Raw genomic sequence first — 279,740 nt, 5'->3', positions numbered from 1 at the left:
GATTTTGGTGGGCATCCCTGTCTGCCAAGATCAGGAAAGGACTCCTGCAGCCCAGGAAAGCCAAAACTGAGTGAAGAGCAGTAAGAAGAGAAGGAAGATGGAGCTGGAGGCAAGCCTGACCATGCTAAAGCTCAGGATCTAAGGTAAGAACCAGATGGAAGAGAGGTTTTTATGTCCAAATTTGCAACACAGTTCTCCTCTGGTAACTGAATGAGCTCTTTCTTAGCCTGGGATATGCCCAAATTCTTTATGTTTTGTTTGTTTGTTAGTTTGTTTTGTTTCCCTGAAGCTTTTGGACAGCCACTCCTGCAGTTATTCCAGCAATGTCCCACACTGAAGAACCTGAGCCTGCCCAGGACCAGGAGACACAGATGGGACTGTATGTGACCTGCACCATCAGAGCACTCCTTCATGTCAGCCAGCTCAGGCTTTCCACAGAGCAAACTATGTGCAGACTAGGTCAGGCTTTGCTCAGAATAACATGGTCCTTCCCTTGTTTGCTGGTTAGCCTAACAGTTAGAGCTCTCATCCAGGAACTGGGAAATTCCGTGGTCTGAAGGAGTTCAAGTCCTTACAGTGGCCTTCCAAAACCCAAAGGGAGCCTACAGAAAAGCTGGGAAGGGACTCTTTGTCAGGGAGTGTAGTGATAGGACAAGAAGGGATGGTAGAGGGTAGGTTTAAGTTAGATATAAGGAGGAAATTCTTTACTATAAGGGTGGTGAGGCACTTGAACGGGTTGCCCAGAGAAGATGTGGATACCCCATCCCTGGAAGTGTTCAAGGCCAGGGTGGATGGGGCTCTGAGCAACCTGGTCTAGTGGGACGTGTCCCTGCCCATGGCAGGGGGGTTGGAATTAGATGGTCTTTAAGGTCCATTCCAACCTAAACCATTCTATAATTCTATGATTTTATGAAACCTTTATCTCTTTACTTTTGTCAGTGTATAGACATTATAGACACTGACAGTACAACTACATAAGTACATTTGACAGTTCTAGGACACCAAGTCTCATTTCTCTGTATTGTTAAATTGTTATCACAGCATTAGGTTGGGCTACCTAGTAGTTCCAAGACTGGTTCAGGAGATACTATGGGCCAGAGTCTATTTCCTGGTGGTGGTTTGTGTACAGCTTCTCAGTTTTTGACAGTAAAGAACTTTAATGATATGGGCGCCAACCATCCTGTGCTGGTCAGCGCCACGGCCTAGGAGTGGTTGTGTGCACCTTTGATTTCCTAGCAGAGATGTAGTCCAAAACGTTGCAGTATGTGTCTTTGGGAGATTAAGTATTTTTTGGATTTATCCATACCCATATTTTACCTGCTCATAAAAAAAGGCAGAAAGAATTGTCCCAGTGATGTGCCTGTTGTGTAGGTGAAGTTTGTTCTTTAGTTGGATTCCAGTAAGGGTGAAGTGCATGTAGTGGTGGTTGTAGTTGAAGAGAATGACAGAATAGATTTGTGGCAGTGTGAGACAGTAAAGAAGACATCAGGGCAGGTTAGTTGCAGTTGAATGAGTATAGAGGTGGTCAGTCCATGGAGAAAAGTACAGCTTAACTCAAAAGCCTGCAATTAATTATTTTAAAATCTAACATGGCAATGACTAGCGCTGAGATTTGGTTGGCAGACCATCACTCCAGGCTGTAAGTTCATATTGTTGCAATACATCCTCCAGGCATCCTGGCTACAAACCAACTTCCTTTTTCATTGGCCACAAGAACAATTGCTTCCTAGCCTCCCAGCCCACTTACATCATGTTTTTATGCAAAATTCTACATGTAAGGAAAATAATTTAAACATCATTTGATTAAATGCAGTGGTGTACTAAAAGGAATTCTATATGCCTTGCAAGGTGCAAAGCTATTACGGGCTAAGATTTAATAATGACCTTGTCATGTGGTTATGGCAAATAACAACAAAGGACATGTAATATTTCTTGTATTTTTAACAAGCTCAAGTCTTCAAACATTTTCAAACAAACATATGAATTATTGCTTACTTTACCAGTTTAGTTTAAGTCCTCTCTGTAAATCAGGTAAGACATTCAAGCAATTTTCTTTCTACCTGGAGTATGCTATATTTCTCTTTTAACTCAGAACTATTAATAAGCCTAGATTTCACTAAAATAAGGTGTGTCTGAGTGAGGTATACACCATTAAACCATATAAGTATGCACAGCTGCTTTTCAAAAAAAAAAAAAAGGTTTTCTCTTCTTTGGTGTTAATGTCAATATTAATATCTTTATGTTAATATACGTGAGTGAATGAGTCCCTGAATATTTTCCACTCTATTTCCAAGTGTGCTTTCATTCCTACCAGAGCACACCTGGAGACCCACCTCTTCACAGTGACACTGTTTGCTTGTCTCTATAAGAGGCTACCCCCCCATATGCCTCTCTGGGTAGATAGGTACTGGAAATCTTGATTTCATTGCTTCATTTCACCCCTATCTAAAAAGAAAAGTTTTCTCACCTATGTCATCCTGAAGATGATTATTGTCCCTTCAGTAATTGCAGGGATTGCAGGCAAGCAATTATTCTAAACAGAATGCTTTAAGGTGATTGCTTTTAAGAGAGGCTTGCCTCATAAGTGTGCTTTCAAGAACAGGTATGCAATTAGGAGAATAATTATTTTGATAAATTCTGAACCACTAACAATTATGGTGGCTTGAGAAAAGCAGCCCTAAAATAGTTGAGACCTAATTCTGCAGATGCTCAGTGCTGGCAACTGAGCTTTCCCATTCCTAAACATAGTCACTGCTGTTTGAATGTGAGGGCACTCTGATGAAAAAGACACATAATATGAAAGGAGAAATCTTTTTTCTTCACTGAACTATTATCACTGACAACCATAAAACCACATCTGGGACCAATACACAAACATTAATAATGAGACATCAGTGTAGTTTCACCAATTAGTGTTAATTACATTTTATTAGAAAAGAAATGGTATCATAGGAAGGGTTGAATATGCACTACATTTTTGTTTCCCACTGGCCTACATAACTAATGAAAATTTCCAACCTAAAGATCACTGTGATGACAACCATGATTTAATTAACATAAAATTATACTTATATTTATTGCCATCAAAGTGGTTTAGAAGAGATTACAGAAAAAAATGATACCTGGCTAACCAGAGAACTGAATTGAACAGCACATACTATGGGGTCTGTTCTTCAGATGAGCACACAAAGACTTTTGTACTTTTCTGCCTATAGCCAAATTATACTTGCCACTACTCCTGTGAGTATATTTGGCCCTTGTTTTTATTAGAGAGTAATTTCCAGCAAAAGAATAAGTGAAACAATTCCAGGACCTGAAACAATCTAAATCGGTTATGAGTACTTTTCATCCCACTGGACAAGAATCAGTTAGCAAATACAAAATGCAGTATTTGATTTGCAACACCGTTCTAAAAATGAACAGTATTAATCACCATTAAGTATAAAATCATGATTCATTTTTCTAGGCTCACAGCATGCTTAAAATAGTTAATTTTCTTTGTATTATGATACCTGAAGTTCTGAATATGAGGACCCAGTGTCTTTCACCTCTAGCTCACAAATTCATTACTCACAGAAGGTTGGTCTGTGTAAATTAAATTGCCTGTCCCTATCTCTTTTCCCACTGCAAAAGTTCTCAAATCCCAGCTCCCAACCTTTTCCACCAGTTCAGCAGAGGCAGCCAACAGCAGAATAGGGAGGCACATTTGACTTTCACTGGACCTTTAGTGTGGGCAGCACAGCCCATTAAATAGGGACCCACACAGGGACAGATACAAATTAATTCCTATCACTGGCTGGTCTTACACTACAACCAAGTCCCCAGCGGGCACTTAAATTCAAAACTGTACTCTTCAGATCCCTGCTCCACCACTGTTTAACATGTAGGTACTTCACTATCTAGCTGCAAAGTTTCCCGGGTGTCTGGGGCTGTTTTTCTGGGTGCACACTCAGCCTTAGCAGCAGGGACCTAATGCTTGTCTAGGACTTGGTGTATCTCCACATGATTGATTGGCAGGAGCATGTAAACTAGTGATGGTCCAGAGAGATGTTTATGATAAGGTTTTATATCTGAAATCAGATGGGAAGTGCATTGCCTTGTCCAAACTGAGCAGCTGAGCTTTCCACCCAGGTGCAGAAGAAATGGGCTGCATGGCCTGATGGGTGGGGTTCGAGTTTGTGCATCTTGTGTCACTGCAGGGCTTGTGTGCCCACACTGCATTTGCCTTAAAGTATTTAATTAACCACTTAGAAAGTAAGAAATTGTGCGGTACCTTTTCCCTTCCATAAAGAGCAGCTTAATATTCCTTCAGGACACAAGAAAAGAGGAAGGAGGAATTGGAGAGGAGTCCCTGTGAGAGGACAGAAGGAAAGAGACAAAGCAGGTGTTTTCACACCTATTCTTTGTAAGGCTCTGGAAAGAATAGAGCTGCTGTTTAAGAGTCCTTCCAGTGCAAATATCTTTATCTTCACTATCCTGGAAGTAGAATAAGAAAAATGTAAAATGACAAAATTTCCTACCACCATATAATGGTTTTCTAAGTTATTGAGATTTTTTATATTGGATCCTAATCAAATACCAAGCACAACCCTAACTACGCAACGCTTGGTACATGGTCAAATATGGCTCTGGTAAGAACTATTTTATTTGCATTTTATACATTGCATATTTATGCAATTCTGTGTTTTTTTGATAGAGATATAGGGTTTTGTATTAACTTCATCTCACGACAAAACCACAGAAGAGCTATAAAAAAGGATAACTGAGTCATTGTTACACAGAATGATGTTAACTGTCTTCCGCATCTGTTCTGATGAATATAATAAAAAACACAGTAAAAGTATAAAACATTTGAAAAAAATCCACAATACAAAGTAACAGCCATACAGTGTGTTTTAGTGCAGCCAGGAGAAAGAAAACAGAAAGAAAAATGTACTAGACAGTTCTTGACATTAAGAGCCTTTGAAGAAACAGGAATTTGGTTATTGGCTGTTCTCATTTCCTTGTTTATTTTCTGCTTTCTTATGTAGCCATAGAAATAGCTTAATTCAGCTACAGCAATGTTACCACTGAGCTCTGCCAACTCGGAGAACTGTTCATTTGGCTTCCAGTATATAGGCAACACTTCAGGTTTGTTCAGGTTTTTCCCTGCATGTGATCCATTCTCCTTTTTGGTGCTGCATTTTTGTAATTCAGTATCTGTCAGCTATTATCAGTTGAGATAATAACAAGTCTAAAGCTATCTAGAAGAACCATGATCACCACTCCTGCATGTTATTGCCACCCTGACATTCATAGCAACAGCACGACTATCTTGAATTGAAGAGAAGAATAAACTAGATTAGGTTGGATTTCCTATTCTCCAGTAGCAAGAAAAAAATCAAAACAAAACAAAACAAAACACCACACACAAACAACAACAAACCAAGCCAACAAAGTCAAAACAGAAGCAGTTTCAATTTCTGTGAAGGTGGGTGCAAGAAGTTCAGGATAAGTTCACAGCAGCTCGGCTGGTATAGAATCATAGAATCATTAAGGTTGGAAAAGACCTCCAAGATCATCTGGTCCAACCATCCCCCTACCACCAATGTCACCCACTAAACCATGTCCCTAAGCACCACGTCCAACCTCTCCTTAAACACCCCCAGGGATGGTGACTCCACCACCTCCCTGGGCAACCCGTCCCAATGCCTGACTGCTCTTTCTGAGAAGAAATGTCTCCTCACTTCCAACCTGAACCTCCCCTGGTGCAACTTGAGGCCGTTCCCTCTAGTCCTGTCACGAGTTACCTGTGAGAAGAGGCCGACCCCCAGCTCCCCACAGCTTCCTCTCAGGTAGTTGCAGAGTCACCTTTTCAAAGTGATTACTCCGTGCTGAGTGATGGCAGCCACCAACCCCAATGTTGTCTTTGTAGGGAGCTACCACTGTCCTGCACATATTTTGCTCCTAATAAAAGCTGCCTTGTGCCTAGCCATCAAAGAATTCATTGTTGTGTGTTTTCATCCACTCTCCATTTTCCACACTTCACAAATTATTTTATGTAATTGATTGTTACGTTTCCCATTTAATTGATCACTTATCAAGTCTTATTCCTAATTGCTGCTTTCATCATTTCAGATTCTGAAAGGTCTTTCAGCCAACTGTGTCATCTTTCTCGGCATTGGAATCACAGCTTTTAGGCTATTTATTGAGCTCTTCTTGAAAAAGCTCCCAGTTTTCAATCATGTTTGCTCTTTATGACATTTTTTCTATCAGTCTCATTGTTTTTTCTTCATCTTTAGGAAACCTGCTCTTCTGAATTTCTAAAGAGGTATAAAAGCCTGTTCTATTTTTGCCTATTTTGAATATTAGCAAGCAGTGAATACCATTCCCTAGCTGACCACTACCCTCTAGTCCAATTAACTTTATTTGTCACAGCCGGGTCCAGGATAGACTTAGTGTGGGATGGATGTTCTAAGTTAGGAAGTTACCATTATAACTTTTAGAAAAAGTGCCTTTGAAGTAGGAGCCTCAGAGCACAATGGAATTCTTTCTGTATACAAAGCTTGTGCAGCAAGGAGGAACTGCACATGTGAAATTTTGTTGCAACTGACTAGAATAGAGGAGTTCTTGTTTGGTCTGTACTAGTCAAGTCAGAAATAATTTTACTAATATTTGTGACAATTTGGGTAGCGGGATGGATTTCAGCTGATTCATTTATTGATGAATCTGAGGAAAAAGTTTATTTATGGTTGCGAATGTGGGATAAATAGAACAATTTCATCTATACCCGAAACTGAAACAAAAACATTGAGCCAATATTATATTTACAAACTTCTTTCCCAATATATTATTTAGGAAACATAACATTATCTCATTACATGTGGTCTTTGCCCCAAAGAGCTAGCAATCTCATTCAGGCAACAAAGATTTTTTAGCAAAGGAAAGCATAATGAAATAATTAGTTTTGAAATAAACAGACATTGGTTCAGATTAGAGAAGATACACTAAGGAATCATCCAGAAACCTTCACCTGCAAGGGTCGTATTCTGCGTAAGGAAATGTAAAACATGGTATGTTAAGGACTTCACTGGAATCACAAACTATTCCTCTTAGATTATGACAGTGAAATAACATTATTTATGCCTAGGTCATAGGTCCGTCAAAAAAAAAAAAAGCCATACATTACATTTAATTGTCCTTGCAATACTCCGAATATACTTTCTTGAGGTTCGATTTTGCTCAGGACTGATGCCATTAATGTGCACACTCCTTGGTCAGAGTTACATTGCTGAGAGCTCTTTTACCACAGTTCAGTGCAATTTACCACGTCTCATAATGCCTGAATACAGGGAGCCCATGAATGCAAATGGGAAGAATAATTTTATTAAATTATTTTTGTAACTGCATAATTTTAGTAATTAAAACCTTTACTTATACCAATTCAGGAGTGAGCATAATATTATACTAATGCACTTGCACTTATTAAATTTGTAATGTTGACTAGTAAATTCGTGGGCGATGCAAGCCATAGTTAAAAACCTTTGAGGAGAACAATAATTGAGCAGCATTTTGATTAGTACAAATATATTTATTTGAATTACCTCCACAAATTTAGTTCAGTGGCAACAGATGGGCTTTTTATTTTTTCGCATACCTGATTCTGTGGCTATTTTGCTGTACTTCACATCTCTGAGACACAGGTGTTTCTAGGCAACACTTAATGAATTCCCTGAGGAAAACTATCAGCATAGGAAAAGCAGAACTAAGAGCTGCCTCATCCAAGAGGAGCAGAGCTGTGATGAGTTAAGCCAACTGACTAGTCCTTCAGTTATTCAAAGCCCAAGAAATATTCTTTTGATCTGCAAAACCAGTGAGAAACTCAAACTGAGCCCAAGAAATGTGGCAGAGAACTGAAAATAAGGTGCTCAGCAAATACTGATCATAGTCATCTACATAAACATGTCCAGAACATGGAAAACAAAATAAAGCATATACATCACATGAAAATCCTGATTATATATATTTTATCTTACCATAAAATGCACTGTATAACCAACAAAAGTACATGTAAGGGAGCAGGACTCTGTACAGATTTAATCAGAGTGTCAGGGCCTAGGTTAGCTTAAAGGAAGAAATAATATCACCTTTCATAATTCATTAGAAATGCAAGTTAGACAGTAGAGTAGGTTCAGAGAAGTACATGACATTTTTGTCTTTGCCTTTTCTCTGTTTCTCTGCCAGAAAGCTGTTATATCTCAGGTGCTTACAAGATTGTTAAATTAGTAGTCAGAAGAACAAACCTTTCAAAAGATTTGGAAGTTTTACCTTCTGGATTATATACAATAGTGATTTAATGCTAACGTGCTGCCATGCTGACTTTAGTCGTAACTATTCATGGGCTTCTCAGAATGCCCCGAAGGATGATTGTAATTAATTGACAAGTTGTTCTGCAAGCAGGGAGACTTATGTTATGTCCATGTCCCTTAAGCCCCCTGCCATACCAGGCACCTCCTTTGGCAGTTCTAGCTGTGTTAGTGCAGGGCTGTAAACATCCCAGCCATTGCCACCTGTGCCACATAAAACCTGGAATGATTAATTCTGCTTGCCTGCTGCTAAATGGGAGCATTGATTCAGGGCCTTTCCTCCTTTTTCAGCCTCAGATTGCCATGTGAATCACAGAATCTTCCTTATCTTTGGCAACTCCAATTCTTTTTCACTTTTTGTTTTAAATTGACCAGTATTTTCAAAAGTTACTAGGGAGGTAGAACGGAAGTGGAAAACCATGTTGTAGCTGTTCTAAGTGCAAAAACAGTATGCACAGAAGAAGATACAATGGGTTCATTGTCCTGCTACAGAGATGGTTTTCTGTCCAGACACCTTCAGAAGTTTGCTTATTCTGGAGTACTGTGTCCAGCTCTTGGGTCCCCAGCACAAGGAGGACATGGACCTGTTAGAGTGGATCCAGAGTAAGGCCATGAAGTTTATCAGATGAATATGAAGACAGGCTGAGAAAGGTGGTGTTGTTTAACCTAGGGAAGAGAAGGCTTCTGAGAGACCTTATGGCGGCCTTCCAGTACCAACAGGAAAGGTGGGGAGGGACTATTCATCACAGAGTGTAGTGATAGGACAAGGGGGGGATGGCTTTAAACTGAAAGAGAGTAGATTTAGAGTAGATTTGGGGAACAAATTCTTTACTGTGAGGGTGGTGAGGCACTGGAACAGGTTGCCCAGAGAAGCTGTGGATGCCCCATCCCTGGAAGCGTTCAAGGCCAGGTTGGATGGGGTTTTGAGCATCCTGGGCTAGTGGAAGGTGTCCCTGCCCATGGCAGGGAAATTAGAACTGGATGGTCTTTAAGGCCCCTTCCAACCCAAACCATTCTATGGTTCCATGATTCTATGATTCTCCCTGGGATGTAATTAAGGGCAGGTTTTCCATGACAACTTTACTTACCTGCTGGAGACCTACATCACAGGTCCTTTGAAATTCATGGGGATTTGCCTTTCACTAAAAGGATAGTTACACAAATCTTTAGGATCTCCTGTTCATACTCATACAAGTCATGTTGATGATTATGCCTCTTACGCTTGATCGCAGATAAGTATACATACCAGCATTTCAAGCAGCAACTTTATGACTGTACAATTTACAGTTTCACCTTATCTGTGTTTTGCTGTGACTACCCAGTAACGTATTGTTAAAAAAAATTCTTTAAAAAGAAGACAACAAAAATGGGAGTACAGTGAGTCTCAGGTCTGTTTTCTCATGTTGGAATCACTCTCTGGAGTTACACACCTGAAATAAGTGGATTTACACTCAAATGGATTAGAGACGATGTAGTTCTTTGACTGTCACCCATATCTACCACTTATCTCATCATTTTCATGGTTGTGCTATACTGTTTAAAATTGTTGAGTAATGTAATATCTAAAAACTCTGGGAAAGCTGATCTGTGAGACAATGGAAGTCAATTTTGCCTCGTGGAATCCTCATTTATTTTAAATTATGCTCAAATACTTGATTTGAAGAGCCTAAAAATGACGTTGTTAATATTAGAGAAAACTCTTGCAGTGAAGGAAAATAATTATAAGGATCAGTGATGGTTTAGTGCTAATTTTCCATTGGAGTAACTCTAATCTCTGACAGAGTGATTCTTGATTTTCTCTCCAGTATGAAGATCAGAAGCAAGCTACTTTGTATCGCTCCATCTTTAAAGCCATTCAAGACATTGCTTAATCAGAATTGAAGTGAAACTAGTGCTATTGTGACAGCACTATGAATGCTGCTCCTTTGTACAGAGCATAGTTCTAGGCATGTGGAAGACAGTATCATACATCTCTTGATCTAAACGTCTTTCTTCCCAGCCTTTCAATGTCTGTATTACCTCTGGCTGTTTCATTACATTTCCACATATGACAATCATTCAGGAGTCATCATAATTTCTTATCTTTTTGGTTTTCACGTGTCTTTTTTTTTTTTTGTCAATAGTTCTAAAACAAAATTTCTGCATTCTGAGAAGCTGAACTGGTTAATGCCTTGAGACTCTCTCTCTCTTTCTGTCTGAATCCTCTTGGCATTTAGACTAGCCCTACTCTCCACTGGAAAGTTTGCTGCTAGCTTTGTGTACCAAAAACTGCAGTAATTAATTTATATTATGTTTCTGTAAGGATGTATTAACCTATTTAAGGATTTGAGGGAATACTCCAGCTGTGAAGAGAAAAGCAAGAAGACTGTGGCACATTGCCACTGAGGGTACTGAGGAAGTCTGAGAGCCTGCTGACTCCTCAGAGGATCTATGAGTAAGCATTTCCATGTACAACGCATCTAAAAAAAGGCTTCATGCCACAAATGATTTGCTAGATTTATGAATAGGAAAGTTAATGACTGTGCATAGCCACTATTAAAATAGAAGTTTCTGTGCATGATGGAAGAACTACTTGACCACTGTACAGTATTTGTGGGAGAAATAGCCTGCAATCCTATTCATACTGAAGGAGGAGGAAATCCATTAAAACCAAACCCCATTGCAGTGTTTATATTTATGTCTTGCAAAAATGTCTTGCTCTTTTGAAAGTTTGGCTCTGATGAGAAAGAAAGCTATGGAAGGAACAGTTATGTGCTTCTCATAGAGATGATGAAATGGTTTCTGATGAAAACAGCACAGAATAATGCTTTAAAGATACCAGGTCTGACATCAGCTCACTATGCTCATCTTCTCTACAAACACAGAATCTTGAGATAAAGTGTTGAAAGTACTTTAGTGTCATAGGAAAATGAACAAACTTAACTGTGGAATGGTAAGTTTGATACTGAAAACAAAGTATGGGACTGTATTGTTGTGCAGCAATATTTGGGTTTATGTCTTGTTTCAGGTATAGTTACTGGTGAATCCAATCTGTCTCAACAAAATGGGTATGTCATCATCTACCAAGTAGTATGGCATGCATTGATTGTGAGACAGTAGCTAGCAAGCTGTCTACACTGTCTTACATAAATAATAGCAAAATGAAAACAAAACAAAAGGAAAAAAAATAGGAAGAGAATAAGATATTTTCTAGGTGTCTCAGTTAAAATAACCAAAATTTAAAGACATACAAGATCACTAGAAATTTTGGAAAATTTTAACTTTATCCCCTCTTCATATTTAATATTTTTTCTACAGTAAATAATGAAGATTGTATTTTCCCTTGTGATGAGATCTCCATTTTCTCCTTGTTAATGCCCTGCAACTTTGCTAGACTAGGAGGTAAGTCTCCAGTTTCGTGTGGTGTGTATCACAGTTCCCACAGTTACAAGGATACTCACTGTGTATATGAATGTTTTTCTATGTTACAGCAGGTAATTTGATTAGCTCAGTACTCAGACCATTTATTTCCTTTCAAAATCTTTATGACTGAATTTTGTCGCACAGAACAAGACTTTTATATTTAAATAGAACAAATAGGCAATTCCAAACTGGTACAGTTAAATGAATTTGTTTTTTATAACAGGAAAGTTGTTTGTTGCAACCATTTAAATACAAAGACAACTGGATGAGCTAACAAATTATTAATTCCTTTTCATTGTGGAAAAGGCTGGTGTATCAATTGATAATGTATTTTACTTTGCATTTATATAATGAGTTTTCTTTAGTCGAATCCCTGAACAGCAGGGGAACTCAGTTCAGCTGAATTGGCCATGCTGAGTCATAACAATCCAGAAGTTGCAAAGGCAAAAAATCTAATTATCCTCTGGCCCTCACCATAGATCATGTCTCTCTGGGCAAAGGTTGGTGGGTGGTACTAAATGACTGTGGTAATCTTCTCCATTCAGATCCTTCTAGCTAGTTACTGTTCTGGGGTTGTTCTATAATGGTCTCTAATGCCACATTTGATTCTGCCTCCAGCAATTTCAAAGGAACTAGATGTAACTGGAGCAGGTGGCCGTTTCATGTCATGACATGGTGCAGATTATATCTTTATCACCTTTATCTGGGAAATATGCATCCATGATGAAACATGTACTTCATGTTATCAAATTAGCAGGGCTGCATTCTTCAAGGGTTGTGTAGTTAATGTGCAGGGTAAATTACATCAGTGGAACAGTTCACTGTGAAGCAAATACTTCAAAGAGCTCATTGCCTCCTTGTGGGTGTTCAACAAGTGGGATTGGGCTCAATTGCAGAAATTCTCACTCCTCTCTGACATTGATAACTAGACCTGGCATGCAACCCAGAACTTACAGACAGACTTATGTACTCCCCACAGCTTCCTTGTGGTTTGGATGCTTCTATAAGCAAAACCCTAAGAAAAAGAGTCACTCACCTTGGGAAACTTGTAGTTGATGTGTCTGGAAGATGTGGAGTAAGAGGCATCTTTGGATAGGCTCAGAGAACAGAGTGAAGTAAAGCAACCTCTGAACAATTTATTATGTTGGCCTGCTCGAGAGGATGTGGCTGTTCCTAAAGGTGGGAGTCAGGCCACACCACTCCACCAGATAGCCTGGCTGCTGCTTCTATCACAAAAGAGAACAGAGTAGAGCATCAGCAATTATGGAGAATACCACCGTGAACCGGGACAGTACGTGTGTGGTACATGTGTGGTCCTCAGTTAAGCAGAAACGAACCTGCTCTAGCCATGCTCCAAGCTGATCAGGAAGTGTAGAGCCATAGTGTTATCTCTGAGCAGAAATTAATAATCCAGGCCTGTTTCATTAACCCAGGCTTTCAGACAACTCTGAACACTGGACAAGTTACCTCATGTTCACCCCCACCAGAATATATAATAGTTGTACTTGATGGTCTTAGAGGTCTTTTCCAAACTAAATGATTCTATAATTCTATGTGGACATACCCTGGCCATATCAAACATGAGGAAAATGCTTATTCACTCTGAACAAGAAACCTGACACAACCCTTTTATTTGTCATAGAAACTACCAGTAGTGTCCTGGGTGTCTGAGGTTTCACTGGGAGTCTGACTCAAAAAGTAGCCAAGAACAATTCTTCATTTGAACATCTAGGAAACTTGTAATGACAAGAGAAAGTGACAACATAATATAAACATCTTCATGTCATAGCCAAGATACACAGACATGGAAACAGCAGAGTATTTGCAAGTTCATAATTAAAACCTAATTGGCTTCATGAAGCTCCATGCAGAAGAATAATTTTCATGACTGAAAATTTAGATTACATAAAATGGAAGGATGTAAGCAAGAAAATATAAATATAAGATTAAAAGCTTATTTCCATTTAACTGTCAACTCACATTCCTTAATTAGTTTCACCTAAATCAGTTGATTAACTTCCTATGCATGTCCTTGGACAAGTAAGTCTGGAAGACAGATTTGGAGACTGATCAATCTATACTGGGAAACCATCTAAGCATCTTGAAGTGCCCTGCAAGAAGGTGCAGGAATACTTGAGTGAAAAGCAGATAAACAGCATTTCAAATCCAAAGTAGATAGATGAAATCTAATTAGAAAAATGTCCACCTCTCAAAAAAAAAAAAAAAAAAAAAAAAGTGTTTTCAAACACTCCAGCTAGTGCCTGCAGTTTCTTAAGGTATTTGTGATGTCTGGCACAGTAAATAGATTGCTACACCTAGCTCCTAAAGGTTGGTGTCCATTAATTAAAATCTCACTGTACCTTTTGAAGCATGTCTCCTCAGCTTGCCATCTGGAAAGTTAATACTGGACAGTTTTGCAGGCCATGCTGCAATACTCAGATCCAGAGACAAATTTCAAACACTTCTGATTGCAGCAGCCCATTCAGATCTTAGTTTTGGGATGGTTTGGAGAGGAAGGGCCTTTTCTGAAAGTTTGTATTCAGTGTCAGGAATTTAACAGAAACTGATTCCAGTGCTGGAGACTCTAATGTTGAAGATTTTAATGCTGGGCAAAGGTAACCAAAGGTAACATGAAAAGATAACAAGGGATTCTCACAGCCAGCTGGGTGGAGAGAGAAACTGAGTCTCCTGAATGGACATCATTTGAGTACCCTTTCACAAGGAAACAACTTCAGACAGTATTTCCTTGCTTCTTCACTTACCTGACACTGAGCCTCCGGCTTAGAACTGAGGTACAAGTAACAACACAGGCACGTTACAGTTTCTGTTTTAGGATCAGAGAGAGCAAGACTAGCAAAAACTTCCTGGACAAAGAACTTCTTCAGCTTCTCTGTAACTCTTGAATATTTTGGGGAACTGATGGTGACCCATTCACAACTGACACTGGAGATACATAACCCCTGGGGTGGTGTTCATAAGCATGCTCACCCAAACTCATTGAATGGCTTTGGGTCTCTCTTTTCCAAAGAACACTGCACTTCATTATATCTTTTAGTATAAAATAACTGGTGTTTGCTTGCCTGCCATTGTTGAAGAGGTACAGAGGATCACAATAATATTTAACCCAGGGATGCTGTTCATGCTTTGAAAATGATGTTGCATTCTGCACCCTATGTAGTGTTGTAGCCTTCTACCACACACTGATCATCAGCCACTGAAGGCCAAAGACACTTGATCAAGCTGAGCTGTCCCATGTGCATAGAGTCTTGTTTCCTGGTAACATGTTGCAGCCTCTATAATAGAAAAAGAGCATCCAGAATTGTAAACTGTTTCCCTTGGAGAGCAAAAAATTGCAGCTACAGAAAAAGCTGTTATTTGGTGCAATATTTTGGCACCATACAGTGCTTTGATCCAGTTCTGTTTTGGAAGACATCTTGTGATGGACAACGTCCCACCTTATCAGCAATGGACAGCAGCTGCTGCACAGAGACCGGAGATCTTTAGGTGATCAGCTGCACTGGGAATAGTTTGAAGAGATGAGAGTTAATTAGCTCAGGGTAAACCAAGAAGGGAACTGATTAGCCAGAGTACTAAGAGCCAATTACTTCCAGAACACAGCTAAGTGGCTTTACAAAGCTAAGAAAAGACAGCATCTGTTAGCATTTCCAACACATGAGCTCTGAGCACCAAAACAATGACCTCTTCTTGTGATCCCCCAGAAAACATTGTTCTGGTTGTAGGTGGATTTTGGAGGGCTTTTGTATTTTTTCAGGAAATAATTTCTGCAAGAGCTTATAAATCACCCAGCTACTCATTTAATGTGGAGTAAAACTCATTACCAGGAAGCAGGATTTTTTGGAGAATCACAACATAATTAGAAGCAAACTGCAAATTCAAGTTGTCCCTTCTTCAAGCACAGTTTGTTCTCAGGCAGTCCAGCCACTCTGGAAACAGCATCAGTTCAGCCTCCCACCAGCTGGCCCCCTGTTCCCTAACAAGAATAAAATGTCCTGTATATAACTAAGAATCTGATGCTTTTCCTTCCCGTGGGTCACAGATTAAAATATATCTAAGAACTTTGCTTGTGGTCTTAGCCCACATCTGAAACATTAAGAACTGTATTTCTGGACATGAAAATACATTTAATAATTTACATAAGATTTATGCGAAAACAGAAGGACACTCTAGGCAGGCATAGCCAAGAATGTGAGCAAGAAATGGACCATCTGTGGGCTGGTGTGGGGCTGCCTCTGTAGCTGCTAACACTCAATTCCAGCTGGAGCTGTCTGCTACTTTCTTGTAAGTATGATGTCAATGCAAATTGACAGGAATCCTCGAGATTCAAGCCTCAGAATGTATTCCCTTATTCAATGCTAATTGAACACAACAGGACAGATATCGCAGGAGAGGATGTTTGACTAATTGTGTATCAAATTACACCCAAGCCAAAAAACAGTGACAGAAGAGGCAGTATGTAATTCCAGGTGGAGTGAAAGGGGATCATGTGAACACATCAACTCAGCCACTTAGTTTCTACTTAAATTCTCACTGTAAATATTCAGTAAAATTTGCAAGGCCAGAAGCCAGTGCTCTGCATGAATGTGAATTGTATCCAAAGCATGTATGGAATTGTGTTTTGTATAATTCATGAGGATAGCCACACAGGGTCATACCAAAGGTTCATTTAGCTCAGCATCCTGTCTCTGAGTCTGAGCAGTAAAAGATGTGCAGGAAAAGAGCATAAAGAACAGGATAAGCACAGCATGCTCCTTCCCCTACTCTATCCTCTCTCAACCGACAGTCACTAGTTTAGGGATTTCTGGATGCTTTTCCTGCTTCCCAGAGCTTAATGGCTCATGAGAGACCTTTCTTCCCTGACTATGTATAATTGCTTCTTCAGCCCATTTTTCCTTGTGATATCCAAAACATCCTGTGGAAAGGAGGTGCAAAATTTAATTATGTATTGTGTGCAGATGTTCTTCTTTCAATTATTTTGATTAATAATTTAATGTCTCACCCTAATTTCTGTGTTATAAGAAAGAGTGAATAATCCTTCTTTACCCACCTTTGAAATTTTCACTTCCTCTTGTAGATTGCTCTTTATAATTTGGAGAATATTAAACCTTGAATTGACTCATGTCACATATTAAAGTGATAAGAGATCACATATTTTTGTTAACTTTCAGCTGCATATTTATAGTGGGCCTGTTCTGAATTCCAGGTGCAAGAAACAATCTCTGTATAATATTCAGACTTTGAATACAAATTACTGCATGAAAACACCCCCACCATTATTACCCATTGGGCTACTGGGATTTGGAAATTCTTTGTATCTTGTCTGGTTGCCACGGCCATTCTCAAAATCTGTTTTTCCTATGCTTTTTACCAGATCAGTAAATATAAGGCTATGCTTTGGTTTTCCTTCAAAAGTATACGGCATTTCAATGAAAACCTCTTCATGTTCAGACACAGAGGTTTCAGCAGATCCCCTGATGTGAAGACAAAACCAAACCAAAACAAAACCTTAGATCTAACAGAAAGAGAAACACAACCCTCTCTCCCTTTTCTCCTTGTCTGCACACACATTTTGCAAAATGCTGCTGTGAAGGTTTTTTCCCGCTGCAACTGTTCTAACCATCACTGGTTACTCCATCTTATTCAATCAAATTCTCACATACCTCTCATTTAATTTCATGCAGCCATCTCCTATTGATCTACCAGATAAATCCTTCTGATTGCTTGCCATAGGCAAAAGTAATTTCTTCTTTCTCAAGGGAAAGCCTTATTCATACATCAGTTCCTCACCTTCATGCTAGAAAATCTCTTGCTTCCTGTTTTCAAAGTCTATCTTTGCACTGGTGGTCTCTGTTAGGGCATAGTTCTCCACTGCTGTGGACACTCATTTCATTCATACAAAGCGCATAATGGGTAAAAAATAACAGAAAATCAGAATACATGTTTTTTGTATTCATCCAGTACTAGCCTGAGGACTGTGCAAAAGCACAAGCTTGGAGATTTGAGGTTCCCAGCTCTCATCATCATCATAGCTCTACTCCTGTTAAGTGCTTTTTTTCCCCTTGCCGTGTCTAGATTTGACTGTATGTTCCCAGAGGCAAGAAAGCAGTGATATTTACAGGGTGTTTTCTCTTATTGCTGGTGCCTGGGACAAGGAACAATTAAGTGCATCCTGGTAGTGGTTCACTTTGAGTCTGGAGCATTACCTTCCCATCAACGGGAAAGAACATAATGCAGCTCCCAAGAAATATATGTATATATTTAAGATCCCACTTAAAATAGCATTTCTGTAAACAACAAAGTATTTAGTTTAGTCATTCTGTGCAAACTGAATGAAATCTTCCTATTGCAGCTCTCTGTGTAATCAATAGGGACTTCATCATTTGAGGAAAGAGGAAGGTGACCTTTTTCCTGCCAGGTGGTAGTATTTAGCACTTCTGTGAATGTAGGCTTCCATTTTCTTATCAAATATAGTAATAAATTCAGGGTACCTGTCACATCTAAAACTGTTATGGAAATGCTTGTGTGCTTGGCTCTAATTTGGGGAGCTCTTTGTCAAGCTTTTCCAAGAAAGTGACTATGAACACTACAACAAACATTTAACAAGATATGAGGACTCTGTCCTCATTAGTCTAAACAATAGAGGAAAAGCACCAGATGCATGCAGAGCAGGCTTTTCTGAACAACATGAACTTAATTTGAGCTTGGATGAAGGGAGTCTTTGACCAGCAGCCAGACCTACATACTAAAGGGCACTGATGTGAACCAGTATGTGTGAGCCCTCAAACACATTGCATTGCATATTCCTGCAGTGTCTTTCATTGGAATCTGATTTTGAAATACCCCAAAAAGCCAGAAGCAATTGGACCAGGAATTTTAGATCAACCTATTTTTGTAGCCATTTTAAACCTGAATTCACCAGAGAAGATATTTATATAAGATATATTCACAGTTCTCACTATCATAATGTTCTCCAATGCATTTTTTCCTTGCAGACTTATTGCTATTGCCTACATTTTACAGAAAGGGGACAGAGATGCAGGGGGAGATTTGCTCAAGGTCCCAATAGGCTTGTGTTGTGGAAATGGCAAAAGGACAGAAACAATGAGGTAGAAGTGGATCTGATCTAAACAGGAGGTACTCAAATGACAGTGATATTACAAGCATTTATACCAAGACTGAAATGAAAATAGACTGTCAAGACTATTTGCATTATCTCTTCATTTTATTCTTAATACTGACAATGATGTGGCCTGAAAACAGAATTACTCTGACCGTAAACATTGTGCTATACTTCACATACACTATAGTTTATATTTTCCTTAGGGATTTTCACCTTCCAATTATTATTCCTTACACTTGTTTTTCTCATTTTTCTTCTTCTCAATTTAACTGTCATTTATTTGTGACACTAACCACTTCTGAGCAGCCAGGATGTATCCTCTGAACAATACTCCCAAAGTAAATTCCACTGAGCTTTAGGAGAACAAGTCTTCCTTCATCTAGCCTCAGCTCCCTCTCTTTACTGCAATAAGATCCAAATACAGTCCTAGTTTTAAGACAAGCTCATGAAACCTGAGAGGTTGTATGCAGCATTTTGTACAGTGCCTTTAAAATAGGCACCCTCTTCCACCCATGTGTTGTTTTGCCTAGGGGTAGGCTGTTAAGACAGTCCAAGACACAAGCCTCTGAGACCTCCCACAATTCTCTCCAGTACAACAGGACTTCCCAAGGAGCGCCCAGAGCTAGTGAGAGCTGTTGCACTGATAGTTTGGTATATGGTGGAGAAAGAAGTCTTGTTTTGCTGTTAAGAAACAAAGATACATTAATGAATGGGCGGTGTTTGGAGTCCCCCTGAGAGGCATTACGTCTGTCTCAGCAAAGGCTGATATAGCAAAAATCCTATTTGGAAAAAGTAAATAAACAAATAAATAAATAAAATAATGAAACCTATACAGTCTAGAGTGAAGAACAATAAGATAGTGCCTCTGTAATGCTACAGCCAAAGCTACTCTCCCTCTGTGGAAAAAACATACATTTTAAATTAGTTCCTTGACAAATGCATTGTCTTCGTTCACCCCTCTGACAGGACACAAAGCATCAGCTTCGATCATGTAGTACCTCAATGTACTCTGAAAAAGAGACGTTTGGGGACTGTCCCAAACATTTGTTAGCAACTAGAGAGTAGAAATGAGAGTTGAGGGTTACAGTAACTCTCTTTCATCTCTTTTCCTGACACAGGAAGCTGCGGGATTATGTGAGCTAGAACACAAGTTAGACCAGCTCCTAGTACTGTTGCAGTTTCTGCTTTGGACAGCCCAGGCCTCCCATGTACTCAAAATCAAGGTGATATAAGAGTTGAGAACTTCTTGGTTTACTAACAGCATTGTGTAACTTCAGGGGCTTTGATAAAAGCATATTATCTTGATAATGTTTCCCCAACCTCAATGTAAAAGTAGTCTTTACTTACAAGTAGTCTGGGCTTAGTCAACCATTCAATACCTCTGTGGACGTGCCTCTTAACTAACACAATACACAGAGATGGAATGAGTAAAGTGTGCAGTAACGTTGCCTGGAGAAAGTCAGTCTTATTAAAAAGAAACCCAAAAACAAACACTTCCTTTTGCCAGCATTTCCTTGCTGTAGGCCATGTATCTCTCTATTATGTCTGCGTAACACAGGGATTTTTCATACTTGGTCTAGGCAATAAAGATAGCAATTTAATTCTGATGGCAAATAACCATTTTCCCTCCTGTAAGCCATCGTTGTTCTTTGTCAGCTGTTATACATCCATGACCACATTAATCATAACCAAATTCCTTCAGGGGAGACACTGAAACATATTCCCGTCAACTAGAGACTCAATTCTATACTTCAGTCTTGCTACTATCAACCTGGAATTCAGATCAAACTTTTTGAGAACATCTAATGGCAGGTGCCAATTAAATCATTAGGCTCAGTTATCTTAAGCAGATGCAAATTTTACTGGAAGGAACTATAAAGTAAACAGCTGTTGAGAGGGGAGATCTCTCATACTACAAGCGATAAAATAGTGCTAATCAGATGTTTCATTTTCCTAAAGTGAAAATGTAACTGTTGCGAAGAAACACATCCCGAGGAATTTGGTGATTCCTGCAACTCCTTCAGAGTGACTGTGTGTTCTGAGCTCTGCTTATCCCTTTTCTTCTTCAAAGAAAAGTATCTGCAAGAAGGGATATTAGTTACCCTTGTGTTTCCCTCGGAGCCCCTCATTGAATGCAGCTAATGATCTGAAGAGAGAAAGTCTTTCTTAGCATGGATCCAAAGAATGACCAAAAGGATTGTTGTAATGCAATGTTTCACAAGTAGTCTGTGATGGCATCTACTTGCCTCCGTTGGTACCACTAGTTTCAACACTAGTTTACAACTGGTCATATTTATTTCATAATAACATAGTTCAGCACCTTGCAGAGCACTTAGAAATTGTCTTTGCTCCTTAACTGAATGCAGGACACAGTATCTTAGAGAACACTGTATATTTGGTGAGAAAATCCTGTATATTGTATCTGTTGGTGAGTGACGTTCTATAAATACTTCAGAGAAGGCAAATGCTCCTCTACCTCAGGAGGCTTAGCCTTGTCATCCTGGCTAGACCACTGCTGGGAGTAGGAAGTGCTGGTACACACATTCCTCAGCTCCCACCAAACAACTGAATTCTCAGCTTAGCTCTTTTTTTTTTCTTTTTTTTTTTTCTTTTTTTTTTTTGGTGCATGGGATTCCTTGGCTTGTCTTTTCCTTCGTCATGGAAAAGTGCTTCTAACTCATTTAGAATCATAGAATCATTTAGGTTGGAAAGACCTCTGAGATCATCAAGTCTAACTGTTAACGTAGCACTGCCAAGTCTAACGCTAAAGCCAAGCAGCACATCTACATATCTTTTAAATATCTCCAGGGATGGTGACTCAACCACTTCCCTGGGCAGCCAGTTCCAACGCTTCACAACCCATTCAGTGAAGAAATTTTTCCTAATATCCAACCTAAACCTCTCCAGGCACAACTTGAGGACATTTCTTCTTGTCCTATTGCTTGTTGCTTGGAAGAAGAGACTGAATTCCACCTTGCTGCAACCTACTTTGAGGTAGTTGTAACAGTGCTAAGGTCTCCCTTGAGCCTCCTTTTATCCAGGCTAAACAACCCCAGTTCCCTCAGCCACTCCTCATAAGACTTGTTCTCTAGACCCGTCACCAGCTTTGTTGTCTTTCTCTGGACATGCTTCAGCACCTTAATGTCCTTCTTGTAATAAAGGTCCCAAAACTGAACACAGTATTTGAGATGAGGCCTCACCAGAGCTGAGTACAGGGGGACAATCACTTCCTTAGTCCTGCTGGCCACACTATTCCTGATACAAGCCAGGATGCTGTTGGCCTTCTTGGCCACCTGAGCACACTGCTGGCTCATATTCAGCTGCCTATTGACCAGAACCCCCAGGTCCCTTTCCACTGGGCAGCTTTCCAGCTACTCTTCCCCCAGCCTGTAGCATTGCATGGGGTTGTCATGCCGCATGTGCAGGACCCAGCACTTGGCCTTGTTGAACTTCATACAGTTGGCTCGGTCCATCAGTCCAGCCTATCCTGATCCCTCTGTAGTGCCCTCCTGCCCTTAAGCAGATCAACACTCCCACACAACTTGGTGTTGTCTGCAAACTTACTGAGGGTGTACTTGATCCCTTCGTCAACATCATTGATAAAGATATTAAAGAGAACTGGCCCCAGTACTGAGCCACAAGAAACAGCACTTTTGTCTGGCCTCCAACTGGATTTAACTCCATTCACCATAACTCTTTGGGCCTGGCCACCCAAACATTTTTTAACCCAGCAAAGCATATGCCCATCCAAGCCATGAGCAGCCTGTCTTTTGTCTTCCCAAGAAGAGATAGACTAAAAATATAGAGAAATATTTGCAGCACATGTAGCAATCCCAGATTCCATTTCTAAGTAACACTCTACCCAAGTCTTATCAAAACTCAAAAGTTTAACAACTACTCCTTCACAAGTGTTGTAATGATCTGCCATATATGTCCCTGAGCGCATTTAATTATAAGTGGACCAGGAGGATCTCCAGAGTGAATATTCAACTAGACATTTCCAAAACCAGATTTGTGGCCCATTTGTAGCATGCCAAGGCCAAAGACTTTTTTGCTGCCCCAAGAGAATTACCATCACTTTGAATATCCCCACTTCTCCATTATTCTAAACCAAGTTTAAAAAGCCAAAATCATGAGGTTTTTTTTATTATTATTATTATTTTTTATTGCTTGAAAATAAGTTTCCAATTCCATGTTTGGATTTCAAACATTTTTTTCTCATAAACTCAGTCTCTGAGGAAAAAAATTTGAATGAAACCATTGAAATTCCCATCCTGCTTCATCTCTACTCTGACACTGAATATCATAGAATCATAGAATCATACAACAACTTAGGTTGGAAGGCACCTTAAAGATCACTTTGTTTCAACTCCCCTGCCACAGGCAGGGATGCCACCCACTAGATCAGGTTGCCCAGGGCTTTGTCCAGCCTGATTTTGAACACCACCAGGGATGGGCATCCACAACCTCTCTGGGCAACCTGTGCCAGTGCCTCACCACCCTCTGAGTAAAGAATTTCCTTCTAACCTCTAAAATAAATCTCCCCTGTTTTAGTTTAAAACCATTCCCCCTTGTCCTATCATTATCTGCCCGAGCAAAAAGTTGTTCTCCATCTTTTTTGTAAGCTCCTTTTAAGTATTAAAAAGCTGTGATTAGGTCTTCCTGGAATCTCCTCTTCTCCAGACTGAACAGCCCTAGCTCTCTCAGCCTTTCTTCATAGAAGAGGTGCTCCAGCCCTCTGATCATCTTCGTGGCCCTCCCCGGGACCTGATCTAACAGCTCCACATCCTTCTTGTGCTGGGGACCCCAGACTTGGATGCAGTACTCCAGTGGGGCCTCACAAGGGCAGAGCAAAGGTGGACAATCACCTCCCTCAACCTGCTGGCCACTCCTCTTTTAAAGTAGTGGAATGGATTTACAGATCCGTTTCAACACAGAGGCACTGTTGGCCAAAGGAAAAAAAAAATAATTTTGAGGAAATGTTTCTCAAGTAGCTGTTACGGAGGTAGGCTAAGAGCCTTTTACTCCAACCCTCCTCTCTGGAACTTGTCAGTGCCATTTATATCCCTGGAAAAACAAAATAAAGGGACTGCTTTGTCAACCAGCAGACTCTGGGCTTACTGAAATAGTCAAGGGAACTGCTTTGGAGCATAACTACATAGAGATGACATGGACTGTGTCACAATATAAACACAGTCACAGGCACTCTTCTTTTTCTGCCCTAGAAAGACACTCAGCATCAGCTGTTGTACAAGCACACCCAGCTTTCTCTGTAAAATAAATCTATTCAATCCTGACAAAATAATTCAAGAGAAATGAGGAGTCAACCAGAGCTGGTCTTATGAGGATGCAATATAATTAATTTAAAATTACTTATTTAGTGAAACTGTAATAATCTGTGTTACGTTATCTCTCCAGATGACAAGGTTATTAGCTTCAGGATGCCTGAGGGTATGGAATAGGAAAGAACTGTGGTTAAATAGTGGGCATGTACACTCCACATGTAACACATTAATACCCTCTCCCTCTTTCCTTCCCATCACACCCCTTGGCCATACCTCCTTGGTCTTTTACTTGTTTGACTCACGGTATGTATTGAAAAACTACCAACAATCAAATTCAGTACAATCACTTATTACCGGCTGTGAACAATATTAATCAGAACTTAATTTCAGCTGCCACAACACAGTGTAAAATACAAGTACTGTCTTCAAATACTTCCTGATTTTGTCTTCCAGCCTCCCAGAGTTCATTAAAATTACCCAACTGAACTGCATCTTGTGTTGCTTAGGTCAGATACACTTGATGTTTATCAAATAAGCAAAATAAATAAATAAATAAAAACAGACCAAGAAATGAATATGCTAATGATATGAAATGTTGGCCTTGGGGCACAGCAAAAGCATAGGATTCAAAACAGCAATAAAAAAAGATTCTGTTTATCCTTCAAAATGTAAACATTTTTCATTGTGACATTTAACTGCTTATAAAACACAACACTATAATCCTTAGACAGTCTAATAACACTCCTCAGTACCTTGCACCTGAATTTCTAGCAGCTCATCTGCCTTCACATCCCAAGCTGTCTGCCCATAGGACCACAGGTCCTTCTGGGAAGGAGCCTGGACGACATCTTTCCAGCTCAGGCTCCTTGCCATGGGGTGCAGAACTGGAGGACTTGGCTAGGGATGCCTATATCACCTTGTCCTTGCCTGAGGTCAGTATTATGCTGACAGCTCCATACTGCACTGAAGAGCCTCTGTAAAAAAAGCTCCAGCAAGCAGGCATGGGTAGAAGTCACTGGCAGCATGGCTGTACTGAATCCAAAGTCAGGAGCACTCTTAGCCATGGGCAATACTTTATTCTAAATATCTTTTTTGGCATCTTTAATCCCCCTATCATTTTCATGCCTTTTTTTTTTTCCGGAAGAGAAAAATAGATGTTTACCTACTATACTCAAATTCAGTTATCATAAGCTTTATGTTATTATCTGAAAAGGTACCTATAATTTCAGTAAGTTTCAAATTCTATTTTAAAACAAATTCACAGATATATTTACAAGTGGCTAAGAAGTTAGCTCTAATTTATAGTTCAACATCAACAAAATCAGTACCTTGTACCTTTTGCAATCTGTCCATGTCAGTTTAGAGAGAGAAAGTACTGCATTCAGAACAGAAATAGACATCATGTATTACACATGTATGAAAGAAATAGAGATAATTAGAATTTGAACAACCCAAACAAGAACATTTCAGTCAGGATAGATCAGACTGAATCACTCAGAAGTCTCTCTGGGATAAGAAATACTTATAATACCCCTCAGTCATTCATATGTCTTTGGCTCTTTCTGGCCACATTCCTCATATCTCAGCACAGTAACTTTAAACATAGGGTGGACATTCCTGTAAAGGTCTTTCAGATCAATTCTCCTCTGGTACTCACACCTAGCTTGTTCTGAACTCTGAGGCAGCCCATCTCTCTCCAGTGCCACCATGCAGCTGGGTCCTCGTGCAGGCTCCCAGACAGCAGGAAGCACTCAGCAGCACGTTACAGCAGAGTCCCGGGGAGCTGGAGCTTTCCTCTGTTTGGGAGCAACCCAGCAGGAAAGAAAACTTCCAGAAAAAAAACTCTACTGAGATATGTCCAGGCCCTGCCAAAAGGAGCTGGCACATTACCATTTTAATACTCCTGCCATGCACGAGTACTCACTGGATCTCTGCAATTAAACACTTCTAGCCTTGAAATTGCTTTTGAAACAAGTCATACTCCTTCATCTGGGTATGAACTGGTGATATCCCCTCGACTCTATCCCATGCAGTGAGTCGTGGTCCTTGTAGTTCAACTCATGTCCAAAGCTGAAATGAATCATTCTTATTGTTTCTAGAGATAACCATGGGCACTGGCACATGTGAGTAAATTCAGCAAGGATGCTTTTAGGATTAAAGCATCCTCCTAATCAGAACTGGAAAGAATGAACTGTTTTATCAGCTGATCTGGCTTTTAGAGTCAAACTTATGACTTCAGTGATAACTCACATTTTATTGCCTTTTATTCCTCTCACTCCTATAAACCCAGAAAAGTATGGTCCAGATTTTATTGCCCTTCTATAACACCAGGGGAGTCATTTACTGAGTTTCCAAACATTTATACTTTGCAAAGTCACTTAAAGCAAAGATGCCACTCATGGTCTAGGCTGAAAAGTAAAACCAGTACCAGTACCTATTTTGTTTGGTGGAAGCCCAATTCATCATGGTGTCCTGGGACACCTGACCAGTTTGATGGGTGTCACTGAGAAAATTAACAACTCTTTTGCTTGGAAAATGAGCATATAACTTCATATGGGTATTAAGGGCAACAGAAAACACGGGGACCTACCAGTCTGCATGCAGAGGAACTTTTCATTTTTAAGAGGGCTTGCAGGGTTGGCATCGTGTTGCATTTCCAGTATGGCAGCCTCTGTTACATCAGCATGACAGTTGAATCTAGTGTAGTAATGCAGACTGAGCAGAAGTTTAGGCCTAGATCAAGTAGAAGGGAGTGCCAAGATGTAGAAGAAAGGACAGCAAATATGGGAAATGGGGACTCCAGAAGAGATTAAATGACTTTTTCTCAAAATCATGCAAGTCATTTGCATTAGAACAGAGAGATGAGCCCAAGTCTCCCAAGTCCTAATCTAACAGCAACCATCCTTTTCTTTTGCAGCCTGCCTTCCTCCATTTACACTCTCAGAAAGTACAATGGTGGGAAGGCCACTGGCAATGTGATCTGAAGTGCACTGCAGAGAGCAAGACTGATCCTCGGGCTTGGGCAGACCTTGCTGCTGTTTTATACTAGTGCTAATCAGGCAATGCTGAAAGGCAATTTTTGGATTTCATTGTTTGTGCAGTGTTCATGGATGCAGCACCTGGTACATGTCATATGCAATTTGAAAGCAGATCCGTCACGCAGATCTTGGTTGCTGGAATGGACGACAGAAAAAACTGAGGCTGAAGCTATGTGCTAATGTGATTGTGTTAAAAAGGTTAGATGAAAAGGAAGCATTACAGCTCTTATTTTCATCATCACTAAGAAACATGCTTACAGACAGAAATATTTGTCCCTTTGGGCACCCAGATGCTTCCCTTTTGGGACTGATCTCTATCAGGACACCTGTTTCAAATTCTACAGGAAGGTTATTCCATCCCACAAGTAATTTTCTAGAGCTTCTGGAAAAGAGGGCTTATAAAGGGATTTTTTTTTTAAGGTAATCTGGGAACTACAGTCACTATTATCATCACTGTAATCAGATCCGGAAATTAGAGCTGTGGCTTGTCCAAGTGCTGCACTTTGTGAGGGAGGTCTTGGGACAGAGCCTGAGACCCAGAGAGGTTTTTCACAATTGACAGAGATTGAGGCTATACAAAATATTTTTAATACATATTTTAGTGCCTTCAAGCCCGTACATTGTAAGTGATTTTAATTTTATAGAAAAGGACAATTACTCTTTTATAGGTTGTCCTCTGCTTTAGAATAGTTATTACTGTTCATGTGTATTTTATCAAATTCAACAACTGGCCAGAACAGGGCTTTGAGAGTACAATTCACGGTCTCTGTTGCCTTATAAGCCTGTTCATAAAGAATAAACATATTATTTACTACTCAGCTGCTTTTGTTTAGGATGCAGTAAAAGCAGAAAACAAAGGTGGAGGAAAAGTGAAATCTTTCTGAGAGGGTGCAAGTTCTTCCTGTTCTATGACATGTCAACTCCTCTCTGCTCAACAAAGCAGCAACTTACATTGCTAATGCATTGCTCTTAGCAATGGCAAGTGGAGAACAGCAAAGCACCAGTGGTAAGCACACAGCAGGTGAGTATGAGTCCAGCTGATATGTGAAGGAGACACCAGTCTCCTGGAATTGACCTGTGGTCCATCCAATGGACTGTCTCGGAGTATCCAAGACCAAGTGTTTCAGAGTAAGCACACTGATAGAGGGATATTTTAAACTTCACAGTAGGTCTGCTCTCTATCTCTAATATTAGAAGTCAGCTCAAAGCCTGAAATCATGAGGTTTCATAATTTTCCAAAAGCTGTTTTAGCAATAATTATTAAAACACTGAATATCCTTTTTTAACCATACATCCATACGTATATATGAGCTCTTTTCATGTCTTGCCCGATACTGTAGACCAACAAGATCCAGTGACAATAAGCTCCACTGTTTAGTTAACATTCTGTAAAATAGATTTCCTTTGATTAGGTTTAAATTTATTACTTCAATATTATATCGAACATCTGCTTCTCCTTGTGTGAAGCAGATGTTTTTAGGAGAGCTCCTAATAAAGCCATTGGCTAAGAAGTCATGTCTTACAAAACTTGAAAATAAAGGAGGAAAAGAGTTACAAAACTTACCAAACATTATTATGAAATTTTTAGAAGTTTTCAATAAAATTTGAGGACAGGGCAAAAAGGATACAGACTTCAGCTACTTTCCAGTAGTGGTGGAAACCCAGAGGCACCAAGGCTGTTTTAAACCACGTAGGTTCCATTAAAAAACAAGGAATTCGTTGTAGGCGTTTAACCTCAGTCTTATGCATAGCCAGGCAAAACAAAGCACACTACTGCCCAGCCAATTTATTTGGCACTGCTGGGACATATGTTCCTTCAAAAAACAAAAGCAGACTCTTCACTCTGGGATTTTGGATTGCCTGTCTTGTTACTGCTTGATTGTAATTACCTTTGCATATTTGTCTATACTGTTGTGTATGTCTGTCACAATAGCTGGATAGTTGTGGAGGTGTCTGGGGACATGGGGCTGCTAGTTTCTGTCAGCATCACATGGAAATGCTTAATTTTGGTACTGATTGTGCTCAGTGTTTCAGGAGCATGCCATCTGTTGATAAGGACTTAGTTACTCCCCAAATTAGACGGCACTCAAGAAGCCACAGTCTAGCTCCTGGGTATTGTAGGACCAATAAAACTGTGCTTGTGCACTGTGAATGAACAGCCTCCTCTGGCTGTTCTTTGTATGAGCTCTTCACAAAGCCCTTACATTGTGCAGTAAGTGTTTCCGCAGTAGTCTCACTGATTTCAATGGCACTTACTCAAGTAGTAACACAGTGTGAATAAGGGCATCCATCTGGTCCTTGGAGATGTAGCTGCATCAGCTGAAGGATCTGTCAAGCATTCCCCAAGCAGTTTGCTCGTAGACATAAAGGCTAGCACAAAATTAGGCCAGGGAGTATGCCGATAAAGCAACAGACAGAACAATCTGAGTAATAGATAAAGACCCTGTTACAATCCAAGAGTGGTTCCCCAGTGTAATTAGGAAGTGCACTGTTACTCAATTAAGAAAATTAATTAGAAGTAAATGTTTAGGGAGTGCAGATTTAAGACGTTGCAGCACAGTCTTGTCTATCTTTGTAGTATTCTTAAGATCTTCTGGCGGTGTAATTGGTTTTACAGTGTCTTTGAATGGACTGTATTCCCAGACTTCTGTATTGACCACTCCAGTGGCAGGTAGCATGATTTACTGCACATACCAGAACACTCCAACTTACCAAAACCAATACTGAAACATGCAGCTCTCTTTTTGCTCAGTGCAGTAAACCCTTCTGGTCTGACAAGGTTCTGACTAGTTCAAGCTGGACACCCTCAACAAGGTCTCTATTCTAATTTAATTGCCTCCATCCATCAATGATTTTGAGTTTAGGGCTGGGAATATTTCATCTTCAAGCATCCTCAAGCCAATTATCATTATGTTATCATATACTTTTAAATGAAATAGAGATGTCTGGGCAACAATATTCTATGTAATTCCACCACCCCCCCCCCAAAGGAATCCCAAAACTGAAGTGTTCATTCAGAGTAAAATAAAATTGCAACAGAAGAATAATACTCCTGTCATTTGTGAAAATTTCATTTGTTCTGTGTATATGAATTCAGAGAAACAATGTCCCAGTTTGACAACCATCTGATTTTTCAAGATATGTTCTTGTGTATTCTGTTTACAAAATGCACCTTGTCTTCAAATATGTACATCCCATTTGACAATAGGACATCACAATTATGTAGCACCTTTACATCACAGAATGGTGATAGGACATCAGGTAGTGATGAGAGCAAGAGCCTTAAAACTTGAATAATATTGGCAGTCCTATGGACAAAGCTGGCTAAAGGCTTATTGTGAGGATGAGCAAAATATATTATATCAGTGACAGTGTTGCTGGCACCCCCCGGGTTGCAAGAGTCACAGACCTTTGCCAGTGAGTCTTTTGTGTTGAGCTCCTGCCCTTGGTCAGCCCTTCTTTTGGGGTCAAACCTCAGGCTACACTGCTGAGCCCCGCAGTGGGGCTCCTTCTCACTCTGGTTTTCTGTTTTTGTGGTATGTGAATATTTGCATTTGCTTAGTGCAGTGGCATAGCTTCCAGGGAAGGAATGGAGAAGAGCCTCTCCTGCAATATCACTGATGGGCTACATGGTAGACCCCAGCCTGAGGATTGGAGATGCTGACTTGAATCATCTGCAGAGAGAAGGGCTTGAACCAAAGTTTCTCACATCCATCTTAGTCAAATGCTTAAACCACTATACCACCACGTATGGGAAGAGAGTGAAAGTGGCAGGGAAACATCTTCTCCATAGGCAGATTTCTGATGAAAGCAGTGCTGTCACTGTATTTCAATAGGAACTGGATTCTCCTGATGTACTTCAGGCATACTCTGATATGTCTCTGGGACTGGGTCTCTCAGGGGACGTCTTTCTAGAAAAACACCTCATACTTGGAACCTGGTTGGCCTTGAGTCTGAGCTAGATGCCAGAAACTAAAAACTGTCAAAACTGATAAATTTCTGCACATGTAGAAAAACACAGCCTTCAGGGACGTCAGCAGCTCCAGCACAAAATCTGCAGCACGTTCAAGCTGAGACATCTCCATGGGCAGGTGACAGCTGAGCACAGGCAAGTCTGAGCACTGCACCTGTGGAGATAAGGTCTAAATTCAGGTGGTGGGAAATTTAAGTGAGTGCAGCAAAGATACGCTGGAAGCCACTAGCGAAAAGGAGAACAGGACCTCAAACTCCTAATTCAGAAGGCTACACTTGAACTTTCTGCTCACTTGGCAGAACACAAGGAAATCCCTCGTGTGACCCAAACCATTTCTGAAGTCCTGATTTTTTCTCATTACTGGTATCACCATATGAAGCTTCTTTATTGCTTGTGCACTTGTCAGCTCGGAAACTAAAATTTGGTTAGATAATTCCTCTTTCATGTTCTCATGCACCAGACCAGCTTGTCTGAAATTCAAACGTTATCAGTCTGTGTAAAAACACACAAAAAAAATTCCAACCCCGAACCAAGATGAGTTCAAATTAAATTAACTTGTAGAAGGCTGGCACTCTCTTTTGAAATCAACTGCACATTCATTATTGCCAAGCTCACAACTGCTGCTTCCTATAGCTTGTTCTCTCAGGACTTTCACTAAAGGTGTTCTACAAATTAGAGGCCAGATTGGTACTTTGTCATTTCCTCATTTTCCTTTAACCTCCTTCCTGCTGTTTTGTTAATTCCTTCCTGATTCATTCTGAAACTGGTCATATTTTCCTCTTCTCCTGTATTGACAGTTCCCATTTCCCAGACAAGGATTCCCCAGCAGAAGAGGCCACACAACACGGTATCCTTCAGAGTCTTTGTGTGACAGGATCTGCCCACCAGAAGACCAGAGGAGGAGAAGTGGCCATCACAGCCACAGACGTTGTTGCTCCCTTGCATGGAGCTGCCTGGAGGTGCTGCAGTGGCTCACATAGCCTGGCTCCACCACAAAATGAGAACAATGCTTTGTTGTATGAACACTGTTTTTCTTCATCTCTAACTCACCAAAAATTAATGGACAAACATGATGAGCTTTTAAAACACAATTTACCTTAAACTGTGTTGATCATAGAGCCCCTTAAACTCCCAAGAGATCCTACCTGCTTTGGCATGTGTGCTGTGTAAATTTACACAGCAGTATAAGAGTATGATTACAGCTTGTGAAAACATGCACAGCTTTACAAATACATGCAGTTTTAAGCTAGCTAGCTTAGTGAGTGTGCCAGGTATCTTGCTGATATTGATGATCAAATAAAAGGTTTTCTTTCTTGGTCAAGCCTCCATGGATGGCATTAAAGATGGATGATGTTAAAACCCAGGTGTCCAGGGAGCTGTGCCCACGAGCTGGCCAAGGAGTGCAGGCTTAATTAGGCAGTTATGTTGTACAGAGCCAATAAGACACAGAAGTGAAAAATCTCAGGAAATCCCAAATCCTGTGCTATCCGTAGCTAGTAGTTTTTTCACATTTAGAGGAGGGTGAAAAGATGAAAACAGTAACATTTGCAGAGTTTTCCAAATAAAAGAAGAGCATTTGCTTTTCTGAGTCAGACCTCTGTATGATGAAGACAGTGCATGTGCCTTCTTCCCTGAAAGAAGCAAGAGTCAAAGAACAGTTTTCTCCAGTTTCTGCCATCGTTCTGCTCCTGCACTGCTGAAAACCTGATTCATTCAGCTTCTTGGCTGTCCTCCCAGCATTTGCTCAGGTGCTTCTTTCTTCCATCTCCCAGAACCGTTCCTACGGATTATTTTTTCTGCCACACACTTTTGCTGGCACACCCATCCCTCCCTGGGAACCATACCAGCAAGCCCTTCTGTTCACAACAGCAGGTGATTTTGTGATTTTGGGGGGGACTGTGTTTCAGGTGAGACATACAAAAAAATTTTTCAAAGACAGAGGAAGGAGTTAATGAGCAGCCACCAGTAACAACTGGAGTAATTTGCTCTATTAATGAATGAGAGGATTTTTATGCTGTATGTGCCAGTTACACAGAGAGATACAGACACCATGGCAACAAGCTTGTCAAGCAGCAGCAGGGCACTACTTTAAGATTAACTATCACTAGGGACATCATTAGTGGTGGAGAAACTTCAAAAGCTTTGGAATTTTGGTTCCTTTTGCAACCACAATCTCACTTGCTTTTATGAACTTCATTTGAATTTCCAGTCTGTAAACTTAAGCTGGGATAACAATATCAGCAGACTGGGATTTTGGATGCATCCTCAGTAAGATGGAAAAGAAAATCATGCTCATAATATCTCAGCACTTCCAAGCCTGCCCAGTTGTTTGAACCATATGGAAAAGAAGAACCAAAACATACAGTTGAGTCAGATTCAGCAGGATTGTCTGAAGTAAAGGAATGAAAAGGAGCTTGAAGAGGACTGTACCTTCTGTGCGTATTCATTAGCCATGAATCTGACCATTAGCCTGTAGTGATGTGAAAGGAGAGATCCCTCTGCAGATCTCCCATTCTGGGAGTATGAGCAGGTAACAAACAGCTGCCTATACAAGGTGGATTCCTTTTATACTTCTAGCTCACGGGCAGAATCCCAAATCCCAGTGACTGTCTTGCACCTCGTACAAATATTTACACTGGTGCAAAGCTGGTGTCAGTTGCTGATGTGGTAAGAGTTACACCAATGGAAAGTTCTTCTGTAAGGAACCACAAGATGATTAATATCAGTCTAATATAAATTATGTTTTACAGGAGTGATGTAGAGACTTCACGTTTTTAGTTTAGTAGGTTGCAGTGCATGTGAAAACATTTCTACAGGGAAGTGGAGAGTGAAAGAAAAGCTTTGAAAAACCATCACAGAGTTTCTGTGGGGGTCTCTTTTCACCCCCCCTCATTTATAAGGTGTTGATCATGCCATTTAGCAAGGTTTTCATTGTGACAGAGAATGTATCTGTAATAGGTGAGCCTTTGTGACTTACCTGCATTATAATTCCCCACAACCGAGCTACTCAAATCTAACAGGAGCAACCAGTGCTTCTCAGCTCTGATAACGAAATATGGCCAAGCACCAAGGTACAAGAGTGCAGGGAGTCCAGACACCCACACCCTGGCTCAGCCCACCAAACCCCACTGCTTCCACAGAAGCTGCTAGAGGCACTTCAGTCAACAGGCATTACAGCCCCATCAGGACTAACTGGGAGATTTAATGAGCACAGACTTTTGTTCATCTTGCTGCACAAGCAAGGAAAATAGGGGACTTTAATCATCTTTTTGCAGATGCATCAAGTGAAAAAGAGAAGTGCATTCTATCCCTTGAAAAGGCTTATTTTTGAGCAGTTGTTGTCTGAAACCTGATACTCAAATGCTATCCTCAAAGAATAAATGAAAGAGGAGGTGGCTCCTCTGGAGCTGCCTGCTTCCCGAAGATAAAGGAAGATGGAGTGCAGCACTCTGCCCATGCTGTACAGGAGGGTGAGAGTCATTGAGATAACTGTGAGAATTACTGTGGTGGGGGCATCTTGTTTGATGTAAGGGGAGAACTGGGAACAGCAGTGGGTTTCTGTGTATATGAGAGTTTTCCCAGTTCTGTTTAGAGAGGCTTCTCTGTGATCATAATTGGAATGAACTCATGAATAGTGCATGTGAGCAGAAAGCAAATCCGAAGCTGCAAGCTGTTAGCTCACCCTGCTGCATGGTAAGTAAGGAGACGTGTTGCATACTCAAGATATAGGGCAGGGAAGGACAAGTTCATCTTACCAAACAGGCAGAGCACTCACTAGAAAATTCTCAAGGTTTTTGAGACCTCAGCTTGCCCCAGGTAGTTCTGTTTTCCAGGCAGGTGGAGGTATGTAGGTGTCTATTGTTGGTCAGGAGGCAAATATCTACCCCAAGAAACTGGTGGCAACCCAAGACAGCTGTGTGCATGTCATGACTGGTGAAAAATGGACAGCAACAGCAGGGTAAAACCTACAGTTCCCCACTGGCTGATTTTATCCCGCATCCTGAACTAAAAGATATTTATTTCTCTTTTACTGAGAGAGGGATTCCAAATGACAGAAGTGAATACCGTCTATCAGGAAGGTAGAGGGACCCACTGCTACAGGCCATACTCCCCTTTTAGTCAGACGGCTGTAGCCAGTACTAACAAGAAATGCTCAGAGATGTCAAACTGAGGCTTGAGGGCTGTCACAAGGCATTTCTTCGAGCTTGAAGAAAGAGCTCAGGAACAAGTGGGTGTGGAGAAAGGCATCTCTCAAGCACACTCTTGGAGGAGAGGTAGACAGAACCTCGGCCCCACGTCTGCCCTGGGAACACAACCCTTTGCCTGCACTCTTGCAGCTCCCAGGGAGAAGTGTCAAAGAGATGTCATCTTGTCAGATCATTACTTGAAGTTAAAGAAATACTTTTCTGATTGCTAAAAAGACTCCTAGATTATCTTGATTGCATTGCTGTGCTATTATCTGCTCTTTATAATACCATGAAATTAAACACAGAGAGTTTTATATTTTTAAAGGTTTTACAAGATTTCAGGGAAGCATAGCAATGTTAGCCAGTGACTATTAGCTTCTTCTTTGAATCATGACCCACATCAGTACATCCTTCATACACTCAAGCTCGACAGCTCTCTACATGCGCCTGTTAGATTCCTCCCCCTATGCTTGCCTTTATGAGCTTCTGGGCTCCCATCACTATTCTCCTAAAACTCCAGACCCCACCTCTGGGCACCAAAATACACCTATGGGTAAGAATTCAAAGGAGGAAATGTCAGTTGAAGTAACTGTGGTAACTTGTGGAGGAATTGCAATATGTTTACCTAATTCCCTGCTCAGGCTTCGGGCTGTGTCCATGCCCAATTTCCCTGGGCTCTCAGCAGCTCATCTGCTGCTGAGCTCTTAACCCCCAGCTTCTGCGGGCACTTGGCATAGCCAAAGTGGACAATTGGCTAGTAAGGGAGATAGTCAGAGCAGCAACACAAATTTTGGCCACACTCTGAGTGTGGGCTTCTCTCTGTGAAGCACATGCTGGATATTGCTGTCAGCAAAGATCCCTTCCTGGATTTTGAACTCTGCTGAATTTCAATGCACAGTTCGAAGTAAAATCAAAGCTGTCTGGGCCAATTTGTGGTAAGTCAGAATTTGTGACAGTTCAGCATGAAAAAAAAAAAGTAAAGGAGGTTAGGATTAGGTTGGTTTTATTTATTGGTTTGGGTTTTTGTTCAAGAGTGTATTTACTTTCTAACTGACAGGAGATCACTTCATTTTTAGTGGGCTTAAAAATAACTTGCCAGTAATAAAAACAAGTTTCTGTCTCTGCTTTCCATAACAAGGAGAAGTCAAAGTAGTGATTCTGCATTCAGAGGTCTCTGCTGAATTCATTGATTGTAGTTCAAACCAAGGTGCAGCACAGCCACTGCGGGAGAAGCAGAACAAGAAGTCAGACCATCTGGAATGTCCATAGGGTGCCACCAGGGCACTCCACAATGGCTCTGGGAGAACAACTTGGAAAGACTGTCACCGTATTGTAATCTGCTTTATGTTAAGGGTCCATCTGCTCTCAAACTTCATGGAAATTCTTTGCCAGGATTGGCTTCAGACAATGCAAGTGGGGCCTCTTTCAAGGCAGGACCTGTTCTGCAGGGCAAGCTGCATGGTCTTTGAAAAATTCTAGATTATGCAATGTACACTTTCAGCTAGATTTAACTAACTGTGACTCTTGACCTCTTGGGGTCTCTTCCAGCTGTTTCCTGAGATATATTTGTATTCTGCAAAGGGAAGACTCAAGCTGGTTGTTTTTATAAAAGCTTCAACAGGAGAAATTTGCATGAAAAATAAGAGGGAAAAAAGAGACCTGGCATCTTAAAAGGTCTCTTCTAGTTCTGGCAGGCTGTTCAGTTCATTCTCTGCCAGACAAGAATATTTTCTTGCTGTGTGTTTTCTGATGAGTTGACCACTGCCCTCCAAAGCAGACAGTAAAACACACTGTGTAAGCACCTTCTCAAGAAACCTTAGGTATTTTGAATATATAAGGTAAATGTTCATTCTACTAATTCAAACAGGTCTTCTTAGCTGAAGAGCCTTGCTACATAAGAGATGTTTCCCTTTGAATCATTGTCATGTTTACTACTTGATTTTAAAGAAATATTCTACTCCAGTCCACTACTGTAGCTTAAAAAACATGGTATTTTAATCTGACCAACCTCACCTCTGCTAAAGAGAGCTGGACAACTCCACTCTTTTCTTTATCTAGGAGATGGAACACTTCTGAAAAGGAGAAGAGAGTAAAAAAAAATTAGATGTAAACCACAGAGTTTGGCATGTCTGACAAAATGTAGAGGACTGGCCTTTTGCCACAATCTAGACTGGTTCTGTGAGAGAATACTACAGCTGTTCTTTCTCCTTACAAGCAATTTGTATACCACTTCATGGGGTAGAACAATTAGATTTACAGCAGCAAACTGAGAGTTTGGCAGCAGGACAAGGACAACATCCGACGCAGTAGCATCTGATATGATACAGTAACAAACCTGTAAATCAGGTCTGAGTAAGGACTATAAATGATAAATGGTACCATTTGTAGGAGATGGCACAACTTGGTGGCCAGAGCACTGAACATAAAGTGGAGATGACTGTAAAGCAGAAGATCGTGGTAGGTTATGAAAACATGTAGCCTCACACTCCATGATCATTCAGTCAGTAAAGCTTTTGCTATTTCTCTTCTGATTTCTCAGACAGATGCATTTTTTCTGGCACTCTCCCATTTCCATGCAATCTGTTACATTCACAGCTAAAAAATATCAAAAACTTAATGAAAACCCAAAATTGTCAGGAATCCCCCTTGACTGACAAACAGAGGCACTTACTGAACAGGGTCTCCAAGCGGATCATACAGGCCACAAACCCATCAAAGTCAATGGTCAGCTTGCTGCAGGCATAGCGGATGACAATGCTGTGCTGCACCTGACTGTTAAGCGTGAAACCTGAAGACATGAGAAGAAAAAAAAATCACTGACACAGTAAATTAATATGCTGTCTTTGATGTGACTTATCCATGAACTACTGCAGCTGTGGGCAGAGCTGGATTGAGGACTGTTCCTCCCAGAAGATCTGCTGGACTCCATCACTCACCTCTGCTGTGGGTCCTTTCCAAAGCCCATTGTGCTGGGTGAAGAGAGGCATGAATTTCTTCCACAGCATTTTGTCAGACTGCATATTTCACATTGTTTCAGCATAAGCAGTCCTACGTTCCCCAGATAAACCCCTAATTAGTCAGTCTTGGTGCAGCATCTGAACAGCAGTGATTGCAGTAGAGCCAATTGCTCACATGGCACATCGGGTTGTACTCAGGCCCATAGTAGTGATATTTCTGTCACTGGATCTTTCATATAGACTCCACTGAGCATGAAAGATCAAAAAATAGTGGTTCTGTAGATACCCCTGAGCTGGCAAGCACTGCTCCAAAAAAGAGGATCTGGCTGTGTCATGACTTGATCACTCTTGCACCTTCTCTATGTAGAGAAGGATGGTGGGAGGAAATGAAGGAAAAGGAAGGCTTGGGCATAGTTCTGAAAAGGAACAACTATGTTAGGAAATAATGAGGCCAAAAATAGAACAAGCCATAATCAGATGCATAAGCAATGATCACAGCATGGACAAAAATATCAATGGTTCCAAATGCAGAACAGAGGATGGGTTTTGATGTCTATAACAGCAAAAGGACATGGCAGCGTGTGACTGTCGGGACAAGAGAATGGCAGTTGCAGTGCTGTGATCTAGGAGATGGGAGAGAAGCAAAGCCATGAAGAGTCTCTACTGTTCTGCTGGTGCTTGTTTTTAGTGGGGGACTGCATCAATCTGACGGTGTCCCTAAGCAGTGCACTCACCTGCCTCACTGAGGGCATTTTGCATCTCATGGGCGTCGATGGTACCAGAGTAGTCACTGTCCACCTTCTTATAGATTGCCTGCAGCAGAGGAATGAGGGAATTTGGATATAGCTCTTCAATTACTTTCAGATACAACCTCAGGTTCCTGATGTCTGGGGCCAGGGGCTGCCCCTACCAGTCAAAGCTCTTTGAAATGTTAATGAGCAAAGGAAACGTTTCAAGTAGCCACTGGCAAGTAAGGCAGACTGGGAAACACATTCCCATGGGCTGGCAGTCTGCCTGCCTCCATGTTACATGGTGGCAGGCCATTGAGGAAAATATCCTATCATTTGGCAAACACTGCAACAGACAAAGTCCATTTTGCTTAATATTTCAGACAAGATGACAGATGCTTCACACTGCCAGCAGGTTTATTATCCAGAATTAGAAACCACCCAGACCTACAGCTCAGATTGGAATTGGCTCTCAAGGTTCACTCTGCAAACACCAGCCCCAGGACAAAGGAGGGATGAATGTCTCTTTGTGAGCCTCCAGGACAGATGCTCTGTGCTGACCAGCATCAAACATGATAGCAGCAGACTTGTCTGAAAAGGATATTATTAAACAAAGCGGGTCCAAATTTGATGTTCCTTTAGACTGCTTGATTCTGGGTGAACTTCTTGGGATATTATATCTTTTGTCAGAAAAAAATAATTCTGCATTTGTGCAAGGTTTTAAAAATACAAAGACAGGTTTTTGATAGGTCCTAAAAATATGTTTCTTGTGCATGCAAGGGCTCAGCTGGCAATGTAACATACCTCAGCAGCAGAGACATGCTCGTATGAGCTTTAATACAGCAGGCAGCAGAGAGAGCTGTCTTTGCCAACAACAAAAGAGCATTAATCTGGTTTTCCAGAAGGTACTGTGGATTATGGAGAACCGTGAGGCGAAAGTGAAAGAAGATCTGCTGGTGCACTCTTAAATCAGAGATGTTTCTGAGCCCTGGAACAAACTTCAGCTATGAGAAGGAAAACTTCCATATATATATCTTAACCCTTCTCATAGTTCTGCATCTGCACTTCAGAGTTTCAAGAGAAGAGGAAACAGAAATATTATGTTACCAAATACTTTTGAATCTTCATCCAAAGAGTCTTGAATTCTATAAGTCCCAGGGAGCCAGTCCCATTAGTCTGGGTACGTTAAGGAACGGTTCAAAAGTCAGGATTTGTCTATCCTTAGCAAAACAGGAGAGCAACCGGTTTCGATAAAAGTAGATCACCCATGCCCACAGCTTTATATTTGCTTAGCTACAGGTATGCCAAGAATTTCCAGGCTATCTGCAGTCTCAAGGAATGATATATGGATTGTTAAATATACAAGCACAATTTTGTATAGTTAACGGTAAGTTTAAGTCCTCTGGAAAACAAAGAACTTTGGAAAAAAAAAAAAAAAAAAGGATTAGCTTAGTAGTGGACAAGTGTTAGAAACCAGAGCAAGGAACTGCAGAGAGAGTCAACAGTAGGCTACACAGTGCTTCCCCATGTCTTTGAACTTCCCTTCCTATGGGAAACTATGCAGAAACAGGGAGTTAGCCCCCATGATGCCGTAATTTTTGAGCTGCTCTTTTGGTTTTGGGAGGCTGTGGAGTGTAGGGCAGAGGCATCAGTTCTCCTAATAGCCAGTGCTCCACAGCTGATCCCTTCTGATCTTTGCACGAACACATCACAAGAACACTAGATCAATCCTGGTGGCACGGCTCTTGACTCTCCTAGTGCACTACCTGCCTTCCCCATGCATCAAAGTCGCACTGCTCAGACAGGCTGACCTCCCCTTTCCCTCTGGCTACTCACAGCTCATTAGCTCCCATGTGTCCCACAAACTTTACAGAAGGGGGAGAGCTCTCCAGCCTGTCTCTGCTGCTTTGAGCTCTGTGGTCTGTAAGCAGTAGCTGATTTAGAGATGGAAGCTGAGGGTATGCTTAAAACCTGTCTCCAGCCAAGCATGCTGTGCACATATCTAAAGCTGTACCAGTGGTGCATCCAGGCAAAAGGTTCCTGCTTCTCTTCCTCTATTTTTGGGGAAAAGTTTAAGCAATGAGAGACACAGAGCAGGTGAGAGAAACAGCTGATGATGAAATGGTTCAGGTTTCTGACACCCTGAGCAGACAGAGCTGCTTGGCTCAATTTTATGTTCCCAGACAATAGAAGTATAAACTTAGCCTTATCTTGTTAAGAAGTTTTGCTAAGGAATTCCAGAAACTTTAAAGAAAATGAAATGACGTTCAAAGGATACATCTAAAAGGCTGATCATCTCCCTGCAAGTATTAATGTTGAATCCATCACTTTTAATATCCTTTCCTGTACAAAACAGAAGTCAAAGTCAGAAATACTTTTAGACAAATACTTTTCTGCAGGCCATCCAGGTGCCAGCTGCCTTAAAATTTTGCTAGTAAAGCAAGTGCTCCGACATTTCTTCCACTATTTCCTTCCAACTGATTTACATGGATTTTTAAACAAAGAAGCAGATGCTCTTGGTTTTGGAGGTGGTAAGAGTCTATCACCCATATTAGAAGTTCAACAAGCCGGGAGAAGCCCAGCTGGAATGAAAACCTCATTTTTTTCATTGTCCTCAGCTGACAGAGCTGGGTTTTGTAAGCATAGATCCCATTTGTGTGCTGAGATACTGACATGAAGATGTTCACTCTGGACCAAAGAACAAATTTATGTCTCATCACTTCAGCCCCTGCCTCTGAGCTTCATTCAATGCAAAGCACATAATGATACTCACTCTTCGCCAAAACCCTATTTAGAATAGTTTGAAGTTCAATTGCAGTCACTTCGCAGTCCTGGACAGAAAATATGTTTTAGGTGTTAACATGAAAAGCATCTGAAGCAAACTAAATTCATTCACTGTCAGACATCTGGGCATTATTTTACTTCCATCCCTACCCGAGGGCAAAACCTTCATTTTTTTTTTAACACCACCATTACCAGCTGACATCACGTGGATGTTCCACAGAAGCCAGGAATATTTCCTGCCCTTTCAAATGGGAAATACAAGGTTTTTCAAGTGCCACAGGGACATGACCGAATAAATGTTAACTTTTTAGCAGGTTTGACTGAGTTGAGGATTTTTTTTCAGCTATAAAAGTTCAGAAGAGCATTTGAGATTTTCCAGGCTTATGGAAACTACAATCAAAAAATAAAATTCCCCTCTAAAAACTCACAAAAGCCTTTCTAACTAACAAGCTGTTTTCCCTCTTCATTGCCACTGGCCACTTTTTCATTAAGAGCAAATCTGAAGTGGCAGCCACAGGCTAGCACAGCAGCCTGTGGATACTGAGGTTTATCAAATACAGTGAGAGCGAACGTTCAGCCAACAGCTTTCTGATTCCTGGATTTCTAAACCAAAAGGAAGAAATTGGCCAAATAGCCAATTGCCAGAATTATATGCTAGCTCCAAGGGCAATTTATTTCACTACGCAATAATATTTTCACAGTCCTCACTCCCATCACCCATATTTTCAGTCATTCCATGCCAGAATTACTATGGGAACAAATCACATTTTGCACAAATAAGAGGGAAAATGTAGTAGAGCTATTCTATTGTAAAATAAATTGAACTGAAGCTGTGGGTTAATAAAAGGGGAGAACTGCCTGGTTTTTGAAGACCAGACAGTAGGAGGAATTGGCAGGCCAAATATTTGCATAATCATAACAGTGAGAGGTCCCATTTTTTTAATTCCATTTTAATCCACTTACCTCTCCAGAGAGCTTTTGAAACAGAGTCTTGAACTCATCATCTACATCTTTGTTATCGACATGAGGCTACAGGAAGAAGATGACCAAGAGTGTAATTTACAACATGGTTCTAGAAAGCAAGACGGGCATATGGTAAAGCACCTTTACTGGGAACAATCTACGGCAAGGGAAAATGAGCACTTGCTTTGTAGAAATGGCAAGACAGAAGCAAAATCAAGAACAGTCAGGGACTGGCTTTGTTTGGGAGTAAATACTTTCTAAGGCTGATGAAAAATTTTTCTTCTGTTACCAAGATAGTCTTATAAAATAGCTGCAGATAAAATGTTCCTGCACATGTCCATGACAATAATGTGACTGTCTTAATTCAGTACTTTCTTGGAAGTCTGCTTTTGCAGTTTCTGTCAAGCTTTGGGAATACTACTTGTTTCTATGAAAAGGATCATTCAATGCCCTCCTCACCTTCTTCTACCTGTATGGGATGAAAGGACAATTTAATGTATTTCAACCAAGTCTACAAGGGTGCAGTTTCTGTGCCATGTGATCCTAGGTACATGAAAATACATGTGAAATTAAGCCATAGAGATAAGTAAAGAATCTCTGGAACCAAAATATATTTTTCCTGAGCATAAACACCTACTGTGATCTCAGCTCAGAAGAGAAATAAAAATCCTGCATTCATTTTCCCCACACTATCTGAAAGAAAAGTCCATCACAAAAAAACAGTCTGCCTAGTTAAGGTATTTACCTCATACGGTTTTGCAGCCACCATATCACCAATCATCCTAAGAAAAAAGAAATAAAACAACCAGAAATGATGACTGTACCTTTTGCGCTTAAAATCATCATTAAAACAAGCTGTTTTAATAAAAGGTGTTACCAAACACACAGAACAAGCCTCTAGGTTCCCTGTTTCCTGCATTCACCATCCTTCCTCTGTCTCCAACTTTTTTGCCAATATTTTCCTTGGCAAATCCAGTCTTGTTGTTCTTATCTTGGATCCCGGCTCCTGCTTTTTTCACTCAGCAGCTGCTGTTGAAACAACCCTTCTTAAAACCATTATTCTACTCCCAAATCTTTCCTCTGCACTCTTTAATTGTGGGAACTTCTATTATACAGACCTGAGGTATCTAGTTACCACATCAGTATATGCTGTAGGCCACTTGAAGGGCCATGACTTTGTAACATGGATGTGTGTGTCACATATGGTAGGCCACAGAAGAAAACAGGTCCTACAAATGGGCCTATTTTGCTGCTTATTTGCTGGTAGATAGAGCACAGGATGTGGGTCTCTCACACAGAGTGCAACATCTGACCTTTCCATTCATGTGTCTCACCAGCAGAAGAGAAGGCTTTACAAAGAAAATACTCACTGAGTTTTAGCCTGTTTCTCAGAAAAAACTCGAAGGCAGAACTCTCCATTTTTGTAAGGTTCAAATGTGGATGGCACAATGAGGTACTCTCCCTTGGGCAATTTAATACGGCTGGAGACTTCACGCAGGTTGACATAAGTCCCAGACTGGGCTATTGGTTGGTTCCTTGTGAAGAAAGCACGGTTCAGATGAATATCTGTGCTATTTTCCAGCTGTGGGAAATGCGTTTATGTTAGAAACCATTTGACAATTCACTTGCAAGCCAGACACCCTATTTAAATTTCAATGCTTAAAAGCTATCTCAAGTTTTTCTTAACATAAAATAATAAACCCTCAAGTGATGGCGTAAAAGATATCCACCAGGGTTCTGTCATGGGAAACAGGCAGATAATTAGAAGAGATACGTATTTTTCTCTATAAAGATTATCTTTTCATGTGTCTTTATAATGTGTGATATAGAATAAATAAAAAAATCATAATGTGCACTCAAATCTGGTCAAACCAATACCTACTCTTACTTAAGTTGTTCATCTATTGAGCATTTTTTGCTTCCAAAGGCTTCATGTAAAAAAGTTTAAATTGCTGAATGCCTTTAAACCATTTATGGTAAGGGATAGACGTTCTAATTGCATAGGAGTTGTAGTCTCTAATTTCTTTAAACAGACAGAAAAGAACAGAAAACAGGACAAAGCAGTAATCATAAGCGTGAGACTGTTGGAGCTAAATTAGAAGATATACCCTACTTCTGTTAGCAATACTAAAGTTATTGCTTTGGATTATGTGGAAAATAGTACTTAACTTCTTGATATCAATATATTATTAAATGTGAAACACTGAATAGCTCACAAAACAAAAAACTGATATAGCAAGAAACAGTAGTGTATGAATAACATCTTTGCTTTAAATCTCCTATTCATTACTTTAGCTCCACGGGGATGTCTTTCAAAAAGTGTGATTCAGTGATCCACAATAACTGCTACATTGTTGACACACAGCATAAAACATTACATACAGATAAGATTTCTGGCTGTGTAAGATCAGAGCATAGAAAGATGTTATCAAACATTTTAAAATAATTCAGTATTTCTGTTGTAAACTGTCGAATAATATGCCCTTTTCCCCTCTTTTGTTCCATAGATAAGATTGGATTTGGTATTTACTCAACTTCCCACTCTACCTTAAGCTAAGTGGGGACTGCAAAGATTAAGAAGTCAGATCCCATATCTTTTTCAACATATAAAGCTCATTTTCTCTTTGCATCTGCAAGGCTGTTAAAAGAACACACTTAATTGCTACAAAACCACACATTCATTAACTGAGAGGGAAGAATAGGGTTGAAAAGCCTAGGAGAAATTGGCAGTACAGAGTGCTGGACCTCAGAAATGAGTACAGACTATTCCTACTGCCAGACATCCCCGGGGTCTCTTTCTTCAGGAATGAAAAGTCTCTTTAACTTGGTATTGACATTTGGGAGGATTAGGGAAGGTTGAGCTGGTTTGGTTTTTGTTTTTTCATTACTAGGAGCCCCAACTCAGAACTATAAAAGGAATGGATCCACAGAGTCTGGCATTTCTTCTAAACATCAGCTACATTTTCTCAATTTTAGAGTGCAGAGACCCTGCCTTCACCTCTCCTAAACAGGCAAATTATGACCTCTGTTGTACACAATTAGTGGAAGCCAAATTTCAACAAGTATAAATGAGATCAGGATTAGGACTTGGATGCGTGTAATAAAGCCTCATGCCCCACAGTCCCTTGGAAATGGTTATTCAGAACATGAAATAGTTATCCTGTGATAAAAGAACAAAGCTCTCCAGAAGAACTGTCATTAGTAAGGAAGAAATCCTCCTGGTAGCTAAATAGACACAGGAGGTGCTCATCCGTAGGCTAGAAGTCTTCCACAGCGATTACATACCTCCTGAGGAATCTGAAAGAAAGAGAATGAGCTGATGTTAAAGGGTTGGTACACAGGCACTTCTATCATTAGAAGGAAAATATCAGACAAAGTCTCCTTCAGACACTTATTTTTCATTTCCACTTAAAAACATGTTGTATAGTATCAGTTATATGTGAAGTTCTGGCTTGCACTAACTAGAGCTGTTCCAAAAGAAAAATGTGATTTTCATCCAGAGGATTCTACACAATTGCGTTTCTCCAGATACAGTATTGTGAATGATACTGGCAGTTGGATATATTTCGGTAAGCCTTGAAATGTTCAGTCAGGAGAGTCAACAGGTTAGCCCCACTTTGCTAAATGAAAACAAACAGAATTTATTACAGCAGACTCTGCTAGCCTGCTGTTACTGGAATGCTGATGAAAATACAAGGCTACTGTCACCAGCAGTTAGCCTGAGGATGACTAGATTGTTATAAGGCAAATAAAACAAGTAACAAATTTCAAGATTTGGCCCTTCCTATATTAACTAAATATGTACAAATTTGTACCTTTGAATATGTTAGCTTTTTCAAAATCAATTAGTGGTCTTGGAAGCAGAGATTCCAGTGAAAGCCAAAGAGAGCGTGCTCCTAAACCCCAGAAGAACTTTTGGAAATATCACTCACACAATGCTTCTGAACTGCCTGAGATGGCCCCTGGGGACCATAGGTCTTGTTCCTTTTATCCAACATACTAGAAGGCCAGAAGCTCACTGATGGGAACACCTAAAGTAATTGTTACTATGTAGTTTGAGCTACATAACTTACAAAATCTTTGCATGGCAGGTAGGATTAAGCACATGCATTTTCACCTTCTCTTATACAGAGATCTGCTTTAGATCACCATCCAAGTTGTTCTAATTGGACCTTCTCAGACACAGCATCAACTGCAATGATATAAATCTGCAGCAGCGCATGGCCTGAGGAACTTGGATGATAGCTGTGTGTCTACATGAGATGATTTAGCAGCTATTTCTTTCAAAAGAAATGCTTCATCTTGTTAAGAGTCACTTAAGTCCATCCTACTATGGAAAAGGTCCCAGAGGAGGCAGATGGGATGAAATAGATGTAAAGCAGAAATGCTCTGCTATCTTCTCCAGGGTTGTACTCAGTGGTATGAGCAGGCAAACATCCTTAATGTGCAAATTCTAGGATGCCAATAGGCTGGGGTGCTTGACGTCATGCAGATAGCAACTCAGAAATGTACACAGTGAGAACCATTTCCTTCAGAAACTAGGAAAAACCCTTCCTAGTTTAGAACCATCTTTCACAAGATTTATTAATAAAAGTCAGCCATTCCCATCTGCGCCCACCTATGATGTTTAATAATCTTTATCCAGAGGAATCTATACAACATTTAATTGCTTTTCTCCAGATATGATATTGGGAATGATAATACTGTTTGGAAATTCTTACATTTATTTCTCTGCCCTCACATCACAGAAGTTAGAGGTGGCACTGCAGATTTTTTCCCTACATTATATTTATGGAGACAGAAGCAACACTGTGAAAATCAAAATAGGAAAAAAAAAAAAAAGAAAGAAAGAAAGAAAACCAAAAACCTACTGAAACAGAACAATAGCATCATAGACAATGAATCAAAACAATTTTCAAATAAAAGGGGAAAGAAATAAAGAAAGCGACTACTGAGCACTAATGATAAGCTGTAATCAGAACCACTTATCTGGAATTGCCAGGCACCCTGAGCCTGTCCCCATTCAGATGCTGAAAAGAAAAGTCTCTCAATGAGACTGTTGCTAAATTAATTGCCTCCAGTTTTACACCTCTCTCCTGTTAAAATGGGACAAAAATTGAACCAATTTTTTTCTGAATCTTCCCATATTACGTGGGTCAGGAAGAAATGAGAGGTTTTCAACCATCTTGTAAAACCCAGTTCTTATTGCAGTGTAGTGCTGAATTTCAAGATGTAGCACATGGCTAATTTTTTCCAGGGTAACAGAACAGAAAATAAAACCTTAAATGAGAAAAAAAACCAAAACACTATACCTGATAGAGCGAATAACCAATACTAAGTAGACCTTCTCCCATTTTCTTCTGTCTCCTGCGGTTCTTCTGCATCAAGCCCACCAGTATAGTACAGCATGGCTCATTCAAACTCCCGTCATGGTCATCATCTGGTTCATCCAGACGGATTTTAAACTGGGGATTGATCCAGTATGTTGCTAAAAATCCCCAAGACAAGACAAAAAGGGTAAGATTTTGTTATTGTAGCCAAAGTGGTTGTCACTAGAATTACAGATACTGTTTGGAAAGACTTTTGCCTGGATTATATCCAAACCTTTACAGTACATATGTAACATATGGTTTTATGTTTTTATAGCTATGCTGAATATCAATTGGAGCCATGGCAAATCAAAGCACCGAGGTATTTCCTGGGGTGTAATGACAAAGAGGGAGGAACTGATACCATTAATTCCAGCCAGCCATTTATCTACAGGAAATATCCTTGGCTAAGGCTGATATTGTTGCAAGAGAACCAAATGCCAGGCAGCATCTCTAGAGGTCTAACCCAAAAATGAATGTGAAACAACACTGCCACAAATCTGTGCCACTTTCCTGGCCTTCCTTTCTCTTTGGAGGATTGCTCCAGTCAGTAGCAAAAGCTATGTAAGCAAAGAAAGCAAACAGAGAAAAAAAAAAAAAGAATTATGTCATGAACTAAATGCTCAGTGAGCTGACAATCCCTGATGAGGAAATAAGTGTGAATTAGATCTTGGTTTCAATTGCCAAACTTCTCCTTGCTATCTAAACCCCACAGAAAGCACTGAACCTCCAAACCTTTCCCACCTATGGCAACCCCCTGGTTCACAAGCAGTAATTTTCATGGGTTTGTTGGTTGTTCCACCAAACTACTACTTAGCTGGGTCTCCACCTGGGTAGTTCTGGCAACCCCCAGCAGTTGAACCCCGTCTCCACTGTCCATTGAACATGGTCAGGTCCCATTTGTTGACTTGGTTGCCTGTCAGTGTGTCGGGAGTCAAATTACAGATCTCCAGTCGCGTGAACTGCCTTTGAAAATCAGAAAACGCCATCCTGGTGCACGGAAAGATCAGGGTTAGCTCATCAGCCTGTTACAGTCAAAGCAACTGCAGGTGGATGTCTCTCCCAGTGGGACAGCAAACATTGGCACTACAGAGCTGCCCAAATCCCCATTTAACTGAACTGGTAAACTTATGATAGGCTTTTGGGAAGTGAAATTTCCCACTCCCTGAATGAGCTGTATCTTGTGAAGACAACCGTTCTCAACAGCTATTACACATTATGGGCTCAGTTGTACCATTTCCTGTCATCCCTGGTCATGGGCAATCCCTCGTGGATTTGTAAGTAAACTTAAACTCACTAAAACTGGTAGACCAAAACATGCAGTAAGATGCTACTTAGTGTGAGCAAGATTTGGTCCTTAAGAGTCACTCTGCAAAAAAATCAGCTCAGTTTGGTATTTTGTTTTAATTCACTTGTTGATGTTTGTTTTTACCATTCCTAGTAGGTCTGCATGAGTGGTAGACATTGATCACCCCATGCTGCAAGGAGAGGTCTGTTCTCCGTTTTCACTGCCTTATGTCTCACACTGCTGATTGCACTGAAAGATGATGAGCAATTATCTTTCTGGTCTAGGACAGAGTGACATGGGCTCAGTACTGACCCACAATAATCATCTAGCTGGGATGGGCTTTCCATTAGGTCTGGGTAAACAGACTCTTCCCCTGCTGACAATCTAAACTTTTTCATTAGTGTGTAGCATTTAGGAAAAAAAAAAAAAAAGCCTCAAAATATAGAGCATCTGAGGTTCATTCTTGCCACATCATTAATTTTATTACCATCTGGTCTCTATATTTTGGGTAAGCACTGAGTTATGCAAGCTCTAATAAAAGGTAATGTTTGAATGGGAAGGGAGATAAACAAGATGCTAACAAACAACTCAAGCATGACACTATTAACTCTTTTGGTGCTGGCAGTTTCCCTCTATACAACTGAAAGGACTGCTTAAAAACCATACAAGCACATAAAATGTCCAAAAGAATAAGCTAACTAAATGATTCTCACCAAAACTCTCCATCATCTATTTGCTTATCCAGAGCCTGCTTTTGTTTGGGATCAATATAGTTCCATTCGGGAGCGCTGCAGACAAAAGACAAAAGCAGTATTGCTCAGCTGTATTTCGTTTTGCAACAAGATCAGACAGTTTCTGCTTTCAGTCACAGCTGACAAAGGACTATGTATTTCTGCAACAACTAGACCTTCTGCCCCTTCCAGGGGAGGCACACGCTGCAACATACCAAACAGGGCTGGAATCAGACTGCAACCATATTTTCAACAAATAAGCCTTGAACTGAATCATCACTGTCAGGTGCCAAAATGTACGTATCACAGACTGTCTGGATTAAGTAACATGCAGCCTGAAAGTTGGGTAGAGCTTCTCAATTGTAAGAGCTATTGGGTTGCCTGATATTCTCCCTAGGGAAATGATAAAAATCTCCACTGCTGAGATCACCAATGAACAAGAAAGCAAAAAAATGGAATTTGAAAATATGATGAAAAAAAAACAGTATTGTCTCTTTCCCACTCCAATGTTACTGTGCAACAAGCCAGATTCTGATTCGATCTGCTCCCACGTGGCTGTGCAGTTTAGTGTCTGTCTCAGCAGGGTTGTCCCATGGTTAAACAGGTGCAGCAAAATCAGGGTATGGCACGTGTGTACTGGAGGCACATTATCTTGGAATCATGGAATGGTTCGGGTTGGAAGTGACCTTAAAGATCTTCTAATTCCAACCCCTCCTTGCCATGGGCAGGGGCTGAGCAAAGCAGCTCTGATAAAGACATAAATAATTCTGATGTTTATCTGTATTTCCTACATCAGCACCTGCACTGTGGTCAGGACAGGAATATGAGATCTCAAAATAAGTGCTTGCAAAAAATACATCTTGGCCCAAATGATAGTAAAATCCATGCCATTCTAAAAATAAAAATAAATGAGGTGGTGTCACTGCCACTCCCATGAGATTCCAAGCCCTGACAGCTTTTGATAGCTATTCAAACTTCTGGTCCTTAGCTGAGTCAACATCCCCATTTCTTTCATGATTCTCGAGTAGAAATCAAACATTTGGCAGATTTAGAGCCTAGCAAACTCAGAGCTGAAGCAGAGGCACAACGTTGTAGCCCTGTTGTATTTTTCAGCAATGGAATTAATTTGCCTGTCCTGTTAAGGTCTTGGCAGTATCAATAGGATCAGTCTGAGAAAAATCATCTTGCAAAATGGCATGGGTATGGCTTGCATTAGACTGCTTGCAGTTAAAACTTGGACTGTTCTCTCTTATTAGAAAGTTCTGCCTGAGGCAGAACGGATCAATACCTAACTTTCCTAACAAATTAATAGTGTTTTATTCCAACTGATTTACTATCTTTCCTAAACATGCTTTGTGATTTGATTAAACTGCATACTCCTAATTTAATTTTTAAAAGATACCAAAATATACTGAAGAGGGAGAGGCAAGAGCATATAAACACCTACTTATCACTCCAGGCTCCAGTCCATTCCACTTCACCCCAGGGATTTCTAAGCCTCACAAGTTTCTCTGGCCGTCCTCGGTAATGTACCTAAAAGATCCACAACAAACAGAATCTGAGCACTCCCATTATTCCAATCATCATGGAGCAATTGCTTTTCAGAAAGGATAAAACATGATTTGTCCTTGAGTGATACAGTCCATTACGGTTTGCAATAGTTAAAAGACACCTAGAAGTCTTCCACCCTAATTTTTACATTATCCTGTGCCACCAAGTGAGCCATTAGCTGCAGCACTCACCATTTCATATAATGACAGCAACCTGCAAGGAAAAATATCAGCTACAAAACAGTAGAATATCTACATCCTTAAAAGATACTGTACAACACAGCAAGGTTGGAAAGAGAGTACTTGGCACGGACATCTCTGTAATGACTCCAGTTTCAGAGAAATATGAATATCTGTGGCAGGCTGGGCAGGTGAGACTGCTGAGGTTGTTCACTAGAGGCTTTGACTCCTTTCCCATTAGAGTTGATTGGCAAACTACACGCTCCCACCTTATGCAGCATGAATACGTGAAGCATTTTTATTTGGTCAGCCACAGAAAGACATCACAAAGTTGAAGGTACTGCAGTGTTGCAAGCTGTTTTGTATAATGGCAGGTACAAACACTTCAGCCAGTCTGGATGAGCTGCAGAAAAGCTGGCTTACCTCTTCTGCTCCAGTGACAGAATAAGCATGTCCCTTTACCAGCTTCAGACTTGTGATTGCTTCTGTTTCAGATGCACGAGTTACCTTGGGCATTAAAAATATTCACACTTAGGGCCATATATTGTGTACTAACACAGCTTTCATGAGCAGATTAATATGGGGGAAGATATACAAAGTGGTATGCACAACAAGTATCAATATTCCTGATGTAATGTATATTAAATAGAAGTGAGATTCACAGCAAGAGTTCACCTCCGGAGTTTCATGCCCTCAAATATGCAGTCAGAGAGTCTGCACAGCAGAGACTTAATGAAATTTAAATCTAGAACCAATTCCCTTCTTAGGTAACAGATCCAGTCACCTGCAGAGACATGTACGTGTAAACTCGGCTCAAACCCACCTTGGTTAGGATCCAGCATATCAAAATCAGAGCTCTGGTAATCCTACATGCTATAAACCAGGATTCAAAACAAGATTATGAAACAGCATATGAAAGGTGTGGATTTTCCAAAACACATACATGCATCATCTGTAACTTGAGAGAGTTTGTAGATATAAATTATTTTTTTGATTGAAAAACAAAGCCAGAATCAGAGTACAAGCTACAGCAAAGTACCCGAGTCAGGTACAAATCAAAGAGTGTCTGGAGCTGACATTACACATAATTTGCATGAGAAAAGATACTCAGAGAATGAGAACAGAGTTCAGGGAGACCAGTCCCCAGCTCATTATTCTAAGCATTATAACAGGCTGTCTTGTAAAAAGGGAGGCATGATGGGAGCTCTTTTTTAGAACCTTGTCCAAAGTCTTTATAACTGAAATCAATTAAGTCTCCCACTGATTTCTGTTTGCATTTAATTCAGACCTTCCTACTTATGCCTAACATTGGTTCAAGCCTTCATTACGATATGTACCTGAGTGAAGAGCAGAGCAGAAGAGCAGAGCAGAGCAGAGCAGAGAGCAATGGCAGTCTCTTACATCAATGGAACAGCCAAGCAGTGACCCAGCTCTCAGAGCCTTCTGGATGATTTGGTACAAGTTTGAAGGAGCCCTCCGCAGATTATAGGACTCAGAGATGCCTCCAGTAAAATCCTCAAACCCTTCTATAGTGGACCCTCCAGTGAGAGCTTCGTAAGAGCCATTTAGCCTGTGGGGGAAATGACAGAGCCATGTAAGGGGCCATCTCCACTTGTAAGCATGTGCACTGCAGAAGGAAATAATTATTTGTAGGTCTGTCTGATCATCAGTGTGATCAGTCAACTTCTGAACACCCAGGAGTGCTTCCTCCCAGCCAGCCACCATACTTGGCATAGGCCTTCTCCAGCAGTGCACTCCAGAACTCGTTGCCTTCCTCCGAGTGCACGAAGAGCAGTTTCCCGTTCTTGGTGGGCAGCCGGTCATCCACCACGACATCCACCCACTCCCCGTACTGCCAGAACTAACAAAAAGAAGAGAGGAAGAGATGATTAGGGCTGGTGTATAAATAATGGCTCTGCAGTACCACCTTCCTCTTCCTTGTAATTGAGGCAAATCCCTGTGAAATGCTGAGCAGGCTCCTTAAACACTATTAAAGTGTTGCTGATAGGTACCATTAACAGCAACTTCTTCCACATAACATCTGGAATAGCCCATTCTCCATGCACAGATTACATAGTGAAGGGTCCAGAAAGCTAGTGAGTTGACAGGAGTCTCAAAAGTCCTATTTTCTTGTCTACTCTTTTAAGGCCCAATCCACGGGGAAAAATTAAAAAAAAAATCATGCCTCTAAAAATGCTGCAAGGAGATGTCACCCAAAAGGGGATGCACTCAATATTGCCAGTGCCTTCTGAAAATATTGGGAAATGTGTGAAACATTACTGAAACTAATTTTTTGCATGAGCACTTGAACCATTCAGTTCATTTACAGAATCTGATACAGTCCTGGAGGGAAAGGAAAGAGGATAATAAACGCAATAACCCCTCTGTTGAGATGAGCAGGAGGAAGGTATAGGTATGTGCTCTATAACATCTGCCCTCACACAAACACCTCCTTTAGTTTTGTAGGGTGAATCCACACTGCTCACACTTGAGCCTAACTTCTATGGTCTGCAGGCAAGGAAATCCAAACAAAGCAGTGGAGAGGGAAGGGAAGGAGAAGTAACCTCATAAGCCTAGATTCCCTCTCAATGGTCAGCAGATACAGAGGTTGGCATGGCTCTCATGGTATGATAGTTTGGCTCAGTTTACAAAAAATGTGTAACTTGCTAGAGCCCTATCAGCTGTAAGACAGCAGAGCCTAGCCAGTGAGTAAATGTCAATTAACATTATTTAGCATTTAACTCTGTTCTTTTCTTCACCCCATCAATTTCACTTACACACTGTAATTCTTGAATATTCAGCCTGTGTCAATGATTAAAAGACCTGCTTTCAGCTAAATACTATGGTTTTCCTCTTTTATTCTCAATACCCCAATGAGAGAGTTACCTGGAAATGAAAGATGCCAGCATAGTCCTCCTGGAAACTTTGAGCTTTGGGAACAACACGGTACAGAATATCTGGATTCAAAGTCAGAGATGCAATGGCAGCCAGGAGCCAGCAATCACCTAAAAACATACACAATCCAAGGTGGAAAAGTTCATTAAAAAATAACATTTCGCTGAGCTGGTCCTTTCACCAATATATCACACTCCTACATAGACTAAAATGCCAGCATTATGTGTTTTGCAAAATCCTATCAGATTCTATATTGGTTCAGCAAATAATTCTTGTTTTGTTGTGTATTGTAGGGTCTCTGAGGGTGAACACGGTGGTAATTTTAATGGTCTAGTTCAGGCTTTTGCTATTTTGATTTTTTGATGAAGCTGTGAAAGTAGGCAGTTTTAGTTAAGCTTTCTAATACCTTCAGGAAACAAAGAGCATAGCCAGAGAGAGCAAGCATTTGGGTTTGTGGGTTGCAAAGCCCAGCTGGGTGGTGCAGAGATGACCTGTGCTACCTTAACTAGTCCCAAACCAATGCAGCTGGGAGAGGCAGGGGCTTAGAAGGTGAGCAGAGGGTAAAAGCTCAGTGTTGGTTAAAGGAGGGTTCTGGGTTCTTCTTTTTTTTTTTTTTTGGGGGAAGATTTAATTGATAGGGTGAACTTTTACCTAGCTATTTCATTTCAGTCCTTTCTTTGAAGGTCTGACTTGAACTAGCACCAAGGACTATAACAGTTCTGCTTGTGAGTCTGATGGAAACTGAAATCTAGTGGGAACTCTGAAAATAGGCGAGTCCTTTCTCTGGCTCACTGGCTGTCCTGAGAAGGGTAGGCATGCCTAGCCTGTGCTGGAGGCTAGGTGTCTTACAGCTTGAGCTGTTTGCTGGATTGCTAGCTTGTTGTGGATCAGAGGTTGGGTAGGTGGAAGCCTTTGCTTGTTATTGGGAAACTCAGAGACTCATGGATTTCTCAGTGTATTTGCATATTGCAAAGAGTAGGAAGCACTTTTGTGGCTCTGTGTTACTTTCTGAGGTGTGCACAAAGTCTAGGAAAACAAAATTGCTCTGAAGGTGCTAAAATTACCCTGGTTCCCTGTGGATTATTTGTGTCAAGACATAGTTTCTTTGTGTAGGTGCATATACTGCAGAATGAAGTGGCACAACTCTTGCTTTATTGGAAATTAGCTAATGGAGAAACCAAGGACAGAGTTTAATACGTAGCATGATTTAATATCTTAGAGCAGTAGATAACAATTTATATTGACTTGGGCTTTATGTTTCAGTACCATGATTACTATGACTGTAAAGATAAGATACTGGGACTTGCATAGTGCTGTGTGCTTTCTGTTGCCTGTACCTCCTGGGAGGTAGCTGGATGCCTCCTATGAGCTGACCCAGAAACAGCTGATCCCAGCCAGGCATGCAAAAACTTGAGAAACACCCGGAAAAAGTGCCCCTGGTGTGATGGCCTGTAACCACCTGAGCTGGCTGATCTGATAGAGGTACAAAAATGTGACCCACCCAATGTGCATAGCATAGCTGTTTCCAATGGGGAGGGAAAATGTATCATCAGCAGGTGAGGTGTTCCTAAGCCTTCCCTAGCACTGCTCCGTGCCATCCTGGCTGCCACATTCAGGGAACAGCATTCAAGCTGGAAGGGCATAGAAGATGTCTGGATCACCTGCTTATCTGGGTTACCTGCTTATCTCCATCTATCTGCATTTCCTATTTAAAAAGTCAAAAAAAAAAAAAGTGTCTTGCTCCTCCTATACAAATTTAAAGAGGAAGTGTGAGACAGGACCTTGCAAAAAAGCTGTTTGAGCCAAGAGCTCTTACTTGAAAGGTAAGGTTCCCCTTGTAAAAAAAAAAAAAAAAAAAAAAAAAAAAAAAGAAAAGAGGGATAAATCACAATAAAAGTGTCATGAGATGTTTAAACTAGAAATAGGAAAAAGTTGTTGCTGCACATATAGAATAGAGAATCAAAAAGCTTCAGCCTCTAGAGCAGCTATGACCAAAAACCTTCTCAAGCTCACCTTCAACCCAATTATTTTTTAAATTACTATGCATTCAGCGGGACAGGACCTAATTCACTGGCTTGGAAGATTCCTCTTAGCCCTAGACATCCATGTGTGAAGTAAGTAAAACTGGAGAACTCAAGGTGGTGTGAAAAAAAAAAAATAATAACCTTCTCTCCCAAGAAAACATAGATGCAGGGGAAAAAATGAGACTGAGAATGCTCAGACTTGTTTTGTAACTATTTCTTTGAGGCTTTTCTTGGTACAGGTGTATGCCTTATGCTGTTATAATTTCTGCTTTTTCCTTGTAGATGTAGAACTAAATGGTGGTAAGCCTGGGAAGTGGCCCTTCAGAGGAGGAAGAAGGAAAGTTTTATAGGGTTAGACCAGAAGACCTAATATTTCCAGCTTCTCCAGACATTCTTGTTGTTCCTGGGTTGCTGTGAAGCACAGAAGGCTGTTTCTAGGGACATGGCAGAGCGGGACTCCTGGTGTCCCTGCCGTATCCTCCAGCCCGTGGTGAAACCAGGGAAGGTCTGTAGCAGTGAGGAGTTGGTGCTTTCCCAACAGGCAACATCTGTAAGGGGTTCCTCTTTCCTGGTTCAGGCCCGGTTTTTACAACTGGTGAAAGGCAAATTGCTCTGGGCTTTGTTGAGGATGGTGCATGTTTGATGCACAATTAGGCAGAAGAGTCAGTGAAATGAGAGGGGTATACTTAGATGTGCTATTTACTTCTCTGACTCAGGACTAAGCAATTTCAGAATTTCATCCTTGCAAGATGCCAAATGCAGCGTGAAATCCTTTACAGCTCTCTTATGGTATGAATTAATGTCTTAGCATCTGGGAGTGTGAATGACATTGGCAAACTCACCGTGCAATCCAACTTCCTGCGGAAGCACTAGGGGTGAATCTGTTTAACGTGTGCTTGGGACGAATTGTATTGGAAGAGTTGCAGCGGTGAACTTGTCCTTAAAAATACCTTTGCCTGCCTCGAGCAATGCAGAGCACCATCTCTAAACCTTACTTGGGGGCATAATATCTTTGGCTAAGCTTGTGGCTGAGCAACTATTAACCTTCCCTCTGACAGGAATCAGCTGGGAATTGGCTGCTCTGCAGTAGCTTGGTAAAATAGGTTCACATGGGGTGCCTAGATGCAAATGGATTGAGGCCAGCTTTATATACAAGTAATGCATTATGTTCAGGTTCCTGTGATGCCAGCATTAACACAAATCAAAGAAGATACAGTAAGCTGTCCATATCAAGGAGCTCCCAGAGCAGAGCCTGAATTGTGCAGGTTGCCTCTTCTCATAAATCACAATGGGATCCTGGCTTATTAATAAGGCTTCTCAGCCCTTGATAATGATAAATCCTTATGGTTTTTTGGTTCCGTGTTTTTTTTTGTTTGTTTTTTGTGTGTGTTTGTTGTTTTTTTTTTTAAGGCATATCTACTGACATTGTGTAGGGTTTATTTTATTTTGTTTTGTTTTCTGAAAGTTCACCATTGCTTTGCTGGCAGCAGCTATTACTGTTTTGTTTAGCACTAATAGTGCTGTGCCTGGAGTACAGTGTGGTAACATAAGCTTTCTGGAAAGGCAGCTGATGTAGGACCCCTAAAACTTGTCGCAGTACAGCTAAAGGTTATAAGTCACTTTCCAAATTCTGAGGAAACGATTTGATTTCCTTCCTAAATGAGTGAATTTTGGAGGGAGAGGAAATGAGGCCAATTGGCCAATGAATTATGTATATAATTAGACTATATTTCCCATACAATTATAGTCAGAAAAAATGACAAATTTCTGCTCACAACATACATTTGAAGTTGTACCCTTTTAGCTTTTAGAAATGGAAAAAAAAGTCTTCTCGGCATTAGACCTGTGAGGCTAAATCACCTACAGGCACATATGCTGCTTCCTGCTCAGTCTCATATTTCACAAACAAAAGTATTAGACAAGTGCCAATTACAGTGTTTACTGCTGTTACTGCTGAATGTGCTAAAAAGAAACCAGACCGATTCCTGGATCCAAAGTCATTTGTAATGTTGGTGATGCTTTTTATTATTACTTTTTTTTTTTTTTTTAATTTGAAATGGACAGTTATGACCTTGAGTTTGTGCTAGGGAAGGTAAATGTGAAACCTAGCTGCGCATATACATAGATACACATACTATTTTGAAGCACTGCTTTGACTGCTAGCCTGCTTGAAATACTCTCTCTGCCTGCACACAGATGCACTGAAATGACCTTCGTTCTCAGTGCTATGTAGGTGCTTCCTGGTTTAGAGACAATCAAGTTCCTGCAATGGATATAGAGTCTTTGGTGACATGGGAGCTGTGTGGCTCGTCTATGTCAATGATGTTTACCCAAGTGCACTGCTTGCACAGGAGCTATATATTTAATGAGAAATTTGATTAGTTTCAGTTGCTATAAAGCAGCACTTGGTTTCTGTTTAGCTGCTATCAAAGTGTCTACACTCAGAGCACCTGCACTTTTCAATGACATAGTAACGGAGGAGTTTAAACCAAATATCCAAGTGTTGGGTTCCACAATCTAAACAGACAGCATAAGAACACTTCTGTACTGCATCCTAGCTTGTTGCTGTTACACCAATGCTAGGTGTTTGGAAGGGATCAAAGTACAATACTATTGCTCTTGCTTCCCGCTTTGTCAAGCAGATTTAACTCTTGACTTTACTCTCTGCTGGAAGGGCTTGTTGAGAGCCCCTAGTACCTGGAGCATGCTACCAGACACCAAAGCACTGACCCACCATCTTTGTAATTTCTGGCAGTGGAGGCTATACCTGATTTGAGGTTTCAAAGAAAGGCTTCCTGTAGTGTTTTATGGAAATTAAGATCTGCAGCTGTGTACTGAACGGTAAGGGAGCACCCAGCAAAGGAACATGTTTTATTCTCTTTGGGACCTGTAGTTAGCTGTGAATGTATTCTGGAGATCCAGGCGATCAACCCAGTAGAACAAGGATATAAAATACCCCTGGACTCATGGAGCTGAACTTCAGGAGGTACATATGCAAATGTTTATAGCAAAATTAGTGAACAAATCCAGTACTATAAAACGCTTTGCTGCCTACAGGAGCTCCAAAGGCTCCATTAACAAGTATCAGATCTATCATAGAGCTGCTAAGCTTTGGATTGGTCTCCAGTCTACCTGTAATCTCCTCAAATCTGCTTTTGAGATAAAAGTAAGACAAAGCACATGGGTTGGGGTCCTCAGCTCAGGTGCACTGGCTGCAGCTGCATTGGCTTCATGGTACTTGTGGTGGCAGCCTAGGTCAAGGAAGCTGCTTCTTGCGCCGTCAAAACAAAGGTGCTCCGTGAATATAACCGGTGTGGATCTGCAAAGCTATATTAATCTGAGAGGCTTTTGCATGTATTTTATATTCTTTAAATTAAATTTATGCCACTTCCTTCTTGAGACCCTCTGCAAACAATTCTGTAGTTAACTTATTCAGCTAGCTGCAAGGAAACTTTCTAAGTCACCTTTAATAATGAAGACTGTTACTGCATTTCAAGTTGTTACTAGGCTATCAAAAAGATATGGTTCAAAGCACTTTTAAAATATTTCAAGTCTTTCAAGTTCCCATGAAACTTCCCAAGCTGATACTCATCTAGCTTATACTGTTGTCAAAGAAATAAGTTTAATGGAGTGAGACTGACTACGGGTTTTCTTGTTCCTTTTGTTCATATAAACCCTGACCTGCAGTGTTATTTTTAAAAGAAATGAGACATGTCACAGAAAATTATTAAAAATAGGCTCTATTTCCCTAAAGGACTTGTTAACAGGTCACATACATGGCTTATGTACATACGTAATCAAGGTCTGTTTCAACAGAAGTGTTTTACGTGACAGCTTTAATAACAAGTCCTTTGATATTTGAGGTATTGGACCAAATAACAAAAAAGCATAGGATACGCCTCTGAGATGTAAAGCAAACACCTAAACAATAAAAGGTAAGTCCCATGCCTCTATTCTGAAGTTTATTTTGTAAAGGATCAGTTTGTGTAAAAGCAATTGTAAACTGCCTTTCAGAAACAAAAGTAGATTATATTTGTCCCCTCTTTTTTGGTCTTTCTTCCTTTGTGAGAATATATATAATATTCTTTTTTCCACTTTTAGTGACAAAGGGAACCTTGTAATAAAAGCAGAAGTAGATTATTGGACTTTTCCTCCAGGCCTGGGGGTATTTTTCAGGACCAGCATTTGGGCTTCAGCCCACCAAAGGCTGGTTGGAGAAATCCCAGGAACAGGCACCCTCCCCAGCTGCACAGCAGCCATTTGGGCCCAGATCTGTTGCCACCACTATTTGGTGCCTTTGGGCACTGCCCTGTGAAATGAAAGCCTGTTTAGCACAAAGGCCTGGGACTCCAAAGAGATGTTCAGGAAGTGACAGAATTGAAAAGGGGCTGAGGGTATTTGCATTTGGCTTCTAGGCTTAACACAAATAGTGCGTTAACCTCTTCTAGTTGGAGAGCAGGTAGCGTTCTTCAGTCCTTTAACCTGTAAGCTGTCAAGGAAAATGAGGTTTCGCTTCAGGTGTATGGTTTTTTTTATTACTGTTACAGAAAATTTATGAATTGGAGATGACGAGAAATGTTGCTTTTATTACTTATCTGAACAATTCTCCTAGAATACAGTAAGTGATTCCCTGTATTCTGCTCCAGCATCCACCGAATAAATATCCTGGAGCTAGCAGATCGGGCGTCTTATTTTTAGCAGCTAGAATACAGGCCCACACACCAGGGAATTTTTTGGTGATTGCTTTAATGGTGCTGTGTTTACAGGAACAGCACTGGTATTATTTATCGTCAATAATTTGCTGAAATTGTTTGAATCTCATTTGCACAACAGATGGGATGGAGGAGCAGTAAGGTCAGGAGTACTGTAGTAAGCAACGAAAAAGGGAGAAAGGCTGATTTCTCTGTTTCTCATCTATTGATTTCTCACTACAAGAGTTTCAGCCTTTTTGGCTCTGTATGCAGTCAGGAGAGGGTGCTGCTGCTGTCTCCTGCAGCTGGATCTTATCAACGAGGCAGGCAGGAAAGAGGCCAATGCATCAGCTCTTGGGAGGCAGTGGGAGGAGGTGGATAAAAACTGTTTGCATAGGAGCTTTGTTTAGACGATGGCAAGAACTGGAGAAAAATGGGTAAGAAAGATGGTTTTGCTGTGGTGGGTCCAGGAGAGGGTGACGGCTCTCTGAGAGACATCTTGTCAGCATCAGGCTCCAATTCATAGAGCTGGGCAGCATTGCCTTTTTTTTTTTTTGTAGTATTTTTGCCCAGTGTGCATGGTTGCTCCTTCCTCTGTTTGCTCACAGCTCTACACAAAACACTGTAGAAACAGTAGGAGCATTCAACATGAAGGGCTTAGAAAAAATTGCTTATTATGGATGACATTACAAAGCTGATGTGCTCCATTCATTTTTTATTTTTTTATGGTGTGGTCCATGTTCCTAACTCATGGGCCATCCTGCTTGGCTTGAAATGGCACATTACAGCTCCAGCCCCTGTACTAAACCAGTTCCTACTCTGTTTCTTGGTGATTGTGCATTTTCCTTGTGTGAAACTGTGGCTGGATCTTGTTCTGCCTCCCATAAAAAAAATCCTCAGCTGAAGGGTGAAATTTCCTCAGTGTCTCTTGAGTTTCTGGAGACTGTTTTCCTAGGACAGGCATGAAACCAAGTCTCTCGCTTCAGGGCAAGTGCTATAATTATAAGGTTAGTGTCCAGCTCTGTCTTAAGAGCTTAAAAAAGCAAGGAAGTCTTGCAGTCCACCAGGGATAATTAGCTTACTACCTGCAGGAGACAGTTTGGTGAGTGCCAGCTTTGACACAGCTCTTAAAAACCTATGTGTACCCTGTCCTAGGCAGCAGTGCTGGTTGTTAAGCCCTTTGCTGGGAAATGAGCACCCTCATTGGGTGTCTGCCTTTTTTCATACTACAGCCAGGGCGCCTGACTCGGGGCTGTGAACTAGGTGCTGGGACGCTCAGCCTTAACCTGTCTGTAAGTAGACAAGAAAATCATCTGTCTATGAGGAATTTTTAAGTTAAGCTTCATGTTTTGGAAGAAGAAGGGGAAAAAAAAAAGTGCTGTACGTACCCAGCTCTCCTTGGCAGACATCTGTTCGAGTAGCTCCTCCAACTATAAACTGAGGGTTGGCACATAACTCCTGAAAAGACACGTTTTCAAAGTATGCATTACCCCTTCTGGTCTGAAAAGTTCCTACTTCTTGTTCATTGTTTCCGTGTAAAGGTTCAATAAATATTAATCACTTTCATCATTCCTGAAAGTATTTATATAACTTTTGTCCTCAGGAAACAAAAGCCTCCCCTTCCTCCTAGGCATTCCCCATGAGTTTCTTTCTAGATGGCAGCAATGGTCAGTCCCCAGGAAGCTTAACTTGGTGTTTTATGTTGAGAGCAGCTCAGGCAGCCACCTAAACTCGCTGAAAGCAATAGTTGTCAGCTATGAGCACAGCACGCCTGTGTGTCTGGGTTGTGGAGGCAGCAACAACCCAGGGCTTCTTTTTGCATGTGCGTGAGGAGGAGTCAGATCGTGAAGTCTACAACGGTGGAGTGTCTGGCACTTGCTGTCTGCAAACTATCAGTCACAACCCACTGGGAGATGACCTTAGCAGTAGATGTTTATTTTGCAGGGGGCCATTCCTACAGCAGGTCTCCTCCAGAACCCCCACAACTGAACAGCGATCCCACCAGCCTGCAACCACACGCACTGTTTGCAGATGGAAAGCTGGGAGGACTGGGATTCATAACCCTGCTAGAGTTCAGCCCTCAGGCATTCCTAGCCATGCTACATTTGTAATGGCCTCCACCTGCAGCAGACACAACAATTTTCTTGCATGGGGAGCAAGATAGAATTTAGTAAGTTATCTGAGGTTTCCATTTGCCCAAGACAGGCAAAATCAAGGGGTACGTTCACAGTGCTTGTTGCTGAATCATCTGGTGACATGTTGAAGTGGGTTTGCAAGGGCGGAAACTTGGAGTTACTGAATCTGCAAATTTCTTTTTCTAACTTTTAGGTAGGGAAAAAAAATAGGCCGTGAACTTTTCCTGTATACTCCTACCTCCTATCCCCCATCAGAGGAAGGTAAGTTATTTTTGTTGTTATTTTTTCCTTCCTCCCTCTTTTCTTACTTTTTCTTGATGTTGCCAGGAGGGGAAAAATGATGGAGGAGGAGCAAAGTACGTACAGAAACAAATAACTGAAAAATGAAAGCGCGTAAAAATCTTTGAAGCCCAGATTTTGTGGCTTAAAAAAAAAAGTGTCTTAAAAATTCAGTGCATTTTTTTTCTGATGAAAATGACTATTTTAAATGAAAAGCCGTTTAGGGGATGTAAGTGTCTGGGCAATAAGTTTCAGTCAGCTGCTTTTCATCTGTTATAGGTAGCTTAAAGTGGGGCAGATGGCTTTATTGAAGTATTAGCTTAATTTCCTGGGGTGCCCAGCAGAAGGACCATGGTGTGGGTACTGTTACAACTGATGGTCAGTGGCTCCTGGGCTGCCCTGTGCTGCCTGGATATGCAGAGGGAGTTTGCGTCCCTGGATTGCACTCTGAATGTGTAGCTCTGAGGAGCCAGAATCAAAAGGGAGAAATCAGATTCCCAAGAGGCAGTTATAGGATTCCTTGCTTTACAAAAGGCTTAGAAAATGCTGGTTTTTGTGTTTTGTTTGCTTTCCCCCTTTTCAACCCTGCTTCCGTTTACAACCATGAAGATAAGGCAGGATAGAATAAAACAAAGAAACAAAACATAAAGGAAGAGCAGGCATTCAGCATCAGCTCTGTTCTAGCATGGATGCGTTCAGGTGAGTGTTGGTTAGACCTGACCCCAACCAAACATGCCATGATAAAACACTCTTACCGTGGGGCGCTTCCAGATTATCCCCTGGGTCTTGAAGGAGTAGGGTCCCAGGTCACAGTAGCCCAGCACAGACGGACAGGCTGGGAACTCCTCATCCTTGAAGAGAGCACCAGCCTGAAGGCACCGCTGCTTCAGGACTTCATAGTCCTGGTTCAAATACCTGACCGCCTTCCCATAGGAGCCCAGCCCCTCCAGGGCTGCTCTGTCTTGGCACAGCCTTGCTGCCAGCCTGGCCATGTCTGCCTGGCAGGGCTCCCTCCGTCCGTCTCTGCTGGGCAGGAAGAGGAGGATGGAAGCAGGTCTCAGGCTGGGGTGGAGCTGGGGCTGCCCCAAGGGAGGAGGTTTAAGAAGTGCAAATATGTACCTGAGGCAAGCAGGCAGCCAGCCTGTGCTGCTGGGGGAATGGGCACTGGTTTGTGTGACTGCTCAATGGTCTGCTTAAAAGCTTGTGAACTCCCGGCTCATTTCTAAAGCATGCTTTTAACAAGGAGCAAGGGAAAATGATGATGTTTTTGCAGGCATGCCTGTTTGCACATTGAAATAATTGTATGCTGAATGTCAAGCTCCAGGACCAGGTCTTTAAGTGCCCAGGCGAGGATGCTTCAGACCTCCTTTCCTTCCTTCCAGCATCTGTCCCTAGGCTGTTGGAGGACAGAACCTAGGGCTGGATGTCATCTGCATGGCTGTGGAGATGCCAGTGAGTTTTAAAAAACTGAGTAGCAGCAGCACTAGGAACTAGTTTCTGGCTTAGATGATCTTATTCTAAATAACAGTCTTTGGCGCTCTGAAAGTGAAGCATTGGTATGAATGAATTTATTGGCAACAAAAGGTACAGAAGGCTTTTTGGACCTTAAAGAGAAGTGGTTCCTGTTTGTGTCATTCATCTTCTACTGATACATGGGTGCACACCTCCCTGCTAAGGTGGCTTGAAACATATGTCGGCTAGAGAACTGAAGCAGGAGCAACTTTCTGCAGGGCAGAGCACAGCTGCACTCTGCTTTCCTATTCCATGGTCAGTTTTCCCTAGGAAAGCCCACTTCTTGTACAGCTGGGAGCTGGGTAAACTGTTGCTTTGTTTGCAGGAGGACATGGTTGATGACTACCCCTTGGTACATTTAAACAGAAGGTGTGGGGAAGGGAAGAGCAAATTTTTAAGTCAAGAAACTTGTTGAGATAAGAAGTCCAAACATGGGCTAGCCGAGTTACTTGTCTGCAAATATTTGAAGAGCATGAATGCAAGAGGGGAAGTGAAATGACCCGGTCAGTCCCAAGTGGGCACCGGTAGGAAAGACCGGGCTGGGGGAATTATGCTGGATATCAAAAAACTAAATGAGATGCTGTTGAAATTGAGTAAAGAAGAGTGGTCAGGATTTAATATCTGTTACATTTCAGTATTTCTATGTCCGTTTGTGCATTGAATCAGAATGAAAAGTCGAATAAGAAAGGGCTGAAAAGGGTGGATTTTTTTTTCCAGAATGGATTTTTTTCCTGAAAAATAGACTCATTTGGAGTTACCCACCCTTTCTCTGATCATGGGGCAGAATACTTGTCTCATTCCTTCCCTGCACCAAATTCTTACTCTGATATTTCCTCCGTTTCTGTGGCCCAGAGACAAGCTTCGATTTTGCTGTGATTGCTGCAAGCCTTGGCAATGTTGTACATGGAAAAGCAAGGTGCTCTGGTATTTTAAAATTGCCATTTTTGTCAAGAATTCCTTGTTTCCCTTGTATGGTTTTGGACATACAGAGCATGCAGCATAACAAATGTAACTCCAGTTGCCACTGGATGTGAGTGGGCACAGAAGGGGTGAAACCTAGAGCATCACTAGCACGCTGAAGTGTGATGTGATGCAAATATGATCAAATTTTAATCTTCAGAAATGGTAGTAAATATGCCATAGGATTTTTCCCGTTCTGTATCTCACATCTGGGAAGAGGTTGAGGACAATTATTTTCTCTGATGGAGGCTTGGAGCGGGTAGCCACCCAGTATGTCCACCACAAACCACTGTTTCCAGTAATCTGTAGGAGTGCATTTTAAATCAATTTCCAAGCTTGATTAGCAGCAGCATGACCTACATATGATACACAAGCACCATCTAGAGGATATAAAGAAGAAGAAAAGGTGATGATACAGTGCAGTTGGCTTCTCTTGGCAACTAACACTTGTGCTATAGCAGGGGAAAGGTTTTAGGTTTTCCATGATTCAAAATTGCTGCTAGAGTGGTATTAACCCCGAGGGGAAATAGGAACCAGAAAAAAAATATTAAAAAAAAATTTATTCTAATGTGTTACTTCTGAGACTTACATATTTTTGTCCCTCTCTTCATGCTTTTCTTCACCCTTCTCCCTTTTTTGATAATAGCAAGAGGGTGAAATAACTAGGGAAGAGCAGAATGAACCAGGAAAAGGCATCATCTTGGTTTCAAAGAAGAATCTGCAAATTACATTAAATCAAAACTGTTCCATATCTGTGGAAATCCTTAGAAGAAAATAACTGCCAATTCTCTAATGGTTCTAGACATTTTTACTGTAGTGCATTAGAGGGAAATATCATAACCCTCCTGCACTGCAGCACTCCGCTAAAGAGAATTAAAGCAGCTTAGCACTGTTGTAGACCTTACACTATGAAAAGGGATTAGCTTGACTTAAAGAGCTTGCATCCAGAACACAAGGATATATGGGCTCCTATGAATCATTTTACTCTGAAAATGGAGTGGCTATTAATAGGCAGAAACAACCCAAACATTTATCTATAAGGTTATTCTTTTAGAGTCGTTGCCCAAGATATAAAGTTCCACAACACAGAGGGACTGATCCAAGAGTAGAGTTACAGCCCTGTAGGGAGCTGGGAAGTGCATTTCACAAGATGACCCAGGCCTTGCCACCACCTCTCGCTCCCTTGGCTGGTGCTGCAGTCTTGCACTGATGAAGAAACCTCTAGCTCCAGAGGAGAAAGCAATTCTCTTGATTGTGAAACATCACCACTGCTGCAAGCCTCCTCCTTTGGGACACCACCCTCATCCTACTGTGCTCCTGGGGGAGGAGAGCAGAAGTCCAGCAGGTGCATAGCCCCGTTTTCCCCTTCCCTGGACCATTGGCTGTATTTTCTCCTCCATCCTCACAATACCTGTATACTGTATAGGGCAGAGAGAGGAACAGGAGGGCAGGTGAGAAGAGGGAGGGAGGGAGGCTGTGAGGTGGAGCAGCACTAAACTGCTTACAATTGATGAATGAGGATGAGGATGTAAGGAAGGAAGGGCATGTACATCCTGTCTGGGACTCCAGGCTGTGAGTGGTAGCTGGATGCCCCTTGTCAGCTTCTGCAGCAACAGCCAAAATCACTTCACTTGGGAAATGAGAGTCAGTTTTGTTTTGTTTTTTTTTTTTTCTTTTGAAGTGCTGCATGTGTGCTGAAATCTTGAGGAAAAAGTCAAATTTCTTTTTCCTTCTAAAGTTGCTAGATGCTAGTGGGTAACTTCTTAGAGCTGCTATCTTGCCTAGGACTATTACATTGGTCTAACATACAAGTGGAAATTACCCCTTTCTTTAAGGAAAATAGGTGTATTTTGGGGGTATATAGAACACGAAAGGACTGACTCAAGTAGTGCTCAAAAACACTTCCCTTTTCCTAACTGTAGACTCACATATCCACACCTGCTGCTAGGCTGGAAGCAGTTGACTTGTCAACATAGCTTGTTGCAGAGGACTTAGTGGGTAGGCTGTTCAGTTGGCTATTTAGACAGTCAACTTCCCATATAGTGAGTGAAATTCTGCAATACACCATGTCCTTGTCTGTCATCAAACCACCTGGGATAGTACAGTCCCTGAATGCTTGGGGCCACCCTAACAAGCCTTGGTGGCTAATGTCCTTCTTCTCTGTACTGTCTCAGGGACCTCTCCCACTGCCTCCTGGTTGAGTTCTTGCTGCCTCAGTTTCCTTCTGCCTTTGCTTCCTTCTGTTCTCCTCTCTTTGGTTCTGTCTTAGCCCCTGTCCCACTACAGAGATTCTAAGAAAACTCTGGTAACTGACTGCGCAGAGAGGGCATGTAAGCAAAGGCATTGGGCATGCTGTCAGCAGACCCTAGAGTGGTCTGTGAATGTCACCTATGGGGTGCAGAGTAGATGACTAAGAAAAAGAGCTATTATGTGACAAATCTTAACCTAACTGAGACTTCTGCATCTACTGGAAACTGGCCAGAGGAGTTCACAAACCAAAACTGGTTTTGTAGACCAGTGAAAACCACTGCTTTAAACTGACTCTAGTTTGCTTTTAATGTGGCTCTGGAAAAATCAGAGGTCTGATCTGTGGTAGCTGTACAGATTTGAGCCACTGTGTGGAGCCAAACAAATGCCTTTTGAGCAGCACTATGGGTACTGGAACCCTCACACTACGATGCAACTGGCTTGTTGGTTAAATTATAAGGTGGTGAGTTGCTATTGTCTCTTTTTTTTTCCTGATTAAGTAAGTGGCCTTCTTGCTTATGAAATCATTAGCAGTGCTTCAATCAAGTTACTGAAGTCCAAAGCCACCAAGCAAGTGGACAGAAAGTGGCCCTTGGTGCATCAAGGAAGCCTGTCTCATCAATGAAGAAAAACAACTTATTTGCAGTTTTCAAGGAACAACTCCCATCACATCTCAGCACGTGGCACAGCCAGGTATTTTATGATTCTTTACACATTTTTCAATCAATAGCATTAATTTTAGTCCACTAGAATGGCTCTGAACAGTTCTTTAGTGCATACAGGTCTCAGGACATGCTACACCACATGCCGTACCTGTCCTTCGGAGGCAGACAGCTGCCGAGTGCAGGTGGTGGGTGCAGCTACCAAGTGCTATTAGCCTCTCCACCACTGCCTGGGGAGTGCTCTCCGGCTCTTAAGATGTGAGTCAGACCTGAAATATGAAACAGTTTGAACTCTCCCTCGGAGGAATGCAGTGTTATGCTGGTGCCAGCAGCAGCAGCAGCATTTACAGGCAGCAGCGCACCCCTGAGCTGAAGCCACCCTCGCAGAGCCCCAGCTGCGCGTGGTTCAGGCTGCACAAAGGGCTGTGGACAGACGAGCACTGGCAGCGACAGGAAAACCTGCTGCGCTTACTGCCAGCGCGGCAGACTGTAACTGATTGATGCTGCGTGCGATGTTAGCGATTATCATTTATGTATCGCCAGAGTTTGGTTTGATATCCACCCCCCCCCCCCCCCGTGACGCGCGGTGACGGCCTGGGCCCGGCCCGGGGCGGGGCAGGCCGGGGCGATGGCGGGCATGGCGGAGGCGCTGGCGAAGGAGCGGGCGGCGGCGCTGGGCGCGGGGCGACACGGCCACGCCGTCCCTTACCTGGGCCAGCAATTCGGGGCGCTGCGGCAGGAGTGCCTGCAGGCGGGGCGCCTCTTCCACGACCCCTCCTTCCCCGCCGGCCCCGCCGCGCTCGGGTACAACGAGCTGGGGCCCGGCTCCTACAAGACGCGGGGCGTCGAGTGGCGCAGACCCACGGTAGGTGCCGGCCCCGGGTGGGTGCCTCCCGGTGGCCCCCCCGGTGCCGCGGGTGCAGTGATGCCGGGCTTGCTGTCGTCCCCAGGAGCTGTGTGCCAGCCCGCAGTTCATAGCCGGCGGAGCCACGCGTACGGACATCTGCCAAGGGGCCCTAGGTAAGGGGGGGGGGACGCAGAAATCCGAGTTTTCCGCCCAAGTGCTGCCTACATCTTCTTGCATCCTACCGGAGTTCTTCACGTCGGATTCGAGCAGGAGTGCTGCAGACTGGTTTTCCGGTGCTTCTCTGATTGCTGCCAGCTCTTGGCTGGTGCTCTGCAGCTCAGCATCTTGTTCTTGCTGTTGAAGCAGCATTTCTGCTGGCAGCGCTCTGCTGAGGAGAGCAGCTGTGCCTGTAGCATGGTGCTTCTTTCCCCAGCAAGAGAGCGTGCTGCGGGGCAGGCAGCAGCCCTGCAAACCTGGCAAGTCGCAGAATGCGGACAAGAAATTACAGGAAGGGATTGCCTGCTGCTTGACAGCTCTCAGCGACAACAAAACTGGGCTATTTGGGGAGAAACGGGCGTGCATGCCCAGCCCCACCTGCAAGCTCTCTGCTTTTGCCGTGCATGCTACTGAGTTTGTGTGGCAGCGTTTTATTTATATGAAAGCAGCATTTGCTACAGGGAGAGCTTTCAGGATTCTGGATTCGACTGATAGTGCAGTTGAGGAAAGCTCTTGGCCTCAGTGTGAGGAAACGTGAGTAATATGTTCCGTTCATTGTGCTTTCTCAGTGCGAGTGGCAAAAGAATGAAGTTGGCGGGTCTGTCTGTTTGCTTTTCATCAGCATAAAGTTAGGGATGTTGTGGCTAGTTAATTTCTTGTCCTAGTCCTTGCTGCAGCTATTTGTGTTTTATTGTACAAAACTAGGATAGGGAAGCTTATTTCTAACGTTTCATGTTCGTGTTTTCTTTCAGAAGTTATTCGGGTTGGTACTTTAACAGTAAGATCCAATTTGTATAAAAAGCACTGAGACTTAAAGAAACCCTTACGTTGTCAATTCAATTCTCCTCATACCCCAGTATCACCAGTTGCATGGATGAGGCTCCGTTGTGTGTCTCAGGTCCTTAGCGTGTCACTGGCATTCGATGTCAGAAGAGCAAGCTATGAGCTTTCCGTCAGCCTCCTTCATGTGTTCCTTTTCTGCTTGGTAACATGATGACTGCTTTGGCATAATACGTGTTTAGGTGCATAACACACATGCCAGATACCTGTCCTCTATTTTTGTTGTGAAACTTTACAGCTAAGTTACTGTTGAACTTGAAATTGTAGTCTATTGTCATTCCATTTCAACAGCTACCATTTTGAAGAGATGAGCATTTCCAAAGGCACTTAGTTGCTTTCTGCCTTCTGCAGGCTTCCAGCTTTTCTATTCCAATGCTGTCAAGCAGCAGTACTGCGGGGCGGGGAGCGGGGGAAGCAACTTAGTTTTCAATTTGTGGAGTTGCTGTTGCTAATGCTGAGCCTTGCTGTAAGTTGAAGAAAGCATTCATTGCCATAGTTTGTCAGTCAGATGTTTTCATGAGGTTGTATTGTACCACCGAAGAACATGAACTGAGTCACAGCTTGTATTCCTTTATCTCCTGAAATAATATTTGAACAGGAGGGTATTAGTGTTCGTGTGTGTTTTCCTGTTTTCAACGTGACTAACTATTGCTGTGACTCACCTCACTATCTTCATATGAATCTAGGCAGAGGTGTTGTCTTCTGTGTCAGCTGTTGATTAAAAATCAGATGCTATTGATCTTTCCTCTGCATAGCCATCGACTTACTAAGACCTTGTGTCGAATCTGTGCTTTTTCACGCAGTGAGACTAACAGCTGTCCCATGCAAATGCATTTTTTTTGCCACTGCTTCACTCGACAATCACATTTATACTGAGACATTTGCTAGAACTTCATGTGTTGACACTGATGTCCCATCGCATTTTGGGATATTCTGGAGGACATTGTACTGGAAGACTTCAGGTGCTCTTAGAAACCCATACTTGGTGTTATTATGCTGCTTTTTTCATAGAAAACTTTTGTAGTCTATTTATTACCTGGAAGGCTTGACCACAAAGCAACAGACCTGTGCTCACAGGGAGTTCTACAGCTGTTGCTAAGCCATTCGGAGCATCTGAGAGTATTGAAGGGTCAGATCAGGTGTCCAAAGCACATGTGCCCATCCCTGCTGTGACAGGCTTCTTGGCACAGGCCATGTAACCAAACAGTTTTATCAGTGAGCGGAGGTCATGAATTTTTTTTTACCCAAGAGCCTTTGGTCTATGGGCCAGATGCAGCCGACAGATTTGTTTCATTGGTTTTGATGGGTGCTGGATGATGCTCTGACTCAGAAAAGGCATCCTGGATTGCTAACGCAGAGCAATAAGCTCATTACTTTCACTAGACACCGAAGTTCTTCCCCTTCAGCTTTGGGTTATCCTTTATTCTGTTCTTGAATGTTGATTTTTATAAGAAGCTCTTCAAGACAGTTTTGGAATCAGTTTTGCAGTATCAGGTCTGAAGTCAATTATGGTTTTTGGCCAAGAACGGCTGCAGATGGGATTGGTGACTCATTACAGCAGAGGGAAGAAACCAAAGTCACTGCAGAGAGGAAGCTTATTCACCCTTAACCCTGTTCTTTGGAGGGGATGTCACCATGGTATCACAACACTGGGGCATACAGAGCACAGTATCTCTTAGTTGCTGTTAGACACAGATGTCTCCTCCTTCAATACAAACATGTGGAAAAGATAGTAAATTCAGTAGGATGAATTTAGAAAATTATATGCATGTTTTTCCAACACTGGGAACCACTGTACTGCTAGTGTGTTGCCACAACCTATTGTTTCTAACCAGACAACTTCCTGGAGTCCCAGGGCGTTAATATAAATACATTCAGCCATTGATGTAGTTGCTAAGCTATAGCTATGAGTGTTTTAAAATAAGTTGGTTTTTTTTGAGGTTGGGTGAATGTACACTTTTCCTTTGACTGCTTGCATGGAGTCCATGGCACCCCTTTGACTCTTGCATGGGCTGCCCTCCCATTGCTCCCTCCAGATGCTTCACTGGGAAGCTTTGCCTCTCTTAGCTCTCCAGAATCACCTGTTTCAAACCAAACACCTTGTGGCTATGTATGCTTGCTTTGCCATAGCATTTTTTTGGTAACATTGTTTGTAGTAGGAGATTAGGTAAATAAACAGATGAATGGATAGAAATAAGAAATAAAATATTGACAGCAGCACACGGGAAGCAAGCAAGAAAAAAAATCCTACTTCTCATTAATATAAATAAACTCACAACCTGGTAATATTCCCTTTTCGATAACTTTGTTCTGCCTATTTTACTGTGCATTTACACACATTCTCTGTGGTTAGCCTAGCCTGGCTGACAACCCTTTCGAGTACTCCATATGCAGGACCTGTCTGTTAGTTGCCTCTTGGACTTTACTTCTCTAAGGAAAGCCACTGTCAAGAGCCATACAGAAGTACCAGCTCTCATTACTGGGACTACTTGGTAAAGACCCTGTTCAGGCTTGTTTACTGCAGGCTAAAACTCTATGTACTCTCACAAAATCTGTCCTCGTTCAGGACTTGAATTATCAGGACTGCTTTTAGTGATGTCTGTTCAGAAAGGCAGAGCTTACGTCCTGACTGCTGAGCACTTTTACATGTGGAAACCTGGGGGTGGTGAGTCTTCTTATACATACTCTATCTGCCTTTTAACCTCAAGAAGCTATTTCCCAGAGTTGTCCAGGATAAGATCTATGGTTGTCTGACTCCAGATCCCTGTTACCAACCAGTATAAAGATCAACAGATAGGCTTTACAACAAAGTGCCGTTTTCTTCTCTTCTGTCTGTCTTGATGGGACAGCTACAAAGTAAAGAAAATTTTCCTAAATTGTGCTTAAGAGCTTAGAGGTCCTCCGTGATTTTTCTGAGGTTAGTAACACCAATGTCAGATGCTCTGGAAGCCTCTTGTAGTGGCCAGGTTTGCCTGGCTGAGCAAAGCTCTGCAGTATGTGAAACTCAGGTTTATGCTACAGGTTGAGCAATTGGGAGGAAAGACACCTCCAACAGGAGGAGCAGCAGCATCTTTGTTCTGCTGTGTAGGTATACTGTGGATGCTGCTTATAAAGTTTAGGACTGTCAGCTCAGATAAAGACATGTCTAGCTCCTATATACAGTCCTGCTGATAAACTTTAATCCAGGGACTTGTAACTCTGAGACTGGTAGGTTATTTGGCAGCAGGGCTGAGGTGAGACCAGTTAACCTATCAATTTGTGTTTTTAGTGGTTTTTTTTGATGTGTTTCACGAATGTTCCTAGTGTCCAGGGTGCTTTGAGATTGCCTATTTGTTAGAAATTAAATGTTGCACTGAGGCTTGCTAACTTTCCCCAGGTATGAATGTGTGTTCCTGCCTGAGGGGCAGTGGCACAAATGAGAGGATGAAGATCCCAGCTCTCTTTCTTCTTTTAGGATTATGTTAGTCTTAAAAACACCCTAATTTGTAGCTGTTCCTGCAGTGTTTTGCTGTGCTTAGGCTGCTGATCTGGTGTACATGTATATATGTACATCCAACCCCTTCTCCCACTGCCCACAGTGTCTCTGGTGTATAACATTTCTAAGTCCATAATAACGCGCTGTTCTCTTGTGGTAACCTCCTTTAACTCAGTAAGCCAACAGAAGGACTTTTTTGTCTGGGTTAATGAATTGACTTGTTGTGCAGTGAGTGCCAGTGGGAGGAAAAAAATGTTAAGGAGGAAGGGGAGGAGACAATAAGGTATTAATTCAGAGGTGGTAAGGTGTTCATTCAGAGGTAGTAAGGAATTAATTCAGTTCAGCCACACAAGAGCTCCACAGTGCCAGGGTTGTTCTCTGGCAGCAAGTTGTCTCTAGGACTTTGTTTCTGTACAAGCGCTGAAGTTCACAATCTGTTTCGGAGATTTAATAAAACAGGGATCCTTGGTACCGAACAGGTGTCTGGGCATCGTCTCCCAAGCGCTTACTGTGTTGCCAGGTTTGTTTGAAAACACCTTGGTCGAAACAAACAAACAAAACCCAGCAATCCTTCACTTTGTGTGGGCAGGCTGTGCATGGGAGAGCACGGGTCTGAGCTGCAGTTGAAGTCCCGTTCCCTTTTGATCCAAGAGTGTGCTTGCAGAGCCCTGTAATGTCCTCCTCTGTAAGGAGAACTGCTGTGAAGGGTCACTACTAAGGCCCTTGTGCAGCTGCGGGAAAGAGGGTCATGCCCATGGCTGAACTGAAAGGTAGCCACTTTGTTAAAATAACGTTTGTTTCTGAAAATAATTACAGAAAAACAGAGGTAATGTTTATACAGTTGCAGTCTCCTGCTCCGTAAGAGATGGTGTGGAAAAATACTGTCCAGGCAACCGGGACCCTGGGGTTCTGGCCTGTGGGCTTGGTGTATGTTGGCTCCATCCCAAGAAGGATGAAGAGGTATGTAAGACTGGCAAACAGTGCCTGCCTTCAGACCTCTCCTGATTCTCTGGTGGCCAGCGCCAGAGTTGGATGTTGGACTAGACAAAGAGGTCTCTAGCAAGAGCCTCCAGAGGTGTATAAAATCAAAGGAGCTCCTGTTTGGTAGGAGGCTGGCAAGGAGCTCATCCCTAGGGTAGACCTCTAGATGGCAAGTGAATAAGCATTTATGAAGCATGGAGGACGCAAAAGAAAGCAGCCTATGCTTGAGAAAACACTGGTCTTTTGAGGAAAAAACTGCACCTCAGGGTACCTGTGTGTGCCCACAGTCCCTGCTCTTTGCCTTTTCACCATGCTGCTTCCTAACCTGCAGGTACTCTATTGAATATTAAATCTTCTTTTGAGTAGTCCCAGCATGGGTGCTGATTGCCTTTTTGTTTGTTTGTTTTGGTCTTGATGAAATACCACATTTGCCTGGAAATGGCATGTATTTGTGTACATACTGTGTCAGAGGTAAACTGATAGAAGAGATCATCTCATCACAGCTGCAGCGATTCATCTTCTGAGTGGCGATCAATCGCCTCAGCAGTCATGGTGATCCTCATGCTAGTTAAAATGATCAATCCCTATGCAGTACGTAAGCTAGAGAATAATTTTGAATAATGAGTTGTCGATTCTGTTTTTTTCTTACAGGGGACTGCTGGCTCTTGGCAGCTATTGCCTCTCTCACCCTGAATGAAGAAATTCTGGCCCGTGTTGTTCCCAACGACCAAAGCTTCCAGGATGAATATGCAGGAATCTTCCACTTCCAGGTATGAAGAGAACGGGGTCTTGCCTTCCCCCAGGTGCTGTTGGCTAGGAACCTGTGTGGTTGGCCAGGTCTATGTGTGGGGCAGCTCTTGCAACATGTTAAGGAATGTTGAAAAGACAGGCTGAAAAACAGAGAAACCCTAGGAGAGCGACAATGATGGAAGGAAAAAGGCCACTGATCAAAGAGCCACGGGAGTAGAGTCTCTCTCTGGGGTCTGTCCTCTATTTGCAGATCCAGCTTTTGGGATATGTACAGCATTGGCGAAATTACTGCCAGGAGGCTTGCTTTTCCTCTAGGAAATTGGTGTTGGTGGACATGGGACAGTGACAAGGTGTTTGCGCTCTCTTCTAGTTCTGGCAGTACGGGGAGTGGGTGGATGTTGTGGTGGATGACCGGCTGCCCACCAAGAACGGGGAGCTGCTCTTTGTGCACTCAGTGGAGGGCAGTGAGTTCTGGAGCGCGCTGCTGGAGAAGGCCTATGCCAAGTGAGTAAGGGCCAGGGTGGACATCTTTGGGCAAGGGAGGCTGCTGTGCTGTGCTCGAGAACTCCTCATGCCTCTGTTTCATCATAGCATCTGCCACTGTGCAGATACTATGCATTTGTAGCTGCCACAGTGCTGCTGGAAGCAGAAATGCTGTGACAGTTGACACAACTGAATGCCTGTCTCCAAGAGAAAAGGAGAATAGAGAACCTGATGTGTGTGCACGTGTTTTCATGCAGGCTGAACGGATCGTATGAGGCTCTCTCTGGTGGCACCACCACTGAAGGCTTTGAGGACTTCACTGGTGGAATTGCAGAATGGTATGAGCTGCAGAAGGCACCACCCAACCTCTTCAAAATCATTCAGAAAGCACTGGAGAAAGGCTCTCTTCTGGGCTGCTCCATTGATGTGAGTTAGTGTGCTTACTGCTGGACGCTTGGCTGCTGTACGAGTGGTTGGCTGGAAGGTGGACCTGTGCTCCATCTCCAGGAGGTGCACAGAGGATGCTTTTCTCCTCTGCCTCTTGAAGGCCAGCTCTCTGCTCACCCTTATGCCTGGAGAATTTGACCCATTGTGCGTGACACAGGTCAAAGGTTGAACAGAGAATAGGTTGAATCATAGATTTCATTAGTTCATTTGTAAAAGCTCATTGCCTCACTTGTTGTTCTTCCTTGAGACCTAAAGTTTCTGCTGTTTCATAGGTTCATGGTGAAGAACCATATGGGTAACTCATTAGGGATCCTGATCTAAGTCTTTGTTCTCAAGAAAGACTGTTGGCAGCAGGTTATCACAGGCTAAGTGGCTTTGGACAGAAAGCTGCTGTTAATGGTTCCTCCAGTTGTGCTCAGATGTAGCAACCTCAGCTCACAGCCTGTTTGTTGCACGGATTGTACCAAAAGGTTCCAAAAAAACAACCTGGGGTATGTTCTTCAAGCAGGGAGGCTAGGTCTGTTGCCAGTCACTTAAAGGCTTGATCAGAAAACATGTTGCCAAAATCTGAATCTGCACTATAAAAGGAGCTTTGGCTGTGCCTACAACAATTGAACATCACTTTTAGCCTCAGTGAGATGAATTTGAGTATTGTTATGGTAACCAACATACTCAAAGGAGATTAGATCTTAGTTATGGCTAAAGGGAAGGTAAACTGTTGACAAGAACTCCATTCATAATGCAAACTCAAGTGTTTCTTCCTGGTCTTTATGTTAAATCCGAGTCATAAGAGAGGAAAACTTCACAGCAGGACAAGTACTTTGTTAATGTCAGCATGTGACTTTACAGGACTTTCCAGGCCTGTTTTACTAGTCTACATTTATACAAGAATCTGACATCTGGATTTTTGCCCCAGAATGATACAAATCTCTTGTAGGGGGTGGCGGGAAGTAAACATATTCCTTTGTGGGTGATTGCTGACACTTTACATATTGCAAACTGATTATTGGTGACTTTAGTCTTTGAAAAATCCTCTAAAATCTTTTCTTGTCTGTCAGAGAAACAGGTAAACACAAGTTAAGCTCCGTGGATCAATAATAGGGCAGGAATTGGCAGCAGGAATCCTGTCTGCTAGATCCCACCCTCTTTTTTATTTTTTTAAGCATCAAGCTTGTTTAAGCATTAAGCTATGCTTGTTTAAAGATCATACGCTTTCTGAAAAGGTAGAAGGAGAATTGCAAACATGTTTAATAGAGGTTGAAGTGGCTTTAGAGCAGGATATCAAGCAGTCACTTTCTAGCAAGAAGCGATTTTTTCTGCAGTGTTTATAGGCCAGACTGCACAATTATTGCAATAGTCACGAAAAGGAGAGACAGTGATGTGTCTTCAGGTGTGAGTGGCATTCAAAGTGCAGCCTTCTCCCTTGTCACTGTGTGTGGCAGGCCCTAGGATGCTGGGGAAGGGAAGGGGAGCCTCCCTCTCCACTGTGGAGCTGAAGGAGGTGTTTTGACCTAGAAGCAAAGCACTGGGGCTTACTGGATCTGGGTGTGATCCCTGATGACACCTTGGCAGCCTCAGACTGGTTATCCCCTGTGTTCCTGCTGGAACAACACTCTGGATTGCTCTCGTTGCTCCTGTGCAGCAGCCAAACCACCCCTGCCACATCCCAGTGAGATGAAAGCTCCTGTAGAGGCTGGAGTTTCACCTCATTGAGTCCTCCGGCACCAGGCATGCTGAGTTTCTTTGCTCTTCCAGATCACCAGTGCGGCCGAAACGGAGGCAGTCACATCCCAGAAGCTGGTGAAGGGACACGCATACTCTGTCACCGGGGCAGAAGAGGTAGGTGCTCTGCCCTGACAGGGTCAAACGCAGCAAGCCCTCAGCATAGTCCTCCCTGGGCTGTAGCAGCAACAGATTTGCCTTCAAAGACACAAATTCTTCAGTCTAATGCTTTTTGTACAACCAGGTTTTGGAGTCTCTTTCTGAAGAAATACGGAGTTAATCTGTGTGTTTTGGAAAAACACAAACTTGACTTCTTGGAGTCTTTGACCAAAAAAATAATATATGTGTATTATATAAAATAATATATACACGCTCACACACATATATATAATATAATATATATGTGTATATATTCCCTGCTGATTCCTAGTAAGCAGGGAGGTGGGAAGCTGTCTGCAGAGGGCACACTACCCTCTGGTGGCAATGTGGTCCTCAACGCGTCTTTGTAGTGGGCAGCCTTAAATATACAGCAAGGTGTGTGAGACAGGTGCCAAGCAAAAAAAAAAAATAAAAAAAAATTACTGTTGTCCCTTAAATAATAGCAAGCAGTGCCTTTCAGCAGAGCACAGTGTTTGAAAGGCAGGTACCTATCCAAGAGTAGGTGACTGGTGAAGTTAAGGTGAGCAAAACCAGAAGAAAGCAGACAGGTCGTGGCATCCTTAATATGTGTAAAGGACTTTTGGTCACCTCGGTCGTTATTTGCGAAGTTGCTGAAACAGTGTGAGATGCGGTTAGTCAGCAGCCACGATGCTGCGTGGGGGTGACCAGTGTTAGCAGGCAGGTTGGTGTGCTTGTACTTGGTCCTCCCCTCACAGCAGCAGCAGTGAAGAGGGAATTTGGCCTTAATTCACAAATGGACGTGACTTATGCAAGCTTTTCCTTTGGAGATATTTGCAGGCTTTGTAAGACGACTTCATCTTGGACACTGGAGCCCCATCCCTGGACTTCTGTGCTCTGCCTATTCTCTGCTGTTTGCTTTGCTTCAAGCTCTAACAGTGCCCCAGCTCCTGCCTCCATTTGGTGCTGTGTGTTCCCAAAAATAATGGCTGTTCCTATTGAAATTCATAAAGCTTTGTTTGGCCCGGGCTCTGTGTGCACAGCGATCAGCAGATAACATGCCAGGGCCTCTTCAAAGAGCAAGAAGGTACTGCTGCACTGCGGGTCGTGTGAGTGGTCACAGGGCTTGTGGCTGGTGGCACCAGGGCCACGCTGAGTACCCCATCCCTTGTAATTGATCAGTTCAGGTCGGGGGGGAACATTTCAACGTTAGCGGGCAGTTTATAGAAAGATGGTGATTATTGAGAAATATCCCCTTGCACGTGCTTTCTGCCAGTCTTGTAGTAGCTTTACATGACCTCTGCTTGAAATCCGCTAAGAGGTATTTCCTTAGCAGGACAAAATGGATATTTTGGTTGACTTGAGCTTTGATTTGTGCATGCTATAAACCTTCTCTGGACATGCTTGGGTGCTCATTCAAAATCAGTTTGACTCAGGACTTAGGTCTGTGGACTAGCTGAGTGTGTGCTTGTGTATATACGTTGTCATGTGTAGCACTGAAATATTTACTCTGCCATGTCCTTTAACTCATGTTAAAAAGATGGAGGGGAGCACAGTGCTGAGTCCCTGGGTAACTCTACATACATTTCTGATCCCCTCAGGTGAACTTCAGAGGAAGTGTCCAAAGGCTGATCAGAATCCGAAATCCCTGGGGGGAAGTGGAGTGGACCGGGAAATGGAATGACAAGTGAGTCAGAGGTTTGCGTGTTGCCTACCAGTGTTGGCTGCAGGGATGTGCATCTGTTTCTGCTGGTTGTGATGATCACTTTGAGCTATTTAAAAGAAGCATCCCACCACTGTATCTCCCACCAGTCCAGCACCCTCTATGCAAACGCCTGCTTTTGTGCTAGCTGCAGTGATTTGGTAGGTGATTCCTGCAAGCGTTTGTGTAGTTTCTGCTTCTTTAACAGCCCAGATTCAGTGGTGAACTTCTGAAAACCTGAGAATATGTAATTGTTGTGCCAGATCAGCTACGTTAGGGTTTATCCTTTACTAATCTATAGCTGATGTGGGTGTGTCTTTCAGCTGCCCAAACTGGAGTGGTGTTGACCCGGAGGTGCGGGAGCGTCTGACAAGGAGACACGAAGATGGGGAGTTTTGGTAAGTAAGCCTTTTTTCCACACACAGTACCTTTTCCCACCACACTCTCCAAAATGAGTGAGCAAATTCATCCAAAAATCTTAGTGCTAAATTGCAGCAGGAGAGGGGGAAGATGGACAAGGTGGCTAGCTGGAAAAACTGTCCATGCTAAGGAGATGCTCTCTTTGGCATTGCCTCCCACAGGATGGCGTTCAATGACTTCTTGAGGCATTACTCCCGCCTGGAGATCTGCAATTTGACTCCAGATACCCTGGCAAGTGACAGGTACAAGAAGTGGAGCCTGCTGAAGCTGGATGGGAACTGGAGGCGAGGAGCTACTGCAGGGGGCTGCAGGAATTACCCGAGTAAGAGTGTGGTGTCACTGCTCTCCTAGAGAAATGCTTGCTCACCTGCTTGTTCTTGCTCTGGGAGCTTCAGTCTCCGGGTGGTTGTTCTCCCAGTGGAAAGGGCTGGGTTAAAGCCATGGTCCTGGTGAAGCAGTGAGAGACCTTTCTGGATCTGACCTGGTGCTGGCTTTGTGGCATGGTCAGCCTTGCGTGCCTGACATATCCCTCCCGCCCTGTTGCTGCAAATTCCTGTCCTTCGTGTTCACTGGTTGGGTGTGTAGTGTGGATGTGGCTGTGAGGTAGTGGGGACTGATGTCCAAAAAGTGTAAGTTCTTGGAAGACATAGCTCCCTGATAAGCGTCTAGCTGTGGTTGCAAGGCTTGGGAGGAGAGTGTTTGTCAGAGCTTGATTTGGAAGCCAGAGCTACATCTGTCCTAGCTGACATCTTTGAAAGCAGCTGTGCTGATAAACAAGGCTCTGAGCAGTTTGCATAAATCCACTTCCCAGACACTTTCTGGACGAATCCACAGTATTTAATCAAGCTGGAGGAAGAAGATGAGGATCCTGATGATCCTGAGAGGGGCTGCACTTTCCTCATTGGCCTGATTCAGAAGCATCGGAGGAAGCAGAGGAAGATGGGAGAGGACATGCACACTATCGGCTTTGCAATTTATGAGGCAAGTAAGGTACACAGGGAGGAAAAGGGAAAAAAAACTGGGCTTTTGACCCAAACTCAGCAGGGCTGAGTCAGACACCAGCAGACCCAAGGAAAATTCCACTTAGATGTTTAGAAAATTAACCTCCACCAAAATACTGGTCAAGCACAGGGACAGGAACTCAGAGAGCGTGGAATTTGTGTTCTTGGAGATATTCATATCTAGCCTGGCCAAGGTCCAGCCCCATCTAGCGTCAATATTGGCCTTGATTTGAGTAGGGGTTTGAACCGGATGACGCAGAGACCCCTTCCCACCTATTATTTTGTGCTTCTACATGGAGGAGCAGAAAAATTATTTTAAAAATAAAATAAAAAAGAAACACCTGTAAAGTACAGAAATACAGTTTGAGCTTCGTTTGTCAGGCTGTGGTAAAGAGAGGCCGAAGAAGAGCAGTTGTAATAGGGATGTGACGCTAGCTGGGACACCTGCACAGCTTGGGAAGTGTGTACCCAACAGCAGAACCAGCCAAAACACCTGCAAAACTGTTTCTGCTGAATAAAGGTTCAGGGGTGTGTCTGTGGTAGCTCCTTAACCAGGACATTTTGTTCAGAAATACAAAGCAGTGCTTACCTGCCACTGGAAGTAGGAATAATGATCTTGCCTGGGGTTTGCTCTGTAGCTGTAGGTGATATATGTAATTGCTTGCTTTCTCAGTATCCCAGCTTAGGGAAAGGTTTGCCAAAGAATCTGGTACCCAGAGGCAAATAAGGTTTGATGCAGAAATAGGTTCCCTGATCCAGTAAGGAAGCAGAAAACTGCAAGGAAACACGGGCTCAGTACTCATCTTCACTCTCAAGCTCTTTTTTTTTTCTTGTTTGGATGTAGCTGGTAACCAGCAATGAAAAGCAGTAGCCCTGGAGCTGCTGTTCAATGCACAACTAACACCATTCCTTTCTCCTTGCAGGTGCCCCCAGAGGTACGTAGTGTGCATTGGCGTTCAAGGTGCAGAGTTGGGGCTGAATGACTTGTGGGAAGAAACAGTTAAGAGGATCCTCCTTCACTGAAGGACCATATTGGCTATGCAGAGCCTAAAGTTAGTGGCCTTTTATTCTGGTGGTGGGCTTGAGCCCGTGTTGCATTTTCAAAATGTTCTGGGTTGAGGTAAGAGCTCTCTGTGCAGCAGAAACTCACAAAAGCTGCTCTTTCATGGGTTTTCTCCCAACCCAGACCCACACTTGTTGCTGGTTTCAACAGAGTTCATGCCTGACACAAAATTAGTGTTCCACAGAGGTGTTTATTCTCATTTCCCTAAGCACTGTCTTTTTTCTTTTCTCTCAGGTTCTACCTTCAGGTGGTTAATAGCATGCCCCAGAGATCAGAGGCGGGTGGCATAGCTGTGCAATATGAGGCAGGGCTGTAGACACCTCTGAGTCATTGCTCCTCAAAAGGATGAATAGGTTGAGCAAAATGGCAGGGTGACCTCAGAACATGGCTTGCTGCACCTGCATGGGTGCACACAAATCCCTGTTGAGGCACAGGAACAGCATGTGGCATAAGTGGCTGCTATATAAAACATGGTTTCACCAGAAAGGAAATGCTGTGCTTTTGGAATGCTTTACCAGTATTCTGTCAGCCCCTCAACTCTTAACATAGTGGTTCAAAAACCCGATTTGCATTTAAAAAAAAATATACTTGAACTACACTACAGTCACTTAACTCTCCTCTCCCAACATCACCACAAACAGGTCTGAGGGGTTTTGCATTCTTAAAAATCTGGGCAGAGGGGAAGGGGAGGTTTCTGAGCAATGCACATTGCTAGTGTTTACTTCTAGATCTGAGACAGCCAGATATTAAAACCCTGCGTATTCTGCATGTCACACTCCAAATACACTTTTATAATATGCAACATTTATTTTATTCTCCGAGCCCTGCATAATTGGGCTCTCTGCCAGAAGGCAGCCTGACTTTGCAGGTGGAGCAGAGCTGCGGTACCCTGGTGGCACCAGCTCTGCGGCTCGCAGAGACATCAGCCATAAGACATCCATCCTTCAAGATGTGCTGTGGAAGAGTGTGCCAAATGTCTTCACAATCTGCAAAATAAAAGCATGGCCTGAATATCTTAGTGAGATGATCAGTGAGATAGTTTGCACCCACAGCTCAGGAGTGTTGTGGTGTGAGACACCTGTTCTCTTCCTCTTTTCTCTTTCATTTTGGAGGAATGGACATCTTTCTTTTCAGACCTAGCTGTCATCTCTATTTTATTTGTCATTTATAAATGCAAATACATGCAAACAGTGGGTTTTCTCTGTTTCTTTGCTTTTCGTAAGTTTTCTGGCCAGACAAATATTCATCTGAGCAAAAACTTTTTCCTGACAAACAAAGCAAGAGAAAAATCCAATACTTTTATCAACCTCCGAGAAGTGCTGAACCGGTTCAAGCTCCCTGCAGGAGAATATATTGTTGTGCCATCTACCTTCGAACCCAACAAAAATGGAGACTTCTGCCTCCGAGTCTTCTCTGAAAAAAATGCGAACTCAAAGTATGTAGCTTTTTACTTCAGATTATTTACTAGGAATGGGATGAATTGTTATTTTTTTTTATGGTAATTCTTGTCTGGGCAGATGCGTTTAGTCGTTGGACTGTAGCCAGCTGGGTCCCAGAGCACAGGTTACAAACAAAAAAGCCCCAGGGAGAGGGAGCAACACATGTGCTTTCTGTTGTTCGTGAGCATGCTGACCACAAGAAACAGCTCGCACCTTTGAAATCATGCTGGAAAAAAATTCAAATGAATTGCTCAGTCAGATGCTATCTTTGATAACGCTAAACTAGGTTTCAGTAGGGCTGGTTCAAAGCACACCATTAGCTGAAGATGTGTCTTATCCTATAGAGCATGTGGGCTGAGGCCCTGGGAAGGGGTATGGGGTCTTCCGTAGCAACTTCCCAGCAAGCACAAATCTTTCTACTGTTCTGTAATCTCTCCTTGGATATTTTCCATAGCAGTGAAAAAAATGGGATGCCAGCTGTGTGTCTGTGGTTCATCACTCCAGCTTTGAACATGCATTGTTATTACCATAATTAAAAGAGTTTAAATATTGAAGCAAAGGTATCAGAAAAGTGACTTTTTTGTTTTTAATATCAATTTCTTTATCTTTCTAGGGTTATAGATGATGAAATTGAGGCCAATTTTGAAGAGGTATATCTTTAAATATTTTAAATTGAGATATCTTTGCCATAAATAAATGGGTTTGGACTGTCTTGTTCCCTGCATGGCCCAGTCAGGTGACATTTTTTTGCAGGCATTTTCAAGAACTGTTATCCCACTTTGGAAACAAATCTTTGGACATGCATAGTTCAACGTCCAAAAAAGAGAGTCATAAGCAGTAATGGAAACAAATGATGTCCCTTTTCTGTGGTGGTGAACTTGGACCTTCCAGGTGCCCAGGATCAGGTGCTGTCTGCAAACGTAACTGAAGCCATGGGAAATTCCCTTTGCTCTCAGGAACCTGGAAGCACAGGCCTTTAGCCGTAGGTGTGCTTTTGTATGGGATTTTGTTTCCATGAATAAGAATTGGATCACAGTTTTTTCAGTCTCGCCAGGGCTGAGAATGTCTTGCCTAGTAATGTGTCTCTGTATGTCTATAGGATTTCTTTTTTTAATGACAGCTTAAATTTTGCAATCTTTTCTTAAAACGAGGATAGCTAGTCCAACAGTAGTAGCAGCAACAGTAAAGTTCTGTTGTTGGTTGTAATCTTTTTTTTTTTTTTAGTGAAAGCCACTGCAGAAGTTCTTAGTTCCTGCAGTGTTTGCAACACCAGCATTCTGAAGAACCCCTAAAAAAAAAAAATTAAAATCAAAGTAAATGCTCTCCAAACCTTCAACTTTGCCATTTAAATTGTGTTTTATTGGGGGCAAGGAAATGTGTCAAGTCCTTCTCAGGCAGAAAAGTTCCTCCTTTCCATATTCTGCGTTTGTCTCTCTCTTCTAGACTGAGATCAGTGAAGATGACATTGAACCTAGCTTCAAAAAGCTTTTTGGACAGCTAGCAGGAAGTGTGAGTATTATATATGTCTTAACTGGGGGCACAGCTGAGTGGGTAAGAGGAACAGCTCTCAGCCACTTCAGGACCAGTGGGGTCCAAACTGTCCAATGCATGTGGTGCAGGTGGGTTTCATGGGAGGTAAAGGTAGACCCACATTACTGACAGAAACTCCAAGAGATGCTAATCTCAACCAGCAAACCCAAAGATGCAGGATGCTTATGACATGGTGTCCACAGCTCCTAGTGACGGCTTCTTCTTTTCCACAGGATGCAGAGATCTCTGCCTTCGAGCTGCGCAGTATCTTGAATAAAATCATGGCTAAACGTAAGTACTTTGCTCCAACAGTGACTTCAGCTGGATACCAGTAGGTCCCTGCTGTGGCCATGAGAGCACCACATGAGCAGAGATTGTCTATATGGCCAAGGCCACACGTTCTGCTCCTTCAGGAGGTTGCAGAGAAATTTGGACTGTGCCTGAGCTGTTTCACAGGTTGTGCGCTTCAGTGAGGTGTGTTTGGATACCTGGCTCATATGGGTGCCTTTTATCCCAGTGCCTGCTACAGGGAATTGACTGCCAGCAAGAAGGACTGATTAAGTGATGGGACTTGGTAGGTCGAGCTGGATGGTTGGACTTGAGGATCTTGAAGGTCTTTTCCTACCTAGATGATTCTATGATTAGAGCTTGATAGTAACCAAGGGATGCTATTGCTGGTACTTGGTATTGAATCATGCAGGACTCAAATCAGACATGAAACACTGCATGGTAAGTTGGCACTCGGGCTACCGGACAAACCAGCTGGTGCCATCTCTACATCCTTGCAGAATCCTGCTGTGAGAGCGCTGTGGGGTGATGGCCACAAGGGCACCTCTTGCTGCTAGTGCCTCAGTGACTGTAGTTAGCATCCCAATTTGTGTAGTTGCAGAGTCCGTCCATGCCTCTGCATAAAGGGGGGAAAAAAAGAGAAGAAAGTAGAAACAATATTAAGAAACAATAATCCTGTCTCTTGCTCTTTCTTTACAGGCCAAGATATTAAATCTGATGGCTTTAGTATCGAGACATGCAAAATAATGGTTGACATGTTAGATGTATCCTTTAAGGCTGTTCCTAGATGCTATTTTTCTGCCTGAAGTAGGTGAGCTGCTGCCTTTGCAGCGGCAGGTCCATACTAATATATCGGTGCCTCCTGAGGCAGCAAAGCTATTTTTCCCCTGGTTCCCCTGAATAAAAATGGTAGCCCTTGTTTTAGCTGCTGACCATGGTAAGTGAATCCTTTCAGGTGGTGGGGAAAGTCCATTTCCAGACAGGGCCATCTGCTTTAAAGTCTTCCCAGCTGTTGCGTGTTATGGTTTATCTGGTGACAGAGTTTGTGCTGGGAAAAGGCACTGGCTTTCAGCGTGGTGCGAATAGCCTTGGGTGATAGAGTTTGAACATGCGCTTAACTGCTTTTTTATCTGGCTGGGGTTAGTAACGGCATTATAACATCAAAAGGACCTGGCAAATAGAAAATGAGGCAAACAAATACCAGGAGCCTGAGAGTATGCTGGCTCTTAGGAGCTTCTACATCTAAGAATAAGTGCAAAAGTGTAGGATGAAGGTCTCAAGCCTAAGAGTAGTTGTGTCTGGCTTCTCTGCACAGTGGGAGTTGAACTGTGTACTCGGGGGAAAAAAGGGAAAATTACCAAAACAGAATGATGCCCTGCTATAATTTGGTGTAAAATACAGCATTCAGTAGGGACTCTTCAGTGGTTTTAGGGAGAGAATCAATGAGTGCCCAAGTTCTTTTGTTAGCTGTTTGTGCAAGAAATCTCAAAATAGAAGACTTGATTGTGGCTTTTCCCGTTTATAACCCAGACTTACAAGTCATGCACCTACAACTGCAGATGTTGACCAACTATGCAGAGCAAATTGGCATCACCTCTGCTGCTTTATATGTGTATTGAAGAGACAGAAAATTGCCAGAGGAGCAGCAGGAAGGGCTTTTGAACTGATCATAGTTTAAACTAATCAGTCACCTTATTGGTTTAGAAAGACTAGAAGCCTTGGAGAACAGCTGTGTAGTTACAGGATGAGTTTGTTCAAACAAAGCATACAAACAAAAAATGTACACTTCAGAGAGGACTTGCATCCTTTTCTTAACTGCAGTTTTTTTTAAATTAAGTCATGTGTGTCCATGTAAATAAACCCAGCACAGAGAGGGAAAATCCTTCTCCTTCCTTCCAAAGAGATTACCTTGACTCAAACAAGAATGATGGGAGTGGAAAACTGGGACTGAAGGAGTTCCACACACTCTGGACAAAGATTCAGAAATATCAGGTAAGACAACTTTTTGGGGCGAACATACAATAAAATGTATAGGTGGTTGTAGATTGCTTTGTCTCGTACAATATATAGGTATTAGAGAGTTTAACTGTGAGTTTCTGTATGCTGCACCTTTGTGTAGGGTCACTGCAAACTGTGTTTTACTCAATCAAAGAGTCAGTAAATGTCTTTCAGTCTGAGAGAGATTAAGCCTCTCCCCAGCTAGTGATGTTAGTTTCAGAGGATCAGGGCAGAATGGAAAAGGAAACAAGAACAGCAGTTAAATGTATATAGTAAACCCAGAGTTATTTAACTCCCACATCGGTCCTACTAATTGACCAAGTTGATTACCTAGCAAAACCAAAAGTGCAACCAAAAACTGCCCCCAGAGTCCACCAGAACATAAGGCAGTAGGAAATAAAAATTAAGTTTTCTTGGGGTGTTTTGCTTGGCAGCCCGCTGTCTGCTTGAGGCCAGAAGTTGGGTGGCAGTCACAGCTCCCAGGGCAGGGACGCTGTTGGGCAGGTTCAGAACTCACCTCCCACCATACACCCACCATGCATTGTGTGTCCTCAGTCCCCAAGGTTTTAGCCCTCAGTGCCCATGGCTATGTCAGCTTTGCTTTCAGTCTTCTGACTAAAGCCAAAACACACTCTGAATTGTTGACAACATTTGACTTTGTATTTTGTGTCCTGCAGAAAATTTACAGGGACATTGATGTGGATAAATCTGGTACCATGAATTCGTATGAGATGAGGAGAGCGCTGGAAGCAGCAGGTATTTGTATTCGTAGAATCATAGAACGGACGGGTTGGAGGGGACCTTAAAGATCATGTTGCTATGATCCTTACAACCATATTGCTATGTCTCTTTTCAGGGTTTACATCAGTTTCAAGCTGAGTTGTTGACAGATGCTCACTGGTCTCATATCACTTGTGAGCTGAGAAATCTTGTGTTCTCAGATGTGAAAGGCCTCTGTTTAGTCTAGATGCTTAGCTAGGGATACTGTGACCTAGGGAGTGGAAGTGGCTAGTTCAAGGGGTGATGCTTACAGAGCTAGAAAAGTCAGTTTGCTACTGCAAATGGGGGAGCACACACCAGAGCGTACATGACACGATCACAGTTCATATTGCTCCAAGTGCAGAAGAGGTTGTTGGCAGAGTCTCCAAAATGGAGTAGATACTCTTCAGAATTTGAGAGTTTAACCCAGAGTAGCTCACTGAATTTCTGGCAGTGTATAAATGTTTGTTTGTTTGTTTGTTTTTCCCCTGGTTGTTTTCATTTGTTTGTTTTGTTTCAAATCCTTGTCATTGCATTTTAGGGTTCAAGTTGAACTGCCAGTTACATCAAATAATCGTGGCTCGTTTTGCTGACGAAGATCTCATCATTGACTTTGATAACTTTGTCCGGTGTTTGATTCGGCTGGAAACCTTGTTCAGTGCGTATAGGTTCAATAACTAAACAGACTTCTGTTGCTTTGCATTTTCAAGTCCAGGCTATTTTATGCAGAAAGCTTTGTACTGGAACCAAGGCAGCTTCAAAGCTGAGATACAAATCCTGCAGCCCATCCCACATGCTGCTTCTAGAACCAGGCATCAGTATTTTAAGCCAGGCTGCAGAATCAGGGCCAGTCTTCCATGCACACAACTAAATGCTGATTTAAAAATATAAATATGCTTCTTAACAGCTTTATGTTGACAAATAGTGTTAATATTACAGACTGTACCATGAAAAACATTCAGTCTCCTTTTCTGCCTGTTTGGCAGGTAGTTCACGTACACTGCCTTGCAGTTATAATACTTCTGTCTGAAGTGAGGTGACTTCATAGTGGCCCTTTCTGGCTTGGGTTGTAGACTGTTGCCACAAACTTGTAATCTGGGAAAAAATTCCTCACAGGGAAGAGAAAATCTTTCCAGTTATTGTTCCTGTATTCATTCTTGTCTGTCATCTCTTTCTGCTACTACAGAAATGTTTAGAAAATTGGATACTGAGAAAACTGGAACAATAGAATTGAACCTCGTGACTGTAAGTTCATTTAGCTCTAAAATGTTCTCTTATTTTTGGGGTGGGTGGTGGGGATTAACAGTAGAGACTGTTCTGCTCTATTCTGACTAGTTATGGTTGGTTATGCGTTCACATGTATGATGGATTTATATAGCTTGTGTATTTATGAGTAGCCTGAGGAAAGATTAGCCTTTTTTAAACCGTACCTACATCACATCGTATTCAGGATGGGTTATTTTAACCAGAAGTCACTCGTGATTTACTGGAAGTAATGTTGGCTGAAACTTATGCACGTCTCTTCTCTGCCTTTTCTGTCAGTAACACAGTAAAAATGTAGGCACAGTAGTGACTCATGGTATTGACCACATAAGCTTTCTTCACTGTGTGTGACCTGTAGAGGACTGTGCTAGGAGAAAACTACCCTCCTGCATGTGTTCGACTTGCTTATTACCTGAACCTAACTTATTTCTGGACCTAAATGAGGAATGTGCCCATCATTCAAAAATTCTTCTGCCTTAACTGAGATATATAATCAAATCATTCAGGCAATATCCTAAAATTACTCCTGTGATAATATTTATTATTTGGTCAGCTTGGCTGAACAGGGTTCTTCTAGTGCTTAGGCAGGAAAAAGAAGTGTGAGGACCCCTGGAACTGAGGTTGGGCGACATGGGAGGACTACAGAGATTCTGTTTGCCATTGCAGGGAGAAAATTTGTGTGGCCAAAGTTCAAATAGTTGAAGCTGGCCAGTACTATGGGGGTCAATAAAAAGGGTGGGTTTTAAATATGTTAACCGCAAAAGGAGGACCACAGATAACATTAGTTTGTTACTTGATGAGGATGGTCACCTCACAAATAGGACACAGACAAAGCAGAGAAGTTTAATGCCTTCTCTGCTTCTGTCGTCTTCAACACCGATGATAGATTGTGGGAACCCTGAGCAGAAGACTATGACTGTGGTAACAATAAAACTCCCAGCCAACCCCAAACTTGTGCAAGATTTTGCTGCTCCAGCTGGATGCATATGAGTTTGTGTCATTGGTCACAGCCAACATGGGTTCACTAGGGGAAACTCCTATTTAACGAACTTAATTTCCTTTTATGGCGAGGTCACCCATCTTGGTTGACCAAGAGAAGCCAGTTGTGATCTTTTTGGATTTCAGCAAAGCTTTTGATACCATTTCTCACAGTCTCCTTCTGGACAAAATGTTTAGCATACAGCTAGATAAACACATACCTAATTCAACAGGTGAACAAGTGGCTGATGTGATGGGTTGGGCTTAAAACATTATAGTAAATGTGGTTACACTGGGCTGGTAGCCCGTCACTAGTGGGGTTCTGTGGGACTAGAGAAGAGGAGACCTCATCATGGCTGACAGCTTCTTCAGGAGGGCGAGCAGAAGGGCAGGCACTCTTAATGATGACAGCATGAAGCTATGGCAGGGGAGGCTTAGGCTGGGTGTTATGAAAAGGTTCTTCACTGAAAGGGTGGTTGGGCACTGGACCAGGCTCCCCAGGGAGTCTGCTGGAGTTCAAGAAGCATTTGGACAATGCTTTCAAGCATATGGTTTGCTTTTTGGGTGGTCCTTTGTGGAGCCAGGAGTTGGACTTGATGAGCTCTGTGGGTCCCATCCAATTCAGGCTCTTCTATGATTCTCTGACTTAAGACTTTCCTCATTATTCTAAAGGTGGAAACATGCATACTTGCTACAGTTTTTTTTTTTTTTTAAACTCACCTTAACTTCATGTCATTTTCCTCTCTCATAGTGGCTGTGCTTCACTGTCATTTGAGCTACTTTCATCAGCCCAAGATGCTTCAAAAAGATCAGGTGGAGATAATCAAGCAACATACAACGCAAAAACAATAATATCCTAAAGTGAATGTGCCTTAACTTACAAATAGGAATTTTGCATATCATTAGAAAGAAGAAAGAGGGCTAGTGCAACAGCAGAAGAATCTGCAACCTCATTTTATAGGCGTAACAGTCTTTATTTGCTACTATATATCCTCTGTACAACTTTAATTCATTATAAATTCTCAGTGTACCTTTTGAAAATATTGCTTTGCTAATATCTTTATATTTAAAATGTTTTACATGAATTCTGGAAGAAAGCTCAGACTAATGGACTGCTTGAGTAAGTGCTTTTTGCATAGCAGCACCACAAGGTCCCACCTATCTGAAGTTAGAAAAGGGATGATGTTGCATTATCTCAGCACACACATGGTTGGACAAGGTCTAGGTCCCCTGTGTGTTTTCTGTTAAGCTCTAGCTTTATTTGGGTTAAATATTCTTTGAAGGATTTGACTAACAAGTACACACTTTAACAAACTGAAGACAAGTCTTTGCATCCTGACCCTTTATGTCCCTGTAGCAGGAGGCTGTTGGCAATCAGACTCTTGCAAGATAAAGCATGTGCTCTCAGGTTTTGAGTTCCTATATCTTATTTATCTTCCTCTGAAATACAAGAAAGTACTTAAATAAAAAGATAACAGTGGAAGTAAGGTTTGCAAGACTGTTATTCCTTCTGAAAAATAAGCGTTTTCCTTAGAGAGAGGCTTACAGAGCGTATGCAGAGCTTCAGTTGTCCAGGACAGTAAGTTTCCTTTTAAGAGGGAAAAACAACATTCCAGAGCTGATGAGGCACTAACAAAACACTGAATGTATATCAGTTAATGCAGTGTTAGCCTGACACATGATCAATACACAAAAGGTCAATGCTCAAAAAAATGTTTCTGGGAAAGATTATCACTAATATATACCCCATTCCTGACCTATTAAAATTATGAAGTTGTGAATATGAGCAGAGTTCTCACTACAGCTGATGTAATTTCATCCACTTAAGGAATTATATTTTCCTTCCTACGATTTCTTGTATTTAGGGGCACCCTTTCAGAAAGTAGTAAATACTTACCTATTAAGAAAACACGAGCCTGAAGGAAAATTCTCTACCTTTAAGGAAAGGTTTGATCTTCTGTATTAAATAATATTCATTACAAAATGGTTATTTCTGAATAGATAGCTATAAACAATGTTTTTTCTTTTGCATTTGGAAAATACTTGTACCATGTTTTTTTTGTTGTTTTTTTTTTTTCTTAAAATGTGTCCTTTAGAAGCTAAGGTTAACAACGGTTACATGCAAGTATCAGCTATGGCTTAATTTTAAATGCAGAAAGACCGTTTTAATGAATGGGAGAGGAGGGGTTCAATTTAATACAGAAAGTAGTCAGATGTTAGCATAATGTAGAACAGCAGTACGACATTGTTAACAGCTTCAGATGGTCTAATAAAAACTTAACAGGCAAACACAGAGTTAAAGTTTAAGAGGAGACAAAAGTTTAATGGTATCACAGTAAAATAAAAACAAGTTGTCAAGGACTACAGAAAATTTCTACATTTAGTTTTAAAAGTAAAAAAAGTAATAAATACATGAGTCTCTGTAAAAAGAGTAATCTAAAACTACATTGTTATAATATTTTGAATACATGGAATTACTAAGATACTACAGTATTTTAAAAGTTATTGCTTAATGGATAGGTCACGTCTTTCACTATTCAGATGCACTTCAATCTTAGCTTCTGTAGCAAATGTTCTGCTTCCAGCAATAAGCATTTGGGTGCTGTGCACGTACTTTCATTTCTCCCATCTGGAAAAAAGCCTCAGGATAGATTTGGACAAAGCTAGTTGTCTGTCTTATGACGATCCCTCCAACAGTAAACTGAAAGGATCCTTGTATTTAATGCAGAAAAATGTGAAATTCTTTTCTGCCATGTTTGAAGAAATCAGAGTGGGTACTTGAACATTAGGTTTGCTTAGGCCAAAGGCAGAAGAATTTCACTTGCTTGTAAGAGCGTTATTTCAGCTTGTAGAATGCCCTCATCCATTTGCTAATGTATCAATCCTTCATTTGTTTTCAAAGCACATTCTTCATAGCTTTCAAATTACATTGTCATTGAAATAAGTCTCATGATACTGGAGCCAACACAAAATGAATTTTTTCTTTGTAAGTCATCCATGATTAGTACTTCAAGAATCTGGCTTCTGTACTATTTCATGCCAAGCTTCTTTGTCTAGGCTTAATCCTCGGATACAGCTGAGGGTAAAACAGAAATGAGATAAAATTGTAGTGCTTAAAAAGGTTACTTTTTTTACACCTCTCTTTGGGGATACACTTCTATAATATAATCTCTGGTGGCAAAAGCATGCGTATAAAAAACACCCAGAACACTAACAAAAGTAAATTCAGCATTCGCGGGCAAGCAGAAAGAAATACTTACCTTGTCAGTACCAATGAAGGCACTGAAAAGTACATATACTTCAGAGCCTTCCTCTCTACGCAGATGGGTGGTCTAGGAAAAGCGTGTGGCTTTGTAAGTTAAGAGACTTTTGTGTTCAATCAACTATGGGATTTTATCCTGCTCTATAAATGGAAATAGAGAGGTATTAAAGTGTTTCGTTTTCTCTCTCTCAGTGCGTACCAGCTTTTATAGATCTGTAGCTTTGGGCAAGCTGGGCACAGCTGTCTGCATACAGACCCTGGAAATGTAGATGGCATGCTTTAGTGGGCAGCCAGTTGAATTCACTTCACTGCCTGGCTGTAAATCACTATCTGCCACTCTGTGGCCCTTGAGCTGTGTGCCATTTACGTGTTCTGGCTGCACACACAGAGGTATGGAGGCTGCCCCTGCTTCAGCTGCAGGATGATGATGGATGGAAGATGGCTTGACACAGCACACGGCAGTGTCAGGTGCTTGGGAAGCTCTTAGATCTCAGTTGCAAAGGGCTTTGGGAACACTTCCTGCTCTGTAAAGCATAGCTACTGCATATAAAAATAGAAGGATGAGCTTCATACAGTTAGGAAGGATGCATCCTCCATGCTCTAAGCTGTGATAAGTATCTACATTACATCTTGCTGTTTTTCAGGTAAAGTTCTCCTTAAAGATACCCTCTTCCCTATACAACCAGAATTTAGCTTTCTTCTTTCTCCTAGTCAGCTACTGATGATTAATAGAAGACCAACAACTTCACCCAGCAAAGACTTATCTCAGCCAGTTCAGAGACTGACTTCAGAGATGAAGTCAGTAAGTTACAGCAGCATAACACTTGACAGTTTTCAAAAGATTTCATTTAGTATTGAGAATTCAGTATTTTGACAGTATTTTCCTATTTGCATTTAGTTTTAGAGCTCTTGCACAGTTTAGGGAGCTAGTGAGTCACTAAGGGCAGAGAGAGCACAGAGGCAGATTAATTCATCCTTGTTTTTCTCCAGTGCACCTAACTGCAAAAGGATAAAAAAAGCTGTGATGAAAGTACAGCTTAATATAAGAATATAGTGAACTACCAAACGTTTTTCTCTGGGCTGAACAGCTTTTCCTAGATTTCAGGTGCAACATGAAGAGTCTAGTAGTGTTATATTTGAGACTAACCATCGAATACTTAGGTAGAACAACTGAACAGACACAGGAGCATAACAATTAACGCTGGGTTTGGGCAGTGCTCCCAAAGGTTCTGTTGGGATTGTGTTGTGCAAGGAAGGAGAAGTGATCCCCAGGCTGAGCTCTGCTGCTTTGTGCTTTTCATTACAGAAGTACAAGGGCTCCTCATGCACTCCATGCACACCTGCACTCAAGGCTGAGTGCATGAGTTCATGAAGAAGCTGCATGTGCACAATTTACCCTGGGACAGAAAAACAAAGGAAAAAGCTTGTGTTTCTGACCTTATTATGCAGGGCTGATGACTCTCTCAGTTTAAAAATGTTTACATTTACATGAAAAACTAAGCAGAAGTACTATGTTAGGGCAAATTTAAGAGTACACCGTGGGTAAGCGTGACCTGAAAGTGATACAGAAACGAAAACTGATTTTGCATTAGATAGAGTAGTCCTGCAAAATCTAACCAGCTTAGGAGTACAAATTATCTGCATGAGGAGAGAGGTTCAGCCTCCTTCAAGCATCATACATCAATCAGCTGAAATTCACGGTAGTTAATCCTTAGCATCAGCAGAACCTCTCATCTCCTGCAGCAGGGCTAGTGGATATGTCAAAAAAAAATCTTAATGGAATCATTTTATACATGTCCATCCGCTGCAGTTTTCTAGCACCACGAGGAGATACATGGGGAGATAACTGCAAATACCTATTATTATCTGTACGCTGTTATTTAAAAAAATGAAGAAAAAGAGCACAGAAAAGGGTGAGGACGGGAAAGGCCACTAACTCAAGGCTTTTGACATACAGTAAAAGTATTATTTAGGACAAAACCTAGACTATGATCTGTATTTGACAATCTGATTGCTTTTTCAATGCTAGAGAAAAGATAACCATAGAATTTTGCAGCGCATTTCTTTTAAATCTCTCTGTGAAACTATCTCACAGCACAAGATGCACCCTGAATACAGACAGGGATGGACTCAAGGCTCATTCTTAATACAAGTGGCAGTTCTGAAGGTCCTTTGTGCCCATGTATCACTTCTGAAAAGTGAGGAAACCTGTTTCAATGAAACCTTATGCGCACATCATGTTCAGCTAAAAGTTATTTTTTTCCTGAGATGGTGAGACAAGGTTAGTATTACAATCTGATATGGGTAACAGGGTGATGATACATGTCCTTTTATGCACCTCTTAATACAATCTGTTAGGTATCTAAACAAAGAGTGTTAATCTGCTCTCCCAAGGTATTCATCTCCTTCCACTGAATAAATGGAGAACTTCAGCTCCTGTCTTTGAACTTTAGAAACTGCACCTAACCTAGATGCATGAGAAGAATCCAGTGAATACTCCACATAGTGCTTTTTCTTTTTTGACTCCAGAAATGCCAAGCACTCACCCCAAGCAGGTTGCGGGGAACATAGCCTTCCTTGTCATTCAGCCGTGCCCACCACCACTCAATTTCATCTTCATCTTCCCGGCGCAGGATTGTCATGCAGTCTCCCTCTTTCATTGAGAGCTCATCATCATTCTGAGCCTCATAATCCCACAGTCCATAAATCACTCCTTTGTTCATTATTCCCATTTTCTCCTGGACTCCTGCAAAATGATAAAAACACAACAGCTCAATATAAAAACAAGACAGTTGGAAAGACTGCTGTACTCTTTCTTACTGGACAGCAGTCTATGAAAAAATACCTCAACACCTGTCACGCTTAGCTCCTTGTTGTCACCAGTCTACTGGAAGTCAGTCCTGGAACAGGGGGTATTGCAGTTAGCCACTGCACACAGCAGACATTCCTTCCTTACATCGTGTTCAGAGAACACAAGGTAAACAGGGAGGGAGCGTGAGAGGAGCACTGATTGGTAAAAGGTAAGATTTTCATGCCGGCGTTCAAATTTCCTGTATGTAAGTGATGAGCAAGAACCACTTGTCTGTACTCTTAGTTCATCAGTCATCTCTTTCTGTCAGAAAGAGCAATACCTGCATATGCTGACCACCCTTTTCATTTTGCTTCTTGGGTGTCATTTTCTGCCAGTGTCACTTTTATTTCTGAACTTTAAAACAAGTTGCATCTCAGAGCTATGCCTGAAAGATCTGCCTGCTTTTGGTTAAGTCAAACACTTAACTCACCAGTTCTTATTTTCTGCCACTATGTTAATGATTTTTTAAACACTGACATCAGAAACACAAGTCTGTTAAATTGCTGCTAGACCAAGGTATTTCAGAGTTACGTGCACAGATGTTTTTTAGAATTTTCTCATTTTCCAGCTGTAAGGTGAAAAATTATTCTCTGTACACACTCATCAGCTTATAAGCAGAAAATAGAAAAAGGTATTTTAATCAACTGTTACATAAAATCCTTTTAGCTAATTATTCCATTTTAAAGTAGTGAATCCTGTGGTTTTTTGTTTGTTTGGTATTGACAGGAGCAAAGTACATTGTACGTGGTATCACAAAACCTGTCATTTCCCTTTCTGTCATTTATTCAATACAACCTTTTTTTTTTTCTTACCAATGTCTGATAAAGAATGTATCTGTTCAATTGAAGTTCTTCATTTCTGCTAATACCAGCTAATTATGTAAAGTTAAATCACTCCCCACAAGATTTTGTGAGCTCTTAACCTGAACTTGAGAATTAGAAAAAAATCACAAAAGAAGAATCTCAAGGCCTACTGAACACAAAGATACTATCTCTTAACTCATGTCAGAGTTAAAACCAGTACGAAATATTGGATAACTGTTATGATTTTTAATTTAGTCCTATAACTTTCCTTGGGCATTTACTGTTGATGAGCACCCATTGGAATCTGGATACATAATTACTGTATTTTTGTTTAACACACAGATTTTGCTGCTAGTTAGATAAGCTTCCTCCTTTCATAGGGAAAACTGTATATTTGGCACCGAGCCCTGTGAGGACAGCTTGGGCTGTTTTGAAATACACTGTCTGAGCAGCTTACACAAACTCAGACTTCTCCTGTTACACAAAAACAAAAAGCTGGTATTTTCATTGCCATTACTCTAACCTCTTACCTACAGATGATGCTCTAGCTGGTGAGTGACAAGGTGGGGGGAGGACACAAGAACTACATACAAAACACACAGAAAAGTAATCTAAAACCTCACTGACTCATCATCATACTCATTCACTCTCTCCAATAAAAAGGAATCTTCCTGTACTCTTGAATAAAACCTAAATTTAATGTGGGATTATTTTTTTTAATGTAAAGAAAAGAAAAACAGCAGAAAGTCAAATTCAGTGCTTATTATCCTCAGTTTACGCAGAAATTTGGCAATACTTTTCCTGGTTCTAAAGTTCACTTTAGGAAATACTTCTCATTTAAAAGACACTAGGCAGCACATACGAACTGCCTACCAAGTGATTTATACCACCTTTTTTTTTTTGTATGTAAAAGTACTTATGTGCTGGAGTTCACCTAACCATCACCTCATGTTAATGTACTTGTCGATGCACATACTTAACCCATTTCAAGGTTGTATTAAAATAGGAGAATGTTGTTACTCAGATGTTCTTCACAGGCCCAGTGTTATGAAGCTTGTCTCAGTGGGCCTCATTCTGTCACAGTAAGATGGGCAAAACCTCTCTTTCCCAGAGGAATTTGAGGCATGGGCACACAACCTAAGTATATGCAACTTACCACTTCTCATCCAAAAACATACCAACAAGTGCCAAGTCCCTAACAAGCTCCAGTACTCAGCTATCATCAACATACCATATAAGAACTGGGAGCACTGCGTGTAGCCTTCCTCCATTTCCTCACACTTGTCTGCTGCTGTCTGCATGTCACTGTAGGTCATAGCAAATACAGCTGCACCCGATTCCACCAGGAATTTGCACACCTGCACGTTATTGCAAGATGCTGCACAGTGTAATGGGGTCCTGCAAGCCAAGAAGAAAAAGATGACACAATTACTTTTATTGCTCATAGAAGTGTTTACAGGCTCCCTTGGGCAAACCACCCTCATGTGTGACCTCCAGCAATTGGTACTCCTATCACTGAAAGCTTCCTACCCAAACTACTTAAACCAGGATTGTCCAGAGCAATTGCTTTTCACAGGTAACAGGGGTTACTAAGAGCTGCCTGAGCCTTAAAGCTGGCTTTCCAAATGGATCTCTAGTTATTCTATCCTTTCCTAATCCATCAACGTTTCAAGAATATTCACCGGGGCAAGAAAGGAGAAAAAAAAACTTCAAACAAAAACAAAAACAAAACCCCATGCTCAGAAATCCTCCTGAAATCAAGCCTATTACAATCTAGACAATGACTTCAAAACCTGACTTGGTGACAAGTACAGATAATTGGAGTAACTACTGAGGTTGAGGAACAACAAGCACCTGTATTCAGTTTTGGGCCTTAGATGCTTCTGTAACAGGTAAAAATAATAATAAATCACTGCCCTCCCATAGCCTTTTAATTGATAAGCTACCTAGTACCCTTTAGTACGTGTTTGTAACTCATTAGCAGTAACAGGCCTGGCTTGTAGTTTGTAGGCTTTCTGCTTTGTTTCATTTTTAAGTTGTCTGTGTGTTGGACAGAAAACTGAGGAAAGTTTGCAGGGCTGTACAATACTGCCCAGAGCCTGCAGCTTATATGGCTATCACACAGAAAGGACACTGGGAATTTCAGCAAATGGCTCATTATGCATAATTTGCCTTCAGTATTTAAAAGAAATTGTTATGTCTATTTCCTGAAAACTGGGCCTAAAACACATACTTTTTTCATATAAGGAGTGTCAGTATAATTTACCTATTTTCCTCTCTATGCATTTTCATATAATACACCACAGAAAATTGCTGTTGCTCTACTGTAGAAAGTTGTTCCCAGCTCTACAGGAGCAAACTGAAAACAAAAGCTCAATTTTCTTCCTCTAAATCCTCTTTTGATGTTGAGTCAAGTCCCTTTCCCCAGGAAAGAGGAAAATGTTGTCTTTTACAACAGGCAAAAAGCTAGCCAGACAATCCTCATCACCGCTACCTTCAGAGGGAGCTATGGTAGCCCCAAGCCGCAGCTCTGTTGCAGACAGGATTCATAAGGAAGCACTAAAAGCCTTACCATCCATCACTGTCTGCAGCATTCACATTCACACCAAATTGCACCAGGAACTTCACGATCTCTGTGTGCCCAGCACACACAGCGTTGTGCAGTGCAGTAATCCCTTCATCGTTGGGCATGCTAGGATCTTCAACCTATTCAGCCAGAGAAAGGAACCATTTGCATTCTGGTGAAATTATAATAAACTAATATCCTTGTACAAAAAATCAGTTGGCCTATTCTGAAATAGGATTTTGAACCGTAATTCTATTAAGTATTTGAGCAACAGGAAGAAAACTACAGCGTATAAGCTTGTAGGCTCCCTTAAATAGCAAGGAGCTGAAGTGGTTCAGAGAAATAGTATCCTGATAACTTAGCAAAAACTTTTATAACAAATTTCAGAAACTTGCCTATTTAAGCAAAATCCAAGTGAATTTTGTTTATCAAATGATTTGATAACATGCCAGATAGGGGGACAGAACACTACATAAGAAAATGAGAAGAAATTGTCCTGCAAATTTACTGTCCTGGTGCTAAATATCCAGTTTGGATTTAACACGTATAAAAAACAGCCTTCAAATGGCCATGTCGTGCTGGGTTTGCTTATCATTTCAAGGGCAGACCTCCATTGTGCATTATTATTTCAGGTTCTCAGCCCAGTCCAGAAAAGCTACGGCTTCCCAGTTTGAACTGGGATTGCTGTTCCTTCTCTTGTAAGACAGCATTTGTACCTCATAAATGATTCTCTGCACAAGATCAAACTCCCCCTCCAAAGATGAATCCAGAAGCAATGCAAGGGGGTTGAACTTCACTCTCATTCCATGTGCGATTCTCTCAGAGCCAGTTTTACGCAAGTTCGTCCTCTTCCCCTGTGAAAAGCGTAACAGAATTACAGGAAATTTTTTCCAGTTAGAACAAGAATACAAAATTGTGTATATGAGAATGACAGCAGAAACAACCAGTTAAGGCAGTGAAATTATGAAATTTAGACTATTTTTAACCACTTCCCCAATACATTACAAATATAGGAGGTTATGAACATTACAAAAGATCTCTGCCTTCATCTCCAGGCAAGGACTTTGAAGTCATCAAAATCATAAAATTCCCAAACACCTGATGGTCAGGAAAACAATGCATATTTTTTGTATTCAAATTATTTTAGCATTAACTCTCAGGTATGTTACACAAACCAAAAAACTTGAAAGGCTCTACACAAAGTACACTTTTTTCTTAAGCACGGATGCTTAGTTCCTAACCTTTTGCTAAGCTTAGCAGAGGTTAACAGGAACAAAAACAGGGAAAATGGTTTGGGAAAGAATGTAGAACCAAGTGTAGAACAGCTTTAGATGCTCCCAATGATACTGGAAAGAAATTATTTCTTCAGCTGAATTTGTCCTCTTTCCTATAGAGAATATGCATACATTAGATCAGCGCTCTCCGCAGCTGGCTGTGCAGCAGCAATAAACACTATTCATACGGCTATGCAAATTTCCAACAGATGTCCAAGCAAAGATGAATAGAAATGAGTCATGTTTTGCAAAAGCAAACGTGAAGATAAGTTTTATAAGAGATTCCTAGAAAATACTCTTTTGCCTGTTGATTTATACACATATCAAAAGTACAGGCTTTTTAAAGAACGACTCCGTCAGCACAACCCAAGTCTTTAAATACAAAATTAAGAAATTGGTCCACTTTCTTCTCATCATCACAGAATTATTACAAAACCAACCAGAACAGAGTTCTTACAATTTAAGAAATCCTACCACTCAAGTTTCCTTGTAAAAGGCAGCAAGGACGCAGTCCTGAAAGCATGTAAACTTGCAATGACTATTCCAAGGCTAAAAAAGCATGCTAAAGCTTTCAGCTCCTCTGCACTGAAATGATGGAGGAATAAACACTTTCATGTACCTGGTTATTAAAATTATACTCATGATAGTTTTTAAAGAAACTATGAGGAACCAAAAGCATTAAGCATTTCGGATGCACAGCTGTGAGATAACACCATACCACACACGTATATACAAACTTCCAAAACCAAACAAGACTGTAAGATGCCGCCTACCCTTTGCCCAAAGGGCTCCATTTTGATGCAACCTGAGAATTAATTGGTGTCAAATTCAAGTTCCAAACAAACAAAAATAATCAGAAAACATCTGAAAAGTTTGCACTTGAGAAAGCGTAAGCAGCTGATGTCTACAAAGACCTACTAGAGCAGAAACTAAATAAGGCAGTTTCCCCATCCTTTTCAAGGAAGGCACTTTCAAATAAACAAGTGCAATCCAGGATTAAGATAATTAGTTTCTATACCAGCACTAGACGGAAACACTCTGAAATCTGTATGGCTCAAAAAAAAAAAAGTTTTGATTTGGTATAATAGGCAAACTTCTATAAGGGATGCTTTTTACAGCACAGAAGTTTGCATACAAAATTTCATTTGAAACTTTCCACCACGTCATTCATTTTAGAGACAGAGCTTTTCATTACTGTCATTCATTTTGGAGATACAAGTATCACACAGCCAGAGCGGACACCCAAAGAGAGACTTCTAGCCTGTTTGTGCACCTGTTCTCCCACATACGCTTCATCTCTGCAATAGACACAGGATATATGGCAAAGCTTAAGCTGACTTACAGAGCACTGAAGTTGTAGGCTAGGTAATACTTACAGGAGGCAAGGAAAACTGTCCAGTAACTTCAGGAGGCCGCATATTGAATGAGTCCTCTCCCAAACTCTCTGGTTCCCCTGATGGATATGGGGGTGGTGGGTATGGAGGATACTCCTCTATGTATACCTCCAGTGGCAGTGAAGCCTCCAGGCTTGGTTCTTCCATTTTGGGCTGTGCGGGTTCGTCAACATCCGAAACTCCCTCAGGTACTGTCTCCAAAGCTGAGGAGGGAAGAACAACTTCGCTCTCGTCCACTGGTGTGTTCTCTGCTTCCTCAGCAATGGCTGGTTCTGGCATTGAAGAAACCGTTTCTTTCTCTGATTCTGCACTTGCATAGGGGTTTGGGATTTCCACGGGGCTTTCAGGACTGACAGCTGATGACATCTGTTTGGAGGGATGTGATGGAGCTGAGATAGTCTCCATTGCAGCCAGAGTTGTCCTCTGATACAACAGCTTCTGAATGTTTGGGCCATTAGGTCCTTCTGGCTCGGTAATGGAGCTACGTTTCTTCAGTGGTCTGGGTGCATTGGACAGCTTTTTCCGTAGTGCTTCCAAATCAGCATCACTCTGGTTGCGGTACGGATTGGACAGGAAAGGCAGCAGTTTGGTTGGGCTAAGGGGACGGGGTATTCGCTCGGTTTCATGATTCTCATGAGCAGACGTTGTTGTTTCCATCTCGGGCTCTGGACTGCCTGGCTTGCCTTGGAGGTTTGAGTAGACATTCTCCGACAGCGGCAGCTGATTCTGCACACCAGCTCCTGCCATGACAGGCTTTCCATACACTAGAGAGCAGTTCAGAGAGGGGTAGAGAAAAAAAAACAACAACTGTGAGTATCTGATCAACAAACATAACAAGAACATGCAACCTGATTCACCTACCTAAGGCAGAGAAGCACAACAGCAGAATCAACCAAACAGAACTAAACCATTAACAAGGCTTACTGTTAGTACTTAATCAACTTGCAAACACAATACAGATGCTCTGCGCTCCTTGTTAATGCTTACACACAACAGACAAGATCCACCCAAGATTCTTACAGCTGCACTAACCTGCTTAATTCCCCCAAAAACAGCTTTGTATCCACAGATCAGGTGGAAAGTATCTCTCTCTCAGGCTTAGGAAGACAGAAGAGAGGTAGAGAGCTACAGGCTTACCACTTGGGAAGTGTGGTCCTCTGGTCTGCGCTCTCGTCAAAGCACTTTGCACTGCCTGCTGGAAGTTCTTCCCTGGAGTCTGCTGTTGTGTGTACATGCTATAAATTGAACTTGCAGCCACAGTTTGAGGCTTTCGAAATGGTGGCAGTGAGGTCTCTTTGGATGGCTGAGGGGTGAAAGGTCTCACAGCTGCTGCTGGGGGACTTTCCTGTTTGGAGGAGGGAAGGATTTGTTCCTGGCTAGAAGAAGGACCTACAGGTGGTACAGAAATTCTTTGCTGTATCTGCTGGGAAGGATGAGAGGGCTGCTGTGCCACTGGTTTTTGTTTGTTCCCCATAGTTACAACAGCCAAAGGCAGCTTCTGCACGTTTCCATCCAGCTTAGTATCAGAAAGTTGCAGATGACTGGCTTGACCAAAATAAGGCAAGTTTATCTGTTTTGGTTTAGTGGGGACAGGTGGTGGTACCTTTGTTACATTTTTATTGGCTGTCTGAAAGAAGAAAAAAGTTAATTAAGATTAAACTGAAAAAAAAACCACACGTTTTAAGAGATCTGCCAGGAAGGATCAAAGATCCCCAAAAAATTACATGGTATCTAGCACTTACACTATTTCTGCAATACTGTTTACAACCTCCTGGGAATCAGAGGCTTCTCAAAACATTTTATCATAGTTATTTATACTTTGGAACCTGTTCTCCATAATTCCTCCTGTAGCAGTCATGCTTAAAACATCAAGCTGACTGGGCACAGTAACTTCTCTAAAAGCTGAGGTGGGCAAGAATCTGTAGGCAAGAAGCTTGCTCTCCAATGGAGCACCTGACATCCCCAGTTCTCCCATGTTACTTCACCCCTACGCAATCAAATCACACCCGTGTCAAGATTTAGGGGGGGAAATCTTGCTGCAATCAAACATCTGAAGGACACTGCTGAATTAAGCAGTACATAACTGATTAAGAAGGCCTCATGCAAATGCCTCTGTACATAAAATCTTTGGAAAAAATATTTGCACACACACTAGCACAAGTAGCACAGCTTTTTTTTTTTTTTTTTTTTATGTGATCAGTCAAATTGTAGATTTTCATCACAGTAATTGTAGGGAAAGACTGAGTTACTGGCTGACATTAAAAGCCTAAAATACATTGTTCCTTAGAAGGTCTTTTTTTAAAAGAAGACCTAGTTACTTTTCAAAGAGCTTCCTGATAGCAGTATTTGTAAAACTATGTAGTAATCTCTATCAGATGAAATGCAGAAACTCAGCAAAACTCAGAGCTGAGCAGTAGCTTGTGTTCCCTGCATACCTGTGCTTCTCGCAAGAGATCTTCGCTGCTCTGGTTCTTTCGCAGTGTGCCCAGCCCAGCAGACTGATCCACAGAATCAAACATTGAAAACGGCCGCACTTTCTTCTCTTTGTCTCGCAAGAAAGCTTCTCCTTCAGCTGTTAGAGAGGGAAGAAGATTTTTTTTAAATGACAACACAATTATAAGAATTAGAATCCTGTTCTGTGCAAAAATCAAGACTGTGTTTATAAGGGGTGCTTGTTGCCCTGTGCTAAGGACCCACGGGCATGACAAATGCTTTGTCTTGCAAATTTAACAGTAGCAGTTTTGAAGGCATTAGTATCCACTTCATCTGAAATAAGGTATTTAAAAAAATCCCTGCAACACCACACTACAGTTTGCATTGCAACATTATTTGACTTCTTTGTGCTCTCAAATTAATTTTACTTTTTACTGAGGCATTTAGGAAAAACAGATGTCATTAACTTGGTTGTTCATATTTTAAGATTAGCCAAGCACATAAGAGCATACCTTGACCTTCACCAGCCACAATTCCTTTTCCTGAAGTTAAGGCTGATCCTTGAGTAACATGATTGTCTGCATTTAAGCTATTCCAGTCTGAAGCAGACAGGGAAGGTTTTGAACTGGGGACCACAGAACCTAGGAGAGAACAAATGAAACAGGTTTGCTCAGTCGGATAATGACAGGACAAGGGGGAAGGGTTTTAAACTAAAAGAGGGAAGATTTAGATTAGAGGTTAGGAGGAAATTCTTCACTCAGAAGCCGGTGAGGCACTGGCACAGGATGCCCAGAGAAGCTGTGGATGCCCCATCCCTGGAGGTGTTCAAAGCAAGGTTGGATGGGGTTTTGGGCAACCTGATTTAGTGGCAGGTGTACTTGCCCATGGCAGGGGTGTTGGAACTAGGTGAGATCTTCAAGGTCTCATCCAACCCAAGCCATTCTATGATTCTATGAGGTTACATTAAAATACTGCTTTGTTGACTTATTAATTACAGGATTTTGTTTTGTTTGTTGTTTTTTTTTGGTAGTACTCAGGTCTAGACAGTATATAAGTATCATGCCCAGATTAACTGCTACAAAACCTATCACTTAAGGTTTTAGTTCATTTCAGAGAATCATAGAATCATTTAGGTTGGAAAAGACTCTTAAGACCACCAAGTCCAATCCACCTAACTTGCCAAATCCACCACTAAATCATATCCCTGAGCACCACAAACACACATCTCAAACACCTCCAGAGATGGTGACTTCACCACTTCCCTGGGCAGCCCATTCCAATGCCTAACCTCCCTTACCATGAAGAAATTCTTCCTGATATTCAATCTAAACCTACTCTGGCACAACTTGGTGCTGTTTCCTCACATCCTATCGCTTGTCACTTGAGAAGAGGCCAACACCCTCCTCACTGCAACCTCCTTTCAGGCACTTGTATAAAGAGCAATGAAGTCTCCCCTCAGGCACCTCTTCTACAGACTAAACAACCCCAATTCCTTCAACTGCCCCTCTTAAGTCTCATTTTCTAGTCCCTTCACCAGCTTCATTGCTCTTCTCTGCACTTGCTTGGGTAACTCAATGTCCTTCTTGCAGTGAGGAGCCCAAAACTGAACACAGCCCTCACGATGTGGTCTCACCAGTGCCAAGCGCAGAGGGACAGTTACTTTCCTAGTTCTGCTGGCCACGCTATTTCTGATGCAGGCCAGGATGCTCTCAGCTTTCTTGGCCTCCTGGGCACACTGCTGGCTCATATTCAGCTACTTGTTGACCCCCAGGTCCTTTTCTGGGGGGCAATTTTCCAGCCATTCCTCCCCAAGCCCATATAGGTGCATAGGGTTATTATGACCATGGGGTTATTAAAGTGTCCAGTATTTAGTTTTGTTGAATGTGATGTGATTAGACGTGGTCCATCAATCCAGCCTATCCAGATTTCCCTGCAAAGCCTTCCTACCCCTCAAGCAGATCAACACCCGAGACCAAGTTTGTTTGTTTGTTTTAAAAAGAGAATGCAAAGCCCAGCTCAAAAGCAGATACTAAATTAGCAGCAAAGCTATCTGTCCTAGTATGTGCCTGCACTTGCAAGCATTCATACCAGAAACCTCTATACTGCTTCTTTCCAGTTAGTAAGGAACTTTCCACGGATATTTACAGTACGGTAAAAGTGACAGGATAGTAAGAAGTGATAGGAAAGATCATGCTTCAAAGTAAAACACGATGCATTAAAGTAGAAACAAATCCTGCTAGTGATATCCATAACAGCAGAAAACCTGTATGTTCAGTGTGTAATGCTGCGGCACTGCATTAAAGTCAATCTTTACATTCACTGGAGTCAACATCCAGTCTGCTTCAAAATACTACGATGATGTCTGCAACTTGCAACCAAATACCTTCCTAAACACTAATCCTCTATTACAGTAAGTTGTATCCAGCTCCATACTAGTGATGAGGAGAAGGAGAGAAGTTTCAGTCTGATGAAGTACTGGACACTATTTCTCTAGGAAAGCAGTCGTTTTGCCCAAATGCTAGAAAAGTAAGGAGTGCTGGTTTAGTTTAACTAGCACACCACCATGTACTTCTGTAGCAAACATTTAAATTTTGTATGGACCAGAGCTAAAATCCATACCAGTAGTTTAGATTGTAAAACCTAGATAAAACGAAATTGTTCCCCATTCAGCAGCAGAGCAAAAGAAACCTGGTACTTCATAAACATTTGCTGACACTGGAGAGAGGGGAGGGAGATAAAGGAACAAAACTGCTCCACTAGCACAGCCTCCATTTTTCCTTTTGGGAAGATTTGAGCTTCTCCTATCTCCCCGTTGAAAAGCAAGTCTGAAAGATATCACAGAAGAGATATCTGCATCTCTCCAGTTTCTCCTGACTTTCACTGAGCTGAACTTTATCTCATAGGAGAAAGATAGAGAAGCCAGGCAAACCTCCATCAATGCTCAAAGCAACAGAGGCCAAGCCTCACGTCAGTTGTTGGATTTATGTCTCTCTGTACTCCTGTGTCACCAACATGTCAGCAAGCTTATTGCTATTTCTATGCTACAATCAACTACAAGAAATGTTATAAAGAAGGCAATGTTTGTTAATCTTTTACATGTCATTTCAAAAATGCATGATCAGAAAACTTGTCTTTGTCAGTTTTTAAGCCCAGTCAACATGTTGTTAACCATGTCTGCCCCAAGACTGTCTAGAAAGACGACCAAACGCTATTGTACAGTTTTTAGGAGTAAAAAAAACCACAAGGGATCACTAATTTACAGAAGAATCCTCCTATGTTCTATGCTGTATAACAACTCAAATTATAAATTAAGTAATCGTCCTAGTGAATAACACATTGAATCCTATAGCCTCAGTGTTTATAAAATATATTCACTGGGTCAGGAAAATTGCAAGAAGACTTTCACATAAAATAGTATTTTGTTTAAAAAGAAAAAAACGTATCAGGGCTGGTAAATTAGAAGAAAATGAAACAGTTCTGGAGAAGAAATCTTAATTTCAAGCCATTACCTGCAAGAGCTTTAGCTTGTGAACTGCTCCCGGCTCGCATGTTCGGCAGAGTTTGCGTTTTTAGCGGACCATCAGGTGCCTGCAAAGTTTGTGTCCCATCTGAAAATGCTGGCTTCACCAAAAGTTCAGGTCTGGAAGCAATACGTGGCATAGTAGAGGACTGGATGTAAGGACCAACTGCTGCCACTCGACTTGGAGCAGAAGCCACTGGCTGGGGTAAGTTCCCATCTGAAGAAACCTTAAAACATTTAAAAAAAGAAAAAAAAAAAAAAAAAGAATTTTATGCTGTAGCTTCTATCCATCAGGGAGTTAGAGCCATAAGTCAAAAAGGTGAAAAAAATATATTCTAGTACATAAAATGAAGCTTTTTTTAAACTTTAACAGATATAAATATGATGCAGTAATAACAACAACGAAAAAGATTCCATGACAGCATAAGACGACTTCTTGTCCATAAACAGTAAGTAGGTTAACATCAATGTACCATGAAAAGTACTTTAATAATACAAGACTTCCACCACGAATAGGTAAAAATCGCAGTTCTAGCATCTGAACAGCCCTCCCCACAAGCAAGTTGTTACTTCAGTCCATATGTGCCACAAACAATGCATACATATTTTCAATTAAAACATCCAGCACTTACCGGTACATTCTCTTTCTGTTGCAGAGCTGCTTTTTTCTTCCAGAGGCGCTCCCGCAGCTCATTAACACGCTTATCCATGACTGCCACCTCCGAGTTGCGCTTGTTCAAACACTCCCTCTGTTGCTGCAGCTTGGCATTCTGCTCCTGGTTCAGTTTGTTCCTCAGCTGAATAAATTCACGGGGCGGGGGGGGGGTGGATGGGGGGAGGACAACAAAACCAAAACAAATTAACTAAATTAACTTTCAGGATGAAGGACAGGAAACAGCTACAAAGGGGAAGCCCTCCTAAAAAGTCAAGCCTTGCTTGCAAACTCCTGAGATTATATTCTGCTGGGAAAACGCTGGGTAGTCTCCAAGCAGTGCTCAGGGAAGAGGTGCAAACTGAAAACTCCATCCCCTGCCTGCCTCGAGCACAGTGCCTCCAGTCCTCCATCTGCAGCACCTGGGCAACCGCGCGGCTCTGCCCAGAGCGAGCGCGCCGGGATCTCTTCCCAGCAAGGCAAGAAGCGACCCAACCAACTTTCCACCCTTCGAGCTGTGGGTCGCCCACAAGCCCTGCGTTACCTGCAGCTCCTTGTACAGGCGGTCGAGCTCAGCTACAGCTGACTGGTTGTCGTGGTAGCCATCAATTCGGCCGTTCTTCAGCATCTCCAGCTGCCTGGTGAGTTCCTCTACCTTTGACACGGCCAGCACTAGCTCACGCTGCTTTTGCTGGAACAGGCTGTTCATCTGTTCAATCTCCTCCACTGAAGAGGGCGAGAGAGCACAATAGTCGCCCTGAGAAACAGCTGAGCGTGGGCTGCTTCCCAAGCAGCACGGCGGGGGCAGAGAGCGCCCTGCTGTCCCCTGGAGCAGCGTGGCACAAAGGCTGCAGCTGGCTGCTGCAAGCCCGTGGCCCCTGGCAAACCAGCTCTTCCTTGTGGGAGCTGCACATGCAAACTTGGTAGCGGGATTATGGAAATCCCATCTACTTAAAGTACTCATGGGGGGGATTGCTAAAATTTATGTAATGCTCAGACTCCACAAGAGGACACTCACTCAGCCACAAGCCATATTTATGATGCTTAAAACTCTTGAATTTCAGTCATAGGAAAGATAAATGACATAGTGATAAAACACTCGAGCTGTTACATTAAACAAAGCCTTTTTAGGGTTTACTACACACAGCTGTCATCAGCTGTTCTCACTGTCCAAAACTGTTGTATTTCAGAACAAAATCCAAAGCAGTAGCTGTTCAAGCAAGTGCCAAGACCAGACCTTCTGGGGATAGCGCATGCTCACACATGCTCTGAGATCTCAACTCGTGTCTTTTGTGTTACACTGTGGTGCTCTTCCTTCAAACTGAGTTGTATTACACAAGATAAATATTGAACAGACAATGCATTCTCCCCACAGAAAATAGTTTGTTTTTATCTGGAAAGCACTACACTATTTTTAATTTTTATCTTTTTACTCTAATAAAACAATATATTTTCATTTCAGTGCACATGAAAATGCCAAGTTCTGTATGACACAGACATGGAGGTAGGAAGAAAAGAGAGGCAAAAGAAAGTATGTTGACATGAAGTCTGAAATAAAATATTTAATACTGCACCAACTTGCTGAACTGCAATCACCCAACTAGTACTGTAGAAAGACAGACACTAGTGTAATTTTTGTAACTGAAAAGAAAATACACAGCCACTTTGGTCATTAAGTTACCTCTTGCGTAAGAGGCAACACAGGTAACATGCCAATCAGATCTTTTTCTTTTTTTTTCAGGCCAAGAAGAAAATAACAGTCTAAATATATGCATAGTTTTAACATAAAGAATGGAAAAAGTTTCTGTGGTACACAAAGGTATTCAAGTAAGGAAACAACCTACACTGAAATTAAAGAGCAGAAATGCTAGGCTCAAAACAGACTAGAAATGCACTTATGGGATATTTTGAAATACGATTAGAGAATACTTTTTGTTCTTGGTCATTCAGGATTTCTCTTGGTAAATGTGAGATGTGAAAACAAAGATTAATTTGTCTTGGAATACTGCAAATACCTCTTCTAAATCACTGAAATCACCACAGATTTTAGAGTTCCAAGAGCCATGCTCCATGAAAAATCACAGCCTACTTTCTCCAAGCAGCAACTCACCTAACTTTCCATTGCTGAGTCTTTTTTGCTCCACATGCCCTTTCAGTGCTCTCACTTTCTTAAGTTTGGCTTCCTGATTCTCAGCAATTTCCTTTAATCGCTTAAGTTTTTCCTGCTCAGCAGCTTGCTGTTGCTGTCGCTGATCTTGCTGTTTGAGGAATTTCAGACGCTGTTCCTATAGACAAGATAAGGAATTTATTTATTCACTTATTTTAAAAAAGAAATTATGGTAAGGTATTGACAGCAACAGTGTCAAACTTGTATACAATTGCCATTGCAGCTCAGGTCATCAGTTGCTACAGCCCAGTATCCTGACTTCCCAGAGTGTCAAGGGGAGCCTGTGAGAACAGGGCAAGCACCTCCTGATGCCCAATACATGTGCTCCAATACCATCCTCCAGGTACCACCATTCAGTAGCGCAAGAACCTACTGAAACAAAGGCAGTATCCATGTCTAACAGCCCTTGGTACATTTTTCTTCCATGAAATTGCTCAAATCCTTTTAAGCTAAGAAAAAAATTAGCATTCATGTTCTATGATGTTTGCCAGTTTCATTTAATCACTACTTTGTTCTTCATTTGCAAGAATTAGTGGTTATTTCCTCTCTACCTTCTCCATGCTGTACTTTATGCTTCTCTATCATATGCTACATTTTAGTATTTTCCAACATGACCTATAGTCATTTATATATTTTATATATAGAAGGTATTCCATAAATTATTGATCACTCTTTATCTTTCTACTCACTCATTCTACTTTTTTCCAGTTCAATTAGAACTTCCTTAAGCTGGGGAATGACTGCACAGCAAAGCTCTGAAATTTTACCATTTCCAGGTAATAATCACCAACATCACAAAACAGAATTCAAGACATAGGAAAACCTTTATACTGACCTTGCCCCACTTACACAACAGACATCATCTCAATGGAGAGGATTCTTTTACCTCTCCAAGAGTGTATGAGTAGGGCTGTGCACTATTAGTCTCCATATATACAGACTAGACGTCAGTTCAGAGCTAAAAGAAACCACTAGGTCATCTGTAGATGATCCTTTAAGTACTGGCCTTCCTTTAAGTTACTGGCTGCTAGGTATGACTCTCAGTTCTGGAGATTATAGGTTATTCCAATGGTAGAACTACTAAGACTTTCCCAAGCATCCAGCCAAAGACCAAGAGCCACAACTTTCAGCGGCTACTAACATTAGAACACTTCCTCCAAAAGAAAATATAAAAAATAATTTGTGGGAAAAAAAAGAAAACAAAACACATACCCAGTCATATTTAGAAACATGGGTTCTTGTGCATTTTGATTAAAAAAGAAAGAAAAGTGAGCTTGCTCACAGAAAACCAGGCAGCACCTGCAGTATCTGCACTATATACAGTATACACTATATTTTCCCATACAGGAAAAAAGTAAAAAAATATATTACAGCCCATGTCTAAAAAGAAAGCGTCTTTTTCCTTCTGAATCTATTTTTAATACTGCATCTGATTTCAGAAGGCAGGAAAGAAGCAATGGAAAGCCTCTCTTTGGAACAAAAGAATGAAAAATTAATGAAAAATTCCCCAGTGGGACAACCACAAGGCCACTCTGCTTGCTACCAACCGCAGGCAACAGACACCTACTTGATGGGTGGCCATCCATACTCAAACTGTAATTTTTTTTTTTTTGATGTCTTGTATGGCTTCCTTTACACCAAGTGTATAAAATGTTTCTATTTCTAGTTCTATATATACAGTGACTACAATTTCAGAGCTATTACAAAGACCTCAGAGCTATCTTACAAAGATTATCTTACTTTCAGAGCTATCTTACAAAGACCAAGTTCTATTATCATCACCTGAGTGAATCAGCCAAGAGAGACAGGGCTTCCAAGAGAGGAAGAGGAGTGAGACAGGAGCCCCAGCAGCCTTCTTTGCCAGCAAAGCACATTCTGAAGGGCCTGGGAACTCATCCACCTAGATAGTCAAACGCTCCTTAGGATGGGCTTGCATGTAAAGATTCTCTGCCAAAAGCAGCACTAACAGTGGTATTTTCAAGAGTAGCGTGCAGCAAAAATGCTAAAGCCGAATACAAAATCCATGCTACCCTTCTGCAGATGTGTTCAGAATATTTTTTCCCTAAACAATTCAGGAGCAACCCATGTGCCATCATTAGCTTTTCTGTTATTGTTCAGCAAGCATTTTATAAATCATTGTCCTAGTTACTTCTATCACATGCACACCGTCTTTTCCAGACAGTTGCCCCAGGAAACCAGGCACACTGAACTCTATCAGTAAAAAGCGAGATATCATTACAGGACAGCATTATACCCAGAGACAAAAGCATTGTTCAGTGATCAAGCTGGTGAATGGCTGGTCACCACACAGAACAAACAGGGCTGGCAGAGGCACCAGGATGAATGACAATATTAATGCTATACGCTCCATCATTTTAGTAAGCTACAGGGTCACTTCAATCACTGGCATTATTTTAATCTTCTACTACTGGATATTTGTATAGATTGACTTGCAAATTTAAAAAGTGGGAGCCAAAGAAAAGAAGATACCTGTTTAAAAGAGGTGGGAAAAAAAACCAACACACAAATCTCTAACCCTCCCTCTACCTCATACAACTCCTACTGCCTTTGTTCTTGGCTGTAAACAATCTTATTCCAAACTCACCTTGTTAGCCAGCATTTGCTGTTGAGCCTCAATTTGTTGCTGCTGACGTGACGCCATTTCCTGAAGTTCAGCCAGTGTCATATCCATCCTTGGAGCGCTGACCTGTCAGTGAAAATCCAGAGCATTCTAGAATTTCAAATTTGGCTAGCATGCAATTCAATAGAGCTACTGCAGAAAACTATGATTAAAGTCTTTAAAAATAGTAACAACCAAGTATTCGACAGAATAATTAGAAAGAAATGGCATATTTCTACTTTAAGGAAATAACTACTTTTAAGCCTGTACAGATGTGTGCCCCAACCCAGCAACACATATAAGCTAACATTCTTGAAAAATTAATATTTCCAGCAAAATCCCAGCAGCGTTTTAAAGTGGCATTTCAAAGCCATTTATAATTAAGCTCAGCATGACTGAGCTTTGACTGACTGAGCCCGGAATGATCAGCCCATGGCAGGATGGATTGGTGGTTGCAGGTACATCATTGCAATTCGAAGCACTTCAACTTAAGTTGAAGAAACTGGAAAATTTAAATTGGGGATGGGGGACGTGGGGAAATCAAAGGTAGTACTACCACATTAGTCATCTGTTCACGTCTTTTCTTAATCTAGATTCAATCACATATCCATAATTGTATCTTCTAGAGCAAGAATAAATGACAGACAAGATTCAATTCTAAGACACTAACTGGTTTCAACTTGAAACCTAGAACTAAGTCAGGCCATTTCTCTGACACCAAACTGAATGTGGAAAGGATCAGTGAATTGAAGAAAAAGAAGAGAATTGTGAATGGGAGTAGAGGAGGGAAAGTGGTGCTGAATTTGCTGCTCTAAGATCACTCACAGAAACACATATCTGGCAGCTAACAGATCTCAGAGAGGTCTTAAGAACTGAAAACAAGGGTGATAGTTGTTAGAGGCTTCATGTCTATTTTAGAGCAGTCACTAGAAATTTCTCCACTATCATCTCTTAGTTTCCAGGGTAGGGTTTGCACAAGTATCTCAAAGGAACGGAAGCCTCTGTTTTTGCTGTGCTGTCCATTACATCAAGCACTTACTCCATTCTCCATTCTTCGATCACCAGGCACTTTCACACCATTTCTTTTTAGGGATGGATCTTGAGACCTCTGTCCAGTCCCTAGATAGAAATACACGATAACATAAACAGTAAGACATTTTTGGATTTTTCTTATCCTTTTAGACATAGCATTCAAATATAAAAAAGGAAAAAGGATCAACAATTCTTCATTTATAATGTCTGAACTATTCTTCCCATGTTCTTATCTCTAAGATAAGCTTAAATGATGACACAAGATATTTTATGAAGAGGCTGCTGTTCAATGTCAATATTTATTTTAAACCATAAAGCTGTTCAAAAACAGAAACGAGAACAGCTTAACCAAAGGTAGGATATTTCAATATTTCTCTTGTGATCAACAGGCAGCTGGCCCCTCCTAAGTCTGCATTAGAAAAGCATTGTCACAAAACTGGGTTGCCTTCTGCAAATGACATTGCAAATGCATTTGCACCACAGTGTCTTAAAACCCAGCATCTAGATGTTTGGATGTGTTGTGTGTTTTTTTTTTTAAACTGTCTCACAGAGAATATGAACAACAACAGTTAACAGTTATCATAAAATGTTTTCATCCTGACAGTCATTCTGACAGGAGAGATGCTACTTAACTAGAATCCTACTTAAATGCTTCCATCAAATCACGTGCAAATGGTGCTTAGATGTCTAATACCAAGCTCACTAATTTCCCTGTAGGACATACATGCACTACAGGATGAAGCCATCTTCTGTTAGCTTTTTGCCTATCTGAGCAAATCCCTGCAAGACTAATAAGTACAGCAGAGCTCCTAACGATTCATTTGGTCCTCCTCAAACATAGTGCTTAGCTATGTTATGGACAATAAAATGCCCATAATACTTATATTAAGAGTACTAAGCACATTGAGCTTGAAAAAAATACAACCTGACAACTAAACTGTGCCATAGGACCTCTACTATATGGAAGTGGCATAGCTTTAACTTTTCACGAACTCATTCCATCATCATTACACATTTCAAACAAAGATATGTTCAGCTATTTTAAAATACGCTGGGTACAATGCCACTTAACACAAATACAGTGTTTGCAAAACACGGGAAGATTTCTGAAGACCAAAAGGAAAAGTGGAGGAGGAAGAATCCAACAGATTGATATAAAGGTAAACGTCTTAAGGATTCTTCTACTGAAAAGATTAATATGTGATGTATGGAAAACTTTGAAAGGCAAAATGTCTTATTTTTTATAGGATTCAAACTTACGATTTACAATGCAGTGTTATTACGTTTGTAGAGAACTTAGAGACTAACCATTTTGTTTAATTCTATTCCTGAAACTAATATGAATGTGTTGATTGTGGGAGAAACACCAAAGAACTCTACTTTTTGCTAACTATGCTAAGTTTATCCCCCCTGTAAAATACTATCCAGGTGAAACACACTAAGCTCACATAATAAATGACATTACCAGAAAACAATTTAGTTACTAAATTAAACGGAAGAGATTTCCTTTTTTTTTTTTTTTTTTTTTTTTTTTTTTAGGAGATTAATCACAGACCTCTAGATATTTAACTGTGGCTAATACATGTAAACACAGTATGCCCTTGGATGCTATGGTAGTTCTGAGCTCTAGAAAAGCTACTAACTTTTCCATTCAGATATAACATGCCCAGACCAGGCAAGGGAGGATGAAGTCTTTACTAAAAATGACTAAGAACCCAAAGGAGAGCAAATAGTAAGAGCAGTTTTCTGTTACTAGCATTCCCTATTCATAAGAAAATAAAGGTCAGACCAGAAAGGGTTGCAACACCATACTGACTAGCAACACTAACATACAATATATGTACGGCGTTCCCTTAACCTTGAGAAATGAAATTAAATTTTACTTCAGCAAATGAACAAGCTGAGACCAACACATACCTGATTCCCAGCAGGGAGAGCGCTCATGTCGAAGAAAAAAACGCACCTCACTCCTCTGCATCCCAAAGCGCTGCAAAATATCCAGCATCCGTTCATTATCGGCTATAGGACGTTCTGAAAGATAAAAAGCCAGCTTACTATTGCATCCCTATGTAGCTACGGCACGTAACAAAACAAAAATATCTGTTCATCATCTTTCACTCGAGCACTGTTATTACTCAGGTTCAGTGTGGTCCTAACCCTTGCCCTCATCCAAGGCATTTCTAACTTTTCTTTGGCTCTGCAACACACCCTTGCCCTCATCCAAGGCATTTCTAACTTTTCTTTGGCTCTGCACCACACCCTTGCTTCTGAAGGTGAACCAACACCTTTGAAAAGTAGATAGAGCCCTCTAGAAGTCTAAAGGAAGGAAAAGCTGAGGCACCATCACAGCCCAACGGAACGCAAACAGGCAATTTAGAGCTTTTGGCTCAAGTGCCTTAGTTTCGTATTTGCAAATCACTGTAGGTACTCACCGCCGCAGAAGCAAAACTGGTGGACCTGTTGCCCTACTTTTGTGGTACGTCAGACAAACTTACTGTTCCATCATTCCTCTTCAAGGGCTCTTCACCCCAATTCCTACAGGTGCCAATTTGCTTTGTGAGACAACACAGTGACTCAGGTAAGAACCAGCTATTCTTTTCGGACAGTTGAGATAAAGTTTCTTAAAGTTACATGCATGAGTTCCACTGAATTGCTTTTCTTGCTCTTGTTCCCAAGTTCAGGATTCAGTCCCACCTTAATTTTTAAGCCTTACTCTTTGCCTTTTGATATCCCAAAAATCCAATGGGAGCCTAAGCCAACGGCTTTCATTTATTGGTACTCCTTTTCTGAAACATTGTTCTTTCAAATTTTACACACTTCATAGCTGAGCATTCACAGGCTGGATATAATTACAATTACTTACTGTCCTTCAGATATTTATATAAAGGCAATTGCTTTTGTTATCCTAAACATTTTAACATATGTTTTTATGCCTATGTTAAAAGTGATGGCAGCTATGCAGTTGACTAACATGTTACAGAGGTCAACTTTATGTAGTCAGGATTTTGTCACAGTATCTGAGAGGCTCGTGATCAGGTTAGATCCATTTGCATGGGGTACCAGATGAACAAGAGATATTGCTCCCATTTTGAGAAATAAGGCAAGCAGACAAAGACTGAAATTAAATACCATTAGTTCTATTTGTTCTGACAATGGTTTTGTTGGCTATTTCCTTTCATTATTTAGGCAAGGAAAAAAAAAAAGAAGAAATCAGAGTAGAGTTCATTCATATCCAGTAGAGAGTCTTTCAAAGCAACTATCTTAATAAAGAATAATCATTTCACAGACAAAATTGTTGGTGTTAAGAATAAATATTTTCACTTTCATAAGAAGAGGAGCTACTAACACGTTTGCAGCATGTGAAGAGATTTTTTCAACATAAAAGGGTTTCTTTAAATGAAATGAAAATGCTGCAGCTGTGCTCAAGCAATCTAGAAGAAAATTTCTGGAGTCACTGTCAAAAGAGATTAGCTTTACAGAATAAGCAAGTAGGTCACTGTTACAGAAGAAGCAATCTCTTGGCAGTTACTTGTCTAGACAGCTAAAAAAGCTCTTCATCTGCTAAACCTTAATTCCCCCCTTGAAGAAAAAAAAAAGAAAAAAAGAAACGCGACTGTCAGATTTCCATCTTAAAGAATATACAACAGGCTTACGAGATAGCTTTCTAGCATCTAGGCAATACTTCAACTGAAATTCTATCATCAAGGGAGATGCCCTTTACCCAAGGATTCTGTCAATACCACTCAGTGACTTCAAAGGAAGGTCAAGGAGATTTCCAAATACCAAACAAAACTATATTTGAAAAGTTCAAGAAGAAAAGAAATTATCAGACCTCAGTTTTTATTCCCTGCCCCCTTGGAGGAAAAAAAAAAAAAAAAAGAAAAAAAAAGACAAAAGCCTTTACATATAGACACACACTTTCTGTGCTTTCTGTGGTCAAGATAGTCATCTAACAGAATTCTGATGATAATAGAAAGATCAAGCAAGCTTGCTCTGATACTCATCAAATTTCAAGCAAAACTGGGAGGACAGGGAGAGCAGTAAACTTGCCCTCATTCAGCAAACTGAGTGCCTCAAGCTAACTTGCAGCAATGTTTCAAAGTATGTTTAATATGGTCTGACAACAGAAGCTAAAATTCCTCAGCATGCATCAGGAGAAAGAGACAAGCTACCTCACAACAATGTTAGTAATTGAAGTCTAAGCACTCATTTTTCAGCATACATCTTCTGTTTCTACCTCGTAAGGATGGCTGGCATGTGCCATGTTTATTTTAAAATTAAGTTTAACTTGTTCAGTGTAATAGAAGCCATGATACCATCTTGGCAAAACGAGACATTGACACCAAAACGCTGACACCTAAAGCAAAATAAGGTAAAGTTGAGAGTTGTTTTTTTTTTTTCCAAAAAAAATAAATCCAAAATATACATTAAAATATATTTTGCAAATGTTTGCTGCTGGACGTTACGCAGATGTTTAAGAAATGACTTTTTTTTTTTAGAAATACGTGTATACTTCACCCAGTATTCAAGTCTTTATGGCATATGATTTGAAACTACTGCATTTGTTACCAAGTATAATCTGATACTGTACAGTGTTGCATGCACACACACATGCACCGGTGTCTGTATAAAGAAATATATAATTAGTAAATATGACAGGACCAGTGAAGGGAACAGGAGTAATTTGATTTCTAAAAGGAGTGCCAATATTTTAACTGTATAAACAAACAATACTTTTTGTTGGGTTTTTTTGGTCTTCTGACAATAAACTGTGCCAGTAACCAATAATAACCAAATAATAACCAAATAACATAATGAGAATACGCTTTGCAAAGAAAAGAAATTTTGCTAATCTCAGAAAAAAAATTCTCCACTTCACTTTGTTTCTGTATTCTATCTATTTTCTTTTATCTCCTCCAGTACCAGAGAGGCTGACAACTTGATTTTGTAACTGTAAACAGGCTGTCCTTGACATATCTTACACAGGCACCTCAAAAGTAGATCAAGAAGCCAGGTATGGGGAAAAAAGTGAGAAACTACCCACACTTCAGTAGGAGTTCAACTTTGGTAAGGAGGTTTTGGGGGACACTTTGGTTTTGGAGGACATTTACTCCTTTCCATCACAACTTCTGCTCTATAATAGAGCATGGAGCTAAGACTAACTATAATTTCAGTGTATGAAACTACACATACACCTAAACCTTTATTTTACTTGTCTTCCACTGTAGAATTTGGTACTGCATTGATTTAGACAGACCTGGACAGAGATATACAGTAAAACCTTCCTAAAATATCTCTTTCCACCTTGGATTGTGGATTTTATTTCAGTATCATTTATACAGAAAAAATGTTCTCTTTTTCTTTTTTTTTCAGAAAGAAAAAAATTCTATTGCATTTTTTAAAACTTAGAAATATCAAAAACGTTACATCTCTACCAGAAAGGACTAAAAATCAAGAGACCAGACTTGAGTATCTCATGCAAATATCCATCTCACCAAAGACTTCTTTAAAGAGATATAGGCCTGAGACAACAGCAGAGAGACAGGAACATTTGTCCTTGTCATCTAATTACTTTATAATTTTTTTTAAAGCATCTCAAAATAGCTGGATCAAATAACATAATTTTTCATGACTTAAAAATCCTGACAGTGACTCATCTTTTCTATACCTCTGTGTGGTTACCAGGATCTAATGAGTACCATGGAGACAAGAGGTAAGAGTCCCTTCTTATTTAAGCCAGACAAGTTAGCCATACTTTAGCTTTTGGGTTGCTTGTTGACATGTTCTTCAGTCCCAACAGAGCACTACAAGTTATGGAGACCTGAATTTCCAAAACAAAAATCAGCAAGAACACAGAAAAAGAGGGAGGCAGGAGGGAGGGAAGACAACCAACCACAAACACAAAACCTCTCTTCCACCAGCTCAAAGGACAAACTACTTTACTGTCCCGTCCTCATCTCATCCCTCCTATCCACTATATACCTTCTTTAGAAGTACTTCATATAATTGCAGCTGCTTCTGATAACACTCCTTCCCTCCCAGAATCAATTAATGCCATCATGAACAACAAAGTCAACATCTGAAAAAGGAAGTCTTCCTTTGCCAAAGCACTTGAAAATGCCTATGGAATTTAGAAGACTGTCCACAGAACTAACAATATTTACCACTCCAAAAAGCCCACGCAACCCACTTGGATTATACCGCTGGGGAGAAGAATAAATAAAGAACAACTCCCCTACACCCTTCACAGACTCATTAGAGTTGGAGAAGAGCTGCCCATGCATAAGAACATCCACATGCTTGGCTCTGCTTCTTTTATTTTCAATCATTTTTTGTATGTGTGTACCTTCCTGTAGATGTGTTATTATACACCAGTTTTGATGGAGAGATTAACAAAAATGTAAGGCAGAAACTCTCTGGGACAGAACCATGTCTTTCAGGTCTCTGTACCCTACGACAACAGAAGCAGTGAATGCCCAGCAGCTCACAAAGCAGGAGTTTAACCTACCTGAGCCACACCACACTTCAGCCAGGTGGCACTCGCTTTCACCAGGCTCCTTGCACAGCTCCACCACATCTCGGCATGTTGTCTCCGGGGTGACTGGCACCTCTGTGAAGTGTTGTTCATTGTTGCTGAGGTATACTGTCAGAAACATCTGGAAAAGACAAAGACAACAGCATACGTAACACAAAACCAGGCTGCATACTGAAGGCACAATTTTCATTAATTGCATTATTTTCAACATAATAGTATCATTCATCATGAACTACTGTGCATATTGAATTTCAAAACAAACCCAGATTTCCTTTTCAGGTACAAGCCAGTGAGATGTTAGAAGTAATCCTCTGTGCACCTCGATTATGTTACTGAAGTATTGTTTCTTTCTTTATTATTATTTTTTTTTTTTAATAACTGGACCTCCTGCTCCTTCCTTCTCTTTTAAGGTGATGTTATCATATTTCTTCTACCTTACCATACTTAAATACTGCACACCCATTTGACACGACAGATACCTAGAGTTCAGAAGTTTTCTTTATTGTGAAAAACAAGGGAAGTAATGTCTGCAGAAGACGACTGGACCTTCCAAATAGGAATTGGAATCAATTTGCACTCCCGTAACACTTGACATTAAAAAGTTTCTCAGAAACACAAGCTGACTTTCCCTGCTTAGGGACATGACTTAGTGGTAGACTTGGCAGTGCTAGGTTAACGGTTTGACTTGATGATCTTAGAGGTCTTTTCCAACCAAAACGATTCTATGAACACAAGGTCTTCCCCCCAAGTGCCACTAAGAGGAAAGCAGTGCTATTTTACTTGGCTTTCTCTTCACTGCTGTAGATGGATCCTTTATCTTTGGTTGTTATTCTGTATAAACACACCACACAGCTAGATGTTACCCTTGCTCAGGTCTTTCCTGCCACAACTAGAAGACACACATTTTAAGAATTAGTTTCCTTATTTAGTCTTTGATAAAACATATTGATCATTACTGCCTCTGAACACCAGTTACCTTGCTGTATGCTATTAATATTAAAGTTAATATAAAGCTAACTAAAAATGAACATCAATTTTCTTCTGAAATCTATTCTGAACATGAGTACCAACTGCCTGCTCATCATGTAACTCCCAGCATCATAAAAATCAGCTAAATGTCTCCAGAAAGCAATTACTCTACTACAAATTTCAAGCAATAGAAACCTTATCAAAAGGCTACACAATTCAGCCTTTTCCACACAGATGGAAAACCTGTCTTTGCCAGAAAAAGACACAAATATAATGTTAGAGAATCTTTGTGCCTCCTCGTTTTTACAGAGGGTAGAAGGGGCCTACATCTTCATGAACAAAGGTTCGAAGGTCAAAAAAAGAGTCTGATTCAAACAAGGCAAGAGGGATGTATAAAACGTTCTTCTAAGTTTAAAGAAGAGGTCATTGCTATAAGCATTTATTCTACGATTTTTTGGGAATACTCTGGAACAAGTCATTTTTGATGAAAGTGGAATTTAGCCCATTGTCTTCATGGTTTTACAATGCTCCCCTCAGTGACTCTGCCAGCGTACTAACGCAAACATCTCTTTAAGTCTCCAAAGCCTTTCCAGTGGTCTTGCAAATGCCAAGACCCCCTCCACTCCTATGAGAGAAGCCACCTTTATTCTTTTAAAGAACTTCTATTAAAACATTTCCATACTCAAAAATGTGGTGTTATACAGAGCACAAACATTTGTCCCGCTTTTGGCAGCACAAACACTTCAGAAGTGTTTCAGGCCTTGGGACTGCACCAGATTCAGCATCAACAGCATACACAGTTTCTGATCTCTGATTTTACACAGTTCCCCAAGACAACGCTTTCTGATAAATTCCTAAAGACCTTCTACAAATACTCACAAAAAGCCTGCAGAAGGAGAGCTCAAAACTGCCCCTAGTCCTCTGGAAACCATTCAGATCCCTCAACCATTTCCTTGTCATGTTATAGCAAAAAGTAATAACAACAACTCAGAGCTTGTAAAGGGAGGAATGAGTAGAGAGAATGTGGAAAAAAATGCAAAGGTAGCAAAAATTTTTTTGTTTTGCCAACCCAGCGAATCCCGAGGAGGGCAGGAAGGCCAATGGAGTGGGACATGCCGACTTCAGCTGGACTGAGGGCTGCTGTTCAGGCAGAGGGGAGCGTCCCATGCACCCCACCTGCCACCGGGACCACAGCTGCTCACCCACATGCCTCAGTTCAGAGGTTTGTTTGCTGCCACTCCCTCCCTGGTATGCTTTGTGTGGGCCAGAAACACACCGCAGGCATGCTGGTAAGATCAGCTTACCACATGCCTATTATTACTCTGGGAAGACAGGCACAACTGTTGTGTTGTTTACTGTGTAGCATGCTGATGTACTGACCTAAATTAGCAGACAAAGCTTTCCAAATAGCACCTCCGATATTCTGCTTCAGTCTTTCAGCACCAAACACTTGTGTTTTTTTAGATTTAGTATTTCACAAGGCTGACAGCGAGAGATGTCATATGCAACCAGGTAAAAAATGCCATTTAATCACAGAAACTAGGGCAGAGAAGTATAAAATAAAAAATAGGCTCTCATATAGCTTTAGAGCAGGATTACATAGGAACACAAAACACAAACGCTTCACATTTAACGCTAGATAATCTTATACTCACAACAACACTAAACTGCACAGGTGGTGTGTCAGCAGTAAGATTTGTTGGTTTTAAAAGAAGAGCTTGTAGATGAAAATTAAAAAATTATACAGAAACATGGCATTACACACAAAGCAGACCTAATTTGACCCTAGCAGGGCTGTTCACTCTTCAGTGTGCCTGTTTATCTCCAGCCGTTAATCCTTAGGATTTACCAGCACAGACAGCTATACAGGAAGGATCACGAGTTGGGATTTCCATCCACAATGCTCAAGATAATTACTAACACATTAGGCCACGAGCACTCAAACCTGCTGTGTGGAGGCCATTTCTGAGACTTGGTGGTATCTGCACGTGTTCTAGGTATTGGGGGTGGGAGGGAAACACCACCCCATGCAAATTCCCTAAAAACATGTCCCAAATTCTGAAAAGTCTGAAGTAATTAAAAAGAATGCAAAATGCATACGACTTTTGCAGGTACCTCCTTCCACTTCCCCCTAGCTCCAGGACAACTCTGAGACCATTTGGAAGTCCACCAAGCAGTTGTGCCACTCCTCTCTCACCCAAGTGGCGGTGACATTTGTCACCATGCCTCCTCCACTATCCACATTTCCGTGAGGACTCCAGCCAGGGGTAGTCTGCTTCACACTGGCTATATCTGAGCCTAGGGAAAGGATTTAGCAAGCAGCATGAATCACTGAGACTTCTATCTCCCCAGAGAGGGCTGGTAAAAGGTAAAGAACCAAAGGCATGAACCAGAACCTTGCTACGGCTTCTCAGTGCAGCTCGAAACCCTTGGTGGCTGATGTGGCATGCGCCACCTCACATTGGGATCCCAGTAATCATCCTTCCCCTTGGAAGGGTTCAAATAAAACATCCACTAACCACCCTACCAGCTAGTTTATATTCCTGTTTGATTGTTGTGCAGCAACAAAAGAGGAAAAAAAAAAAAAAGACAACTCTTGTGACACCTTGTTTGGAAGTTTGAATCCTGTACCTTACATCAAGCTAGATTAAAGCGGTCATTTGTTGCTTCCTGAAACCGAGGATGTTAAAACAGTTACAAATAAAAACCCAGGAATATGGAAAGAAAAAAAAAAACAACAACACGCAAAAGGTAAAAATCAAACTCAGTTTCAAGGTAGGCATGAATAAGGCACGTACTCAGCAGTGGTGAGGCCACACCTGGCACGCTGTGTCCCGTTCTGAGCTCCCCCATACAAGAGAGATTTGGACATATTGGAAAGAGTACAATGAAGGGCCACCAAGGTGATCAAGGGGCTGGAGCACCTCTCCTATGAGGAGAGGCTGAGAGTTGGGACTGTTCAGCCTGGAGAAGAGAAGGCTTAGGGGGAATCTTATTAATGCATCTAAATACCTGAAGGGAGGATGCAAAGATTGATCCAGGTTCTTTTCAGTGGTACTCAGTGACAGGACAAGCGGCAGTGGGGGCAGACTGAACATAAGGGTTTCCATCCAAACATCAGGAAACACTTCTTTACTGTGCAGGTGACAGAGCACTGGCACAGGTCACCCAGAGAGTTTTTGGAGTGTCCCTCCTTGGAGATCCTCAAAAGCTGCTTGGACATGGTCCTGGGCAACCTGCTTTTGGCAAGGGTTGGACCAGATGACCTCCAGAAGTCCTTCCAACCTCAGCCTTTCTGTGGTTTTACAGAGCAGACATACTAAAGACACACTAAAACAAGGGGAAGACAAATCTCATTCAGACCTTACACCTTCTTTCAAAGACAGCATCGAGGCAAATGCTGAAATACCTGACAATTCCATATTGTCTTGGATTATGTTTTTTCACTCTTTCTGACTTCTAAGGACTGAGTTTTAGGAATACCCGGAGAAGGCTGAGAACTTTTAATTAGGGACCTGACTCTAAATTCTAAAATAAGGGTTTAAATTCTAAACCAAGGATGCCTCCAGCCTACTTCCTCCCCCCAAGATGTATTCATCGTTTATAAGCACTGAAAGGCTTTACACTGTAGCAGCATCCCAGTACTGCAGCACACTTGCAAGGAACCAGGGATGTGTTGTACATCTAGCAAAGCGGTTCCTTTTAAAGTCACACCACAAATTTCAGCTGACTCGGCTACAGCCTAGAAAATAAAGTTTGCAGTTATGGAGCCACCAAATGAGGCAGTTCGATCGGGTGCACCAAGGGCAAACGGATGACCAAGGGCACATGAGCTAAAGCAAGAGATCATTTTTGCAAGGAATGACTGCGATGAATGACTTACAAGCAACTGGATGGGAAAGCAGAGTACCAGACATAAAGGAAGACTAAGTCTCAAAAAAGCCTGACATTTAAGACACAAACCTAAGAAAATCCAAATTGTCATGAATTACAACTTCAAGTCTTCTCAGCATAAAATGTATTATTTTGTTCCAACCTGTATTATTTATGCATCACCTCCAAATATAGCCACGAAGTCTGGACTGTAACACACCCGGGAACAGGAAGAGAATGTAGCAAAAAAAGCAACCAAAATAAAGGAGGACAGAAGAAGGTATCAATTAAAGCAAGTCACACCCCACCTTATAATCCTCCACCTCTCTCCTGCACGTCAGTTCTAAATAGCCTTACACTTGACAATCAGACACGTGCTGTCAGCTCATCAACAGGATCATTTCATACAATTGCACTGACATTAAATAAACTATAACAGGTCTCAACAGCTGCAAATTAGTTTTCAACTTAAAGTGAAATATTAAGAACAGATAGCTCTACAAAAGCAATAGTCTATGAACACACTGCATTTTGGCTCCTACTTGGTGACATTAAAAACAAAGAACAGCTTCCAGAACTGTTTGGAATACAAGTCTGAGCAAACACGTGCCTTAAAATTTACATCTATCCAGCAAAATACCATTTTTTAATCAATCTCTCCCTTAGGTCAGAAGGCCTCAATTATTGATTAAGATGGAGGAAACATAGAAATGCAACTTACCTTTCTCTTGAGCTTTGAGACTGTGTCTGAAAGGATCCAAGATCTCTTACTCCTTAACTTTTTGTAAAAGTGATATCATACATCTTAGGTATTAAAAGGCTCTGAAGTTGGACATTTTCCAATTAATATACAAGTAATATTAAATTATACTGCTTAAATTATTTAAGCAGTAATCTCAGAGTGCACATATTCAGTAGAAAACTCCATTATTTTTTATGATATGGTTTAAAATACAAGGTCTTAGTGAATTCCTGAAACTACCCTTGTTTAAAGGACAAACGTACTATTTTCCCCTCAAAGATCTAATTCAGATCATTAAATTTCAGCAATGGACAACAATTTTCTAGAGAAAAACTCATTATCTTATAAAATATTACACACAAATAGACGGTCCATTAAAAATACTAACTTACCCATTTTTCACTATTCCCTTAATTCCTAATCTAATGCAATCTTTTCCTGCATACCATGCAATATACAATATGAACAGTGGCATCTATTCATGTAGTATTTTTCATCTTCAAAGCATTTTATAACCAGGAAGTCCTGACACAAGCAAGCAGTTTCCTACTTTACAGACTGGGAGACCAAGGCATACAAGGCAATGACAGAGACAAAAACGTTATTTGCTTGCCAAACAAGCACACTGCCTCTGAAATCATGATTCATTTTATTATCTTGCATTAGTGCTAATAATATAATTTTTGTGCCACATTTCATATTCTCTGTGTTTTAGAGTGATCATTAATATTCTTGAATCACACAATACTCCTGTTGCTGGCTGGTTTTTTTTCCATAACACAGCTAAATAATGTCTTAGCTTGCATAACAAATTTTTAGATCTCATCTTTAAGGATGCATTAAAAGTCACTCTTAAGGTTCACAATGCAATGTTTTACAGTAATATTCTCTCTACTGTTATCCGAGTTATACCTATTATATTAAAATGCAAATGGTTCAGGATAGACAATATATTTTCCTACAACATGGAGAGCATATACACCTGACGTGCTGTATAAACAAGCCTCCAAAAAAGAGCTCATCGCACGTCCTTCAACGACTTCACCACAAAGTATGATTACAAAGCAGCAATATATACCACTGAAAAGCCATTGTTTCAAATGCAAAATAGCTTTTTGAACAGCATATGGGATGGAGAAGAATGACAACACAATTTACATCCTGAAATAAAATATATTTTTAGAAGATAATTTTAGTTGGCTGAAAAATTAGCACCACAGTTTTTACAATGAATAGATTATCAGATTTTAAGTATAGATAACAGAAATGAGAAATAACTGATTCCACCCACAGACCTGATACCTACAGTTTTAACTACAGGTCAGTTTTTCCTAATATAAAATCCCTTCAAACAAAGAGTTTTACAAGGAAGCATCTTACCTAATGGGAACACTGATGCTGCACCTTCCTAGATTGCCAGGAAGAAATCAGCTGCTAAAAGACATATTTTTGCTGACTTGATGCAACTTTCTAAACAACAGAAGACAGGCTGGACAACGGCAGATTTTCATGTTCTGAAAAACAGCATTCGGAACTGGCATGCAGTTGTGGGCCTCAATTTGATTTTTAATGCAAAATATACCTTAATAAAGCAAATCAGTGAGCCTTTCACATGAAGTTCCTCAGAACCTTAAACCAGTCCTTTAGTAGGCAACGTAGTCACTTATTGTACCAGAAGATTAAGGTAAGCAAAAGATTATATAATAGACTTACTAGAAGACAGGCATACAGGACGATTGCTATCCCTGATTTTTTCATATGCAGTTGTTCAATAAAGTTAGGTTCAATAGAAACACAGAGTAAAGTTTAATATTTACCTATAGCCACACCTAAATACAGGGAGTCAGGTTCCTTCTGTCTCATCTGCAGCACACACTAGTCCGTTTATATTGTACTGGCTCTTAGCCATAAATGTGAGAAAGGAAGTTATGATGCAAGGTAGGTGGAGTACTGTAGGAAGCACCATAGAATTGTTCAAATTATTCCCAGTCTATATAAAGCATGGCCTTTTTCCCTTTCAATTGTATCGCAGGAGAAAACAGGACTCAGCCTTTACTCTCAAAGGCATGGTAGTTACTGCTTGTATACTTTAAAGATAAAATACAAATACATAATAAACTTATCTTTGGTAAATGTGTCAGTTTTTCCAGGATTTAAAACATAATGTACACTTACATGCACTTCTGGGCATGAAAAAGGGAGTAGGAAACAGCAAAGAGAAAGCTGCTTTTTTTTTCCCCTCCTTTTTGTTTTTAAATCCTTAAAGTAGAGACAACAGAAAGAAAGCCATCTGCTTTTAGTATACACTAGTACACTGGGCAAAAGCTATAGCACAAACATCAATCTCTGCCATATTACATCTCACTATCAGGCATGTTTCTGAATCATCATTAAGGGAATTTGAAGATCTGCATGGAAAACAGACTGAGTTCTGGCCAAGCATTGTTACCATCTGAAGTTACTGGATGTGGGTTTGGGACCCACCTACTTCATGGGCTGCAACTCCAAAGACAAAATTCAGTGCTTCAGTTCAGACCTACTGATGAGGAAGATAAAATTACAATCTTCCTGCCAAATTAACAGAAAATCATCATCATCCCAGTTTAGCTGGTTTAGTTTTGTAAAATCTGTCAGACGTAGCTTGTGACTGGTAAATACAGGGTTCCTAACCTACACCCTCCTCTTTCAGTAGTGCATTACACATAAGGTCATTAAGAGGAGATCTTTACAAACCAAGAATTTCACCTTGAATCCACATTACATTTTTCCTGACTTATTTTCTTCCATCATCCTTAGACACAAGAACAGAGCAAAAGTCCTCCCAGAGATCTGAAGGATCCAGACAAACAAAGCTTACGATTTTGGATGAACACCAAAACCAGGAGCACCACGCTTCTACACACTCCGCATGCCTAGGGTTAAACCACCACGTATCACTGAAGGCGAGGGTGTCTCAATTCAGGGGGAGCTTTTAAAGCCACTTGTACATTAATGCTGCACGTATTTATCACAACCTTGGCACTGAGCAGAAGGAAAAGTTCCAAAACATATGGGCCAGTTTGTTTGTTTTAAGGGAGAAACAAAATTGGTTTCATTAACATATGTAAGAAACCACAGCCTTTTACTGAGCACCCATAGCTGCCAACATGTCACGCATAGCTCATTCTGTTCAGACCTGAATCCACGCTTTCCACGCTTGGATTTACACCAATTTTGTTAAACAACTGCAAGAATTCAGGGTAAACAGATCCTGACAACGTTCTTTACATCGTACAACACCACAGCATGTTCACGGGTCTCTTCCCGTTACCATCTGTGCGTTGGGGTTCCTCACTTTCACATGTTCCCCTCATGTATTCTTCCCCTTTCTCCACTCAGAAGCTCTCTCCCCATATCCTTACAGATGGCTCCTTCGAGCCACCACTTCCATGCTGTTGGGCTTTTCACAAAAAAACACTGCAAGCTGACAGGCAGAAAAGTCAGCCTACACACAGTGTTTGGACTGCCAATCCTGGTGTCTTGCTTGGAGCTTGCTCCTCCTCCTCCTCCTCGTGGAGTCAGTGAAAGGAGGACTGGATCTTTGGAGACGGGCCCCTTCAGTCAGGCTCTGCCTTGTCTTCGGTGTTCAACACCGTCACGAACGCTTGGTACACATGAGGAATTTCTTGTGTGCCTGCAAGTGATACACTTCCACATAATTCTTACCATAGCTACTACACTGGAAAACAGTAACTGTCTAAATCCTGTAAACTACAGTGAGGTTTACATTTGTTTCTCATCCGATTCCTCAGTATCGCAACACTTTGCACCTAGCAGAAGAGCCTAAAGCCAAGACAACATCCATGCATAATGAATGGAGTTAAGAACTCAAACTCAAGGCTGAATCATCTCAATTTTCTGTGCTTGCACCAAACCCAGAGACAGTCTTTGTAGTAAATACATAAATTAATTAAATCAAAAAGAAACTAAGCTGCTCTTGCTGCTCTAGAGCATTATATCCTCCCGTTGGGAATAAGCATTCTTGCTAGCTCAGCTTCCTAGACAGCTAGAGGCCTCTGAGAAGCCATATCAAGTGCTTCCCATTGGGACACTTGAGAATGACACCTCTCAATATATCCCATTAAGATGCATATATTCTTACAATGGAAATATATAAATATATAAATATGTATATATACATATATATTATTTTTTTTTCCTGCTAGAAGAAGCAGACTTTGCATGAGACAGGACTCTTTCACAAAGGAAAGTGAAGGTACACCTGTACCAGGAATGAAAGCATATTTAACAACCTACACCTCAAAAGAACAGGTAGGCTATCACAGCAAAGTGGCAACTCTACCACCCACACCATACTGCCTGCTGGCTAAGGCAGCAATTTGTTCTTGGGTTTAAAAATACCAGTTTTCTACTCTTCCAGCCAACGTATAATAATCTCACCAATTAAAAGATGAGCAGCATTCGTACCCGGGAGCACTGTGCCTCAGCCCACCAGAATGCGCAGGTCGAACCCATGTTCATCAGGTGACAAGTGCCCAGCCCACACACCGAGCTCATTTATCACCTTCTGCTTACCTTCTTTTCTTCTGTGAGTTGGTATCTATATCAAACAGACTTAAAAAAAAAAAAAAGTTCTGCAATTTAATAGTAAAACAAAGCAAATTATGTAGCGAGTTGGGGGTGGGGAGGTGTGCAGAATACTGGTTTACTCCATTCCCAACTACTTCACAGAGATGAGCACCAGACAACTCTGAAAATACCACTCCTTACATCACGTTAAGACACTCCTCCAGGAACACAGCTGTCAAAATCTTGAGTCCTGCTTCCATGACAGATCTCTGACAAAACGAAATGCTCATGACCTGCAGAGGTAGGTCAGCGAACACACCTCTGGAACCTGAAAAAATGACACACATTTAACCATGCGGGTAATTTTGGTGCGGGGAGAGTCATAGGATATACTGTTTGGGCTGCTCTATGATACAGGCTGACCAGTTTGGTATCCAAAAGTGCATTACAATGTGAAACTCGGGCATTTTAGTACACTGCTCCTTTAGTGCATTTTAGTAACGTCTCCTTTATGCTGCAACTCTAGAACATGCTGTTCCATCACCTTCCTTCAGGACAAACGGTAATGAAAAAACAGGAATTTCAGACCCCAGAGCACAAGCCTGCATGCTTTACTGCTTTCAAGGTCAGCTCTGGCTTCCTATACACTTGCTGCCAGGGAGAGGAGGCTTCCTGCTATACAAGCCTCTCACTCTCACCAAGATAAATATATGTTTTAGTCCAACTTAATCCTTGCAGTAAGTGAGAATACCCAAAGATGGTGGAGAAACACCCTTTGTTACCATCGCTCAAGACAAGATGGAAGTCGAGGAAAGCATGTGGCAGCAGCATCTGGCTGCTACAGCTTAGCCCACCTAAACGGTGAGCTGCCAGAGGCAACAGTCATGTCCTTCTCTAATTCCCCGATTAGGTCAGATCATGCAGCCACATGGCAAAACGCTTCCATCATTTGAACTTTTTTTGTTCCTTTCTGCCTTTAGTGTCGGTGTTTTTTCCTCCCACGCTACTGTCACCCAGCACCTTGCTAAGTTCAAGGGGAAGCTACAAAAGATGTGTGGCTTTGGGTGGGGATGGAAATCAAAGGAACAAGAGCATCCATTTGAGCAGCACCCTACTATTAAATTAATTAGGTGTAACATCACACCATACCCTTGTAGTAGGGTAACCCTTTCCAATTTACCACCAGTTCTGGGTGGGAGCACACTCCTGTTTCGATGGGAGCGTACCCTGAAGAATGACCTTCACTTGTCAAACTCAGATGACTGCTACTGTGCTAAAGAGCTATCTGTCCATGCATGGTAATGCAGGCAACCAACATAGCCACCAGTAGTGTCAGAGACAATCCCCAGAAATGTCTATGCTTGGTGACCGTATCTGTTTCACAGCAACTGCACTTCTTATTCAAAGTCATAAAGAGGAGCTTCTGTCCTAACACCTCTGGGCTGCAAGCATGCAGGACGTCATTAGCAACCATGAATAAAACTGCACTACAGTGGTACACATTCAACAGGCACAGAAGACACATCGAGCGTTTGCACCAAAACAGAGGGGATCTTTTTGTTATTTTGCAAGAAAAAAGGGACTGGTGGGGAAATGATGGATAGTCAACCACATTATAATAGGATATGTACAACTTATCAACTATAGCAGAACCACAGGGGAAACCTTCTCCACCAATCCCTCTGTCAGCCCACCAAGCACCTCACTTGATCAAACCCTTGCTCCTGTAACGCAGAGCTTCTCTAACGTTCATGCTTTAACTTTCATCAGCAAACATTCAGCTTCTACAGCACTACGACAGGAGCTGCAGAAGGCTGGCGGATTGTGCAGCTGATCAGCATCTGACAGGTTTTATTTAAGTACCGCTCACTCCCAGGGCCCTCTCCAGGCAGTACCAGGCCGTACACAGACACCAGCTGAGAAGGCAAGGAAGGGAGAGCAGTTCACCAGTGCAAGGCAGCGTGGCACACTGTCATGAGCAAAGTCGCGACAGAGATCCTCACAGATGGCTGTGTGCGAAATGGTGGGCACTGAGGTGATGTTGCAGCAACTTTTAATGATAATAAAGAGGAGATTAAATCAACATTTGTACTATGCAGGGTTCTTCAACAGGCTGCTTTTACCCCAAGAACTCCAGAAATCATCCCCCTCAGCCCATTACTATTTGGACATTCTTTCAGCTTCCCTGGAGGTAGAAAGTATTTTCTCTACCCCAACTTCACTGACTGCTGTTTGCACAGAGCTCTCTAAACAGCAATGGTTTTGTGCAGTACTGGGAAACCACCCTGCAGAAAGGCCTCATGGGCAAGACCTATGCACAATAGCACAGGAACAACGCTGCATGGACAAGAGGCATGCAGTTCTGTTCCCACAGCTTCCCCACACCAACCTTTACTTGTAGTAAAGTCTGTTCTCAAAATGCTGGAAGATACACCACAGGTAGGAGTGACGAGGGGATCACGTTTGTGGTGTAGGGGGCAGCAGGACAGGGAGGTAACATTTGTCAGGAATGCTGCTCACACGTGACCCGCGGCAGTGTTGCTTTGTCGTTTTTCCTATTTCACAGTAGAGCTTCATGGAGACCTCCAAGGAGGTCTGGAATACTTTGCTTGGCCCCTGAGCACCCTGCTTTTCATGACTCTGTGAGACCTCTTCCCTTCCCCATCCGCTTGCCTCTTTTGCAGCCAGAAATCAGTCACATTTACTGCTAGGTAAGACAGGCTTTCCTGTAACGCTCCATTACCTTGAGAAACAGTCTCACTGCAGCTGAGATCAGAGCATCTCTAACAGGTTGTAGGAATCCCACTTTACAGGGTTTTCCCAGCCCTGCAATGCTCTAAGCCTCTCACTTTCCTGAGAAGCCAGGGCAGGAGCTGTGGATCACTGCCCTGCGTGACCCAGATAGCAGTTTGGGTGAGGTTCTGCATTTGGGGCAGCATACACTTATGTAACGAGGAAAGCGGAGCGAAGAGAAGTGTCTGGACACACTGCAAAAAACAAACCACCAGACAGACTGCCACTTTCAAGCAGCAAGGAAATCATCACTGATTTATAACTGTGCACAGGTATGACAGCAGCAGCTGAAGAACAGCCCCAGCTACAGGGAGTAAGATTCTTCTTGGACATTTCTGCATAGTTTGTTGGCCCAGCCCATTTGCACAACTTTGCAATCCCTTTTGCAATAGGGATGCTCTACATCAGTGCCTGTGTCTGGTCATGCTTCTGATTTGCATGTTGCAGCATACAGCTAGTTCAGTGCAGCATTGGACTCAAATGGGATAACAAAGACTCCACTAATAAAGAACCCTCCGAAGGTCTAAGAAAACATGATTTTCCTCTTTTAATGACAGAAGGAAACTTAAGATAAGAAAAATACACAACTCCTGAGACTCTGCCTTAACTTTCAATTTAAAGAAACAATGGGATTTATTGTAATAGAGGGAAACTGGTAATCTCAGCCAAGATCTAAACTGCTCCTTAAGCAGTTAAGCCTCACAAAATAAAAGTATCAGAGAACAAGAAAAAAATCACAGCTTGACATGAGCAAACATCTCTTTTGTGGACTGATCTCAAGCATGAACAGAATGAACTACCATCAGGCTTTTTTACCCTACAGAAGGAGAGACACAGGAGATGTAGGCGCTGAGGAGACATTATTACTGTAAACAAGTTCATTTAATACTTTACACTGGACATGGCAGACTTGTATTCCTGCTGCACAACATCATACCAGTTTGTTTGACTCTATGGGAATTCTGGTCACCCAAATCCCAGCCTGAACTTGCTGCATGACCTTTAACAAGTAGCTTCAGTTCCCTTTATTAAATGCTCTGATACATAGCATTTAGTATTTTAGAGACTAGATGTTTGATATTAAACAACTCAAAATAACAAGAACAGAAGCGTTTAAAGTCAGCAGTGTAAAAGTGTCCATGTTTTTACTTTAGTGCAGGTACAATAACTATAATCCAGGTACATTGCAGAAAAAGGGTTTTCTGAGTTGATTTCATAATCAGACTATGCAGAAAGATAGATAACTGCAGTACATATTTGATTTTAACATTTGTGTGTCTTAATTTGCAAAAAGATGAAATAAAAATGTGAGAGTAGGATTTACATAAAAGGTCAAGGCAAGAAGTGTTCTAATTCCCCTTTTTTAAATTAGATGCCAATAAAAGTTAGGGTACAACACACAGCCATTCATCAAAGGTTCCGATCGCATGAAGACCTGGAAGCATCACTGTAGCATAGAAGAAATTGCTTCCGAAACAAGGTTACCATCTCACTAATGAAATACTTGGCATTAATGCCACAGCAACGACAACAAAAAGGCTCATCATTTATACATAACTGGATTTGAGTTAAACATCCACGTAACACTATTACTATGGTGAAACAACTGATGAGGACACGGGCATGACTAATTAAACACTCACAGAGAGAACCTGAATATTAATGATTAACAAAAAGCAAATAACAAAAGCAAGTCGAAAAATGCTTTCTGCCTTTTAGCCTGCCCAGCATCACGACAGTGTCATGATTACTGCTCCTTCCCCAATTCATTTACTGTGCCCTCTCCATAAGCGTTAATCCCAAACCACAGCATGAGTTATCTAACACTGTTTTAAACAGTGTGTCAGCTCTTTCATGTTCCACTGAAACTTCTAAAACAGGTAAGCAACAGTGACTAAGGTAATTAGGTCTCCTTCACATGACGTCCAGGAGTTCTGGTGACCTTTATACACATATCATCTGAGGCTCTGAGAACTGGAGATCAAAAAAAAAAAATGCTTTGCCTGACTCAGAAGTGACTCAGCTGCGAGAAAGCAGGCCTGAAGATAATAAAACTGAGAGCAAGGAGGAGAGCTTTATCTGCTTATTACCTTGTGATGTAATTACAAGTTTCTTCCAGTTTCCAGAGCATTAAATAAGTTTCTGCAGGAAGCTGACGGTGCCCAGCTGAGAAGAGTCCTGAGGTGCCCCTGTGAACCCAGGCAGAAGCAGCCCTCCACGAGCTCTGCCACCCAGCCTCACAGGGCAGCTGGAGTCAGCCTCCTCGGGGTGATGGCGCTGCCTCCTCCGAGAGGCTGCACCGCAGGACTCTGCCCGGCGCTAAACAAGCTCGGTAACAACATGCACTGTGGGAGAGAAAGGAGAGTCCCCGAGGCAGACTGCTAACAGGGACAGAGGGCTAGGCGAACGGGGCATTTCCGAGACTGTTTCTCGATCAATAATCTTAAAAGGAATGCTAGGCACAACGCCATTTCCACTCTTCTGGTTTATTCCTCTGAGGTAACCTTTATACCTGCCTCTTTCAAAGTCCAACTGACTTGCATGTAAATTAATCTCACAAAACAGACTTGATCACTAATAAAGCAGAAATCCCATCTGGTTAACACTAGAGGGGGGAAAATAAATCCCATAAATTATCCATCCATCCCAAACCTCATCTCTGCATGCTAGCCCTTGAAACAGTAAATGCAGGAGTCCCACAGGGCACTCACACCCTGAACTGTTGAACAAATCAGAAGCAGCATAATTAACAACTCTCCTGACCTACACAGCTTGATCTGGCATGAATTTGCAATATTACCCTTCCCCCATTTCTGACAAAAGCCACACAAAGAAACAAAAGGTGTTCAACATACAGCTGAGTAATTTGGCTCAAATATTTCAAACGGAGGGCTAAGGTGTTTAAGAAAGCCACCTGAGAAACTAAAAGCATTTCATATTAATCATGAAACAGAAAATAAAAGATCATATTGTAACAACATGAAAGAAAAAAAAGTACCCTAGAAAACTCACGGCAATGTTCTTCTATCATGAATAATGACAGCCTGTAAGAGAAGCGTGAGAGGTAAGAAAGCTCACCAAAACAGCCACCTAAGTGTCACTCAGCATTCCAGACAAAATACTTTAAACACTGAATACCACATTAAAATGTCTGAATACAACTGCAATACTGCAACTTCTAAATGTCTAACAATAACTAGAAATTCAGTTAAAGAAACATATAACAGATACTAAATGCTTCAATCAAATTCGGAGATGAGGCATATTCTTAGAAGAGCTCACTCTGAAGTTCCATTTACGCACTGAAATCCATGCAGGCAGATGAGAAAAACAGTGCTATGTGGTTGATAAACTTGATCACAGCTTAAATAATTAATAGACTACAGGGAACGGGACTGAGATGCTATAGATGACTTACTGGTATCATAGCAATCTGTTAAACTCCACCTGGGGGTCAGTTTATTTATAGACTTATAGATGACGCTCGCCTCAACATGAGCTGGCAGTGTGCCCAGGTGGCCAAGAAAGCCAACGGCATCCTGGCTTGTGTCAGGAATGGTGCAGCCAGCAGGACCAGGGAGGTGATTGTCCCCCTGTACTCTGCTCTGGTGAGGCCGCACCTCGAGTGCTGCGTTCAGCTTTGGGCCCCTCACTACAAGAAGGACATCGAGGCCCTGGAGCGTGTCCAGAGAAGGGCTACGAAGCTGGTGAGGGGTCTGGAGCACAAGTCCTGTGAGGAGCGGCTGAGGGAACCGGGGTTGTTTGGTCTGGAGAAGAGGAGGCTCAGGGGAGACCTCATTGCTCTCTGCAACTACCTGAAAGGAAGCTGTGGGGAGCTGGGGGTCGGCCTCTTCTCACAGGTAACTAGTGATAGGACTAGAGGGAATGGCCTCAAGTTGCGCCAGGGGAGGTTCAGGTTGGAAATGAGGAGACATTTCTTCTCAGAAAGAGCAGTCAGGCACTGGAACGGGTTGCCCAGGGAGGTGGTGGAGTCACCGACCCTGGGGGTGTTTAAGGAAAGGTTGGACGTGGAGCTTAGGGACATGGTTTAGTGGGTGACATTGGTGGTAGGGGGAGGGTTGGACCAGATGATCTTGGAGGTCTTTTCCAACCTTAATGATTCTATGTTCATCTTGCAAAGTACAAGACATTCATTTCTGTTAAGATTTCTTTAGTTAAACAGTAAGAAAAGCATTTCCAAAGAAAATTGCCCTAGACGGGCTAGCACTACACTATTTCAGTAATTCAGGATCTATATGGCAGTTCCAATTTACTGCCCATTGAAACAAGCAAAAAAAACTTGTTTTTATATATATAAAATAAACCTTTTACATATATAATATATATATATATATATGGTTTAAAATGTCTTTTTAAAATGCGCATGTCCACAAACTGGTGAGTATTCTGCAACGAAACTCCCTATTTTAATCCCTACTTTAAAAAAAGTCCAGTGCCTACTGGGCATAGCAGTTTAGAGAAGACCACTGAGAACAACTGGAATCTTGTCTAGATATTCAAGGTGTTTTGATCCAAAACTTCACGGGGCATTAAAGGGTAACTTAACCTCTGTTACCTCCCTACTATCTGAGAAAAGCCTTTATCCAGCATGCATAACGACACAAATTATTTTTCAATACATATTCATCTTTAGGGTAATAATGTAAAACCAGGGAGAGAGATCAATTATGCTGCAAAAAAATATGCTATTTTTGAAAGTGTTTCCAACTCCTTTTCACTACTTAGCAGTACCAGTCACACTCCCACAAGCCTTTGGCAGATGAAAGGTGAGACAACTTCACACAGCTCGACCATGTTAACCCTGTTATTACCTTCATCAGTACAGCTACACACAAATTACTTTGTATTACACTCTTACGCAGACTATTAATCACATTGTCTTGACATATGGTTAGAGCAGCAGTTTAGCTCCTATCTGTCATCACCACAAGGAAAACGTTCCAATTTCAGGGAAGTCTCCAAAGAGTACAAGTAGTTACGTTTGTCACAGCAGTTTCCAAGCTTTTCAGAAGCAACCAGTACAGAGGTGAATTCCTGCTGGGCTTGTGATTACTGTATTCCCTACTCGGGGTCACAAGCGCTGTTATGCTATTTAATCCCTTGGCCACATTACCTTCTGGAGCAGAGGAGAGGTGGACATAGAGCAGAAAACTAGTATCTTACACAAACAATTTCATTTGGAGGGTGGAGAAGAGGAAGAGATATGGCAAGAAACATTAAGCAAGAAACAAGTATTATATATATAATGCAGATTGTTTAGGGCCAGCCTACAACTTCTCATTCACAAATGACATATAAAGACGCTCAAGTCTACAAAGACCTCATTACAGCATAAGAGCACTCGGATACTCTGCTCCCTCCTGACTTTCTTTGTACCTTCCTTTTCTTCCCACACCAAACTCTTTCAATTTCTTTGTAAAGAGAAATGAGAATGAGTTCAGCCAAAAAAAAAAAAAAGCATAGAAAATAAGAGGTTTTGAAAATCTGCATAAATACTTCATTAAAATAGTAACAATTACTTTTGGCATTATCTCTTCCACACTTTTGTATTCATATGAGTATATTTACTATAAAATGATGTTTTCAAAGCAGCAAGTGGCTGTTTAGGCACCCTACAGCCAATGGACCAGAAAACTTTTGAAATACCCTTTTGTACTCTAATTGCTGGAAACCATAACTCTCTGAAGACTATACCAAAATTCAATTTGTTTGGGTTTTCAGTTTGATTTGGTTTTGGTTTTTTGTTTTGTTTTGAAATAGGTGGATTAAAGTAGTAATATTCATAACACTTGTATTTTTAATTCCTGTAGTCACATTCAGCTTTCGCCAATCTTTTATTATCCACAGTAAGCGCGATGTGAAAAGGCTGTATCCATCCCTTTGTTTAGGGGTTAAAAACCAGAATCACTAATGAGTTGAGTCATCTGCCAAAGAAAAGCCTGAGCCACAAGGGCAGTGCGAGCTCCGGAACTTGCCACCTACCCGTGCTGATGGGATAACACTGCTCCTGCTTGTTTTCTCCCTTATTTGAGCTCAGTGACATGGAACTGGCCAGTAGCAGCATCTCTTGGAGGTTTTGATTTTATACAAGGGTGCCTACCTAACTCGGTTTCGACATGGGTTGAATTAACATCTCGTTATACTTACTGCTTGTTTTCTTTTGAGTTTTCACGTGTAGACAACACCACAGTTGCACAACACGTTGGCTGTTTCACCTGCAGTTAAGCTCATATTTTGTCTGTTCCTCCCTCATTAGTTACAGCCATAAAGTCACCCAGCCCTCTTCGGTGTTCCGTGCGATTAAATTATCGCTCATTATTTCCTCCTAATTGCACAGGAAGAACCTCACGCCAATAGTAAAACAAGGAGGTCACAGCATCCCTGCAACACCCTTGCCCTTACGGCACGGATTCTTCACCTCCTGGTACAGACAGATCATCCTTCACCGGCTTCAGCCATCTCCTGGGAGAGTTAAAATGGAAATACCCTTTAATAGAGGGGTGCTCTTCGTGGGCTAGCTATGCCTGCAGAGCTACTAGCTACCGGCAGCTGTAAGGCAGGCCGTGCCGCCGGGGGGTTACGTTTTGAAGCACCCTCAACTCGGACTAAGCGGGTGTTGAGCTCGCTGATGGTTTCTGTGCGTTTTTTTAACCTCTCAGAACAACACGGACTTCACTCGGGATCCCTGCTGGTAAAAACCACGCACTCGGAACACTAAGTATTCTGTGCCGTCGCCTTTACGCATTTTGCGCCGAGGATCGCACGAAGTCGTCGTGCCGAGCTTCCGTCCAACGTCAGCTGGCTGGAGCGGCGTGCTTTCAAAGCCCACCTCGCAGCTCCCCCAGGGACGCGGTGCTCCCTGTCCCTCACGGGGTGCCCGCACAGCCCCCCCGGCACCGCGGCCCTGCCCGCCCCGGGAGCGCCGCCTCACGCCGCCGCCAACATGGACACCATCTTCCGCCGGGAGCTGGGAGACAAAGCCACCCCCCGCCGGCAGACGCGGCACTTTCCGAGCCAACTTTAACAACTTTATCACAAGATTTATTACCTTTTTTTTTTTTTTTTTTAATAAAGTGAACAATAAAGCAGCGTGCAGAGGCGCCCGCTCACGACGCGGCCAGCAGCCCCGGCGGGACAGGAGGGGCGAGAGGGGGGGGAAAAAGTTTGCGAGCGGTGCGGGGCCCGCTCCCTCCCCCGGTTGCCCCCCGGCGCTGGCTCCGCTCCAGAAAGCCCGTCTAACGAGTCGAGCCCAGCGCGAAAGAGCAAGAAAATCTGGAAAGAAGGAAAAAAAAAAAAAAAAAGACACCGAAAACACAAAGGAAGAAAAGCAGAAGGGGGAGGGGAAGTCCCTGCCCGGGGCCGGGGAGGGGAGGGGAGGGGAGGCAGGGTCTCCCGGAGCCCCGCGGGATCCATTTTCTCCCCCGCTCCAACTTTCCCCCGGAGCGGCGCCGTCCCCCGCGCCCTCCCGGCACTCACCGGCATCATCTTGGAGCCGAACCGCATGGGGGCGGCCGGTGCCGGCCCCGCCGCCCGGAGCGGGAGACCGCCGAGCTGGGAAGCGTAGGGCCTGCGCTGCCGCCGCCGCCGGGACGCGCGGGGGGAACCTGTTGCAGGGCCGCCCGCCCGCTCCTCCGCTTTGTTCCGCCCCCGGCTCCGCTCCGAAACGAACCCCGAGCCGGCGAGGAGGAGCCGCCGCGCCGTGCAGCGCCCCGCCCGCCTCGCCTCCCTCCCTCCCTCCCGCCCGCCTCCGGGAGGGGCCGAAAGTCCGGGAAAGCCGCGTTAGTTCGGGCTGCCCGGGGCGAGCCCGTGGATGTTAGATCGGCTCGGGGGGTAGAAGTTCGGCTCCCCGGGGGCGCCGTGCGGAGGGCTCGGAGGAACGGCGGGCAGCGCCGGCAGCCGTCGCGGGGCCCGGCAGGGAAACCGGCTCCGGCTGCTCCTCCTACTGGCGTTAAACCTTCCCCGTAACGAGACGGGGTGGAGGAGGACCAGAAGTTCCCGGGTGAGGGGAGAACAAAACCCAGGGCGAATTTGTATAAACGTTTATTTTCTAAAGCGGTTAAAACAAGGCGCCCCGGGGCCGGCCGGAAGGCGGCGGGGCCCTACGTCGCTGGGCCGGGGCCGGGGCCGAGGCTGGGGCCGCCCGCTGGGCCCCGTCCCCCTCTCTCCCCGCCCGGCCCCGCTGCCAGGGCCGGCCAATGAGGCGGCGCCGCCAGGGCCATGACATCACCTCCCCCGCCGCCTATTGGGCGCCGGGTGACACCAGCCCCACGCCCGCCGAGGGAATGGAGCCTCGAGGGGTGCGCGCGTTTCTCCCGGTGTAGGTCCGGGTCCTGTGAGCGGGGCTCGCGGTGCCATCTGGCAGCGCGCTTCAGAGAGCGGCTTCCCTCCCACAACGCTCAGCGGGTTTGCAGGTAAAATAGGGTCACAGCCACGGAGAGGAGAGGAGAGGACGAAAGGAAAAGGAAAGACAAAGAAAAGAAAAGGAAAAGGAAAGGAAAAGGAAAAGAAAGAAAAGGAAAAAGAAATACAAGGAAAGGAAAATTTGTTAGTGTTAGGGCAGAGGTTGGACTAGATGATCTTGGAGGTCTCTTCCAACCTAGACGATTCTGTGATTCTGTGAAAATGAAAGGAAGACAAGGAAAAGGAAGACAAGGAAAAGGAAAAGGAAAGACAAGGAAAAGGAAAGACAAGGAAAAGGAAAGACAAGGAAAGGGAAAAGGAAAGACAAGGAAAGACAGGGAAAAGGAAAGGGAAAAGGAAAGACAAGGAAAAGGAAAGGGAAAAGGAAAGACAAGGAAAAGGAAAGGGAAAAGGAAAGACAAGGAAAAGGAAAGGGAAAAGGAAAGACAAGGAAAGGGACAAGGAAAAGGAAAGACAAGGAAAGGGACAAGGAAAGATGTACCAGAATCATTCTTTTTCTCTCTGTGAGTGATCTACTTGGTCTGAACTACAGAAACTTGCAAAAGCAGAAAGGTGTTACAGACAATAGTTGTACTGATGGTAAGTAGAAATAAATATCATCAGCATTTCTTGCCCTTAGTCTTTTCATACGATGGATCAAGGCAGGAGGCTGGGAGACACTGCTGTATTTCTTGCCTTCACCACGCTACTCCAAAACTTCAGTTAATTTTCTCAGAGCAGTATCTAAGCAATTTTAACAGTAACTTCTCACACTCTTTTCTTCTTCAGTGTGCCTAAGACTGTCTCCAGACCAGTCTTCTTTTACAGTCCCTGACACAACCATGAGAATTATCAAACAGCAGACATCAGGCGACATCTCTTTGTAATATCTTGTCATCATTTGCAATATCTTGTAAACTTTTTTATTATTACTATTTTTAAATGCTGTGCCTGTCAGTGGTTTATATTGCTATAACCTCTTGAATTGTTCAGGATAAAGGTGGTGAACCTGGTTCTAACACTGTTTCTAAGATGGTAAATTGAGAAACAGTTTGTCAGAAATCGACACAACATCAATGCAACAGGACGAGGAGGTCAACCGCTTTAGCTTTGCTACCCATTGCCACCTACTGTTGAAATTGCACCATATCGAACTTCAGAGCTTTCATTTCTGAAGGATAAAGCTTAAGACTACAGAAAGAAGGGAAAGCTTCTAAAATAAGAAAGCTGGGAGAAGAAGAGAACAAGGCAAGAGAATTGCTTGTCAGAACTCAATGAGCTGGGGCACAACAGTCTTCAGAACATGAACCCTAACCGTAACCCAACAGCTAACCCAAAACCTGACAGCAACTCTAATCCTAACTCTAACCATAATGACTTTAAACACTAATCTTAACCCTAACACAAAATGAACCTACCCCTAATGCCTAACACTAACCCTACAAACTAATACTAACCCCTAACCGTAAACTAACCCAAAACCCAACACCTAACCCTAAACCCTAGCCTTAACACTTAACATTAACAACACTAACCCTAACTCCTAATGCCTAGGAATAACCAGAATCCAGTCATAACTCAAACCCTAACCCTAGCCCTAATCCTAACCATAAACCCTAACTCTTAACGTAATCCTAACCAGAAACAATAACCCTGCCTCTGACACTGACAAACCCTAAACCAAACCAAACTCATAACCCTAACCATAAGACTAACACCTAACGCTAACCCTAACCGTAACCCTATCCCTAAACCCTTATCTCTAACCCTAACTCTAACACTAAACCCTATACCCAACACCTAACCCTAACAACCCTAACAATAACACCTAACCTAAGTCTCTAAATCTAAACCCTAACGCTGACCATAACCCTTACCCTAACCCTAACACCTAACCCTAAAGGCCCTAACCAAAACCCTAAACCTAATCCTAACCTTAAAAAAACCCTAAACCTAAAACTAAAACTTAACCATAACCCTGACCCAAACTCTACCTATATAATAATGAGAAACATAACCTTAAAACAAATCTGCAATTTAATCCTAGCCCTAGCCCTAGCTCTAAAACTAACAAAATTTTCCCTAAGCCAAAATGTAATTATAAAAGCGTAAACATAAAACTAAACCTAAACCTAGCCCTAAAATTAACCCTACGTCTAAACCCCAGTCCTAGCCTTAACACTACTCCTAGACATGGACCTAACACTACCTCTAACCCTATCTCCATCCTAACACTAACCTTAACCCTAAGCCAAACCCTAAAATAAACACAAAACACAACCCTAAACCTAGCTCTAGCCCTAGCCCTAAATCTAAAACTAAACCAAGCGCTAACCCTAAATTTAACCTAACCCTAAAACTCACACTAACAATAAACCTAAAGCCAAAATTTATCAATAACACTGACTCTAATTCTAGACCTAACCCTTGCCCTAGCACTAACCCTGACTATAACTCTTTCCCTAAACCAAAACCTAATCCTAAACAAACCCTAAATATAAAGCTAACCCTAAACTCAGCTCTAACTACAATCCTTTCACTAAAAAAATAAATAAATAAACCTAAGCAAAACATAAATATAAACATAATGCTAAACCTAGTCCTAAAAATACTCCTAAAACTAAACCCTACTCCTAGCCCTAACACCACTTCCACTAATACTAATCCTAAAGCAAACCCTTACACCAAAACATAACCAAACCCCTAACCCTAACAATAAACCTAACCTTAACCCTAAAGCAAATGCTAATCCCCCAAAAAAATATTCAAAATCTGAACTCTGACCATAGACACAGAAAATCCTAACTCTAAACTAAAAACAAAACCTAGCCGAAACCATACACCAAAACCTACTTCTAACCCTAGGACTAACACTAACCTAACACTAAAACACTAAAACCTAACTTTAACCCTAACCCTAAGTCTAAACAGAACCCTAAAACCTAACCCTAAACCTATCCCTAACTTTAACACTCAGACAAAAACAAACACATAAGCCTAACCAAAAAACTTGCCCTAGCCCTGACCCTAACCTTAACCCCCTAACGCTAAATCTATCCTTACATAAACATACCCTAATTCTAACCTTAATCCTACTGACCATAAGCTAACGATAAAAGCTAACGCTAACCCCAACCCTAAGGCTAACCCTTATGCTAGCAGTCACCATTACAACTAACCTTAATGACACAACCCTAACCATAACCCTAACCTCTAATCCTAACACCTAATTTCTAGTACTAACTGTAAAACCTAACACTAAATGCTAATTTTAACCCTAACCATAGCCCTAACCCTAAAACGAACCCTACTCCTTACATTACCCTAACATTTACACCAGCAAATCCACAGCCTTTCTGACTTGCATCTCGAGGCTGGGCAAGCCTTTTGTGGCCAAGGCTCTCTGCTACCAGACACCCTCTGGGGCTTCACCAGATGCTGTGTTGCCCGTGTTCCTGAACAGGTAGGTTCTGAGACCGGCCGCTACACCAGACCAGGCAAGCAGCACTGTGCAAGCACATCCAGGCTTCTCTTTCTCTGCTGCACATATCACTTTTGTGTACAGTTCCCTGAGCCCAGCTGATGAGCCAGTGCTGAGCAAGCAGCTATGTGTGAGAGTCCCCAAGCCCTGCCAGTTTACCGTAACAGAGTGGTGAGGTGTCCGAGGTTCGAGAGCCCTGCCTCCAGCTCAGGTTGCATTCTCTGATGTCCATGATGGTTGTGGTGGTTTCACACTGATAGCTAACTACCACGGCGCTCTCTCACTCCCTCTCCTCAAAAGACCAGGGGGAGAAAATATGATGAAAAAAAAAAAACGCTCACAGGTTGATATAAGGACAGCTTAATTAAAGGAAAATTTGTGAGAGCAAACTTTGGCCTCTTCAGGGATCTACTTGGAAGAATTCCATGGGTTAGGGCCCTGGAAGGAAGGGGGATCCAAGACAGCTGGTCAGTATTCAAGCATCACTTCCTCCAAGCTCAAGATCGGTGCATCCCTATGAGTAAGAAGGCAAACAAATGGGGCAGGAGACCTGCATGGATGAATAGAGAGCTCCTAGCAAAGCTCAGACAGAATAAGGAAGTTTACAGCATGTGGAAACAGGGACAGGCCACTTGGGAGGAATATAGGGACACAGTCAAATTATGCAGGGATGAGACAAGGAAGGCCAAGGTCTATTTGGAATTAGACCTGGCAAGGAATGTCAAGGACAACAAGAAGGGCTTCTTCAAATACATCAGCAGAAAAAGGAAGACTGGGGAAAATGTCGGCCCGCTGAATGGGGTGGGTGCCCTGGTGACAAAGGATATGGAGAAGGCAGAGTTGCTGAATGCCTTTTTTGCTTCAGCCTTTACTGCTAAGACCAGCCCTCAGGAATCTCAGACCCTGGAGGCAAGAGAGGAAATCCAGAGAAAGGAGGACTTTCCCTTCGTCAAAGAGGATCAGGTCAGAGATCATCTAAGCAAACTGGACATCCACAAATCCATGGGCCCCAATAGAATGCACTCACAGGTGCTGAAGGAGCTGGCTGATGTTATTGCTAGGCCACTCTCCATCATCTCTGAAAGGTCATGGAGAACAGGAGCGGTGCCTGAGGACTGGGAGAAAGCCAATGTCATGCCAGTTTTCAAAAAGGACAAGAAGGAGGACCCAGGCAACTGCAGGCCAGTCAGCCTCACCTCCATCCCTGGAAAGGTGATGGAACAGCTCATCCTGGAGGTCATCTCCAACAGGGTGATCAGGAATAGTCAGCATGGATTCACCAAGGGGAAATCATGTTTAACCAATCTGATATCCTTCTATGATGAGGTGACTGGCTGGGTAGATGAGGGGAGGCCTCCACGTGCTCTGTGGCAGCACACGACTGCCTCAGAACCGATCACATGGCAAGTGGCTGTGAAATGGCGGCGACACCTGATTTAAATGGCCTGCCGCTGCTGCTGCTGGCTCTGCCCTCGCAATGGCTGCCGGGGCCTGGTGGCTCCCTCAGCTGCCTTGAGTGGCCTCAATGCAGAGAAGTGCCCGCCTGCCTCGATCCCCTGCTCCGCAGCACCATGCGACTGCCTCGCTGAAAGTTCATCCCAGCTGGATGGAAGAGCATGTGGAGAGTTAAATTATTACTGCTATTTTATTGTTGCTGCGTCCCTATTTCTCAGCTGCCAAGAAGTCAGCTAGCTCAGGCTAGCAGTCCCTCTGGAGTCAAGAGAGAAAGAAACTAGAAGGATTCCAGGAAACACAGGACTTTAAACTCCAGCATACACTTGTTAAAAACAATTTAAAAGGAAATTTCAGTGTGGTTTCTTTTTTATTTATTTTATTTTTTTAGTTCAGGCTCAAAAGTCACAGTCCCTGGATATATCCAGATGTAACTGTTCTCCATTATAAGCCAGCCAGGCCCTATATTTTGTCTGAGCCTTGGACTTTACTCCGCCTCAGTATCCAGCAGCCTGAATGAAAATATGACTTTTCAAATATAACAGTCTGCTTTCAAATTTAGCACCTCCTGAAAAAAAAAAAAAAAAAAGATTCATAAAGTGAGCAAACTGCTGACACCCCAGAAAAGAAAACCTGCCATGTGGGAAGGCATTTTCTATTTTTCTATTGATTACACTAACTTGATAAAACAAATCTGTTTTCCTCCCACCCAACTTCTGCTCTTAGCCTTGATTTCTGAGCACATTACTCCTCTTTGCTCCTATATCCCCCATTAACATCCCTGTTCCTGACCTAGCTATACACCTTCCTTCAACCTCAGCTCCTGCTACTAGAATTCTTTCCTTTATTGATGTCTTCCTAGATGTCCACTTGTTAGCTCCTGCCTCTCACTCTCTTTTTCTCCTTCACTGAATTCCTCCCCTTTTCTCACATTTGATATTTACAACTTTCCTTGTATTTCAGGTAGGCTTCCTCCGCTTCCCCGTGCCTCTTGGTAATGCTTGCTGCCACAAAGAGCACAAAGAAAATATTCTATGTAGGTAAAATATTCTATGTAGGTTCAGTAAAATTTCACAGTCCCTGCTGTTCCGAACAGACCATAATCAAATCAGCTGGGAGCACAATAAACATGGTTTTATAAGCATGTAGTAAGCTGCAAGAGGCTGAATCTATTCAGAATATATATGCCTAAGAATTTCACCAACAAATACTTAGAAAACTAATGAGATTTGACAGAGACTTCTGACTGCAAAAAATGCGCAGATTATTACAAACAAAGCAAAATACATACTCTTGGCCCAAGTGGCCTTCCCCTTAAATCTCATATTCCTAGTCCAAAGTGCAGATACATCTTTAAAGGGGCAAAATAATACATTCCCCCTAACATCTTTCTTGTGTGTCACTGAAATGTTCCCCTCAAAACTCGGTCCAAGTATATTTATCATTATAATATGGTATAATGAGAACTAAGGTTATTTCAAGAATTTTAAAAATCTTATAAGCACTGCAGAAACCTAAATGAGCAGCAACCCAAATAAAGGCATGTATCCTGCTTTAACTGCAAATATTGTCTAGAGTTTGCATGTTACTTCATATGCAATAGAATCTACATAACATGATATCATCCCTTTCAGGGACTATTAAAGTTATCTGGCTTCACCCTATCGCATAGTAACTGGAAAGATAAGCCACAAGTGAATCTGTGACAAGGATTTTGTGAAAGTATGTGTGGTGTGCATTTCTGCAAATTAAGAGAGTGATGTATGCTCAGAAAAATGATACAAGATACCACATACAATTATGTGAATCAGAACCTGGAAGACAGCAGAATTATCTTACATGCTGAGACAGACTTATTAAACAAAAAGTTATTTATATAGTTGTAGCTAATAATATAAAATATATAGTTTATATCATTAATACACTATACTTACTAACACAATAAACATATAGATAATGCAGTTTATATATTATTAAACATAACATAAAACATAAAGGAGGACCTCAAAATCTCAAATTTCTCAAATTACATGACAAAACAAAAAGCATTCTTGAAACTATTTTAAATTATATATGCTTAAGAAGAGGGAGAAAAACACTTGCTTTTAAAATATTAATGGACTGCCAGCACAAACTTCCTGTGCCAAGTCACAAGTTTATTAAGAATTCTAAGTGTGTTTTAAACTGCTGAGTATGCATATGAAAGAAGATCAGGTCCTAAAACTACAGCCATAAAATAAAATCTTGTTCTAAGATAGCCAATTTTACAGCAGCATTGACGAGTTGGGGTGTGGGAGAGAGGAAAAACATTTCCAAATACATACATGGCACAAATTGTTCTGCTTCAAAAAAGGAAATATCGAGTGTACATTTTTGGAGTTCCATTAGGATGACACACATAAAGGCTTACCCTTGCATTTCCCCTGCTTCCAAGTCAATTTTTTTTTCAGTGAATTTCTTTCATTTAGGGGGGAGGTTCCAGGTGGGTTTCTGAGGAAAGGGGGAAGTTGCAGACAAAAGAGGTCACAATAAAACTTCAAGGAGAAGAAGCCTACTTAAAAAAAAAAAAAGTGCAGGGATGCAGGGATGCTCCAGGCAGATAGTGCTTTAGTTCTGTAACAATTAAAGCTGTTCTACCTTGGAGTACAGTTATTGTAATGAGCAGTCCCATTCGCCATGAACATTTTATGACTTTTTCCCATATGCTCTTCTACTGTCACTTCCAGCATTCATAGTGATTTTCTTTGTTAAGTCAGTTTTAAGGAGCACCAGTTTCCTAATGAAATGTGCATGTTCAACACTACTGACTTAAAAAAGGAAAACACCAAACAGCAGCAGCTGAAGGAAAAGAGGAGACTGGCACTGTACTTTTAAACAGCTGTGCCTGGCTCTGTCAGACAAAAATGGCTGTGAAGCTATGGTGCAAGTGCCCATGACCATACTTGGAATTATCGAGGAATATTCTAGAAACAGCCCCTGGTCCCATCCCTTTGCTGCTCCAGATACAGCTATTAGGACCAAGAAACCTCACTAATGTCTACATAACTCTTACACTGGTAAGAGTTATGTAGTTGCACCTCACTTAGGAGATGCAGAAATATTTATCCATACTGTAGCTCACTCTCTGGAATTCAACCTTATTTTACTGGGTTGCAGCTTTGTCTGTGCAGCCGCTGCTATTCCTATAGTGTTGGGGGAGCATTGTTGGCTTCCTGCTCAACAGCAACTAGATCTCTTCGCAGCTGTTACATCTTTGGAGGCCCTTCTCACACAGTTCCCACAGTGTCCTTGACCGCCTTACTCTTGCTCCTGTTCCTCTGTAGAGTGAAAAAAAAATAAAAATACATAAAAATAAAAAACACAAAAACCTGTAGCTTTATGACTGGTGTAAGACTAACAAGGACAAAAACCAAACCAACAAACAGGGTCATGCTGCTGGTTTATTGAGCTCAGTGTGCCATTTCCAACTGCAGCGGTTGCTTCACGTGCCTGGTGTGAGGGACCCACCAGACACACAACGCTATTTCCCAGTGCTTCCACGCACCGCTATCAAACTGGCTGTCCTTTGAAAAAAACAATTTGTGCTTTTATCCTCCACCACACTCGCTGACATGGGGCATACTGGTTTCAGGCCACGCTATGCTTAAGGCTGCTTCCAGTTGTTCCTTCCAAATCCACTCGTGGTACGTGGCCCGTCACTTCAGAGAAGCTTCAAGCAGCCCCCCACGCCCGTGCCACTATGGGCCCCCTTCTACAGCGGCCCCACAGAGGTCTCAGTGCCCTGCCGTGCCTGCTCGTCCCCCCCTTCCCCTCCGGGTCCCCCCGGAGCCCGTGTGAGGAGCCCCCGGCTCTGCCCCTGCCCCGCCGCCCTCTGCCGCCCCCCAGCGGCGAGGCGGGGCGGGGCGGGGCGGGGCGGGGCGGTGCCGTGCCGTCACGGGGAGCGGAAGTGCCGTCATAGGAAGCCCCCCGCTCCTCCCCCAGTGGAGGCAGGACGGGCTCTAAGATGGCGGCGGCGGAGGAGCGGCTCCTGTCGGAGGGGGAAGGCGGCGCCCTGTGCTCGGCGCGGCTCTCCCCGCCCCCGCTCCCGCAGGCTCCCGAGGCCTCGGCGCTGCTGGAGCAGCCTCCTCAGAGCAACACGCTCATGGGGCTGCCCATCGTGGCCATCGAGAGCATCCTCAGCTTCCTGTCCTACGACGAGACGAGCCAGCTCCGCCTGGTAGGGGCCGGGCCGGGCCGGGCTGGGGGGCCCTGTGGTGGCCGGGCCCCGTGCCCGGAGGTGGGGAGGTGGCGGCGGCCGGCGGGGAAGGGGCGGGTTGGGGCTCGTGGTCTTATTTCTTATAGTGACCGCTGTTTTCTAGCGGGGGGCGCGGTGGTGGAAGGGGGTCAGCGCGCCGCGTCTCGCCTGTGTGCTTATTTCTGCTCAGAAAGGTGAGGTCTGCAGGTGTAGGGGATCGCTGCTCTACGTGCGGGGCAGGGAAGGGAGACTTAAAGCCTTTGCCTGCCTGAGAGGCTGCCTGCTCCTCGCAGTCATACTGGTAGATCTAATAAAAGATATTACTTGCGCTTGCAAGCATCGTAATGTCAAAAAAAAGCTCACGAGATCAGTGTTTAACAGTCTTGAACTGCCTGTAAGGAGCCTTGTGTCGTAATATGATCATAATGTGATCAGCTGCTGTCTTGCTCAATTTCTTAGGAGATCATAAACGGAAAAACAGTGATGGAACTAATATGAGGCTTATGTAGCCTTCAGTAAACTTGCCTGTACTGTTTCTATTTTAAGAACTCATTAGCTTAAACTAGGTAGTATTACAAGCACATTTCTGCAGAGAGTTGGGCTGTGTTTGTCCTTGATAGGCAAACTGAAGTGTAGCAAGCTGACTCTAACCTTAAACTGAAAGCTCTTCAAGCAGAAACTCTGTCTTTATTTGTACTGCACCAAACACACTCTACCTAAATATTTCTAGCATGCTGTCAGCCTAGTAATCTCAAAAGACTTTTGCTTCTTCTCTAAGAGTAGGTAGGGGATTTGTGGAAAAGTATTCAGTACAGCTTTTTTGGATTGCAGCCCTTACAGCTTGGATGACAAGAAGTATGTGTGCTGTTTGGGTATGCTTAGTGTTGTATGGTCTGTATTGCCATGCTAGGCACTGTTCTTCGCTGCAGTTTTCCTGTTGCATTTTATAAATGGTAGCTGTGACAACTGTCAGTAGGAGGATTTTTCTTCTTGCAAGGCTAACTTAGTGTTTGTAAGCAATGCTTTGTCAGCAGTGAAATTCAGAATAGGAAAGATGGTGGTGTAAGGACTAAAAGAACTGTTTAACTCATTGTGCTTGTTAACAAGTGAAACACCTCTTTTATGTAACACTTACAAGTCTGTTATTGAAGAAGACTGTCACTTGCAGAAGCTTCAGAAATGGCAAAACCAGACTGGGTAAATATCAACTTAGACACATGTGGAACAATACTAGATGTAAAACAAAGGAAACTATTCAGTTGATCTTCTCCTGTTTTTATTTTTGAGTAAGTGACAGCCAAGAAACTTAATTTCCATCAAATTCCATTTTTTACCCTTAAGACACATCAGAAAACGTGAGAATTACTCTGAGATGAAAGTACGCTTGTCTTTGTTAATTGGCACTAATGTCAAGAATCACTGCCCTTCTGATTTGATGTAGTCGAAAGTGTGGCTCATAAGCACATCTACTTGGATCAGCTAGGTCTTCTAGTTTGCCAAGCAGAACTAAAAGTGTTCTTTTGGCAACTCATGCAAGTTAAGTGTGCCCTGAAATGGATTCATTATTGCATGTAATGCCACATCATAAGGGGTTAAAGTACCTTGGGGAAGGTAGGAGGATGTGATCCAGGACGTCAGTTGACCTAAATAAAGCTTGATCATACATATATTTGACAATAAGTGTGGGTTCCCTAAACAGATCAATTTGAACGCGTTTTCTGGGTCTCAGCATTGAAAATGGATGTCCTAATCCTTCTTTTTCTGGATCATCTTGACAGATGCAAACAAAGTCTTTTGAGTTGAATGGGTGTTGAAGCTAGAGTGTGCACAAAAAGGTAGACTAAGGAGTTGGCTGGGTGGGAGGACGCAGAATGCCAGCAAGTTTTCAGATTAAAATAGAGATAGGAACCTGCATTGTTTATGCGGAGTGTAATGAGGTGTATAATCTAAGGATTAAGATATATAAGTCTGTTTCAGTCACTGAAGAACGAGGTAAAGGACGTTACCTGCTTATCATTACCGTTGGGCAAAGCAAGACCATGGGCCTGCCCGTGTACGAAGAAGCACTTGTTATACTTAACTGAACATAATGCCTCCTGCTGTTCCTCATGTTACAGCATTTTAAAGCATAAATGAGGTACCTAACTGGTTAAGCAGAGGAGTAGATCTAGACTAGTGGAGACTAAACAAGTAGGTATTCAGAATGCAGTCATGTCTGAAATTATGCCTTAATGCAAATTGTGAGTTATCAAACTTCTGTTTGGAGAAAGTGAATGAGAAGAAAAGGAGCAGCATTTTACTTTCTGACGTTTTGAATATTTACTTAACCTACTTCCTTTGATATCTTGTCATAAGAGAAATGCAGAAGCCCCAAAGATCATTATGGCTGAAGCTGTAATGTTCAGGAGGTAAAGCCTAGCATGCAGGCTGATGTGGAAGCTAGTGTACCTTCCAGCTTTTGATTGGTTATTTTGCTGTAATATTTTTTAATGTCTGTACAGAAGCTTTAGAATTTTGACCATGTTTTTGAGATGGTAGAGCAGTTCTGAGATAACAAGATCATTGGAAGGCAGTCAGAAAAGCAAGTAACGCGTGGTTATTCAGGTTATAAGCATGACAGGGAAACATACTTGCTCTATTCTATGCTTATATGATCTGGAAAGGAGAATGGCTGTAGGTTTTCATTCATGCTTTGGCATCATCCTGGAACAAATCATTTTACTTAATTATGCCTTATTCTACTTACTCTACTGATAAATGTATGTGTGTGATTTTTTTCTATTAAATAGGGTGACATCATGTTTGGAAGAAACACTCCTCATTTTGAGATGCAACATTTGAAATGCCAAGCAATGCTCGTTCTAGTGAAGGACGATCGGTTTTGAGCATGGATACCATATAACAGTTTACAACGGTGGTGATACCACGATGAACTTTGATCAGTTGACCTGAAACAGTAGAATGGGCTTGTGCTGCTTTGTTATCTTTAAAGATGCAGTCAGCTAAGAGGATGAGAGCTGGATACTTTCAAAGTGGGGTAATAATAAAATCCTCAGTCTGAGCTTGGAAATAGCATTTCCATTCAGGCTATTACTACAGTGAGCATGACAGAAAACAAACACTCCGTGATTAAAAACAATCTATGAACACGTTGAAGATAAGGTTATCTTGGATTCTGACACACATCACGAGAGTCTTAAATTCTACAGCAAACCTGCATTACTGTTCTGCAGAGCACAAATAAGGACGGATATCCTTTGGACGGCACAGCTTTAATCTTCACACAGTTTCAGTAAATCTGTATTTCCAGGCATTTCTATTTTCAGGCTTCATGTTGAAGTCATTAGCATTTTGTCGCTTACTTGTTCTTCAACTTAGAAAGGCATTATGAAATAAGGGTCTGTGTAGCCTCTAAATACCTTATAAATATAACACGTAATGAACCTAAATAATTTAGTATATTTTTGTTTTCTGTTTTGACAGTGGTCATCTGTTAGTGAAGCTGGGAAGAAGTGAGACATACTTGAGGAAAGGGAAGCTGGTAGTCCTCTACTAAATTGTGTCAGTTTGGTCACAAATGAAGTGGAAAATCAGTTCTTTTATAGAAGTTGTTATTGTATACAAGTCACCATGCTGAGAAGCAGCTGCCTTCTCATTCTGGATTTCGTGTGGACCTTGGAACAACTTTCTAACACTGAAATTTGAACGCAGTATCCTAGTTGGACCTGACATTTGAGGAAGCTTGTACTGTTATAGTTTTATGGCTAGAATAAGAAAATATTCAAAAAATTGGCAAAAACAAACGTGAGCAAATTTGAACTTTTACGTTTCTTGCAGTCCATTGACATAGCAAGTATTAGTAACCGTCTTGGACCAATACGAGCACTTAAGAGTGATAATGCTACTTTATGTATGACTGCTGACTGTGCAGTCTAAAAAGTGTATTGTTCTTATAACTTCAGATGCCGTGTTTTTAAATGGTGCGATCAAGAACCAGCTGAGAACTAAGAGGTGACTGGTAAAATAAGCTGCAAAAACTGCTGTTTTCTGGTGGTATCTGTTTAGTCTCTTAGGGTTCTAGTCTGTTTATATGACAAATATGGGCAGTGTCCAGAAACTGGAGCAAATAATTCTTCATGCTGAGAAGCGTAAGCAAATGAGTAAGGTTGGAAAAGGCAATGTTTAAAAACCTAGTGCAGTTTGTCTTACCCATGGCGGCCTACCTGCTCGCTTGGATGTGGGAGAGCCTCAACACAGTAAAAGGTACTTTCTGCCACCAGATGTCAGTATAAACATGATTGATATCTCTGTGCTTCTGAAGTTTGTCACTAATAATGTATCTAGGATTGTGTGTTCGTTTTGTTTTTCTTCTGCTGAATAATTGCATAGTTAATGTAGCCCTTGTGCAAGTACTCGTTTCTATTTCGGTTGTTTGATATAATTAGAACTAAATGTAAGCTGTGAAGTGTTATACTTAAACATGGTGTCAGATCTAAGCATCACTAATGCAGTTGATATCTTCGAAGAAATGTGACAATTTCATCCTTCCTGTAGTTGAAGGGCTAGCATTATGTTTCATCCACTGGAAATAATTCGCTAATTCTAGTGAATGTGAGGGACAAGTATACTGAGACTACCTCTGGAGTTAGCCTGACTGGTTATCCTCCTTCGACTACTAACAAGGAAGATCTAATATGAAGAAAGACAGACAGACTGACAGCAATTACTTAATGGTCTCTTAAGACAGATGTGTTTGAAAAGAGTCAGTGCTTACTCAGAGAACTTAGACTAGCTGTGACTAGAGAGATTCTCTGTGATTCAGAGAAAGCAGAACTTCTTTAAGTAGTACCTTCCGTATAAGCAAAAAATAATCGGTGGCTTTTCTAGAAGTGAGAACCTTCTTTCTCAAGATACAAACTATGTAGATTTCAAAGCTATGAAATGAGTACTGTATGGAGAGGAAGGAGTGTTTCCTTAAATAAAAAAAAAAAAAAAAAGGAAAGAGCAAAGCTGTTCTGTTGGAAAGTGTGGTCGCACTTGGAGTTGTGCACTTTAATGTAAAAAAAAAAAAAAAAAGCAGTTTGAAAGAATAGAGCTGGTTAACCAGTCTCTTGCATCATCAGAGCTGTGAATTGCAAATACTTTAAACTTTTGTACACATTGGCTTTGTCTCGTGACTGGTGACTTTTTAAGGTTTAAACGTAGTAGCTCATTATTCCATCTGCAGCTATTAATGTCCTTTCTCCCTAAAGCTGTGAAAAAATTGAGGCTATCAGTATGCAACATAGCCAACAAGGGAATCTCTTAAATAGAGAGGACTTCTTACACAAAACAGAATCTTGCTTCATGTGCACTGTAGTGCTTAATTCTTTAATTTTGTCTGTCTTCAGAAACATAAGTGCTAAATGTTGAAGGAAAAAAACATACTTTCTTGGTTTTAAGGCATCTTTTTGAGACAACAAAATATTAACTTCATCTACCAAAATCATTCTGGAGAACAAGTTAGAAGCTAGATGCAGGCATTTGCAATTTTGATTATTATCACAGGGAAATCATGTCTGCTTATATACGGGTGGAATTTGGACTACTGACACTTGTTAGGCAGTATCAGAAGATTCGTTTATTAACTGTGTGGAACGTAGTTGCTGCTTTATGGGGAGTATCCTGATCACTGTTAGAGATGGTGATACCTCGAGTTGCACTGCAGTTTCTGTGTCTTGAAATGGAAGAAAGAGAATCTTTCCAAGAGAATCCACTAAGAGAATCTTGTACTGCTCAGCAAGTATGGATAAGATAATACTCAAAGTGACTTGTGGCATTATTTGAAACTTAAGGGATGTTTTTGTGTGTGTTTTGTTTTACTTAAATACAGGTTTGTAAACGAATGGACTTGGTTTGCCAGCGAATGCTGAATCAGGGATTTCTAAAAGTGGAAAGATACCACAACTTGTGTCAAAAGCAAGTTAAAGCTCAGCTTCCAAGGTATGTACCAGTTAAAACTGTAGCTAAACCTCAGTGTGCTAGATTCTTCTCAGCATAATGCTAAAAAGGAATTTCTTGCTGGCTAATTCAGCTTAAATATCTTGAAAATTTGAATCTTTTTTCCTTTTTTTTCCCAAAAGTGCCATAAGCCTAAGATCTAATAACAAAATAATGCTGTGCATGAATGTAACTTGTGGTGTACAGTACTAGGAGCTGGAATATTGCAAAATGTGTCATAGAAAAGAAGGGTCCTATGTTACTCAACCCTTCTGGCAAAGCCAGGAGGGGCTCTTAGGAATGGATAGATGCCATTCTTTTACAAGACAAACTGCCTTTGGTGATGATTTGTCTACGACTGATTAAAAAAGCAAGGTTCTTCCTTGCCAAGGGTTAAATCAGGGAAAGGGAGGGGGGTTGATGTGTGAGCATTACTGGGAGCTTAAGGTTCTCACTAAGACATTGTCTTTTCACCTCTTTCCAGAGAATAAGTGCAGTTGCTGCTGCTATGTCCTATCAGGTTTCCCATTCCGGGTGAAGAAACTAGATGCTACTTACTGTTGTGATCCTTTCACAAAAACTTGTACCTCACTTTATGTTTTGTAGCAAGCAGTAATACTATATTAAATTTGTGTATTACATTGAGATACTAACTGTAGGCATATGCGAGGATAAAAATATGCACCATGACTCAGTGTCTACTGCTGAAAGCCTGTTCTTAGAGTCCTAAATTACATAAAGAGTTTATGGATCGTGTAAGATGTGGTAATTATTTAGCGAAAATACTGTCTTAAAAAAAGTGTGCTACATAATTGCTAGCTGATTTTTAATCTATATCACTTTTTTCCCATGCAGACAGAACAACGTTAGTGGTTGTTTTCAAGCCTCTAAAGGATTTTAAGGATGAATGAGTGTTAGAGTTTTATTTTGTTGACTCACTGTTAAATTACTCTCACTTAATGGTCTGTCTTCTAGACGGGAGTCAGAAAGAAGAAACCATTCACTAGCTCGTCATGCAGACATCCTTGCTGCTGTAGAAACAAGACTTTCTCTGTTAAATATGACTTTCATGAAGTATGTGGATTCCAATCTCTGCTGCTTCATACCTGGAAAGGTAAAATGTAGACTAAATTATGTGAATGTTTATGTTTTTACAAAACATGATCATGTAACTTAAAGTAAATTTGTCCCGGCTGTCCCAGGTTGTATAATGTATGTTCATACTAAAACTGTTTCTGATACTTAAAACACAGAAGCCAATACTCTGCTATAGCAGTCAGTCTGAAATGAAAGAACCAGACTATATCTCAGCACTATTTTAAACTTGATTTGTATTTTCCCTTAGGATTTTTATGAGTAACCAGGATACGCAGGGTTGAATTCTGAATTGTAACTGTACAAAACAGTTGGAGGCTAGGTCATCAGAAGATCTAATAGTTTAGACCATGTGTACACTAGGGACTTGGTCAATCAGGAAGACTTTAAGGACCTTTCTTAAGGGTTTGAGTACTTCAAGTTAATTAAATTAAGATGCATAGTATGCGGAAACACTGTTCATTGTGATAATGAGTTAATTATTTCTGTACGTTAGATGGAATAAAAGTTTTAAGTGTAGATAAACTTTGTTAAATATTATTACTACTAAACAATTCTGGTATTTCAGACTCCTGCCCCAACATAAAGTATAAATTATCCAAATGGGATGTATGACAGTGATACCACTATTTTATAAGCTGTGAAAACAGAGGTATACAGAAGTGAGTTGACAAAATCATGAGCTGAGGAAGACTGTTATAACTTAGGGTTGAAATGAGATCTGTGAGCATAAGCCTGATGTTCTATTCATTGATCTTTCTATGTGAGGTTTGGATTTGTTGATATAAATTTTTAAAGAGCAGAAAATTGAATTGCACTGGGACGAATGCAAGTTAGCTGTTGGGTTGAGATGAAGCATGGCAGGCATTTCTACGTCAGGATGTAGAAATGTACAGTCTACATTTCTACAGCAGGATAGGCTATCAGCGTGATTTTTTTTTAATCTTGAAGAGGTAACAATTTCTATACACAGTTGTTGCCTTGATACTAAAATTATTAGAGTTTATTATATTTACGTTTATTTACATTTATTTTTATAGATACTGTATGTATATATATTTAAAAATACTGTAATTTAATATAAAGTCAAATAAACTGAAGGCCTTGATACTCACTTGATACGTAAAAGAAATACTACCCTACTTTTTTGAGGGATAGACACAAAAAGCAATGCTCAAGCTAGACCTAGGGTGTGCAGGAGCTGTGCAAATGAGCTTACCAGCTGTTTTCATTCTGGGCACTGAGTCATAAAGGCCTTGTTTGTATTCTGATGTAACAGCTAAGGAGATTTTTATAAATTATTGTATACTTGGTATACAAGCCTGATGCTGCTGCTTTCTCTGCACAGCTATCAATTCACCAGAAAGTCATGTTTTGGTCAAGCCTACTCAAGGCTTAGTGTTTAAAAGCGTGTGGTTTCCCTTACCTGTCCTGTTTCCCTCAGGAAATTTTCATTTGAATGAAGAATGCAGAACTTTCAGGATGTTAATTTGTGTTAGAATATGTGAATATTCTGGTGGATAAAATTAGAGAAGTCTTTCGTAAGATTGTTGCATGATGGCACATTTCAGTCACATCTAGCTTTTGCAACTTTTTAGCTAAGCTTCCTTTATTAAAACACAAGATGCAGCTGTGTTGTCTTAACGATGATTCTGAATTCTTATGATTGTAAGCCATTCTTAATCATGTGCAAAATACCTGGCTTGGTAGTTTCTGTAGTAAGAAGCCAGTACTCCTATCTGGACCTCGTCAGACTATAATTCGTTAGATCAGCAAGGCAAATTTCATCTCTTCTAAACAAAGGGCTTGCTTTTCAAGCATATAAAGGAGGTGCTTATGTTCTCTGCTAGTTGTGGATTAATATTTCATAAATTAATACATTTTGCACGTAATGTTGCGAATTCAGATTTTGGGATCGTGCAACTGAATTCAAGTAAATACATACAGCTCTTCAGACCGACATGACTATAATTATTGCTACTCCATTTGTGTGTTTTATGTCTCACGATTGGCTGTGGGAGTGACTGCTCTGTTGCGTGGCTTCCAGTGTCTTGGTTATCCAAAAATAAATCGTTATGCTCCACTGAGCACATAAAACTCAAGTGTGGATGCAGTAAATCAATTTCACACACAATGTGTTATTTCATGAATTTGAAGAGAGTCGTGATATGTCAGGTGAATGGTTTCTCTGGTATATCACAAACAGGACTTAATTTCAAAACACTGATAAAGAACTAAAGTACGTAGTGATATGCAAGAGTAACAGTTATGTAGTAAAGTATGATATAAATATCATATTTGATTTTCCATTGTTATTGGTGCTGCAGAAGGTCCTGGAACTGGAATATGCCTGAATATGCCAACGCTTTTAGAATAATGTGAAATAATCTTGCCTTTATCAGAAAAACCTAAATATTCTTAAATGTTTTAGGTAATAGATGAAATTTACCGTGTGCTAAGATACGTAAACTCTACAAGAGCTCCTCAGAGAGCTCATGAAGTTCTTCAGGAACTAAGGGACATTTCTTCCATGGCTATGGAATATTTTGATGAGAAGATTGTTCCAATACTGAAAAGGAAGCTGCCTGGGTCAGATGTATCAGGACGTCTGATAGGAGCTGCCCCAGGTATTAATTTCAACGTATAGTTGAGGTGTTTTTGTGTTTGTTTTCTTCGTGTGTGTGTATGCAAAAACTCACAGCACTATCTTTTTAAAGGTTCATCCCTTGCATAAGTGAGCTTTATCACATAAGTATTAATGATACTTGTTTCTTAAGAATGCCAACTGTGGAATTCATTTGCTTTGTAATTTAAGGAGGCTTTGTATTACCAAAAGAACGGTCACTTGAATGTATGTTATAATTATGCATAGTGTGTATTCGTTAAACAAACGCTTTTGTGCCACCAATGAATGAGACTTTATTATTGCACTTGGTTGAAATTTGGCACATGAGATAACAACTCAAGATGCCTTTTATATTTAGTATGATCAGCAAATTAGCCTAAGATGTTGTAGTGCATACAGAGCTAGAATATACTTGAATGTGCTTTTTTTCCACTTTGCCAGGGCACTAAGGTATATATTAACGAGCAAAATACTTGTGAATAATGCTGAAAAGGCAATTAAAATAAGTCTATAAATAAATAAGCTGTTTCTTTGTATGACCTGTCAGACTTTCCATAATTTGTCAACCAAAGTTTAACATAGTTACCCCATATAATGGCCAAAAGCAAAAGGTTAGTAGAACTGCAGTGTTTTCCCTTTACTGAATTTATTTCCACACTGTTGGAGAACTTTAGGAATTGTGAAGTAAATTCTCTGAAAGGATAACTTAAATAAATAAATAGACCCTAACCAAAAATGATAGGCCTAACTGTAGGAGCTGCTTGTTGTTTCTGGTATGTCCTGTCAATCCTTTTAGCCATAATTGTGTATACCACCTCTTAGTTATATCCCGTTAATTATATCTCAATTTCATTGAGTCTCTCAGCTGTGGGAGCAGTGCCCAAAACCGGTATTAATTGGCTCGCCAAACCCAAGGCTTTATGTGGCATAAACATGCCTACCTTGGGTTGAGGGAAGAAATAATCTACCTAATGGCAACCCTTTAGTGTCAAATAACCATAACTATGCTGTCATCTTAAAGAAAAAAGAGGAGGAGGATGCCTGTTCAAGGCTGTTCCAGATTGTTCTGTCTTTGTAGTGCTTAAAAGTTGTATCTTACTTGCACTGCACTGGTAGAAGAGTAGAATGATAGAAAAAGTGATAGATAATTTATGATAGAAAAAGCGATAATTTATGATAGAAGATAGAAAAAGCGATAGATACGATTTACGATAGAAAAAGCGATAGATACGATTTACGATAGAAAAAGCGATAGATACGATTTACGATAGAAAAAGCTGAAAGAAATGATGCAGCAGCTGTCAGTGTCCTTGATTTGCAGGAACTTTACCAAAAACAACAAAGCCAAGCTCAAAACCCCGTATAGTTTTAGTGTTTAGGAGGAATAAGCATACAGCAATGTGGGAAAAAATTCCCCTTCCTGAAGAAAGTAAGTTAAAACTGAAATAGCCTGTTAAGCCCTGAAACAAAATTTTTTAGATTTTAGCTGTGTACAACTATGACAGCAGAATTGTACTGCTTTATTGAAATATTTAATATAGCAATTCTGCAATACACTTAATTTATGGCCATGTTGCTGTGGGTTTTTGACATAACATTTGTGACCCTAAGTCTAGCTGAGAGCATAATCTCTCTATAATTTTTTTATCCAGCAAAAGGGGGGGTGGGGGGTCATACTTAGATTTTCAGTAGTACGGAAAACAACTTATCATTCATTTTCTAAGTATTTTATATTAAAGTAGTTGGGCCCCGAAATACCGTATGCTCTCGTTAGACACTTAAGTAGCTGTAAATCAGTTTACATGTTCACCGAACTTCCAGCCAGTATTCAGATTCCTATTTGGGGTATAGAGAGAGAGAAAATATGCAAACTGGTACACAATTTATACTTTTGACTAGAACCTCATGTGCCCCCCCATCCTCCTCTAGAACCTACTGCCCCCCCCGATCCTCTGGAACCCAGCGACCCCCCCCCCCCAGCCTCGCATCCTCTGGAACCCAGCGCCCCCCCCCCAATCCTGCATCCTCTGGAACCCAGCGCCCCCCCAGTCCTGCATCCTCTGGAACCCAGCGCCCCCCCCCCCCCCCCCAGTCCTGCATCCTCTGGAAACCAGCGCCCCCCCCCCCCCCCAGTCCTGCATCCTCTGGAACCCAGCGCCCCCCCCCCCCCCCCCCCCCAATCCTGCATCCTCTGGAACCCAGCACCCCCCCCCCCCCCAATCCTGCATCCTCTGGAACCCAGCGCCCCCCCCCAGCCTCGCATCCTCTGGAACCCAGCGCGCCCCCCCCAATCCTGCATCCTCTGGAACCCAGCACCCCCCCCCCCCCCCAGCCTCGCATCCTCTGGAACCCAGCGCCTGCCCCCCCCCAGCCTCGCATCCTCTGGAACCCAGCGCCCCCCCCCCCCAGCCTCGCATCCTCTGGAATCCAGCGCCCCCCCCCCCCAGCCTCGCATCCTCTGGAACCCAGCGCCCCCCCCCAGCCCCGCATCCTCTGGAACCCAGCGTCCCCCCCCCCAGCCTCGCATCCTCTGGAACCCAGCGCCCCCCCCCAGCCCCGCATCCTCTGGAACCCAGCGTCCCCCCCCCAGCCCCGCATCCTCTGGAACCCAGCGTCCCCCCCCCAGCCCCGCATCCTCTGGAACCCAGCGCCCCCCCCCCCCCAGCCTCGCATCCTCTGGAACCCAGCGCCCCCCCCCCCCAATCCTGCATCCTCTGGAACCCAGCGCCCCCCCCCCCCCAATCCTGCATCCTCTGGAACCCAGCGCCCCCCCCAGTCCTGCATCCTCTGGAACCCAGCGTCCCCCCCCCCAGCCCCGCATCCTCTGGAACCCAGTGTCCCCCCCCCAGCCCCGCATCCTCTGGAACCCAGCGTCCCCCCCCCAGCCCCGCATCCTCTGGAACCCAGCGTCCCCCCCCCAGCCCCGCATCCTCTGGAACCCAGCGCCCCCCCCCCCCCCAGCCTCGCATCCTCTGGAACCCAGCGCCCCCCCCCCAGCCTCGCATCCTCTGGAACCCAGCGCCCCCCCCCCCCCCCCCCCCCAGCCTCGCATCCTCTGGAACCCAGCGCCCCCCCCCCAGCCTCGCATCCTCTGGAACCCAGCGCCCCCCCCCCCCCCCCAGCCCCGCATCCCCTGGAACCCAGCGCCCCCCCCCCCAGCCTTGCATCCTCTGGAACCCAGCGCCCCCCCCCCCCCCCCCCAGCCTCGCATCCTCTGGAACCCAGCGCCCCCCCCCCCCCCAGCCTCGCATCCCCTGGAACCCAGCGCCCCCCCCCCCCCAGCCCCGCATCCCCTGGAACCCAGCGCCCCCCCCCCCCAAGCCTCGCATTCTCTGGAACCCAGCGCCCCCCCCCCCAGCCCCGCATCCTCTGGAATCCAGCGCCCCCCCCCCAGCCTCGCATCCTCTGGAACCCAGCGCCCCCCCCCAGCCCCGCATCCTCTGGAACCCAGCGTCCCCCCCCCCAGCCTCGCATCCTCTGGAACCCAGCGCCCCCCCCCAGCCCCGCATCCTCTGGAACCCAGCGTCCCCCCCCCAGCCCCGCATCCTCTGGAACCCAGCGTCCCCCCCCCAGCCCCGCATCCTCTGGAACCCAGCGCCCCCCCCCCCCCAGCCTCGCATCCTCTGGAACCCAGCGCCCCCCCCCCCCCAATCCTGCATCCTCTGGAACCCAGCGCCCCCCCCCCCCCCAATCCTGCATCCTCTGGAACCCAGCGCCCCCCCCAGTCCTGCATCCTCTGGAACCCAGCGTCCCCCCCCCCAGCCCCGCATCCTCTGGAACCCAGTGTCCCCCCCCCAGTCCTGCATCCTCTGGAACCCAGCGCCCCCCCCCCCCAGCCTCGCATCCTCTGGAACCCAGCGCCCCCCCCCCAGCCTCGCATCCTCTGGAACCCAGCGCCCCCCCCCCCCCCCCCCCCAGCCTCGCATCCTCTGGAACCCAGCGCCCCCCCCCCAGCCTCGCATCCTCTGGAACCCAGCGCCCCCCCCCCCCCCCCAGCCCCGCATCCCCTGGAACCCAGCGCCCCCCCCCCCAGCCTTGCATCCTCTGGAACCCAGCGCCCCCCCCCCCCCCCCAGCCTCGCATCCTCTGGAACCCAGCGCCCCCCCCCCCCCCAGCCTCGCATCCCCTGGAACCCAGCGCCCCCCCCCCCCCCAGCCCCGCATCCCCTGGAACCCAGCGCCCCCCCCCCCCCAGCCTTGCATCCTCTGGAACCCAGCGCCCCCCCCCAGCCCCGCATCCTCTGGAACCCAGTGCCCCCCAACCCTGCGTGCCCCCCCCACCTAGAATGCAGCGCCCCCCACCCTCTAGAACCTAGCGCCACCCATTTTTAAGAGAAAAGCAGAAATTGTGTCCCAGTTTTCATTTTTTTTTTGTTTCCAGTTCTCTCTCTTTTTTTTTTTAATCCCAACTTTCTCTGAAGTTCCAGGGCCCTCAGCAGCACTAACAACCATGCAGCTGTTCTCCAAGCAGAACCCTTCGAGACAGGAAGTCACCAAACTCCAGCAGCAAGTAAAAGCGAATGGTGCCAGCGTGACAGTGCTAAAGCGCGAAATCTCAGAGCTTCGCACCAAAGTGCAAGAGCAACAGAAACAACTCCAAGATCAAGATCAGAAACTGCTAGAGCAAACACAAATCATAGGTGAACAGAACGCCCGATTGGCTGAGCTTGAACGCAAGCTGCGAGAGGTGATGGAGAGCGCAGTAGGAAATTCTTCAGGCTCTGGCTCAAACGAACAATCTCCAAGAAAGAGGAGGAAGGCGGTGGAATCCACAGACTGTCCTAGGAAATCTAAACGCCTTCGAAACAGAAAATAACTTGGGAGTAAATGACACCTTCAGGAGGATACACTGCTTCAGTAGCCCAAGCAGGTCTGCCTGTGTGGGTCCTGTGACTAGTTTCATGGTGTCTGTTAGGCTGCTGGCTCTTCAAAACACCACTTAGACTCGAACAGTAATTTTCTTTCATTGAGACTTTTCCCCTGCTTTCTGTATGGGTGGGCCTAACGCACAGGATCTTTAAGATTTGCAATAGATACATGCTAACCAGACCTGCTCTGTTACATTTTGAAGGGTTAATTTTTTTTCTGTGCAGATGTGTTTAAAGTAAACTTATTTGTGTTTATGCATATGTTCACAAACTCTTAAATAAATTCAGTCTTAACTGACAAAAAAGTTAAGCTTAAAAACAGATGTCCTGTTCACTTGAAGAAAAGACCCCCTTTTAAAATCCTGTTTTAGAGAACTTGACCTTTTTTGTTACAAGTGACCTTGTCTGGAATGTCTGAAAAGTAGTTAATACTTTTTTGGGATCTCTGTAACGAGTAAAACTGACTTCTTAAGCTACAGTACTGGCTATATATTTTTGTAAACTTAACAAGGAAGGGCCTTCTATCCAGTCTTCGTGTGCGCACACCCTAGTAATTCTTAGGTCCTGGGAGCCATATTCTACGTTTGCATGGATAGATGCATGTACAGCTTAGCCTGCTAAAAGCTCTTGCCTGAAATTGTTCTAAATTCTGGGAGAGAGTACAGAGACCTACAAAGCAATTCCTTTGTTCCTCAGCCATAACTTAGCATCAGCTTTCAGCACAACTGCTTTCTTCAGATGAGGTTGTCTTATGAAGCTAGTTGCAGGAGGACTTGAACCCAGGCTATCTGCCACTTTCACTGCCTGTAAATTGCAGGTGTTGCTAGCCAAAGCTGGAGAATTGAGAAGCTGCCTATGCATCGCTTGATTTATAGGCCAACATCTAAATAAATATTAGACAAATTGTCCCTACAATAACCAAACTCAGGGGGACATGATTTGAATGAAATGCTGTATTATGGAAAAACTTAAACTATTTTGTGTGTATGTGTGTGGGGTGGGGTGGAGGTTTCCTCTGTAATACTGATGACAATATTCTAGCTTTCTTTATCCTAAAAGGTAAATCACTTCAGACAAAGCTTTAATTTCTTTTGCACTTCTGTTTTGAGCTTGTAACTGGAAAAGCATGTCTTGCACTGTTCAGTCTCTCTGGTCACTTTAACAACCTCAGAGTTGTGTACAGTGATTTTTTTTCCATCTGTATATTTTTGGAACCTTATACAAATACCATTGTCCTTGTTTTTGTTTTATTGTACTAAACTATGTAGCTTTATCATATGACTTGTTTTTTTTTTTTAAATCAGCTGCTGGTTTGGGTTTAGGTGGTACTGAATTCACCTTGATGTAGCACTGAAAAACACAGACGCTGCTTTCACAGCTGTTCAAAATCCTAATACTATAACCAGAGGTTAAAGTGCAGGTTTTTCTTAAGGTTTGTGTAGCTGTCAGCATAACACAGTAGTTATACTTAAATCACCAAACAGGTCAGAAATCTTCTGATCAAATGTTCTGGAATTGTAGAACTAATTTTTCCTGAAACTGAAGCTACAGCTTTTGCTTCTGGAACACATTGACTCGTATCAGAAGTAACACTGCACATGCCTAAGTTTTAGCAGACATTTAATTTTCAAATAAACTTGTTTGCCAGATTGAGGCTTTTAAGAAAGTATGTTTCTTAAGAAAAACATGAAGCAAATGGTACAAGGCTATCTGGGGGAGAAGTTGAACTGTTAAAAGGATGATTTGCTATTAGTGGTCTTCCATGGCTCTTGACTTTTTACTCTTACAGGTCTTTTGAAGAGATGTATCAGCTGTTCAGTTTTAAAATACTGGCATATACTTTTTTTTTAATCGTAATTTTGAATGATTCTAAAGGTCACCATAAGAGCTGTAGTTACTTTGTATCACTTGGTACAAATTCACTTAATGGTCTTTCATGATGACAAATTCATGTAATGGTCTAATTACCAGATGTTTGTGGTTAAATACTTCTAAACAAGTATAAACCTGTGAACTACATTTATTGAAAAGGCTTATTCATACCTATCTTAATATACCTCATTTTTAGATTCTTTATTCACTTGTACAAGATGCAAACAACATTCCTCCCTTCACAACAAATAGTTTCAGGTTAATCGGACGTACTGTTTATTTGTATGTCGGTGAACCTCTGGCTGTGGAAACTGAGGTGGAAAGAACATCCGTGTATTTATTGTTACATGAAATATTCTCTATGAACAGTGCCAAGTTGGAACCTTCAACTCAAGGAAGTGTTGTGTGCTGCAAGTCAGCAGGTGCATCCTGCTCCTCTGCACCCTGCCAAATACAGTAAAATTGAACCAAGCCCACTGAACTTCATGGGTAGAGGGAAGGCTTACAAACAAGCTCTGAGAAATGCCATCAAGTACACAACAAAGGTGTACAACCTATTTAATTTCCACTTCCCGGGGAGGGGGAGAGAGGTCAGTATTGGATGGTCCTGAAAAGATGGGAATATATATATACCAGTGGTACAGAAGTAATAATAGTGTAGACTAACAATTAATAGCTAATAGTTTAGACAAAATAGCTGGAACATGAACTTCTGACGCTGTCTTGTCAATTATTTAATAAAAAAAAGCATGCATTTTGCAATATATGAACAAGTTGATAAATAGGCTGAAGTAAAACTAAATCACTTTTGACTTTACAGATTTCTGTGCAAATTTACAAGGCTTAGGATGTCAACGTACAAAAGTGCAGTGATAGCAGCAATCAGTGATTGTGTCAAGGAAGAATCTCTCACTATGGAGACTAAGATGTTTTTATGAAGTAACATGAAAAAATTGTTTTATTTGCAGCCAACTATCAGCTTGTGCAAGAAGTTTTATGACTTGGAGCAAGGGCCGAAACAGCTCCTTAGAGTTGAAAGAGAAAGTGATAGTACTGGTCTTCTGTAGTTAGTTCCTGAGAATTGCTTAAAACTGAGGCTGGCCTTCCTTTTTGAGCTTTTTTTTTTTTAAATAAAAATAATAATAAAAAATAGAAGCTTTTTGTTTCATAGGTTTTGATTTTTTTTGACTTTTTTTAAAGTTTGGGTATCTAATGAACATGGTGAAAATGATATCAGAAGACTAGAAGCTGCACAGTGATCCTTTTTTTTGAGCGAAAAGCTGTTTGCAATCACATCTTTCTCCTCAAATTGAACAACCCGTGATTTTTCTGTGAATATGTAAATATAGAAATACAATCACCTTCTGAACAAAGGCTAACAGATGTAATAGGTGAAAGCCCTGGAGGAAGACAGACACTACCTGCTTAACAAAATAAATTTCTCAGATTAAAGAACAGATAGAAATAGTAACTTCTTAAATTTCTAATACTCTTAGCGTAGCACATTAATTTAATCACATACGTTTATTAATGTTATGAGGATGTCTTTTCATAATTTCTTAACGTGAAAGTTAAGGCTGCATTGAACAGAAACTCAGTTGCTCTTACTGCGATCTTCTAAGAGTTAACTATGGGGAGCGCTTAGATTACCTAGGGAATTCTCAACATTAAGGGCCTCTTGAAAACAGTATGGCATAGGAGCTTGTAAAATCTATCTTCAGAACAGAGAAGACTACCCAGTTAGTTGGTAATCCCGAAGGTTTTAAAAATGTAACTGATCAATTACAGTGATTGTTCATACATTCACCAGTAAATTTAGTTTGGGATACTTCATAGTAATTTTTCTACTAGTTGTGAGCTGTTGTGATACTCTCCAGTTCCATTCCTGTGCTGCTTTATGCTGTATCCGGACCAGCCCTGTTGTCCACGTGCTCTCTGCTGTTGCGGAGTCGTGCTGACTGCATCACACCTTCCTGGTTAAGCAGGGATGTGCTGCCAGGTTTGGTTTATGTGTAACTAAACACTCTGGGATTTCTGTTCTAGCCTTGTGCTGGCTGAAGACGTGCTAGGTACTGGACCTCCCTGTCTTCTGAAGAGAAAATGTCAGATACAAAAACTGTTCGCTTGCCGAAGACCTAATAAATCTGGATTTGTTACACGGAATGCTTTAACCAGAGAAAGACTCAGTGATTAAATAGAAAAAAAAAATTTGCACTTTAAGACACTTGGGCAACTAAATTTTCTAAAACTTTCCTATTTGATATCTTTCTCAGCTATTTAAGCCATGTTTGTCTGATAGGACTATTTAGTTTATAAATCTGGAATCTTTTATCAATTTTCCCTCTGAAACTTGTGACTTCAGAAACCTGCAGTGCAGTACATATGCCTCTGTGTACTGAATGATCATATTCGCCCCCTCCTCCAGCTACCACCTTTCTTATCAGCAGACGTTCATACTTTTAGCAGTATAATTCCGATGGATGAGAAGGTCCTTGGTGCAATGACGGATAGCAGTGCTAATTCTGGAACTACAGCCATAAGGGAAAATTTTCAGAAGCATTACATACAGTGTTTAGAGTGCAGTTGAGTGAAACACCTCTGATCTTGGCAACTTTGCAGTCAGTCGTGGTACTGATAGCACAAAAGTACTTCCTGGTCTACTGTGAAGGAGTCAGTGAACAAGTAAAACTTTTTCTAGACGTCCCTTGCCAGGACAAAATGCCGTGATGAAATTTAGACATCTGTTTATGCTGCAGCAGTCCTCAGAAAGACTACAAAATTCAGATCATGTGGCTAAGCAGAGGAAAGCTGTGAATTAACTTATCTGTTCTCTGCTCCTTTTTTTTCATTTCTAATTCACATTTTAACATATGCGGATTAAAAATGCATGTAAACAAATCCATTTGCGGTTATGTTTTACAGATCCTGTGCTTCGTCCGTTACTTTAGATCATACCATCTTCAAATGGGGATCGTATTTCCCCTATTTTCACAGCTGCACCTGTGACTTTTAGCAGCTTGCATGGAATAGCCCTTTTTATTATTATCAATAAATTTTAAGTGAGTCAACATGAGCCTTGAGATATTCACGACATTAACAGATAAGGTCTTACTTTCTTTGTAATAACTTTTTCTGTTGTTTTTATCACTACTATTGATTATTTTAATACCAATGGATTTATGGACAACTAAAATTCCAAGCAATAGTCATTTAACTTCTACATAAAGTAATCTTTGTAGTCAAACTGCTCACAGTAAGTGTAATAAGAAAAATAGATGCAGGTGTAGATTACATTGAGTTTAGTTCTTACGGAACAGTTTGTCAATGAAGTTCCTAAAATATAGAATCATTAAGGTTGGAAAAGACCTCCAAGACCATCTGGTCCAACCCTCCCCCTACCACCAATGTCACCCACTAAACCATGTCCCTAAGCACCACGTCCAACCTTTCCTTGAACACCCCCAGGGATGGTGACTCCACCACCTCCCTGGGCAACCCGTCCCAATGCCTGACTGCTCTTTCTGAGAAGAAATGTCTCCTCATTTCCAACCTCCCCTGGTGGAACTTGAGGCCGTTCCCTATTGTGCTATTGCTTATCTGCAAGAAGATAAGCAATCTTCTCAGCTCCCCACCCTTTCAGGTAGTTATCTTCACAATATGTGAATAAAAAAGACCTTGGTGCAGGCATTTTGAATGGTAATTAGATATCTTTAGGCACCTTACAGAAAATGGTATTTTGGCCAGAGACAGCTAGTCCTTACAGCCACACATGACTTACCTTTGGAAAAGAGAAAGTATTTTTTCAGGAACCACTACGTATTGCTGTAACATGCTTTTCCTATTTTCAGTCTTGCTTCCTAAGAAAATGAGTCATATGGGACTTTATTGTCTACCCATGTATGCCTAATGACTTTTGGACAGGATGTCCAAACAATCGGAGGGGACAGAAATCTCACAGATAGTTGAAGCCGTACAGATTTAACTGAAGCTAGCGGGCGGGTGGGACAGCGGGATCAGATCAGTGTCTAACTAAAAGGAAAGGCAGCATTCCGGCACGGAAACCATCCTGCTGTGCCTCAGACACCCGCCAGCTTCAGACCTGGTGCAACACATCCATCTGTGCCTCCTGCCCTGCTGGAAAGCCAGCGCTGAGGGGCGGAGGAGCAGGGGAAACAAGGCCGGGGGAGCAGGCTAGGGGAAAACCAAGCGCGTAGGACTCGCTCAGTGCCTTTCTGGCATTTCTACCATTTTGAATTACGTGACCGGGAACGAAGGCGCTTCAGTTTCCGTACCGCCGCGGTGCTGGAGGGCTCCCAAAAGGAGCGCTAGAATTACAAGCCAAGAATCGCCTCCAATTCTCCGCGTAATTAATCATTAAAAATCAACACCGCAGACAACGACGTTACTAGTCTGAAACGCCAACTCCTCCCCTGCGTCTCAACCCGGCCGCGCCCCGTGCCTCGCTCCTCCGGCCTGACAGACCCCCGAAGGCCGGACTCCCACCGTCCCCCGGCGGCCTCCCTTCCCCTGCGCCGGAAGCGGGGGCCGAGAGCCCTGCGTCTGTCGCCTGCCCCCCGCACCACCGGCCCTCAGGGCGGCTCCGCCCGGCCCAGCCCGGCCCGGCCGGCAGCAGCCGCCGCCAATCGGCACCGAGCAGGGCGGGCCGCCGCCGCCTCGGCGTTATAAACGGCCGCGCCGGGGGGCGCCCGCAGCCGGGCGGGCAGGGCGCGAGGGAGGCAGGCATGGGGAACACGGTGGCCAGGGAGGACTTCGAGTGGGTGTACACGGACCAGCCGCACGCCGACCGCCGCAAGGAGATCCTGGGTGAGGAGAGAAGGAAGGCGGCGGCGGCGGCGGCGGCGCTCCTCGGCGCGGGCTGCGTGGCGAGGGGGGGGATCCCCGCAAAATGGCTGCCAGCCCCGCGGGGGAGGAGGGAGGGGAAGGGAAGGGAAGGAGCCGCGGCGGCGGGGCCGCGCCTCGCCCCTCGGGGCTGCTGGCGGCGGGGCCGGGGTCGGGCCCGCGTGAGGGGAGCGGCGCTGGTCGCCCGCGTGGAGCCCGGAGCCGGCCCCGGCTCGGCGGGGTGAGGAGGAGAAGGAGAAGGGGCGGGAGGAGCCGGGCCCGCGGCTGCGAGTCGAGCTCCCGGGGGGCGCCCGCGGCCTGCTAGGAAGGGAGGGTGGGAGGGAGGGAGCCGCGCGGCGTCTGTCACGGCCACGTCCTCAGGCCGGAGGAGCCGGGCTTACCTCAGGGCTTCTGGAGTGTTCGTGGGCCGCCGGCGCGAAGTCATTTCCTTCCCGGATCCGTTGGAGGTGACACTGGTGCTCGTCGCGTAGATGGCTGGCCGCTGGGCAGCGGAAAAATGGTGAAATTACTTGATTCTAAACTTAATTCTGAAAGTTCGTGATAGCTATAAATGTGCCACATGGAATGGTGGTGCCTCTCTGTTTCCTTTGCAGATAAATCTTAATTAGGAGGAGGGAAAGGAATGATTATATATGCTTGTGCCATCTAATTAGGGCAGCATGCTGTGACAAGAGCTTCTAAATATATTTTTTTTTATCGAATTCTCTCCCATATAGCTAAGCATCCCGAAATAAAAGCGTTGATGAAGCCGGACTACAACTTGATCTGGGTGGTTGTGCTGATGGTTCTTGCGCAGCTGACTGCGTTTTACCTAGTTAAAGACTTGGACTGGAAATGGGTAGTCTTCTGGGCATATATTTTTGGGAGCTGTATTAGCCACTCCATGACTCTGGCAATTCACGAGATCTCTCACAATAGTGCCTTTGGCAATAGCAAAGCAATGTGGAACCGATGGTTTGGAATATTTGCCAACCTCCCTATTGGTCTCCCGTATTCAATATCCTTCAAGAGATACCACATGGATCATCATCGTTACTTAGGAGGCGATGGAATTGATGTGGACATCCCTACCAACTTCGAGGGCTGGTTTTTCTGTACCCGCTTCAGGAAGTTCATATGGATTGTTCTTCAGCCATTCTTCTATGCCATTAGACCCCTCTGCATCAATCCCAAACCAATTACTCGACTTGAAATCATCAACTTGTTGGCTCAGCTTTCCTTTGATGTCATGATATATTATTTTTGGGGAGTCAAATCCATTTTTTACATGCTTGCTGGTTCAGTACTTGGACTTGGTTTGCACCCGATTTCAGGACACTTCATAGCTGAACATTATATGTTTTTGAAGGGCCATGAGACTTACTCCTATTATGGACCACTTAATTTGCTCACTTTTAATGTCGGCTATCACAATGAGCACCATGACTTCCCCAATATTCCTGGCAAGAGCCTCCCACTGGTAAGTTTACTTCCCAGGCCGTTCTTTTTCTTCAAATGAGCCCTACTCTAATTTGAAAATCAGGTAGAGCATAAGTAGTTAGAAGAAAGGAAGTTAGAAAAGCCCTCTGAAGTTAGAATGGAATATGGTAATTTTTTCTCTAAAACAAAAAATGAGAGTAGATTGACAGGGAGAAGTCCCAAACAAACTTCTCGTGTGCTGTCTGTTCTAACCCCTTCCGTAAAAGGAGAGGAAATGCATGTCTTGCTGTCTTGGCTTTATGCTTTGTACTAACTTTAGGCCTCTGTTATGGACAGCCTTCGGCCTTCAGTATTCTTCTTCAGTTTGGAAGTATGCAGAAAACTAGTTAAGTTTCAGGCACCTTCAGAGTTCTGTCAGCTCTGTTTTTGAAATATTAAGTAAAACATTGTAATGCGTACTTATCCTTCAGTCCCTTATCACTGATGTTCTCTGGTGGGGGGAAAGAGATATGGTTTGAGGAATGGCTGGTGTTTGTATTGATGACAAATGTTTAATAGCTTTCTATTCTGGAGCAGCTCAGTCTTTCTCTAGTGAGAACCTCTGAACCCTAAATAAGTATCAGCTGTACAATGGCAAGGCTTCAAAACTAAGACTTAGATCTGTGATGTTTGCGTAAGTAGCAGATGTAAATTTTTGAATTGGTTCTCTCTAATTTCAGTCTTTGTTACTTTCTTTTAAGTGGGAGCTTAATTCTTTCTTTGTTTCTCAATGAGAACACAGGTGTCCAGGGCTACACCTAAAGGTAATATTCAATGAAATGCGTTTTTTGTTGCACTAAGTTTGTAGTTTGACAGAAGCTGTAGTGTTGGTCTTGTAGCTTTGTCCTTGTGGTTGGTAAGTAAGACCTGGTAAGACTGTGCCTTAAGTGGAGTCTGTTAGTTCTTTTTAAAGAGAAATTACATTTTTTTTAAATTATTCATGGACTTAATCTTCCAAATATAGCTTAAGTTGTGTGAGCTCACCTAACTCACCATTGATGCGTAGATCTCTGCTGGTAAACCAGGTTTCACTTCATGCACCAATACTGGAGTTCTGAATATGGAATGATTTTTTTTTCAAGCATTTCATTGCAGAGGTAAAAACTTCGCTCTGCTACAGGACTGTTAATCTACAGGTTTGATGAGAAAACAGTCTTTTCTTTAAACAGTGTAGCTAATTTCATTGGACTGGACTCTGCTATGCTGTGAGCTGAAAATTGCTGAATTAATGGGGGTACTGGTGAACCGAAAACAACTACTGTTGAATTGAAGTTTACTGGTTAGATGACCTGTTTGGTCGTGTGATGATGGATCAAAAGCATCTTCAGTTCTGTACCAAGCATGTAAATATATTAATTTTGTGTGTAGGGATTGATAGTAATCTTCTGTCTGAAACTGGAATTTAGTGAAAGCTCAGTCTTGTTCTGTTCAGGTTTTAAAGGTGTTAGATGGTTGGCTGTAGGTAATCATTAAGGATTTCTGACAAACTCCAGTAGCCTTTGCTTAAAAAAGCATACTGTTTAAATAAAAAAAAAAATCTACATCTAGGAGTAAAAAGCTTTAGAAGGACAGGCATTGAAGAATGAATACAGAAACAAGATGTTCTTCCGAGGAACAAGTTTTTTCTGAGTGCTGAGGTGTGAAAGTACATACTGAAAATGGCTGTTAACTCCTCACAACTTTGCAAAGTCTTTTTTAGTAAGTCTTTTTTAGTGATACTTGTCTGCGTGTTTGTGTGTGTGTGTGTGTGTATATATATATATGTATGTATATATATACACACGTCAGCTCTGAATTGAGTCCCTCACCTCAACTAGCAATCCAACTGCTTGCTTGCTTGGAGTTGGTGAGCTGCATTGTTCCTTAGGTAGCACAGTGAATGGATGTCAGTGTTAGGCTTAGTTTGTCCTGCTTAACCTTCACAGTGTGCAAGCTTCGCATGAAGGAGGTGATTAACCACCAAAAAGAAACTTTCATGTGGTGGCACTAAGAGCTTTTCTTCTAGAATCTAACATCTAAAATAAAACTTTTAGTCTATCTGCATTAAGATACAGGTTGGAGGTAGTAAAGTTGTCATGACTGATACTAATATAAATAGTAAATGAACCTTGTGTTTCTCTTCAGGTGAAGAAGATAGCGGCTGAATACTATGACAACCTGCCACAGTATTACTCGTGGATAAAAGTGCTTTATGACTTTGTGATGGATGACACAATCAGCCCATATTCACGCATGAAGAGGCAATTAAAGGGTGAAGTGAAACAAGATTAAAGTTCTGGCAAACAAGAAACTTTGAAATGTCTGCTTGCTTTAAAGTAACTGGTATAAGGTCTCTTGCTAAAGATGTTGACTAGTGTCCTGAATTAAGATCTACAGCAACGTAGCAATGCATTCTTGAAGATTTTGTAGCAGACTATTACCAGCTGTAACATTCCTAGCAGTCCTCAGATTCATTGGTTAAATGTATGTGTGTTTGCCTGAAGATCAGTGTTATATGCTTAATGCTAAATAACTTTGTTAAAGGATTTACTCCGGCAGGTGTTCAGTCTGTACAAAATACCTGTTTGGCTCTCAATATTTTAAAGGTTCCCAGTGTAGCGCACTGCCCACACCATGTTATTTAGCTGACTGTAGTATTAAGATGCTGTACTTACCTGTTAATTCTAAACTAACATGATTTGTTAACTTAAATCTTCTGTTGAACTTGTTTCCTGATTTATGGGTAGAACTAAATTCACACAAATGTTAAGTCCCTTTTGTTTAAATATGTAATGCCATTTGAAGTATTACTTGAAAGTGCTACCTGTCCTACAGGAAGTACCTTAAAGGAGCATTCTATCACTTATATGAAACTGGTATGATATAGGTGGCTTGTGATATCCCTGTGAAAAGTTGAGGAATTTGATGGTATCACTAACTTTGAGGGGCTCCATCTACTCCTTAAACAGCTTATGTTGGCATGTAGCTTGAGCAGGCAGTATTTGGCATCTTGTTGTGTAAGCTACAATGTAACTGAGCAAGATTTTTGCAACATGGAAAAATCTCAGTTCTATGTTTTGAAGTTTTTCTCATCTGTGGAGTAAAATGACTAGGTAGAACCTAGTTGTTTCTGCTGTTCCTGTGGTTTTAAATGCTAATATTGACACTTGTTTGGAAACTTGGCTTGTATGGAAAACTGGATCAGTTGAAGCAGATACTGTTCTGGCAAACAATGCTAGCTACAGCCACTGGCAACTCAACCCTTTAGGTATATTAGTCACTTGTGTACACAGAAAGGTGTTGCTAAATGTTCTTGATTTTTAAATCGACAGTACCCTACATAAATACTGGTTTTCATGCATATTAAAATATGGTGAGAGCATAGGTGATGCTATTGAATTTCCTGCTTAAGAAGTTTTTGAAGTGGGAACAGAAAATGGATAGACTTACTGAGCACAGAAGAATCTCTACATACCTCAGCACAGTGTATTTGTCTTCTATCATATAATGTGTTGGTGATAGCTTTAAGCTGTGAAAGATGGATACAAGTCACTCTTAAATCTCAAATGGTGTTTCTATGATATCCATCTTCACTTATTTAAAAGACGGAACCCAATGAAGGTGAAAGTCTCAGGCTCCTGTCCGTACTGGTCTGCTGTAAGTAACTTGATTTTTAGATGTCTTTAACATCTGCATTTTTATTTTCAAAAGAAGCTGAATACCTAAGAAGAACGCATGTACATCTGAACCCTCAACTGACTGTGGTCTTGTTTTCTAATAGATTTTCTTTTAAGGCAGGGCCCTTATCTGTGGTTAAGTAATAGAAATGGTATGAAAGTGTGCCAACCACTTACAAAGCAACTTCATTGTGATGCCAATGATATGGTAGCTAGCCAGCATATTGCTCAGGGTACAGTGTAATGTCACAATATACTTTATCCAGTATTTTTACTTGTAATTAAAAAGCAAAGATTCAAGTAACACTGGGTGTTTTTTTAACTGGTCCCCTAATGCTGAAGGACTGAAGTTTTAGATAAAGCTATATTACTAAAGCAGTTGCTAGAAGGCCTGTCCTAATGAGTGGTGGTGTGGAATGATCTGAAGAATTGCTGCTGCTTCTTTCTACTCAGAAGAAAACTGACTTTGAAGACTTGAATAGGTTTAAATGGCAAAACTTTAAGCCCTCAAGTTAGGAAGTGAATGGTGGTACTAAATCTCTTCAGTGCTGATGGCTCACCATAGCTGAATGAAGTATGTAAAGTCTCTCCAAAATGTTTTGCCGTTAAAAGATAATGTGGAGAAGTTAATTATCTTAAATGTTTATCTAGGAAGACAGATCAGATGTGAACTTCCATCCTTAGGCTTAGTTACCTACTTCCAATTCTGATTATAAACACACTTTCACTTTAAAAGGTGCAGAATAGCAGGGAATTCTGAGGGAAATGCCTATGCTTGCTGTAGGCTTTCTGAAGCATCTGCTACTGGCTACCATTTGGAGAATGTGTATTGGACCAGTTTAATCTGGGCCAGTAAGACTTGTGTTTGGATCTAAACTGTCATCTGATTTTTGCAAGCATTGGTAACCACCACTTTAAGATAACTTAACTCCCATGCATTGCATAAGAGGGGTGTCTGCATCTGACTTCATTAGCAGGGATTTTTCTAGAAGCCTCCTGAAAGTTGGAGGAAGCTCTGACTAACCACAAAGCGAAGACCAATCTCAACCTAAAGAGCACTAAGGACCTTGGCAGTCTTTTAAACTGTATTCAGATGGAACTGGCTAACTTCACCCTTTTTCAACATGGTTGTTAGGGTTTATTCCTTCCTGTGTAACTAAAGCATCTTATTAGCTTGTCAGACAAACACATTTAAGCACTTTTCGTAGCTTTTAACATTCCCCTCCCCCCCCCAAATTACCTGAAGTTGCTTAAGTGGAGTAAGTAATGCATCCTGGAGTCTGATGATACTTGGCATGAGTTTTCCCACAGGACAGGTGTGGATGTATTCCCCTTTCACAACAATCTTTGCCTCTGGCTTTCTTGTTTTGTTGTTGAACCTGTCTGTTCCAGAACAGTAGCCAATTATCATGGATTAAATGGCTGCACCTTTCTGGCTGTGCAACTCTACTTTCAGATCCAAGGCAAGACTTATTACTTAGAACCAGTATCAGTTGAAAAGTAGTTATGACTTTTGGTTCTGTATCTATATTAAGGTTTCTTCCTATGTAGTTGTCAAGCACATGACACATGTAAAAATAAAAATCTCCAAATACTGGAAAATTGATCTTTTCTAGGTAACTTGCAGGCTCTACCACCCTCATCCTATTGGATGAAGAGGAGAAAAGTTCACTTCTGGTAGTGAACTTGCCTGGTAAGTGGTCCAAGGCAGCTTTTAGAAAGTGCACTTGTTTGTAAATTTGAAAGAGTCTTGAAAGAACTAAGGCAAAGCAAGTCCTTCTGTTTTTAACCTTGCACACTGCAAAGCATGGAGCCCCTTCTAGGTCTACTAAGACTTTTCCTGGGACTGTCTACAAACAAGCAATCTGATAAGTACGTGTGCCTAAACATTGCAGATATGCCCTTGGTATTGCAATCTGCAATGCAACTCTATGTATGCAATGCTCTATCAAATCCTCTGTTTCATAATTGAGCCTGCAATGTAAGGAAGGACAGAATTGTTGAAAATGTTTCCTATTGAGCCAAAACCAAAGGCAGTGAATTGTGTTGACAGTTCCCTGGACTGTCTCTGATGCCATCTATGCTTGTTACTATCTAACATGCCCTGCTACAGAATCATTACTGTGATTTAGATATGTGACTAGCCTCCTGAGAAGTGAGAGAAGAATGACAAGATGAACATTTTGTTTCTGTTGGGACAAGATCAAGAGATCAAGAAGATGACTAGAGGGAGACCTCCAGCTCCATCTGCTAGTAAAGAAATAGTATATGCAGAACAAGGTAGTGGTCTCTGTATTGTATGAATGCCTGTTCTCTATGTACAGGCACAAGTAATCTTGCATTTTATTGCTTATCTAGTTTTTTTCTGAGTATTGTAGCCTAAGCAGAATTTCCTACAAGAAAAAGTAGCCATGTGGGTGCCGAACTTTCTTGTGTGAACAGTCAAGAGTTCAGTTGCCTGCTCTCCTGCTCCTTGACAAGCATAGCCCAGACAAGGTAAGCAAACAGGATATGGATAGCTCACCTCTTTCAATTTTTCAACTTTTCTGGTAACTTCAAACCTTCCTGCACCCCAGTTGCTTTCCCAGTGTCACATTTTCAAGGTGTCTTGTGATCATTCTTCTTAATATTAAGATACGTTTTGACAAGGCTATACTGTTATTACTACTTGAATAGTAATATTACTACTGCTTGAACAGTACTACCTCCTTGGTCTTGTTCCTACTCTGCTTACTTGTTCCATATATATACAGAAATAATAACATTGTAAGAGGAAAGAATGAGAATTCTTGGTGGATATGCCAGGACTTGAGGATCTGACTCATTCATAAGCTCATCAGCTACAGTTATACTTAAGTCTGCTACAGGATTTTCCTCTTTATATCCATAAAGGAGAAAACATTCCTGTGGCTATTTTCAATTGTAAAAGTGTCTTGCTTGCCATGCATTTTTCCAAGAAAGGATGCCAAATATTTCTTAAATTGTATCACTGAAGTTGCAAAGACTTTTCTTCTGTTCATGATCAAGTTTTTATATGTAATGTATTTTTTGTTTGAAAGCAATGTATGCCACAGGTTTAAAAAAAGGCTATAATTCTACCTAAATGCAGAACTGCTTGCACTTTCAAACTAGATACTTGAGGTAGCGTATACTGTTTTCATATGGCTCCAGATGGATTTGTTTTTTTTCCATTGGTCAGCTCTTTCAAATGGTCAAGTGAATTGAGTAAGTTATTGTACTAAAAGGCTTCACAGCTTGCTTTCAAAAAGTTGAAGCTTTCCTGTAAAGCAAAAACTTTACTTTTAAATGTAAGAAACTGTACAGTTGTAGAGGTAGAACAGAAAGTTTAGTTAACATAGGTGGTTCTTGTATAGGTCTATACAGACTTGCTGTCTCGTAGATAATTGAGACAGCTTGCTTAGCTCTGGATAGCTTCGCTTCTTTTGATAACATGAAAAGAAGACAGCAGAAGCTCTGAGAACTTCTGATGCTCATCAGAAGTTCATCATGTGTCACTGTATTTGGAAAAGGCATGATCACTGGTATGGTAACAAACAGTGCAACACCTTCCCAGTCTACTTTCACAGCTCTTTGCCCTGTGTAATTCTTCGAGTCCTTGTTCTTGAAAACATAGCTGTTTTCATTAACAGTTGAAAACAGCTAGTAGAGCAGTAGAAATATTGAAGGGTTAGCTTGTGTGTTTCTGAGGGTTTTCTGACTGAGGGCACCAAATATTGTATGAAAATAGCCTTTGATCTTGAGCACTAAAAGCATTTTTTTATGGTGATAAGTAGAAATTGTATATTTTATTCTGTAAGTAGTTAAACTAAGGATTGTTTACAGCAGTCGATTATAATGACTTTTTTTCAGGTGCTGCGTAAAAAGTTGAGGGAGATGTGGTACAGCTTCTTTCCAACCTGTCTCTTGAAATCTGGTGCAGATATTAAAAAAACTCCATGTAGAATAAGACTCCTCTAGGAATTGTCCAGATGTGTCACCTGCACAGTGACTGACGCAATTCTTCATACATTATCTGATCCTAGCAGTGCCAAGATAAGAGGGGAAAAAACACTTTAGACAACACTAAACACATGCAGCACTTATAAGTTACTTTACATAATTACTAAATATGTGAAACAAACCATGAAAACATAAGCCACTAGCTCTAGTCTAAATGATTGACCAGGAAAGCAAGGGTGAAAAAAATCCTACTGCCCTCGTAAATGAGGTTCTCTGTTGATAGTCACCAATGTTATGTAATTAACAGATGCCTTTGGCAGAGTTATTCTACTTCATATTGCCATGCTAGACTTAGAACACAGCTTCACAAGGAAGCTACAGCTGTAGCCAGGTGAGCTACCAAATTGGCCATCTACACACTCAATCCATGTCTGCCAAAAGGAGCAGACAAGATCATCTTTTGCTAGTCTAACTAGGTTAAAATAGTTACCTTGTTCTCTCTGGCTATATAGTTCAAAGTGAATATATTAAAGTATTTTGACTGCAGTATACTCTTGGCTGTACATGAAGACCTATTAACAAACTCTGCAACAACAATTTCTATATTTATTACCTTCTCAATTACAGTAAGATTAGTGAACAGATTTCATTTCAGATGTTAAAAATAATTAGCCATAAGATAACCTTGAAAGCATGAACTTCGTTGACAAATTCAAATCAGGAAAAAAACCACTATCTAGATTCTTATCAGTCTTTTCCTATCTCAAAATGACGTCTTTTGCACATTAACAGAAGTGGCTGAGCACCTCTGGGTGCATATCCATCTGGGGGAAGAAAGGTGGTGATAAAGTCTGAAGGCCTTGACTTCCAACTAAAAATTCCACAGATATGATGTGAGGATCAGGTGAATAACTAATCTGCAAATGGCAATTAAAAGTTCAAGGTACTACACTGAAAGCTAACTGACAACAGGGTAATCCATCTACCACACTGCATCATCTGCAGGTGAAAAGAGACTTTCATTAACTTCGCAAAAATATCAGAAGTATGCTGAAACAGAGGTAATGTCAATTGCTAGAATGCATGCAAGTGTATTGCGACCATCAGTATTCTCACCACTCTCTAACATAGAGTATTCCTTCTAGGGCGATGATTGTACTTACATACTTGAAGTTATTCTCACCTTTTTTGATACTGAAGATTTCACTTTCCTAAAAGCTTCTTCAAAGTGTTTATGGGAAATCCTGATTTCTCCTGAAAGAACAAAGTGTAAAAAGTTACTAGACAAAACTGCAGGCAAGTGGCAAGTGATTTTTTTTGCCTGTATTTCAATGCAGCATTTATGAAACCTAACTATGTACTAATCAGTTGCATGAGATCTAACTGAATAATTGAGATCTGAATTGAAAAGAACACCTCAAGTGTTACATTTAATATGTCCTGCCTCTTCTGAGGAGGTGGAGTGAGAGAGCGGTTGTGGTGGAGTTCAGCTGCCTAGCAAGGTAAAACCACCACAGAATCATAGAATATCCTGAGTTGGAAGGGACCCACAAGGATCATCGAGTCCAACTCCTGGATCCACACAGGACCACCCAAAACCAGAATATACATCTGCAAGCACTGCCTAATGCTTCTTGAACTCCGGGCAGGCTCGTTGCTGTGATCACTTCCCTGGGGACCTTGTTCCAGTGCCTGACCACCCTCTCAGTAAAGAACCTTTTTCTAATATTCAGCCTGAACCTCCCCTGTTGCAGCCTCATACTGTTCTCTTGGGCCCTAGCAGTGGTCATTAGAGAGAAGAGATCAGTGCTTGCCCCTCTGCTCCCCCTCATGAGGAAGCTGTAGGCCACCATAATGTCTCCTCTCTTCCCTAGGCTGAACAAACCAAGCGACTTCAGGCACTCCTTATATATTGTATCTTAGGCAAGTGCTTAATCCCCATTATCCCTTGTACCTTGAAACAAAGGACACTTCGTTTGTTTCAGAAAGTTATTTATTAATGTTTCTACCTGCAGACTGAACTTTCATTGTCAAAGTGTCAACAACATCAACTTCAGTTAGAATTCACGTCCCTTATTCCTTCTAGAAGTAAACTTCTCATCCTGCTACTTCTGTGCTTTATCATCTACACACATTTAATATTAAGCTTCTCTACAGAATTGTATTTAGTAACTAGAAAACATTATTATCCCAATTCTGCCACAGGATACGTAATTCCTAAATAATACACTTCATATCATTGTCTTGTTTGACGTCACACAGAACTGTAAGCTGTTTTTTGTTTTTTCAGTTGCCTCTAAGTTTGTTTTTGTAAATCCCTTTTTTGATTCTAATGCAGCTATTGCTGTTGTTTGTTTTGGTTTTGGTCTGCTAACAGGTAAGCATAACCTCAAATCATGGATCCCTCTGCTCTTACAAGTGAGACGTTAGTCTAGACTTAAGAATCCCAAGATATCACTATACAGATTTACTACAATGCTAAAGCTCATGTATCAAATATGCTAGAAGTAAATAAAAATGTCAATTTGGTGCATTTTTTTTATGCATTCAATTAAGACACTTTTAGCTTTCATGGGTATGTACTGTCACTACCTTTATGAACATCTTTGTAGTATGAACAGGATGTGCAGATATGAAAAAAATCTTAATTCATTATATTCAGTATATCAATTATATTCATTAATATATTTGATATATGAAGTAAGAAAAATTTTCTTCTAAGTTCTTCTGAATAGCGAAAAGACTACACAGCAGATGAAGGTCACTAAAGATGATGATTTGTTTAAGATGCTGATAAAGTTCATTGAACTAAATATACAACCTTGCTGCATTTTATCTCAGTTCTCTGAAGCTTTTATTCAAGGCTCCCACTACCATATAAAGTTATACCAGTAAGAACAAACATGTGCATTTAAAGCTTGAATGTAAGTATTTTATTTGCCCAAGGCAACACCTACTATTAGTAAGAAAAACCTCATCTTGGGTCTTTCACAGAAGCCAAATGGCTTTAACAATGACTCATCAAAACTCCATTAAATATTAAAAGAAAGCTATGAGAATTTCATATTGCTTTCACTTTTGGTTTTAAGTCTCTTTTAAATCAAATTATGAAATGTAATATAGTCTAAGCTACAGGGAGGGGGGAAGGGGGAGGAGGAAACAGCATTAGTCAGCTAGGAAGACAATTAGAACGTGACTATCAGAAACAGTCATGGTGAAACAGTATGATACAAATTTAAGTGTATTAGCTATGGCTAGGTGTAAGTATGCTTTTACCTACTGCTAGGTAAAATAGTTTACCTCAACAAAAGTAGGTTAGGCTGCTTCATGTGTATTGTGTTATAAAATCAGGCACAATGCTTGCTAATGTGAAGTTGGCTGTCAGTAACCTATACCTTTGCTGCTTGCATTATTTGCCTTGATTTCTGAAGACAAAACCATTTAGTCTGGATAACTAAGTATGAATGTCTTATTTTTTAAGACAATTTATCTTCTCTTCAACGATGCATTAATATCAAAGTATATCAGCAGGTGCAGTCTTTTTAAAATAAGACTACATACTTAAAAATTTCAAATTAGACTTTTTGACCTACACGAGTGAAGGATAACTGCTTCCCTTCTTTTAATTCAGAAGTATCAAACAAGGATCAGATCTTGCTTTTTGAGAGGGGGTGCAGTGGGGGGAGGGACACTGGAATGGTGGGACTGGGGGGGAATTCAGGCACAAGGAAATAAGGAGGTTGCAACAGAGGTTTCTACAGAATTGAAAGAATCAGCCCTGATCTCAGCAAAGTGTTTCTAAGGAACTGAACGACAAGGGACACGTAGCACTCATCTACAGCCACATTACATCATGTAGGAGGGGAATCAGTTGCATGAGTCCTGTGGTAACACTGGCAGAAGAAATTATCCAGTCTGTGTATGCACACTACTCTTCTGAAGATATAAATGAACAGGATTTCCAATCAGAAACCACCTTAAGCACTTTCATACCAGCCAGGGCTGACATCTTAGAATACAGGAAACAACAACATCCCAAACAAACAGCTGCTACAAACATGCAGATCAATCTGTGCACAATTTATGGACTTGCTGTCTGCCAACAGATCCATATAATTTAGTGGTCAGGCTACAATCCTAAATTTAAAGGCTGAATTCAAGTGAGTGACATTTTTGAATCAAACCTCCTACACTCAGAATAATTATAAAAATCAAACAAATTTCTGAATTTTTCCTATCTAAAACCAAGAGCTTTTTATTCCATCTACAGCAAGCAAATTGGGCAACCAGTCCCATGCCCCCCCAAATTAAATGCTAGCTCCTTTATAAGAAGAAATACATATATTCTGCTCTGCTTACCTACTGTTGTTAAAAACAAATAAGACAGTACACATTAGATCAAAAGGAATGATTCAAACCTATTAAAAATCCAGTGTGGTTCTCAGAAATCAGAAAAGTAATGAAAATCTAACATTTTCCAAGGCCAACTGACAAGTCTCAATTCCATCTTAGCTTTACATTTTGACTTTTAAGTAAAAAAAAAAATGAAAGAATGTTCTGGAAAAAAAAAAAAAGATGTACACACACTATATAAATGGCTCCAGTTTCCAACTACGTTCTCCTATCTGTGTGCACAAAACAAAAAAAAAAAAAAAGGAAAAACAGGAAAAAGCAACTTAGAAGTGCTGAGAGATATGGAACAGGCAGAAATAGTACTTGAAACAACTTACAACTCCCTGTTAAAGTTCTGGCAAGAGCCACTGATAAGCTAAACACCTAAGATCAATAATTGCTCTCAGCTTTTCCTAGCGATATTACAACTAGATACGTGTATTCAATTACACAATACGATTGTGTTCCAAAGGTATGTGATAAGTGTGTTTACAGTAACAGCTGTACACAAATATGCCAATAGGTCAGTATAAGTAGTCTTCAATAATTATGTGAAAATTAGGCAAAGACATAATTCAGTTTAGCATAAGAATTATCATTTTGCGCTACTATTTAACGTTGACTTTTCTTTAAGGTTACAAGGTTAATTTTTTTCAGTAAAACAATTTATGCTAAACCTCCAGCTTAACTGTTTTTTTCCTGTTACTCTCCCCTTCATCTACTTCAAAGGTACTTAACATTTTCTGGAAACAAATATGACTTGTTTTTTGTTTGGATCGGAAGTCATCAATCACTTACGCACAGCACGCATGCCTCTGTGCTAGTTGTTACATTACATTAAACACTTTATACTCCATTATCTTCTTACTGTTCAGTTAAGATTTTTGTAAAGCTTTCTTACCTTTCTTGCTTTTACTATCCCACAGGGCCATTTCCTGTCTCAATGCACAAATTGAAGCCTCACGTACTAAAGCAGAAAGGTCTGCACCTCTACAGATAAAAACAGAACAAGTTATTTTAGGATAAATTTATCTTGTCTTTTTGATAATAGCATATAGGTAGGCAAGACACTACAAATAATTGTAAGAGACCGGCAAAAGGCGAGGGAAATTACAAAAACCTCTTCAAAAATCCACAGCATAAATTATTACATTAAAAAATATGAAAAATCAAGTAGTCACAGCAGTTCCATTTTAAAACCTATAATACCTTACAGACTTAAGTTAGATATCTAAAATCATTTAGGTGCAGAGCTAAATGCATCAACGGGCTACCTTTCCCTTTTCTTTCCTATACACAGCTGCATTCTTCTATCTACCCAACAGGGAGAGCACAGCAAACCTATTGTGTACCTTAGGAAGGAGTTAAGTCCTCCAGATTTTAGCCTCAGATTAAGATCAAGCAAATGAGAAGCAAGGGAAGAGGCAAAACCCAACTAATGTCATCAAAAATGCCAAGGGATTGATCAATATTGTGCCACTTGGTGAAAACACAGTAGATTGTTTTGGTATTAGTCTTATGAAAGATTCAAATGGCATCACCCATTATTACAAGAGAGACGGTCGCCAAAAGCTGGATCTATAGATAAACCAACATGCTCCTAAAATAACGGCATTCACAAAATCTGGTCAGATCAGCCTTTTGAAATATTTGTTTGCAGTTTCCAGCTGTTAAACTTTTCATGAGCCTTCAGACTGGTGCAAGTCGATGAACCAAAGAAAAATGTTCACAGTTCACTTTCTGTGCTTCATTGGTGATGCTAGGAATACTACTGTATTTAAACACTTCCCACACTGCTGCTCGAGGATGGGGAGAGAACAAACACTCCTGTTTCCTAGATCTAAACATGGACAAACTGAAAAATCACTACTAATAGTAGCCTCCATTTCGAAAAATAAAAAGCAATATTGTGACAAGCTGCACGTCAAACCTTTTGTGACCTCCAGAAAATCATTAACTATTAATAAATCATTTAACAGATTAAAACTTTCTGAAGTACTGTAGAACACTTACTTTGCAAGTTACTCTGGCAGAGACGGCTAACAAGCTTTCCTAAAAAAATCGTACCTTGGTATTCACAAAGCACAAGTTGGAATAGGCCCTCATTATTACTGTGTCAAACACATTGCTTTCAGCTGAGAGAACAAGTTAGTTCTGGTCGTTTAACCTATTTGCTTTCATCATCATTGTACATGGATCAACAAGTTAAAGAGGGCTCTTTTATCCTCAGATTATGCAAGCATTATAAAATAAGACAAGCAAAGCTAAGATGAAAAAGCAGCCTCTACTGATCTGTATTTGCAAGATAAAAAGGGCTATTCCAGATAACAAAGTTTTTAGTGTCCATATATTACTACTGAGCTCTTGGAAAAAAGCACAAGTTGAAGCATGAAAAATAGTTTAAGAGAAAAGACTTATAAACCCTGAAAGTTACAAGATCCTCCTGATGAATTATCGTGCATCACTGCACATCAATATTAAAGTCAAAACTAGAAACTACTCACGTATAACAATCACAATGTTGACTGTAAGCAATTTCTTCAAGGTTTACATCCATATCTAGTGGAGGCCGGGTGCCGTCCTAAATAAATTGAGATGATGAAAAGAGAAGATAAAATATTATTATTATTATTTTTTTATAATTTGTTTTTACACATGCCATCTGCAAAGTGATTGATTTCATCAAATCTGGATGAAGGGGTCTGACAAGTTCGCTGAATTATCCACAAATGTAAGCATTATTTTTAATCTCAAACTGGCAAGAAGGATGATCAGGCTTAAAAGTATTTAATTATGAAATAAGTCATGCTAAATTTAAACTTCCCACCTACAGGTTAAATTTCCTCTAACAAAATGATGGCCAGCTTGTCACAGCATAGTAGCGCTGACACTTCCATACACAGACATACCTAAGTAACTGGTTACATCAACAGCATTGTTTAGCTGAACTTCCTCTAGTTTTATTACATATTGAAATCAAATAGCTCATGGAGACTTGGTCTTGCCTCATCACCTTTAAGACTTAATTAATTGTATATCTTTTATGTTCTATCTAGATAAACATACATTTTTCAAAGCTAGAAGTTTTTCATTCTGGATTTCATTAGTTTTTACAAACTACACACTTTTTGACACTACTCGTACATATTACTACTGATTTCCCCACGAAGACCCCAGAAGTAATTATTTTTGCATCTCCAGCAACAAAAATATTCAGCAACATTATGAATTATAATTGAAACTAGCCAACATAATTATTTCGAATGCTGTATGCAAGGAGATCTTCCTATGTTGTCGCCCTTAGACAACAGTAAAATAGTAAGTATCACGGTTGTATAGAGATTCAAGATGTCTCTAGTATCAAACAATACCTGAGTTTAGGTATGAAAAGACACTTTTTGATAACGATTAATATACTTCTGCCATGAAACTTAACTTGTTTGACAGAAACGCACAAATTCGTATATTCCTTTTCTGACTTCTTCAGGTGAACTAAAATACCACATACCTGTAATACCTTCAGGAAAGAAATAAAAAGTATAGCAACTGGCAAGTTAAAGCCCTTGAACTGACAGTAGAATAATCAAGGAGGGTGGCCTAGGCAGAGTAAGGGAGCAATACTGAATGAACCTTGAGCAGAACACCAGTTTGGAAGGGAAGAAACAGACAGAAAGGAACAGCCTGATTTTGAAACATCTTGAAAGGAGACGAGACTCTAACACGGACACAAGGAGGCTCCATACAATTTCATACGGGATATTTTAATATTTGTTGTAAAAGACTGCAAGGCAATGAAACACCTCTGCTAAACAAGACACATTTTAACAACTATTTTGAGTAGAAACATATGTTGGGCATTTTATGAGTGGAATGATCCGCCTGCTCTGGGTACGAGCACCAGAGAAGCTGATACAGCTTGCAGGAATGTAAGTACACTAATAACTTAAGCATGTGAAGACATGCTTCTCTTGCATAATTAATATACAATTCAAAAATGACCAATTTGTACAAGTTAACTGAAACAAAACTCTTTCAAAACAATACTTCAGTCTACATCTCATCTATGCTGTTTTCCTAGCATCCCATCGCATTTCTTCCTTATATCTTATCTAAATCTACCCCTCTTTGAGCTTAAAACTGTTACCCAATGTCCTATCACTACACTCACTGATAAGGAGTCCCTTCCCAGCTTTCCTGTAGGCCCCCTTTAAGTATTAGAGGGCTGCTTTAAGGTCTCCCAGGAACTTTCTCTTCTCTAGGCCAAATAACCCCAACTTTCTCAACCTGTCTTCGTAGGAGAGGCACTCCAGCACTTTGATCATCTTCATGTTGCCTAAATTAAGAGCTGAGAAAAAGAACCAAATAAAAACTGAATACCTCACTCACTATAAAGATGTGTAGCCAAAATATTAACACTAGTATGAATTAAATATGCATGGAAGTGTCTGGCATTCCAAAAATAACACGCATTGATAACTAAAGACAGGATCCACAGGAATCAAGCTCCTAAACACTGAGTAATGTGTGTTGCATATATCACAACAAGGAGGCTCATAATCAGATAAGGCCCAAGCAGAGATGATTTGTCAGCAGAAGACCTGTGCTCTGATAACAGGATGATGACAATGTTACCACATCACATATGCCACTCCTCTTGGCGTTATCCCAACAGGAAGACAGACTACATCCCTAAAAATATCCAGAAGGAGGGAACAAAGACAATTTGCAGCAACCTCGCCCAAGATTTATTGCTGCTGAAGTAAGCAAGATTCTGAATTTTTGATTCTTGAAGGGAACCTAGAAAACATTTTTCTCTAACAGTTTGCCATTTTGCCAGTCAAGAGGAAGCCAAGAGATGAAGCAAGGTCACAACACCCAAAATTACTTATCATCGATGCTGCGCACAAGTGATTCTGTCCCTACCACTTGGATGCATGCATCTTGGTGACTACATGGGGCTGTGAGGGTGTGAACAAGTGGTATGTATGAGAGTCCCCAAAATCAATTTTGTTTAATACCACTTTCTCCTTCCATACTGTCTTGCACCAAGCTTTGCTGCATTATTTTCCTACACCACTAATTAAAGTTAGTGGTATACTAACTTGAGACAGTTACATATCTGCAAAGATTCTCCAGCAAAAAATAGGGAGAGTGAGACATAACGACTGTATGTTTAAAAAAAAATAAAAAATAAAAAAAAAAGAGAGAAGAGAAGAGAGTAGGTGTCAACTCTTGTAATCAGAGAATCCTTCCACTCTGTTTATAAAGTCTAATGACTGACCATTACCACCCACTTCTTCCAGAAGATGGAGGTTGTTTATTTTAAGTCAGGACAATCATACAAGCCCAAATTTTAAAAAAATGCTTCAAGTTACCTTTAAAAACAAAATAAACAACCTCTATCACAAGCTTCCCATTAGTCCTAAAGGGCATTATCAAGTGTCACAATTAAGTGTTGAGCAAATACAGCTGGAGCTAGTGAATCATATTACTGAGTGTGTGCAAACCCCCTCCCCCTCTCAAAAAGCTTACAAAACACTTCTAGGCCCATTACTCACACAGATGGGAATCTTTTAATTAAATCTCTTCAAATTGTGACTATAAAGGCAGCAGTTTCTATGCTTAACAGGTTGCCTTACTCAAGATTTATCAACCCTTTGCAGTCTCAGAGCAAATTTACCAGCAGATGTGGCTGATAGTTTATTTTTCTTACTTTATGTTATATTCAAAAACGTTTCATGAGACAGAATACTGCAATTCTTCTGTGAACCTTCATTTGTATTAAAACATTCCACTAAGGTTCAAGGTAATGATTTGTTTCCAAATACTCACTTTGGTGATTGTCTTCAGAATAGCAAGTCGATCTTCAGGCGGTGGCAAACCCACATAGAGTGTTTTATCCAGTCTACCAGGACGCAGGATAGCTGGGTCAATTATATCTTGGGGAAGGGAGAAAACGACACAATTATCCAGAAATTATATATACATTTAGGAAAGTGTACATATGAGAAGTAATATATGCGTACTTGTACAGAGCTTCAAAAAAGCATTGGTGCAATGTGCAGCTCTGAGCATTAAAATAGCTGACTGAAATAGTTTCATCTCTGCCAGGTAGGAGCCTTTATTACCCAGTACAGGTAAGCCACATCTGGTCAAATACGGCTCATAAATACTAGTTTCATCTGGTCACAAATGAAGACAAGTCTCTGCAAATACAGTAGTAGAACGTTTTTTTCTATCATACCTAGCACAGTCAAGTGAGGAATTCCATGGTAATGTGTAACAGTGAAAAAAATGCTTTCCAGTTTGTTGAGTTGGAAAGAGCTCTACCCATATTAACCCCTGCAAATCTGCTTGAAGGCCACCATGTTAAACTAAGATTCAGAAGTACACAGGGCCAATCATAAGCACCCCCCCCGTAAACTTAATTTTACTTGTCATTTGCATTTCTACAACATATTAATTTTCTACATAGTAATACAGAATAACCATGAAAACACAAAATAGAGCTGCAAAGTACAGGATTTGTTCCCCAGGAAATGCGACAGACCCCAGATTTTATTACATCCAAAGAAGTAAGAAACCGAAGTCATCACAAATGTTCTCTAAAAACCATTCAAAACTCAAACATAATAGAAATCTCAAGCAGCCTTTTAGCACCACAGGCTTCAATATAGTACTTCCATGAACAGCAGACAAGGATGTAAATACTATGGACTACTGGTACAACAAGAGATACAAATAGGGCATGTAACATGGGAATGACCTAAATTGCTGTCATTCCTGTCCATGTTTTAACACAAACTGCCTGGACGATGCTTCTAAATGACTAAACTTCTTGATTTCCCCATCTACAAAAATTACGATGGTATAACCTAATCTGTTTCACTAAGGGATTCTAAAAATCCACATCCTACACACTACAGTAACATGAACAGCGAAATCACAGAAGCACCCACAGAAGACAAAGAAAATTGTATTTTTAACATAACAAACTTTTTTGATGTTTGTAAGGTCTACAGATATCTTGGGCAGCAGCTATTGCAAAAACCTTATCCAAAAGTAAAGGTTGAAAGTTATACCTAAGTGTTAAGCTAGAAACTACAACGAGTCCAAATGAAGCTGTTAACACCCTTAGAATTAGATCCTCTTGACAAAATGTGGCTAATAAACAAACCACATGCATTCATGTATTTTAATGCAGAAGAACTGGTAAAGGTTAAGTTGTTGATCCTTGTTGTAGGGATGTTTAAAAGCAAACAAAACCAAAACAATGCACATGGAAGCACAGTTGTCTTTTTTTTTTTTTTAAACTGAAAAGAAGAACATTTACTTAAATCTATTGAAATTCCAGCCATCTGACCCTACCACAATGTGATCTTTCTTCCCTTTTTAAATATGTACAGAGTTTTGTTCAAATTATACTGACACCTGTGCTTAAAGGGCAACACATAGAATGAATGCATACATTAAAAATTGCTCCACTACCTTTTTCTTGGGCAAAAAACTTTTTTTTTTCCCCCCAAGATACAGCAGTCATGACCAGAGACATCTATGTAGGCAAAAACAGCTATTGAGAATGTGACAAGAACGGTGGAAAGTAACAAAAAACCCTCTAAGATGATATACTAATTTAATCCAGACAGATGAAACATGGGTTAAACACAACTCCTGCCGTGGCAGGCCCAGACAAGAACATCTTTCCTGTACTACTGTGCACAGTGCTATATTTGTTATGTTATCTTGCTTTCAGCGCAAATGCACTTTCCTGTTTCTGTATCTCTGTGGAAGGAAGTTTTGCCACACATTAAAATGAGATTACAGAATTTGCACAACAGATCAATTACAACCATCAAAACAAATACTCTCAATAGGGACTGTATTACAACACCATGCACTTCAATGTTCCATTCAAAAGCTCTTAATGATTTTAATATGGAAAATATCATTTCCATTTTACATGCTGAGAAAATAGCACTTGCCACTCTGTCCAACAATTTTAAGTTAGTGATCCAGTCTAAAGATACATTCATCCATCTGTATGTAAACATGGCCTGCATTCAAAGAGCTACAACTCACGCTAACTCAATAAGCCACAGTAATGGAGGTTTACACAGTGAAGTCCATTCTGCAATTCAAAACACAGATCTACACTTCCCATTTTCTTATGAGTAAATTCACGTCACTCTATGGGTTCAGACCTGAGCCTTTCCTCAAGCTTCTGGGACTGAAGTTCTCTGCAAAACTTGAAAAATTAAAACCATATAACACAGACATTCCTTCTTCCTCTTTGGTCAAACTCTCTCATTAGATGCATTTCATATTTGTTTAAACAAATAAGTAATGCTGCCTTTTTAGGAATTTCATAGCATTCCATCCTGATAAATTATAATGTTCTCTCCATATTTAATATCTGGAAACTTACCTAGACAGCATAGATTCAACTTTAGATTTAATGTTTTAATTAAATTAAGATAATTATTTTAGAGACCTGTTTCAAAGCGTATTATTATCTTCCAAGTTGAAAAGTGAAAAATATTATCTTTCAAGTCTGAAAGGAAATCATGGAAAATCGATGGCACACAATACTTCTTTTCCAAGCAGCTGTCTCAGGGAGGAACAACTGCCGCATTTTTATTAAGAGAAATGTTTAGTTAGTAACTTTCTGTCTTGGTTTCCTAATGCAGTCAATTATGTTGGCTATGCCACTGGAAGACAGTAGTATCCTTTTTGCATGTAAGCTGGCAAAGTGGCATAAGGAGACATTTAGAGTACATCCATCCCTTGCTTTGTTTTTGCAGGTTAGAACTGGCACTAGCCTCCAGAAAATCATGTCGTATTTCAGATTACTGCATTGCTCTCCAAACTACTGCAAAACATTACCTTCTTCACTAAACTCTATTGAAAATTACTTTGCGTGGAGGCCTATAATGTGACATTATGTTGTCCTATAATAAAATCTATTAATCTCACACTCATTTCCAGTTGATAATTCATGCCTTATCTTAATTATACACAAGTCAACAAAGTTAAGGAAATTTTTTCACATCGCAGCAAAAAAGACTACTGTGTTGAGTCCATCAAGCTTCTCCTATATTCACTACAGCATTTTAAATTATATTCAAAGTATACAATGTTCTGGAATGTAAGCTCAGAAGCTCTAAAAGGGTTTCAGAAACTCTACAAAGATGCTCCCAGCATCTTTGGTCTACGTTACCAAAGCCTGTGGAAGATATACAACACAATTTGTGTGAATTAAAACTATTATAAAAGAAACTGTTCCCTGTATCACATATTAAGTAGTTTTTTAGATCTTATATTGCCTTTAACTCAGCAACATTTATGAACAAGTAAAAGCAAAACAAAAAAATCAAAACTATTGTCATAGCAAGTAAAGACTAATATTTTATTATGCTTTAATATTTAATTATGCTTTTGTGGTTCAGATGAACAGCTCTACAAAACTAACATAAATCTGCTAAACGAAACAGAACTCACTGAAACTGGGACCATGTTTTAAGATAACAGCAGAAGGGGAATTTTACAAGAATTAATTTGAAAAAAGCTAGAGAAACGACCATGGATATAACTGAAGACATCACTGCAATTACACTGAGCTTAAATCAGTATCAGTTTGTTGTGCTGCACTGATTACTTGTGTTTTCTCAGGTTAAATACAGTTCCTTGGATTCCATGGTAACTACTGCTGATGCCTTGGCCAGCATTTCTCTAAAGAGTCTATAAACATTCAAGGCCTGAAGAAGTAAGAAAAGAGGAGAAAGCAGCAGTATCCAGTACTGCAACTCACACTTGTATCTAAAAAATTGTGGGAAATTACAGACCTTACTTAACTGTAGTGCTTTATGTTTTTCTAAGTGTTTAGTCTCGGATTTGAGGAAGGAAGTAGACTAAAAAGTAATACACTTATTCTGACCCAGAAAGTTTCTAACAGGACATGTCATTTCTGCCTCTTTCTCTCTCTCTTTTTAATGACGTTGAAGGCTTTAAATATTTTCTCCTCTCAGGCAAAGTTTGACAGTGTTCTGCATTTAGGTGCAAAGAGATTGAGTTGGGAATAATACTGCATCCCTACTAATTTACAGTAGTCAAGACAGATTTTCAAAGGACTTTCAAAGTCACTTTGAAAGTGCAAAAAACATTCAAATGTTCTTCTTTTAAGCACTGATTAAAGGTTTATTTCAGCAACCCCAGAATAAGAACTACCACTTGCAAACTGTGTGTGATAAAGAAAAAGAACCAATGTGTGGTGCATGCCCTTTTGACAAAATGGGAATCAGACAGTCCAGGTCCTTAAAAGCTACCAAAAAAAACAGGTTTTTTTTTTGTCAGTCTTGAGCCATGGGTCATAAAAAACACCACCATTATGCGATGGACTCCTTGTCACAGGAGTTGCCTCACTAGAACAACTGTGCTAGGAACATATGTTGATGCTAAAACTGACTGAGCCACTACTACCCTGTTACTATTGTTCATGATAACAATATTACTGTGAGGTAAGACTCATCTTTTGGTACCACTGTCTCTGAAACTACAATGCTGACAGCATACACAGTTGTTATGAACAGTTACATCAATAAAGTATAAAAGCTACCATGCAAGGAACCATTTTAAAGAAGAAGCAAATTGCAAAGCTGTTTTGTATCCCATTAAATTACATTAACATGGATTAAAAAAAAGATGATACCTCATACTTCATAATACGGACCTAGTGGGAGAATTCGGGAAGCTCTGTGGGGACAAATTATTTAGATTTCTACTGTACAAATACCCACCATTTCTATTCAACCTAGCTATGTCAAGAAACTCTTTCATCCAAATGTCAGACTTACAAAGAAAAAGCTTTTCAAGCACTACAACTTGTATTGTTTGTAGGAGTCATTTAACTGCATTTGCCAAGGTAAACTATCGTTCCCCTTCAGGTCTCTGCTTGGACATTTAGGTCTTAGGGCAGTAAGAGCATGGACTTCACTGTTACTACCAGCATTGTCCTCCTATTAAGTGAACAGATGATATTATCAAAACTTCATTTGGTGAACACTGCCTATTCCTAAGCTCAATAATTGTTAAATAAACTACACAAGTAAAAAAGTGAGTTTCCATGGTTTAGCCGCAATGATAGTAAAAAATGTTCTGGTAAAAGCTGCATCAACTGGAAGCTATATTTCTTCACACTGACAAATCCAGGTATCACAGCAGAAGTCTGTAGTCTAAACGTATCCAAAGTGTTATTCATATACACAACTGATATCCTTCTCAAGTAAGAGATCCATCCTATCTAAAACACATAAATAACTGCATCCTCTAGGAAAAGATGGATGTCCCAAGCTTTGCTGTTCATAAATGATTTATTACATTGGCAAACTCCTTTATGTAATTCATTTCCATTTACAAATTTTGCAGATACATTTATTCCCTTCAATTTGATGATTATATTTGCTATTCTTGCCTTAGGATTTTCTTTATGCAAGGCATTTTTACTTCATATTCACTTTTACATCAAGGTCATTTGCTAGTAATACACTGCTTAGTTCACGCCTTAAAAATCTCCAGCCTTCCCTTATTTCAACCTTCGTTTCTCAGGAATATTTTGCAATTTTAACTATTCCAGTACAGTAATACAATAAGTCTGAACAAGTCAACAGTAACTTCTAACTAAAAATTAAAAAAAAAAAAAAAAATCCAGAGATTATACATACCAATATACAAAGGTAATATATGTCAATACAAAGGCAAAACTGCATCCCATGTGAGGCTTATAAAGTCACAGATTTACAATTGCATAGATGTATACTTCATATATGCATGAAAATAAGACCCGCAAGCATGTACAGAGTTAGTGTAAATCTAAACAAGCAAAGCTGAGAATTAATAAAAACCTGTGACACAAATTTTCATATATTACAATTAACATCTGAATGGCATGCACTCTGAACTGGCCCTTATAAATCTACTAAACTGCTTTGAAATCTGTCTGTTCTTCACAATCTTCAGTCATAAAAGACTAGTCTATCCCAGATAACAGCACAGTCAGACCATGTGGGTGTTAAAGGATGCAGAAGGAACATTGTGTCTCTATGAGAGGAGTCATTAGCTCAGAGCAGTGCCACATGACATCCCTGAAAGTATTTGCCTCATTTACACTTGTGGTACACCTGGGATGGCACTGCAGGAAGTCAAATCGGATGCTTCCTCAACTACAGAGGTTGGAATTCTCGGCCCAAGTTACCAGTTAGAGATCATTACAAGTTGACTGCAATCAGCAATTAGATACCTACTTCTAATGAAGCCCTCAAGAAACTAACTAATAAATCAACCTGCTTAATACAAATGATTGCACTAATATAACTCATTTAGTGAGAGATCCCTTTTCTAAGGAACCATGATGACACTACTACCAGCACCCTTGGTACTTTCAACAGTATCTGTATATAGATTTCCCATATTACACAACCTTCATTCTTTTTCAACATGGGATTAGGTAGTTCAGAATCATCATGCTCATGCCAGGAAAACTTACTGCTCTAAATCAAAGAATTTCCATAGGCAAAGACAGATTAAGTATCTACTGTTCATACTTCACCATGTAGGTAGCTTGATAGTCTATCCTGGTGAAAAGAATTTGAGACAGAAAGATTTACCTCAAAATCTTTGAATTTCTGACTGCTGGAAAATACAAAACCACCACACAACTGTCTATTCTAAGTAATTTCATACCAAATTTTCCATAATCTATAGGACCCAAGCACTTCAAGCATTTTAACTTCTTCGTCTTCAAATTTACATCCAAAGTAGCTATGCTACTATTTTTCCTTGCTAAGTATTTTTTATCAGAATTCTACGGTTCGTCCTTATGTAACACATGGGTATATGAAACAATGAACTTTGTCCTGTTGTTATGGGTAATTTACCAAATACACAAATACTCATTCCAAAATTCTGCTACCTCCAACCAGTACGTTTTTACTACGATAGACTATTAACCATGTATTTCATTTCAGTTGCAATATTCAGAACAACGTTAATAATTGAGGAAATGCAACATCTTCAGGCATGTTTTTTTTTAGTAACAACAAGTTTCTTTACTCATAATTCTTGGCATCTAGATGGAGTTCCAATTCAGGAATAAACAAATTTCTTGCTATGGATAAAACAAGGGACTTCTCTGTAATACGAAAAGAGGTACCAAGTTGGCTATAAAACACACAATGTCTGTGAAGTAGATCTCCATGTTTAGCTTATTAATTAAAGATGCTACAGGAATTGCAAAAGCTACCAAAAAAAGCTACCAAAAATTGAGAAGCCATCAATCTTTTATGTTCCATGGAGATATTCCAAAGTTCAATTAAGTCACAGGTCTTTCTAAGTATGTTACAGAAGTGGTATCAGGTTCTAATTAAGACATGTTTTAAAGATGTTGCTTTATCTCATGCTGTCATTCGCAAGAATGCAGAACAGACTAAACATATTGGTAAGAAGAGGTTCAAATTTGAAGTATTGTAATTTTAAGTACAGAACAAGGTTAATTAATGAATTTAAACATGTAAGAACACGTGATTTCATGACAACAGAATTAATAATGTTTCATTTGTTGTTTCTCTTCCTTATGTTTTTGGGTGCTTACCTGGCCTGTTTGTGGCAGCCATAATGAAAACCTGCTGACGATTCTCAAGACCATCCATCTCTGTGAGTAACTGGTTAACTACTCGAACACTGGCTCCTGACTTTAAAAGAACAAATTTGAAAAAAAAAATTGAGAATGTAAATATTTTCATATAAAAGAAACAAAAGATTTACTAGCTCCCCACATTTAAATACTACTCAAAACCACTTTTAAGCACCTTTAATATAGTTGCATATTGAATTTCTACTATCATACTCTCAGCTTTTTCTACCCCAAGTTTATGCTAACTATATGCTTGCCACACATATTACACTGGGCAAACCTTTTCTTCCCCATTAAAAATGAAGAACTCACTTAAATACAGCTACAGAACTACACTAATCATTCTCCCACCTACCTCAACAAAAAGGCCCAAAAGTTCCCAATATTCAGGCTTGGAAAAAAAATGTTCTATAAATATTTAAACTTCTGAAACAGCAGTTTCTGCAACTAAGCTCACTGGAAAGGAATGACTCGTAGTCAAATGCTAACTCCGTAGCAATGAGATCATAGAGCCATAGAATGGTTTGGGTTAGAAGGAACCTTAAAGATCATCTAATTCCAACCCCACTAGACCAGGTTGCTCAAAGCCCCATCCAACCTGGCCTTGAACACTTCCAGGGATGGGGCATCCACAACGTCTCTGGGCAGCCTGTGCCAGTGTCTCACCACGCTCTGAGTGAAGAATTTCTTCCTAATATCTAATCTAAATCTACCCTTTTTTAATTTAAAGCCATTCCCCCATGTGTTATCACTAAATTCCCTGACAAAGAGTCCCTCTCCAGCTTTCCTGTAGGCTCCCTTTAGGGTACAGGAAGGCCGCTGTAAGGTCTTCCTGTAGCCTTCTCTTCTCCAGGCTGAACAGCTCCAACTCTCCCAGCCTGTCTTTGTAGGAGAGATGTTTCAGCTCCTTGATCATCTTTGTGGCCCTCCTCTGGACTCCTTCTAATACTTCCATGTCCTTCTTGTGCTGGGGGCCCCAGAGCTGAACACAGTATATTCCAGGTGGGGTTTTGTTTCACAAGAGCTGAGTAGAGGGGGAGAATCCCCTCCCATGGCCTGCTGGCCATGCTTCTTTTGATGCAGCCCAGGATACGGTTGGCTTTCTGGGCTGCGAGCTCCCATTGCCAGCTCATGTCGAGCTTCTCATCAATCATCACCACCAGGTCCTTCTCATCAGGGCTGCTTTCAATCCATTTTCTGCCCAGCCTGTACTTGAGAATGCCCCAGCCCACATGCCTATAACCAAAGATCCTGGAGATCCTATAAGATGCCTATAACCGAAAATCCCAGATATCCTACAACCAAACTGAATAGATTAATCTGAATTTCATTCTAAATCTGGGGAGACAGAGAGAAAAAACACAGGTGCTAAGGAACAAGTTTTCATTAAACAGCAAAACTGCTTGATGATTTTGAAGAATGTTGTGCTATTATTTTAAACATACAAAAATAAATGTTATATGCTGCATAAATCTATGTTGCATATAATATATACCATATATTATATATATGTTGCATTATTATTTTAAACACATGAAAATATACATTTGCCTACAGATAAGAAGAATATGTGGCGAAAATGAACATAGGCTTCAAAAAGCCAGTGGAAACTCCAAACATACTGAATCTCAATTATGATTCCCAAGGATTGTTACTGGTATTACAGCATGAAGAATACAGTCAGAAGTCTCCTGCCCAGACAATAGAATCATAAAATATCATAAGCAAGAAGGGACCCACAAGGATTATCAAGTCCAACTCCTGGCTCCACACAGGACCACCCAAAAATCAAACCATCTGTCCGTGAGCATTGTCCAAACACTTCTTGAACTCCAATAGTCTTGCTGCCGTGACCACTTCACTGGGTAACCTGTTCCAGTGCCCGACCACCATCCCTCAGTGAAGAAACTTTTCTTAACAGTTTAAAGGAGACTGTGAAGAGCCTGGGGTGCATTCGGAAGAGTGTTACCAGGAGGTCAAGGCAGGTGATCCTCCCCATCTATTCAACCCTGGTGAAGCCACACCTGGAGTAGTGGGTCCAGTTCTGGGCTCCCCAGTACAAGAGGGACATGGGGCTACTGAAGCGAGTCCAGAGGAGGGCAACGAAGATGATCAGAGGACTGGAGCACCTGTCGTACGAGGACAGGCTGAGAGAACTGGGCCTGTTTAGCCTGGAAAAGAGAAGACTGAGGGGAGACCTCATCGATGTGTATAAATATCTGCAGGGAGGGTGTCAAGAGCCGGTCTCTTTTCAGTTGTGCTCAGCAACAGGAAGAGAGGCACCGGGCACAAACTGAAACACAGAAAGTTCTGGCTGAATATGAGAGTGCATTTCTTTACTGTGAGGGTGAGAGAGCACAGGAACAGGTTGCCAAGAGATGTTGTGGAGTCTCCATATCTGGAGATATTCAAAACCTGCCTGGATGCCATCCTACGCAATGTGCTCTAGGTGATCCTGATCAGCAGAGGGGTTGGACTAGATGATCTTCAGAGGTCCCTTCCAACCTCAGCCACTGTGATTCTGTGAGCTGTACACGCAACTAGTTGCTGCCTGCTGCTGCCACAGAAAGGAAACACAGCAAAGCCAAAGCACACTTGTTCCACTCCTTGGCTATCACCTATGCCTACTGTGGTGCCTAAGTAATCAGATTTAAAAAGTTTAAATAGATTAAAAGGATTAATCAAACTTTCTCTTTCCTACAGATTTGAAATACAGTCCTTCTGTTAAAGTCATTGATGTCAGTATCTGAACAGAACTGTATGCAGCTTATATATTGAAACAAGCATCTCTCAGCCATCAACCTACATGTACCAGTACAATATCATAAAAACAGACGCATTTCCTCTGCAGAAAAAGCAGCTTTCCATTTAACACACTAACAGTTTGCACTAGAAATGCTTCCAAAAGCAGAAGTTAATTCTAGATGTATGTAATAACTATTCCAAAGCAAAAATCGAGACAGAAAATTTAATGGGTGGAATAGTTCTGAAGTCTAATGCATTCCAGACCAGCTCCTGTCTCAAATATTTTCATGACCCAGTTCATATTGTTCAAACCAGTACACACTTGTAAGCATTACAGTTGCATACAGGTGTCAGGATTTGGCCAGAAATTAATCATGGTATTAAACTGCACTCCTTCATCTTTTCCTGTGGCTTTACACAGTCAAGTTGGTGAATAGCCACATTCTCTACGTATTTTTTTTAATATATACATACAGATACTAACAGAAGTATTAAGCTTTATAAAATATTTCTGTTGCTAGCACAATGCCACAAAAACTGTAACTAAGTATTTATTTATGGAAATATTTTGAGACTTACTTCACGGTCAGATCTCCGAGGGCACAAAGCATCAACTTCATCAAAAAATATAACACAAGGGGCTGAATTCCTGGCACGCTGGAATACCTGACGTACAGCACGTTCACTTTCACCAACATACTAAAACAAATGACAAAACACAGTGAAACAATGTAAGACATGAAGATTTTACTAGGAAAAAAAACAGTTTTAAACACAATTTAAGATGCTTTCCAAGGGAGAAGGACAACCTGCTAACTGAATTACTTCACTCAACTCCGCTGTATCTATTTCCTTATTGTACTAGATTTACATGTGAACATGAATGTTGTCATTAGCTCACTTTTGACAGTTCCCAGTATACACAGAGTTTAAGAGAATTCCTACTTTCTGGGGAATAAATCTGACTTGTTATCGTTTTGATGATGAGAATTAACAAATATAATCTTCACTAAGGACCTTGTTATTCTTAACTGTTTAAAAAACTCCAGTGAGCAATTTGAATACAATAAATATCTGAAGCTCATTAAGTAATTGCCTGAAGATGGGGTAATTGGGAGATAAGGAACTGAAATATAAGCCAGAACCTCACTTTGCAACCCCATTTATAGAATCTTATATTTTCACTTATAGAATCACAGAGTCATTAAGGTTGGAAAAGACCTCCAGGATCATCCAGTCTAACCATCCCCCTACCACCAATGTCACCCATCAAACCATGTCCCTAAGCACCACGTCCAACCATTTCTCAAACACCCCCGGGGACGGTGATGCCACCACCTCCCTTGGCAACCTGTTCCAATGCCTGATTACTCCTGAGAAGAAATTTCTCATAATTTCCAACCTGAACCTCCCAGGCCCCTCACCAGCTTCATAGCCCTTCTCTAGACATACTCCAGGGCCTCGATGTCCTTCTTGTAGTGAGGGGCCCAGAACTGAACACAGCACTCGAGGTGCGGCCTCACCAGAGCAGAGTACAGGGGGACGATCACCTCCCTGGCCCTGCTGGCTGCACCATTCCTGACACAAGCCAGGATGCCGTTGGCCTTCTGGGCCACCTGGGCACACTGCCAGCTCATGTTCAGGTGAGCATCAACCAGCACCCCCAGATCTTTTTCCTCTGCACAGCTTTCCAGCCACTCTGCCCCAAGCCTGTAGCGCTGCATGGGGTTGGTGTGACCAAAGTGCAGGACCCGGCACTTGGCCATGTTGAACCTCATCCCATTGGCCTCTGCCCATCGACCCAACCTGTCCAGGTCCCTCTGCAGGGCCTTCCTACCCTCCGGCAGATCGACACTTCCCCTCAACTTGGTGTCGTCTGCAAATTTAATGAGGGTGCACTCAATTCCCTCATCCAAGTCATCAATAAAGGTATTAAAGAGGATTAATTAATGAACAGTCCTATTTCCTGCCTGATATCAGTATCTGAAGTACACAAAAAAGTTTGGGAAAAGAATAATCAAATCTAATATTTTATTTTTAGTTTCCTTATCACTGATAAGCAGGTAAATGCCACAGTCTTCTGAGATATGAGCTGCATCTTGTTCAGTTCAACACATTCCCTTAACTCTAGAAAACACTGAATATACATTACAACAGTTCTAAGCCCAGTGCTTCAAAAACTGAGACTACAGCACTTTTATCTGTTAACACTTACAATCTTTACAAGTTACTCTGATTAACAAAAATAATTGCTCTCCAAGGTTTCAGTTTTCTAGTAAGAAGCTAAAGTGACTGACCAAACACATTTCCAAACTTGAAAACTGACAATTTTGATTATTGAAAGCTGCTAATTTGCAGTTACTGACCACCAATGCTTCTCAGTGTTGATACAACTTTTTTTTTCTTTTTCCTGATCTCCATAAGAGCAACAACGTCTGCAGCTGATCATTTAGAAATCCTACTTTACCCTAGTAAAGTATGCCTAGTATCTCACTAGACAGGTAATTTAAACCAAGATATACTTAAACTACCCAGTTAGCTTTTTCCCTTTCATGCGAAGATTTTCACTGCTAAAAATTTTAAGCAGTGGGGTAAACAAGACAACTTCTGTTGCACCAGTATCAGTTGTGTAATTATTAGGAATTTTGTTTGCCCCAGGCTTTCAACAAGCATTCTATAAATAAAAAAAGCACAGTGATCAGTGCGTACCATATTTAGCAGTTCGGGACCTTTCACAGATATGAAGTTCAGTCCAGACTCATTTGCCACAGCCTGTCAAAAAGAGAAAGAGATGTACACAGAGAAAAGCATTTTTTCATGTATTCTTTGGTCCTGTCCATGGAGCTATTAAAAAAAAAAAAGGAGAGAAGGAGCATAGTTGTCAACTGTGTAAAACACAGAAAACAGTACAAAAGTACAAAGTATTGCTATATGCAGTTAAGAGTGGGAGAAGTTGAAGGATTTAGCAAGGTGTTCTCTCTTTAATGAGGCAGTGTGGGATTTTATTTATTTTTTTATCACATACTAGCTGAATAATTCTCAGTGATCAACGAGAGTTAAAAAGAAATTCAACTACATACATAACATTTGAAAATAAAGACAAGCAGCAATCTGGAAACCTGCATGATTTACATCCATATTTACAAGGGGAGGCTGTAAGAACTGAAATGCTCAAGGAGAATTATTTACAGTAAGATAAATACAAGAAATAAAAACACAAAGTGCAGACTACTTCCAACTACATTAGTTACAGTGAAGTATTCTATAGAAATACATATCTACAAAATTGTTTCTTCCTTCCTTTGCTATTACTTTCTTAATTAATTTAATATTTCAAGTTTTACAATATTTTTTCCTCATTTAAGCAAAATTGTAACTCTATACAAGAATATCAACTTCAGCAGGGAGGCTCAAATTTAATTTTCTGCTGAGAACTGCAGAAGTCCTGCATCGGACAGTATCATCCAGACTCAATCATTCCCACAAAAACATCCACTTCAACAAGATTCTCCAGTAGTTTTTAAACATGTTTAGAAAAATTTATTACCTTAGCCAATAGCGTTTTGCCACACCCAGGAGGCCCTGCAAGCAGAACACCAGCTGGAGTAGTCAGGCCCAGAGCTTTAAACTGCTCTGGGTTCCGCACAGGTGCCTATACAAGAAATTATCATAATTATCTGTGACAGAAGGCTAACATTAAACTTTTGATTTCAGTTAGAGATTAATGAAAATTTGTTTAAAGTAAGTTCTTTATTCCAACTCTTTACAGGCTAAATGAATAAACAGTCAGTCAGCATCTTATCTTGTAAAATCCCTCCAAATCCCTCTTATCTTCTAAATCCCTCCAAAATGGGAGAAGCATCATTATTCAGAGACAAAGACTTTATCTATCCAAGTTCTCACCTTAAGGTGTTAGTGTTAAGTACTGGTCTGACCAGCAGTGAGGCTGCTAACTGTCCAGCTAAGCAGTGTCAAATTCTTCATGTAGCAATTGTCTAACTAGGGTTATTGGTACAAAACATTTAGAATACTTAAGATTTAGCAATAATGAACATATTGAAAAATGAAACCTTGAATACAACAAATGTTTAATACATGTTTTAATGCATGTTTAATACATGCACTAGACTTGTAATAAATTTGAAAGCAGGTTACAGAAGTCTATTTTAAATGAAGATGTTGCAAAATTTCTGTTTTGTAGCATGCTAGAACTCATGGGCAGCACGCTATACCTTAAATAAATATGAACAAAGAAACCGAGATATTTTTATTTTCTGCATAGGGGGAGGTGTGAAAAAACCTTTGAAAGTAATGTTAACAAATACCAATATTGCCATAGTCAGCTCCTCCCGAACATCTTCCAGGGCTCCAATATCTGCCCATGTTACATCAGGAATTGTGACAAAGCCTTCTCTCTTGGCAGAGGGTTGCACTGATGACAATGCAACAATAAAATCATTCATCTCAATGCACAGCTTCTGCAGCTGCTCCTCAGGCAAAGGGTCTTGCTTCTTCAGCAAATCCAAAAGTCTCTGTAATTCAACCTGAGGGTATATTGAATAGCAGAGAAAAGATTATGCAAGTAATATTTTAAGAATTTTTTAGGGCTTTTTCAGAGCAATACTTTCTGCAAGTATAATATTAATTACTACAAAAGAAATTATTATGTATAATACACACAGAATGTGTAAGATACCATTAAAAACTAACATTAATGAAAATGCTCCAGGAAAGGACTAAATAAGTTTACCATTTATTCTGATTTTAGTATGAAATGGCTCTCAGGAGAAAGCAAATAACTCTGCTAAACAGCAAAACCTTACCAATTTGTGGAATATTCGATTACATATAAACCTTTAAAACTCTTAACATACACTTTTCAGTCACAAGTGTTTATTTAAATAATCTGATTTCAAGTCATCAACTTACTTCCTCAAGCTAATTAGACCTGGTTTTGTAACCAGGCCCTTATAAAGTCTGGGAAAACACAATACAGATACAGCAAAATGCTTTTCAAATTTTTCCATCTTGCAAAGTACAGCCTGCCAAGAAGCGTGGGGACAGACAGGTATGTTCCAATTACTGAAAATTGGATCCTTGTTGGGGAAAAACTATCTGAGAAAATACTTGATCAAAGAACTTTATATCTTCACGACATAAATATAACCCAGTTGTAATATGGAAAGGCATTATTAAAGCAATGCGATATTGCACCTCAAGTAAAACCACTCCAGGATTTTCATTAAGATAAAGGAAATAAAAAGTTGCAAAAATCTTTTTAGTTGCCACGTTTTCCCTACAGCAAAATATGGGATATAGCATTTTATATTGGATGCAACTAAGATAGCCCACAACGTAGCTGAGCACAATGAAGTGTTGAGGTACAAGTGTTTACAGCGCACAGTATTCCCTCTTTAAGCCCTCCCTCTTCTTCCTAACAGAAGTATTACGAGAAACTGTGAAATAGCCAAGACCACTGGGTTTGTTTATTGAATTGTGTGAATTATTTTTAAAGGTTTTTGTAAGTTTATTTTTCTATGATAAATATAATATCACTGTTTTAATGACAATACCCTGTATTAGACAATGTCAACCTCCTGCCAGCTATCAAAATATGTCTCTGTTACAATTAGACTTCCTTATCCTTAGTAACTCCTTTGATCAGGGTGATGTTTTTAAAACTGCAACTACCTGTCCCTCCCCCTTTTCTTTTGGCTACTTCAGGCCCCTGGAGACACTGGGAGGTATGCAGTATGACCACATTACTCTAATAAAAAGTCTTGCTAAAGGTTTTTACACTGTTTTTTTTGTTAATTACATTAACAGTTTTCTTTGACAGTCCTTCTAGAAACAGAATCCAATTACATCGTGCATTTAAAAACTCTTTCTTTTACTTCTTCAGACAAACCTTTAAGAGTTCAACATATAACAACACACAAGCAAGGAATATGCACATAAAAACTCAAAATTTTGAACAGTAGATCCAGAAATCTCTATATAAAGACATTATGGTTCACTGACAACAGCATGTCACGTGTGGCATAGAATAATTCTGGCATTGCAAACAATATTTTTTTTTGGCAAGATTTCCAGCTGTGCTGCATGTTAATAGATACTTTCTCTGCAGCTCAAGTTTCATCTGCTAATCCAACTTTTCTTTTGGATAGTTCTTAAATACCTCTTCCTCAAACTTGCTATAGGTACTACTGCACGCAATTTAATTCATGTAAACGTGTAGCTGGAGGGAAAATGTAGACAGCATAAAAATTTCTAGACTTTGGCTAGCTGTAAGTATACCAGGTCAGCAAAGAAACTGAGGCATCGTGACAGCTATTTCACTGAGGGCACAGCAAACAGCTTGGTAAAAAAAATTAAAAAAAAATTACAAAACCACACACCTTGCGTAAAACATTAACATCATTTTTAGAAGGCCTAGTTTTGGGGAGCCTGTTGTTCAGAGCCACTAATTGGGTCATTACGAATGAAATTTCTGGCTTCAGAGCTGATAGATCTATAGCTAAATTTAACATTTCACGGGTCATACACGTTTAAGGATTTATGAGCAAAGACTTTCACAGTTCTAAAATAGTTCATTCTTAAGACGTTAGAGGTAAACACTTCAAAGAACAAATACCTTAGAAGGAAGCTGTAGCTGTTTGGCATCCTGTTCCACCTGGATTTCTGTTCCTATTCCCACGCTTTCTTCAGCTGTGTTTCCTCTTGCCTGTACGTAGTTCTTTTGCCACTTCCCAGATTTTATCAGGACCCTGTTCACTGTGCATATAGCTGCCTCACGACAAAGTGCCATCAGGTCAGCACCTACATAACCTGGAGTCAGACGGGCTAAATGAAGGAAGTCAAAGGACTCTGGGAGCTTAAGTTTTCGACACAGTGTCTGAAGAATTCTGATGAAGAAGGGAAAAAAAGAACAGTGAAACAAAGATGCAACTGTGGCCTTTTCTTACTTTCATACAAAGACGAACAGCATTTATTTAAGGGCTCTTTCAACTCACATGAACTGAAGTAGTACAGTGGGAACAGTTTATGCTCATCTATAAAGTTACTAAACTGAAATCTACAAAACTATGCTATGTATTTCCTTTCAGCGCTTAAATGAAAAACAACAGTATCAACCATGTAATGTCATTTGAGTGGTGAAAAGCTAGTTTTAGTGACTTTAAACATTATGGATTCTTTAAACGCTAGTTTATGATTCAAAATTGACAGACTAGATGTCAGAGTCTATCACGGACATGCACAGGTTATCCATTGAGATATTTAGCTGCCTTGTATTGCTACACAACCTTACTCTGTATTCTGTCTGTTCCATCCCATTGCTTTATTTATTGAAAATCATCTACAACAAACTATTCTGTGAGAAGCAGACGAAATCAGACTGTGTGAGGAACTCTCATCCTTTCCTCCAGTAGTGGGGATCAATACAGAATGGAACAGGCAGACCCAGCAGATCAACACATGGCTCTAAGCCTGGTGCCACCAACGTAATTTTGGGTTTCTTGATCATGGGATGGTTTACATGACACCAGGCCTAATGGTTCCTGTTGGGAAGCACCTTTCTCAGAGGGGGGAAAGGATTTTTGCTCAGGAGTTAACCAGACTTTAAACTAAATTTGAACAGGGAAAGGGACAAAAACAGGCCTGCCAGCAATAAGCTATGGGACTGCACACCAAAAATTGAGAGACTGCAAGCCAGCAAGCAAGACCTTTCAGTCCGCCCCATGAGGGGCTGGGTTCAATGAAGCACATCTGAAATATTTCTACACAAATGCATACAGCATGAGAAACAAGCAAGAGGAACTAGAAGTCTTGGCCCAGTTGAAGAGCTACAACATCGTTGGCATAAGCAAAACCTGGTGGGAAGAGGCGTGTGACTGGTGTGTTGCAATGGACAGTTACAGGCTGTTCAGAAGGGACAGGCTCTATGTAACAAAGGCAATGGACTGCATGGAGCTTGCAGTCAGCAACAATGCAGTTGAGAGCCTCTGGGTAAGGATCAAGGGAAAAGAAAATAAAGGGAATGTAGCTAAAGAAAATGTAGTCTACTATAGACCACCCAGCCAGGATGACGACACGAATTATTCTTTAAGGAACTGAGAGAAGACTTCTAGATCAGTTGCCCTTGTCCTTACGGGGGACTTCAACCTGCCAGATGTCAACTGGGGATTTCATCTAGCTGAGACAAACAGGTCCAGGTGGTTACTGAGGCACCTTGATGATAACTTCCTGGTACAGGTACTAAGAGAGCCAGCTAGGAAAGGTGCCTTCCTAGACCTGTTGCTTGTGAACAGAGAGGGTCTTGTGGGCAAAGTGGCGATAGGTGGAAGCAAGGTTGGGTGACATGGGAGGACTACAGGGATGCTGCTTGCTTTGCAGGGAGAGAATTCGTGTGGCCAAGGCTCAATTAGAGTTGAAGCTGGCCAGCAGTGTGGGGGACAACAAAAAAGGCTTTTTAAAGTACGTTAATAGGAAAAGGTGGACCAGAGCAAACATTGGTCTGATAATTGATGAGGACGGTCACCTCCATATGTACGCACAGCTACTAAGACAAAGAGTAGATGCACACTTAATTTCTTCTACAATTTTCAATGTGCGCTGATATGTATGTGTGTGCAGGCACAAAAAGGATTAAACACAATAAAGTACTTTTCCTTAAGTTGTTAATATACATTTTTTTTAAATAATAAAGAACGTTAAACTTTATAACACATACTTTTCTCTTGCTGCTTCATCTGGTATCCCTAAACAAATTTCTCGATCAAATCTCCCAGCTCGCCTCAGTGCAGGGTCCAAAGAATCAGGTCTGTTAGTTGCTCCAATAACAAGGACCTGGGCAGTGGCAGCCAAATTATTCAAGTCTAAAGGAAGGAAGGAAGAAAGTTAAGCCCATGATCACCTTCTCAACTTTATTCTGATATCTATGCTACTGTGTTTCTGGTAGCACACGGTAATATTCAGAACAGCACAGACAAAATAACCAACAGGCACACTAAGCTGATGCTCATCCTTATTTCTACTACCTAGGATAGATATATTTCAAGCAGAAATATGCATTTCAAATAATATTTGATGTATTTTCCGTTAAAGTTTATTTACACAACAGAGAGGCTGTGAAAATGTAATAATATCCACTCAAATTTATTAGAAGCTTTCCCCTCCTACCCCATAGAGGTAAACTGTGCCAAAACATGAAAAACGATTACTGCTATCTCCACGAAAGTAATTAGGAGTCACTATGGAATGAAAGAACATAATGAGACTGATAACTAGAAAGTTTAGCTTAGTACAGAAGTTCCTGAAACTGACCGTCCATACAAGTTAGGAGCTGGGCAACAATTCTCCGCTCCATGTCCTTCGATGCAACTTCTCTTTTTGGAGTGATCGCATCAATCTCATCAATGAAAAGGATACACGGTGCATTGGACTAGGAACAAGAAATATTAATAATTACCAAATTACGCTGACATATTGTATCACGAGAGGGAAATCATTTTTCAGATTTTGTTTTATAACTGTTACTCTGAGACTTCTGCATGCACTGAACAATCAACCTCTCCCAGAATAATTTTGTTGTTATTTACTATCTGGAGAGCTGTCAGATTATGAAACTGCTGAACTGAGGCTGTGAAATAACTAAGGCAAAGGGATTCAAAATGTCCCTATATACTGATTAAAAATTAAATATATCTCTGCGTTCCTTCATGTTTTCCATTATTATTATTATTCTGTTGTCACTGCTTACTTGCTTAAGTCCAAAAAATAAAATCAGACAAAAAAGGTCTCTTTTGTGTATCCGTTTTTTAATATTAGATCTGTGGAACTTCAAGAGCTAGCATTAATGACACTCATGATGAAACAAAGAGCTGCAGGTGGTCACGAAAACTTGAAGTCTGTCAACTTCAAGATTACCGCAGAGATGAACCATGTTCAAAGAGTAAAAATCAGCAGTGAGCAACACTATCAAGTGTTCTAACATTCCAAGCACTTCACATTGATAAAAAGCCAACGCTAACATAAAATAATAATTAGTGTAACTAACAGAATAGCGTTTAACTGACATAAGATTATTAATACCATCAAAAAAGTACTTGTGATGCAGAGGAATACTTAAGGAAAACACTAGAATCATCATCAAAAAAAAGTCTAAACTCCCAGACAAAAATATAGCTTTTTAAATCCCAGCCATTTTATCAGGCACCAACTGCGCCATCTAGTTGTCATTCAGTTTTTCCTTCACCTGATGGAGGAACAAAATACAACTAAACCATGAAGATTCCACAGTACGTGCATAAGGTATGGTTGAACTGTCCTTTTTTTCTCCCGCACAAAAATTTAGTACAAAAAACAAGTGGAAAGGCCACTTAAATGCAAGGGACTATAACAAAGGCAACAGTTTTCATTTTTTAAAATGTATTTCATACAACATATTTATTCAAAAATAACTTTTGTAGCAACCACCATACATACAAAAGGTATTTAAATCTAAATACTTACTTATTTAATTTTCTTCAACACAACATCTTATCAAGGCTTTCTAAAAAATTAAAATGTAGTAGAAACCCGAAACATAATAATCTAACAGCTTCAAAATTAATTATTTTGCCCTGTCTAGCATTCTTTCATACGTACTTTAAACATCAACATACAGTTGTGGGGGAGGATAGAATGAAGAAGTAAAGTTGGAAAACCAGAATATTCTCAGAGATCAGAAACAGAAAACCGTCCTCATGAAACAAAAAATTAACCCCATTAACAAAAAGAAAATCTGCATTCATTTCAATTAAAATTACCTTAACCTGTCTGCTTTTCTTTGCTTCTTAACAAGTCTGAAAGTTGCATCAATATCTTATTACAAGAGTGGCTAGTCACTATCAATCTGAATGTCTGTCAAGTAGCAGCTTAGTTCTCCTGTGTTTTTAATGCTGATATTAAGACAAAGCAAGACTTCAAATGGCTTTTGACATTGGAACAAGACTTTACTCTTACTCTTTGATATTTGTTCCAATTTCTTTCTTTATGCCTAAAGGCCCAAAGTCTTAACTCAAATACAAAACCAGACAAACATAACAACAAAAAGGCACAGTAAACTGCCCTTACACCTTTTTTAATTTTTATAAATCATTCCAAGCAGCTCCAAGTAGGTAAATAATTTATGTTGCTCCCATTACTTTGATATGATGAACTTTGGTCAAGATTTTAGAACAGCAATCTTTGTGTTCTGTGATGGCATGACATTTAGTACAATGGAATTCTGGTCACAGCAAGGGAGACACTATGACTTGTGTGCAGCAATATAAAGATTCAGTCACTAATAATTCACTCAAATTCAAACCACATCAACGAAGGTTGAGTCTTTACAAAGAAAAGGACAAACAATTCAGCATTATTTCTCATGGGTGTCTCACCACAGCCTGCTCGAACAGTTCTCTCAGTTTCTGCTCAGATTCTCCTGACACTCCAGACACCATTTCTGTTGCTGCCACTTTCAACATCGGGAGCTCAAGTTCCTGAAAGAGACAAGGAACGTTGTATGATATAGCCACAGATTAGGAATGCTGGCTGTCCTAGAGGACAAATATTTTCCAGTATAATATCTTTTATACCTGAAGATTTTGTAATCAAGAGTAAATCTGAAAGTTATCTTAAAAAAAAGACGAGTAGTATCCTCCTTTTAACAACAGGTCCAAGACATTTTGCCAAATGAACAGAAGTGAATACAAAGGGCAGGTTTCCTTGATTCAGTTAGAGATAGTTTTGCACCTTAGTCCTTAAGTCCTTGAAGTACTACTTCACAACACATATATTTCATGCTTCGTCTCCTTTGAGAAAATTGTCTATTTCCATCTATAACAAAACATTGCTTATCAGTATGGATGAGTTCCCACCAGGTTTCGTTCCCTTTGCCTTACTCTAGAAGTGTATGAGCAGGATAAAATACTTGCAATAAAATACTTGCAAAAGTCACATTCAAGGTTTTCTCCTACTAAAAATAAATAAATAAACCTGCAACATTTATAGACTAACTCTCACATTAGTGCCTATTTCAAGCTCTTTGAGCTACATATAAGAAAAATTCAGGCTTGCCACAGCTGCCAGGGGCCCTGCATAGGGCCTTGAGGAGATATTTTGCCCTAAACAACACTATACACAGTTATGGAAATTAATATAGCAGTATCTTTCCTAACAAAATGATTTAAGAAGTATTCATTACATTTATCTCATCCTTGAATATTTTTTACTTGTCGTGTTCCTTCCCCCAGATACCTACCAGGACACAAATGCTCACTGAAGTATTCTATAACACAAATTCATTCAATTGGCATAATTTCACAGCAAGGTATTAAAAAGGAAAATAAGCAAACCTTTCCAATCAAAGCATTTGAAATATAATGATAGAAGGCCTAACCAACATCGAAGTAATAGACATCAGTGTGTTCAAAGGTTAAAGATGCACTACAAACATTTGTAGTTTTATATGTAAGTACCTAAATCTAAGGTAATAATCCAGGAAATTTAAGAAAAAAAGAACATTAAATACACCATGAAAAAAATACAGCCTTGGTTAACACCGAATAGCCCCAAATAGCCCCAAGATTTATATCCATGACAGGCACAGAGCAGTACAGCAGCTTCACCACTCACCAAGTTTTACGCCAATACTGTCACATGCTCTTGAATCATCAGCTTGACAACATCCAGTTCTGGATTTCAGAACTTACTATTTTAGTAAATAGTAAATTGGGATGTCACCCAATAGAATTAATGTAATAACTCATAAAAGATGGTAGAGACCAGACTTAAAATGTTATGGTAATTTTAACCAGAAGTATATTCCACTTACAGCCTTTTCACTACCTATGCCTATATTGCAGTCCTGCGAATGCCTCAACACAGCGAAGTCAAACATAAAACCCTGTCACTACATCCCTTCTTCATATGAGGTTCTATCAAGTACAGATTCAGATAGAATTTAAACGAAAGGAAGTAAAAATGAACATAGTTTAGTCTAAAATAGGAAGCAGAAAAAAAGAGATAAAGAGGAAAAAAATGAAGGAGGATTATTTCTTTTCTGTCTAAATACAATTAAGAAACTAAATCTGGAGCTAACTCACCCCAGCAATAGCCTGTGCAAGTAGTGTCTTTCCACATCCTGGTGGTCCATGTAGAAGAAAACCCCGAGGTGGAACCACACCTAAGTGGTTATAGACTTCGGGATGATGAACATGGATCAGCATCTTGCATATTTCCTGTTAAGGACAACACAGACCTCCATTTAAATGACAAAAATTAGTATTATAAATTGTTAATAGTATAGGCAAGCCAAAACAAAAAGAGGTTCTATTTATTAATACAATTTCAGTGACTGCTTTCAGAAAGATTAATCAAAGGGAAAACAAACAAACAAACAACAAAATAACAACCTTTGTTGCTATTGGTATCAGTAACTATTCTCAGTGCCACAAGTGAATTCTGCTAGATTTCCCCTTCGTCATTTTTCACATGGCATTTTATTCAGAGTGTATTTTGTTCCACAATCTACATGCTAACTAACCTGCAAAGTTTCATCATTGCCTCCTACATCCTCAAACTTCACTGAAGGGTGGTAAAGCTCTGGTCCCTTACTTGTAACTGTTAAGGAGGAAAAATAAGTTATGTAAATTTAGACATAGCATAATGGTAGTTGCCAATACCAAACAAGAAAGAATTCAACCTAAACAATTAGCTAAATACACAGAGCAGTATTATTTTTGGTAGCAGACACAGGAGTGGAATATTTTTTAGAGCAATAAAAAGATTAAATTTCTTAAACACTCTTTGCACCTCAGAATAACAGAAGTACTCTAGTAATTGATTCCGTGGTCACACACTATCTCTGTCTTTAGAGAGGCATGCCAAAGATAACTTCTTACCTTTCCCTTTAAGTAGGATGGAATTAATTTCTCCATCTACATCTGGAACTTCTTCTTTTTTTCTTTTTGCTCTCTTACCCTTTGTCTTCTTTTTTTCACTCTCCAAGACAGAAAATTCTGTTGACTTCTAGTGTATAAAAACAGAATTGTATAGACAAAACCTTCAGAGTCAGTGAATTCTTGCAAATACTTTACAGAAGAAAACACCAAAGCATCTACAATGCTTAACATATATTTTATGCAGATTTATTTAGATTTTGCCTTCTGGATTCCAGCCCCTCCCCTTTTTTTTTTGTAAATACCAGCCACTTTTTTGCTAAGAGTACATATCTGTAACCAAATTAAAACAAAAAAAACCCCACACCAATCAAAATTAGACACAAGTCATTTGCATACCACTCTGTGGATGAGTAAAATTGCATCAACATATTTACTCCACTGGAAACAATTGTTACTACCAGTAAGTCAACAGTGCTGTAAGAATACTTTATGCAGTGCTGACATAAATTAGCTGCGTGTAACAAAAGGGCTAATACAGGACAGAAGAAAAAGGATGTCCAATGACACTTTTTTTTATTTATTTAGAATATAGTACTGATGATATTCTAGTTTGAAGATCTCACTTTTATTCCATTCTCTGTATAAGAGGATGCAATAAAGGATAAAGGGATAATTTGTTAAATCTGCCTATTCAGTAAACATTTTGCATAATCAGAAAGGTATCTGTAAATGTAGTGCTTCTTTCACTTAAAAACTAAACTAAACTAAACTATAAATAAAGCATCCTCGCAAAAAGTCTGGTCAGCCAAACAACATAAGCATTATTTCCCATAAATAAGTTTAAAGTTTTCAATAGCTAAACACATTCACACCCCCCTCCCCCCTCCAAAAAAAAAAGTGGGCATACATCTGGATGGGGGGATAGCACTTATTTTTAAATAGCTTATAAACCAATGCAATTTCCAAGCCTTTCAATTTCCCTAGCCCCTATCCACCCCAAAAAAATTCAGCTTTCCCCAGGTTCACTGAGACTTAACCACTAAGGGAGACTACATGCTATGGCAACAACAAGCTACGTGTTTGTTGACTAGTTAGGCTGGTCACTGGCAAACAATAAATAACACCTAAGTTCCTCTTACCTTTCTCTCAGTAGGGGCACTACTCCGGGGTTGCCCTGCTACTGAGCACTACATTTTCCCAAGAAAATGTACAAGAAAGACTTCTTAACTTTCAGACAAACATGCTTGAAATTCACCAGAAGGTTCAAAAATCGCTTCTGATAGGGCAGAACAACGGGCTAAGCCTTGTCATCTTCAGAAATCAAGCTAAAAGTTAGTACTCTACTGGGCTTAGGCCAATCTTTTTTTTTTCTATTTAACATTTTTGCTGTATTTAATATAGCATGCATATCTGTAATAAAAATGATATACTTTAAACATCCAGAAAGAACAGACAGTCTTTTTGGTCATAATATCAGCCTTCAAAAGCCTGTTAAATTACATAGGAAATGATATTCATACTTGCTACCTAAAACACGTTGTGTTTGAAAAACACAATACCTCAGAAGTCAATTTCTTCTCATCTCCTTCTCCATCCTCAGAAAGGTCAATGAAAAAGTCTTTTCCACATGGAGTTTTATCAATGAACCAGCCACCTTCAGAGATCCGAGTTTCAGCACAGGATCCTGATGAAAGGGTGCTTCTCTGAGGTGCTGTTTGCACAGGAGAAGAGGTTTCCACTGGTTCATTTTTTGGAGTGGCTGGAACAGAATCAGGATTTCCTTTCTTGTATAACGTCAGCAGGGAATTGTTCATATGATTTGTAGACTGCAAATTCATGCATTTTAAAAGAAAGTATACAAGTTATAACTTGGGTTATTTGTATAAAGATACCAATGAAAAATATTTCATGAACATCAGTTATGAAAATACAACCTCACTGGAAAAAGTAATCACTTATCTTCCATCCCACTCTTCTGCATATCAAATAACTGCAGACAAAACTATATCTGCTGGTTCAATAGGCAACAGCCTTTATGATTTACCCTAAAACAACCCCTGTTAACTGACAGTTATCATTTTAGTAATAGTCAGATGTGTCAGTTCCTTCAATCACTTCATTCAATTGCTAGCCAAGTCTTTTGGGTACCCAGCATTCTTTCCTCGAGAGCGATTCCCCACCACAGGTTCTTCCTTTTATGCCAGAAATATCCACCTTTCAGATTTACTACAGATTCTCAGTTGGAACGGCCAACTCTGTCTGTAATTTACCTGCATCTCCAAGTTTAAACTTTTCAAGTGCACTGCAATTTTACAAAACGTAATCACGTGTTACACAAATACAAGCAATCATAATAAAATAGAGCTTACTAGATCTTCTGGATAATCATCATCATCATCAGAGATATCTGTGGTACTTCCTGCAGTCCTTTACATGGAAGGGAGACAAACACTATTAATGTATCACAAAACTGCAAGCGAAACACACACAAAACAGAACAGATGCAATTTCCACAACGTGGTTCCTCACATCTATGCAATGCGGCATAAAACTGGAAACAAACTCCCAACTGGCATGCTCTAAACTTATTGCTATGAAGAGTTTTAAAATTCTTTCCAAGGCTGCAATGAGTTGGATCAACTTGACAACCTGGCTAAAAGACAGTCCTGAAAAAAGTGATGTTGGACCAACTTGATTGTGTTGTTTCACTGCTGAGCTACACTAAATCCTTCTGATTACAATGTCTTAATTTCCCATGAGATTCTTGATATCTATCACAGGTGAGAAACCAGAATGGTCCATGAGACTGCACATAGCTTTAGGAGTTAAGAAATCTTAATTCCAACCTCATACCTAGTGGTGACTTTCTCTGGATAGCCTGTCCTGTAGTCTTATTCATCACATTTTGGTAATATGCATCACACCCAAGAAAGACTAAGAACAAAACAAAGGAACTGAACCATTTGCAGGACTGTGACCTTATATGGAAAACCATCATGGAAACCAAAAGGATATCCACTAACTCAGGGCTGTGCATTCACCGCAGCAGAGGAATTACGATATACTCTTTAATATCTGCTTGTCTTAATTGAAAAAAAAGAATGTTTCAATTAACTACAGGTAACTCCTGAGGAAGACAAGTGTATGGAAAATCAAGGATATGCCTGTAAACTTAAAACTACCAAAACTTAATAATATGAAGACAGAAAGATTTAAAGAAATGTTAAACATTAATGGCATTACTGAAGTCAGCTAATGGTAGAAATTCTTACTCATTTTTCTCTTCTCCACGTCTTGCTTTTTTTGCCACGTGTTCAGCTTCTAAAATTGTTAAATCTTCATGTTCTTTTTCATTACTGATTATTCCAAACACTGAAGAAAAAGTTCAAACGTTAAAAGAACTGCTAAAATATAATCAAAGAATTTGGCATCTTGGACACAGTACTAACAGAACTACCTTTTTCAACTTGTATTCTAAAAGCATTTCTTTTTCTTCGTCCATATTCGGCACTGGAAAAAAAAAACAAAACACAAAGTAGCAGGTTACACCAAGTGCTTTTCTCCCAACATATTGTTATTCACAGTGAAAAAAATACATCATAAGTTGATACTCAAGCTTTTACGTAAGTTCTTATAAAGAACCAACTTGAAAACATGATTGTTTTTTCTTAACCCTACAACACCTCTATAGCTGGGATGAAAAAACACTAAAATTTACTAATCTCTAAAGGGATGTTTACTAAACGTTATTAAGGTCCTCTCTGCAGTTATGGAGAAGCAGCAACGTACAAATGGATTCTACTGCACAACAACACTGATTTTCTTATTTTAATTCAAACAAGAACATATGGACACAAGAGTATGGTTTAGAAAGTACAGTCCAGTAAGGAACAACTGCAATAAAGAATAACAAACCAATATGAGAAAATCTGATTCAATGAGCACCCTTACCTGCAAACAAACATCATCAACCTTTCACTTTCAGTTAGCGAGAAAACATTTTGTTTGCTTTTATGCAACAGATGACAGAGGAAAAACAAAACATAACCCTGAGACCCATAAAAATCCACAGCAAGAGTTTGGGACCTTTCCTCTAACAATGCACAAAAAAATAGATTGAGAAAACATTAATGAATATACTTCTCTCCGTTCCTTTACCCTCACATCCATCAATGATTTGCTGAAACACAACCTTTCTACCCACAAAGAAAGCCTTCAAATAATTAGGTGAGGTAGACTGTCCTCCTAAGCAACTGAGCAAGATTTAGTGTCTTACTGAATCCTGTTATCCACCCCATTTGCCTGCATCCAAGTGTTATTTTCTCTCATATTTTAAACTCATCACTTGTATAAGGACCAAAATGCTGTAATGTATCTGTAGCTGTTTAACAACAACAACAACTAGCAACTAGATCTCGCAGTACTGATGCGATCTTAAAAGATAAATTACTAGATATATCAGCAGAGGAAAACATTGGAGTGGAAATGATCTTATTGCTTCAGTTAACCTCAACAGCCAGTAAAGAAGGTAACAAAATTAAAATCTTGACACTATGCAAATACAAAATAACAAAATAATACATTCCATATTCTGAATGTAGAATATAAGGATACAAATCTTTGCTCACCTGTACGTTTTCTGCAAATCAGATGCTAGAATCCCAATGTCAACATACTGGCCACATCTACTACTTGCAAGGTACTAAAATGAAAAATTTTAAGAAGCAAATAAAATCTTTGTCAATACCTTCATCAGAATAGCTAGATCAAATATGCCTGTTTCAAATTCTTAATATAAAACATACGCATATTCAACGATAAAATTCAAGTATGCCAGTTTCAGACTCAACATCCTGTTTGAGTTTGTGAACTTGAGGAATGTGGGCTTGGCAGAGTCAAGTCAGAACCCTGAACTTCTGAAGAGTGAACTTCCACCTGTTTAAAGACCTAGTGGATGAGAGATCCCCTGAAACTCTGTCCTTAGGAACAAAGAAGTTAACAGAGCTGGCAACTCTTCTTAGAGCACAAGAGTTCTCTTTCCCCTGTGTAAGAAAGAGAGCAGGGAAGGCAGGAAAGTGGGATGGATGAGCAAGGACCTGCTGGGCAAAATGAGGCACAGGAGAGAAGAAAATGCACAGGCAGTGGAAGCACGGACATGTGGCCTGGGAAGAGTACAGGGATGCTGTCCAGATGTGCAGGGATGGGATCAGGAAAGCCAAGGCACAGGAACTGAGCTTGGCAAGGGGTGCAAAGAATAACAAGAATGGTTTCTACAGGTGCATTGGTCAAAAAAAAAAAAAAAAGGCCAAGGAGAATCAATTTCCTTCTGTGATGGAGTGACTGCATCAGCTGACAAGGGAAGACCGACTGATGTCATCCACCTGCACATCTGTGAGGCCTTCGACATGGTCCCGTGTGACAGCCTGGAGAGAGAGGGATTTGAAGGGTGGGCCATTTGGTGGGTAAGGAATGCAGATGCCCACCCCCAAGCAGGCTGTGGACCTGTTGGAACAGGTCCCGAGGAGGGCCATGAGGACGATCAGAGGGCTGGAGCACCTCTCCTGTGAGGACAGGCTGAGAGAGCCGGGGCTGTTCGGCCTGGAGCAGAGCGGCAGCTGCCTCACGCGTTTCTGAGGGCCAGCGCTGCCATCTTGCCGCGCACGCCCCGCGCGTGTCTCCCCTGGGCGAGCCGCCTCACGCTCGGCAGCGGGAGGGGGGCAGAAAGCGAGAACCGCACCGAGGCGGCCTCCTCACGCCGCCGAGCCCGGATGTTAGGGCCGGCTGCTTCCCGCTCCAGCACCGGGAGAGGAAGGAAAGAAGGAGGGAGGGAGGGAGGTGCGAGCCCGTCCCCCGCCGCCCCCCGGCGCCCCGCACCTGCTTCACGCGCTGCTTCAGCCTCGGGTCCGCCCCCCGCGGCCGCACCCGGACCCGCATCGCCGCCGCCGGCCCCGTCCCAGCCGCCCCGTGCGGGAAGACGGCCGCGGGGCCTCGACGTCCCGGCGTGCTGCGCGGTGACACCGGCGGGGCGGGGCGGGGCGGGCGGCGGCCGGGCCGCGATGGAGTCGGTGGTCTTCATCTTCTCGCTCATCGACTGCTGCGCGCTCATCTTCCTCGCCGTCTACTTCGTATCCTCGCCGTGCGGCACGGGGGGGGGGGGCTGCGGCTGGAGCGGGCCGGGCCGAGCCGGGCCGGGCCGGGCACGGGCCCGGGCCCGGCGGCGGGGGCGCTATGGGGGCTGCCAGGGCCCGTTCGGCCGGGCGGCCGCAGCCCGGCGCGGGGGGGAATGGGTTGTGCCTGGGTGGGAGTGGTGGTGGGTACCCGGCTCTGATGGGAGGGGGAGGAAGCACGTTTCATGCCCGCACGGGCCTAAAAATTGCTGCCGTGCTCTCTGATTATGGTGGGTAACTTGCTGGTTGAGGTGGGGGATCGTGGCAAGGGCACGCTGAGTTGCCGAAGCAGGGTTTCTGCGTTATTCCTACAAAAGCGTCTGCGGTCTTAGCTGGCGGGTGTTGTTGGAACATGACAGCGCTGATGCATCTATTTATTTGTTCCGGATTAAAAGGGAATCTGCTCTCATGCTCCAATCCTGGCGCTGTTTCGGAATTTATCTGGTTGTCCTAACAGAAAGAAGCACAGAAGCACCTGAAAGAATTTCATCTTAGACGGATAGGTTATTTGTTAGAATTGAAAGCCTTCGTCTACTTTTTAAGAACGGAAGAAAAATCGCATGCTTTCCTTGAAGAAAAGGAACACAAGCTTTACAGGCTATAACGTGACAATGTGCACGTGTTGCATGTTAAGCATTTTTTGGTAGGACTGTCAGAAACTTTTGTATTTCAGGTGCTGAAAGTTCATGTGATAACAACATTGGCCTCTTGTTTCGTAGCAAAATGGGAAATTACCCAATGCTACTCTAAATGTGAAATAAGGAGATCTGGTTCTTGAAGCTGCAATAGCCAGCTTTATTGTGAGAGTTTAAAAAGTGCATTAACTTCTTCCTTTTAAGGTTTTGCTCCAAGCATGGTAGTAATGATCGTGATACCGAAAATACTGAGTTTGCCTTCCTGGTCTGTTTTTAGTGTTGAACTGAACTTTAGCTCTTGTGCAACAGTTGCTGCTGGAAAAAGTGCCATAAAATCATTTAGCCTGATAATCAAATATGGCCTGTCTTTCCACCTAAAGTAGGACTGAGTAGTGGCTAACTGAAATATGCCTTTGGCAGATTTGTTGAACAAGACAGCCTGCGCTGACAGCAGAGTGCTCACCCCAACATACTGGATGAAAATAAAGCTTAGAGTATTTTGACTTCCTATACAATTTTTTCCTTATCATGAACTTCAGATAATTACGCTATCAGATTTGGAATGTGACTACATTAACGCGAGATCTTGCTGCTCAAAGCTCAATAAAGTAAATGATTGTTCTTTGCATTTAACGGGGTTTAAAAAAAAACAATCCGTCATCTCGGCATCACAAATAACAGGAGTTTAATGTATATCTGAAGAGCTTGGATTGGCAATACTTATTCAAAGCATTTATCTTTTATCTCAGTCCACTTGTCTTTTCTGGGCTCCTGTCTTCCAGAAAATTAGCCACAAAAGGCTGTTCTGCTGATCTGTTCTGCTTGGTGCTCTGAGATGGGCTGCTTCTCTGAATTTGTGGGACTGAAACTTAACTCCTCCCAGAGCTCTCAAGTTTTCCTTTTTGTATGTGTGCCATTAAGTAGTGATGTCTACTCGTGGCTGAACTCAGCTCTTTCTAGCTACTTTCCCTGATACTTGTATATAATTCTTAACATCCTGAACATGTTTTGCTGTGATAAGGAAAAGTTCCATTTTAATCAAATCTGCTTGAAGCTGTTCTTAAATCCGTGTGACCTACCCACGTGGGTGTTCACTTTGATTTAAAGGTCTTTTCTTTCTTAATGTAAGAGAGAACACTACAGGATGCTCTCAAGCCAAAAATGTCCTCTTGGGCTGACCCGGTTTACCAATGTCAATTTTAATATTAATCAGTTTTCTTATCCATATCAAGTCTGAGGGTGTTCATATGTTCTGTGTCTGTGCAGACTTATGTGCTTCTTTCATTCCTACGTTAAATGTTCTCTGCAGTGACTTCAAATGTGCACTGTATTCTTTCTTAACTCGCTCTCTTAAGTGCATGTGTAATATAACTGTGTTTAAACAATGTTGTGTTTCTTTCTGGAAATTGCTGTGTTAAACACAGTACCTCTGTTTTAATACCTTAGGGCATGATTTCTGGCTTACTCATGTGCAGTCTGTCTGAGGGTATTAATTTCCCTGCACTGTGATGAAATCACATGCATCTGTGAGCTTTGTCAGTTTGATGTGATTAGAATCAGATGATAACTCCATATAGATTTTTTTTTTTTAGAAAGAAATTTATATTTATCCATATAACCTTTTTTTTTTTTTCTTCCCTTTTTACAGTGGGTCATCCCAGAGGTGATTGGCCATGCTGTTGTAACTGTATTAATGCTTATTTCATTGCACTGGTTCATCTTTCTCCTTAATTTGCCAATAGCAACATGGAATATATATAGGTAAGTGTGAAGGGTTTTGTGTGCTTTTCATTCCCTGTTGCTAGTTTAGCTTTAAGTGTAGTATGAAGGTAATATGTCATACTGAGATGTTTCAGTTGTGTTCTTCAGTTCCTAAGTCTTCTAGTTAACAAAGCTCTCCTCTCCTTGCAATTAAAGTTAGAATAAACCCAGCGGAGTAAATGATATAAAGCTTTTGGCCTTTCCTTGCGTTCTCTCTAATGCCCAGGAATCTTGATTTGTGAGTCATTCCTGAGTTTGTAGGAAATAATGGCATGTTAGTTGGGATTTTGAGGTAGCACTGCAGACATAGTCGCTAATGTTTTTCATTCTGTGCCTACGTGCCTGATAGCGTTACCAGCACAAAAGCATTTAGACCAGCCTCTGAGTGATGGTTGTAAAGCCATCAGACTGTGGTGTTATCCAAAACACCCTCCTTTGTGTGCAGTCCTGTTTCTCCCCCTTGCGTGCTTGGACGCCCTTTGGGTCCACCATCTTGCCTGTTTATTTTTGGAAAGGTTTCCAGACTTTTCATGTTATGATACCTGCCAGTGTTACTGGTCTTTTCACCCTGGGCTGTCCACCACTTTGAAATGGTTTGCTTTCCACTAGAGGTTTGCATGAGGTAACACTGGAACTGTTGGTTCAAACTTGTGCGTTTTATTTTGTGTAATTGTGAAACGTTTGATATCACATAAGGCATAAAAAGTTAGCTACAATTCTTTTTTCTCTGTACCTTGTTAACACTAACTATTTGCAGGGATTAGTTGTTTTTTAAATACAAGAGGTTTCATAGCTCATGAAAGAGAAGACTCCTTTCCTGATATTCTGATTGTTCTTCAGCAAAATAACTACGTACTTACGTCTTTTGTTTTCTACAAAACTTCTAGTAAAGCCTTCAAATGTTTCTCAGTTGGAGAAACATGAGACAGTGTAACTTTTACAGTTAATGGCTGCAGATTGCCTAGATGCAGAGGTGGGGATAGTTTTGTTTGGTCACCTGTATGCACAAATGTGTGTTTGTGCAACACAGTTGCACAAAATGAGTGATGTTCCCTTTGGTAGCTGGTGAGCGTAGTATTAGTATTTGCTATTTCTTTTTTGGTTAGACCGTTTCTACACAGACATTGAAGGGAGGAGTGGGGGGGGGAGAGAGAGAATATATTTTCTTTGAAATTTTGAGGATTTCTTACCTGAGTTTTCCCTTTGCTTCCTTCTAATGTGTTAAAGCAACATAATTTAACATTCCGTTAATATTTAAAGTAGCCACTTGCTTTCTCTTCTCAGTCTGGTCAGAAGGAATTTTAAAAGCTATTGATTTCTGTTTCCATGCTTCAGGCAGTAAGCTTTGAATGTTTTGAACTGACAGCTCTCATTTTGTATTTGTCATTTGGAATACCCTAAAATCCTGATGTTTCCTCAAATTTAGATGTGCAATGCATATAATAAATGAATATGACAGTATAATACTTTGCCTGTTCTGCCACAAGAAGTCAAAATGTTAAGACTGTACTGTTAATCCTGCCTCATTTCTGAGGATCAGGGACCTTCACCCATGTTGGTAGCCTGGAGTATCCCATTCATGGTGAAGGAGCTAGAAGTTGGCAAAAGCAAGTATGTTTAGTATTATTAAGGGAATCTGATGATGTGGGATAGAACTTATATTTGACCCAGTCATTTAATGGACGAAGGGTATGGTAGTCAGAAAAATGGTGGATTGTAAAGTAGTTTGAATAAAGTGAAGAGAGGAAGTGTCAATGACTAAATTACAATCAAGTGGGAACAGACTGTGCAAACCTGTTACTGAGAGCTGCAAACTTCCAGCATCAGGTGGGTGTGTTTGAATTGTCTTCATATGTCACAGTATTTCAAGAAATAATTTCTGGAGTGAATTTCTGCAACAGGTCTAAGCGCAAGGTGCTGCACCTGGGTCACGGCCATCCCAGACATGAGTACAGGCTGGGCGAAGAACTCATTGAGAGCAGCCCTGCAGAGAAGGACTTCGGGGTTCTGGTGGACAAAAAGCTTGGCATGAGCCAGAAGTGCAAGCTTGCATCCTAGAAGGCGAACTGCGTCCTGGGCTGCATCAACAGAGGAGTGGGCAGCAGGATGAGGGAGGTGATTGTCCCCCTCTGCTCTGCCCTTGAGAGGCCCCACCTGGAGTGCTGCATCCAGGTCTGGGGCACCCAGCACAAGAAGGATGTGGGGCTGTGAGGGTGGGTCCAGAGGAGGGCCACGAAGATGATCAGAGGGCTGGAGCACCTCTCCTATGAAGAAAGACTGAGAGCTGGGGGTGTTCAGCCTGAAGAGGAGGCAGCTCTGGGGGGACCTCATTGCAGCCTTTCAATACTTAGAAGAGGCTTATAAAAAAGACGGAGAGTGACTTTTTACATGGGCAGATAGTGATAGGACAAGGGGGAATGGTTTTAAACTAAAAGAGGGGAGATCTAGATGTTAGGAGGAAATTCTTCACTCAGAGGGTGGTGAGGCACTGGAACAGGTTGCCCATAGAGGTTGTGGACGCCTCATCCCTGGAGGTGTTCAAGGCCAGGTTGGACAATGCCCTGCTCAACCTGATGTAGTGGGTGCCATCCCGCTGACTTGTGTTTGTCAGCATCTAGTATCATGTCCATGACTACAGTTCCTTGGATGTGTAACATAAACTATACTAGATTGTGGGCCTCTTGGGAAAAATAACTCCTCAGTTCTGGAAGCTTTAATTAATTTGTGTCATTTAAGCGTCACTGCTCTTAAAACACAAATTGAATAAATACTATCTTTATGGTACTCATATCCTAGAGGTGTAAGAAAACTGCACTATATATCTTATTTCTAGGGTCAATTGATACAGGAAACTTGTATACTTCATTTTATTCCTATAAAATGTATTACATTTCCATTAAAATGGAAATTGGTGTTATAATTCTAACAATAGATCCATCACTTAAAGCTTCAAATTTAGAAGAGACCTTGAAACTGTAATTATTTCATGAGCTATTCTTAATGGGACATAATTGTCTTTATTATTAGTTAAATACGTGTCAGTACTTTTTAGTGTTCTCGTGAAAATAAGAAAAATACTGTGGATTTATTTATGTATTTATTTCTGCTGCTATAGAACCTCTCTTCCCCTCATATTACTGCAGTGAATGTTGCAAGATGGGGGGGGTGCTTTTTCTTTTGCTTGGTGACATTGTTCAAGTATATAAAGAAAATCTGTTCTGTTCAGAGACCTTGCTCTTGCTCCAGGTCTACGACTAGGAGTTAAATTACTGTGTAGAAAAAGAGCGTTTTTCCAGGAAGGGGGAAACTGTGAGATTTAAGTGAAATAATACTAATAATACTGTTCTAGACTGGGCTCAGCTGGAGTGACAGCTTCAAGTGCTTGCATTTCTTCTCTTGAGAAATGCTTATGATGAAAATGACCATGCTGTTGCTTGAATTTTCACAAGACACAAACATTTACTGTGCTGGATTTATTCTTCCTTTTGCTTACATTTCACTTTGTTTTACTCAGCTTCTGTTCTTATGTGGGTTTAGACAACAAGTACTCAAGTTCTGCCCAGTCTTTCAACCTGTCAGCCGTAGGAAAGCTGTGTATTTGCTGTGATAACACAGGATAGTTTTGCTAAAAATGGAAATAATACACAGATCCTTTGTCTTATCCTATCTCCTTTTGACCAGTGGAGTTTGTGATTATCTATATAAATTTTCGTAATGAAAACACTAATTCTTAAGGTTTTTTTTCCAATCTCTTTCATTTAAAACATCTTTCCAGTGTGGGTAGAGGTTTTCTTCCCAACACTGAGTAATCACAAACAGCAATTAAAATGATCTGGAATTGGCTTTTAACTGGTAATTCTCCCATTTATACCTGGGAAGCTGGGCTAACAGTTTTAATACTGCTTGACCTCTGGATTGTCATTGTGGATTGTAGTGGCAGAGGTATGTACTGATATGTCCTGAGACTGAAATAGAATTTAAAAAAGCTCACATTTAACTGGAAAACAACACTATAGATGAAAGTCACTTCTGTGCAAATTCTTCTTCTCCCCTCCTCCTGACACTTCTTAATGTTTTGATGATTATACTTGTGTTGTTTTTTTCCTTAAACTTTCAGGTTCATTATGGTGCCAAGCGGAAACATGGGGGTATTTGATCCCACAGAGATCCATAACCGAGGACAACTGAAATCGCACATGAAGGAAGCCATGATTAAACTAGGCTTTCACCTGCTCTGTTTCTTCATGTACCTGTACAGGTTAGTTTCAAAAATTGCTCCCAAGGAACAAAGGAATTGTCTGCCAGCTATTTTTATTTCCCCTATTCTGCTCGTGCTGGTATTCATAATTCTTTTCTTCTGCTAACCTTCAGTAATATATTTTGACAGCTAACTGCATGCTTATTATATGCTTTTATGCTTTCTGATCAAACATTGTTTGAAAACTCAGACTACTACTTAATCTCAAAACTACTATAAAAAAATATAAAGTTACATGATTTTAGCACCTAGAGTAAGCAGCCTATTTAGGCAGGGGCTAATCTTGAGGACAAAGTTATTTTCTAAAACAGAATTTGTGAAATAAAAGTGGTCTGGTTAAGTTACAACCTAATGAGTTCTGTGATGGGGGCACTTACTACAAGGTAGAAGAACTATTGTTCTTCTACTGCAATATTACTTCTGCAGTCCTTGTCTTCATAAGTAACACAAGTAGCACAGTTGCCTTGACTTTCTATTTCAGAATCAAGTGCAATTTACTAAAAGTGATAGCTGTTCCTACTTGCATATGCTTCAGTAATACGCTGGGTCTCATGTTTTCTTTTTTGTCACAGTATGATTCTGGCTTTGATAAATGATTGAGAAGTTGAGAAAGAACCATTAGCTGCCAAATTGGGTCATCACTCCAGTGACTGGTTGTGGAGCCACAGACACCTTCTGAATATACCTAGACCAGTGTCGTCATGCAGTATATTTTTCCTTTTTGAACAAGAAATATTTTTCTGTATTTTTAACATAAAATATTTTCAAAAGACATTGGATTTGTGTAGCAGTTGTTTTTGTTCCTTCTTAAAACTCAAATGGCTGTAGCTGCTGCTTTTGTAAAGTGAAATCCTTTCTTAGAGAACTGATCTTACGGGAATGAAAAGATGAGAGGGAAACTCATTTCAGCAGCTTAGGCTGACAATAGTACTAGTTCTAGAACAAATTTAAGAGCAGTTCTAATTCCTATTTCTTACCGAAAGTGTCAGGATATGCCTCTGGCAGTCAAGCTGTCCAATTAGCCTGGTTTGAAGCTGTCCTTGGAACATTGATTTCAAAGCAGAACACTAGCACAGCTTGCATCTTTGTGTTGTTTTGTTCTCAGCTAAAAAGCAATGGAATAAAAGTTGTGCTTTTTCTCATTTTCCATTCTCTCTCCCCCACACCCCAACCTGTATAAAGTCTGGTGTATGGCAGAATTAAGGTCACTGTGACACTTGTAAGAGTGGAAAAACATGTTGCTGCAGATAAATGTAACACTTGTAAAGCAAGTAATACTTGTTTTTTTTTTCCCCTTCAACTCCTGTTTTGTCATTTAAATATATCATAGACCTCCCTGTAGAGTAAATAGTGCATCAGGGTTGGAGTCAGTAATGGAACAAAAGACTATCTGTAGTCACTACTCCATGAACCTGCTTTAATCATATCCAGTGAGGTGAATCAAGAGAGGTGATCTGTTAAACCATAACCCAGATATCCCCACATTTCTGATGTGATTCTGCTTCAGAGGCACCAAGACATTTAAGTTTTTTGTGCAGCTCTTACATCACTGTTAAGTACACAAACCTGAGTTAGTACCCTCGCTATCCAACTTCTTTTTACATGAGCATAAAAACAGATATTTTTTTTTAAACAAATGTATCAAGTGAAATACTTAAAAATCCAAATCTTTAATTGAAGTCCTAAGAAGGAAAAACTCAGATTTTAAGAACTTGTCATGCTTTACTGTAGGGCTATAGTTCGCATATTGTATTGGTCTTAACGTGGTATCTGTGTGCAACAGCTTGCTTTTGTGAGCAGGTGGTAAAAAGACAGCACTGAAGCTTGATTTCTGTAGTTATCTTGCACTCACTATTTGTTCTAGGATAAGTTTGGTCTTAAATTTATGATAGATGGAGTCCATGTTCAGCTGTTGTAAAGACCAAAAACTACTGAAAAGCATGCTCATTAGAAAACAGCTACATGCAAGTGACTACCTGACACTACTGCAAAACAAAACTACAGCAAACATTGCCTTTACTCCAGATAGGACGTAGGTCTGTAAAAAGGAGAGAACAAATAAAACTTCAAAAGAGAAAAGTCACCGACTTTTGTAGCAGCTTACATGGTAGGCAAATATCTTATTTGTAGGTGAAGACAATTTAACTTAATTGACTTATAGCCTCTTGTATATTCCTGTGAGGGAAAAAAAACACCACATACCTACACTGTTTTATCTATTAGAAGGGCAAAGTCAGTAAGCTGGTTAAGTCCTTGCTGTAGTGCCAGCAGTAGATACATAAACTTCAAGATACATAAACTTCATTAATGAAATGTAAGTTCCACACTGAGAACCATGACAAGTAACCTGCAGTCCCCTCACTTAAAACTAGCAGGTTTTTTTAATCTTATTCTAAAGATGGATTCTGAGATAAGAACTTTATTAGTAATTAAAATATTTCTAAGATACAGTAGTTAGAAATCATTGAAGACAATCACAATAATGACATTAGCTAGGGCAGACGCCTTCCCCTGTGGAACCAGTAAAAGATCTCTCTCTCACTCTGAAAAACTCCTATCCCCCTCTACTTCATGAAATGTTTCTTCAGAGATGGGAGTGGGACATGGAAAGGTGAAGGAAAAGAACAATATCTGGGGGGAAAAAAAGGGTAGCATGCATCTTAATTCAGATGCCTGACCTTAAGGGATGTTATTGTGGATTCTTCCCTGCTTCCCTCCTCAAGAATGAATTGCTAACCGCAACAGAACAAGAATTATGTCTATGTATGCTGTCAAACATTAAGCAAACTATACTTTTAGATGAATACAAGTTTTCCATCGTGTTTTTTTTTTTAAATTCTCTGTTCATTCGTCTCTAACACTTTTTTCCAATTGCTGTAAAAACCTTAGATGCAGATTCTAGAGACCACAATTCTGCTGAGTCATTACACTACTAATTTTTGAGCCTGCTTTGCTCTATAAGTCATTTTCTGCCTTAACAGTGACCTTCACAGAGCTCAGAGTCAACAACAGGAAAAATGTAATTGCTAAAAAAACCTTGAACTATTGAGATTCTAACTTCTGAGCAAGCTTGTTAAGCTCTTTTCCACACTCACAGGCTAGAGCCTAGTTAGCTTGCTACAGTGTCAGTACTTCAACTCCTTACAGTGATTGGATAGCTGTTGTAGTACTGCAGTTGGGAGAGGAGGATTAATTAAGATAGGGGAAAATGTGCTAATCAATCAATACAGTTGTGGACTGTTGATTATTTAGCTAGTTTTATTAGTGAATGTACTTACCTTCTCACCTTTCTCAAGCCAAAAAAACAAGTTTCCTTTATCTGCTATATGGATAATTTTTGGCTGAATTGGGTCTGCAATCTAACAACCCTTCTACAAATACTAGTACCCGAGGGAAAGAGCAAGAACAGGTATGTGGAAAGGGATATGGCATGACCATCTTGTTTGCAGCTGCATTTAAGACACAGTTATGAAAACACTGCATAACTTGGAGGGAATAAAAGTTGATAGAAAGGTGCTACTGGAGGCCATAAAGACCTTTTTCTAAACAAATGTAGAAGCTGAAAAGAACTGAATGCATTTCACCAAAAGGTCTGAGTTTGGAAAACCTACCTGAAAGCAAATTTAGGCACAGCTTTCATTTAGCAGAACATTAGCTAATAAAAATGCCTACAACACCAGTATATGCAAAATGCAGGACAAAGATGAGATTCCATTCTACTGCACAAGGAGGAGAGACAAGGTTAGATGGAACAAAAAAAGCAACAGCTGAGAATTAGCTGCAAGAGCTACAAGAGCTGCTTAGGTCAACTTCAGATGAAAGAGGTCCCTGATTCCTAGTTACTGGTAGTTGGCGAGAAACATCTGAGCAAGAAATGGAAGTACTTTAAAAGCACCTTGTTAATTATGGGAGAGTATTTTGTAGGTATAACTGAGTTACAGTTAACAACCTGCATAAGATACCTAAGCAAGCTCCAGCATTAAAGAATCAAGGTTCTCACTGAGACTCAAAGGAGCAGACGTTCAACAATGCAGATAAGCACAGAATGGGACACAGGCAAGTAGTGTGCTAAATGGCATAAATGTACAGTCAAAACAGAAGTGTTGGGTAGATTAGAGCCAGGCATCAAAAACCAGAAAGCCTGCACACAACAGGAGGGAGCTCATCTTCAGCTGAACTGCCACAAATAATTTTTCATCTCAAGGAAATAAAATGCTACAAACATGGAAGAATTCTATAATTAGTGATCAAGAAATGAACATCCCAGTGATAGTCACATAAGTGAAGTTTAGGAAACTAAGAACTATTCATTCCAGTTATTTATTCTGTTTATTGAATTGAAAGAAAGGGAATACAAACATTTCTGTTAAGTGCTGTGCACCAACATGGAAAAAGTGTATTTTTTTTTTTAAAAATCCTAATAAATCAGAAGTTAATGTAGTTCCAATTGAACAATTTGTAAAGATATGTTTAAAATACTACACATTTATAAAATAAAAAAGTTAAAACGGTGTTCTGTAAATAATTAGTAAAACAAGTGAAAATAAATACGAGACCCAAAGTTCTTATGTTTTTAATGTAATATAGCAAAGAAATTTTAACTACTTAATATAATCCAAGGAGAGTAACAAAAATCCAGAAAGTTTTAAGAACGCAATCCTTTGAAACATTTAATATCAGTCCATAGCAAATAGTCATTACATACCAAAAGCTCTAAGTGTTAAACTAGTTCCACCACAACTCCATATAAATCTTGACAACTTAGAAATCTTGAGATCAACAATAAAGTTCTTTTCTTGATCTCTACAGCTTGGTTTGTAAGTACATACATGCTTTGAGGATCCATTTTGTCCCATATTTTTTCAAGGAGCCAATAGCTTTTTCCATCTGTGCCTAAAAATGTTAAGATTCATATCTACCACATATACCCTAACAATGAAAAATGTTTAAGAAAAAGATGGGGCACAATGAATTTCAAATTTATAAAAATATACTGATATTAACCAAAACCTTCAGGTCAAAGGACACTTCACATACACACGACTTAAAGTATGCAATAAAACATGACAAGTACCTAGAACATTTGGTTCTATGCCTGTTTATGTAACACATGCACACACACATTCATACCAGATGGGAGGAACACTCTCACAAACTTTTTATTGAATCCAGATATTGAATCCGGATTGATAAACAGAAAACTTGTCTACAGTTTATTTCAACAACTAGAGGCAGCTACTGCAGCAGTAGTTCAAACACTGCACACTTCAATTAAGTCCACCCTGTTTAAAAAAGTGTCAGAGTTAATCTTTTTGTTTTCTAAATATCGTTAAAAGTAGCAGTTTTCAAAATCAATGTACGGCAGCTGAAAATGGTCTCGAGCCAATGTGGAAAAGACAGGGTGAAGTAAAAAGGAGGGTTAGCCGTTTATGGGATGGATGTTCCTCTTAATTGTCTCAAAAATAAAACAAAGCCAACAACAATGAAAACCATTTAGCAAATACAGGTGTATTTTGTAGCTAACAATATGGACAAACTATTGAAAGTGCATTTTTCCTCCTCCCCCTTGAGTTACAGTAGTTTGTAAGTAAATCCAGCTTTTCATGTTCATTCTTCTTTCCCTACCTCCCCAAATGGGTCTACAACATCTCCCCTTCAAACTATAGCTAATTATATGAGTCCTTGCTTCGTACTAAGGAAGCCTTGCTAACTGATTTTGGGTGGGAGCATTGCTTATCAGTGTAAGGAGATACAACTAGACCCAACCTCCAAGAGCATACTGAATTTTATTAAACATTACCTGTTCGAAGCCAACTTGAAGTAACTGGCAAGATCTGGATAGATTTCTAGCTTGCATCTTTGCTCTAATCATAAAAAAGAAGTCAACTTTAAAGTTGGAGAACTTGAGAAAAAACAGGGAATTTAAACAAAGGTGTAATTGCCCCCTACTACCTCCCCCCATACCCAAAGAAGGACAAATTTAGCATGACTGCTTATCTTCCCTTTTGTGCTCCATTGTGCCTTGAAAATTACTTACCTGAACAGCTACAGAGCATTCCGATAATAAAATGCTTTAGCATTTTTATTTATTAAAAAGAAAAAAAAAAGATCTGCCTTTAACAATAACCTGCAGCTACCGTATTTTAAGCTAACAGCTTACCAAAGTTACAAAAGAGTAGTACACACTTACAGTATTTTCCTCTCTAAAATCATAGGTCTGTTCACCAGAAATACAGTAATTTATTGCAGGTGTGCAGTTGTTCCAGCCTTAGACTCCAGCCTATGAACATTTTTAAGCACATGGAAATCAACACATCGCAAGTGAGCAAGCTTATTACCCCATCCCCCACCCCCCATCTCATTTTATAGTCTGTGCACAAAAAGTATTGGTACTTTTCAATTCACAGTGTGAATATGTGACATGTTAGGAATAGTCTTGGTTCCTCTTTAATCGACATTTAGAATGGTTCTCACTACCACTAGACCTATAGCGTAAGCTTATTGTGGGACCAGGTACTGTGGTAAAATAAAGATTACTCTCACTTTCTCTAATCTCCACACATCATCTGTGATAAGCAGAGATCTATGCAATATGGTGTTATTTAGACACTAGAAAGAATGCCATCTATACGATAAAGGAGCTTTCCCTTATATTGCATAGTTTCACCACAAAACTAAATTAAAGCAGATACACCAAGAACATATGTTTCTCCTTAACTTGCTTCTAAATCCCTGATGTGTTTTGTTTTTGTTTTTTTTAAGAGGTACATACCAAGTCCAGAAGAGAAAACCCAGAATGGAGGTCAGGTTTTGGTAGTAGTAAGTTTAAATTTTTAATTACAATGCATTGCAGTAGAAAATAGGCATCAGGTCATACATACCCCCACATAGCTTGTACCAGGTAAGGAGTCTTGGCCAGGTATGGCCAGCCATATTAAAAATGCCTGTTGAAGTGGATGTGAGACTTTAAATCTAAACTTGAGACTTGATCCAGCCTTCAACACCTGCCTAAATTTCCCACTAAGTCCCGTGAGTATGAGGTAAGCAAATAGTGCGAGACGGCTGTACACAGTATCTTTGTTAAGAGACACCAAAACCAGCATTATTCTCCTCCCCCCTGCTCTCCCTAAATAACGCTTCATTTAAAAACATGAGTTCCAGAGTAAGACAATACAGGGATAACTTCCACAGATTCGCATACTAGCATCACTTAAGAATTATACCATGTTTTGAAGATAAAAAATACTGTTTGCAATTTAGGTATTCAATATTTATTTAAAACCTGGAGGTTTATTTTACTAAAAATTAACCTTAGGAAAGTTGTCTGCTTCTCTGCAACACTGATGCCACAGACAAGCCTGACCAATCTTACGCTGTCCGAACTAGCAACAGAAACAAACAGCTGCTTCTAAAACTAGCTAATGGAAGGAGGAACTGATTTGTAGTCTTCAGTTTACATACATACTCCCAGTATGCTATAACTCCCATAATTGCTATCAGCGCAATTCCCCTTAAGAAAAAATGAACTAGGTTGAAGATAAGAATGTTAAGTTCCTACTTCATTTTGGAGGTACTAAACCAGAAATGAGTATGTCAGATTCAGGGCTGGTTTCAACAAGAAGATTGGAATCTTCAATCATGTTTCAGATGACACACAGGGCAAGGAAAAACACCACCACCTGATTGCTGGAATCTAAAAAAAAAATCCAACCCATTAAATTTTGTTTCTTTGGGAAAGAAAAAGGGACTGTTTATGTTAAACACCACATTCCCACTCAAAGCAGCTACACTGCTCTTCCCAGGAACTCTGGCAAACCTTCCCCCACCCTTCTTCCACACATGACTAATAAGGTCACTAGATTACCGTCTCATTAAAGGATGAAGTCCACACTTCCATTCACATCATTCTTGGTGACACGCCCTTTCCTGCTCCCTCTTTACTTCACAGCACTACCAACACTACCTTTCCACCCATGGTAGAAAATGGACTCCAGCGCCATCCCACAATGAATTTGTGTGTAGTGCAGAAGCATTGAGATGCCAGGCCATCTGTTTATTGAAGACAAAAACCACACGTGATGTCTTTCTCTTTTCTAAACATGGCATATTAGTGGAACTGTTCCTAAATGCGTCAAGATGTTCACAGCACCAGCTTGCAACAAGGTCTAGGAGAGACATTTAAATTTGCAAACTTAAAAGTATATTTTCAGAAAGAAAATCTATACATCTTTGTTTATCAAATAAAGTTTTCCTTCATAACACAAGTGTTACTTATGATTTGAATGTTAATTACTTTTACAAAATGTTGACTTTGTGAAGAAAGTATTCAAAACATTCTTTTGTTGAGGTGTAGCCTACCTTTAATCCATATTGTTGCATATATTTATGTAATTAAAAAGAAGACCTTGTCTTGTTTAAACTCTTAGTCTGGTGGTGTACTCTGAACACTTCTTTTTTTCGCTAAATAATACGATTTATCTGTTAATATGGACAGTGAGTTTCTCTTTCTAAAACAACCTTTACTGACTACATAAAGTTCCTTCCAGCCACTGCTTTTGATCGGGTCTCAAGACACTCTGGAAGAGCATCAGTGATACCACATTTTACAACACTTCTTGCATCGTTTTAGTTCCAAATGTATACAAATGAAGTCATTTTAATCCTATAAATAATTTATTTTTAAAAAATTGTGCTGTTAACCCCTTTGCAGGGCAACGAGCTATGTGAAAAGTACAAAACTTTTTGTCAAATGTGATATTCAGAGTGCTTTTGACATAGTTCATTGGTTTATCTCAATTTATATGCGCAACGGGCAAGGCTAGAATCCATGAACCAAGCTGCAAAGATCTCAAGCTAAGTAAGGCGGAGAGATTCGAGAAACAAGAGAAGGAAATACTTTCCTATCCAATGTATACTCTTCAGACTAAAGCACTCTTTCTATCAAGCCTTCTAAACTGTTAAATAAAGTGTTCCAAACAAGCATTTAAACTTCATTACACAGAAGAGCAACAAGAACAGTAGCCTGCCAGACAAAAAGGCAGGAGGGAAAAATATATAGAGTTCAATGGTTAGCCTGAATGTAGCACAGTTCTTCACAACCGATGGGGGGGTAATTTCAACACGGTGTCCAACAACGTTCTAACGACGTGCTTCATCTCGACTGGTTACTATGAAGCAAGGTGGTAAATGTTTGGCCCCAATCGGGCTTCAGAAATGGTTCTTTTTCATGACGAGCATGTCTGTCCAGCTATCAATCATGTTTGTTTGCACCAAATCCCAAGCCATTTAAAATACGACTAATTAAGTTAAACTGAAGTCGTCTGCTCCAAATTCGCCATCAACTATCCATGCTACTGCATTCCTCTGAGCAAAAAAAAAAAAAAGAGAAAAAATCACACCTTGAAGATTTTATCAGTAGTTAATATTCCTATTATAAGGTCTCTAATACAGTGTATTTACATAAGTTTTAGTGAACATGCATTACTTAATGGAACTTATAGTATAACTAAAGCCTACATTAAAAATTAGCAATTTTAGGTATAATTATTCATATTAATTTAAAGATTAATTTAGCATGTTATCTGTTGGTACACAGAAATCATCTTTTGCAGAAGATATCAATAAATTACATACATTTGCATTCAAGTTCCTGGGGCTCCTGCTAATTACAATGCTGTCATCCATTTAAGATTCCTAAGTTGCTGGACATTATTCTGTGCACCTATAATTCTTGTAGATGCACTGCTGTGAGAAATTCAGTTTTTATCATTTTTATTTTTATGAAGTTTACTAGCTCATTTTCTGGAGAAAATGAGAAAGAGTAAGCAGGCAAGTAATTGGGAGAAAACAAAAGCAAAAACACAAACACAAGTAAAGCCAGCTGGAGGATAGGCTCTGAGTCCCTACGTGTATATTCAAGATGTTACAAGCAGGGCTGGCAAGGCTGGTCCACCTAGTCCAATAGGAGAAGCAGATGTGTCAGAAAGCACAGGAACAGACAAAGGAAGTAATCCTTCTTAACATCCTTCCAACTTTCAGCCACTTCCACCTAGTGGACATTCTAAACTAGAGGTGTTTACTCGTCTACTCACACTTCATGGATTTCTCCTTGATTGTTTTGTTCAGGTTCCCCTTGAACTCACATCCATGCTTAGTATTCACTGTAAGTTTTTAGCATGAGATTGGATGTGTAATGACAGAAGCCTATAAACTGCAGAACAATCCCCTAGTAGTCATCTTGTTAATAGTTCTAGGGGGGTAGGTAAAAAGGGGTTGGGAGAAAGTGTGCATTTTGACAGTGAAAAAAGTTGCACTTATTTAAGAAGCATCACTCTCCTGGACACAGATAACATCAGATGGTTAGGAAAGAATCAGTGGCATACAGATTTTAGGGTGGAAAAATTTCAGTCTCTCCACATTTTGGAGATTACTTTTATAAACACTGTAACACCACTATTTGGTTTCCAGTGTGGTCAGAATGCACTACTCAAATTTTAGTAACACTGCATGCACTTAAAGCATTAAAGGCAGCATTTCTAAGAAGTCTACCTAAGTTAGTTAACAAAATATTATGGCCCCAGTTGACACCACAGTTTTCTATATGGCCTTTTTGTAAAGGCAATGATTCTAACCCAAGACTTGCAGGCAGTTTTCTATTCTACTTATGACAAAGAAAATCCACTGAACCAGCTGCCTTTGACATACGTTTTTAGTGATTAGAAAACATACACGCATGCGCACACACACTCTTACCTTCAATATCCTGGTTGTCTACGAATGGCGCTGGTCCCCATATTCTAACAGTACCATCATCAGAGGCACTGGCCATCATGGATGGAATCTGCGGGTTCCAGCTCACACAATTAACAGTACGCGTGTGCCCTGTCAGCTCCGCAATTGGCAGCTCGCTACGCTTGTGCCAAATATATACTTTGTGATCTAAACAAAATATGCATTTTAAAAAACATGAGAAACATTGCTCCGCACAAACCAATTTGTCATATCAAATAGCACTTCCGCACCTAAAAAAACATTAATGTTGTCAGTTCTAAAACCCACATCTGTTGAATGTGCAACAGCACTAAAAACTTTTCTTCTAAAAATGATCAAAAGAATATGGACAAGGTTCTACCACAAAGGGGCATGCTTCCTTTCAAAGACTTGCAAGAAAAACATTCGACTGCAATGCAAATAACCTAAAAAGACAAACTGAGCTATTCTTAAATTAAGGACATGGGGTAGTAACCTTATTCAAAAGGAACGCTTGCAGATTTATTTTTTTTTTAAAACAATCATATTTACAGATTAGTACACGCATTATAAAGTCACAAGTATTAAGGCAGGATATTGACAACCACTAAGTGCTGATGAGTAAAACCTAAGTATCTCACAGGACATCCTGAATCATCTCTAAATTAGAGAGAGAGGGATTTGAAGGGTAGACTATTCAGTGGATTAGGAATTAGCTGGATGGCTGCACCCAGAGAGTTGCAGTCAATGGCTCTATGTCCAGGTGGAGACCAGTAATGAGTGGTATCCCTCAAGTATCAGTATTAGGACCAGTGCTATTTAGTATCCTTAGAAGTGACATAGGCAAGGGGAACAAGTGCACCCTCAGCAAGTTTGTGGGGGACACCAAGCTGAGTGGTGCAGTTGATATAACAGAAGGAAGGGATGCCATCAAACAGGACCTGGACAAGTTTGAGAAGTGGGCTTACGGGAACCTAATGAGGTTCAACAAGTTCAAGTGCTAGGTGCTGCATCTGGGTCAAGGCAATGCCAGACCTCAGTACAGGCTGGGAGAAGAACTCACTGAGAGCAGCCCTGCAGAGAAGGAAAAGCTTGACGTGAGCCAGCAGTGTGAGCTTGCAGCCCAGTAGGCCAACTGCATCCTGGGCTGCATCCATCAACAGAGGAGTGGGCAGCAGGGTGAGGGAGGTGATTGTTCCCCTCTGCTCTGCCTTTGTGAGGCCCCACTTGGAGTGCTGCATCCAAGTCTGGCCCACCCCCCCCAAGAAGGATGTGGACCTGTTGAAGCAGGTCCCAAGGAGGGCCACGAAGATGATCAGAGGGCTGGAGCACCTCTCCTATGAAGAAAGACTGAGAGCTGGGGGTGTTCAGCCTGAAGAGGAGGCAGCTCTGGGGGGACCTCATTGCAGCCTTTCAATACTTAGAAGAGGCTTATAAAAAAGACGGAGAGTGACTTTTTACTCAGACAGAATGACAGGACAAGGGGGAATGGTTTTAAACTAAAAGAGGGGAGATTTAGATGTTAGGAAGAAATTCTTCACTCAGGGTGGTGAGGCACGAGAACAGGTTGCCCATAGAAGTTGTGGATGCCCCATCCCTGGAGGTGTTCAGGGTCAGGCTGGATGGGGCCCTGGTCAACCTGATCTAGTGGATGGCATCCCTCCCTATGGCAGGGGAGTAGAACTAGATGTTCTTCAAGGTCCTTTCCAACCCATGCCATTCTAAGATTCTATGAAGTTCACAGCTCTACAGTTAATGAAATGCATCTTGGTACTGAAGACCTGGAAATACTCCACTGCAGGTGCAAACTGAGCAAGCGAGCGATGACAACAAAGCTCAATGTCTGAAATCGCAAGCTATTACTGTCTGACAATTAAATCTTGTGTTGTATTCAAGATATTGATTTGTACTTAAAGTAGATGCAATAAACAATCCCACAGATCTTATTTTGTGATAGGAAGCTTTTAATCATTTTTTAGCAAAATGCTAGAATTAGAATAGTGGAGTCAAACACTCCATTGCATTTTTGTTTGTTTGTTTTTTAAGCATTTTATAACCAACCATGTTTAAGAATAAATGACTAAAGATTTTTTTTTCCAACTGTAGATTAGCAGCCTTTAACAAACCTGTGGATTGATCTCTCTAGGAATGTCTTTGGAATATTCCAAACATATCTTTATAAACTGAACAAGTATGTGCCACTAGCATTACACAAAACCTTAGTATTTAGTACTAACGTATTGAATTAAAGTATTTTTATCTATTTGGATGGTTTTAATACAGAAGTCATTCTGAAGACTTAGCAAACAAGTCTTCTTTCTCTATTCCTCCTCCCGACCCCTTACAAAACAAACTTGCTCTCTGACCTACCTGCTAGAATAGCATCATGGAATCATGTGATAACTTAATTGTCTTCTGCTGAGTCAGCTCATTTGAGTACAACACCTTTATATACACATGTATGCAAACATTTTGGTTGAGTTTACATTCCACTTACGATTTCAAGAGACTAAATATCCATGCTATTCATCAAATAACACAATTCACTCTCTGCTTTAACACTGGACACGCAAGCCTCTGCTGCCTGGGAGAATCAAAGCCTAAACACAAACCAGTATTTTGGTGCTTGTCAGAATGCCTGTATTTTGTTTTGGAAAAAAACAAAAAACAGTTAACTAGATTAAGGCAGGGGTCAACTTCCTTCTCAGAAAGAGACCTCCGTTTTCTTCCTATTGATGAAAGCGTTAGGAAAAAAAAACTAGGTAGCTGACAAGGCATCTTCCCAAGTTTAAGAGGTCATGACAATGTAATCTGTTATGTTCTTGTTTGTTTCTTTCATTGTTTTGTTTGTTTAAACATAGAGAGGGGTTTTCCAAGTAGCCACATTTTCAACAATTACAAATTGTCACAGAGGCAACAGCCTCAGCTAGTCCAAACCTAAGTAAGGTACCCTCCTCAGCTTCTACCAGTGCTGGGTGGTTTTAGACACCAAACATCTAAATAAATAGAAAGAAAGATAGGTGCACTGTAGTATTCACACCTACACATGCACAACATCTTTATGGCTCTAAACAAATCCTGAACTTTCTGGTTCTAAGGCCCCAAACCAAGAATTTTGTTCAACCATGAAGAGGTTCACAATGAATTGGAAGTGTTGTCCTTCAGTCATTATCTTCCAGTGGGTCTGGTAAAGAGTGAAATTTAATTTTGGACATATTTGCTATTTAAAAAAACAGAAAGGAAAAAAAAGGATAGTAGTAACATCCTGGGCAACACTATTTCCTAACAGCTGTGAGTTACAAAGTACTAACAGTGATTACATACATATTTCAAGTGTAATTCTTAGCCCTTCATAGGCTTGAATATTAAGTGACCTCCATGGTTGGTGATGGCACTACAGTGACAGAACCAAATCAATTCCAGACATGACCTATTAACTAATTTCTTTTCTTGCCACAGACAGTTGAATAAAAACACACCACAAAGCCTTTGATAACCAAGAAAACCTACTAGACAGAGTCAACAGCTGCCTAATTTGAGATAACTACTTTGTAATGAAGCTGAATCTACTGAAATTAAAATCATCTTGCCACACCTGTATCTTCAACAGGGCAAATGAAGATGTTACTCCCCAGAAGTACTTCTGATTCAAACCATAAGCCTAAGAGTCATACCACAAAAATAAAAAAGCCCTCAAGAACACCCCACCCACTTTTAATTAAAACAGTTCAGATGCTTTAGAGGAGTGCACAAAAGATTTGTTTGTGCTTTCTACTAGCACCATTCTCTCAAATGATTCTTTCTACTTACACAGTTATTCCTTGAAGTATGCTACAATCTCAGTGATCCTCAAACTTATTTAATGAACCAGTTGCTTGCTTTTAGAGATGACAGCTACTAACGACATTATAAAACTAAGGTATAGGAAGGAAGGATAAAGCGTTCTAGTTTTCTGCACAGAAAGGGATGATGTTACCTTCGCTGCCACTTGCGATGAAGTCTTCATTATGACCTCCAAAACATGAGTGAATTGTGTAAAATCCTTGTGTAACACCTTGATACTTCCTCACTAAAACTCTGTCTTGTAAGTCCCATAAGTGAACTCCCTGGGAATAAGAAGTACAGATGATTTTTTAATTAAACATTATCGATTGCATTCTTTTGAAACATTAAGAGTTTAAACACAATGAAAACATACTACTTCAGCTGACTTCAGTATTCTTACTAGATCAAGAAAGTAAACATATACCAAATTACTAGCTTTAACTTCCAGTCTATGGTCCCTTCCATTTTGAAAACTCCTATTCTGACAGAAGGTTCCCAAAGTAGAAATAAAACTAAAAACAAACGACTCCTCCCCTCTTCCTAATTCTAACCCCCCCCCCCCCACACACATAACCTGCCACAATTCTTGCTGCATCTGGCTTCTCAATGTTATTGCCAGATACTAAGATTTAATAGTACGTTTTTCATAGTACCAAAACCTTTACCATAAAAGTAAAAAACTCAGTCTTAAGAGTAAGGTTGCCTTCTTGTCAGAGAATGTCACACTACATTTATGAACATTAAGGCCTCATATTACATAAATACAATTGGATAATAGCAAATATTCCAACTTCCATCAAAATATTTAAAAACAGTTAGTAGTTGCAAGCAGATTTATTTGCATTTCCATTTATTATCACCAACTCACCTGAGTTGCTACATTTAACAAAGCTAAGCGGCCATTTTTTGAAATAGTAAACGACATTATAGGGTGATCTTCTTGTACTCTGAAATCGTAAGACACATCAATGTTAAGTTAAGAGTACACTTAATCAAAGAATAACGTACACCAAGACAAAAGGTATGTCCTGTCTCTGCAATATTATTATCAGGTAGAGACAGTGTTGAATTTGAAATTGTATTTGAAATTAGGTATGTCTCAATGTCAATATTAGCCAGGACTGCAACAGTTTGCTAGTTTGCTAATACTTATGATGAACCCCAAGACCAAAAGGGACCTGAAGGCTCAAATACAGCTCCTAACTTTAAAACACGACCTACTAAAATATGTCAGGAATTGTGAGGTAAAGATATCCCTTAATGGTGGAGGTGCCAAAACATTGAGAAGAAACTTATGCCAGTGCATAGAAAGTTATTTCTAATACTTGATCTAACGCTTCTAGCTGCAACTGGAAAATCACTTAATTCTTGTCCCATATTATTCTCCTCTTCTTTTAATACTGAGAACATTTAAGAACTTATTTCTCATCCTGCCCCACAAACCCTTTCTCAATCGCCTTCTCACACTAAACTAGGAATTCAAAAGCAAAGAAAGAGGTACTTACATGTTCCTGTCTGTAAGATCTTCAAAGTTATAACCCCGAATTCGCTGGTGTGTGTCTGATGCTAGAACAGTTTTTCCATCACTTAAGCACCAAAGGCATTGTACTCTCACCCCTTCCCAGGAGTCAAGGAGATTACCATCTAAATCCTGATTAGAAAAAAATAAATTGAACTGTTAGGGTCAGGTTTCTGAGGAGTTCTCCGACAAGTATCTTTTTTACCTTGTGTTCACATGGCTGCTACAGAAAGCAATCTTAACCTTCAACAGAGAGGGCTTAATGAATTAAAACATGATTTGTGTTAACTCTTGTAGGTATCAGTCCTGGAGAGCTGTGAATCCCTTTCTTTGCACTATCAGACAGGGAAAAAAAACTACTTCGTGTCAGGGAGCAGATCCACAAGCTCATTTGTGCAATGTGTGAGGTTTGTATGCTGCCGCATCATTCTGAACACCAATTCAGATGACAAATAATCAAGATTATGGGTGAGGCTTCAAATCGCTATCCAAAATGAACTCCATTAATGTATTGAGGATTTCCGATTTCTAAGCACTAAGCAAAGACAGCATGCAAAAAACTAAGAATGACATAGTCAAAATTCTGTGGAATAAACAACATTTGTGGGCAAAGGAATAAACACGAAACGTTTTCATTAGCGTATTTTCTAGAGCAGTTATGACAAAATTCCAGCCCACAAATCCTCCTTTCGGCAGAGGAATCTCTTTGCAAAAAATTCTTGAACCCTTCTAACTATTACACAGAAACGGAAGCACTGCTCAAACATTAGCATTCATGTATTGCTTCTATGAATTATAAAAGGATCAGAACGTTTTTGTTTTAAAAATAAACTTATCTCTGAAGATCAAGTTAATTTTTAGTGTACACACACAAGAATAGAACCTCAGATTTGACTGTGACAAAATGTTTCTTTCTAGCTTTGTTTTCAATGGGACAGATACAGAGAACTTACACACTGATAGAACTGTCCACGCTGACCTCCTGTTACAAAACGCTTCCCATCAGGATTCCAGGCCACGCTTGTTAAACTGTCTTCATGAGATTGGCTCATCTTTGTCCTCAGCTCCCCAGTCTAGAAAATAAACAGAGGCAGCAAGGTCTTATACCAGCCAGGAGAACCCTCTCCCCAAAAGACATTGATAACTTTATCTGACATACACAGGCTTTATAGGTACACAAATTTAAACAGTTTTGTTAAAAAGCAACACAAAATCTATGGATAATGCAATAAAAGGGCAAGAGCTACCACAGTATTTTCAGTGACCTCAGATTTGATTTAGGGATTATTTTTTGTCCCTCAGATCAGGACAGATGAAGTAGTCGGCATGTCAGACAACTGTAAGATTATAATTTAAAGAGGGGAATTCAAAAACGTTGGGAGAAAACATAAGTATAAGAAGAGACAAGTAAAAAAATAAAATATGGAAAATGAGAAGGCAGGATTAGACCAAAAGAAAACAGAGGCGACAAAAATACAATTTAGTAAAAAGAACATTTACAACATTTTGCTCCCTGAGCTGAAGCTCTCCATGCCAAAATTTAACTTTCACTCCAGCTCATAACGTCGCTGCTTCACAAGACACAGAGCCAACAAATGGCTTACCACTGCCAAAACAGTAAGGGCTTCTCCCTATTCCCTTGTGCCAGCTCGAGTTCTCCCCACTAAGCCAATTTATTTCACTAAGGCAATTTAATTAATTAAAACAGGAAAAAAAAAAGCATTCAAAGGATGAAAAAAGGAAACTTTTTGTTTCTAGGTTTCTAAATTAGTTCAGAGTCCAAGACAGCACAAGACTATATAGCCTGCAATTGAGGCAGGGGATGCTTTTATATCAGCCCAGCTGCCCATAAAAATCAACAGCAGGAAAAGGTTTCCAAAGTCATAGAGGAAGTCAGAAGAACTAGCCAAATGCCCTAGTATTTGACTGAAAGACAAACTTCTGAAATCTTAAGTCTAATCCTCTGTGAACCTTTCACTAGTACCACTGGGAGGGATACACAAAATAAAAATAATATCTTTTACTTTGCTACTTGTTAAAATCTTCAGCAATAAATTTCTCCCCTTAGATGATAATTCTGCTATCTCTTTCTCTTGATTTCCTGTTTTTCTCTTCAGCAGTTCTCTATCATCCTTGGAATTTCTGCAATCCCTTCTTAGAAAGGATTTAACTAGAAGAGATGCATTTAATTGTTGCAGAGTCCCATGCAATCAGACTTGAACCCTATTTTCAATATCTGTACAAAGCAAGTATAGAATTTGTAGACTGATACAGTTTTTCTCAAGTTAGGGAGAGAGGAATATCAGTCTCTTCTTTACACTTACACCTTTGCACAGCAAGTTTCGTGGAAGTGACTTCCTTCATGCTTTTTATATACATATATATATTTATTAAAAAAAAAAAAAAGGCAGTAGGCTGACCACAAAGTTTTATTTTTTTAACTCTTAGTCACCACTTACTTGTACATTCCAGAGCCAAAGCTCAGAACAATCATCTGGGCCACAGGCAACAAGATAGTTGTCATCTGGACTCCAAGCAATATAAGAGACACCATATGCGTGACCTTCTAACGTCTTAAGTAGTTTTAGCTGGTGAGTATCCTGAAAAATAGAGAGATTCTGTTGAGACAATAGAAACGAGCTCCTACTAACTTCACATATACAGTGCGTCCGAGTACCGCATGGACACTTGACTTTTTGCATTTTGCCAATCACATGAACAAGTCCTCACTGAAAAAGCAGCTGCTTGTTTACAGAGTAGGACCATAAAGTGAAAGCTGCTAAAATCTGATGTGCAAAACAAGAATATTTGGAAGATTAGAACAAGATACCTACATGATTCTGAACGTGGAACTTGCAAAATGTCATTTTGTACAGAGTTGTACATTAAATTATACTTGTTAATACAGAAACCTCATATGCTAAAACAAGTCTATACATCTACTGGACTATAAAAGTACTGTTACCCATATTGTATGGAATTGAGTTAGTTCTTAAACGTAAAGCATAATCATGCTGGAAAATTGTTATGGCTAAACAGAATTAACGAAAACCTTCACAGTTGCTGAGAAGGGAAAACTTTCAAGTACTAATGCTTCTATAAACTGTATCTTGAGAGTATCTTGTGTGTATCTTGTGTGCGCCGCTCAAGAAAAAGGTTTTACAGAAAAATATTTTTAAAAGCACACTTGGTGTTTTTTTTAAATGCTGCCTACAGCAAGCTGTGCTTTCGTTCTGCCAGATCTAGTGAATGAAGCATACTTTTCTCACACTGAGTATCTTACATGACCTTTACACTACAACTGTTCTACTGATGACTTGTCAAAGGAATTTGACTTTCAAGCAGCTTCTTATAAAGGTAATACAGTTATATACTGTGAAACAACCATACGTTAGCTTCCAAAATACAGAAACATGCTGCATAGAACAGATCTTGTTAAACTGCTTACAATAATTTTTTGTGAAGTTGCTTGGAAAAGGTGGTTGTGGTGGTTTGTTTTTTTTTTGATTGGAGGGGGGGGTGTTGCTTATACCTCATACTTCTCCAAAAAGGAGTCCGACTCATTTGAAAATGTAGCTTGATTTCTCAAATTCTCTTCTTTCTTTTGTTTTAGCATTAATCAGCAGAGCACCTCTTGACTTGGGATTCTATAGGAAGAACATTATCAACAGAGAAACAGTCTGACACAAAGGTCTGTTTCCTAGGACCAGCTGCGAGGGATTCAGTGATTCTCAGTCAGCCTGCAGCTTTGATAGTTCTGCTAGCAAGAAAACTAAATTCCTCAATAGAAAGTAGGCTAAGAATAATCTTCAAAGAACAGAGAAAATAAGCAAATGCACGGACCTCCTCAAGACCCCTTTCTCATTCTATTATTCCTGGTCTGCATTAGATACCGTTGTGTCTCTTGCTGCACTGATCTGCAAAGAAACTGAGTCACATCTGACTTCATCCCACATCCTGGAGCTTGCCTGCAACTGCTGCATTCCTTTAAATTAATCCCAGTGCAAGGGTAGACTGCCACTTCTACTGCACCTCATTGGAGAGGCAAGAGGAACAGGATGCATACGATATTTCTCTTCTAATAATAGGACTTGAGACTATCCCTCTCTCATACTTTTCTCCAGATACAGCAGAACTGCTATACCCTGTTTTGCTCTCACTAAAACAGCAGTCAATGGTATTTCAGACAAACGTCCCCAAATTTAGTCACTTTGCTTCCCACCCACCACCAGAAGAAATCTCAGTAGTTCTAACCCTTACACACAGCTTGCCAGATTTTTGTTATGCAGAACAAAAGACTATTCAGCCTATCAATTTAAGTCCACAGTAGTTGAGCAAGTCCTTACCTGAAAAGCAAGACACCCGTCAATAGCTTTTAGAAAGAGCAGTAAAGAAGAAAAGTTTCTGTACGAAACAAGTTAAAGGAGAGATCTATCAAAGAAGATGCATGCTAGATATGCCTGCTGTGCCCATCCTTTGCGCTCTAGAGATTCTACTGCACTTCATAAGTCAAATAACGCATTCCACACACAAACCTAGCTCACTCAAGATACTATTTAATGCTGCTGAATCTGCATAAGAACAGTGAAATGAACAAATGAAAATGAAAACAGAAGCACAGGATAAGAGAGTTTGTAGGAGAGTTTGTAGGGGATGTAGATAGGTCTTAAAAAGAAATAAGTTAGTGACATGAAATGAAGAAAAAACAAGGAAGCAAGGTGGTTATGCTTAGGAAGGGGTGATGGAAAAAAAGGGGGATACAAAAGGATTCTTTTCACAGTATGGTAATTAATGCGTGAAAGAATACTTTATTTAAAATAGTACGCTCCTCCCTCTGGCCTAGAGTTGGATGGATGCTTCCTTATATCCTTTATATAAAGATTAAAGTAATTCTAAATGCCTAAAAGCCTTGAAAACCCAATTAAACTAAACTGTTCAAAAGACATTGTCAACAACTGCTACAGGAAATTTGCTCTGGCAAATATTAAATCAATTAGAGTTATCTGGCTTGATGTTACTTATAAGTCTACCTCCTTGAAATGGTTTCAAAGTTGTTGGGTTTTTGGTGTTTTTAAGTGCTTTGAAAAAACAAACAAACAGAAGATCGAACTCTATACAGCTTTCCTATTATTTACTACAGATTTTGTTCCCATAAAAACACATGGGCCAAAGTGTTAAAATAATCTAAACGCTCACAAAACATTTATTTGGCTCAATTAACTAGATGGTAGCTAGAAAGTCACTATGAAACAATACACAACAGCTTGGTAGTATAAAACCCACCGATATAAAAGGAAGATGTGCATCTACAGTCAAGTAACAAGTCAACAGCAAAATCATTTGATCCTCAATTTACTTAAAATTGATCTGTTTATTAATAAAAATCAGTAAAAATCAAAGTACAGAAGTCAGATTACGCTGCTGCGTATCTCTTGGCTCAGAGCAGAGTTCTACTCCTGAAAATTAACACTTGTTAATTTTTAAGAGCTATATAACAATTATATACAAGCAAAAAGGTTTTAAGTTCTCCTATCTTCACAGAAGAAAGGACTCAAAATTATATAGCTTCCTAACCCAGAGTGGGAGAAAAGAACCAACTTCTGCTCTCAAATCCTACTGAAAGCTAGCGTGGGACAGCAAAAGCCTTTCATCTTCCACTTAGCATACCAGTCTGCAGATGTATAACTAAGAACTAAATCTTATTTCTGATAGTGTTTTACAAGCATTAACAACTTCAAATATTGTATGCATACATTCTAGTTTATTCACAGTTGTCACGAAATATACTGAAATACTCTAAGATATGTCTAAAACAATTTAAAACAGTCTTAGATTCACTGCTTAAGCTTTTATTTACAAAAGTATAGATACAGGTAGGAAATATAAATCTTGTATCAGTATATATATTTAATATAAGAGGAATAGTGCCACATGTTAGTATCAAGAACTAAAAACATGGTCTGTATGGAAGTGGCTGGGTATACCTTTGTGTGTCAGTGAATTCTGCAAAGTGTTTGAATCTTCGTCTCAAAACACAGCAAATCATACAATAGCAACTAGCACAAAGTAGTATAACAATGCAACCTTAAGCACATACAATTTATTACTCAAATAATGTAACAAATGGTGAAATAGATATTTAAACTCAAATACTCTAGCAATAACAGGATAACTGAAGAGGTTTAGTCACGTATTGGAAGTATTCTTAGTGACTTGGACGTTCTAAAAGAGATCATTTCTCATCACTGCCATGCTCCTTCCACTCTCACCCAATGCTTCGCATGGCCTTCAAGCTGAGAAGCTCCCCTGGAAGGCACCAGCAAGCTCTACGTAGCAGTACTGGTTAGGGGCACAGGGATCTCCTGTTCCAGGGCAGCCAATGTTTCAGGCACTATAATGCCTGGTACATTTGGGCATCAGGTATTCAGGTGTCTTCACTAACTTATATTGACCGTGATCTTCTGTTTTTCACATCCCAGAAAAATATGCTAGTCAGTAGGCTACAGCACGTATTAGCCTGTCCTACAAAATTCAAGCCATCCTAGCAAGAGAAAGCTGAGATTGGAGGGGATGGGGTGGGGGGGGAACAAAGTCATACACGTTTTAACACATGCTGCACACTTACTGGATCAACCTGCCATATAATAACAGTTGTGTCCTTAGATCCTGTTGCTAGTTTAGTGCCATCATTGGAGAATTTACAGAACCACACTTCATTACAGTGCTCCGTTAGTATCTGCTGTGTGTAGCATGGGAACTGTTTCCTAGGAAAAAGAAAAGGACACATTAAACAGGTTAATAAGAAAAGCAGTAAGAGATAGTTCTTACTAGCTAGATTAGAAAATACACAAGCCAAAAACATATTTAGAAGCCAGACCACTTAGAAAGTCCTCAATTAACAGCTGTTTCAAATAAGCACAGAACGAAGCGTCTTATCTGGTAAGAAACCTCTTATCACCAAGCAATCATAACTAATCTTAAGAGCTTAGAGCTACTCTTCTTCCCCTCACATAATTCATTTTGCTTCATATAACTTGGAATAAAACTGACCTCATTATGGCAGTAACAGCTTGTTAATATAAAGTTTTGTGACGTACAGAATATACTAGAGCCACATACTCATTGAATCATACACGAAGCATTTTATTTACATGTAAATCTTTTTTTTTTTATGTATCTGAGCTATATCTTGCAAAATCCTTAGAAACAATTTTAGATAAAAGTTGAATAAAATGACAGTATTTTTCTTGAATGTGATCTTGCAGTAAGTTGTTTTTTATACTTTCTTTGCAGAATACCACATACAACTTTAAACATAACAAAATAGAACCTAGAACCATAGAACAATTTGTGTTGGAAGGGACCTTAATATCATCTAGTTCCAACCCCCCCATTCAGATGGGCTAGAAGTTAATTGCCTAACCACTGACACTTTTTTTCTGACCTGCAGGGATCCTAGAGGGGTTCAGTCTTACGATGAGTTTTTATGTTGCCCAGCACAAAGCAACACAACTCTACAGGGACATGAAGGGACTTCTGTAACAACAATAACCTATGTGAACATTGGTTTCATTTATCACTGGAGATAGCTAGCCTAAAAAAAATTACTTCTACATTTGTGTTTTAAAATGCGATTCGGTGGTTGCAAGGCTGATAGACACCTGGAAAATACTTTTTAATCCAGAAACTTCTGCTTAATATAGTGACTACATTCTCTTAGTCCGTTTTCTTTTACTAGAAGGTGCTTTCTAGTGTATGCTTAAAGACCATTGAGCAACACTAAGCCACCATGCTGTTCCTCACTCCCTGTCTTATGACAGACGAGGATAACCACATTGTATATATATGTATTTGTGTTTGGCTTCCTTGGGTATGTTTTTCTACAAAAAGGGAGTAGACAGACGTCTATTTTGCCTTATTCTGCCTTAAGCTGACCAGGAGCTGATTGTCGCTAGAACAACCCTGAGCCCTAGGTAAAAAGCACCACACATGAAAGAAAATTTGTCTTCCTTGAAGCCTAGAGGGAGGTTAGACAAGTCCTTACACAGACACATGTACCTACAGGTTTTATTATTATTTAGCCATATTACAATAAGTTAATGTTTCTCCTCAGAGCAGCAATTCCTTCTGGAAAGTACGATTCTTTTCCGTAACTCATACAAAGTACAAGGGGGCACACTGTGTCTCAGGAAAGTCTTTTCAGCATATTTCATTAAAAGAAATACTCTATAGAAAAGAAGTGCTTGTATTGTAAATGTTAAAAACCTTGGCTGCTTTTCTTAAAGACATGGGAAAAAAAGTAGTGTAATGCTGGAGCACATAATTTGCGGAGTAAGGTGGCATTTAGGTTCCTTAAAAGGGTAGCAAGCACAGTTGATATAGTTGGTGCATATATATCCCATGTTGAACCATGCTACTCACAATCCAGTCAGAACTTTCTGTGGGAGCTGTGATCTAACTAATGAAATAATCCAGCACGTTTGGCTTCACAAACAGCAAAGAATACATTAAATAATGATGCAGTCGTTCAATAGTTTCTTGTCTAGGTAATTAGATGCTATCGTAGCTCAAAGTTTTGGGATTTTTTTTTGTTCTGCTTTATTTCCAATTGTTATGTTCAGCACAACACAGTTGAGTGATGTTGTTCACATACTCAAAATATCTGAAGTTATCCACTATTGTATATAAAGAAGTTCAAAATTCTAAATTTAACACCAAATGAATGCTTTTCTATTCCCTTTATGTAGAATGGAAGACTGATTTTTCAATTTCTACAACAGTTCTTTTTCAAAAATGCTACACTGACCTAGTAGAAGCATGCATGAATGTAACAGCATTCACTTCTCATTTGGGTTTCATTCTTTGTTTGTAAATTCAGACTGCAGTATATTTACATGAAAGCTAGAAGAGAGAATTCCAGGGGGAGGGGGGAACAAAAACAAACCACATAGCCTAAAGACTCTCAAGGTAAAAAATAAAATTTATGTATACATATATGCACATACTTTATATATACATACATATATAAATAAATATAAATGGTCACCCCCAAGAGCATCAATTCTGTCACCAAAATCTGATGCACAGTAAGATTGAATGTCTCACCTTCACTCCCAGCAGCTTCTCCCTTCTACCTCCCACTCTTATGAAGTGATTAGTGAAGAGTTAAACGTTTTACCCATTAGTGCAATTTGAGCATGCTTGCTCAAAATAGTGCCAGAAATCCAAAACATATTGATTCTAACTAACAAGGGAAAGTTGTCAGTGTTCCATCATTACGATATTACAGAACTTAAGTTGTCTGAACTATTAGACTACTGTTACTTCTGTCAGTTTAATCAAGTTTTGGCTTCCACTGTCTTTAACTCACCTCATTATGCCCAAGCATTGCAGCATGTACAGCACACCACATACTGATCTCAGACCCCTGCAATAGGTAGGTACAATAGGTTGAGTTGAGGACAGAATGGAAGCCTTTATTTTGAAATGTTTTGTTTGTTTGGTATTAGTTTGGCCAAACTTTTACGTCAGCAAATATATTCATATAGGTGGAAATCAAGTCCAGCTTTGTCACATATGGCATCTTTTATATCCAAATCTATTTAGTCCATCTTCAGTATACCACGCTCTTTACAGTTGACTTGAATGCTCTTTAAGGTTTGATTGATCACTTTAAACCCCCTACAGAATATCCAGTGTTATTTATGGACTTGTGGAAAGACTAAACCACTTTCTGTTGGTCTGATTTTAAGACTTGCTTCTGAAATAGGGAAGCCACAATTCCTGTATCTAATCATTTCCAATAGCTCTTCAATTGGGAAATATTCTAGCAGTTTCTTGTGCGTGGACACTTAACTGATGTGATGTAGCCAAATATAAGTTAGTCTAAAAAAAAGTTTCCTGAATGAAGTACCAACAATTTTAAAGCCTTAAGACGGCTTCAGTGAGGACTGCATCTTTAAAAACAGATTCCAAATAGTCAAAGTAGCTGAGTTTAGAAAGTTTCTAAAAACAAAGTTTATGAGACAGTACTTAACTTCCTCAGATGAACTAACCTTAACTCAAAGAGTCCTCTGTAAGCCCAAGTGTTAGCCTACTACATGAAAAAACATGCAAGGGTATCTATCATATACAGCCCCCGTTTTCTAGGTGTCCTAGCCTTTATTCCTGTATTACACCATGCACGGCAGTATTCTATAAAAGCTACATGTAGTTTTTAAGATCCTTGGCCAAGTTTTCAATAGATGAAGAAAACTGTTCAAGTCAGGTATTTGTTAAAAAAAAAAAAAAAAGGAAAAACACACCACCCCAACATCATCTTGCTTATATCTAGTGTATGATATTTCTAAGGTTCAGAAGTAACACTGATATATATGTAGATACATTCAGTTCTTACTACCTTATAAAGCACTACTTTCTCAAGTTTTTTTAATCATTCATAGTATATATTAAACACAAGTGTTTTCTGCACATTTCTACTGTTCAAACTTGTGTCTAAAAGCACCTTGCTGTCCACTATCAAAAGCTGAAAGTTGACTTCAAAGTGTGCTTCAATAGTCTTTCTACATTCCAGTGAGCTTGAAAGCAGATTCTGAACAAGTAATGTAAAAGTGATTCTCCAGTCAAAACAGAAATCATGTACTGATGTATAAACAGACTGGCTACCCAAAGTAATAAGCAACAAGCAGTTAAGGCTTAGAATAGTAATATATTCTATTCATACCCACCTGATTAAAATTTTTAAAGCTTCAGTCTGACCCTGTTACCCCATAATCAGCTACCAAAGTCTTTCATATGCAGTTTCTACTCCATCCCCCCTTCACTCATTTATCAAGAGCTGCCTTTTCCCAGTTAAACCAAAACAGAATATTTTTCACGCTTCTGTAAACATTAGGTAAAATTAAATTACTTTAAGAAATAAAGACATTGCTGTCCAACTTAAAAGTAGCAAGGGCTTCTTACCTACTACAAACATGATCTATAAGCAGCGAGACAGAGTCTAGATTACTATCTAGTTTGGTATTATGATATAGGCACCGGTCCCGTTGTAGTTCCACAGCCTGACGTAGCAGGTTCTGTAAACGCCTTGGAGGAAGCATCACTGATGGGGGTAGGTACGCTTTAAAAAAAGTTATGGAAAAATACATTTATCAAAATCAAGTTAAAAGTAAAAGCATTTCTTGATTTGAAAGTTTTTCAAAGAAACTTTAGTAAATAAAGCGTAAAAGCTACAAGAAAAGAGCGCACACAGCTTATCATATTTACATGTATACTTGTAAGATGTATACATCCAGAATTACCAGCAAGAACTTCTGGTAAGCAGAGGTATATGCAAGTTATTTGTAGTTACAGTATATACTGTCCTGGCAAACAAGCATCATTTACACAAACTCACTTGCAACACAGTATTTAACAAAATCTGTCAAATTATAAAACAGTATCAGTTGTGTTCATTTGAGGAATTCTCAATTAGTACTATCAAAATGAACAATTTATTTTACAACATAGTATTCTAGTTGCAAAATCCATGGTTTTACACCAGTCACAAGAAATTAGAGGAGAAACCAACATCCAGAGACTACAGTCTCAGACTGCTATTAATCAGTACTAGTATTCACAGTGGTTCCAGGACACACTTAGTTTCAACCTTTCAATATAGCTGGCATTTACAAAACAACCTTCCCCCAACCCCAAAACAGGCATTTAATCATCAACTTGTATTATTAATGCATGCAACAGAGCTAAGAAATGAGAGCTGAAGATTAGATATAGAAGAACAAAGTGTTAATGGGGGTGCCTTTATGTGCCTTAACCAAGAACTATAAAGAAACAACTAGTAAATGCAATTAGAATAAATTCCCTGGAATACATTATTATGTAATGTGTACTGGATTTACAGACGCAGGAATAAATTCTAAACACCAGAACATCTTACTCTGGAGTTTGTCCAAAAGTTTAGATCTGGAAGCTGTTCCTTTCCCTTCCCACTCTGCTTTTGCACGCAAGTCTTCTGCATGGCTACACATCAGATACCTGTTAAAAATAAAGAAAATAAAAAGCATACACACACCAACAAACCAAGTCTTTTTGGAAACATTCTTCCCACTTTCCACACGATAAATAACGCTCTCAATTTGATTCCAGTTCATGTATTTTGAAATCACTGAAGCTTAGACTGATAGAAACAGAGGCATGGAACACATACACACATTTCAGAACAGATAGCTACAAATTGTCAATAGAAGAAAAGAGCCCCAAAGAGGTTTTTGGAAAGTTAAAAACGTAGTAGTTTCATCTAAAAACAATCCAGACTATTTTCACCTACTTAAGCATGCTCATTCAGTTGTAAGATGACAAACTAATAATTCTCAAGATCAGATGAGCACACATGTATTCACTTGGGTTCAAATACATAAATCACATTGTTATTTTGATGCATATAAGACAGAATATTATCTACTGAACGCTTTTCTTTACTTACCACTGTAGATAGCACATCTCACTACTGCTTATTTATCAAAAGGGTAATAGCTTTAAAACTGAGAGTTTTTTTTTTTTTAAAGAGACAGCACAACCTAACAAAAGCTACAGCATTTCTTCGAAAATTCCATAGAAAAAGCTCTCAAAGTCCGAACACTTACCCACTGAGGACATGAATGCGTTCTGTATTATATTTCAGAGGTGTCAGTTCACAGCGTAGAACTTGAAGTGCCTCCAGGACCTTGCCATCCTCCAGGTATTCCAGGTACTTCTGCTGCAGCAGCAAAAACTTCATCCTCTGACATGACAGAAAGCAGCAGTCAGGGGAAAAAGGTTGACTGAAGTTTCAGAAAACGTTTGAGCCTAAACAGAACAGTAGAAACCATTCTACTATGCCCTTCAGAAATCAAGCTATACGTAATGTTTCATCACTCAATTTCTTTTTGTTGGATTTCAACAACACTATAGCAATTAAGTTATTGATGTAGGTATCCTCCTACCTCATTTCTCAGATCCCCCCTTTAAGTTGTCTCAATTTCATATTCACACCCTTTTCACTGTTTTCCAAACACGGAATTAGATAGGCTTCCCAATCTTAGATTCTAACAAGAAAGAAGCAACTAACCCCATATTTAAGACTGCATGACAGCACAGAACACAGCAGGCCAACTCAACAAGTTCTCAAACTGCTTACACCAAAGCTGACATGGATCGTTTGCATAGCTGCATAACATAAGACCTCAGGCAGTGTCAAAATTTTTTTTTATTGTCATGTTTTATAATTACATGTTAATTTGTTTTCCTTGGGTGTTTTATCATTTGTCAGGAGTACAAAGGAAAAAAAAGTTTCCTACACTTAGGAATCACTTCACTTTTCAGTTATCAGAAGTAATCACTGTTGTTTCATAGTTTTCTTTTTATCTTGTACAATTTTTGATTCTTTAAAAAAAAATCAAGCCTGCTACTCTAACAACTAATATCTATGGATAAAAAGCAGGCATTAACTTTAATGTTCAAAAAGCCAAAGTCCTAGAAATTTCTATTTATACTAAGTTTTTACATAGTTTGACTGTTTCTGAACAAAACCAACTAGTCAGTGTTTTCATATTTTTATATATTCATATATTTTATGTTATATTCATATATTCATATATATTGCATTACTGCTAGCAGTTGACTAGAGATGTCTTTTTCCTCTTACAAGAAGACTCACCAAGTTAGAGGAAAATGTACATTCTTAAACATACCGGTGAGAAACAAAAAACACCAAATGCAGCAAATCACATCTGCTTTTCTAATGAATACACGACCATTTCAATTACCAGTTTCCTTTGCTTCGTCAGATCTCAAGTACCTCACTATTTTCATGCTCATATTTGGTCAATGTTTACTTGTTAGTTTCAAACACACTGCTAGCCTCCTTAAATAAAGGGCTAATTGGAAGTTTAAGATGTCCCTGTCCTGTTAACATTTACATGAAAGTTTAAGGCTTCAAAGCTGTAAAAACTGAAGTTAAAGAACAAAGCAATTTCAACTTCTGCAAAAGAATAGTATTTCTATATACAATGCTATTAAATTACCTCACCACTTTGTGAAGCATAAAACATTGCAGAGAAAAGGTGATTTATGTTCAAACATGTCTGCAGCACTCTGTTGTTCTCTATGTGATAGGCATTCCTATATTACATCCCCTATCCATCTCTTCAGTTTATTTGGAATTGTTAGAACTATGTGTGAAAACAGAGTATCACTGCACAGTTTTTTTGTTTGTTTGTTTCTTTCTTTCTTTCTTTCCCTCCTCCAGGTAAAACAGCAGCTTTATAGTGTTTTGGAGATACGTAGAGAACTAAAAACAAACAAAACCAAAAAACCACACTGACCTCAGTGCTTGATTCCATGCACTAGGCCAGCAGACCTCATGCTGTTTGCTTATATAGCAGCAGCAGGAGGGATAAGAGCTTCCTTTCCTAGCTGTGTACAAGCTCAGAAGGATGCATGAAGGTGCTCAGACAGTAGTCACATACAATTTTTCTTTCCTCTTTGTCACCTGACATTGATGATAACCACGTAAAAATTGCCTCATATTTCCAGTTTGTAACAGAAGCTATAACTCCTCCAACTCTTCTTCTCTAGTCTCTACATATAGTGCTTACTAAATTTATATTGTCTTTTTCCTTAAAGGCAGATACATATATGGTTACTAATTACTCCCTCTTATACTTTTAGAGCTTGGCATGTCAATTTCATTTCTTCAGAGGAAAGTTTAAAAAAAACACAAGAAAAACCTACGAAACATTTTTTGCATTGACAATCCCAATTCCAATTGCACGGAACCATTACAGGAACTCTACCATGCAGAATGCTGTTGCCAAGTCATCCAGAGAAACATACTTCAGTTTTGGTTTAGAAAATATAATTAAGGAAAATCACAGTGCCATGTGCAACTTTGGCATATTAAGAATACAAAAGCATCTAAAACAATGTAGTACCATACGCTTCATGTAAAAGTCTACTGTTAACATAATGGAGAATGAGAATAAAAGATAATCAGCTTTAAATTGTAGAATGCAGTCCCTGCCTTTATGCTATCGAAAGTGTTGATAGGGAAACTAAATTGATTTCCTATACTATTTTGATAAGTGCTCCAAAACTTACCCTACAGCATGCTCAAACAACACTATGAATACAGCCTCCTTAAAGCAAAGAGTCAGACTTCAGTGACCTTGTATTTCAAACCATTTTTGATATCAGGACACTCCTTCCCTCCTACCACTGATTTTTGTGCAACTACTGTCTCTTGTCTAACAAACATTTCACTGAGCATGTTACTTTTGCCTTCATTTTCTCTCAACTACTTCTATATACCCTAGTAATAGCGCTGCTAACTACTTGCAATACCATCTTCTCAGGGTAGAAGTACTTCACTTAGAGTACAACATCTTTTCTAGAGCCCAAGGAATTTCTTCTAGGATGAGAAAGAATCAGTTATAATGTTAACAACTGTGGAGTAAAAACAGAAACCCCGCTATTTAAGTGGAACACAATGAGCATAAAACTGATCAGATGCAATGCACGCACAAATACAGCTTACTCATTATCCAGATTCGTTAGCTGACTTCTGAAAAACGGAAATGAGAATTATTATAATCCAAATTAGACCACGTACAATATAACACAAGTGCCTGGGATTTGTTGTTCTCATTTCAGCATTTGCAATGGAAATTCAACATCATTACACTCTTCACTGCTGAAGAACTTAAATCCAGATACTACCATCACTTAGCTTATAGCAAAGATTCTTCAATCTACAGAAGCCATGAAAGAATCCCAACACAACAGTATCATCATAACAGCGTGACTATTCTTTTTCAGTTAGTACCACTTCATCCTGTCTTTCAACTCTATAGAGCGGAAGAGGATAAAGTGCATCACTTCACTGTTTCCAGAAGCTATTATAGAAGCGTAAGCTGAGCCTCTGGTCATCCTGGGACAAAATGAAGACAGAATTAATAGCACTAGAGTTGTGGTTTCGGTCTGGTTTAAGTGTACATACTATTAGCATTTTGCTTTCTCCAAACTACAGCCTTCAATTACTAACACATATGTTTAGTTCTTCACTATTTGTAATAAAGCCCCTTGCAGAGCCTAAGTTCTAGAAAGTTTTATATACACCAGCACTAACTGAAGCACTATTCACCAGTACTAACTAAAGGTAAAAGCCTCAGCAACATAACTAAAAAATGACAGGACAAGAATCCCACCATAGTCAAGAAAATAAGCCATTCTGATCGCTGGTTACAGTAGCAAATCTTCAGGAGTTTAAAGACTAAGACACATAAGAACCTAATTTTAAGGATTAGATTTTGTTATTTATGACCTCCATATCTTGACAAGTTCCAAAACAATTTCATTACTGCACTAAGAGTCGATAGTTCAAAATAAACACAAATGCTGCTGAAACAATTCTTCTTTGAAATGAAAAAGGTAACCAAAAGACATGCTCAAATCATCACCTGATGTTTCAAGACATACACTCAACACAGTAGTTATCTGCTTATAGACCTGCAGCACTAGAACTCCGTTTTCGACTACTTGTATCTTTAGTACTTTGATAGTCTTGTACAGAAGTACAACACAGATAAATAAAAACACTTAAAACCATCCCAAACTTAAACGTAAGATTTGGTAATGTAAGAATAATTGATGAAAACAGAAATAATAAAAAAATAGAAATAATGCCAGACTATTTTCTGCCCTATAGAATTTAACAAGGCTTCAACCATACCAAGTCTTGTCACTTAAAAAGTAATTCATTCCAATGGGGAACTGCCCCTAATGCTGGTAGCAAGAGAGACACCCTACAGGCAGGTGGAGCACTTCACTCACATGACAAGACAGGTAGCCTATGTTGTATTGCCTGCTGCAGGTTGTATACTTCCAGAACTTGGGGAAAACCCAAATAAGTGAAAAGAAGCAAAAGCGCAGACAACTGAAAAGTATATTCTAGACTATAATTACACGTGATTCCTTCCTACGGCCAATTAGTTACCCAAGAGAGATGTTATAGTATGTCTGAGTAGCCCTACACTAAGCAAAACATTGGGCTGGCTTACAGATTATATTTCCTACCTGTAACCAAAGGAAAAACTGTAATTATCATACTTGAACCAACTCGGAGGTTTTCCTACAGTTTGTCTCAAGACAGCTGTATCTTATATGCTGGAAAAATAAACATGACTAATCAGACTATACTGATAGTATACAGCCGTCAGTTGTGTTGATGCAAACAGAAATAGTAGACTTCCCACACATACATCCACACACCACTTTTTAAAACGCCATCAAAAGTTTACAAACTGAGAGCAGACATTTCATCATCAGTGTTATCAACTGTAGAACTTATAGCACCTTGCAGAAACACAGGAACTAAAACAGAAGTAGAGTTTTCAAAGTACATATATCACCCCTTCACTGAATAGACATTTCAAAAGAAGTTATATATCCTGGTTATTTTGACCAGGTCACATAAAAAAATCATACAAACCACACACACCCTACTTTGTTAAACACTGCGTCATCTAAGCTTCTAGGTACCCATTCTTCTTGTATGCACACATTTTTAAGACATCCAGTCATACAGTATGAGTAACAGGTCAGGAGTCAAACAAAACCAAAAATCTCATTTTCTGTTTTTGAAAATGAGCAGCAGCATCTTGTTTGGACATGTCATCTTCATTAGCTCTGTCTTCACTGCAGTCTGGATTACCTACAGAGTATAAAGCATCCCTTCTTACCTGTAATGGTCTTGTGCTAGTTTTCCAGTTGCTGACTACAATAATTCCCACCCATCGTCTCAAATCGCATACAAGAAAACATGGAAGAAGGGGGGTGAGGATAGAGAGAACTGTACTTATCCTCGCAAATTATCATTTTCATATTAAAGAAGACACAGAATGTTTAAGACTTTTCTGTCTTCAATCAGATAAAATTTAGATAAAAGAGAATGACTTAAATAGTTAATATTTGCCTTAGGTAAAATTCAGTTTAAATCAAGTATCTGTATTGTACCAAGTTTTATTCAAGCAGCTAAACATCAACATTAAAGAACAGGAGCATGCTTTCAAAGCTGTCCAAGATAGCAGATGACAAGTGTCCCTTCCCCCCCAATAAGTTTTTCTGAAGAGTACAGTGGTGATACAGTTAAACCCTCTCAACTCTCAGAGGCATAAAGCACTTGAATACTATGAAGAAACTTGGTAACTTCCAAAGTTAAAAACATGAGAAAATTTGCTTCAAATGCCCACATTCATATTCATGCACAGTGGCTTTATACTTTCAGTCTTCATAAGCTATCAAAAGCTGCATGCGATATTCTGAACTATCTGAACAGTAAATCTTACTTTCATCAAGTCTTCGAGATAGGAAAAAGCGTACAACTGGTCTAGTTAAGAAGCGTTAAGTTTTGGTCAGATTAACAGAACAGAATGTGAACTTTTCAAGTAGAACTCTGATGTTTTGTTAAACATCTGTTTTTCCTACTTCACTTCCTGTTCTCTCTCTTTCTCTCCCTCCCCCACCAGGCAGGAAATAGTCTTGACAACAAATGAATCAGCTAGAAGTAGAACTAAGCAGCCATCAGCTGATTCTTCATTGTTTACAGGCACAGACACTTCAAAAAACACTGCCACTTTTTTTCGTCCTAAGTAACCGTGGTTGTCCTAACTTCACATCATTAAAATTAACAAATAAACACAGCAGAACAAGCAGTCCACAGAGCTAAGCAGTCATTTTTGAAATCAAGACAGAAAAAAAACAAACCAAGAAACACTTTCCTCAAAGTAACAGAAATTGTAACAGCTGTTGTAATTGTCAAGTCACAGGACCTGCAAATGTCTATTTCTAGGTTCATCTTTGAAAAAAGCCACCCAAAGAGAAAAAGCTCTAAACAAAATCCCAAACAGCAATACATTTGCTCTTTAGAAGCCATCTGGAAAAGCAACAGTATTGTTCATGTTCTATAGCAGCCTCTATATTCATGGGATGTGCTATTACAATGCCAACTCCATGTTGGTATTACTTTTACTTCCAAATTTTTCTCTTTCCTTAAGAAAACCTAACTCCAATAAAGACAGCAATTGTGAGAATTATTTCAAATTTGAAATTAGTATTCAACATAAGCAATTTCTATGGAAACTGACTTATTTTAGGACTGTTAGAGGATTTATATTTTATCCGTTAACTATGCCTAACAACATTTAAACATTCAGTACACCAAATACTAGTCTTAATACTTTTGGACCTCCTATCTCACATTCCAAAAGTGAATTAAAAGTTAAAATTATTGTGATGTTTGAGACAGCATGCAAGCCACTTAAAAAAGAAAACAAGAACTATGGACAACTAGCTCCATAGTACAAGATTATACTACTACAGCTAGTCCAGCTATTCAGCTCTGAAAGAGTTCAAGTGTGTCTCTTACCACAATTGCATGCGGAGAATGCACTAAGGCCTTAAGTTCATTCAGGTCGTTCTCAGCCTGCAGAAATTGGCATAAGAAAAAAAACAAAAAAAAAAACAAAAAGTATATAAGGAGGGTGAATTTTGAATACTCTCACAGATACTATGAATTTAAACAGTGGTTAATACAGTCCTATAATCCCTACGTTACCTTATCCCATTCTCCTTCCATGACATGATTGCGGAATTTGGTAGCAGAAGGATGTTCTAAACGACATCCTGACTCTTGCATGAGAAGATCAACAGTCTGGCTGCAGGAGAGATACAGTGTAAAAAAACCCGACCAGTTTTACCCTCACAAATACACCGCCTGCTATGATAACAGTTAGCCATATTCAAACGTAAGTTTAATAAAGTAAGAACACTATGACCAGATTCAGACACTTGTCCAAAAGATTATCTCAGTTGCCTGAGACATGTAAACAGCTGCCTATGTCTAAAACAAGTCATCAATTAGTTTGATAGCTTTACTGAAGTACCATGAAGTATGTGACTTACCAGCCACCACAAACAGCCAGCCCTGCATAGAAGATAGGCTTCATGAAGGAAGAGACAGACCATAAACCTGTTAGCTACTGGCTACTAATCCCTGCCCCCCTCCCCACCTCCCATAAAACAACACAGAGAGCTACTGCATCTACAACAGGCCTAATTTTTTCTTCATCATGTATCAGAAGACTGGCTCCTTAAAATAAAATAAACAAACTCGTGAACCTGTAAGCCCTCCCCCTTTTACACTAAAAATAGCTTATTTACTGTGGTGTCGTCTATGAACAGTCACGAGTTGTCTGCTGCTGTAAACTTGCTTCTTGTGTCAGGGGCAATTTATTTTATGTACTAAGTTCTTTATAATTGACCCATCCTGCAGTGTTTTGAAGACTTGTTCTGCGGTAGCTACGTGAAGACTTTGGATTCCTGCTCCAAAATGACGACGTGTTGCCTTTAGCTTTACTCACGCGCGCGCACACACAAATGTTGTGATTAAATTCTTAGGCCTCCCTTACTCCACTGTAAAATTATTTTCCTTATTCCGATTTCAAAATCCAATACGCTCACTCCCGGTGCCCAGATAAGATTATTATCAAAAACATGTGGCCGGAACAAATCTGCAAAGGCCTTCACCGTTTGCAGGGATGAAGGGTTTCACGCAGAAACAAAACGGCCTATTTCGGTGACAGTTTAATTTCTGCCAGCTGACAAGCGAAACCTTGGAGCTCATCTGCAGAAAGCCACCCCCTCCGCCCAGCTGTGCGGGCACCATTACGTTTACCAGCCAACTTCTCCCCCGCTAACACATCGCTATCGATCCGCCTTATCGCACTCGACTTCCATATTGCCGGCCCCGGCCCAGGAAGCTCCCGGCCTGTCCCTTCCGAGAGGCGACGGGCACGGCCGAGGGGAAGGCGCCTCCGGCTCCATTTTGGCAGGGGCCCTGCCCCGCGGAGAGCTGCCCCCGCACCGCTCCCCCCTCGCGGGGGAGCGACAGCGCAGCTTTTGCCCCCGGAGGCCCCTTCCTGGCCGCCGAGGGGCCCGGCAGCCCTCCTACCGCCCCAGCTCTGCCCGCGGCCTCCCCTCGCAGGACGGCGACACGCGAGGGGGGTCCCCCGGCCCCAGCCCCGGCGCGGGGGGTCCCTCCCGGCCCCCAGCTGCGCTCCCCCTCGCCCTTCCCCGCCTCCGCGGCCACTTACTTGAGGCCCAGGCCGTGGAGGTGCTGCCCGATCAGCCGGATCACGTCCTCGTCGGACTGCGAGAGCCGCTTCTTCTTCTTCAGGGCGCTGCCGCCGCCGCCGCCCCCCAGCTCTGCGGCGGCCGGGCCGGGCCCCCCGGCGGCGGGCACCCCGTTGTTGACGCTGAGGCCGCCGGGGCTGCCGCCGCCGCTGTTGGCCGAGGGCAGCAGCCCGTTGGCGTGCGCCAGCTGGTCGCCGGCGGTCGTGCCCGCCGAGGCCTCGCCGTTCTGGGCGCCCAGGCAGCCCAGCTCCGGGCCCTGCGGCAGCTGAGGCTGCTGCTGCTGCTGCTGGCCCCCTCCTGCCCCGTTGGCCTGCATGGCGCTGCCGCCGCTGCTAGCGCTGCTGCCGCTGCTGCTGCCTCTGAGCGGGGCGGCGGCGGGGGCGAGCCCGGCGGGGAGCGAGGGGGACTGGGACGAGGTGAGGCCTGCTCTGCCCGCGGAAGCCCCGGGCTCTCCTGCTCCCTCCGCCGCCGCCGCCGCCGGGGAGGCCCGGGCTTTCTTCCGCGGGGGCGGGGAGGCTCCGCCGGTGTCCGAGTCGGAGGAGGAGGAAGCGGAGGCCAGAGTTTCCTCGCCGAGAGCGGCCGTGGTGGGAAGCCGGGGGGGCGAGGAGGGGGGAGGCGGGGGGCGGCGGGGGTGAGGGGAGGCGGAGCGGGGCCCTGTGCCCCCGGGGGTCCCGGAGGCAGCGCCGCCGCCCGCTCGGGGCTCCCTCTGGCGATGGCGGCCGCCGCTGCCCTGAGCCCCCGCCCGGCAGCCCCAGGCGCCCGGCCCGCTCCGCTCGCTGCCCGCCGGGTTTGTCTCCTCTCAGCCCAGCTGCAGCCTAATGGAGTCCGGGCCGGGACGTCACAGGAAATTCCTATACTGCCCCCTACACACACTTCCGCCGCCCGGGGCTGGGGGTGGGGTGCGGGCGCTATAGGGGCAGGGGGGTACGGCCGCCTCCCGGGCCGGTGGCGGGGTGGGGGGTCGGGGGCGCGGCTGGAGATGTCCGGCCCGGCCCGGGGGTACCGCCTGGCACCGCCTGGTGCACGTAGGGCCCGGGGCTGGGAGGTGTGAAGGTGTGTGCCGGGGGCGCCTCGCTGGGAGCTGGTCGTCCCCAGGGTGGGGGGGGCTTACGGAAATTTCCTGAAGCAATCAGGAGGGGTTTTGGGGTTGTTTTCGTTTGGTTGGTGTTAAAAAGGAGAAATACCTGGCGACGTAGCGGCCTCTCGTTGCTAAGGTTGGTCACTGGTAGGGCTCGGACCCGGGCATGGCTTCTGCAGTCGTGATGTGTGTTAGCACCAAAGAGGGAGAACATGGTGTTTCTGTACGGGATCTGACATGTTACGGTACAGAAGCGTTGAGGCGTGGGGCGTGTTTGCCAGGATAGTCTGTCAGAAGACATTGGGCATTTTGGGGTTTCCAGTCTCTGCTCAGAGAAGTCTTTATGTCTGCCTCCTGTGTGATGGAAACTGAAATCCATAGCCAAGCCTCTGGTCAAAAGTCATGAGACAAGTAAAATCCTGTTTGAAAATAGTCTCTTGAAAGAATACGTTGTGTGTTGTTTGGTTTTAGAGCCTGGAATTTTCATCTTTGATACTTTGAAACTTTCCTCCAAAATGCAGAGCGGAATAAGTGTTTTCATTAATGGAAGCAGAGATTAACATCTAATCATCTGCTTTCAAAAACCAAGGTTTAAAGAACACTGAATATTTCCAATTAATGATAAAAAGATGAGTTTGGACAATAGTGCTTTCTTTGGAGTACAACTTTGAAGAAGTCAGACTGAGGGAAAATGCCTCAAGACCAGTGTAGAAGTTTGTGAAGAGACAAAATACTTCAAAAGAATGAAACTAGAGAAAACAAGACTGCATGGAGACAGTTGAAGTAGATACCATAGCTTGCCCCTGTTCATAGGTCTCAAAAGCTATTTGACTGGTAACAGCTGAAGCACACTTAAATCAGAGGGAGAGGCTGGAAAAAGCTTTGTCACACAGAGTTCTGCCCAGGTGTGGCTGTAGGATTAAATTCAACATTGGTCTTCCAGAGAGAGAGAACCGTTTTGGTTTTGTCTTCCGTAGTTCACCAGCCACTACTGGAGAATGCATTGCTTGTGTTTTAGCCACTTCAGCACAGCTGTTATCTCTTCTCATCTCCATTGCTCTGTCTCTTCTTCATTCTTGAGGTCATCTTCCTCATTCCTCTCACTCTCCAGTTGCCAAGATTGAGTCTATAATCCAATGATTTGGGGTAAGATTGCAGGAACAGCACCCAGAGCAACACAGAGCCTGTGGAGATGCCTTACAAAGCAAACTAAGGAGCATTATGCGTTTTTTCAAGAAGGTAAAGTTGCCTGTTATTCCTTCCTGCTCAGTGTCCAGTGAAAGCCCTTTACCAACATTACCAGTTTGTGACACTGTTCCTTCAGCTGCTTTAATCTGCCATGCTCCTCTTGCAGTGCCTGGAGAGCCTGGCCTTCCCTCATCAGTCACTGCTTTGATCACCTGCATGTAGCCTGCTGCTCCCACACACCAACTCCTGTGTTGTGTCAGTCACATTGGAGGAGTTGGAAGGAGGAAAGATGCTGATGAGTCTGTGAAGAGCACATCTGTGATGAAAGAAGAAGAATCCCTTTACTGTAGCTCGGTGATATATGGATAAGCAGCTCTATATACCTATCCGTGGTGGGAAAGGCTCCTGCAGAGTAGCAATATATCCCACTCATTTCAATTAAATATTCTAAGGGAGTAAGAGCAGTGTTTGGAGTTGAACCTAAAATATCGCTTTTAAGAGGTACATATTGCTGCATTAATCACGGTGAAAGTTCTTACACCCCCTCCCTGCCTCATTTCCTTCCCTGGGGGAGGAAATATCCCAGGAGAAACACAAAGAACTGGAGGAAGAAGCTCGGTGTTGGAATGGCACAGGCCCTTGGCTTCCGTGCCAGGGGAAGCTGGGACACGACACTTGAAAGTTTCTCAGGATCCCAGCTGACATGAAAGTGCAGGAGAATGATTCAGAGCCCCTGGTGTGGAGAGTGTGCCTCAGCCAGATCCTAGCCCATGTGTGGAAAGTTCCTGGAGCAGTTCCTGCTCCTTTCTTTCCTCTTCATCACCAAGAGGGGATCCTGAGACAGGTCTGTGGCTTAGCAGACCTTCCTCCTTATAATGCAGAAAGGAAAAGGAGAACTGGGAAAGGGACAATGACACCATGCTTGGGAAATGTTTCAGTAGTTGAGCACCGATTTGGAACCCTCTATTTCACACTCTCATGAGAGCCAACCAATTTAATGGCAGTCCAAATAAGCATGCTTCTATTAAGCAATTTGGCAAATCAACAGTTAAATACAACACATCTCACTTGTGTCAGAAGACTTTATTATGAAGTATGCATTCGTTGTACCCAGACAACTTCAGAGTTTCCCAAAAGTAGAGAAGAGATGTAACAGTTCAGCAATGAAAATTGACAAATTTATAAACACCCACAAGAAGAAAAAAAAGGCAACCTTAAATACAGCTGTGATGATATCAACCATGTTACTGAAGTACAGTATGTTTTGCTTTAGAGGATGGGGTAGGAAGTCCAGATCTGAATAATAGGAAGGAACTCTTTCATTAAGGGGCTGGTTTTTTGATGGTAATCATATGAAGCTGCTTAGGCAGAGCTGAAATGCTACAAAATAGAGAAAATCATGGAGAGATGGGTTAGTAGTCAAAGCTGCACTATGAGCATAAGGAACCATTTGATTCCTCTTGTCAGATGCATGTGTGTATACTTAGGATCATAGAATGGATTGGGTTGGAAGGCACCTACCTTAAAGATCACCTAGTTTCAACCCCCTGTGCCTTTACCACCACCACCGTACACACAGTTTCCTTTTCCTTTTTTTCTGCACTGAATTTGAGGTTACTGGAAGCAAAACGACTAAAAACAAAAAAGGAAGAAAGAATGGTTTAGAATAATGGCATTTTTTCATAGTAACAACTAAATAAATGCTTGAACAGACACCTGCCTATGCATGTAACTTTCAAAAGATGAGACACAGATGAAAAACAACCACCTTTCTTACACAGCATTCCTAGAAAGCAGTCAGTAGATAGAGGATTTGTAAGCAAACCACACTGGGCCATCACCTTATGCAGAAGATGGGCAGTATTTTAGTGAAGGAGCAGAGTCTGGAAAGCCAAAGCTTGGCTGGAGTTGAAACAGGAAAAGAATAAATGTGAGGTGCAACAAAAAGGGCTTTTACAAGAACAGCAGCAAAAGGAAGGTGAAGAAAAATGTGGGAAGGAAAATTTGCTGTAGAATTAGTCACTGACCTAGTGGTAAAGAGTGAGGAAAAGGCTGAGATTCTCAATGCCTCCTTTGACCTTTATAGGAAGAAAATCCTTCTGCATCTCCCTAGCTTCTGTGGCCAGTAGCAGAGTGCAGAAAAGGAGACTAGGAGACTGCCCATCCTGGTGGACAAAGGAAGTTCAGCACGGGAATTTCAACACCTACAGGGCTGCATTATCAGTGTACCCAGCAGGTATATGCTCTCTGTGTGTCACTGGTGAGTCCGCATTTGATATCCAGTGTCCAGTTTGGGGTCTTCCGGTACAAGAGACATAGAGCAGGCTAGAGCAAGTTCAGGAGAGGCTGCTAGGGTGGTAGGGGCTAGAGCAGGTGGTGTACAAGGAGAAGCTGAGGAAGTGGGTTTGACTGCAGCAGGATCTAACTGCAGTGGTCGGCTTCCCCAGGGGAATCACAGAGAAGACAGCACAAGGCTTCTCTTCAGGGTGCACAACAAGAGGACGAGACAAAAATCAGAAGTTGCACCTGGAGAAATTCCAACTGTGCATAGGAAAAAATTTCAAAGTGAAAGTGGTCATATACTGGAACAGGTTCCCAGAGAGACTGTGGACTTTCCATCCATGGACGTACTAAAAACTGGACTGGACAAGGCCCTGGTCAAAGCTCTGAGCAACCTTGTCTAGCTTTGAAAACAGCTAGAGGTTGAATAAGTGACCTCCAGAGGATCTCTCCCAACTTTATTTTTTGCTACGATTCTAAATATACTTCCTGGAAGAATCCCTGTGGTATGGGGGAGCAATATTGGTGACTCAATAAATGTCATGTCTCAGGGGTTACTGATACTATGCCCCAAAGCTTCAGTAAGGATGCTGTGTTGGCAAAGATAAGGGCATTAGAGCTATTGTTGCAACTTAATTAAGTATTAGGTAATCACACTATGTCTTCTGTCCACCAAAGTCATGTGCATTAGACTGATGGTGACCTCTGCACTCTCCTAGGCAATCACAACATGACATGGTAACAAAAATATCAGAAAGTGCTGAAGGTTCCATGTAGTATGGAATATCTTGTTTAAGACAATCTGTTGTGTGGTCAATACAACTTCTCATATAAAGAACATACATGACATGCATTTTCCTATGTCTTTCTGGATGCCCAGGATGCCATGTATTGGGACAAGTTGAATTTATCTTCATGGGCAGATAAAGCATGCATGTGCAAGAGGTCTGAAGCTAGGCTTGTACTTACTGTGCAACTTCTCTGAGCATGTACAGCAAGACAATATCGCATATGCTGTGACTCTTACATGTCAGGCTTGCTTTGCATGCATGATTTATCTGTCTGGGACTACCCTAGATATCAGCCTGCAAAATCTGTCTGTGTGTAGTGTGGTGTATCAGTCACGTTGAGATACACTAGAAAGTTATTTGTAGCCTGGATTTGGAAAGATGGTAGGTCACCAAGAGATGTTTCCACACTTGCAACAGGCAGAATAGCAGCATGCTTGCACTTTTTTTTTTTTCTTGACACCTTGATATGTGTAAATGTTAATTCTAACACTTACTGAATCGCACTCTGAGTTTGTGTGCAGTAGGAGCTGATTTTGTTCTGTGGGGTTTTCCAGGCCCATTGTTTAGAATGTCTCCTGTAGTCTGCGTAGTCCTTAATATTAGCGTGTAGAGTTTGTGTCCAGAACTCAGATGGGTTATTGGTGTTTATGTGCAAGACTAGATTTATCATTCTATTGTTGCAGTTATTTTCTTACTTGCGGATTGCTCCCCTGCCTTTTACTTTGTGCTGGCTCTCAAGGCAATTGTTATTTCAGGCTTGGTAATTGTGTCTGCCAACTCCTACATAGCTCCTAGAGCTTAACCCTGAGTGGGGTAACACTGCGCTTTCTGTTGCCTAGCCATTGAATTGTGCCCTGGCTCTCCCAGAGTGACATGTATGGTAGTCCTTTCTCTCTCCTTTTCCTGTTTTCTCTAGAGGGTTATATTGCAATGAGCTCTTGCACCTGGAACTAAAAATTCAAGACCAGGCATGTTGGCTGTAGTATCGCATATCCACTCTGAAATGGGCAGAGAGGGGAAGTTATTACGTAATCACCAGCAGATTATATCTTAATGTTGAGATTGTGAATAGCTCCTTGGAGCCCAGGGATTATTTAGTAATCTTTTTTTCCTTCTTAATCAGGAATATATGGTTTTCCAAACTCTATGTTTAAAAAAGCATGCGAACCACCAGACCCTCCTTACATGTTTTGGACAAGAGATTAAAGGTTATTGTCACAATGTCATTGCACTACTATTTAAGTGCTCCTTATTTTAAGGTGAAGTCACTAGTTTTTGCTGCAACTGTGTCTTTGCTTAAAGTACAACTTCCTGCACAAACTTCTCCATCCTTGTTGTTGCATATTATTTACATTAGAAATAAAAAGCCATGAAGTTAGAGAAAAAATGCACTCATGTGGCTCCATACATTTACATGGTAAAAAATCTTCACCACTTCACCGAATTTGTAAGTTTTACAGTGCATCAGCTCTGACACTACTACTCATACTTAAGACCTTGTAATGTTTCAAATACCTGCTATTTTTTTATTTTTTATTTTTATTTTTGTCTTTGACAAAAATATTTGGGCTTTAGGTAATAAAACAACCTGGTTTCTCAAATAGGAAAGGTAATGGTCCCCAAATTTTCTAACTTGGCTGGTTTTTGTTTGTTTGTTTTTCAAGAGGATACAGTCTGTGGAATATAGGTGGACATATTTTTTACTGACATTTGTTTGAGGTGACTAATATAAGTTATTTGAATCTTTGCCTCGTAAATAATATAGTCATTTCAAATACATGCAAATTAAACCTTTATGCTTTTGTGGCTTCTCTCTTAAAGAAGAATGCCAAGAGAGTTTTTGAAGCATGGCATGATAGGAGGGCTTTACTAACATTCATTTGGCATTATCAGTTTGACTAATAGGAAGGACACGCTATATATTGCCATTTCTATTTTTATCTGTCACTGCATGTTAATACAAGATAGTCAGTTAGGCCTATACAATTTCTGAATTCATTCCCAGTTCTCTATAAATACCAATGTCTTTTATTTAAGCACCTCCTATTTAATAGCACTTCTTCCGAATGCCACATCTGAGAGTGGAGCATGTCCTGCTGTATCCACACAGCGCTGAGAGGCATGATGGGGATTAGTTCCAGCTGGAAGGGGGAAAGGTAAGATTTTCAAAATTGGGACCAAAGGCTTGGTCCCAAAGGCATATTTCAGTGCCTACATAGACATGCTTCCATGTGTAGTACTATTTGCCACGTTGTCACAGTTGGAACTTAGTGTTATGAATTATAACAAATCTATCATCTGAAAGATGTCCCCCTGTACTCAGCTCTGGTGAGGCCGCACCTTGAGCACAGTGTTCAGCTTTGGGCCCCTCACTACAAGAAGGACATCGAGGCCCTGGAGCATGTCCAGAGAAGGGCAACGAAGCTGGTGAGGGGTCTGGAGAACAAGTCTTACGAGGAGCAGCTGAGGGAGCTGGGATTGTTCAGTCCGGAGAAGAGGAGGCTCAGGGATGACCTTATCGCGCTCCATGAGTACCTTAAAGGAGGCTGTAGTGAGGTGGGGGTTGGTCTATTCTCCCACGTGCCTGGTGACAGGATGAGGGGGAATGGGCTAAAGTTGCGCCAGGGGAGGTTTAGGTTGGATATTAGGAAGAACTTCTTTACTGAAAGGGTTGTTAGGCATTGGAATAGGCTGCCCAGGGAAGTGGTTGAGTCACCATCCCTGGAGGTCTTTAACAGGAGTTTAGATGTACAGCTTAGGGATATGGCTTTTAGTGGAGGACTTGTTAGTGTTAGGCCAGAGGTTGGACTAGGTGATCTTGGAGGTCTCTTCCAACCTAGGTGATTCTGTGATTCTGTAAGTCTTAACTACTGCTGTATTGCACACTATAGCCACTTGAAACTTCACAGTACATTCTGAAATGAGCTCTGACTTTCCCTGAAGCTAAGAGAATCCCCATGTGCTGTTAGAAGTGTGGTGCCAAAGATGTGTAGTGCCAATGACACAGCTGAACAGGATGAATTCCATTTTGTCAGGAGCATTGACAGAAATACAAAGTAGGTAGTTTGAGAAATCTGCTTTGCTGTTATTGTTGTAATAGCAATATTAGCAGGAAAATTTTGACAGAACTTTATTTTAAAACAAACAAACAAAAAAACGTACATTGTGATATTCATCTCATCTGACTCTATGTATCTGTCAGTTAAGCAACTAGCCCAAGCTATTTTTCTAGGTATCCTCTGGAGAGATGGAGTCAGTTACAGAGGTGATTCATCCCAGATACTTATTTTAGGAGGGGATGAATCACCTTCTGGTGCCTCTCTCCATTGACATTAGGGGGAGCCTAGTCCAACTATATTAGACTACATAACTATCTTCTTGGTGAGTAAAGTTAAAAGAGGTAAATTCTGGCATAAGTTCAATCACTTTAATGGTAGATTTGAATTTGCAAAGAGTGTCATCATGGGTCAAAGATGCCAATATGACACTGACAGTCACAGTAAGGTATGACAGTTGAGCACCTACTCCCATATTACTGGGAGGCCAACCTGTGGCTCGTGAACTGCATGCAGTTCACGAGCTGTTCAGAGTTGATTTCTGTGTTGGAGCTGTACTGACACATCACTTCTTGGTGATCTGTCATTGTCTATCTCATTTCTCTTTTCCTTGGTAGAAATAAGAACAGTGACAGATATCAGGTATCCTGTCATAGAATGGCCTGGGTTGGAAGGGACCTCAAAGATCATCTAGTTCCAACCCCTCTGCCATAGGCAGGGATGCCACCCACTAGATCAGGTTGCTCAGGGCCTCATCTAACCTGGCCTCATCTAACCTGAACACCTCTGGGGATGGGGCATCCACAACCTCTCTGGGCAACCTGTTCCAGTGCCTCACCACCCTCTGAGTGAAAAATTTCCTCCTAACTTCTAATCTAAATCTCCCCTCTTTTAGTTTAAAACCATTCCTCCTCATCCTGTCAATACCTGATCGAGCGAAGAGTTGCTCTCCATCTTTTTTATAAGTCCTTCAAGTTCTGAAAGTTTGCAATGAGGTCACCCCAGAGCCTTCTCTTCTCCAGGCTGAACAGCCCCAGCTCTCTCAGCCTGTCTTCATAGAAGAGGTGCTCCAGCCCTCTGATCATCTTCATGGCCCTCCTGCAGATGTTCTCTAACATCCACATTCTCTAGCCCCACATCCTTCTTGTGCTGGGGGGCCCCAGACCTGGATGCAGCACTCCAGGTGGGGCCTCACAAGGGCAGAGCAGAGGGGGACAGTCATCTCCCTCAACCTGCTGGTCACTCCTCTTTTAATGCAGCACAGGATGCAGTTGGTCTTCTGGGCTAAGCTTTCTCAACAAAACTCCAAAATATGCCTATTTGGTCCCTAAAACAATTCTCTTTTTTCATATTCATTTTTAAATTTAATAAGGTCACTTACCCCACAAGAGATGCTTAAAAAGCCTTCTTCAGCAATATTTTGGTGGCATTATTTCAATATTGAGAAAAGACTTAGGGAAATCTACTTCATTGTTATAAATGCCTGACCATACATATACCTTAAAATGTCTGGTATCAACACATTATGACTTTGTAGAAATCTTGTGGGATATTTATTGCTAAAACATCTTAATCTGTCTTTTCATACAGAACTAATATATTACTCTACTACTTACTTTTATCATTGATTAAATACTAATATTTTAATATCATTAACAAAAATAATATTGTTAACAAAAATGTATGGCAACTATTACATGAAATATAGACCATGCTATTTTACATATTCTTTAAAGTTTGTCATAGGAATTACAATTTTATCCATGCCTCCCAAGATCTAATGTCTTTTATCATTTTACCTATGTAACAAATATATCTATAAACATGAATTAAAATTATAAATACTTTAATGTGTGAAACAAAACCCAGATATTTTGAATACAGTAAGTAGAGGCAGATTCAGATTGTCAGCAGAACTGCTTTCATGACTTCGCTTTTGAAACAAGTCCTTTTGAATAATATTGCATGGGTGGCTATTGTACCATCAGGCAATTCCCAAACATAATTAAAATATCTCGTTTTTTATTGAAGCCTTCTAGCAGGTTCAACCTGCACAATTTTATATTGGGCCATTGTAATCATTAGAGAACAGCACTGCTCCAGTTATCAAAAGGGAGCGTTTTCAGGGGCAAGGCACAGTAAAACCTCTGAAGTGGGGAAAGTTTTGCTGCTTCTGTAAACATAATCAAAATAAGACGTAGAAATCATCTCTCCTGTGGTATTTGACCTATGCTGATCTATGCTTTTATTTTCTTAATCAGTGGACTTGTATCAGTCGTTTCGTTTCTTAGGATATTTTCATTAAGAGCTGTCAAATTCAACCATCAGTTTTATTTGTCATTACATTCTATGTGTACAGATCAGGCTGCAAATATTTCTTTCAGTTGTTTTAGAGGTTTTCAAAGGCAGGGAAGAGAATTATATTGTTCTGAGTGACACTGACGTGGAAATAAATAACACTGAAACTTGGAAGAGTGTTAATTAGAAATTATTATAACCTGACTGACCTGGCTTGGCACTATGGTATCTCGCCAAACTGGCTTTTTATTCTTACGCGTGTCTGATTTGTTTTTGTGGTGAGAAGCTAATGATTTCATGGAATCATTTGGCTTAATCCTGCTTTTCTTACAGTATGGAAGTCTTATGTGAGGAAGAATAAATAAAATCAGAGCGAGGTTCACTGGGTGTGACCTGTGGTGGTTAACCCAAATGATACTTTGCATAGTTTTCTATTTCAATAAGTTTATATATGTGGTATATTGGACCTGTTGTTTGTTTACTTAAATGAGATTTACATTAGT

At 40.9% G+C, this 279,740-nt stretch overlaps 8 protein-coding genes across 17 annotated transcripts; 4 read left to right on the top strand and 4 right to left on the bottom strand.

The window, feature by feature from the left end:
- Positions 1–36,437: 36,437 nt before the first annotated feature.
- Positions 36,438–70,084, bottom strand: LOC118253000 (calpain-8). The gene is made up of 22 exons (XM_035556921.2): positions 70,033–70,084; positions 64,698–64,965; positions 62,917–62,986; positions 54,805–54,923; positions 53,646–53,779; positions 53,320–53,488; positions 52,342–52,425; positions 51,636–51,721; positions 50,171–50,245; positions 48,999–49,159; positions 48,113–48,288; positions 46,086–46,097; positions 44,171–44,382; positions 43,546–43,582; positions 42,801–42,866; positions 41,827–41,884; positions 41,332–41,396; positions 40,161–40,229; positions 39,060–39,138; positions 38,040–38,156; positions 37,382–37,440; positions 36,438–36,589 (listed from the first exon to the last, which is right to left on the bottom strand). Exons 2-22 carry the CDS (start codon positions 64,932–64,934, stop codon positions 36,566–36,568), a joined length of 2,109 nt encoding a protein of 702 aa, XP_035412814.1. The 5' UTR covers positions 64,935–64,965; positions 70,033–70,084; the 3' UTR covers positions 36,438–36,565.
- On the top strand, positions 69,918–93,125 carry LOC118252991 (calpain-2 catalytic subunit). The gene is made up of 20 exons (XM_050709558.1): positions 69,918–70,188; positions 70,274–70,343; positions 76,334–76,452; positions 76,803–76,936; positions 77,173–77,341; positions 79,118–79,201; positions 80,803–80,888; positions 81,227–81,301; positions 81,485–81,645; positions 82,135–82,313; positions 84,611–84,822; positions 85,440–85,476; positions 86,270–86,335; positions 86,590–86,647; positions 87,344–87,408; positions 88,568–88,636; positions 89,320–89,398; positions 89,943–90,059; positions 90,588–90,646; positions 92,394–93,125. Exons 1-20 carry the CDS (start codon positions 69,952–69,954, stop codon positions 92,415–92,417), a joined length of 2,100 nt encoding a protein of 699 aa, XP_050565515.1. The 5' UTR covers positions 69,918–69,951; the 3' UTR covers positions 92,418–93,125.
- An 815-nt stretch (positions 93,126–93,940) lies between these two features.
- TP53BP2 (tumor protein p53 binding protein 2) lies at positions 93,941–143,444 on the bottom strand. Of its 3 annotated transcripts, XM_035556864.2 has the most exons (19): positions 143,195–143,385; positions 133,106–133,232; positions 122,725–122,872; positions 118,134–118,247; positions 116,224–116,303; positions 115,170–115,271; positions 112,508–112,682; positions 110,942–111,123; positions 110,378–110,542; positions 109,735–109,972; positions 106,738–106,866; positions 106,228–106,364; positions 104,930–105,419; positions 103,775–104,556; positions 101,841–101,978; positions 101,131–101,264; positions 99,790–99,956; positions 97,451–97,650; positions 93,941–94,718 (listed from the first exon to the last, which is right to left on the bottom strand). In XM_035556864.2, the coding sequence occupies exons 3-19, from the start codon at positions 122,870–122,872 to the stop codon at positions 94,677–94,679; spliced, it is 3,423 nt and encodes a 1,140-aa protein (XP_035412757.1). In that variant the 5' UTR covers positions 133,106–133,232; positions 143,195–143,385; the 3' UTR covers positions 93,941–94,676. The 3 variants fall into 3 exon arrangements, with proteins under 3 accessions (XP_035412757.1, XP_035412748.1, XP_035412768.1); XM_035556855.2 differs by lacking the exon at positions 133,106–133,232 and having other exon boundaries at positions 143,195–143,444; XM_035556875.2 differs by lacking the exons at positions 133,106–133,232; positions 143,195–143,385 and adding an exon at positions 129,716–129,849.
- Positions 143,445–153,009: 9,565 nt separating this feature from the next.
- On the top strand, positions 153,010–171,181 carry FBXO28 (F-box protein 28). Of its 2 annotated transcripts, none has more exons than XM_035556934.2 (5): positions 153,010–153,267; positions 159,158–159,267; positions 160,240–160,378; positions 162,791–162,986; positions 167,406–171,181. In XM_035556934.2, the coding sequence occupies exons 1-5, from the start codon at positions 153,055–153,057 to the stop codon at positions 167,798–167,800; spliced, it is 1,053 nt and encodes a 350-aa protein (XP_035412827.1). In that variant the 5' UTR covers positions 153,010–153,054; the 3' UTR covers positions 167,801–171,181. The 2 variants fall into 2 exon arrangements, with proteins under 2 accessions (XP_035412827.1, XP_035412838.1); XM_035556945.2 differs by having other exon boundaries at positions 153,014–153,267; positions 167,412–169,501.
- Positions 171,182–174,377: 3,196 nt separating this feature from the next.
- Positions 174,378–179,410, top strand: DEGS1 (delta 4-desaturase, sphingolipid 1). Its single transcript, XM_035557040.2, has 3 exons — positions 174,378–174,548; positions 175,301–176,043; positions 178,167–179,410. The coding sequence occupies exons 1-3, from the start codon at positions 174,467–174,469 to the stop codon at positions 178,311–178,313; spliced, it is 972 nt and encodes a 323-aa protein (XP_035412933.1). The 5' UTR covers positions 174,378–174,466; the 3' UTR covers positions 178,314–179,410.
- Positions 179,411–181,080: 1,670 nt separating this feature from the next.
- Positions 181,081–224,458, bottom strand: NVL (nuclear VCP like). Of its 3 annotated transcripts, none has more exons than XM_035556956.2 (23): positions 224,282–224,458; positions 223,036–223,109; positions 221,865–221,917; positions 221,680–221,779; positions 220,777–220,834; positions 219,967–220,233; positions 218,408–218,534; positions 218,050–218,126; positions 217,610–217,744; positions 215,903–216,004; positions 213,804–213,921; positions 213,211–213,355; positions 211,114–211,384; positions 208,805–209,023; positions 208,027–208,131; positions 207,189–207,251; positions 205,059–205,178; positions 201,693–201,792; positions 193,883–193,989; positions 190,555–190,631; positions 188,952–189,040; positions 184,842–184,912; positions 181,081–183,737 (listed from the first exon to the last, which is right to left on the bottom strand). In XM_035556956.2, the coding sequence occupies exons 1-23, from the start codon at positions 224,339–224,341 to the stop codon at positions 183,693–183,695; spliced, it is 2,583 nt and encodes an 860-aa protein (XP_035412849.1). In that variant the 5' UTR covers positions 224,342–224,458; the 3' UTR covers positions 181,081–183,692. The 3 variants fall into 3 exon arrangements, with proteins under 3 accessions (XP_035412849.1, XP_035412859.1, XP_035412876.1); XM_035556966.2 differs by lacking the exon at positions 224,282–224,458 and adding an exon at positions 223,891–224,215; XM_035556983.2 differs by lacking the exon at positions 224,282–224,458 and adding an exon at positions 223,910–224,027.
- CNIH4 (cornichon family AMPA receptor auxiliary protein 4) lies at positions 224,370–232,002 on the top strand. Its single transcript, XM_035557061.2, has 5 exons — positions 224,370–224,532; positions 225,749–225,817; positions 226,858–226,970; positions 231,088–231,228; positions 231,801–232,002. The coding sequence occupies exons 1-5, from the start codon at positions 224,464–224,466 to the stop codon at positions 231,826–231,828; spliced, it is 420 nt and encodes a 139-aa protein (XP_035412954.1). The 5' UTR covers positions 224,370–224,463; the 3' UTR covers positions 231,829–232,002.
- A 5,988-nt stretch (positions 232,003–237,990) lies between these two features.
- Positions 237,991–268,884, bottom strand: WDR26 (WD repeat domain 26). 5 transcript variants are annotated; one of them, XM_035557001.2, is made up of 15 exons: positions 268,507–268,884; positions 266,970–267,069; positions 266,781–266,837; positions 259,963–260,099; positions 259,257–259,354; positions 258,284–258,440; positions 256,692–256,748; positions 253,947–254,085; positions 249,781–249,921; positions 248,275–248,394; positions 247,308–247,453; positions 246,671–246,749; positions 245,954–246,083; positions 241,981–242,166; positions 237,991–240,591 (listed from the first exon to the last, which is right to left on the bottom strand). In XM_035557001.2, the coding sequence occupies exons 1-15, from the start codon at positions 268,860–268,862 to the stop codon at positions 240,566–240,568; spliced, it is 1,929 nt and encodes a 642-aa protein (XP_035412894.1). In that variant the 5' UTR covers positions 268,863–268,884; the 3' UTR covers positions 237,991–240,565. The 5 variants fall into 5 exon arrangements, with proteins under 5 accessions (XP_035412894.1, XP_050565514.1, XP_035412920.1 ...); XM_050709557.1 differs by having other exon boundaries at positions 266,970–267,065; positions 268,507–268,521; XM_035557027.2 differs by lacking the exon at positions 268,507–268,884 and adding an exon at positions 267,575–267,599.
- Between the last annotated feature and the right edge of the window lie 10,856 nt (positions 268,885–279,740).

The sequence above is a fragment of the Cygnus atratus genome, chromosome 3 (assembly GCF_013377495.2).
Source record: "Cygnus atratus isolate AKBS03 ecotype Queensland, Australia chromosome 3, CAtr_DNAZoo_HiC_assembly, whole genome shotgun sequence".
In the NCBI taxonomy this organism is placed as follows: Eukaryota; Metazoa; Chordata; class Aves; order Anseriformes; family Anatidae; genus Cygnus; species Cygnus atratus.
The sequence above is the reverse complement of the archived record's forward strand: the minus strand, read 5'-3'. Positions and strand labels throughout refer to the sequence as shown.

What these genes read in the sequence shown, in the direction of transcription:
- LOC118253000 (XM_035556921.2), bottom strand. Translation starts at nt 64,934, where the DNA reads ATGGCCAGGCTGGCAGCAAGGCTGTGCCAAGACAGAGCAGCCCTGGAG. An exon ending in TGTCTGCCAAGGAGAGCTGG is followed by an intron (nt 54,924 to 62,916) that starts GTACGTACAGCA and finishes GTATGTTTTTAG; the next exon opens with GTGATTGCTGGCTCCTGGCT. An exon ending in AAATGCCCTCAGTGAGGCAG is followed by an intron (nt 38,157 to 39,059) that starts GTGAGTGCACTG and finishes TCATGTCTTCAG; the next exon opens with GTTTCACGCTTAACAGTCAG.
- LOC118252991 (XM_050709558.1), top strand. Translation starts at nt 69,952, where the DNA reads ATGGCGGGCATGGCGGAGGCGCTGGCGAAGGAGCGGGCGGCGGCGCTG. An exon ending in GGGCTGCAGGAATTACCCGA is followed by an intron (nt 81,646 to 82,134) that starts GTAAGAGTGTGG and finishes TCCACTTCCCAG; the next exon opens with ACACTTTCTGGACGAATCCA. An exon ending in CAAAGATTCAGAAATATCAG is followed by an intron (nt 88,637 to 89,319) that starts GTAAGACAACTT and finishes TGTGTCCTGCAG; the next exon opens with AAAATTTACAGGGACATTGA.
- TP53BP2 (XM_035556855.2), bottom strand. Translation starts at nt 143,221, where the DNA reads ATGCGGTTCGGCTCCAAGATGATGCCG. An exon ending in AACAGAAAGAGAATGTACCG is followed by an intron (nt 109,973 to 110,377) that starts GTAAGTGCTGGA and finishes AAATGTTTTAAG; the next exon opens with GTTTCTTCAGATGGGAACTT. An exon ending in TGTGGCTGGTGAAGGTCAAG is followed by an intron (nt 106,365 to 106,737) that starts GTATGCTCTTAT and finishes CCTCTCTAACAG; the next exon opens with CTGAAGGAGAAGCTTTCTTG.
- FBXO28 (XM_035556934.2), top strand. Translation starts at nt 153,055, where the DNA reads ATGGCGGCGGCGGAGGAGCGGCTCCTGTCGGAGGGGGAAGGCGGCGCC. An exon ending in GTTAAAGCTCAGCTTCCAAG is followed by an intron (nt 159,268 to 160,239) that starts GTATGTACCAGT and finishes TCTGTCTTCTAG; the next exon opens with ACGGGAGTCAGAAAGAAGAA. An exon ending in TCTGATAGGAGCTGCCCCAG is followed by an intron (nt 162,987 to 167,405) that starts GTATTAATTTCA and finishes CTTTCTCTGAAG; the next exon opens with TTCCAGGGCCCTCAGCAGCA.
- DEGS1 (XM_035557040.2), top strand. Translation starts at nt 174,467, where the DNA reads ATGGGGAACACGGTGGCCAGGGAGGACTTCGAGTGGGTGTACACGGAC. An exon ending in CCGCCGCAAGGAGATCCTGG is followed by an intron (nt 174,549 to 175,300) that starts GTGAGGAGAGAA and finishes TCTCCCATATAG; the next exon opens with CTAAGCATCCCGAAATAAAA. An exon ending in CTGGCAAGAGCCTCCCACTG is followed by an intron (nt 176,044 to 178,166) that starts GTAAGTTTACTT and finishes GTTTCTCTTCAG; the next exon opens with GTGAAGAAGATAGCGGCTGA.
- NVL (XM_035556956.2), bottom strand. Translation starts at nt 224,341, where the DNA reads ATGCGGGTCCGGGTGCGGCCGCGGGGGGCGGACCCGAGGCTGAAGCAG. An exon ending in AGCTGACTATGGCAATATTG is followed by an intron (nt 208,132 to 208,804) that starts GTATTTGTTAAC and finishes TTTCTTGTATAG; the next exon opens with GCACCTGTGCGGAACCCAGA. An exon ending in CTCGGAGATCTGACCGTGAA is followed by an intron (nt 201,793 to 205,058) that starts GTAAGTCTCAAA and finishes GTTCTTTTAAAG; the next exon opens with TCAGGAGCCAGTGTTCGAGT.
- CNIH4 (XM_035557061.2), top strand. Translation starts at nt 224,464, where the DNA reads ATGGAGTCGGTGGTCTTCATCTTCTCGCTCATCGACTGCTGCGCGCTC. An exon ending in GCTGCTCAAAGCTCAATAAA is followed by an intron (nt 225,818 to 226,857) that starts GTAAATGATTGT and finishes CCCTTTTTACAG; the next exon opens with TGGGTCATCCCAGAGGTGAT. An exon ending in TTCTTCATGTACCTGTACAG is followed by an intron (nt 231,229 to 231,800) that starts GTTAGTTTCAAA and finishes TTTTTGTCACAG; the next exon opens with TATGATTCTGGCTTTGATAA.
- WDR26 (XM_035557001.2), bottom strand. Translation starts at nt 268,862, where the DNA reads ATGCAGGCCAACGGGGCAGGAGGGGGCCAGCAGCAGCAGCAGCAGCCT. An exon ending in ATTCTCCGCATGCAATTGTG is followed by an intron (nt 260,100 to 266,780) that starts GTAAGAGACACA and finishes CTGTCATGTCAG; the next exon opens with AGGATGAAGTTTTTGCTGCT. An exon ending in CGCATTCATGTCCTCAGTGG is followed by an intron (nt 259,355 to 259,962) that starts GTAAGTGTTCGG and finishes TATTTTTAACAG; the next exon opens with GTATCTGATGTGTAGCCATG.